This window comes from Dipodomys spectabilis, unplaced genomic scaffold (assembly GCF_019054845.1).
Source record: "Dipodomys spectabilis isolate Male_0828 unplaced genomic scaffold, ASM1905484v1 ptg000001l, whole genome shotgun sequence".
NCBI lineage: Eukaryota > Metazoa > Chordata > Mammalia > Rodentia > Heteromyidae > Dipodomys > Dipodomys spectabilis.
Window position 1 is genome coordinate 4286340 of NW_024870678.1, and position 234171 is coordinate 4520510.

A 234171-nucleotide genomic window follows, 5' to 3' on the forward strand; every position below is an offset into this window, starting at 1 on the left:
GTCTATTCTCCCAGGTCCATACATTGCCAGGCAGAATCCCTGGTATACAAACTTGTTCGATGTGCTGGCAGGGCAATCTGCCTAAGCCTAGTGTAAACATCCCATTGTGGCCCAACTGAAAGGCCCCCACCTCCCTTGACCTAGTGGCTTTTTCATTAACCTCTGCCTCCTTGCTTGGACCTCCTATAAAACCCAGCTCCTGCCCAACTCTCTGGCACAACCTCCAAACCCGCAGGAAAGTCTGTTCCCCTCACTGTTCCTCAATGAACAGTCCTCGCCTATTGGCGATCTAGTCTGGCCTATTCCATTTTCCATTCTCCATTTTCCCAACATTACCTATCTCTCTTAAGGAGATAGGCTGTATGTACAGAGGCCATATCAAGCAATGCTAAAGAACACCAGACTGTCACTGGAAGATGGATGAAGGCTTCCCTCAGCTTCTCAGTTAACCTGGAGGTCCATACCCGAAAGTATTTCATAGGATATAGGATATCTCTCTAAATAAAGAGCATCACAGACTGGTAGCAGTGGCTTACACCAGAAGTGGATCTGTGGCTCAAGGGGTAGAGCAGAGGCCTGGAGCAAAAAGGCTTAAGGATAGCACCTAGGCTCTGAGTTCAAGCCCTAGGGCTCACCCACATAGACAAGACACCTAGACGAGTTGGCAGCTTTTTACTATTCAAAGGAGAGGACAAATTTAGGTGGCCTCACCTTTCTCTCTCTGTCTCTGGTAGCCATGGAGCTTGAACTCAGGGGTTAGGCACTGTCCCTAAGCTTTTTTGCATTTTGAGCCACAGCTCCACTTCTGGTTTTCTAGTGGTCAATTGGAGATAAGAGTCTCACAGATTTTCCTGCCCAGGCTGGCTTAAACTTGAATCTCCATATTTCAGCCTCCTGAGTAGCTAGGATTACAGGTGTGAACCACCAGTGCCCTGTCTCTGTCTTCTGATTCTTTTTTTTTTTTTGGTCGGTCATGGGGTTTGAACTCTGGGCCTGGGCGCTGTCCCTCAGCTCTTCAGCTCAAGGCGAGCGCTCTACCACTTGAGCTACAGCGTCACTTCCGGTTTTCTGGTGGTTTTTATTGGAGATAGGAGTCTCACGGTCTCTCCTGCCCGGGCTGGCTTTGAACCGCGATCCTCAGCCTCCTGAGTAGCTAGGATTACAGGCGTGAGCCACCAGCGCCCGGCTGTCTTCTGATTCTTATGACTTGTATCTAAAAGGAGTTACAGTGGGAAGGAAGCTTAATCGCTTTCTTTAGTTTACTTCCTGAACTAAACTTCTAATCCAGCCCTTTGTATATTTGTTTAAAATCATATAATTTCCCTGACTTCTCATCTATCTTGCTTCAAAACAGCTTTAATTTTAATTCATGTTTCAGGTCTACTATTTGAAAGCAATGGGATTTTGGTGTTAACCAAAAATTTAGCACAATCAGCTCAACCTTGTCTTGTGCCTAACAGAAGAATTCAGGTGTGAGCCACCAGTGCCTGGCCTACGCTATCCATTTTTAATTTATTTCCATTCATAAATACAGTCATGCTTAATAACTATCAACTAACACTGCTTTTTTTTTTGTTGGTCATGGGACTTGAACTCTGGGCTTGGGCACTGTCCCTGCGCTCTTCAGCTGAAGGCAAGCGCTCTACCACTTGAGCCACAGAGCCACTTCTGGTTTTCTAGTGGTTTATTGGAGATAAGAGTCTCACGGAGGTTCCTGCCCAGGCTGGCTTTGAACCGTGATCCTCAGATCTCAGCCTCCTCAGTAGCTAGTGCTACAGGCCTGAGCCACCGGGGCCCGGCTTCTCACACTGCATTTCTACAGCTGGCAAGAAGTAAGGTTAGCTTAAAAAAAAAAAAAAAAAATCCATAATTTCTTGACTATCAGCACAATGAAAATGAGATGTATTTTGCATAATATCACATTATAGATATTTTTCTTTGGCATGAGAAAGCTCCTTTGGCATGAGAAAGATGGCAGTAACCTCACAATAGTAGACATTGCTAAAACAGTAAGTCATGTTTTGTTCATCTGGAAGGAAGCCACTTTCCCACTGAAAAGCACTAAATGATGAGGTGATAGTGGAGGTTTAGGTGTATTCACGAATTCATCCTCTTAAATATGAGAAAGAGGTGTGTTCCAAAGGTTTATGCTTAGAAACAGGAATAAGTTTAATTGCTGCTATTAAATTGCTGCTATAAAACTCTTGCTCATAGCAGCAGGCTTGGCTTTGCAACAAGCACTTTTGCTCTCTAGTTCTATTATGCTGATCTGTATGGTGATGAAAACTAACTTCTTACACAGGGTGTTGTGTTCACAAAGTATAGCTCTGGAAATAAGATGTTCTTAATAAATGCCAAGTGAATGCTATTTTCCATCATCTTGCCTCATTTGCTACTCAGAGCTCAGAGCTGTGGCAATTTTAACCTAAGGGCATCTCTGTTGGTTGTTCAACATGCCCTTACTATGATCTCACTAAGCTTATGGTTTTCCATGACAGGGGACTCAGGAATCATATGGAGACTTGGATAGCATGGATTGAAGGTGACAGGTATGGGTATTATACAGGAACTTGATCTCAAGAAACAAAAACCAGCCGGGCGCTTGTGGCTCACGCCTGTAATCCTAGCTACTCAGGAGGCTGAGATCTGAGGATCGCGGTTCAAAGCCAGCCCGGGCAGGAGAGACTGTGAGACTCCTATCTCCAATAAACCACCAGAAAACCGGAAGTGGTGCTGTAGCTCAAGTGGTAGCGTGCTTGCCTTGAGCTGAAGAGCTGAGGGACAGCGCCCAGGCCCAGAGTTCAAGCCCCACGACCGACAAAAAAAAAAAAAAAAAAGAAACAAAAACCACGACTGCAGGTAGACTTCTGTCTCAAAGACCTGAAGCCCAGAACATAACCAGCACAAAGCTTTTAAAGACAAAAACCATATGTTTGGGGGCTGGGAAGGTGGCTCAGTGGTAGAGCGCTTGCCTTGCATGCATGAGGCCCTGGGTTTGATTCCTCAGCACCACATAAGCAAAAAGAAAAAAGCCGGAAGTGGCCCTGTGGCTCAAGTGGTAGAGCACTAGCCTTGAGCTAAAGACCTGAGGGACAGTGCCCAGACACAGAGTTCAGGCCCCATGACCGGACCAAAAAAAAAACAAAAAACAAAACCATATGTTTGGGGTGGAGACCAAGCTTTAAAAGTATTAAGCCAAGGAAAATACTCAATGGTTGAGCAAAGCAATCCATTTAGGGAAATAATCAAGGACAAGCATTCCCTATAGCAAAGCATTCCTGGGGTTAAACAGCATAACATCTGCACTTCGAAGAATGGCCTATGTCACCTCTAGGCTTTTCAGAGCTGCATGAAAAGACCCCTCTACCCAGCAAGGCAACAGGATGGCTGTGAGAATAAGGTAATGTTACTTAGGCCCAGTATTCTTACTTCATGGGAAACATCATTGATTTTCAGATTAGATGTTAAGAATTGTGAGCATCATTAGAAGAGACAGAGAAATGTCCTCTGACTTCAATATCTAATGGCTGCCTCCAATTTCATTCCAGCTTCAACAAAACCAGAAGTAGCTAATAAGGCTAATGGTAATGAGACTGCAGAAGATGAAACTGAATTCTTTGAGAGTTCAGAAGTAGTCAATTATAGATGTCTTAAAAATAAATCATCCTTTGGTCCTTTTTCTTTTAAGTGAATGCACTTTTAGTTGACTTCTCTCGCTGACAGAAAATGCCTCAGGCTATGAAAGAAGATGAACTTGAACTCAGCAACCCTTAAATGAACAAACTATGGAGTTATTTTCTCCTTCCATCCCTGGAGCCCCAGTGTATTCTTTAGTAATTATCTATCAGGGTAAGAGATTATAGTAACTTTTCTCACAGCTAGGGTTTTTTTTTTTTTGTTTTTTTGTTTTTTCTACCACTCGGTGTTTGGTTTATTTGCAAGATGTCACACAAGTAGCATGTTCACCTGTTTTCACTGATCTAATCAGAATATCAATAGTATCTCTGATCAAGTTCTCAAAGATCCCATCAGCCAGCTGCATCTTCACACACAGCTCATCCTCATCATAGTTCACCCCCTGTGCCTCATCCTTATGTACCAGGATACAATCAACTCGGTCTCTTTTCTTTCTTCCTAATTTCATCATTTTCTGCCAATCTCACAACTAGATTTTTATCTACTATTGTTCAAGCCAGAACATGCTGCAATTTGAAAATGATGCTATCAGCAATGATTATTATCTGTCTGAGCAGGTGTTGCTGAAAACACCAATACTAGATTATTCAACAGTTACTGGATATAGTATATACATTATTTTTTTGGCTTAAGGAGTAAGGCTTGCCAACAGTCTGAGAGAAGATCTTTACCAGACAAAGACCTAATATCCAAAATATACAAGGAGCTCAAGAAACTAACCCCTCCCAAACCCTCCCAAATGAATCACTAAATGGGAAAGGGAATTAACAAGAGACTTCTCAGAAGAAGAGGTAAAAACGGCAAAGAAACACACCAGGAAATGGGTGTCATCCCTGGCCATAAAGGTAATGCAAATCCAAATAATTCTGAGATTCCATCTCACCCCAGTTAGATTGGCCAACATTGTGAATGAACAAGAAATGTTTCCTGGGATGTGGGGAAAAGGAACCCTACTGCATTGTTGGTGGGATGTAAATTGGTACAAGCACTCTGGAGAGCAGTCTGGAGTTTCCTCAAAAATCTAAACATAGATCTTCCCTATCACCCAGCCATACCACTCCTGGGCATCTACCCAGAATATCACAAACCAGGATACCGCCAAGACATTTGCACATGTTCAGTGCTGCCATATTCACAATAGCTAAGATATTGGAACAGTCCAGATATCCTACAGTAAGTGATTGGATCAAAAACTGTGGTACCTATACACAGAGGAATATTACACAGCCATTAGAAAGAATGAAATATGATTTGCAAGGAAATACATGAACCTAGAACAAATCATGTGAAGTGAGTTAAGCCAAGCTCAGAGAGATAAACAGCACGTTTCTCTCATACGTGGAAGCTAAACACAGTTCTATTTTTAAAAGTAAAAATATTTTAAAAGTAAAAATATTAAATGGGTTTATTTCTTGAAAATCAGGGTATTAGAGTCATATAACGCTGTTGCTAAAGGAGTGGGAAGGTGGCTCAGTGGTAGAGTGCTTGCCTTGCATGCATGAGGCCCTGGGTTTGATTCCTCAGCACCATGTAGGCAGAAAAAGCCAGAAGAGGCGCTGTGGCTCAAGAGGTAGAGTGCTAGCAATGAGTTGAAGAGCTGAGGGACAGCGCTCAGGCCCAGAGTTTAGGCCCCATGATGGGCACAAAAAAAAAAAAAGAGAGAGAGGGGGCTGGGAAGGTGGCTCAGTGGTAGAGTGCTGCCTTGCACGCCTGAGGCCCTGGGTTCGATTCCTCAGCACCATATAAGCAAAAAAAAAAAAAAAGAAAGAAACATTGTAAATTGCTGTTGCTAAAATAATTGAACAAGCCGGGCGCTGGTGGCTCACGCCTGTAATCCTAGCTACTCAGGAGGCTGAGATCTGAGGATCGCGGTTCAAAGCCAGCCCGGGCAGGAGAGACCGTGAGACTCCTATCTCCAATAAACCACCAGAAAACCGGAAGTGGCGCTGTAGCTCAAGTGGTAGAGCGCTCACCTTGAGCTGAAGAGCTGAGGGACAGCGCCCAGGCCCAGAGTTCAAGCCCCACAACCGACAAAAAAAAATAAAATAAAATAAAATAATTGAACAAATACATTTGTTTTTTTGATGCAACATTTTCAGATTATAATCTCATTAAGATTATAATCTTAATTATAATTAGTCGGTCGGTCGTGGGGCTTGAACTCTGGGCCTGGGCGCTGTCCCTCAGCTCTTCAGCTCAAGGCGAGCGCTCTACCACTTGAGCTACAGCACCACTTCCGGTTTTCTGGTGGTTTATTGGAAATAGGAGTCTCACAGTCTTTCCTGCCCGGGCTGGCTTTGAATCGTGATCCTCAGATCTCAGCCTCCTGACTAGCTAGGATTATAGGCGTGAGCCACCAGGGCCCGGCTATTTCTTTTTTTATTATTATTATTTTTTATTTTTGGGTCCGGTCATGGGGCCTGAACTCTGGGCCTGGGCACTGTCCCTCAGCTTTCAGCTCAAGGCTAGCACTTGAGCCACAGCGCCACTACCGGCTTTTTTCTTTTTGCTTATGTGGTGCTGAGGAATAGAACCCAGGGCCTCATGCATGCAAGGCAAGCACTCTACCACTGAGCCACCTTCCCAGCCCCTCTAATGCTATTTCTTATTACTTAGATAGACATGGAAAAAATAATGCTTTTGGAAGAATATTTAATAGAAAATAAAGTAGCTCTTCATGAAAACATAAAATAAAATACACTAGTACATTATACATTATACAGGTCTCTAGTCATTCATACTCAGTGGGACCAAAAGAGAACACTCAGAGAGGGACACAAAGGAGTAATGCCTATGTGCATGTGATCATACAAAGTAATATTTATCAAATGAACTCCAGGAAATGGAAACAAGAGGTTTATTCTTTTTTGTTATTTTTGTTTCATTTCGTGTGTGTGTGTGTGTGTGTGTGTGTGTGTGTGTGTGTGTGTGTTTGCCAGTCATGGGGCCTGAACTCTGGGTCTGGGCTCTGTCCCCCAGCTCTTCAGCTGAAGGCTAGCGCTCTACCACTGGAGCCACAGCACTACTTCCGGCTTTTTCTGCTTAGGTGGTGCTGAGGAATCAAACCCAGGGCCTCATGCATGCAAGGCAAGCACTCTACTGCTGAGCCACTTTCCCAGCCCCTTTGTTTTCTTGTCTTTTTGTTCTGTTTCTTCATTTATATACCTTTGGGAGTATAAGGGGAAGGCACAGAAATGGAACCAAGGGTGAAAATGTAGCAATCGTACTCACTGGACACTATGTTCAAAATTAACTGTACAACTTGTAGGTGAGGGATGGGAAGCAAAAACTGGGAGAGAGCAAGGAAAGGGGTAACATTGTCCAAAAAGAAATGTACTCTTGGGGCTGGGGAGGTGGCTCAGTGGTAGAGCACTTGCCTTGCATGTCTGAGGCCTTGGGTTCTATTCCTTAGCACCACATAAGCAAAATGAAAAAAAAAAGCCGGAAGTGGTGCTGTGGCTCAAGTGGTAGAGCGCTAGCCTTGAGCTGAAGAGCTGAGGGACAGTGCCCAGGCCCAGAGTTTAGGCCCCATGACCGGATCCAAAAAAAAAAAGAAGAAATGTACTCTTTACCTGAGTTATGTAACTGAAACCCTTTTGTTCATCACCTTTATAATAACAATTAAAAATTTTAAAAAATATATTAAGGTTTGCCAGGCACAGGTTGTTCATTCCTTTACTAGATATTTAGGAAGTTGAGAGCTGATGATCTAGGTTTGAAGTCAGCCAGGGTGGAAAGTCTGTGAGACTCTTATCTTTTTTTGTTGTTATTGTTGGTCATAGGGCTTGAACTCTGGGCCTGGGCACTGTCCCTGAACTCTTCTGATCAAAGCGAGCACTCTACCACTTGAGCCACAGTGCCACTTCCAGTTTTCTGAGTGCTTTGTTGGAGATAATCTCACAGAGTTTCCTGCTCTGGCTGGCTTTGAACTGTGATCCTCAGATCTCAGCCTCCTGAGTAGCTAGGGTTACAGGTGTGAGCTACCAACGCCTGGAGACTCTTTTTTTTTTTGGTCCGGTCGTGGGGCCTTGAACTCTGGGCCTGGGTACTGTCCCTCAGCTCTTCAGCTCAAGGCTAGCCGCTCTACCACTTGAGCCACAGTGCCACTTCCGGCTTTTTCCTTTTTGCTTATGTGGTGCTGAGGAATCGAACCCAGGGCCTCAGGCATGCAAGGCAAGCACTCTACCACTGAGCCACCTTCCCAGCCCCAACGCCTGGAGACTCTTTTTTTTTTTTTAACTGTATTTTTTTTTTTTGTCTTTTCTTTTTTCTTTTTTTGGTGCTGGGGATCGAACCCAGGATGTTGCACTTGCTAGGCAAGCGCTTTGCCACTGAGCTACATCCCAGCCCACGCCTGGAGACTCTTATCTTTAATTAGTCTCAAAAAAGCCGGGGTGGGGCTGTGGTTCAAGTGGTAGAGTAGTAGCCTTAAGTACTCATAAACAGCACTCAGGCCCTGAGTTTAAGCCTCAGGACCCACAAAAAAGAGAAGTGTAATTTGAAAAGTCAGATCATCATATCTTTACCAGCCTTGATTCACAAGTCATCCTCAGATCTAGCCTCCTGAGCAGATAGGGTTACTGGCATGAGCCATTATCACCTGGCTTGCCTTAGACTTTCTAGGCATATCTGCTCTTCAGGACCCCTCCTGGGAGCAGTCCAAGCTTGCCCTTACACCAAGGATGGAGGTTTGAGAGTTATAAACTCCCTGGCTTGGACTTGGGAATGGTTTTCCATTTATCAGAGGCGAGCAAACCTCTTGGAGACAAGAGCAGGAAGGAAAAAGAGTCCCAGGGTGTATATTATCTCCATAGTGACTTGGGACAGAGGATGACTTGGCTGAAGAATTCTTGCTATGATAGGTTTTGTGGTTTGTAATCCTTTGTAGCTACCCACTTTCTGAGTAAGTAAGAAAACATGTTAGACTCATTTGAGTCCCTGCCCTTTTTATATAATTTTTAATTATAGGGAAGCAGTAGGAATAACTGAATACTGGTCCTCTTGCTCATCAGCATGTAGTAAAGATCTTAGCTTTCTTTGTGCATCCTCTCTGCAATAAGGTAATGCCCTGGTGTGCTGTGTCTGCCTCTCTTTTTTTTTTTCCAGTCCTGACTTGAACTCTGGGCCTGGGTGCTGTCCCTCAGCTCTTCAGCTCAAGGCTAGCGCTCTACCACTTGAGCCATAGTGCCACTTCCAGTTTTCTGGTGGTTTATTGGAGATAAGAGTCTCACAGACTTTTCTGACTGGGCTGACTTTGAACCATGATCCTCAGATCTCAGCCTCCTGAGTAGCTAGGATTATCGGCATGTGCCATCAATGCCTGGCTCCCAAGCTTCTTTTGCTTAATGCTAGTGCTATATCGCTGGAGCCACAGCACTTCTGGCTTGTTCTGTGTATGTATACTGAGGAATCGAACGCAGGGCTTCATGCATGCTAGGCAAACACTCTACCACTAAGCCACAGTCCCAGTTCTCTACTTCTCTAAAACAGAAAAAAAAAACAAAAAACAAGAAAGGATAAACTCTATATAGGTGGCTTTTCTACAAAGATCCAGGAGTTAAACCGAAATATATAATTTTGTTAGAAAGTGGACACTTAACCATTCTTTTTCTGGTGATTCTTAGGGATTTGAACTCTTGGCCTCATGTTTGGCAAATGCTTTACCACTTGAGCCACGCTTCTGGCCCAACATCCAAAATTTTGATAATGGCAAAAATATACATAGCATTTCCATTCTTCATCTCTGTGCCAACCACTTTGATATTTGGGGGCATTTGAAGTTTATACAATCTGATAAGGTAATTAAACTGTGTTTCCCATTTTGTACACGAGGCACAGGGAGGAGGCTAAAATACACCTAGAATATACACTTGGTAATAGGTGAAGTTTGATGATTCCAGGAAGTCTAGATCCAATGTCCAGGTTTGTGTGTGTGTGTGTGTGTGTGTGTGTGTGTGTGTGTGTGTGTGTGTGTGTGCCAATACTTGAACTTGGGGCATGAGCACTATCCATTGGCTTTTTCTCTCAAGGATAGCACTCTACCACTTGAGCCACTGTTTCATGTCCAACTTTTTTTTGGGGGGAGGAGGATGTATTTTATTTTATTTTCAATTGTTTTTAAGAGGTGATCTACAGGGGGGTTACATTTACATGCCAGGTAATAAGTCCATTTCCTTTTGAACAGTGTCATCTCTTCCCTCATTCTCTTCCATTTCCTTCTTCCCATCTCTACCCACAAGTTGCATGGTTCACTTTCATCAATGTCCAGTGAGCTCCACTGCTGCACTTTTTCAACCTTTTTTCTCAGATTCTGTGCCCTCCACACGCTTCCACAGATGTGTTCACATCCTGTCCAACTTTTTGCTGGTTAATTGGAAATAAGAGTCTCACATTTTCCTGCTGGGTTTGGCTTCAAACTTAGATCCTCAGATCTCAACCTCTTGAGTAGCTGGGATTTCACCACCAGCACCTGGCTTCCAGTTCCAAGCCTTAACTGCTGAGCAGCAACTTTATAAGCCTTATTCACAAGTTCTACTTATACCTATACTACAAGTTCCAATACTACAGAAAACATCAGAAACATCTGAGACACTTGAAGAAAGTACAGATTGTGGGGCTTGAACTTGGCCTGAGCGCTGTCCCTCAGCTCTTCAGTTCAAGGCTAGCCTTCTGCCATTTGAGCCACAGTGTCACTTTTGTTTTTCTGAGTGGTTTATTGGAGATAAGAGAGAGTCTCATGGCCTTTTCTGCCCTGGTGGGCTTTGAACAATGATCCTTAGATCTCAGCTTCCACAGTAGCTAGGATTACAGGAGTGAGCCATCACACCTGGCTTTTTAAAATGTTTATTTTTTGCTAATTCTGGGGCTTGAACTCAGGCCATGGGCACTGTCCTTGAGCCTCTTTGTGCTCAAGGCTAGTGCTTTACCACTTGAGCCACAGCTCTACTTCCAACATTTTCTGAATAGTTTTATTGGAGATAACAGTCTCATGGACTTTCTTGCCTTGGCTGACTTCAAACCGCAATCCTCATATCTCAGCCTCCTGAGTAGCTAGGATTACAGGCATGAGCCATGGATGCTTGGCTAAAATTTTTTTTAATTGTTATTATTAAAGTTATGCACAGAGGAGTTACAGTTACATTAGTCAGGTAAAGAGAACATTTCTTGCCTGGCGCTGGTGGCTCATGCCTATAATCCTAGCTACTCAGGAGGCTGAAATCTGAGGATCACTATTCAAAGCCAGCTCTGCCAGAAAACCAGAAGTGGTGCTGTGGCTCAAGTGGTAGAGCACTAGCCTTGAGCTGAAGAGCTGAAGGACAGAGCCCAGGCCCAGAGTTCAAGCCACATGAGTGGAAAAAAAAAAAGGAAAAAAAAGTACATTTCTTTTTAAACAATGTCACCCCTTCCCTCACTCTTTCCTCTTTTCAGTTTTCCCCTGAAATCTTCACCCATAAGTTGGATAGTTCATTTTTAACATAGTATCTACTGAGTACCACTGCTGCATTTGTTCACCCTTTGTCCCTCCATTTCTGTGCCCACCCCTTTATAGAAGCTATATTTTATGATTTTTTTTTATGGTGTTGAGAATCAAATCCAGGATCTACACATACTGAGGGACCTACAAACATTACCACTGAGTGACAGTCTGTTTCTTTTTGTTGTTGTTGTTTGTTGGTCATGGGACTTGAACTTTGGGCCTGGGCACTGTCCCTGAGCTCTTCAGCTCAAGGCTAGCACTCTGCCACTTGAGCCACAGCATTGCTTCCGGTTTTCTGGTAGTTTATTGGAGATGAGAGTCTCACGGACTTTCCTGCCCAAACTGGCTTTGAACCTCAATCCTCAGATCTCAGCCTCCTAAGTAGCTAGGATGACAGGTGTGAGCCACTGATAACTGGCTTTCTTTTTTTTTTTTTTTTTTCCCTGCTGTACCTGGACTTGAACCGAGAACCTCACACAGCTTTGCTTGTTTGTCTGGTGCTCTCTCGCTTTGGTCACACCCCCAACTTGGCTTATTGCTGATTATTTTGTTTTGTTTTGGTTTTTTTGGGTCCGGTCATGGGGCCTGAACTCTGGGCCTGGGCGCTGTCCCTCAGCTCTTCAGCTCAAGGCTAGCACTCTACCACTTGAGCCACAGCGCCACTTCTGGCTTTTTTCTTTTTGCTTACGTGGTGCTGAGGAATCGAACCCAGGGCCTCATGCATGCAAGGCAAGCGCTCTACCACTGAGCTACCTTCCCAGCCCTGCTGATTATTTTGGAGAGAAATTGTAGCAGATTTTTCTGCCTGAGATGATCTTGAACTATGACCCCCAGTATCTCAGCCTCCTGAGTAACTAGGATTTCAAACTTGAGGCACCTGTGCCTGGCTGGGATCTGTGTTTTTATCTCATGGGTGGGCGGGGGGGGGAGAGAGAGAGAGACAGACAGATAGACAGACCCGCAGGCAGACAGACAGACAGACAGACAGACAGACAGACACAGAAAGAGACACAGAGAGAGAATGTGTGTGCTGGGGCTTGAACTAAGGGCCTAGGCACTGTCCTCAAGCTTTTTTACTCAAGGATGGTGCTTCACCACTTGAGTCACATCACCACTTCTGAATTTTTGGTAATTAATTGGAGATAAGAGTTTCACAGACTTTTAACAAGCATCTCAGTTGCTTTTCTTTGACAGATAGTCTAATACTGTGGAGATATACTGACGTAAGGAACAAAGGTTCTTCCTTTTAAGGGAAAGACATTTTTTCTTTCAATTTACTGACAAACTTAAGAAGCATTTATTAAGTACTCACTGTAAAGGCATAATTGTGTTACTTCTGTGTAGGTAGATTAAAAAGAATTTGAAGCTTACAGTGAAAGAGCATGCGTTTAGATTAATAAGGCACTGAATTCAGCCCTCAGCATCAAAAGAGTAAAAAAATTCAAACATTTCATCTCTGTGCCAAAGGAATTTCTATGCTAAGTGCAGACAGAAGCTAAGCATAATACACATAAATTCCTTAATACTTCAATGACATTTACTATCATGTAGTTAACTTCTACAGAGCCGAAAAAGGCAGTGAATAGGTAAATGCCACCATAGGAGGAAGGAGAGCATAGTACAGGAGAGGGTACTCAACTAAAGCCACTGCAGTATAACCCCCAAAGCTGTTTGGACTCAGAATGACTCTTAAACTCTAATTAAGCACTTCTCTCAAGACTTCTGAGCTAAACCAGTTTCATATCATTTAATGAGTACATCCATCCATTCATGAATTCAATAACTTTCATAAACATATGGCACTATACAGATAAGTAAAAAAAAAAATTCACTTAAGACACTTAAAAACAAGTCAAGAATAAACGTATATACATGAACTAACAAATACAAAGCAGAATGGAAAGTAGGATTGCAAGCCTGGGCTCAGGGGATGAATGTTAGATTAGAGGTGTCTCGCCAGGACACGTTGCTTGGGGTAAGAGAAGTTATGGGTGAAGAGAAAAGGTCAGCCTGGGAAGTAAATGACAGTGGCAAAAATTAAATTAGGCAGGATGTAGAGTTTCAAGAGATCTACTGGGTTGGAACAAAAGGGTTCATTGGTGGGTGAAAAGGAAGGGTGTGAATTGGGTAAGATATAGAAGGTTCTGATACAAGGCAAACTATCATAAGAAATGAAAATATTTGTAGCCGGGCGCCGGTGGCTCACGCTTGTAATCCTAGCTACTCAGGAGGCTGAGATCTGAGGATCGAGGTTCAAAGCCAGCCCCGGCAGGAAAGACTGTGAGACTCCTATCTACAACAAACCACTAGAAAATCGGAAGTGGTGCTGTAGCTCAAGTGGTAGAGCGCTCGCCTTGAGCTAAAGAGCTGAGGGACAGCGCCCAGGCCCAGACTTCAAGCCCCACAATCGACAAAAACAAACAAACAAAGAAATGAAAATATTTGTATCATACTAGAACAGAAATGTTTAGTTTATTTTTTTCCCCTTCGTGCTGGGGATGGAACACAGGGCCTTGTTGTATGACATGCATTTACTCCTGAGCTACCTGAGTCTAGCAGTTTTGTTCTTAAAACTTTTATTTCCTTTCTTGAAATATATTGACAGTAAACCATTAATTCTACAAGACCAAGCAACTTAAGTATATTGTACTTTATTTATTTATTTGCTTGTTTATTTATTTGTTTTTGTTCAAGGGCTTGAGCTTGCCATTGCACTTGAATTTGCCTTGCACTTTGGCTTGTCATTTTCTGCTCAAACCTGGCACTCTATCACTTAAGCCACATTGTCAGTTTTAGCTTTTTGGTGGTTAATTGGAATTAAGAGTCTCTCGGACTTTTCTACTTGGGCTGGGTTGAAACCATGATCCTCAATCTCAGCCTCAGGAGTGGCTAGGACTACAGGCATGAGCTAATCAGCATCAAGTATACTTAAAAAATAGACTAACGGTTACACAATCAAGATGATACAATAAGCTTGGTGTGGTAGTATTTGTAATCCTGGCGCTTAGGAGGCTGAGGCAGAAGGAGGAAGGCCAGGTCTGGGAAGGTAGCTCAGTGGTAGAGTACTTGCCTTGCAAGCATGAGGACCTGGGTTCAATTCCTGAGCACCACATAAACAGTAAAAGCCGGAAGTAGCACTGTGGCTCCAGTGGTAGAGTGCTAGCCTTGAGCTGAATTGCTGAGGGATAGCGCCCAGACCGAGTTCAGGCCCCATGACCGACAAAAAAAAAAAAAGAAGGAGGAAGGCCAACCTGCCTCAAAAATAAAGATGTTGGGCTGAGAAGGTGGCTCAGTGGTAGAACGCTTGCCTTGCATGCTCAAGGCCCTGGGTTCGATTCCTCAGGACCACATAAGCAAAAAGAAAAAAGTCGGAAGTGGCGTGTGGCTCAAGTGGTAGAGCGCTAGCCTTGAGCTGAAGAGCTGAGGGACAATGCCCAGGCCCAGAGTTCAGGCCCCACGACCAGACCCCCAAAAAATAAATAAATAAAAATAAATATGTTAAAAAATAAGTTAATTAATTACAGTAAAATGATATTGACAATGTCAAAAATGGAGAAGAATGTAGCAACTGACCGGACAGCAAGCAAGGCACCCAGCAGCATTTCCTTCTTAAAATATTTTTAAAAATTGTAATTATAAAGGTGATGTGCAGAGGGGTTACAGTTATATAAGTCAGGCAAAGAACTTGAACTCTGGACCTGGGCTCTAGAGCATCCTTGAGCTCTTCAGCTCAAGACTAGTGCTCTACCACTTGAGCCACAACACCATTTCTGGTTTTCTGGTGGCTTATTGGAGATAAAGAGTCCCTTGGCTTTTCCTGCCAGGGTTGGCTTTGAACTCGATCCTCAGATCTCAGCCTCCTGAGTAGCTAGGATTACAGGTGTGAGCCACTGGAGCCCAGCTAAGAATACATTTCTTTTTGGACAATGTCACCTCTCCTTTTTTTCTTTAAAATTATTTCTTATTGTTATTATAAAGATGATGTACAGAGAGGTTACAGTTACATAAGTCAGGTAAAGAGAACATTTTTTTTGGACAATGTCACTTCTTTCTTAATTTAGAGTTCTATTATGGAAAAAAAGAGCAGATTAACCTATTTTTAATTCTTTTGTCTCCTCCTAGTGGCAGACTTTTTAATATGGAGACTAAAACCCAGTTAATATTTCTCAGCAATTATATTACTGATTTCCCCCCATGATTCATCTTATTAACTACAATTAGAACTAATTACCACCCTTACCACAACCAGGGTTTTCTTCCCCACTAGCTATTAGATCAGAGGGCTTCACTCTGATGGCAGAGAGTGAGAATTGACCAATATTTAGCTTCCAGAGAGAAGAGGAAGACACTATCAGCATGTTGTCTCCAGCGTGGCTTGGTCTGGGTTATAAGCACTGAATACATAGAAGGAATGCAATGTTGATATTTTATTTTGTAGTTTTAGTTTAGCTAACTAGGACACTGCTGGAGTAGTCAGGCTTGTGTGTGTGTGTGTGTGTGTGTTGTGTGTGTGTGTGTGTGTGTGTGTGCGTGTCCTCTAAGTCTCTCTTGTTGTATTTTATGCCATTTTATTATTATTATTATTATTACTGCTACTTTTTGCTAGTTCTGGAGCTTGAATTCAGGGCCTGGGCATTGTCCCTGAGCTTCTTTTACTCAAGGCTACCATTTGAGCCTCAGCACCACTTCCGACTTTTTCTGTTTATATGGTACTGAGGAATGGAACCCAGGGCATTACGCATGCTAGGCAAGCACTCAACCTCTAAGCCAAATTCCCAGCTCTGGCTGTTTATTATTTATTTATTTTAGTCAATCAAGGGGTTGAACCTGGGCCAGAGCACTGTACTCTTCTGTCCCTGCACTCTTCAGCTCAAGGCAAGTGCTCTACCACTTGAGCCACAGTAATACTTCCAGTTTTCTGGTAGTTATTTGGAGATAAGAGTCTCACATGGAAGTGGCGCTGTGGCTCAAGTGGTAGAGCACTAGCTTTGAGCTGAAGAGCTGAGGGACAGCGCTCAGGCCCAGAGTTCCAGCCCAAGGACCAAAAAAAAAAAAAAAAAAGAGTCTTATGGGCTTTCCTGCCCCAGACTGGCTTTGAACTGAGATCCTCAGATCTCAGCATCCTGAGTAGGTAGGATTATAGGTGTGAGCCACCAGTCCCTGGCTGTTTATTTTTAAAAGGAAAAGGTAGATTGAGATGGTTCCTTTTTGTTTCCTATTATTGTAAACTAGCATCTAAATGTAGTTTCTGTCTCAATGAGAGGCAGTTTTGGTTTTTCAGTTTTTACTTCCTAGTTTTAATGTCTGAATCTGACCTATTTATTTTATTATTATCATAATATATATATATATATATATATATATATTTTTTTTTTTTTTTTTTGCCAGTGCTGGGGCTTGAACTCAGTGCCTGGGCACTGTCTCTGAGCTTCCTCTTTTTTCTTTCTCAGTTCTTCAGCTCAAGGCTAGCGCTCTACCACTTGAGCCATAGCTCTACTTCTGGCTTTTTTCTGCATATGTGGTGCTGAGGAATCGAACCCAGGGCCTCATGCATGCAAGGCAAGCACTCAACCACTGACCTTTTTTAAAAAAATCACTTTATTGGGCTGGGAAGGTGGCTCAGTGGTAGAACGCTTGCCTTGCATGCATGAGGCCCTGGGTTCGATTCCTCAGCACCACATAAGCAAAAAGAAAAAAGCCGGAAGTGGCGCTGTGGCTCAAGTGGTAGAGCGCTAGCCTTGAGCTGAAGAGCTGAGGGACAGCGCCCAGGCCCAGAGTTCAGGCCCCACCACTGGACCCAAAAAAAAAAAAAATCACTTTATTGTTATTATAATGGTGATGTACAGCTAGGCACTGGTGGCTCACACCTGTAATCCTAGCTACTCAGGAGGCAAAGATCTGAGGATCATCGTTTGAAGCCAGCCCAGGGAGGAAAGTCTGTGAGACTCTTATCTCCAATTAAATCACAGAAAAATTCAAAAGTGGTGCTGTGGCTCAAGGTAGAGGGTTAGCCCTGAACAAAAGGAGCTTATGGACAGTGCCTAGGCCCACAGTTCAAGCCTCAGGACCTGCAAAATAAAACAAAACAGTCAGTAGTGTACGTTTTTGTTGGACAGTCACTCCTTCCTTCACTTTCTCCCAGTTTGAATCTGACCTTTTTCATATTTGTTAATTTTTATTTCCTCATCTATCTTATCTGAGGTTGGACATTAACATTAAAAAATTTTGTTAGGGGCTGGGAAGGTGGCTCAGTGGTAGAGCGCTTGCCTTGCATGCCTGAGGCCCTGGGTTCGATTCCTCAGCACCACATAAGCAAAAAGAAAAAAGCCGGTAGTGGCACTGTGGCTCAAGTGGTAGAGTGCTAGCCTTGAGCTGAAGAACTGAGGGACAGCGCCCAGGCCCAGAATTCAGGCCCCACAACCGGACCCAAAAAAAAAAAAATTTGTTATTATAAAGGTGATATACAGAGAGTTACTGTTTCATAATAAGCACATTTCTTTTCTTTCTTTCTTCCTTCCTTTCTTTCTTTCTTTTTTTTTTTTGTTGTCGGTCATGGGGCTTGAACTCTGGGCCTGGGCACTGTCCTTCAGCTCTTCAGCTCAAGGCTAGCACTCTACCACTTGAGCCACAGCGCCACTTCTGGCTTTTTTCTTTATGTGGTTCTGAGGAATCGAACCCAGGGCTTCAGGCATGCAAGACAAGTGCTCTACCACTGAGCCACCTTCCCAGCCCCAGCCTGTTAATTTCTTTTTTTTTTTTTGTTGGTCGTGGGGCCTGAACTCTGGGCCTGGGCGCTGTCCCTCAGCTCTTCAGCTCAAGGCTAGCGCTCTACCACTTGAGCCACAGCGCCGCTTCTGGTTTTTTTCTTTTTTGCTTATGTGGTGCTGAGGAATCAAACCCAGGGCCTCATGCATGCAAGGCAAGCGCTCTACCACTGAGCCACCTTCCCAGCACCAGCCTGTTAATTTCTTATGTCCTGGTATATTTCAGGTCTAGCTTCCTCATAAGAGAGGGTACACGTGTCGTTAGTCTCTTTGAATTTGGCTTATCTCACTTAACATAATTTGTTGTAAGTCCATCTATTTCCTTGCAAATAACACAATATTCTTCTTCCTAATGGCTGTGTAAAATGGCTGTGTATAGGTACCACATTTTTTTTTTATCCATTCAACTATTGTAGGGCATCTGGACTGTTTCCATAACTTGGCTATTGTTGAATAGTGCAACAATGAACATGAATGTCTTTATGGTATCCTAGCTTGTGAATTTTTTTTTTTTTAGTTGCTTGTGGGACTTGAACTCTGGGCTTGGGTGCTGTCCTTGAGCTCTTCAGCTCAAGGTGAGCACTCTACCTCTTGAGTCACTGTGTCACTTCCAGTTTTCTAGTGGTTTATTAGAGATAAGAGAATCACCGAGTTTTCTGCCTGGGCTGGCTTTGAACCCTGATCCTCAGATCTCAGCCTCCTCAGTAGCTAGGATTACAGGCGTGAGCCACCAGCTCCTGGCTTAGCTTGTTATTTTCTGGGTAGAAGCCCAAGAGTGGTACGGCTGGGTTGTAGGGAAGATCTATGTTTAGTTTCTTGAAGAGCCTCCAGATATCTGTCCAGAGTGATTGTACTATTTCACATTCCCACCAATAGTGCAATAGGATTCCTTTTTCTCCACATCCCACTAACATTTGTTTTTGTTTTTGTTTTGTTGGTTGTGGGGCTTGAACTCTGGGTTTGGGCGCTGTCCCTGTGCTCTTCAGCTCAAGGCGAGCGCTCTACCACTTGAGCCACAGCACCACTTCCGGTTTTCTGGTGGTTTATTGGAGATAGGCGTCTCACAGTCTTTCCTGCCCGGGCTGGCTTTGAACCGCGATCCTCAGATCTCAGCCTCCTGAGTAGCTAGGATTACAGGCGTGAGCCACCAGCCCCCTCACCCCCCAGCAACATTTGTTGTTCAAATTCATAATGTTGGCTAATCTAACTGGGGTGAGATAAATCTCAGAATTGTTTTGATTTGCATTCTTTTATGACCAGGGATGATGAGTCTTTCCTCATGTTTTTTTGCCTTTTTTTTGCCATTCTTATCTCGTCTGAGTTTAAAAAAATTTTTTATTTTTCAGCTGCCAGGTGCTGATGGCTCACATCTACAATCCTAGCTATTCAGCAGGCAAAGCCTGCCAGGGTAGACAAAGAGAGACGCTTCTCTCCAATTAACCACCAACATGCTAACGGTATGCTCAGGTAGTTAACAGAAAAGCTAAGCAAGCCAGGCACCTGAGACTCATTCCTGTAATCCTAGTTATTCAGGAGGCTGAGGTCTGAGGATCATGGTTCAAAGCCAGCCCAGGCAGGAAAGTCTATGAGACCACCAGAAAACCAGAATTGGTACTGTGCTCAAAGTGGTTGCGTACTAGCCTTGAATAAAAGAGCTCAGGGACAGCACTCAGGCCACAAGTTCAAGCCCCAGAACCAAAAGAAAAAAAAGCTAAGCAAGAGCCCAAGGCCTGAAGTTCAAGTCCAAGTACAAAAATAAACAAAAAAAATTACTAATACTCAAACATCAGTGATAGGTTAAAGGTACATGGAATGTTTATTATGTGCTAAATATTGAGCTAATTTTATTTTACATGTAGTGTCTCATTTGACCCTTAAAATAGCCACTTTGGGCTGGGAATGTGACAGTGAATGCTTGCCTAGCATGCATTAAGCCCTGGGTTTGATTCCTGAGTACCACTTAAGCAGAAAAAGCTGGAAGTGGTGCTGTGGCTCAAGTGGTAGAGCGTTAGCCTTGAGCACAAAGAGGTTCAGGGACAGTGCCAGGCCGAGTTCAAGTCCCAGGACTGGCAAAAAAAAAAAAAAAAAAAAAAGCCACTTTGCCTAAGACCCTTATGTTAAAAAATTCAGCAGGATGGGCTGGGAAGTTGGCTCAGTGGTAGAGTGCTTGCCTTGCATGCATGAAGCCCTGGGTTCGATTCCTCAGCACCACATAAGCAGAAAAAAAGCCAGAAGTGGTGCTGTGGCTCAAGTGGTAGAGCGCTAGCCTTGAGCTGAAGAGCTGAGGGACAGCGTCCAGGCCCAGAGTCCAGCTCCCATGACTGACAAAAAAAAAAAAAATTCAGCAGGACATGACAGGTATCAGACTTCAAAAGTCATCTTAAACACTAGATTATCCTGTCTCAAATATAAATGTTACCAGAAATTTAGAGCAACTAAGTTGATTTTGTGTCTAGCAAGGGAAGAAGTCAGTCAAGACTTGAACATAGGGCTGGGAATGTGGCTTAGTGGTAGAATGCTTGCCTAGCATGTATGAAGCACTGGGTTTGATTTCTCAGAACCACATACACAGATAAAGCCAGAAGTGTTGCTATGGCTCAAGTGGTAGAGTGCTAGCCTTGAGTACAAGAAGCTCAGGGACAGTGCCCAAGTCCTGAGTTTAAGCTCTAGGACTGGCAAAAAAATAAAAATAAAAGACCTGAATATAGTAGACATACTAGGAAAGTTTATGAGAAAGTATGGCAATGAAAATAGTAATGTGTCAGTGGGGCTCTGGTGGCTCATGCTTGTAATCCTAGCTATTCAGGAGACTGAGATATGAGGATCGTGATTCAAAGCCAATGCAGGCAGGAAAGTCCGTGAGACTCTTTGTTATGTTTTGTTTGGGTTGTGGAGAAGAGAACACCACAGAGTAGTTAGGCAGCAGAGAGAACTTTATTCCAAACTGCTGCTGGTCATGCACGATGAAGACCCCCCCTTGGCAGAAGGGCTGGGGCAACAGGCTAGGGCTTATCTAGGGAAGGGTCAGAGAGAAGGTGTGGCCAGGTGTAGAAAGCAAGGTGTGGCCACACTGGAAGTGGAAGTGACCTCAGAGCCTGGCACCCTCCCACAGTCCGGTGTGAGGCCTGATGGGCAGTCCAGGATGTAACCTCAGAGAAGAGGGAGGTGACTGCCAGTTACTTAGGTAACATAGGTACTGGGTAGAGACTTATGCAAGAGCGGGCGAGTGTTCAAGCCCCAGGATTGGCAAAAAAAAAAAAAGTTATGTGGCGTAGACAAGCCTTTGGAAGATAGCACTTCAGACTATCTCAGCCCTCTTGTGTTGTCTTCCTTATTACAGAATTTGGCCTTAAGTTAAAATGGGGAGGATTGAAGTCTTTAAAGATGGCTTTCTAGATGGAGGCTGTTTCTGTTTCTTTCTCTTTTTTTTTTTGTCCTGGGTTGGTATTCTTTTTTGTATTTTTTTTAAACTGTAAAAATACTGTACAAAGGGGTTACAGTTACATACATGAGCAAGTAATGAGTACATTTCCTATGGAGCATTGTTGCCTCCTCTTTTGTTTTACCCCATCCCTTCCCTCCCACCTCGACAATTACCTCCCCCCCAACCAAAGTTATAAAGTTTGTTTTCAACATACTGTCTTGTACATCTCATTGTTACAATGGGTCAACCTGTATCCCTACTTAAGCATTTTGTTTTTTCCCTTCCCCACCCTGAATTAGAGAAGTGTATATACAAAATGCAGGGCATGGGAATCAAATACAGTGAAAACAGGGGTTATACTGTGGGGGAGGAACATACAAAGAAACAAAAAAATCACATGGTACATTATAAATACGTTAGAAACAATAGCAAGAAAAAATATTTGTGTCCATATCTTGGGGTTCATTTCGCTTAACATCATCTTATATGGTCATATGTACATAGTTTTTGACCTTTTCTACTTGTCCGACACATATACTAGTTGTTGCAAATAAGGGAAACCATGGGACCTATGTTTCTTTGGGTCTGGCTTACTTCACTTAATATAATTTTTTCCGATTTTTTTCCGTTTCCTAACAAATGGGGAAATGTCATTCTTTCTGATGGAGGCTTAGAATTCCATTGTATGTATATGCCACATTTTCTTGATCCATTCATCTGCTGATGGGCATCTGGGTTGGTTCCATATCTTAGCTATAGTAAATAATGCTGCGATAAATATTGTTGTGTTGGTAGCCTTAATATGGCCTTGTTTGTGTTCGTTTGGGTAAATGCCCAAAAGTGGGATTTCTGGGTCATAGGGGAGCTCTATGTGGAGTCTTTTGAGGAACCTCCAGATTGCTTTCCAAAATGGTAGACCAACTTTACACTCCCACCAACCATGCAGTAGGGTTCTCTTCTGGCTACATCCCCTCCAGCATGTGTTGTTATTAGAGTTCTTGATTATAGCCATTCTAACTGGGGTGAGGTGGATGATGTTTCTTATAAAGTCCAATGAGTCCAAGTCAGAAAAAGACATACTTAATCTCTTAAGTTCCATGCTAACACACAACATAACTTGCCAGAAAGTTAAGGGTAACTAAATAAACTTGGTCTCTGTTTCTGGTAAGAGAAGAATTTAGGCAAAACATAAACACAGTAAAGGTGATAGGGAATTTTATTAGGAAAGAAAATATGGCAGAGAAAGATCATGTGGCATAGATATACCACAGGGAAAATGGTACTTTAGTGAATGTCTGCACTCTGGCGACATCTTCTTTGTTGCAGAGCTTGGCCTTTCTGCTCCTGTAAGCTTGTGATGCCAAAGATTTACTCTCTCACCCTTAAGACCTTGTTTTTTTGTCCTTTTTACTTTCTCATTCTTTTCTAAGGCCCTGCTCACATTTTGTTATCAGGTAGTTTATTCTGTCTTTTGCAGGTTGAATAGACCAAAATTCTCTGACTGCCTGCTTTTTCTTCTAACCCATTATCATGAAGATCATTTATTGTATGTCAGAAAAATCTGTGAAGTACTTCAAGAAAATCTCTTGCTTGGTTCTCTTTATATTTCCATAACAATTTGTTTTACAGAACTTGATGCATTTATTCTGTTTAAGCCCACTATTTACCATTATTTATGTGACTTTATTTATTTATTTATTTTTTGTCGGTCGTGGGGCTTGAACTCTGGGCCTGGGTGCTGTCCCTCAGCTCTTCAGCTCAAGGCGAGCGCTCTACCACTTGAGCTACAGCGCCACTTCCGGTTTTCTGGTGGTTTATTGTGAAAGACCCCAGACGCTCCTCCCGAAGCCCCTATTGAGCCCAGCAAAAGATTAAAAATTAAAGTTGGAGTTATTATATTGTACAATTGCTAACTGCTGGTTTTGCTTCTGTAAACTTGCTTGCGCTAACACTAACCCTTCCCCTCCCTGGAGATAAGTGCAGGCCGCTAACCAGGAAACGAAACCTCGAGCCTCTGAGTCACCGCCGGCAGACCCTAGCATGACCCTAGTACATGCCTTAAAACCAGGCATTCCGGTAAAATAGCCGACCACCACATTCCTTCCCGTAAAACTCAGCCTTAATGCTAGGGTGAGGCAGGATGTAGTAAATCACTTGTCAAAATCAGGGAACGAACAGTTTCGGTGCATAACGACCCGCACAGACTTGTCCGGGCAAGTACCGACACGTCAGCCTTCCCCCAACCCCACCTACCCCATCTGGCTAGCTTAACCTGACCAATCCCCACCCTGAACGTAATTTGAAATTAACCAATCATCCCCCTGTAACCACGCATCTCGCTTCTGTAACCTCGCTTCTGCTGTCCATAAAAAGAGGGTGCTTTCAAGCACTCGGCGCGCAAGTCTCCCGATAGACTTTGTCGCCCCGGGTACCCGTGTAACCGGTTCTCAGACACTCAACCCGAACCTTGTGGATCTCGAGGTTGAGTGCACCTGGGAGCCGAGGGCTTGCCCGAATAAACCTCTTGCTGTTTGCATCCGCACAAGTGGTCTCGTTGTTCCTTGGGGAAGGGTCTCTTCAGATTGAAGGACACCCCACGCCGCCGGGGGTCTTTCATCTGGGGGCTCGTCCGGGATAGAGACCCCCACCCAGGGACCACCGACCCATTTCCGGGAGGTAGGCTGGCCAGCATCTGTGTGTCGTCTGTGTGCTGTCTGTAAGTTGTCTGAAGTCTTGTGTAGCCAATTTCTGTGCGCTTGCGAATCTGGTGAGTTCGGCCGTTCTCGTCTGTATCAGGCGGACCCGTGGAGGAGCTGACGAGCTCATACTCCCGACCGCGGTCCCCAGGAGACGTCTTGGGGGCTTCTGCGAGCCTGAAAAAGTGGCTCATCAGGGTGGCCTGAAAAAGTGGCCCGTCAGGGAACCCGGTCCTCTAGGACGCGTGGTTCATCAGGGGAGACGAGAGATCCGGACTCTCAATAAAGTCTCCATCAGGTTTTGCTTTCAGTTTGTGAGCAAACACGCGCAGCGAAGCTAAGTGTTGTCTGTCTTGTGTCTGTGTTCGTTAAAGTCTTAAAATGGGACAAACTGTCGCGACCCCACTAAACCTTACTTTACAGAACTGGAAAGATGTGCAAACATCAGCTCACAATCTTTCAGTAGAAGTTAAAAAAAGAAAATGGATAACTTTTTGTTCATCAGAATGGCCCACTTTCAACTGTGGTTGGCCACCAGAAGGAACCTTTAACCTAACCATTGCCTTACAGGTTAAGGCCAAAGTCATGGATCCGGGACCACACGGACACCCAGACCAGGTCCCCTATATTGTCACTTGGGAGGCTCTTATTTCTGATCCTCCCCCGTGGATAAGACCCTTCCTACCCGCCCCGGCGCCCCAACTCCCTACCCCCTTAACCCTTCCATCTGCACCTCAACTCCCGTCCCCACTCCTTCCGTCCTTGACTCCCCAACCCCAACTCCCTCCTCCTCTTCTCCCCTCTCCAGCTCCCCAACCCCCCTCACATTCCTCACTTTACCCAGCCCTTGTTCCCCTAGAAAGTGAAAAACAGGTGCCTCCGGAAAAAGGCAGACCTGCCACCCCAAAGGTTCTGCCACCAGGGGAAGAAGTTCTCCTGGATTTGTTGACGGAAGAACCGCCTCCCTATCAGGGACATGCTCAGCAGCCTCAGGAAGCAGTGGCTGCCGCCCCTCCACCGCCTGCCGACCCTGCACCATCCCCGGTGGCCGGTCGACTCCGCGGACGCCGAGAGCAGGTCCCGGACTCTACCTCCACCTCTCAGGTGTTTCCCTTGCGTGCAGGGACGAACGGCCAGCTGCAATATTGGCCCTTTTCGGCCTCAGACTTGTATAATTGGAAGACTAACAACCCTCCCTTTAGTAAAGACCCCTCAAAACTAACCTCTTTAATTGAATCTATTTTAGTGACTCATCAACCAACTTGGGACGATTGCCAGCAACTATTGCAGGTGCTGTTGACTACCGAGGAAAAACAGCGTGTTTTCCTCGAAGCGAGAAAGAACGTCCCTGGGGACCACGGGCGTCCCACTCAACTGCCTAATGAGATAGATGCTGCTTTTCCCTTGGAACGGCCCAATTGGGACTTCAATACGGATGCAGGTAGGAACCACCTACGCCTTTACCGCCAGTTGCTAATAGTGGGTCTCCAAGGGGCCGCTCGGCGGCCCACCAATTTGGCGCAGGTAAAGCAAGTAGTTCAGAAAGTAGAGGAGTCGCCTTCGGCTTTTCTTGAGCGTCTTAAGGAGGCATATCGCATTTACACTCCTTACGACCCTGAGGATCCAGGGCAGGCTACGAATGTTGCTATGTCTTTTATTTGGCAATCGGCTCCTGATATCAGAAAGAAGCTAGAGAGACAGGAGGATCTTCAGACATTGTCCCTCCAGGACTTGCTTAAGGAAGCCGAACGCATTTATAATAAGAGAGAGACTCCAGAAGAAAGAGAGGAAAGGCTGAGGAAGGAAGCTGAAGAGAGAGAAAGTGTACGTGATCGTAAAAGAACAAAGGAGATGAGTAAGCTATTGGCCACCATAGTATCAGGGCAGCGACAGGAGCAGGAAAAGCAGAAGGGAGACAGATCGGGCCACCCATTGGAAAAAGACCAGTGTGCATACTGTAAGGAAAAAGGACACTGGATGAGAGACTGCCCAAAGAGACCCAGGGGACATCGGAGACCAAGACCCCAGACATCCTTGCTAACCTTAGACGATTAGGGGGGTCCAGGCCAGGAGCCCCCCCCTGAGCCTAGGATAACTCTGGAAGTTGGGGGGCAACCCGTCACCTTCCTGGTGGATACGGGGGCCCAACACTCGGTATTGACCACGACCCCCGGACCCCTGAGTGACCGATCAGCCTGGGTGCAAGGAGCCACTGGAGGGAAGCGGTATCGGTGGACCACCGATCGAAGAGTGCAACTGGCCACCGGTAAGGTAACACATTCCTTCTTGCATGTTCCCGACTGCCCTTACCCTCTACTGGGAAGAGACTTGTTAACCAAATTAAAGGCACAAATTCATTTTGAGGAGACAGGGGCACGCATTACTGGGCCCAAGGGACAGCCATTACATGTACTGACCCTCGGAATAGAGGACGAGTACAGGTTGTATGAACAAAGACAGGACAAAGAGGACGCCCATATACGGCCTTGGGTGCGAAAGTTCCCGCAAGCGTGGGCTGAGACGGGAGGCATAGGCTTAGCCGTCCACCAGGCTCCTTTAGTTATCCAACTAAAGGCCGCTGCCTCCCCTGTGTCTATAAAACAATACCCGCTGTCCCAAGAGGCCCGTCGGGGAATTCGTCCTCACATAAAGAGACTGTTAGACCAAGGAATACTAACCCCCTGCCAGTCTCCCTGGAATACTCCGCTCCTCCCGGTCAAAAAGCCGGGAACTCAAGATTATAGACCAGTACAGGACTTGAGAGAAGTTAATAAGCGGGTTGAGGACATTCACCCCACGGTCCCTAATCCATACAACCTACTGAGCAGTTTGCCCCCCACTCATATCTGGTATACTGTCTTGGACTTAAAGGACGCGTTTTTCTGCTTAAGAATCCATCCCAGTAGCCAGCCTATTTTTGCCTTTGAATGGAAGGATCCAGAGCTGGGAGTGTCGGGGCAATTGACTTGGACTAGACTGCCCCAGGGGTTTAAGAACAGCCCCACACTATTTGATGAGGCGTTACATCGGGACCTAGCCGACTTCAGAATTCAACATCCCACGTTAATATTGCTCCAGTACGTAGATGATCTCCTGCTGGCAGCCCAGACACAGGAGGACTGCAACTCAGGGACTGAAGATCTCCTGCAGACCCTGGGTGCCATTGGCTACAGGGCCTCCGCCAAAAAGGCGCAAATTTGTCAGAAGCAAGTAACGTATCTAGGATATCAGATCAAAGACGGGCAGAGGTGGCTGACAGAGTCTCGCAAACGGGCAATTATGGATATTGCCCCACCCCAGAGTCCAAGACAGTTGCGAGAGTTTCTGGGAACAGCTGGATTCTGCCGACTGTGGATTCCCAGCTTCGCGGAGATAGCCGCCCCTCTGTACCCGTTAACAAAACCAGGGACGCTATTTGTCTGGGAAGAGATCCAACAAAAAGCCTTCCAAAACATTAAGGAGGCGCTCTTACACTCCCCGGCTTTGGGGTTGCCAGATCTAACCAAACCTTTTGAGCTGTTTGTAGATGAAAAGCAAGGATATGCAAAAGGAGTCCTGACCCAGAAGCTGGGGCCTTGGAGACGTCCTGTGGCCTATCTCTCCAAAAAGCTGGATCCGGTTGCTTCTGGATGGCCCCCGTGCCTGCGGATGGTTGCGGCGATTGCAGTCCTGGTAAAAGACTCGGGTAAGCTTACCCTAGGCCAGCCACTTGTCATCCTGGCCCCACATGCCGTAGAGGCCCTGGTCAAACAACCACCAGACCGATGGCTCTCTAACGCCCGCATGACCCACTACCAAGCCATGCTCCTAGATAAAGACAGAATACAGTTCGGGCCTGTAGTAACTCTGAACCCCGCTACCCTGCTGCCACAACCGGGGGAGGCGGAGCCCCATGACTGCTTGCAGATCCTGGCCGAAGTACATGGAACTCGACCGGACTTGACCGACCAGCCCCTCCGGGATGCTGATTTCACTTGGTATACAGATGGGAGCAGCTTCTTGGACCATGGTGAGAGGAAGGCCGGAGCTGCTGTCACCACCGAGACTGAGGTAGTTTGGGCGGAGGGACTTCCGCCTGGGACGTCAGCACAGCGTGCCGAGCTGATCGCCCTGACCCATGCACTCAAAATGGCAAAAGGCAAGAGACTTAACGTCTACACCGATAGTCGCTACGCTTTTGCTACGGCCCATGTGCATGGAGAAATCTATCGCAGGCGGGGCTTATTGACCTCAGAGGGCAAGGAAATTAAAAATAAGCCGGAAATTCTGGCCCTATTGGAGGCCTTGTTCTTGCCCCAAAAACTGAGCATTATACACTGTCCGGGACACCAAAAAGGACAGACCTCGGAAGCGAGAGGCAATCGACTGGCTGATAGGGCGGCCCGGGAGGCAGCGCTAGCCGAAACTCCAACCACCCCGGTCCTCCTCCCCATGACAACCAAGCCGCAAACAAAAAGACCCAGTCCGCTCCCCTACAGTCCAGAGGACATGGACGATCTAAAGAAAATGGGGGCCACCTTTGACCCTGAGAGAGGGGCTTGGACTAACGATGGGAAGACTGTTTGGCCAAGAAAGTGGACTCGTCAAATGATAGACCGCCTCCACAAACTAACCCATCTTAGCAACCGGAAAATGAAGACCCTCCTTGAGCGTGAGGAAGGGCTAATGCATCTTCTGGGAAAAGAGGACAGCCTACAAGCAGTGACAGATCAATGCACAATATGTGCCCGTGTCAACGCTGGGAAGACCAAAATAGGGCCAGGAGTGCGGGTACGAGGACAGCGACCTGGGACTCACTGGGAGATCGACTTCACGGAGATTAAGCCTGGACAGTATGGTTACAGATATCTCCTAGTATTTGTGGACACCTTCTCAGGCTGGGTAGAGGCTTTCCCTACCAAACATGAAACCTCCAGAGTGGTAACAAAAAAGCTGATGGAAGAAATTTTTCCCCGATATGGTATGCCACAGGTATTAGGGACTGATAATGGGCCTGCGTTCGTCTCCCAGGTAAGTCAGTTGGTGGCCAAACTGTTGGGGATTGATTGGAAATTGCACTGTGCTTACAGACCCCAGAGCTCAGGGCAGGTAGAAAGAATGAATAGAACGATTAAGGAGACTTTAACCAAATTAACACTTGCAACTGGCTCAAAGGACTGGGTGTTCCTCCTGCCCCTTGCCCTCTACCGCGCTCGCAATACCCCTGGCCCCCATGGCCTTACCCCTTTTGAAATCTTGTACGGAGCTCCCCCGCCGGCCGTCAATTTTCTTGACCCTCATATATCTGACTATGCTAATAGCCCTTCTTTACAAGCTCACTTGCAGGCACTTCAGATTGTCCAGCGTGAAGTCTGGAAGCCTCTTGCGGCAGTATACCGGGACCAACAAAACGACCCTGTCGTGCCTCATCGTTTCCAAATAGGAGATTCTGTGTGGGTCCGCCGCCATCAGACCAAAAACTTGGAACCACGGTGGAAAGGACCATACATCGTTCTCCTCACCACTCCTACAGCCGTGAAAGTGGACGGAATCGCCGCCTGGATCCACGCGTCCCACGTCAAGGCCGCCCGGACCCCGGAAGAGACCTCAACAGACCCGGACTGGAAAGTTCAGCGCACTCAAAATCCTTTAAAGATAAGACTTACGCAAATATGATTCCCTTTGCTTACTTGCTATTCCTATCCCTATTGAGTTTTGCTTCTCCCAATCCCCACCAGCCCGTGCGACAGACCTGGCAGATTTTGTCTGGCACAGCAGATGTAGTCTGGCAGATCAGCTCCGACCGCCATCCGTGGGGAGCTTGGTGGCCAGATCTAACCCCAGATGTTTGCCAATTAGTAGCCGGATCGCCCCGCCCCTGGGACCTGCCCGGTTTCACCTTTGATAAGCTCCCGGTAAAAGACTGCTCGGGCATACCCAATATGGGGGGCTTTAATGCAGGATGCTGTTCCCCGGACAAAAGGACGAGTTTAGCCAAGGTTGATTTTTATGTTTGCCCTCGAGAAGGTAGAGCAGCATCTAACCAGTGTGGACAGGAGAGTGACTACTTTTGTGCCTCTTGGGGTTGTGAGACCACGGGTGACGCATATTGGAACCCAAGTTCAACTTGGGACCTGATTAATGTAAAAAAAAGGACGGCCCTGGGGTACTTCATGCTACTTCAAAAGTACGTGCCTGCCTTTAAAAATATCCTTTACAGACAGAGGAAGAGCTTTACTTCCTGCCCTATGGATGGCAGGCAGACAGTGGGGAATTAGATGGCATACAATTGGATCTGGACCCTATGGAGTGACATTCCAAATCAGACTACGCAGGCAAACAATAACACCCGTCCTGCCAATCGGGCCCAACCCAGTTTTATCAAAACCCAGAGTCCTCACTGCTAGACATCCTCCACAAACCCCCTTGCTCAGTGCCCCCGTTCCACCCCCTTCTGCGATCAGTTCCCCCTACCTATCCGCCTCAATGCCGGTCCTGGCCGCATCAGAGGCAGGGGACAGGCTCATTGACCTTGTAAAGGGAGCATATACTGCTTTAAATTATTCTGATCCCAGTCGCACCGAGAGCTGTTGGCTATGCCTGGTCTCCAATCCTCCATACTATGAAGGCATTGCTGTAAAAGCCAATTTTTCCATCCACTCCAACCCCCCTTCCATCTGCAACTCACTGCCTTCCCACCAGCTGACACTCCCAGAAGTATCTGAGAGCGGGACGTGTTTAGGTAATATCCCCCCTTCCCATCAAAGACTGTGCAATAACAACCAGGCTGTATCCCCTGGATCCCATTACTTGGTTCCCCAAACTGGGCTCTATTGGGCTTGCAATACAGGCCTAACCCCCTGTGTGTCGGCAGCTATTTTTAATCAAAGTAAGGATTATTGTGTATTAGTACAGATTTGGCCTCGCATCACTTACCATCCTGACAGCGTTGTCCTCCAATACTTTGACCGACCAACTCATAGAGGCAAAAGAGAGCTCGTGTCTATTACATTGGCTGTCCTTCTAGGTATAGGAGGGATATCGGCTGGGATTGCCACAGGAACCACCGCCCTGACAAGAGTGGATTACTATTCAGACCTCCAGCAAGCCATGAATAACGACTTAAAGACTTTGGCAAACACCGTCCAAACACTAACGGACTCAGTAAACTCCTTAGCTGAAGTAGTCCTTCAAAATCGAAGAGGATTGGACCTACTGTTCTTAAAGGAAGGGGGCTTATGTGTAGCTTTAAGGGAAGAATGTTGTTTTTATGTCAATAAGACAGGAGTAATAATCAAGTCCCTAGATAAACTTAAGGAAAGACTGAACAATAGACAGCGAGAATTTGAGTCTCAACAAACTTGGTATGAAGGGTTGTGGAATAAGTCTCCCTGGTTTACTACCCTGATATCCTCATTAATGGGACCATTAATACTCCTTATGTTAATCCTTACTGTGGGCCCCTGCATCATCAATCGCCTAATACAATTTATAAAGGACCGCCTATCGGTCGTACAGGCCCTAGTATTAACCCAACAATACCACCAACTTAAATTGACGGAGGAATCTCCAGTTGAATGAAGGATTTCATTCATACAAAAAGAAAATGGGGGAATGAAAGACCCCAGACGCTCCTCCCGAAGCCCCTATTGAGCCCAGCAAAAGATTAAAAATTAAAGTTGGAGTTATTATATTGTACAATTGCTAACTGCTGGTTTTGCTTCTGTAAACTTGCTTGCGCTAACACTAACCCTTCCCCTCCCTGGAGATAAGTGCAGGCCGCTAACCAGGAAACGAAACCTCGAGCCTCTGAGTCACCGCCGGCAGACCCTAGCATGACCCTAGTACATGCCTTAAAACCAGGCATTCCGGTAAAATAGCCGACCACCACATTCCTTCCCGTAAAACTCAGCCTTAATGCTAGGGTGAGGCAGGATGTAGTAAATCACTTGTCAAAATCAGGGAACGAACAGTTTCGGTGCATAACGACCCGCACAGACTTGTCCGGGCAAGTACCGACACGTCAGCCTTCCCCCAACCCCACCTACCCCATCTGGCTAGCTTAACCTGACCAATCCCCACCCTGAACGTAATTTGAAATTAACCAATCATCCCCCTGTAACCACGCATCTCGCTTCTGTAACCTCGCTTCTGCTGTCCATAAAAAGAGGGTGCTTTCAAGCACTCGGCGCGCAAGTCTCCCGATAGACTTTGTCGCCCCGGGTACCCGTGTAACCGGTTCTCAGACACTCAACCCGAACCTTGTGGATCTCGAGGTTGAGTGCACCTGGGAGCCGAGGGCTTGCCCGAATAAACCTCTTGCTGTTTGCATCCGCACAAGTGGTCTCGTTGTTCCTTGGGGAAGGGTCTCTTCAGATTGAAGGACACCCCACGCCGCCGGGGGTCTTTCAATTGGAGATAGGAGTCTCACGGTCTTTCTTGCCCGGGCTGGCTTTGAACCGCGATCCTCAGATCTCAGCCTCCTGAGTAGCTAGGATTACAGGCGTGAGCCACCAGCACCCGGCTTTTGTTTTGTTTTTGTCCAAGGCTGCCACTTGAGCTGCAGTTTCACTTCTGGATTTTTGCTGATTAAGTGGAGATAAGAATCTCAAAGACTTTCTGGCCAGAGGTGGCTTTGCACTGCAACTTTCAGATCTCAGCCTCAGGGATTGTAGGTATGAGCCACCAGCGTCTGATCCACTTTTTATATTTTTAAAGCTCCTAGGGTGGTACATTTTATGGAGCAGTCCATTTTAACTTGGCTCCAGGGGATTGAGGATTAACTCCCAACCTCATTAAGACTTTCTTTCCAAGAATTGTATACAAGGGATTAGCTCAAGCTCTCGCTTTCCAGTTCCTGGCATGCACTTTATGGTTTCTTGCTTTCTTCCCTCTGCCTCTCTAGTCCTCTCCTCCCAGCTAGGATGGGAGCCCCGCGGTCCCGAGGTTTCAGGGTCCCCTGCTCCTGTTTTCATAAACAGCTCTTCAAGGAACAAGTGGACATGCCCAGGTGGGCGGGGATGCTCTGGGCCTCAGCGTGCTGTGCCCGCAGGAGGTCGCCATCTTGAATTCTGGCACAGGCGCCGCTGCCCTTACTCCAGAGGGCGTCTTCTTATGGGCGTGGCCAGTGACGGCGGCTCGGAGGACGCGCGGGGCCATGGCGGCGGCGGCGGCGGACGAGGATCTGTGCTGGGAGATCGGAGAAGAGGAGGCGGAGGAGGAGGACGAAGAGGAGGAGGAGGAAGAGGACGACGACGACGACGTAGAGGAGGAGGTAGCATCGCGTGGAGCCCGCGCAGGGGTCGCGGCGGGGTGGTGCGTGCGGGGGGCGGAGGGAGTGGAGCATGGGCCTGCACGGCTGTGGCCCGCGCGCGGGGCCGTCCGCGCTCAGTCTCCGGGGCCCGCCGCGGTGAGGATGGAGGCGTCGGGGGAGGAGGCGTGGGTCGCACCGCCGGCTTCCTGCGGCTGAACCTGGACGCGGTTTCCCCGAGTGGGGCTGGGGCTGGGCGGGTAACGCAGCGGGTTTTGGCTTTTCCCGCTCGTGTCTTCGGTGCTGGCAGCGCAGGCGGCAGGTTAATCCTCCTTTCTTCCACCAGGAGCAGTATGTGTTGGTGGAATTAACAGGAATTATTGATTCAGACTTTCTCTCAAAATGCGAAAAGAAATGCAAGATTTTGGTGAGTCTTCTAGAACTGGGGAGTTGGTGGGGATTTTTTTTTAAGTTAGAACATGAATGGTGACATGCTTGTCTGGGAGCACATCCACTTTACAAAGCAGTGAACGTGTTATTAGCATACTTTAGTCCTGAGGGTTCCACACATGAATTCAGGGAACCAACCACTTTGCCTCTATAGCTCTACCCTGTCCCACGCCCCCTTCCTAAAGTGAATAACCGCTGTCATTCATTTTTCCATTCGTTTCATTGTGTATGAATTGCACCACCATGGGTACACTCTAGCTCTTGCTGAGAACAGTTTTCTCTACTGAAAAGCAGTGACTTCTTTAAGGATCGCCGAAGCACGGGGTGGGGGGAGAGGGGGAGATTAAGGAAGTAGAAAAATGTCTACTTCTGAGTATGTGTGGCTAGAGAGAAAGTTTGAAGGCAGGGCTGGGAAGGTGGCTCAGTGGTAGAGCTCTTGCCTTGCATGCATGAGGCCCTGGGTTCAACTCCCCAGCACCACATACGTAAAAAGAAAAAAAGCCGGAAGTGGCGCTGTGGCTCTAGTGGTAGAGCGCTAGCCTTGAGCTGAAGAGCTGAGGGACAGCACTCAGGCCCAGAGTTCAGGCCCCACGACCGGACCCAAAAAATAAAATAAAAAAAAAAGAAAGTTGAAGGCAATGGAGGTAATATTTTGGTATAGAGCTATCAGACAAGTTTTAGGGGGGAAAAAACAGGCTGGGCTGGGAAGGTGGCTCAGTGGTAGAGCGCTTGCCTTGCATGCCTGAGGCCCTGGGTTCCATTCCTCAGCACCACATAAGCAAAAAAAAAAAAAAAAGCCGGAAATGGCGCTGTGGCTCAAGTGGTAGAGCACTAGCCTTGAGCTGAAGAGCTGAGGGACAGCGCCCAGGCCGAGTTCAGGCCCCACGACCGGACCCCTCCCCCCCCCCAAAAAAAAAAAAACAGGCCCCAGGAGTCCCAACAGAAGAAGGTTACCTTTCCCCTAAATGCAAGCAATTGATTAGTGGCTCAGGACAGAGAATTAATTTCAGAACTTCTTGGGAAGAGCAGGTAAAGGGGTTCAGAGAGACTTTAACGTCCATTTTCTTTTTTTTGTTTTTGTTTTTTGGGTCCTGTCGTTGGACCCATTGCAACAATTAGATGTACAAGTCGTTCTGTCGAAAAAACGAACTTTAGGGGCTGGGAAGGTGGCTCAGTGGTAGAGTGCTTGCCTTGCATGCATGAGGTCCTGGGTTCGATTCCTCAGCACCATATAAGCAAAAAAAAAAAAAAAAAGAAAAAAAACGAACTTTGCAACTTTGGTGGGGGGGGCGAGGGGGAGGGGAAACAAAGGAGGAGGCTACAATGCTTGATAAGAAATGTACTCATTATCTTGCCCATGTAATTGTAACCACTCTGTACGGTATTTTCACAATAAAAAAAAATAGAAAACAAATAAAAAAGAGGGGCTGGGAAGGAAGCTCAGTGGTAGAGTGCTTGCCTTGCATGAGGCCCTGGATTCGATTCCTCAGCACCATATAAGCAGAAAAAGCCAGAAGTGGCTCAAGTGGTAGAGTGCTAGCCTGGAGCTGAAGAGCTGAGGGACAGCACCCAGGCCCTGAGTTCAGGCCACTGAACCAGCAAAAAATAAATAAATAAAAATAAAAAAGAAAAGGGAAGGGGCTGGGAAGGTGGGTCAGTGGTAGAGCGCTTGCCTTGCATGCCTGAGGCCCTGGGTTCGATTCCTCAGCACCACATAAGCAAAAAGAAAAAGCTGGAAGTGGCGCTGTGGCTCAAGTGGTAGAGTGCTAGCCTTGAGCTGAAGAGCTGAGGGACAGCGCCCAGGCTGAGTTCAGGCCCCATGACCGGACCCCCCCCCAAAAAAAAAAAAAAGAAAAAAAGAAAAGGGAAATAGCCAGGTAGCTGTGGCTGTGCCTGTAATCCTAGCTACGCCAGGAGGCTGAGATGTGAGGAACAAGGTTTGAAGCCACACCTTGATCATGAAATCCTGTGAGGCTCTCTTCTCCCAATTAACTATTAAAAGAGTTCAAGCCCCCAGGCCAGCACAAAAGGAAAAAAAGAAGTAAACAAAGGAGGGCATCTATGTGACTGAATAAGGGACCTTGGTCTGGTCTGTAACTTCATTTTCTCACTTCAGGCTCTACAGAGTACTAGAGAACTTGTTACCTCTGGTCTCCACCTGGAGGAGCTTCTAGGAGTTGACTGCTCCTGCTCAAGTGGGCAAACTCAGTTCCCATTGTGGGAAGTTAACCACCCTCACCTCACTTGATTGGTATCTGTCTTTTGAGGCTGGCTATTGCTTAGTGACAGTGGTGTGTGTGTGTGTGTGTGTGTGTGTGTGTGTGTGTGTGTGTGTGTGTGTGTGTGTGTGTGTGTGTGTGTGTGTGTGTGTGTGTGTGTGTGTGTGTGTGGCTATTGCTTAGTGACAGTGGTGTGTGTGTGTGTGTGTGTGTGTGTGTGTGGTCTTTTGAGGCTGGCTATTGCTTAGTGACAATGATGTGTGTGTGTGTGTGTGTGTGACTAGGGATTGGATTCAAGACCTTGAGCCAGCACTTTGTTCCTTGAGCCATGCCCCTAGCCCTATAATGATTTTGTGGGAGTGCACGTGCACATACAATCATGTGGGTCCTGGAGCTTGAACTCAGGGCCTAAGTCCTAGCCTTGACCTTTTTTTTCCTGGAGATTAGCATTCTACCACTTGAGCCATGATTCCATGTCTGTCTTATTTTGGGTATTTAATCAGCGATGTGTATTGTGGACTTTTCCTGCCAAGGCTGGCTTCAAACCATGGTTCTCAGATCTTAGCCTCTGAGTAGCTAGGATTATAGGTAGGAGCCACTGGTGCCCAGGCTATGATTTTGTTTTGTTTGTTTAATCTAATGACCCTTTATTCCGTGGTAGGGAATTGACACTGAGAGGCCCATTCTGCAAGTGGACAGCTATGTCTTTGCTGGGGAATATGAAGGTAGGTAGATAAAACTCCCTTTTTAGGGTAGGTGGGTGGAGGGTGGTCCTGGGGCTCAAACTCAGGGCCTGGGTGCTGTTCCTGAGCTATTTTGCTTGAGCCACTTGAGCCACATCTCCACTTCTGGATTTTTGGTGGTTAATTGGAGATCAGTGTCTCACAGAGTTTTCTGCGTGTGCTGGCTTTGAACTGTGATCCTCAAATCTCAACCTCCTGGGTAGATAGGATTGCAGGATTACAAAACTGGACCCACTGGTAAGAAAAACTTTTTTGTGTAATGGGGCTTGAACTCAGCGCCTGGGTACTGTCCCTGAGCTTTTGTGCTTAAGGCTACTGTTCTACCACTTTGAGTCCACTTCCAGTTTTCTGGTGGTTAATTGGATATAAAAGCCTCACCAGGGGCTGGGAATGTGGCTTAGTGGTAGAGTGCTTGCCTAGCACTCTACCTGGGTTCAATTCTTCAGTACCACATAAACAGAAAAAGCCAGAAGTGGCTCTGTGGCTCAAGTGGTGGAATGCTAGCCTTGAGCAAACAGCTCAGGAGCAGTGCCCAGGCCCTGAGTTCAGGCCCTTGGACTGGGGGAAAAAAAAAAAGCCTCACCAATTTTCCTGTCAGGGTGGCTTCAAATTGTGATCCTCAGACAGCTTTCTGAGTAGCTGGGATTACAGGTGTGAGCCACTAGTGCCTGGCTCATTTTATATTTTTTAAATTTTACTTATTTTTTTAATTTGTCCTTCAGAGAAAGTAGCTGTTATTTTTCAACTATTACAAATTTTTCTATAGATACTCTTGGGACCTGTGTTATATTTGAAGAAAATGTTGAACATGGTAAGTAATTTCTATGTTAGCTCAACCTTTATTTTTACTATGAATTACTTCATATATATATATATATATATATATATTTTTTTTTTTTTTTTTTTTCTTTTTTGGTCAGTTGTGGGGCTTGAACTTGGCAGCACAAAGCTAGCACTATACCACTTGAGCCAGAGCACCATTTCCAGTTTTCTGGTTATTTATTGGAGATAAGAGTCTCACAGACTTTTCTGCCTGAGCTGGCTTTGAACCATGATCCTCAGATCTCAGCCTCCTGAGTAGCTAGGATTACAGGCATGAGCCACTGACGCCTGGCTTTTCTTTCTTTTTTTTTTTCTTTTAGACAAGATCTTAAAAAATGTGGCCAAGGTTGTCTGTAAACTTACAGCCCTCCTTCTGAGTCCTCCATTATTATTTAGAACTTATATGAAATTATTTTATAGTTGAAGAAACTAAAGTACTAGGAAATAAATAATATTCCTATGGTCCTACAAGAAATGGTAGAACTAGTTTTTGAACCTAGGCGATACAGCTTTAGAACCACTTTTTTTTTTGGATTGTGTGTGTGTGTGTGTGTGTGACCTTGGGCTTGGTAGGCAAGTATTCTACTACATATACCCTTACATACACTCCTATCCAAGAAAGGGATTGAAAAGTATGTGTTTGAGACATGGTTGTATTATGGAATGTAGCCTAGCCTCAAGCTCATAAGTCCTTCAGTGTGAGCCTCCTGAGTGTTGAAATTAGTTTGCACTATCACCTCTGATTTATGTCTTTATTATATTTTTTACTTCACAAAAATGTCATTATAGGTTCTGTTTTATTATCTCCTTGCATATATTTTAAATTTAAATTTACCTTATGAAATATATTGATGGGCTGGAGGTAAGTTCAGTGTGAGAGTAACTATCTAACGTGAAGCTCTGGGTTTTATTCCTGACATGGCAAAATGATAAGGTTTGAGTTTATAGCTGAGTGGTAGAGGTATACCTAGCATGTGTGAAGCCCTAGGCATAAGTTCTGGACACCAAGAAGAAAAGGGTCAATGAATATATTCTTTAACTATGTGAAACTGCCAGTTTGGCTTAGTATCAGCAGTTTCATATTGTGCACATTAACACATATTATGTTGCTGTCCATAAGTTTGGCATCATCATAGCTATGTGTAGAAATTTTTAGTGCTTCACATCTTTGGCTCAGAGCTTCATCCTCTACTGTAGGCACACAGTTTACTAAAGCTGCAAACTCTAGATAACTGTTTACCAGAAGCAGGGTTTTTTTTTGCCTTTAACCTTTTGTAATTGAGAATGTCCCTACTCTAGCCTCTTGCTTCATGCATTTCATCCTTCATTTTGAGTCATACCCTTACCTGGAAGCCCAAATTCATGACCTACTTTTCCAGTTCAAGACTGGGCTGGGAAGGTGGCTCAGTGGTAGAGCACGTGCCTTGCATGCCTGAGGCCCTGGGTTCGATTCCTCAGCACCATATAAGCAAAAAGAAAAAAAAAAGCCGGAAGTGGCGCTGTGGCTTAAGTAGCAGAGCGCTAGCCTTGAGTTGAAGAGCTGAGGGACAGTGCCCAGGCCCTGAGTTCAGCCCCCAGGACCGGACCCAAAAAAAAAAGACTTGAGACTATCAGGCATATGGCTTTAATCTCATTCATTGCTAGAGTTTGTTTTGGAGATATTTGTAGTTTTGGGGTCCAGTCATGCCTTCAGTGATAATATTCTCTGCTTAAAAGCAGGAAGAAGAATTGTACTTTGAGCTTCCTATTCTATCTTGATGTGAGATAGTTTAGTCTAACTCCTTAAAGTAGAATTATTGGGGCTTAACATCATTATGTTATTTAGAGGAGTCAAAACAGCATAATAATTTGAGTTCACTTTATGTCCTAGTGGATGCAGAAGGCAATGATAAAACACTACTAAAATATAAATGCCATACAATGAAGAAGCTTAGCATGACAAGAACTCTTCTGACAGAAAAGAAGGAAGGAGAAGAAAATATAGGTTTGTATACTTAATTCTTGAAAAGTAATCTAGTTTGTGTAAGGTATATTAAATAAGTAGATTTCATTAGGTAGCCGATGAAGAGAATACCACATGCTATTCAGGCAGGAGAAGAAGTTTATTTTATATTTTTAAAATTTTTTTGTCGGTCATGGGGCTTGAACTCTGGGCTTGGGCACTATCCCTGCACTCTTCAGCTCAAGGCGAGTTCTCTACTGCTTGAGCCACAGTACCACTTCTGGTCATAAAACAAAAGCAAAAGCTGGGCACTGGTGGCTTATGCCTGTAATCGTAGCTACGTAGGAGGCTGAGATCTAAGGATCACAATGTCCACCCAGGCAGCAAAGTCTATGAGACTGATCTCCAATTAATCACCAAAAAGCTGGAAGTTGAGTGGTCACTCAGTGGTAGAGTGCCAGCCTTGAGAGAAAAAAGCTAAGGAATGGCATCCAGGCCTTGCATTCAGGTCCCAGTACACTCTCTCTCATACACACATACACATGCTTATACTCAAAAAATACAATTCATGCTTTGAGAGTCTTTACCATTTCCTGCATGGGGAACAGGAAACGTTTCTGTTTCTCCTGAGTTTAACTGTGGTATACTAAATTAAGTCATTTTTAAACCTTAAAAAGAATTCACACACTTTCATTTTTGTAGTATGGTATTCATCGTAGGAAGGGGGTACACAGGGGCATGAATACCAGGAACTTAAGATCACTGGGGACCTCTTAAAGCTGGCTACCAAGCATGACAGTCTGCCGGCAGAACAAACTAGACTGGAGCTGTGACTCTCACCTCACAGCTTGTACTCTTAAGTGAAATCACATTGGGACTGGGTAGGTAACTTTGTGCTTAGCATGCTCAAGGCCCTGGGTTCAATCCCTAGGTCCTTCCTACTCACCTTACCCCAACCTCCTTCCTTAGGTTCCCCCCCACCAAAAAAAAAAAATGAAAAGGAAAGAATTCTTCCTTGGAAGGTGATAGAGGAGTATCATCTTTTTTTTTTTTTTTTGGGGGGTCCAGTCGTGGGGCCTGAACTCTGGGCCTGGATGTTGTCCCTCAGCTCTTCAGCTCAAGGCTAGCGCTCTACCACTTGAGCCACAGTGCCACTTCCGGGTTTTTTCTTTTTGCTTATGTGGTACTGAGGAATCGAACCCAGGGCCTCAGGCATGCAAGGCAAGCGCTCCACCACTGAGCCACCTTCCCAGCCCATGTATCATCTATTTTATTAGGAAAACTAACTAGATGATGGGCTGGGAATATATGGCTTAGTAGTAGAGTGCTTGCTTGCCTAGCATGCATGGAGCCCTGGGTTGATTCCTCAGTATCACACAGAGAAAGCTGGAAGTGGCACTGTGGCTCAAGTGGTAGAGTGCTGGCCTTGAGCAAAAGAAGCTCAGCAAAAGTGCCCAGGCCCTAAGTTCAAGTCACAGGACTGGCGGGAAAAAAAAAGGAAATTAGGGAATTGTATGGAAGTGACAAATGACATCTAATGACAAAAAAGTCATAAGATGACAGTGAAAGCTCACAATATTTGTCATAATGAATGGAGATTAATATCTGGGAAAGTCATAGAACCATAATTGAAGCTAATTTCTTCTAGTGATTTTGAAGATACATAACTGTAAAGTCATCCTAAGATCTTCAAGAAAAACAGCAATTACATGATTGTTTTATCTAGTCACAGTTGCTTTGTTTTATTTTGAAACATAGAATGAAAAATTTTAAATGTACTTAATTAAAATTTCTTTTTCATACTGTTTTTCTTGGTTTGTACTCCAATTCGCTATGCACAAATTAGGTGGAGTAGAATGGCTGCAAATGAAGGAAAACGACTCCTCCTATAGACCCAACATGATCTGTAGTTTTGTACATGAAAATGAAGATGAAGTTATAGTTCCAGCCCCTGAAAAACCTTTGGATTTGGAAGAGCAAGATATTCAAATAAAAGACAGTTCAAATTTGATCTATGAACAGGAAAAACAGATGCACCTGGATCCTGGCCTTCTTGCTGGCACTCCTTCTGAGATGGAAGGTTCTATTTTTATGGAAACTCAAGATGATGCCTTAGAAATCACTCCTCGATAAAAATGTTTCTCATAATAACTTAAAAAAAAGTTTTTACTTAAAATAATTGGCCGTGTAGCTTTCAGTTGGTTCACTGTTTATTATAGTTTTGGCCATATGAATACTTTCAAGTGATAGCACAACTTAATATTCAAGACACTGAGGACCAGAAATACATTTTTAAAAACATGATTTAATGACTTATTTAAAAAATTTTCTTTTTGGTCGGTTGTGGGCTTGAACTCTGGGCCTAGGCGCTGTCCCTCAGCTCTTCAGCTCAAGGCTAGGGCTCCGCTTCCAGTTTTCTGAGTGGTTTATTGGAAATAAGAGTCTCATGGACTTTCCTGCCCAGGCTGGCTTTGAACCGTGATCCTCAGTCTCAGTCTCCTGAGTAGCTAAGATTACAGGTGTGAGCCACTGGTGCCTGGCTTAATGACTTTTTCTTTTTTTTTTTTTTTTTTGCTAATACTTCCTTTTTCTTTTAAATATGGAATGCTTCATATATTTGCATGACATCCTTACACAGGAGCCATGCTAATCTTCTCTGTACCATTCCAGTTTTTAGTATATGTGCTGCCGAAGTCAGCATTTTTTTTTTTTTCCTCACCAGTCCTGGGATTTGAAATCAGCTTGGGCACTGTCCTTGAGCCTCTTTGTGCTTAAGGCTAGTGCTCTACCACTTGAACCACAGCATCACTTTCAGCTTGTTCTGAGTAGTTTATTGTAGATGAGTCTCACAGACTTTCCTGCCTGGGCTGATTTTGAACTGAATCCTCAGATCTCAGCCTTCTGAGTAGCTAGGATTATAGGTGTGAGCCACCAGCACCTGGTTTCTTTTTGTTTTTCTTCTGATGAGTACCTTGCTTGTTTGTTGTTTCATTCAGTTGTGAATGACAAAAGAGTTTTTCTGTGTAGCTCAATGGGGCCATGAAGTCAAAATCCTTTTTTTTTTTTTTTTTACTGTAAAGATACTATACAGAGGGTTACAGTTATATGAGTGAGGTAATGAGTACACTTCCTCTTGAACATTGTTAGCCCCTCCATTGTTTTCCCCCTTCAAAATCCTTTTGCATCAGTCACCCAAGTGCTTTTAAAATTACTTTGGAAATAGAAGCTGTGACTGGATGCTGGTGACTCACACCTGCAATCCTAGCTACTCAGAAGGCTGAGATCTGAGAATCGTAGTTCAAAGCCAGCCCAGACAGGAAAATCCACGAGCTCTTATCAGGCACACACACACACACATATACAGCCAGTAGTGCAGTTTGGCTCAACTGGTAGAGTGCTAGCCGTGAGCAGAAAACTTCAGGGACAACGCCCAAGACCTGAGTTCAAGCCCCTGATCTGCACCAAAAAAAGCAATAGGGTTTATTTCTTTGTGTTTCTGTTTTCTTTTTGTCTTGTTTATCTGTCTTTGGGAGGATAAGGGGATGATGACACGGAAATGGAGGGAAAAAGGGTAAACAAAGCAGTGCTATTCACTAGACACTATGCTGAAAACTTCAGCTTGTGGGTGGAATGGGAGGGAAAAACTGGGAGAGAGTGAAGGAAGGGATGACATTGTTCAGGAAGAAATGTACTAATTACTTGATTTATGAAACTAGCCTCTCTGTATATAACCTGTATAGTAATAAGAAAAAACAAACATGGAAGCTATGAGTAACAAGATGGAAGATTGGATTCTGATACTGTTATACTTTAACTGCCTTGGGCTTTGGTGAGGGGTTAATAAGAGCCTTTTTCTTTTTTTGTTCTGTTGTTTTTTTGTCAGTTGTGGGCTTGAACTCTGGGCCTGGACCGTGTCCCTCAGCTTTTCAGCTCAAGGTGAGCGCTCTACCACTTAAACCACAGCACCACTTCCGGTTTTCTGAGTGGTTTATTGGAGATGAGAGTCCCACAGACTTTCTTGCCCAGGCTGGCTTTGAACTGTGATACTCAGATCTCAGCCTCCGGAGTAGCTAGGATTACAGATGTGAGCCACTGGCACCCGGCAAGCCTTTTTCTTTTATTAAAATGAACTTAACTTTATCTTTGAGTACTCCATAAAAATGGTTAGAGTGGCAGGTGCAGATATAGTTTAATGATAAACTATAATATGTGTGAGGCTCTGGGTTTCATCCCCAGCATCATCTAACAACCACCAAAAATAAAAGCAACCAAACTAACACCCCTTTTTGATAAATTATGTGATCATATGAAGACTTAGTGTTAATGTCCATTCAAATACATAGGTTTTAAATTTAAAAACAGGGATACAGGAGGACCCATTACAACAATGAGATGTACAAGTCATTACAAGTCCTTATGTCGAAAAAACGAACTTTACAACTTTGGTGGGAGAGGAGAGGGGGAGAATACGAAGGGACGGGAAGGGGAAACAAAGCAGAGGCTACAATGCTTGATAAGAAATGTGCTCATCTTACCCATGTAATTGTAACCCCTCTGTACAGTATTTTCACAATAAAAATATATTGAAAAAAAACACCAAATACATAGGTTTTGGAACCAGGGCATGGCAGTACACATTTGTAATCACAGCTATGTGGGATTTTGGTTCTAGGCCTCTTTGGCAAAAAGCTGGAGTATCTATCTGAAAACCTAAAGCAAAAATGGCTGGAGTTGAAGCTTAAGTGAGAGTGCTTAGAGCACTGGATCCACAACGCTAGTACTGCCAAAAAGTTCCAGTCTAGCCTAGGTGACATAGTAAGACTGTCTCTAAAGAACAAAAAGCCCAGTGCTAATGGCTCATGCCTTTAATTGTAGCTATTCAGTAGGCTGAGTATGAGGATCACAGTTCAAAGCCAGCCCAAATAGGAAAGTCCATGAGACTCTTATCTCCAATTAATCACAGAAAAAGCTGGAAGTGAAGTGGTGATGTAGCTCAAGTAGTAGAGTGCTGGCCTTAAGCAAAAGGAGTGCAGGGATAGGACCCAGGCCCAGAGTTCAAGGCCCAGTACTGGCAAAAAATACAAAAAGAAAGGAAAAAAAACACCCTAGGGATCTTAGAATTCTATTAAGTGCCATGTTGCTTCTTGGAAACATCTCTGGAAGGTATCTTTGTGGTCTTAGAGGAGATAGTTTCTTTGGCTTGTCATAGCTCATTTTCTATTGCTATGACAAGATTTCTGAGGATTTAGAAAAGAATCCCTTCCCTTGTCTTTCCCAAGTTGTCCAGGCAGGTCCTCAAATCCTGGCTAATGGCTCCTTTCTCCATATTCAGAAGCCATCAATATACATCTTCAAATATCTGTCACTCTGACCTCTGCTTCTGTTGTTTCCTTTTTCTTTTTTGGGGGGTGGGGTGGGGGGAATGGTACTAGGGCTTGAGCTCAAGGCTCTACCACTTATTCTAATCTTCCAGTTGTGGCTTTTTGCTTGTTAGTTGGAAATAAGAATCTCTAGGACCTGTGTCTGCTTAGGCTGGCTTTGGACTCTTACCCTCAGTTCTCATCTTCCTAAGTAACACATCTTTAGTATAATTATGTCTACTGTAATATTCCAGCTTCCCAGGACCAATGGGCAAAAGGAGTCACCAGCACTCTGTCAAACTGGCTGGAAGCCTTTTGTTAGCCACTTGGCATCTGTCCTCAGCTTACAGAGCTGGAGAACAGCCCGTTTGCTTCCCATGGGGGCGTTTTATAGGAAGAGGTTTTACGTAGGTGATGTTTACCAATACAAGCAAGCAAGGTTACAGAAGCAAAACATAGCCTTGAGTCATAAGAGCATAGGCAAAACAAATTTTATTTAGTCAGCATGATTGGTATTATCAATGCTATTGACATTATTACAAAAAGTTAAAACATCTTTGGCTTACTGAAGGCAAAACAACCTTGGGAAGGGGTAGTATATTTTAAATCTCAAAACATGAGAAACTCATTCCCATGGTTGGGGGTGCACTGAAATTTTCTTTACAGAAATGATTTTTATTATAAGCTCCTTACTAATAACGGCAAGTCAGTACAGCTGTTAAGGCTCAAGGTTGTCAGCAACGTTTGTGGCAAACTACAAAGCTGACAGCCTGGGAAGCTTGAGAGAGGGAGACATGTGTGCTTTTAGCAGGATGTTTCTGATTTCACATTTTTGTTGCCATAAATATCCTTTTCCAAGGGAAAGGGGCCCAGGGGGGAAAGTAAGTCTCCTATAGCAGGAGGGACTGAGGCTAGGCAATAGAAGTAACTGTCAGTAACTCAGATACCTTGATTTTGGTGGGGGTTATCACAGCTACCTACTAAGAGGTAGATGTTGGGTTGAGGCCCACCTGGAAAATTTAGGATAATTGATTCACCATGTAAGTTAACATATTCATACGTTCTAGGAACTAGGGCATAGGCATTTTAGGAAGTTTGTATTTTTTTTTCCTCCAATCCTGGGGCTTGAATTTCTAGGCCTGGGATCTTTCTCTGAGCTTTTTTTTGCTTAAGGCTAGTGGTCTAACATTTGAGCCACAGTGCCACTTCCAGTTTTTTTTTTTGTCAGTCGTGGGGCTTGAATGCTGTCCCTCAGTTCTTCAGCTCAAGGCCAGCACTCTACCACTTGAGCCACAGTGCCACTTCCGGTTTTCTGGTGGTTTAGTGAAGAATCTCATGGACTTTCCTGCCCAGGCTGGCTTTGAACTGGGATCCTCGGATCTCAGCCTCCTGAGTAGCTAGGATTACAAGCGTGAGCCTCTGGTGCCCAGCCTGAGTTGTTTATTGGAGATAAAAGTCGGGCTGGGAAGGTGGCTCAGTGGTAGAGCGCTTGCCTTGCATGAATGAGGCCCTGGGTTCGATTCCTCAGCATCACATAAGCAGAACAAATAAAAAAGCTGGAAGTGGCGCTGTGGCTTAAGTGGTAAAGTGCTAGCCTTGAGCTGAAGACCTGAGGGACAGCACCCAGGCCCAGAGTTCAGGCCCCACGACTGAACCCCCCCCCCCCAAAAAAAGTCTCAGACTTTCCTTTGGCTGACTTCGAACATGATCTTCAGATCTCAGCCTCCTGAGCAGCTAGGATTACAGGCATGATTTGATATTTAAATTATCCTGAGGCAAGACCTTTGAGTCCTTTTTCTTATTGCCTACAGAGATTTCTAGGCTAAACTGTCAAGAAGATTCGGCTCCCTGACTTGGAACTGGGATTCTAGAGACCAAATGGGCTGGAATTTTTAGGAAAAGTCTACAGATCTGCATAAGATTCTTCTAGTTGGGAAAAAAAAAAAAGATTCTTCTAGTTGGGTGCTGGTGGCTTCTAATTACTCAGGAGGCTGAGATATGAGGTTTATGACTTGAATCCAGTCTGGGCAGGAAAGTCCATTAAATTCTTATCTCCAAGAAACTACTCAGAAAAGGCTGGAAGTGGTGCTGTGGCTCAAATGGGAAGGCTAGCCTTGAACAAAAAGAGGCTCAAGGACAGTGATCAGGCCCTGAGTTTAAGTCCCAGAACCAAAACACACATATGCGCGCGCACACACACACACACACACACGCAGAGAATGTAGTTCAAGGCCACTTCTGGCAAGAAGTGGGGCCTTATCCAAAAAATAAAGCACAGAGGGCACCTGTAGTAGTGTGCTGACATAGCAGTGAGAAACTCAGAATTCAAATCCCAGTACCACCAAGAGATTACAAAAATATTTTGGAGAAAATCACAATCAGTATTTTCAGCAATTTTTAAAGTTGTGGTCATAAACTGCCCTTTGGATCTCAGTCGTGTTAATGGTGCCCATTTCACACTCATTTTTTGTAACTCCATGAATGCCTACCTTGCTTTCAATCTTTCTAGAATCCCGAGGGCACCTCCCAACACTCCAAGTTCCCGAATTGCTGGTATTCATATTCGTACAGTCATTTTTTTTTTTTTTTTTTTTTTTTTTTTAACACCTGTAATCCCGGCTAGAAAGGCAAAGAAAGCCCGTCACCAAGGCAACACGATTTCACGCAAAATGGACGCCGGCTCCGGTCGCTCGGCAGTCCCAGGAAGTTACCTCGCGTATTTCCGGTTTCGTATTTCCGGTCCCGCCCGTTCCGGCGCACGCGCCGTTCTCGTGGCTCCTCTCGGTGCTGGTGCTGGAGCCCGGCTCGGGTTGAAGTAGCTATGGATTCTTTGGATCGAGTTGTGTAAGTACTTTGGTCTTCGTGGCGGAGTGGGGACGGCGGCGACCGGGTCTCCACGGTTACCTCCGTCCTCTCTGGCACTTTGCCTTCGTCTGTGCGGGTGGGTTCTCCAGCTCGTACGGCCGGCGCGGGGAGATCCGGGAGGGCCCGGAAGCCCCCCGCGATGGCCGCTTTCATCCGCCCGGGGAGCCTGAGACCTGCTTGCTCAGGTGTGAGTGGGGCTACCGTGAGGGGTGAGAGCTCCGACCTTTGAGTCTGACAGATCGAGGTGACAGTCCGAGAGGGCTACTTAACGCCTTGTGACTGGGCCATCCACCTCTCCAAAGATCAATTACGTGATGAGCAGTGAGAGTTTGGTGAAAGCTTTTGTGAAGTTTTCGCTGCAGCATCTGTGAAAGTGTTCATTAGCTTGATCTATTCCTTTCAGCTTTCGTACACTTCTAACTATCCTTCAGGAGTGTTTTGGGTCCGATCGTGGGGCCTGAACTCTGGGCCTGGACGCTGTCCCTCAGCTCTTCAGCTCAAGGCTAGTACTCTACCACTTGAGCCACAGCGCCACTTCCGTTTTTTTTCTTTTTGCTTATGTGGTGCCGAGGAATCGAACCCAGGGGCTCATGCATGCAAGGCAAGCGCCCTACCACTGAGCCACCTTCCCATCCCTCCTTCAGGAGTGTTTTAAGTTAAAAAATATTTACTAGATATTCCTGCTGGTTTTTTTTTTTTTTATGATTTTCTGGCGATTTACAAGTGCAATGCAGAAGACAGTTTTTGTTGTTAAGAGATAATTAATCAACATAATTATATACGTGTAAAGTTTTGGGTTCACAAAGATGAGTTGCTATTTATAGAAAGCTGATAAACGTGTCATGTACTATTTGCATTCATTGTTAGTGAGATGTATCAAATCACATTATTATAGAGCATATAGTGTGTGTAGATCAATTAGTTATCTCTTGATTTTTAAAAAATTAACATCTGTTTTACCAAAGGGTTCATTATGCATATGATGCAATTTGGTCAGATCGATCACCTCCACTGTTCTCTACATGGCTGTTAATTTGTTTTTGTTTTGTTTTGTTTGCCAGTCCTGGGGCTTATACTCAGGGTTTGGGCACTGTCCCTGAGCTTCTTTTTGCTCAAGGTTAGTACTCTACCACTTGAGCCACGGCCCTACTTCTGGCTTTTTCTGTTTATGTGGGACTGAGGAATCGAACCCAGGGCTTCATGCATGCTAGGCAAGCACTCTACTGTTGAGCCATATTCCCAGCCCCGATTTTTTTTTTCTTTTTTTTGTGCCAATCCTGGGCTTGAACTCAGGTCTGGGTGCTGTCCCTGAGCTTTTTCGCTCAAGATTAGTGCTCTATCACTTGAGCCACAAGTCTACTTCTGGCTTTTTGCTGGTTAATTGGAGATAAGAGTCTCACAGTGTTCCCTGCCCTGGCTGGCTTTTAACAGTGATCCTCAGATTTTAGGCTACTGAGTAGCTAGGATTGTAGGCATGAGCCACTGCCACTTGGCTCTTAATTTGTTTTTTGTTGTTGTTGTTGAATTTAGCTTTTTGTTTGCTAATTAGTTTCTCTGCCACTTGAGTCAAACCTCTAGGCCTTTTTACTTTAGATTACTTTTCAGATAGAGTCTCACTATTTTGCTCAGGCTGGCTTGGCACTTTAATCAACCTACTCTTCCTCCTGTATAGCTGGGTTTACAGGACACCACCGTGTGTGCCTTGTTTGTTGGGCTATCTCACTATTTGCCTAAGCTAGCAATGAGCCTCAATTGTGGGATTATATATATATATATATATATATATATATATGTATTTGGGATTATAGATACCATTAACCACACCTGACCTCTATGATTTGATTTAATAAATAATATATATCTTTTTTTTTTTTTGTCAGTTCGGGGGCCTGGGCACTGTCCTTCAGCTTTCAGCTCAAGGCTAGTGCTCTACCACTTGAGCCATAGCACTACTTCCAGTTTTTTGAGTGGTTTATTGGAGATAAAAAGGCTCACGTGCTTTCTGCTAGGGCTGGCTTTGAACTGTGATCCTCAGATTTTAGCCTCCTGAGGACCTAGGATTACAGGCATGAGACACTGACGCCTGGTTGGAGAATTTTTAAATTCCACATAGGAAGCTAAAGTAGTTATACATTCTGTTTTTCTTCCCCAAGGATCCATAAGACTAGATGGAAGAAGGAAGGTGTAATACTTATTTAAGATGGAATTCTGGCAGAAAACCAGTTGGAAAGCAAGCTTCTCTACATTTCCTTTTCTAAACAAATTATAGTAGCATGCCATTCTACTGTCATATTAAAAAAAATCAGGATAATAATTTGTGTTCCATTCATGTTATACAGGGTGATTGGTCTACATCAGTTTTTAAATCTAGCTCATTGTGAAGATTGACAAATACTAGCTATGTGATTGTGGGCACATTACTTCTCTAGCCTTAATTTGCCTCATCTTTAAATTGTACCTTACTAGAGTTATCCTATTTAAGTGTTAACCATTGCCAGGTGCTGGTGATTTCCATCTGTAATCCTAGATACTCAGTAGGCTGAGATCTGAGGATCACAGTTTGAAGCTAGCTTGACTAGAAAAGTCCACAAGACTCTTATCTTCAATTGATCAGCAAAAAACAGGAAGTGGAGCTGTGGGTCAAGTAGTAGATTTACCAGCCTTGAACAAGAAAGTCAAGTGAAGCCAGGTGCTGGTGACTCACATCTGTAATCCTAGCTACTCAGGAAGCTGAGATCTGAGGATCACAGTTCAAAGCCAGCCCAACAGGAAAATTCATGAAACTCTTAACTCTAATTAAGCACAAAAAAGCCAGAAGTGGAGCTGTGACTGAAGTGGTAGAACTCTATCCTTGAACAAAGAAACTCAGATATGTCACATAGGCCCTAAATTGAAGTCCCAGGATTGCCCTACCCCCAAAAAAAGAAAATAAAAATACCAGTATTTATTTGAGTTCTTTAATTTTAAAAAGTTAAGGAAAAATCAGTAGTAACATAGTGTCAGGAAGACTGAGAATGTGGCTCAGTAGTAGAGTGCTTGCCTAGCATGCATGAAGCCCTGGGATTGATTCCTCAGTACCACATAAACAGGAAAAGCCAGCATTTGCTCTGTGGCTCAAGTGCTAGCCTTGAGCAAAAGAAGCTCAGGGACAATGATCAGGCTCTGAGTTCAAGCCCCAGAACTGGCCAAAAAAAAAAATGCTGGGAATATCAAAATATAAGTTTTCTTAGGAAGCCAAAAGCTACTAAAACCCGTATTTAACAGTAATAATGGAGTACCTTCTATATTATCTCCCTATAAATTAGAGATTCTTTTTGTTTTTGTTTGTTTGGGTGCCAGTACTGGAGCTTGAACTCAGGATCTGTGTAGTGTTCCTTAGCTTTTTTTTGCTGAAGACTAGTGTTTTCTCCCACTTGAGCCTCAGCTCCACTTTCAGCTTTTGGAGGTTAATTGGAGATAAGAATCTCTTGGACTTTCCTTTCTAGGGTGGCTTTGAATCTTTATCCCCTAATCTCAGCCTCTAGAGTAGATAGGATTACAGGTGTTGAGCTACTGAAATCTGGCTGAGTTTGTTTGTTTGTTTGTTTTGGTCAGTCACAAGGCTTGAACTGTGGATCTGGGCACTGTCCCTCAGCTCTTCAGCTCAAGGCTAATGCTCTACCACTTGAGCCACAGCACCACTTCTGTTTTTCTGGTGGTTAATTGGAGATAAGAGACTTTCAGACTTTCCTGCCAGGGCTGGCTTTGAACCACGATCCTCAGATCTCAGCCTCCAGAGTAGCTAGGATTACAGGCATGAGCCACTTTTCCCTGGCCAGAGAGTTTTTTAAATGATAGAATCTTTTTTTTTTTAATATATATATTTTTTTATTGTAAAGATACTATACAGAGGGTTACAGTTACATGAGTGAGGTAATGAGTACACTTCCTCTTGAACATTGTTACCCCCTCCATTGTTTTCCCCCTACCAACCCCTTCCTCCCTCCCTTCCCCGAGGTTCTTTTTTTTTTTTTTTTTTTTATTGTGATTAAGTGATTACATAATTTCCGGAAATTCACAGTATTGTGGAATAATGATACTCATTTAAAGTCACAAGTTCATTCTAACTTTCCTGGAGCAAATTGTCTATCACAGTCTGTAATATATAACGGTGTTCACATGTTATATACCATATATGTGATCAGCAGCATGAGGATATTTAGTAGTGGTTCAACCAGATGAGTGGGAGTTCTTTGTTTCTTAAGTCCTGTTAGTTTTGTCATATCACCTAACATTTTGGATTTAGCATCCACTTATCAGGGAGACCATGTACCGTTTGTCTCTTCGTTCTTGGCTAACCTCGCTCAACATGATTCCTTCTAGCTCCATCCATTTCCCTGCAAATGCCATTATTTTGTCATTTCTAATGGCTGCATAATATTCCATTGTGTATAGATACCACAATTTTTGGGTCCATTCATCTGTGGTGGGGCATCTAGGTTGTTTCCATATCCTAGCTCTTGTGAACAGTGCTGCAATAAACATGGAGGTGCACGTGTCCTTGTATATTGGTTCCTGTTGTTCAGGGTAGATGCCTAGAAGTGGTATGACTGGGTCGTAAGGGAGGTCAATCTTTAGCTTTCTAAGGACCCTCTAGACTGCTTTCCAAAGTGGTTGTATAAGTGTACATTCCCACCAGCAGTGTAATAGGGTTCCTCTTTCTCCACATCCCCTCCAGCATTTGTCGTTGGCTGATTTGTGGATGTGGGACATTCTGACTGGGGTAAGGTGGTATCTCAGGGTTGTCTTTATTTGCATTTCCTTCACCACCAGGGATGATGAACATTTCCTCATGTGTTTCTTTGCCATTTTTATTTCTTCATTTGAGAAGTCCCTCTTTAGTTCCCTTGCCCATTTAGTAATTGGTTTGTTAGGTTTGGGAGGGATTAGTTTCTTGAGTTCCCTGTATATACAGGATGTTAACCCCTTGTCTGATATATTGCTGGTAAATATTTTTTCCCAATTAGTTGGTTGTCTTTCTAGCTTAGTTGCGATAGATTTAGCTGTGCAGAAGCTTTTTATTTTAAGGTAGTCCCATTTGTCGAGTCTCTCTCCAACTTGTGACCCTGGGACTCTGTTCAGGAAGTTCCTTCCTGTGCCTATTAGTTCAAGTGTCTCTCCTACTCTGTCCCTGCAGTAGTTTCAGAGATTCAGGTTTAATGTTAAGGTCTTTAATCCATTTTGAGTTGATGTTGGTGCATGGTGATAGGCTGGGGTCCACTTTTAGTTTTCTGCATGTGGCTGCCCAGTTTTCCCAGCACCAGCGGTTGAAGAGGCTGTGTTTCTTCCATTGTATGTCTTTGGCTCCTTTGTCGAATATCAGCTGGCTGTAGGCCTGTGGATTTATTTCTGGATCTTCTATTCTGTTCCATTGGTCTTCAGGTCTGTTTTTGTGCCAGTACCATGCTGTCTTTGTTATTATAGCTCTGTAGTAGAGTTTGAAGTTCGGTATGGATAGCCCTCTCATATTGTCTTTATCCCCTAGAATTGTTAAATGATAGAATCTTAATGGACAACACACATAGAATTTGGTCATTAGTCATTTGTACTATGAGAAAACATATTACAAATTATGCTTTTCCAAACAGAAAACCCAAAACAAAAAGAGCCAAGCGATTCCTTGAGAAGAGAGAACCCAAGCTGAGTGAAAATATTAAAAATGCCATGCTGATTAAAGGGGGAAATGCCAATGCCATAGTGACACAAGTTCTCAAAGACATGGTATGTATGTCTACTTTTCTTTCCAGGGAGTTAGGCCTGTCTCCCATATGTTCAATTTTGAAGTCGTATTGAAATGATTTTAGAAACTATGGGCATGCTAAATTGGGCTAAGTAGGGTAAGTTTGCCTTAAGATTTACTGCTCTTAGAGAAAAGCTGACATTGGAGATTGTCTTGGCAGAACGTGACTACTGATTTTCTTTTTTGTCAGTTGTGGGGCTTGAACTTGTCCCTGAGCTTTTTCACTCAAGGCTAGTGCACAACCACTTTGAGTTACAGCTCTACCTTCTGTTTTCTGCTGGTTAATTAGAGATAGGAGTCTCAGAGACTTTCCTGTCCAAGCTGGCTTGGAACCATGATCTTCAGACCTCAGGCTCCTGAGTAGCTAGGATTACAGGCATGAGCCACTGGCACCTGGCTCTGCTTTTCTTTAAAACAGCTAGTTGCTGTAGTAAATTTAAAACTGCTTCAATTACTAGAGTTCACTTTACACATATTTTCAGAAACATTTTTTTTTTTTGTCGGTCGTGGGGCTTGAACTCTGGGCCTGGGCGCTGTCCCTCAGCTCTTCAGCTCAAGGCAAGCACTCTACCACTTGAGCTACAGCGCCACTTCCGGTTTTCTGGTGGTTTATTGGAGATAGTCTCACGGTCTCTCCTGCCTGGGCTGGCTTTGAACCTCGATCCTCAGATCTCAGCCTCCTGAGTAGCTAGGATTACAGGCGTGAGCCACCAGCGCCCGGCTTCAGAAACATTTAATATATAAAATGAGATAAATGCAGATTACTGTGTATTTATTTTGTTTTTGTTTTTGGGTCCAGTTGTGGGGCCTGAACTCTGGGCCTGGACGCTGTCCCTCAGCTCTTCAGCTCAAGGCTAGCGCTCTACCACTTGAGCCACAGCGCCACTTCCGGCTTTTTTCTTTTTGCTTATGTGGTGCTGAGGAATTGAACCCAGGGCCTCATGCATGCAAGGCAAGCGCTCTACCACTGAGCTACCTTCCCAGCCCCAACTGTGTATTTATTCATTTGGCACCACTGGTTAGTATCCTACCTTCAGGGTCTTGCTATGTAGCCCAGGCTAGCTTCAAACTCAAGATCCTTCTGCTTCAGCTTTCTAAGTGCCAACATACCCAGCCTGAGTGTGTTTTCAAGCTTGACTAAACTCCATATGTTAATTAAACATGAATCAATACAGACATGAGAATACCTACTATGTGTTTATCCTTTCTGAAATGTTTGATGTTATTGTGTTAGTGGGACCCAGTTCCTCTCCTTCCCACATCCTGTCAACACAATGACCTTTTGTATTTAAGCTCCAAGAACAGCACAGTATTAAAGATTATTACAATAACACATTCATAATGACTCAAGTTGGCAAGAAAAGAGGTAAGCGTTTGGTTAAGAATTATTAAAAGTTTTGGTACTTGACATGATGGTACATACCTGTAATCTAGCACTTAAGTAAAAGCTGGAGGATTGAGAGTTCAAGGCCTAAAACGTATATGTAGGCACACAAAATAGAGAATCAAAATTTAAGATGTGTAGACGACTGAAAAATCATACAAACCTTTAATTAGGAATATCCTGTCTAATTTAGAACATTAAGCTTATAAGATATTGCAAGTAATCCTATCCTTGTAGAAGACAGGATAGGATTCAGGAACCAGAGCAGTTTCAGGATGAATGTTGTGATGCTTTATTTTAATCTCTGTTTTGTAGAATTTTTTTAATTAATTTTTTTTTCAGTATGCACTGAAAAAACCATATGGCGTTCTATATAAAAAGTAAGTAGTGATTTTTATTCTTACTTTATCTTAAATCTTTTGGTCTTATTAGAAAAGTAACAATTTTCACTAATTTTACAATAAAAAAATTTGAAAAAAAGAAAAGTAACAATTGCTTCATGACATAGAAAAAATACCTTTTTTTTTCTTTTGTTGGTCTTGTGGTTTGAGTAGTGCCTGGGTACTGTCCCTGATCTTTTTTTTTTTTTTGGGTCTGGTCGTGGGGCCTGAACTCTGGGCCTGGGCACTGTCCCTCAGCTCTTGAGCTCAAAGCTATCGCTCTACCACTTGAGCCATAGCACCACTTCTGGCTTTTTTCTTTTTGCTTATATGGTGCTGAGGAATCGAATCCAGGGCCTCAGGCATGCAAGGCAAGCGCTCTACCACTGAGCCACCTTCCCAGCCCCTGTCCCTGATCATTTTTGCTCACAAATGTTGCTCTACCATTTGAGCCACAGTCCCACTTACATCTTTTTTAGTAGTTCTTTTTTTTTTTTTTTTTCATTTCTGGAGCTTGAACTCAGGGCCTGGGCACTGTCCCTGAGCTGCTGCTTTTGCTCAAGGCTAGCACTCTACCACTTGAGCCACAACACCACTTCTAGCCTTTTCTGTTTATATGGCACTGAGGAATTGAACCCAGGGCTTCATGCATGCTAGGCAAGCACTCTACCACTAAGACACATTCCCAGTCCTTTAGTAGTTCTTTGAAAATAAAAAGTCTCATGAACTTCCCTGCCTGGACTGGCTTCAAACCTCGATCCTCAGATCTCAGCCTCCTGAGTTATTAGAATTACAGGCATAAGCCAGCAGTGCCTGGCCTATTGCTCTTAAAAAATTATTTTTATTAAGTTGTTGTACAAAGGGGTTCAATTCCAGAAAGAAGTCAGGTTATGGGTACATTGCATTTATATCACCCCTTCCATTGTTCTCCCCCCTCTTTCCCATCCCATCTGTACCCTCAATTAGTTTTTATATAATGTACAATGAAAATAAGAACTGCACTTGCTTACCTTTCCTCCCTCCATAATTGCCTCCCTCCCAACATACTTTAATTGGACCTTCCTTCTTCCCTCCCTCCCTCCCTCCTTCCCTCCCTCCCTCCCTCCCTCCCTCCCTCCCTCCCTCCCTCTCCCTTCCTTCCTTCCTTCCTTCCTTCCTTCCTTCCTTCCTTCCTTCCTTCCTTCCTTCCTTCCTTCCTTCCTTCCTCCCTCACTCCCTCCTTCCCTCCCTCCCCTCCCTCCCTCCCTTCTTCCCCCTGATTCTGGGGCTTGAACTCAGGAGCTGTCCCTGTGCCTCTTTGTGCTCAAGGCTAGTGCTCTACCGCTTGAGCCACAGCCTACTTTGCCCTTTTTCTGAGTTGTTTATTAGAGATGAGTCTCACAGACTTTTCTCCTTGGGCTGGCTCCAAATTGTGATCCACAGATCTCAGCCTCCTGAGAAGCTAGTATTGTAGGCATGAGCCACCAGCTTTGATTGAAATTTTGAAGGAAGTTTAGATTTTCTATTTTTCAGTGACAGTTATGTCAATGTGGATTCAATATATTCTTCAGGCTTATAATCCAATTCTGTCATATTTATTTATTTTTGTTGGTCATGGGCTTGAATTCTGGGCCTGGGCACCGTCCCTCAGCTCTTAAGCTCAAGGATTACAGGCGTGAGCCACCGGCACCCGGCTTTATTCTACCTTGTTAATGCTACAGTCCATTCTCATATAGCAGACAGATGCTTTAATAAGAACATTTCAGTCTTGTCCTGGAGGTAGTGTTTCTCATTCATTTTTTTTTTTTTTCTTGTGTTTGGGCTTGAACTCAGGGCTCAGGTACTGTCCCTGAGCCTTTTTGCTCAAGGCTAACACTGCCACTGTAGCCTCTATTTCCAGCTTCTTGTTGGTTAATTGAAGATAAGAGTCTCACAGACTTTCCTGGCTGGCTTTGAACCATAATCCTCAGATCTCAACCTCTTGAGTAGCTGGATTACAGGTGTGAGCCTTGGTTCTAGGCCTGCCTGCCTGCCTTCCTCCCTCCCCCCCCCCCTTTCTTTCTCATTTATTGTTATAACTGAGGAGTTAACAATTTCATTAGTTAGGTATTGAGTACATTTCTTTTTTTGAACAATGTCACCCCTTCCTTTTCTTTCCCTGTTTGCCCCTCCCATCTCTGTCCACAAGTTACATAGGTCATGTTCCACATAATGTATGCAGAGTAGCATGATTGCATTTGCTCACTCTCCTTCCTACCTTTCTGCACTCCTTCCCCACTCCTGGTGTCGATGCATACATTTCTTATCTTGTCCAATAATGCTCTGTATTATCTGGGTGTCATACCTCCACACCATTTTCCCCTTTGCTTACTAAGTTCCATTGATAATTGCCTTCTGTCTGTTGCTTGAAACAAGTGTGTTTCTATCTCAGAAACTTTGCACTTTTTTCTTTTTGCAGTACTAGGCGAGTAACTGATTAATCTGGTCTTAGCTCAGTCATTTTTCACTAACCGATTTTATTTTTACCATAATTATACTTTTTGCATTCTTTTATTTTCCCACTAGAATATAAGCTTTATAAAAGCAAGCATGTTATTTGATGAAGCATCTCTAGCTCTTAAAATAGTGCCTAGCATGTAAAAGCACTAAATAACTGTACCTAACAATTAATGTCTTTTCAGGAGTTTAAAAATCACTTTAATATAAAGTTTTCTTTTATCTTTTACTCAGCATCTTGCTTAATTAAATTTATCAAGATTATTAAAGTTGGAATCACCTATTTTATTATTGTTAGGAAAAACATTACAAGACCATTTGAGGATCAGACATCACTGGTAAGTACAAGTCTTTCCGATTTTTTTTTTTTTTTTTTTTTTTGGTATTGATACTGGAGCTTGAACCCAGGGACTTGTACTCTCCCTTAGCTTTTCACCCAGGCAGGAATTCTACCACTTGAGCCATAACTCCACTTCTGGAAACTTGCTGGTTAATTGGAGATAGGACTCCCATAAACTTTTCTGCCCAGACTGGCTTCAAATCTTGATCCTCAGAACTTAGCCTCCTCAGTAGTTAGGATAACATTCATGAGCCACCAGCACTAGACCCTCATTGTATGTTAGCAAGTTTGAAATTTGAACGAAAGCCTTTTTGAATAGTCTAAATAATAAGAGGAAAACTGAATTATTTTAGTGTGAAAACTGGAGCTAGAGGTATGGTTCAGAAGTAGAATGCTGGCCTAGTAAGTGTGGAGTGGGTTGAGTTCAAACCTCAATACTACCCCAAAGAATAGATATACATGTAAACATACTTATGTAATATTAGTATATATTGACATAATATATATCTAATAATATATTTATAATGTAGTTATATTGGCAGGGCTAAGGTTATGGCTCAAGTGATAGAGTTGTCCAGCATGTGCAATGATCTGGACTCAATCCTCAGCGCTGGGACAGACAGACAGATATTAGAAATATATATATATATATAAAGTACTTCTAGTTTCATTAAATTTAAAATTTATCCATATCTTTTTTTTTTTGGTCTGGTCGTGGGGGCCTGAACTCTGGGCCTGGGCGCTGTCCCTCAGTTCTTTAGCTCAAGGCCATCGCTCTACTACTTGAGCCACAGCGCCACTTCCGGCTTTTTTCTTTTTGCTTATGTGGTGCTGAGGAATCAAACCCAGGGCCTCATGCGTGCAAGGCAAGTGCTCTACCACTGAGCCACCTTCCCAGCCCTAAATTTAAAAGCTAAACATGAAGTATTTTTTCTTATCCCGTCTAGTTTATTATATATTCTCTTAATTTCCAATATGCTTTTTTAGTTTAGAGATAAGAATTCTTAAGGGGATTTTTGTTGGTTTGATTTTATAGGAGTTCTTTTCAAAGAAGTCAGATTGTTCTCTGTTCATGTTTGGCTCCCATAATAAGAAGCGGCCAAATAATCTGGTAATAGGTAAGTAACATTTACTTTTCAGTGTTTCTATTCACAAAATAAGCTATGTGCCACAGATTACCAGATGGTATTTAGAATTAAAAACTTGCCAGCTCTAAAATAGTGTTTTCTTTTCACCTTGTGACATTGAATAAAGTTTGCTTTAGTAGAGCACTTGCCTTTGGCTTTTTATTTTTATTTTTGGTTGGCCATGGGGCTTGTACTCAGAGCCTAGGCACTGTCCCTGAGCTCTTTTTGCTCAAGGCTACGACTCTATCACTTTGAGTACAGGGCCACTTCCAGTTTTCTGGTGGATAGAGTCTCACAGACTTTGCTTGCCTGGGCTGGCTTTGAACCACGATTCTCAGATCTCAGTCTCCTGAGTAGTTAGGATTACAGGCGAGAGCCCCCAGCACCCAGCTTGGAATTGGAGTCTCCATATTAAGAAGGGGTATATAAGTATTATCCAGTCAATAATAGGACAGTAAGACAAGAATGAATATGATAGAGTTCCTGAGTTATTAATGCTCTTAAGACTGCTTTTGCTCTTTGTGGAAACAGTTCTGATTTAAAAAGAAGTGTAGGGGCTGGGAAGGTAGCTCAGTGGTAGAACGCTTGCCTTGCATGCATGAGGCCCTGGGTTCGATTCCTCAGCACCACATAAGCAGAAAAAGCTGGAAGTGGTGCTGTGGCTCAAGTGGTAGAGCGCTAGCCTTGAGCTGAAGAGCTAAGGGACAGCGCCCAGGCCCAGAGTTCAGGCCCCAGGACTGGACCCAAAAAAATAAAAAAAATAAAATAAAAATAAAAAGAAATGTAGCCTTTGAGACACTTAGTATCCTCCTTTATGTAGTTGTAGATACAGCATGGTTACCTTGTACCTGCATTGGGTGTCATTGACCTAATTACCATGGCCTCCTGAAGATACAGCTGTCATACTGTGTCAGCAGGCACAAGAAACTAAGTTCAAAGATCAGTATCCAAAGAAAAAAGAAATGTTCTTAGTTATTTTCCACCCTCTGCCCCCACTCTCATACAGGGTTTTGCTCCATAGCCAGAATAGCCTCCTGACTTTACGTTCTGAGTGTATGTGCTACCACTTTTTACTTACTTTTTTTTTATAACATAATGAATATGTGCTAATTTTTATAGAGCTCCTTCTGGCTAATACCCTAAAAATCTTCTCTAGGTCAGCTGAAAATTTAAAAAAGAGGGAACATGTAACAGAGTCTAGAGAAAGAGGAGACCGGTTGTTAGGCAGTTTGAACCTGCAGGTAAATGGGTATACATAGTTGGCTGTTTGGGAATGTCTGTGCTCAAGAGTATACTTTACTCCTAGGTCGTATGTATGACTACCATGTACTGGATATGATTGAATTAGGTGTTGAAAAGTTTGTGTCTCTAAAGGATATTAAGGTAAGATACTGAAAATAAAACTAGAACACATTTTGTAATGTTGATCTTGGCCAGTTATGGCACCTGGTAAAGACCACGGATTTAAGTATCTCTTCGTGTGTGTGTGTGTGTGTGTGTGTGTGTGTGTGTGTGTGTGTGTGTGTGTGTGTGTGTGTGTGTGTGTGTGTGTGTGTGTGTGTGTGTGTGTGTGTGGCGCGCGCGCGCGTGTGTGCGTGCATGCCAGGTTGATGCTCTTCCTCAGCTTTTTCTATTTTGGTGCTGGTCCTAGGGCTTTAACTCAGGATTTGAGTGCTGATTTGAGCTTTTTTGTTCAAAGGTTAGGATTTATCACTTGAATCATTGCTCCACTTCTGGCTTTTTGGTAGTCAATTGGAGTTAAGTGTCTCATGGATTTTCCCCAGGCTGGCTTCATATGGGAATCCTCAGATCTCAGCTACCTGAGTAGCTAGGATTACAGGTGTTGTGCCAACAGTGCCTGATTCAAGAAGAGTTTTTCCCCCTCAGCTCTTCAGCTCAATGAGCTGAAGAGTGAGCACTCTACCACTTGAGGCATAGCACCACTTGCAGTTTTCTGGTGGTTAATTGGAGATAAGAGTCACAGACTTTCCTACCCAGCTGGCTTTGAACCAAGATCATAGAATTCAGCCTTCTGAATAGCTAGGATTATAGGCATGAGTCATTGGCTCCCAGCTTGGCAATATTTTTTGGTCGTGGGACCTGAACTCTGGGCCTGGGCACTGTCCCTCAGCTCTTCAGGTCAAGGGTAGTGTCCTACCACTTGAGCCATAGCACCACTTCTAGCTTTTTCTGCTTATGTGGTGTTGAGGAATGGAACCCAGGGCCTCATGCATACAAGGCAAGCACTCTACCACTGAGCCACCTTCCCAGCCCCTTGGCAATATTTTGAAAAATATAATTTCATTGTTACTACTAAGATGCTGTACAGAGGGGTTACCATTTCATAAGTTAGGTAAGGAATATAATTTTTTTGGACAAAGTTATCACTTCTTGGCTTTGCCCCAGTTTCTCCCTCTTGTTCTTGCCCACAAGTTGCATAGTTCATTTACTACATAGTGTATACTGAATACCATGGCTGAATAGTGCTCTACCACTTGAGCCACAGTGCCACTCCCGGATTTTTCTGCTTATGTGGTGTTGAGGAATTGAACCCAGGGCCTCATGCATGCAAGACAAGCACTCTACCACTGAGCCATCTGCCCAGCCCAAGAAAACATTTTTGCATATAAATATTGACTATCTTAAAATCAGCATGTAATAGTTTAGCATTTGATAATTATATATGTACAATGTTTTTATCATTTCATAGAACAGTAAATGTCCTGAGGGAACAAAACCCTTGTTAGTATTTGCTGGCGATGATTTTGATCTAAGAGAAGACTATCGGAGACTAAAAAATCTTCTTATTGGTAAGTATTAACAAAAAACTATGGTATGTATTAATCTTCATTATTTGCAAGGTAACTTAAGTAGTTAAAGACTCCTTTTGTGACTACTTTGCTACTTGAAGTATATAGTTCTCCTCCCCCCCCATACACTTTCTGATCATTTCATTTTCCCCTATTTCTTTTTGTCTTGTCTTTTGAGATAAAGGTCTTGCTATGTATTCCACACTCACCTGGAACTAAGTGGCCTAGATTAGCCTTAAACTTGAAGTCCTAGCCAGGCGCCGGTGGCTTACACCTGTAATCCTAGCTGAGTAGCTAGGAGGCTGAGATCTGAGGATCTCGGTCTAAAGCCAGCCTGGGCAGGAAAGTCCGTGAAACTTATCTCCAATAAACTACCAGAAAACGGAAGTGGCGCTGTAGTTCAAGTGGTAGAGCGCTCGCCTTGAGCTGAAGTGCTGAGGGACAGTGCCCAGGCCCAGAGTTCAAGCCCCACGACTGACAAACAAAAAAAACAAACTTGAAGTCCTTCTGCTCAGCCTCCCAAGTAATTATTTTTTATTACTATTTTTCCCCCACCAATAGCAGGAAACTGCTTACTTATTTCTAAGAATTATATAGTTTCTGCCTATACTGTGGAGCCACAGCCCCACTTCTGGCTTTTTTCTTTTTGCTTATGTGGTACTGAGGAATCGAACCCAGGACCTCATGTATGCAAGGCAAGCTCTCTACCAATGAGCCATCTTCCCAGCCCCCCTTTTTTTTTTTTTTAAGAGGGGCAATGGTTAGTAGAGATGGGACCTGGGGTCTTGTGTATACTAAATAAGCCACCTCTGATCTATTCTGCCAACCCCAATAGATGACTTACTCTTAGTGAATGATTTTTAAATTTACTGTTAAGTGGTTGTACAAAAGATGTTGCAATTTAACATGTCACTTTATGTGTGCAATGCTTATCATCCCTCAAGCAACATTTCTTAAGTGAATTCAGCTTTGTTGTTGTTGGTTTTTTTTTTTTTTTTGATGTGTTTGGGGTTTGCTTTATTTTGAGATAAGATTTTCACTGTATAGGCTATCCTCAAACTCATTCTTCTGTTTTAACCTACACAGTACTAGGATTACAGGCATTTGCCACCACACCTATTCTTCATTGAGATTATTTATGGTTCTATTACTGGAATTACAATTTTCAGAACATCTCATTTTCTTTTTTTTTTTTTTTTTTCTTGTCGGTCGTGGGGCTTGAACTCTGGGCCTGGGCGCTGTCCCTCAGCTCTTCAGCTCAAGGCAAGCACTCTACCACTTGAGCTACAGCACCACTTCCAGTTTTCTGGTGGTTTATTGGAGATAGGAGTCTCACGGTTTCTCCTGCCTGGGCTGGCTTTGAACCGCGATCCTCAGATCTCAGCCTCCTGAGTAGCTAGGATTACAGGTGTGAGCCACCAGCGCCCGGCGTCATTATTAATAGTGGCTACATTTTTTTTTCTTGTGGTGCTAGAGATTGAACCCAGAATCCAACATATTAGGGGAAAGCTCAACCCTGATTGAACCCAGAATCGAACATATTAGGGGAAAGCTCAACCACTGAACTATAACCCCAACCAGTAATGAATGACTACTTCACCATAATTATTTATTTAATCTTTATAAATACTGTAGAACTTGGTGGCATTTTCATTTACAAATGGGAAACACAAATCTGAAAAGTAACTTTTTTTTTTTTGGTAGGTCATGGGGCCTGAATTCTGGGCCTGGACACTGTCCCTCAGCTCTTTTTTTTTTTTTTTGGGTCCAGTCGTGGGGCCTGAACACTGTCCCTCAGCTCTTTTTTTTTTTTTTTTTTTTTTTTGGGGGGGGTCCGGTCGTGGGGCCTGAACCCTGGGCCTGGGTGTTGTCCCTCAGCTCTTCAGCTCAAGGCTAGCGCTCTGCAAGTACCACAGCGCCACTCCCGGCTTTTTTCTTATGTGGTGCTGAGGAATCGAACCCAGGGTCTCATGCCTGCAAAGGCAAGCGCTCTACCACTGAGCCACCTTCCCAGCCCCTCCCTCAGCTCTTCAGCTCAAGGCTAGCACTCTTACCACTTGAGCCACAGCACTACTTCCGACTTTTCTGCTTATGTGGTGCTGAGGAATTGAACCCAGGGCCTTATGCATGCAAGGCAAGCACTCTACCCACTGAGGCACCTTCCCAGCCCCTGAAAAGTAACTTTTTTTCAACCAGTATTTCACCAAGATTTTCAGTTACTTCATTAGTCCAGATTTCTTGTTTTTTGTCCTTATGTCTGCTATCTAATTATTATTAGTGAGGAAGATAATTATACTTTATTAAAATGGAGAGGGGCCAGGTGCTGGTAGCTCATGCCCATAATCTAGCTACTCAGCAGGTTAAGATCTGAGGATCACAATATTAAAACCAGCCTAGGCAAGAAAGCCCAACAACCACTGAAAAGCCAGAAATGAAGCTGTGGCTCAAGTGGGAGAGTGCTATCCTTGAGCATAGAAGTCAGACACAGCATCCAGGCCCTGAGTTCAAGATCTAGGACTGGCAAAAAAAAAAAAAAAAAAAATCCAAAACAGGGCTTTGTTTGCCTCTTTGATTATTGCATTCATTCATTCCTTTATTCACACAGATTCTTGCTAGTTAGTCCAGCAGGCTCTAAAAACTTATACTCCTCTCTTGTCTTAGATTTACATGACAGCAGACTTAGATTTCAGTAGCTTTTGTAAGCCCCAACCTGTGATTATTTGTGCTTCCACTAGATGGCATGAAATGCCATATAATGCAGTGGTGTGGGAGGACATGAAAACAACCAGAACTGGGAGACAGAAACAGGATAGATAAGGAAAGGAATGAGATTGTGGACTACAACAGCAAGTTATGTCGAAAATCAAGTAAGACAACTGCTTCTTGGTTTATGTTATATTTAAGTGAAATACACTAGTGTCATTTAACATTAGGTATATATTGTAAGAAAATGCCTAATGTGTGAGCATCAGGATGTATGTACACGAACTAAATGACTGTCAGGTCACTAAGTGATATAATCTATTGGGGCCACTCTCTTGTGGATCATTATTGACAGAACATGGCTACTCTAAGGAGGGAAAGGAATGAAGGACTTTCTTCCCTGTAGTAAGTTTCTATTTTGCTTTCCTAAATGTTACATAGTTTTGTAGTTTTGTGTAATAATGTGGGGGAACTGCTTTTGTTCCCCTACCTCCTTTTTTTTGGTCATGGGGCTTGAACTCAGGGCCTGAGTGCTGTCCCTGAGCTCTTTTGCTCAAGGCTAGTGCTCTACCCCTTTGAACTACAGCTCCACTTCTGGTTTTCTATTGGTTAATTGGAGTTAAAGGTTTCATGGACTTTCCTGCCTAGGCTGGCTTTGAACCATGATCCTCAGATCTCAACTTCCTGAGTAACTAGGATTACAGGTATGAGACATGCGCTGGACTTTGTTTTCTTATTTGTATTTGTTTTATGGGCTGGTTCTGGGGATTGAACTCAGAGCCAGCCTGGGCATTCTTTTGCTCAAGGCTAGCACTACCATTTGAGACACAGTTCCATTTCCAGCTTTTTTGGTAGTTAGTTTGTTGGGGATAAGAGAGACTTGTGCACTTCCCTGCCCAGCCTTACTTCAAACCTTATCCTCAGATCTCAGCCTCTTGAGGAGCTAGAATTATAGATAGATGTGAGCCACCAGCACCCAGCTTGATGTACACTTTTTAGAAAATTATGAATCAGTGTTTTTGGGATTTACTGATCCCAGCCAAAGTAAATCTTATGGTAATTATAATACTTCTATGCTGAGTATTGACAAAAGGGAGAACTTGAAAACTGAAAAATGAGCATGTCTCAATGAACTAAACACAGAAATAGTCATGAGCGCTGGGTGCTGGTAGCTCATGCCTGTAATCCTACCTACTCAGGAGGCTGAGATCTGAGGATCACAGTTCAAAGCCAGCCTGAGCAGGAAAGTCTGTGAGACTCTTATCTTTAGTTAACCACCAGAAAACCAGAAGTGGCACTGTGGCTCAAGTGGTAGAGTGCTTGCCTGGAACTAAAGAACTCAGGGACAGCACCTAGGCCCAGCGTTCAAGCCCCTATGACTGACAAAAAAAGAAAAAAAAAGAAAAATAGTTATGAGATAGAGTGAACATTATTCAGGGATTTTTTTTGGGGGGGGGGGGGTCAGTCGTGGGACTTGAACTCTGGGCCTGAGCGCTGTCCCTCAGCTCTTCAGCTCAAGGCTAGTTGCTCTACCACTTGAGCCACAATGTCACTTCCTCAGGGATTATTTTTTGTGCTACCGTTTTACCTTTGCCAGGTGAGCCGTAGCTCAGAATAAAGAACGTTGTAGAATGAGGCTCTTTGTACCTGAACTTTGAAAGCATGCTTGGTTTATTTTCTTTATTTTCTTTTTTTAGATTTTTTCAGAGGCCCCACAGTGTCAAATATCCGTCTGGCTGGATTAGAGTATATTTTGCACTTCACTGCACTGAATGGGAAGATTTACTTTCGAAGTTATAAGTAAGTGCATTTCTTAGCATGTTTCTCTTAATCCTTAGGATTCTATCATTTTGTTTGATAGAGCTCAATACTAAAATGGGCTTCTACACAAAGGTTTGTTTGGAATATTTGCAGACTAGTAGTAACTGCAACTCTGTGCTGATCCTTGATCTGTTCATTCCATTGTTCACTTCTGCCTTTGAAATTACTTTTCCAGGGTGACAACATCTAGTAGTGTTGTACTCTGTGTGAGCCTAACTCAGTAATGCCCTCCATAGCTTTTTAAAAAAAAAATTTTGTGTTCATGTATTGAATAAATTCAATAAACTGATAAACTGATAAAATAATCAGATATAAACATAGGATTTTTAGATTTTTTTTAAAGAGTCAATTCTTACTATTTAGGAATAAAATGTTGTTTTTCCAAAATAAGCTGGATTTCAACAAAACAACTTAATAAAATCAGGCACAATGTTTAATAAGTCAAAACTTACATGAATTAGTTAATATAAAATTATAATGTTTTGATACCTGGAGTGGGTAAGAAGTATTCAAGGTAGTTTAAATATTCTTTTTCTTTTTCTTTTTTTTTTTTGCCAGTCATGGACCTGAACTGTGGGCCTGGGCGCTGTCCCAGAGCTCTTCAGCTCAAGGCTAGCGCTCTACCGCTTGAGCCACAGCACCACTTCCGGCTTTTTCTGTTTATGTGGTGCTGAGGAATCGAACCCAGGGCCTCATGCATGCAAGGCAAGCACTCTACCACTGAGCCACCTTCCCAGCCCCTAAATATTCTTTTTAGAGAATTTACCATTATCAGATATATTTAAATTTGATACAACAAACTATATCTTACTCAGAAAATAAAACTTTATTCTTGAATTATATTGCTCAGTTACATTTATTTTTATTGTTAGGTTTTAATTGTATATCTAAAAAGGCAGTCTTAATTCAAAAGATTTCAAATACAGGAATTAAATCAGATCACAGTCATTTGACCCAAAGTAAATGTAAAATACATTTCCAGCATCTTTTGTTGATAATTTGAGTCCCAAGCTTTATGAATAAAGTTTTTTGGGGTTTTTTTTGGTTTTGTTTTTGTCGGTCATGGGGCTTGAACTTTGGGCCTGAGCGTTGTCCCTCAGCTCTTCAACTCAAGGCTAGCACTCTACCACTTGAGCCACATTGCAACTTCCAGTGTTCTGAGTGGTTTATTGGAAATAAGAGTCTCACGGACTTTCCTGCCTGGGCTGGGTTTGAACTGTGATCCTCAGGTCTGAGGATCACAGCTACACAGCCTTCTGAGTAGTTAGGATTATAGTGTAAGCTGTAAGCTCCCAGCTGAATGAGGTTTTTATTTTTATTTTTTTTAAATAGTACTAAAAATTGAACTCAGGGTCTTGTACTTGTTAAGCAAGCTTTATATTGCTTGAGCTATGCTCTATCGTGCCCCTCCCCCCCCCCCCCCCCCCCCACCCCTTCCCTCTATCGAAATAGTGGTCAGTTCTCAAATGGATTCAGAACACCTGGCTTTATATAAGTCAAGACAACCAAAGCAAATCTTACTAAAATTTAAAAGAATAGTGTAAATGGAGTAATAAGCTTAGGCACTGTTGGCTCACGCCTGTAGACCTAACTACTCAGGAGACTGAAATCTGAGGATCGTGGTTCAAAGCCAGCTGGGTCAGGCAAGTCCATCAGACTCTTATCTCCAATTAGCCACCAGAAAACCAGAAGTAGAACTGTGGCTTAAAGTAGTATAGCACTAGACTTGAGGAAAAGAGCTAAGGGTCAGCACCCAGGCCTCGAGTTGAAGCTCCATGACAGACAAAAATAAATAAATAAATATAAGGAGTACTAAGTATCAGTGACTAGATTCATTTACCCTCTCTGTTCCGCCTCGGCCTTCTACTCTATTTTCAGCACAATTAAAATCCAAGTAGGCAGGTATTTTTTCAGTAGAATTTAATGACATGCTATATATAATATGCCTCTTAAGGTAAGCTATACTTTATGCATAATGCTTGTTTTTTTTTTCTTCATAATATAATAGGTGGCTGACCACCTTATGCAACCAAATTAAGCAATAACTTTTAACCAAAGGTAAAAGTAGCTCACACATGTATTCTTAGATACTCAGGAGGCTGAGATTTGAGAATTGGGTAGGAGAGTCCTTGTGAAAAAGCCAAAAGTGGAGCTGTAGTTCAAGTGGCAGAACAACATCTTTGAGTGAAAAAGCTCAGGGACAGCACTTAGGCTCTGAGTTCAAGCACTAGTACCTATACATGCATGTGTGTGCACATGCATACACACAACGTGTGTAATAATAGGAACTATATATGTAGTTTGGTGGTAGAGTTCTTGCCTAGTATGCACAAAATGATGAATTTAATTGCTGGCAACACATACAAAGTAAGATAATAATAAAGTAATGTAATAAACATACAATGATTTCAAGAGATAATTAGGAATTTCTATAATTTTTAGCTAGCTCAGATTTCAAGCCACTTGAACCTTTGATGAGTTTGTCACATTAAGGTTTTTAAATTGACTTCAGTCAAGATTGTTAAATGTCTGTGCTATAGGGAAACATTGATTTTTGAATGGATTAATTCCTAAAGTTAAACATATACACACACACACACATATAAATTTTTTTTTGTCAGGTGTAGGATTTGAACTTAGGGCCTAGACACTGTTTCTGAGTTCTTTTTTTATTCAGGACTTGCACTATACCACTTTGAGCCTCAGCACTGCTTCCAGTTTTCTGATGGTTAATTGGAGATGAGTCTCATGAACTTTCTTGCCTAGGCTCACTTTGAACTACTGTCCTCAGATCTCAGCGTCCTAAGAAGCTAGGATTTCAGGTGTAGCTCATTACCTTGGTACAAAAGATAGAGTTCAAGGCACGGTCCATGCTAAGCTAAGCATGCCCTCTACTATTGAATTACATTCCCAGATAGCCAATATTATTTTATTTTATTTTTTGTCAGTTGTGGGGCTTGAACTCTGGGCCTGAGCGCTGTCCCTCAGCTCTACAGCTCAAGGCTAGCGCTCTACCACTTGACTTACAGCGCCACTTCTGGTTTTCTGGTGGTTTATTGGAGATAAGAGTTTCACGGACTTTACTGCCCAGGCTGGCTTTGAACCGGCGATCCTCAGATCTCAGCCTCCTGAGTAGCTAGGATTACAGGCGTGAGCCACTGGCTCCTGGCCAATATTATTTTCATACCTATGTAAATCTGTGAAATGAAGTCAAATAAAAAATTCCAACGTGTGTATGTGTGGACGTGCATGAGTGGTCCTTGGACTTGAAATCAGGGCTTTGGCACTGTCCCTGAGTTTTTGTGCTAAAGGCTAGTGTGCTACCACTTTGAAACAGCTTTAATATCCAGCTTTTTGGTAGTTAATTGGAGATAAGAGTCTCACAGACTTTCCTGCCTGCGCTGGCTTGGAAGCACGACCCTCAGATCTCAGCCTTCTGATTAATTAGGATTACTGGCATATGAACCACTGGTGCCCGGCAGGGGGAGAACTTTTTAAAGACAAGGCATCATTTCTGTTTTCCTGTTCCATAAAGGCTGCTATTGAAGAAGTCTGGCTGCAGAACACCACGGATTGAGTTGGAAGAGATGGGGCCGTTGTTGGATTTGGTTCTGAGAAGGACCCACCTGGCCTCAGACGATCTTTATAAACTGTCTATGAAAATTCCAAAAGCTCTCAAGGTATGTGATCTGCAGTGAGTGCTCTCCTTCATTTTGTGTGCTTCATACTTCTTCCTAGAAAAGGTTTGAAGCATGTTCTATTAAATGTCATATGTGACAAGATCAATAACAAATAAATTAGGCACAGCCAGCAATTGGGAAGTTTTACAGTAAATTTGAGTTGAGTTTTTTGGTAGCCAGGACTGCCATTTCAGCAAAAATAAGAATGATTTTGTGCATTGTGAAGACAAGGTTTAGAGCTTCTAGGTGTATAAACCATATGTACATAAAATGTTTGACTTTTCAGTGGTGTTATAAAACAGCTAGCAATGCTAATTATGGAATGCTAGTAGAAAGTGGAATGATAGCTGAACAGAGCACATTTTGTGTTGCATAGCAGCAGTTAGTGTAGTGCTCACAGTGCAGTCTCACATTTACCTAGAGATTGTTGGTAGTACAGAATATTAGGCCTACCAGATCTAGTTGAGAACCCCTCAGGTGACTTGAATGTGTACATAGGTTTGAGAAGAAAGTCAGGTGGGTCTGTTCTCTGTCACTGAGGTTTCCTCACAAATTGGAATTGTTATTATGATAGTTGATTTTTTTTTTATCAGTTTGTGATAGTAGAAAGCCATTAAAAAATTTATATATATTCACAGGCATACATTTTCCCCCTTGTTTTATAGCCAAAGAAGAGGAAAAATATCTCTCAAGATACTTTTGGTACAACTTATGGAAGGATACACATGCAGAAACAAGACCTAGGCAAACTACAAACCAGGAAAATGAAGGGATTGAAGAAGCGACCTGCAGAAAAGATAACAGAAGACAAGGAGATAAACCCCAAGAAAATTAAAAAAAGTTAATAGAACTTAGCCAAAAGTCCAGTTTTATTGTGGTGTATTTACTTAAGAAATTTGTCAAGCTCAGACCATTCAGTTTCTTAAATGATTTTATTGTATATTTTTATAACATAAGTTGCTATGTATATTTGAGCTACTTTTATAATTTCTTTTAAAAATTACGTAGTTGTACAAGAGATTACAGTTCTATAAGTCAGTTATGAGTACAGTGCATCTTGATCATTCATATTTTATGACTGGTAATATACTGATACTTTGCTTAAAGTAAGCCCTTTCTTTGTGCTGTTAGATTTGGTTATGCTGGTTTTTATCTGATGTGTTATTCTCATTCTCCAAAAACCTCTTTTCTTAGGGTGGGTGAATGAATGAGCGAGGTGGAACTGAGGCAGAAGTATCACAAGTTTCAGGCTAGCTTAAGCTGGGTCATGACATCTGCCAAAACAAAAAGACAGTAAGTGGACTTTGTTTTGCGGTTTGTGATAACAGCCTTGTATTTGAACTCAGCCTGGGTACTATCCCTGGGACTTTTTGTGTTCAAGGCTAGCCTCTACTACTTAAGTCATGTCTCTACTGCCATCTTTTTTTTTTTTTTTTTGTCGGTCGTGGGGCTTGAACTCTGGGCCTGGGCGCTGTCCCTCAGCTCTTCAGCTCAAGGCAAGCACTCTACCACTTGAGCTACAGCGCCACTTCCGGTTTTCTGGTGGTTTATTGGAGATAGGAGTCTCACGGTCTCCTGCCCGGGCTGGCTTTGAACCGCGATCCTCAGATCTCAGCCTCCTGAGTAGCTAGGATTACAGGTGTGAGCCACCAGCGCCCGGCCATCTTTTGGTTTTTAGTTGAAGATAAGAGTGTCATGAAAGGAGCTGGGAAGGTGGCTCAGTGGTAGAGCACTTGTCTTGCATGCTTGAGGCCCTGGGTTTGATTCCCCAGCACCACATAAGCAAAAAGAAAAAAAGCCGGAAGTGGCGTTGTGGCTCAAGTGGTAGAGCGCTAGCCTTGAGCTGAGGGACAGTGCCCAGGCCCAGAGTTCAGGCCCCACAACCGGACACTCCCCCCCCCCCCCCCCAAAAAAAAAAAAAAGTGCCATGAAAGTTTGTGACAAAGCCTGACTGTTAGCTCAGCTAACAGTCCTCAGATCTCAGCTTCTTTTTTTTTTGGTCCGGTTGTGGGGCCTGAACTCTGGGCCTGGGTGCTGTCCCTCAGCTCTTCAGCTCAAGGCTAGCACTCTACCGCTTGAGCCACAGCGCCACTTCCGGTTTTTTTCTTTTTTGCATATATGGTGCTGAGGAATCAAACCCAGGGCCTCATGCATGCAAGGTAAGCACTCTACCACTGAACCACCTTCCCAGCCCAGATCTCAGCTTCTTGAGTAGGTAGGATTATAGGCATGAGCCATTGGTACCTGGCTATGCTGACATAGCCATATTGCATATATCCTGATGGTTCTATAAGATTTTATCACTTAATGAAGGCTTTTCTTGTCTTTTTTTTTTTTTTTTTTGGTCAGTCCCTGGGGCCTGAACTCTGGGCCTGGACACTGTCCCTCAGCTCTTCAGCTCAAGGCTAGTGCTCTACCACCTGAGCCACAGCACCACTTCTGGCTTTTTCTGCTTATATGGTGCTGAGGAATTGAACCCAGGGCCTCATGCATGCAAGGCAAGCACTCTACCGTTGAGCCACCTTCCCAGCCCATGAAGACTTTTCTTTAAAGGACAGTTTTTGCTATGTAACTCTTGCTTGCTAAGTACCACCAGTTCTCCTGCCTTAGCTGTCCAAGACCCATGTGCCACCACTCCCAGAATTCATAGCACAATTTTTGGGGCTGGAGGTGTAGTGTAGCTAGGTGGCACAAGTAGATTTTCTATATAAGCAAAATATGATAAAGTCCTAGTAAGTGAGCACATTTGCATAGCCAGTTCCACTCAGATTAAGAAACAGTAATTGTCTTGACTCCTGGGTCAGTGGGCCATAGCAAACATGTATTCTAGTGATAGAAGGGAAACTGACATTTAATGTGACTCAAGTGCTAAGAATGCTTGCCTGCAGTTATACGGCCCTGACTTCAAACTCAGTATTTCCAATAAATATATAAATAAAGCATAGATTACTTGGGATTCTTTTTTTTTTTTTTTTTTTGGTGGTAGCATTGGTGTTAGAGTCTGAACTTGGTGCCTTGTGCTTGCTACACAGGTGCTCTGTAGCTGAAACCATGCCTCCAGCCCTTCTTTACACTGATAATTTTCATTTTTGCTCAGATTTATAGGTGGGACACAGTGCACCTGTTTTACACTTTACAGATGCCATCACACCCAGCTTCTTTCTACCAGGCATGCTTTCCAAGAAATAAAGGAGATTGCTTCCTATCCCCGCTGTGTGCCTTCTTACCTTCTGTAGTCCTTAAAGTCTGTTAGTGTAGAGGCCACTCTAGGTGGAGGGATCACTAACAACTTAAGTAGTAGCAGCCACCCGCTGGCCCTTTGAGGTACTGGTCTTACCATGTTTCAAGAAACTGGGTATCTTAGTCATGCATTCCAGGAGATTTTTTTTTTTTTTTTTTGGTCTGTCGTGGGGCCTGAACTCAGGGCCTAAGCACTGTCCCTCAGCTCTTCAGCTCAAGGCGAGCACTCTACCACTTGAGCCACAGTGCCACTTCCGGCTTTTTCTGCTTATGTGGTGCTGAGGAATCAAACCCAGGGCCTCATGCATGTAAGACAAGTCCTCTATCACTGAGCCACCTTCCCAGCCCTGCATTCCAGATTTTTTATTTTTATTACCATTATTTTTTGGTTAGTCATGGGGCTTGAACTCAGGGCCTGGGTGCTATCTCTGAACTCTTTTGGCTCAAGGCTAGCATTCTACCTTGAGCTATAGGCACCACTTCTGGTTTTCTGGTGGTTAATTGGAGATAAAAAGTCTCACAGACTTTTTCTGCCCCATCTGGCTTTGAACCATGATCTTCAGATCTCAGCCTCCTGAATAGCTAGGATTACAGGTTTGAGCCACTTCAGCCTGGCTGCCACTAGTTTTATAGGGGATAATTGGGACACAAACATACAATATATTCTAATCCATGTCTTCATACCTTCTATCACTCCTTTAATACTCCCCTCACCAATTCCCTGGTATTTAAAAAAACAGGTATTAAAATACTATTATTATTAAGATGTACAGAGGAGTTACTATTACATAAGTGGTAGTGAGTACATTTTTTTTTTTTTTTTTTGACAATGTCACCTTCCTTTCCTCCAGTTTCCCCTCTTCCAGCCTTGCCCACAATTTACAAAGGTCATTTTCCACATAAGGTCTATTGAATAGCATTTTGGATTTGTTCACCCTTCCTCCATTTCTGTTTTTTTTTTTTTTTTGGGTCCGGTCGTGGGGCCTGGGCGCTGTCCCTCAGCTCTTCAGCTCAAAGCTAGCTAGTGCTCTACCACTTGAGCCACAGCACCACTTCTGGCTTTTTCTGCTTATGTGGTGCTGAGGAATTGAACCCAGGGCCTCATGCATGCAAGGCAAGCGCTCTACCACTGAGCCACCTTCCCAGCCCCACCCTTTCTCCATTTCTGTGTCCCCGCTTTACCCCTGTACAAGAAGAAACCCCAAAGCAAAAACAAGCACCACCACTACCTTTCTGTTTCCTGGAGTTTGTTTCAATAAAAAAGTATTTTAAATGTTCAGAGAACGTGTGCTCTTGTCTTCCTCACCATAGGATATCCCCCTTTAGTCTGCCTTTTTTGTGTGTGAATGCCTAGAGTCCTGTATAAGGAATGTGCAGTTACAGTTTAGATCTAGCTTCCACATATTAGAGAAAATATGTGCCATTGGTCTCTACTAGCTTGGCTTACCCCACTTAGCATGATTTGCTCTAGGTCCAACCATTTCTCTGCAAATGACATAATCTTATTCCTTTTTAAAAAATGAGTAAAATTCCATTGTACATATGTATATATATATATATATATCACATTTTATTGATGTACTCTTTTATTATAGGGCATCTGGGCTGCTTCCGTAACTTGGCTATTGTGAATAGTGCAGCAATGAACATGGATGTGCAAGTGTCTTTATTTACCATGTCCTGACTTGTAATGATCAGGGTAGATGCCCATGTATGGTATGACTGGGTCATAGGCAAGTTCTAGGGGTTTTGTTTGTTTTTCTGTTGGTCGTGGAGCTTGAACTGTGGTCCTGAGCGCTGTCCCTCAGCTCTTCAGCTCAAGGCTAGCAATCTACCACTTGAGCTACAGCGCCACTTCCGGCTTTCTGGTGGTTTATTGGAGATAAGAGTTTCACAGACTTTGAACTGTTTCGCTGGCTTTGAACTGTGATCCTCAGATCTCAGCCTCCTGAGTAGCTAGGATTACAGGCATGAGCCACCTGCGCCCAGCAAGTTCTATGGTTTTTTCCAAATGTCCTTTCCTAGTGGTTGTACTAGTTTATATTACCACCAACAGTGCAGTTGGGTCCCTTTCCACCTACATCCCCGTCAGCATTTGATGTTCAAATTCTTGATGGTGGCCAATGTAATTGGAGTAAGATGGAATCTCAGACATGTTTTGATTTACATTTTCTTTGTGGCCAGGGATGTATATTTCCTTCTAAGCTCCTCTTCATGTATTGATTTGTTTGGGAAGAGGTTAGTGTCTTGAGTTCCTTCTCTGTTTTGGGGTATTGCTGGTGACAATTTTCTCCCAGTCTGTTGACTGTTTTTCTAGTTTAGTAACTATGTCCTTTGCTGTATGGAGTATTTTTTTTTTCCTGTTGGTTGTGGGTCTTGAACGCTGGCCCTGGGCACTGTCCCTCAGCTCTTCAGCTCAAGCGCTTTACCACTTGAGCCACAGTGCACTTCCAGTTTTCTGGTGGTTTATAGGAGATAAGAGTCTCATGGATTTTCCTTCCCCAGGCTGGCTTTGAAAGGGGGTCCTCAGATCTCAGCCTCGTAAGTAGCTAGATTACAGGCGTGAGCTACCATGTGAGCCACTGGGTGCCGGCTATACAAAAATTTTTTATTTTGATCTAATCCCACGTGTTGTCTATTTCCTGTGCCCTTAGGACTCTTCCTATGCCTATAACTTCTAATGTTTCTCCTACTCCATCTTGTAATTGTAGTTTCTAGTCTGACATTGCGATCTTTGATCCATTTTGAGTTGATATTGGTGCATGGTGACAAACAGGGATCCAATTTTAGTTTTCTGCATATGTACGATTTCCCAACACCAGCTATTGAAGAGATTATCTTTTTCCCCCACCATATATTTTTGACTCCCTTGTCAAGTAAGTGTATGGTTTTATTTCTGGGTCTTCTAGACTGCTCCCTTAATCTTGGGGCCTGTTTTTGTGCCTGTACCAAGCTGTTTTTTTGGTATAGCTCTGTAGTAGAGCTTAAAGTCTGGGATTGTGATACAATTAGAATTGTCTGGTTTTTGTTTTTGCCTAGAATTGCTTTGGCTATTTGAAGTCTTTGATGTCCCAGATGAATTGGGATTTTTTTTGGCGGGGGAGGGGGGGGGGGATTGAGGTGGAACAGAAGGCAGTTTGTCTAACTAGGAAATTTCAAGAAAACTAGGAGAAAAGGGCCATAGCAAGAGATAGGGCAGGGGTGGGCAGGAGGGGTCTTTTTTTTGGGGGGGGGGGTCTGGTCGTGGGGCCTGAACTCTGGGCCTGGGCGCTGTCCCTCAGCTCAAGGCTAGCGGTCTACCACTTGAGCCACAGCGCCACTTCCGGCTTTTTTCTTTTTGCTTATGTGGTGCTGAGGAATCGAACCCAGGGCCTTGAGCATGCAAGGCAACCGCTCTACCACTGAGCCACCTTCCCAACCCCAGGAGAGGTGGGGGGGGGTCTTATAGTCCTTGTTTCACTGTCCTCAGCCCATCTGCATCAGAGGCACTGGGGAGTACTAAGGCAGTGACGTCCAGAGGCATGGAGAACCCTGATCCCCGTGCCCCCCACTGCCCAGACTCCCGATAGTTCCTCACTGCTGCCCCCAGCAGGCCAGCACCCTGAATGTGGGTGCTGCTGGCATGGCTGGAGGGGAGGAGACAGCATAGCAGGGCGGGGCCATGCTGTGACTGTGGATGACGCGTGTTCTCCTGACCTGTAGAGTTGCAGTCTGTCATCACCAGCCTTGTTTTTAGTGTGTATATATGTCACCCCTGTGATGCATACATACACAGGTATTAAATATATCACTCTATATAATATTATATAGGTGTGTGATATTCAAGGAATCTAAGGAGGGCTAGAGATAAGGAATTTGGTCAGAAAATGCAGCCATCCTTGTGTTCTTAGGAGGGTTGATGGGGCTCATCTGGCTCTTTGTGAGGAGACAGGGTAGGACCGCAGCTGTGTTTTGGAGGTGATGTGGGCAGGAGGGGTGGTAGGGGCTGCCACACTATCCCCGGATGTCTACCAAGGAGAGAGCCCCAGAGTGCCCCCCAACACATGGGAGAGATTGTACTCCTGCCAAAGAAAAGGATGAGAATCCTGAGTTGTCATCTTGAGCCTGTTATCTGCCCAGTGGCCTTGGGATTCAGGGCTCCCTGAGGAAGCCAGAGTTGGATCCCGCTGGGGAGAGGTGACAGTGTGAAGCAGAAAGGGGGATGGGAGGAGGCAAGAAAATAATCTTAATGGTGATGGTAACTATTTCAGATGTGGCCCTTCTAGGCTCCTGGCTTCCTTAGATCAGGGACCTGTCACCCACCCTTAGCAGGAGGGACAAGGTCGCATGGTGGATATGGGGCTGGGGGGGCGGGGCATGAGGGGGATGCTGCATTTCTCAGCTAGGCAGTAATCAATTTAATGGTCTTTTTAAAATGTCTGTGTATTAAAAATTTAAGAATACCACCCTTTGATATTAAATTTCACAAGGTCTAGTATCTTGATAATAATGGAGATGTTTTAATAACAATTTTTGTCCTTAACGTAAAATGAAAGAAACTGGGGAAGGCTGGCAGTGTCTCAGAGCAGGTGAGTTTGCATGAGACAGTAAGCAAGACAGACAACAACCTGTATTTCTGGAGTCTGTGTTCTCTGTGCATGATGCCTTCTTTTTTTTGTGGGGCTTGAACTCTGGGCCTGGGTGCTGTTCCTGAGCTCTTCAACTCAAGGCTAGCACTCTACCACTTGAGCCACAGTGCCACTTCTGGCCTTTCTGTTTATGTGGTGCTGAGGAATCGAACCCAGGGCCTCATGCCCACAAAGCAAGCATTCTACCGTTGAGCCACCTTCCCAGCCCCACTGCCTTCATTTATAAACGAGACATTTCTGCCTCTTGCATTTCTGTAAGTCCCATCCTGTGGGGGGGAGGTCATCTCAGGGTCTCTCATAGCAGTTGTGCCAGGCAGGCTTCTTGCTTCCTGGCACTTTGACACAGGGAGGGTTCAGTTACCTCTAGAAGGGCCACCATTTGTTGTCTGAAAAGAAGTAGCTTGGGCTGGAGAGATGGCTCAGTGGTAGAGCACTTGCCTTGCATGCATGAGGCCCTGGGTTTGATTCCTCACTACCACATACACAGAAAAAGCTGGAAGTAAAAGAAGGGATAGTGCCCAGGCCCTGATTTCAAGTCCTGGGAGTGGCAAAAAAAGAAAGCAGGAAAGGAAGGAAGGAAGGAAAGAAGGAAGGAAGGAAAGAAGGAAGAAAAGAAGGAAGGAAGGAAGGAAAGAAAAGAAAAAAGTGGCTTTACTTAAAAGAACTAGGAAACTTTAATTTTGCAATCTGGAGCATGCTCCAAGGCACGCTGTCATGTATTTCATTCGCTACCAATAGAGGCAGAAGCAAAGTATCTCTAGAAAAACATCTAATAGTCTAGAGTCTATAACTAAGATCTGGGTGGCTGGCAGACAAGGGAGAGAAAAGCAAGATCTTGTGTTGCTTAAACTAGCCTCAAGTCCTCTCTAGGCACAAGTGATCCTCTTGCTTTAGACTTCTGAATAGCTAGGACTTTTGGCATGTACCATTAAACCCAGCTGAAATATTTTTCACATGTGTTCTTTGGTATTTGTGTGTGTATGTATGTGCGCATGTGCATGTGTACGTGTGTGCATGTGTGCTGGTATTGGGGTTTGAATTCAAGGCCTGGGTTCTGTCCCTGAGCTATTTTGCTCAAGGCTAGCACTCTATCACTTGAGCCACAGCTCAACTTCTGGCTTTTTTCTAGTTAATTGGACATAAGAACCTCACAGACTCCTGCTTAGTCTGGCTTTGAATCTTGATCCTCAGATCTCAGGGTCCTGAGTAGCTAGCATTACAGGTGTAACACACTAGCGCCCAGTTTGCCAACAGGTATTTTATGTGGATGTACTTACTCTTTAAGACTTTATTCATCTACCCTGCTCCCATCTCTTGGATCATCTTTTTTAAGTTCTCTGGTTGATAGCTCCTAATTTCATACACATTTCTAGTATCTGGTGGTATCTTCTTTGATTCTCTACCTGTAGATGTCTCCTCTCCAGTACTCAAGTCCCTAGTTTCTCTCCAGCTGTTGCTCTACAGTCTCTGACAACTCAGAGGTGGAGCACTTGGCTAGCATGTACAAGTCTCTGGGTTCCATCCCCAGCATTAAGATGCAAAACAAAAAGCTGCCTTAACATAAAGTCTGCCTGTTGGGTGTGTGCTGGAGAACACCCAGGTGCATCAAACAGCTTGAGGAGAACACAGGGCTCTCCTGCCAAGCCCACAGCTCTCCTGGCTCTCCCCGTCTCTGCGAATAGCATTGCCACCCACCCAGCCATCCATCCAAGCCCAACGGGATCTTACAGTTCATCTTGTCTGCCTCCCCTCCCTCAGCACTCCTTTTCCCGTCTCTGCTCTCATGGTTATTTTTTTTTTTTTTTTTTGGTTGGTCGTGGGGCTTGAACTCTGGGCCTAGGCGCTGTCCCTCAGCTCTTCAGCTCAAGGCGAGCACTCTACCACTTGAGCCACAGCACCACTTCTGGTTTTCTGGTGGTTTATTGGAGATAGGAGTCTCCCGATCTTTCCTGCCCACGCTGGCTTTGAACTAAGATCCTCAGATCTCAGCCTTCTGAGTTATCCAACATTCTTGTATAGGTTGGATCCCCTACTAAGGAATTTACTAGCTTTGATGCTGTTCCTCCTCCCCATCATTCCCTTTGCTGCTGCTGCTGCTGCTGCTCCTCCTCCTCCTCCCTCTTCCCTTACTCTTTCATTCTCTCTTTCCCCTCCAGTTGTGGGGCTTGAACTCTGGGCCTGGGTGCTATCCCTGCGCTCTTCAGCTCAAGGCAAACGTTCTACCACTTGAGCCGCAGTACCACTTCCAGTTTTCTGGAGGTTAATATCCCACCAGGCTGGTTTTGAACCGTGATCCTCAGATCTCAGCCTCCTGAATAGCTAGGATTATAGGCGTGAGCCACCAGCACCCAGCTTCTTTCTCTTCTTTGGATAGGGTCTCACTCAGTACCCAGGCTGGCTTTGAACTCTAGATTCTACTTCAGTCTCCCAAGTGCAGAGATTACAGATGTGAACTGCCATATTCAACAGTCTTCAACTTAGTGTTTCCTGAATAAAATATGTTCTTTAGAACTCTGTGCTTTTGCATATGCTGTTTTTCATACTTACCAATCTCTTGCTTAACTTTCTGGGGTTACCTGTATCATCACTTCCTCCCAGAACAGGCCTTAATACTTACCACTGCTCAAAAGCAGGGATTCTCTTTCTCTTCTTCATATTCCTAGAGGTTTCCTTGTACAATAGGTAGATGCTTAATACATTGAACAAAAGACAGGCATTTGTTTTGTATTCTTCAAAAATTATCGCCTGAGTGCAGACGAGAGGTACTTCCTCCTCCTTCTACATTTACTGATTCTTTTGGCCTTTGTCTCAGTTGGCAGACCTGGGCTATGTGAATGATGGTATGCATGATAAAATACCCAAGCTTTGATTTGATTCTGTTCTTAATTTTCATCCTTGTCTTTGAAAGATTTAATAAATAACCTTGAATTCTCTCTTGGCATTAGGTTGCAGTTGGAGCCAGAGGATCACATTACAACTAAGAATTATCTGAATAAACAGGGGTGGAGGACTTCCAAATTGCCCAGAAAGGAAAATGCCTTTCAGGCTCTTGAAAGAGAATGCTTGCCCTGATCCTCTGCCTTTGATCTTCAGAGCTCCATTAGAGCAAGGTATTAGCTTAACCAGCTTTTGTATCTGTGCCAGAAATGTAGGCCAAAGGGTCATACAGAGAATGAAGAATAACAACAAGAAGGATGAATTGTTGTCAGCCAGACAAATGTTAGGAGACAGGTCCTTCTGCAGAAATAGGAAGTGGAAGTGGCCTCCGGTGTGATCTAGAGACAGCAAGTACCTGCTTACACATACCTGAGTATGGTTAACCAGCTTCCCCAGATCCAGCCCCTGCTGAGCAGAGGAGCCCCCAGCCTCTGTCTTCCTGGAAGGGAACAACACCTTTGGAGGATTTTCACTATCTGGGCAGAACAAAGACAGGGAAAGAAGAAAGCTGCCACTCAAACAACAGCTGTTCCAAAGGGTTGAGATGCTCAGTTTTAACTTTTTGTCTTCTTTCTCTTTCCAGCTTCATGTAATACATACTCTATCATTGAGCTCTAGCCTCAGCCCTGAACACTCAGTTTTAAACACTTCACTTTTCCCTTACACACAGACATACACAGACACACACCGCACACAGACACAGACACACATACACACACACACACACACAAAGACACATAGACACAGACATACACTACATGCAGACAGACACCGACACATCTATACACACTCCTTTTGGAGTCTCCTTCCAATTGTTTCTTTGTCTGTGGTAGACTTAGGTAGAAAGATATAATTGCCATGATTATAGAGATGTGGTTTGATTTAATAGGCATGAGGAGATGTGGTTTGATTTAATACAACTGGGATGGCAGAAGCAAAAATGAGAGCATGCTTTTTGAGGTGAAGCCAGCATGGCAGCAGCCAAACTGCACTGACACCCAGCAACACAGCCTCTAGCCCAGTGAAGGCTAACTCCTCATCCACTCCCCAGCTTCCAAAGCCTTCGTCCCTAACCTTCTCCACTTCCCTACCACAAATCCACTCTGCAGTGTGGTGGCTCCCTCCCCTAGTCCTTCTTAGAAGACATCAAGCTATGAAACTTCTCTGTCCAAATTCTCTTCTTAGGGATGATGACAGTGTCCTTCACAGAACCAGGAAATAAAAAGGCAGGTGGCCTCTGGTTCAGTGGCTGGGAAAGCTTGTGAAGGGCAGGAGTCATCTTTACTGCTGCTTCTTCCTTTTCCTCCTTCTCTTCTTCTCAAGTGACAGGTGGCCTCTGGTTCAGTGGCTGTGAAGCACTGGAGTAAATCTTTTTTCTTCTTCCTCCTCTTCCCTTCCCCCCCCCCCACTTTCCTCCCGCCCTCCTCTTTCTCTTCTCCTCCTCCTTCTCCTTCCTGTTAGGTTTTTTTTTTTGGGGGGGGTGTGGGTCCGGTCATGGGGCCTGAACTCTGGGCCTGGGTGCTGTCCCTCAGCTCTTCAGCTCAAGGCTAGTGCTCTACCACTTGAGCCACAGCACCACTTCCGGCTTTTTTCTGCTTATATGGTGCTGAGGAATCGAACCTAGGGCCTCAGGCAAGTGCTCTACCACTGAGCCACCTTCCCAGCCCCTCCTGTTAGGTTTTTAAAAAGAGGTAGCCGAGTAAGAACAGCACCACACACGTGGTATTCAGGTAAGGGGTAGGTTTAGTCATCATTCTGGCTGGCGCCAGGCCACGTTGACCCTCCGTGCAGCTGGGAAAGGCCTGGGAAAGAGGTGGGAAATAGCTAGAAAAGAGCTAGAAAAGAGGGTGTCTGGGCCTGGGCTAGGTCTTATCTAGGGTATGGGCGGAGAAAGGTGTGGCCACATCAAATTCAGATGTGACCTCAGCGGATGCAGATGTGACCTCTTCCAGATGTGCCAGTTGCCTAGGTAACGCAGATACTGGGTGGAGACTTTGCTTCGAGGAGGGTGGAGTCTGCTCTGCTCGCCATCCAGGAGCAGACCTTACACTTCTTCCTCCTCCTCCTCTTCCTCCTCCTCTCTTTTATTCTTCTCCCCCTCCTTTTTTTGTGGTGCCATTTCTGGGGCTTGAACTCAGGGCCTGGGTATTGTCCCTGAGCTATTCTGCTCAAGGCTAGTGCTCTACTACTTGAGTCACAGCTCAAGGTAGTCTAGCCTTTTGGTGGTGAATTGGAGATCAGATTCTCAGTGGCTTTCCTGCCTAGGCTGGCTTTGAACCATGATTCCCAGCTATCAGCTTCTTAAGTATCTATTACGCTTACAGGTATAAACCACCAATGCCCAGCTCATCTTTGCTTCTTATGACATTTATCTTTCCTCACCAGCCCAGCACCTAAGGACTTGCTCCAGGTCCCACTGAATCTGAGGATCTTGCTAACATGCCAGAGCACACAGTGGGCAAGAAAACAACACCCATCTTCAACCCCAGCTCTCCAACCGCCACCTCCTTTCTGTTATTTGTTTCTTTCCTGGGTTTTCGAAACAAAACTCCACCAATCAAGGGGGCTTGTTCTCTCACAGTTCTAGTAAGACAGAGTTGGTTCCTTCTGGAGACCTTCAGGGAGAATCTCGGCCCCTGCTTCCCTCTTAGTTTCTGGATGTTGTATCACTCCACTCTCTACCTCTTTCCTGTTTTTGTTTAAGCACTAAACTTTATTTTAATCTATTTTTAAATAGAGATACAAAAAAGATACACACTTACAAGGCAGCAGACAATTTTTGGTATCTACCTTTGTATTTACAGGGCAATCTCCCCTCCATGTATATGTCTCTGCGTCTCTGTTCTTATAATAATGTCATCAATGCATTTAAGACCCACTTTAATTCAGTATGACTTTAGCTTAACTGATTACATCTGCAAAGGCCCTATTTTCAAATGAGATCATATTCTGAGGTTCTGGGTGTGTACAATTCATTGGATATACTCTTCCAATCAGTACAGGGTCTTTCCAACGGTCAATTCTTACTCCCTTCCCACTTACTCTCCCCTCCCAGCGCCTCCATTCTCACTGCTTCCCTACTTTGTCCAACTGTGGTGGTCCTCTGGAGCCCTGGGATGTCACTATCTGCTGATGATCTGACTCTTTCCTCCCCTTCCTCCCACTTCCTGTTGCTGGTTCTACAGCCTCCCTCCCTCCTCCTCCACATGCACACACAAGACTTCTGTTACTTGCTAAAGGAAACCACACACCCATGAGGACTAGGACAGTGACAAAACCTCTTTCTAACCACAGCTGGGCCTCCTGCCCATCAGAGCACTTCAGTGTAAAGGTTTAAAGGTTCTCTCTGTCCCCGGACCCCATCCTGACCCCCTTCTTAGTTTCAATAATTGAGTATGTTGAGCCATGAACTAAAAGGATCTCCTCCTCCCCACCTCCCTCTCCTCCTCCTCCTCCTCTCTCTTCTTCTCTTCCTCCACTCCCCCTTCCTCCTCTTCATGCCATTTCTATCACAGGGTGGGGTATCTCTGCTTGTAGGCTACTTCAGTTTTTCACAAGTCCTTTGAGAGTTTGTTCCTTCTACCATTTCTGCTTTCTCCTTCAGGCCTACCTATATGTTTCAATCCCTACTGTCTTCGAGCCCTTTTCCAATTCTATTCCTTTTACTTAATGCTGATCTCTTTGTTAGCTAATCTGTTTGAAAACCAGTTTTCAAGTCAAGTGTTGTGGTACACACCTGTAATCCCAGCACTCAAGAGGCTAAAGGCTGGAGAATCATGAGTTCAAGTTCAGCTTGGGAAGAACTTGTCTAGGGAAAAACAAAGAAAGAAAAACAATACTTTTTTTGTGGCCTACATACCCTTTCTTCCTGTCCATTCTGCAGTCACTTGCCCCAGACTTCTGGGTGGGATACAGTCACTTTTTTCTTCCCTCCCCTCCATTATAATGCTTTGTTTATTCTCTTGGGGCATCTTTCCTGTTTAGCATTATAGTATCATCTGTGTCAGATTTGGAGCAGGGTGATGGCAGGGCTTTGGACTTTTTATATTACAGACTTCTATTATTATCTGTGCCATATATAAAGACTATATGCAGACAGCTGGTTCTGGGCCATACGTATTCTGCCAGGCCCAAAGGAGCTATCTATTTTCCTTATGTAGTGAGGTGCATAAAGGGAACTGAAAAGCTGGGAAAGAGAGCATTTTAAAAGAACAAGGAAACTGTCAGGCACCAGGTTGCTCATGCCTATAGTCCTAGTTCTCAGGAGGCCAAGATCAGAGGATCATGGTTCCAAGCCAGCTTGAGCGGGAAAGGTCCATGAGTTTTTTTAATCTCTGGTTAAGTACCAAAACAAACAGAAGTGGCTAGAGTGGCAGAGCACTAGACTTCAGCAAAAGAGCTCTCAGCCTCTAAGGGGCTCCGCCTTGAGGATATCACTGTTCCTGACAATGTTTGGCAAGGAGCAACTGGGGCAATTTGGGTAGGGAAAAGGAAGTAGGAGACTGAGAGGGTTATGCTAGGCCAGTGGCCTCCATAGTCTCCTGGCCTCCCCTCTGGCCTGACACGTACAAATTTGTGGCGATCATATTATTTTGTTTTTGTTTTTGTTTTTTTTTGGGTCTGGTCGTGGGGCCTGAACTCTGGGCCTGGACGCTGTCCCTCAGCTCTTCAGCTCAAGGCAAGCGCTCTTCCACTTGAGCCACAGCACCACTTCCAGGTTTTTCTGCTTATGTTGTGCTAAGGAATTGAACTCAGGGCCTCATGTTCTCAGCCAAACCTTCAGGATTTTTGTTTCTACCATGTGCATGGACAGATATCATGTTAACAGGAAAATCCTGTACATGCATTGGGGTAGGGAGATCAATGGAATCTGTCATCCAAAGACTGGAAAATGATTTTGATAACTTTCATCAAGAAAGTTTTCATGACTGAGACAACCTTGCTCAGTAGTAGAACTCTAGTTTCAATTTGCAATACCATAAAAACAAAGATATAATTGGATAATTTAGGTGAAATCTAGAATAATCTTTATTAAAAAGGAACTGGAAAATTTAGGCAGGAAAATGTATTTTTGAGGGGCATTTTATCTGGCGCAAGGACTGTTTTCAAGGTAATTTTGAAAGGCTTTAAATTTTGGGGGTGATTTTACAAGGTATTGGCCATCTTTTTTTCTTTTTCCCTTTCTTTTTCTTTTTTTATTTTATGCTGGTTCTGGGGCTTGAACTCAGGTCCTGGGCACTGTGTGAGCTTTTTTGCTCAAGGCTAGCACTCTACCACATGAGTGACAACCCCACTTCTGGCTTCTGGTGGTTAGAGATAAGAATATCACTGACTTGCATGCTCAGCCTGGCTGTGAACCATGATCCTCAGCTTTCAGCTATTTAGGATTACAGGCTTGAGTCACCAGTGCCCCCCCACCCCTACCCCCCAAGACTGGGACTTTAACTCACTATCTGATGCTTGCTTTGGCTCATTGGGGGTACTCTATGACCTGAGCTATGCTTCTCTGATCCCAATCATCTTTTTTCTTTTTCTTTTTTTGGATGCCAGTCCTGGGACTTGAACTCAGGGCCTGAGCACTGTCCCTGAACTTCTTTGTTCAAGGATAGACTTCTACCACATGAGCCACAACTCTACTTCTGACTTTTTGATGCTTAATTGGAGATAAGAGTCTCAGGAACTTTCCTGCTTATGCTGGCTTTGAACTGTGAGCCTCAGATATCAGCCTCCTGAGTAGCTAGGCTTACAGGCATGAACTACCTGTGTACCTGTGCCCAGCTTCCAATCGTCTTTTTAAACTTTTATTTATAATGTTATTGTTTTATCAAGATGATGTAGGGAGGGATTACCATTTCATAAGTCACCTATGAGCACATTTCTTTTTTTGAACAATGTCACTCCTTCCTTTGCTTCTCGATTCCCCTTCCCATCCCTGCCCACAAGTTACCTAGGCTATTTTCCACATAGTGTATACTGAACCAACCATCTTTCTTTAAAAAGAAAAAAAAAAAGGTAAAGAAAAATGTCTTGGAGTTGGGGTAGCTCAGTGGTTCAGAGAACACATGTTTAGTATGTATGAAATCCTAGGTTCAATTTCAGCACGCACACATATACACAACACCCACACCCACACCCACATACAAGCATTTCTGTTTGTGGTGTTAGCAGGTAACTATCTAATAATATGTTTTGAGCAACCTCTGGATGCTATTCATTTCCTGCTTCTTCTCATCTGTCTCTCCCTGAGCACCAAATGCAAAGCAGCTGAGCTTGTGGTTTCCACAGCTGTTGTCTGGCTTTCATAGTTTTTGGACTCCTTGGTTTCTAACCTAATAAGGGAAGCCTAGTCATGTAACTTTTTTGAAATCCCAGCTGAAATTATTCTACAATAGTAATAATAGGAATGTAAAAATGTATGCCATGCCATGGTCCAATTGCCAAACTCTTCACCCAAGTGTTGAGTGATTTCCAAAAGAGCAAAGACCCCAGTGGTGTCCCCTAACCTAGAGCTTATTTCCAGCTGAAGCCATGTCAATAAAGGATCAGAGGCAGCAGGTTTGGGGATGTCTAGGGAATTTTGCCACTGGACATCATTAGAAGGTGTTGCTATACACAAAGAAAGGAGTAAGTAGGAGGCACAGAGCCTTTCCAAGGTTAAAAAAATTGATCAGAAAAGCAGATGCTTGACAGTCTTATGAAAATTCAGAATAATACATTATTGTATATGTCCTCACTCATTCATTTGCTTGAGCATTTACTACCCATTAGCTTTTTTTTTTTTTTGGGTGGGGGGGTCCGGTCGTGGGGCCTGAACTCTTGGGCCTGGGCATTGTCTCTCAGCTCTTCAGCTCAAGGCTAGCGCTCTACCACTTGAGCCACAGCATCACTTCCGACTTTTTTCTTTTTGCTTATGTGGTGCTGAGGAATGGAACCCAGGGCCTCATGCATGCAAGACAAGTGCTCTACCACTGAGCCACCTTCCCAGCCCTACCCATTAGCTTAATGTGCATTAAGCAGTTCTGGAATGAAGGCCCATTTGATGATGTGAGGAAGAATTTTTTTTTTTTGCCAGTCATGGGGCCTGAACTCTGGGCCTGGGCGCTGTCCCTCAGCTCTTCAGCTCAAGGCTAGTGCTATACCACTGGAGCCACAGCGCCACTTCCGGCTTTTTCTGCTTATGTGGTGCTGAGGAATGGAACCCAGGGCCTCATGCGTGCTAGGCAAGCGCTCTTCCCAGCCCCCTGTTGTGTGTGCGTGTGTGTGCCAGTAGTGGGGCTGGCACTCAGGGCCTGGGCTCTCTCTATTCCTCATCTTTTTCACTCAATGCTGGCTTGACTTGAGTCAGAGTTCCATCTCTGACTTTTTGCTAGGGAGAGAAGATAAGAAGCTTGTAAGTTTTCTGTCCAGGTTGCTTTGAAATTGTGATCCTCACTTCTCAGCCTCCTGAGTAGCTAGGATTATGAGTGTGAGCCACTGGTGCCTAGCGAGTGTCTGTCCTTGTCTTTGAGTAGCTAATGCTACATGGCTTAATTATACAGGGCTTGTGAGAGTGATTTTTTTTTTGGATCCAGTCATGGGGCCTGAACTCTGGGCCTGGGCACTGTCCCTCAGCTCTTCAGCTCAAGACTAGCACTCTACCACTTGAGCCACAACGCCACTTTCAGCTTTTTTTAAATTTTTTTTCTGCTTATGTGGTGCTGAGGAATCGAACCCAGGGCCTCATGCATGCAAGGCAAGCGCTCTACCATTGAGCCACTTTCCCAGCGTGAGTGATTTGTAAATGGCACAAAACTACATTGTGTTGTGTTGGTTATTCTGTTAACAGTTAATATAATATTGAGAAACAAGTGCTTAAAGATGAATGAATGAATTATAGAATGTATGAAATGAGGAGTGGGAAGGGCTAAGCAGTGAGACAGGCCATCGTATCTGTCGGGACTGAAAACGGAAAAGGCGATCAGTGTGATTCAGTAAACACTCAACGGAGCTCCTGGATTATTCCAGAGACCAGGAACTTGATGTTCTAAAACCTTGATCATGTCATAAACATGTGACCATGCTGACTTAATTTCACCGAACTACCAAACTATCTTTGTTGTACCATTACCTGTAAATTGGGCTTCACTCTAAAGTTTAATAAAGAAGCTAAAGTTAGAATAACACGTTATTGCTTAATTGTAAATCTCTTCAAATCCCAAAGGAGGGATCAGATAAAACTGTTGAACAAACATTTTGTTTTCTGTGTAGGAATGTGTTGATCTCAAATGGGCATCACTAGTTAAATTATAACCTTACGCTGGTGCTTACATGAGCTGCTGACTTTTTCCTGTTGACCTTCAGGAAGATCCAATGACGGTTTAGTATTTCAACTTTGAAATGAATCAATTTGTCAAGTCTTGAGATTTACTAGTTTTAAAAGACTTTTTATAAAATGTGTCAAATTAATTCCCTCAGGCTTATAAATCATAAAAAGTATCCATTATAGAATATACACATAATAAATAATTTCCAAAGCCTGTTTGGTTACCAAAGCCCATGTCACTTTTAATTTGTGCCAGGTCCATGGAAGAAATTCCATACAAATGTAGCCAGAAACCATACTACAAAGTTAGAGAGAAGTCTCACACTGACTTTATGTCTGTAATTCCTACTCAAAGTTAACAGATAATGTAGACACCTACTGTTATACCCAAGTCCCAGAGACCCTTTGACAACCACCGAGAGACCAGGTAACCGAACTGCAAAATGCAAGGTTTATTCAACAAACCAAGGCTCGGGCCTCGTCCCGTACCCCCAGACGCAGCAGAGGAAGGGAGGGGGCCTCAAGCAACAGTACAGCTGGGCTTATAAAGGCAAAAACCACAAAATTACAGCAATGCTATGGTTTAGGGACAAGTTTGATTCTGCTTGGTTAGGGACCAGGTGTCTGCTTAAGCCATGGAGGCTGACATCTCCTGTGGTTAATCTTCTGCTGACTAGGTCTCAAAATCATCCTGTTCTGGGGTGTTCTGCAATCTTTAAATAACAGTTCCCAAAAATTTTGCACAGACATGTTATTGTTTAACTCATTTTTGCAATTTTTGCAACATTAACTCAGAACAGGAATTAGGGACTGACACAAGTTAACTTTTAGAAGCTGTCACAAAATGGCTTTAGTTTGGTTCTTACATTCCCCCCTTGAGTTTTGGCACAGTTATCAATCTTGGTGACATTACATCTCAATTTTAATGTCAGATCTATTTACAGGAGTATAGGTATGTTGTACCATTAATTGTATAGTGTTTAACCTGTCTTTCATAAATTGTACCAATCTATTTAAATGCAAGGTCTGATCGTGAGTAACAAAATTAACAGTTCTTCCACCAGTCCTGATTCTGCATATCGCAGCTAACTTAACTTTATACCAGCTGTACTTGTAAGCTCCAGTTTCAAGACATTCTCATACCATTTGCCAAATACTTATACTTTCTGAGGTTTGTCTTCTTTACAAACATTTTAAGACAATCCTTTCTTTTTAAATCCTTTCTTATCTAGAGGATACCGATTTTTCCCCAATTCCTTTTCCAAGGTTTTCTTTACTACCCTCCTCTTCTTTACAATTTCTTGAGCTTCTTTGTGGCTAGAGTTTAAAACTGCCCTTTTTTTTTTTCCTGTGGCTTGTGGAACCAAGTTATCTCAGAACAGCCTCAAGACACCACTGGGATGCTGAAGCTTGCTAAAATTTAAGGCTAAGAGCAGGGCCGGGTCTCATTACTACCTGCATTGACAACACACTTAAGTTATTACCATACCAGAGCCAAACTAGGCTGTGACTATAGAGTGGATTTCCAGTCACTATGCACTGAAGTGCCTAAGGCAAGCAAGCCAGTGATATCTTTGCCCCCAATATCCACTGTGGGAATAAAGAGGGTTTCTGGATATCACCCAAAAGAATGTCCCACAAGATCTTAGTTTTGGCAGCTCTCAACCAGGATGCAGTCTCAGGTGATGGAACCAGGCAGGAGTTCAGTCTACTTTTACCACGGTGGAGGTGGTCTGGGTGACAATGTGGATTTCCTCCAGGTGACTGCCAGACTGTCTTTAAACTTTACCCCTTAGGGTATGCAGCAACAGCAGCAGAAGCAGCAGGGTCTCTCAGTGGCTCCAAGGGACTGTCACACCTCATGCTGGGCTGCAAATTCCTACACAGACTGGTTAAGGATACAATGCATAGGCTTGGCAGGCTTTGACCCCGCTGGATTTCAAGACTGTTTAGACAATAGCCCAGGAAAATTTACCAAAATCACAACTTTTTTACTAACCAGATATTTTTGTAAACAGACACAGAAGGCTTAGTCTTGTAACCATCTCCGACAGATGCAGTTTCCACACTTGCACACCTGTTAACACTATTTTCTTATGCCTTTTTCTCAAAAAAATAATTATTTTATCTATTTTGCCTCATTTTTCCATAACTGACTCTGGACTCTTGATCTTAAAAGGGGGTTGATGGGCGAAGGTCCATCTTCTGTAACTTCTTCAAGCTGACTTCAGGGGCGTTGATCCTACCTAGCCAGGAACCTATAACCTTAGCCTATTTTACAAAGAGGCTATCAGGGTTAGATGTCATTAAGAACAATATTTTAACTTTTGACAACTGCACAGACCTTTTCTCTGGCTACAGCAGTGTAGCTTGTTTAGCACTCTGGTTTACAAAAGCATCTTTCTGGATGGCTTAGGAATTTGATCTCTAGTGACCCTAACAATGCCTAAGTTACCTGTGCAGGCCTTCAGACAGAAGTCAATAAAAACACTCAGGTTTATAAGCTTTTTCCTGAGCAGATGAATTTCATGTGGCTGGTGTCAGCTCAAAAGTTACTGCCAATTAGAGCTTTTGGCACATGCAGGAGTTGAGATTTAAACTATCCCCCTCATTTTATAACTTTAGCTTTTTTACTACTATCACAGAGGATGGCAAATTCCTGTCCCTTACAAGGTAGTCATGACCATTAGGCATGCTTACAAACTATCTTTCCATGACCTTCTGGCTCTGACCATTTAAAAAAATTTTTTTAATTTATTTTTTATTGTGAAAATACTGAACAGAGGGGTTACAATTAGATGGGCAAGATAACGAGTACATTTCTTATCAAGCAATGTAGCCTCCTCCTTCCCATCCCTTCCCAGCCTCCCCCCGCCCCCCCCGACCAATTTTTGAAGGGCCACGAAATGACTCTAGGATCTGACATTTCTGCCATTCAAGCAGTGGCTTACTGCCTCTGGATGCTTGACCATTGCTTTCATCCCAGGAGTGTCTTTTCCACACTGGGATAAATGCCTCATTGGCATTTCCCTTAGTTGGTCACTGGCTTTAAACTTGGGGCCTGAGTGCTGTTCCTCAGCTCTCCAGCTCAAGGCTAGCACTCTGCCACTTTGAGTCCCAAAGCAACTCTGCTTGCTCCTTCAGCACTCTGCTAGCTGATTAGAGGTGAGAGTCTCACAGGGACCTTTCTCTGCCTGGGCTGGCTTCAAACCAGTTTGCAGATCTATGGTCTCATAAAAGGCCACTTTAGGGGCTGGGAAGGTGGCTCAGTGATAGAGCGCTTGCCTTGCATGCTTGAGGCCCTGGGTTAGAATCTTCAGCACCACATAAGCAGAAAAAGCTGGAAGTGGCGCTGTGGCACAAGTGGTAAGCACTCGCCTTGAGCTGAAGAGCTGAGGGACAGCACCCAGGCCCAGAGTTCAAGCCCCACAACCAACAAAAAAACCCCCGAACCCCCCCCCCAAAAAAAAACCCCAAAGTTACATCTGATAAACTGGTAAGAATCCTCTGTGCTTTGCTCTGGGCTTTGCTGGAAACTGTTAAAAAAAAAAACTTATAAGAGCAAACTGGAATAGCAATTATTCTGATAATCCTAATTTTTCCTTTGTGCACTTTGAGGCAAATGTTGAATAATTTTACTTTTAAACTTTACATCCAAAAATCCATTCCTAATTTTTAAGCTTCTTATTAAACTCAAATGACAATTTTTTCTTAAGGCAAAAATTACAATCACCATCACTGTGCCAAGAAGCTAGACTTAACACCTTTATAACTTTTAAAAACATCCTAATTGTAAAACATCATTGAAAACAAGTCACATTATACAAATAAACTTTTTAACTATCTTTTTAAGGTCTTCTTAATTTTAATTTCAACACATCCAAGGGGCAGTTTTAGCAATACTAATCAGATCATCACATCACTCATTTTAACCATCATGTTTCCAGTGTCTATCTGCAGGGAAAAGGGACAGAACAACGATGGGCCATTTGGCCCCTCCTATGGAATGGGCACACACCCAATCTGACTCTTTAGGGTTAGATGAACTGTGTTTGTGCCAGCTTGCCCTCTTTTGCCACGCGTAGACTCCTCCTAGGGCCTGTCCCCACCATCGGTGGACTCCCCCAGGGCCTGTCCCACCATGCATGGTCAGCCGAACTGCACTTCTGCCTGCTCATCCCTCACCCCTAAAGATAGGTCTTCTGTTGGCTTTTAAGCTTTCCTAAGTTTTCTCCCTGTCTTTTCTCTTGGTTCTTGAAATACACAGTTTTAGACAGACAAAACAGGTAACGTTGTTGGCAGTGTTAAACTAACCTTTACATTTAAATTTCTAATATTTATCCCCAAATTTTAGCCAAGGGAACTAGATCCCAAACTGCCAATGCATGTTACAATATTAAATTTTAAAATATCAGATTTTCTAATTTTTAAGTTAAAAAATCCTTAAAAAGCCATTTAAAACGATGTAAAAGTTCTTTAAAATTTCTGGTAATGTCCAAACCTCATAACCTTTTGCATTTTAAATTTAAACTCACCCAATTGTTAAAGCATGCTGACAATTTTTATCTTGAACATGTTCACAAACACATACAAAACACTCATACAGATCTTAAAGCGCGCAAAAATCAAAATCAGTTGTAGGTACATTTTTTTAAAGTTTTTAAACAAAAAATTAAGACTTAAAAAAAAAATAAACTAAGCACCTTTATTAAGCTTCATTTTTTCCAGAGCTTGCTTGTTTAGCAAGGCGATTCACCAATGGGTCTTTTGAATCCCTTCTGTTGGAGGAGGGCTGGGAGAGGGGGTCACCTGAAACTAAACTGGCCTGATTCTTTTTTTTAGTGGGGGGGGGGTCTGGTCATGGGGCCTGAACTCTGGGCCTGGGCGCTGTCCCTCAGCTCTTCAGCTCAAGGCTAGCGCTGTACCACTTGAGCCACAGTGCCGCTTCCGGCTTTTTTCTTTTTGCTTATGTGGTGCTGGGGAATCGAACCCAGGGCCTCAGGCATGCAAGGCAAGTGCTCTACCACTGAGCCACCTCCTAGCCCGGCCTGATTCTTTTATCCAATTTTAAACAAGAGCACTTTACAAATTGTTACATTGTCAAGACTAGCTGAAAAGTCCAAACTAGACACACAGCCTTCTACACCTTCCTCACCAGCAGCCTCCACAAGGAAAAAATGCAGCCTAAGGCTTGACGGGAACCAAACTAGTCCAACAACCTTCCATGCCTCACAGGGAGGGGAGCATAGCAGGTCTGTGACCGAGCCCAGCCGGAGGCTGGAACTTTTATTCCCCCAGAGATGTTCAAATAAATAACAAAAACACAAATAAACACAAGAAACAAGGATCCACATTTAAAACTGGTACCAATTCTAAAACAGAACTAGACAACAACCAAAGGCTGAGTTGGGAACTAATGGCCCCCAGTTCATTCTTACCAGAGCTCTGCACTGTTCTCATTCAGCAAGCTGAATCCAGAGTCTGCGGAGTGAGCTGGCCACCCTAACCCAGAACTTCCCCACCTCAGAAAACAGAACAGAAACCACACCAGACAGACAAGTGGCCACAAAGACAAAATCAGGTCTCAGTGAATAGGGTGACATCTCACCACCACTCACTTACCAGGGGACTCGAAGCCCCTCTACTCACCTCCAGAGGATTTTTCTTTTATATTCCTGCAAACATTGACCCAGGGGCCTTCCAAGGTGGAGGAGAACTCCCAGTCATCTTGGGGCAAGGGAAAGAAGTCCCTAGCGGCCATCCCCTCAGACTGACAGGTTCTCCCCCATACTCAGACAACCTGGCCCAAGGCCCGAGGCTAAGATCTTGTTGGTGCCACTTGCAGGTAGTCAGTGGCAGTTTCATTAAACAAAGAAAGAAACATAAGACAAGCACAAACTACACGAAAGAAAGCGCTGCGTGGTGTGGAAAGTCAGGCAAATGCCAGAGAAAATTTCCAACAGACAACAATCCACTTTTTCTTCTTAATAGCTACACTTTGATTTTGAGCTATCTCCTTAACTTCTTTCCAATGGGCTAAGGTTAAATCAAGAGGGCTTGCAGGAGCATTCCCACCCATTCTGGACTGTAATTTAGATCTTAATTACAATGCTCCTAGAATAAAAAGTCTGAAAAACACAAACACACACACAACAATAGTGCACTTCCACGAAAAATAATCTCTCCTGAGGCCTCCCCTTTGGGATCCAGCGTCTCCTTCTAACACTTCCGCTATCCCAAAGACTCCGTGGACTTGCCAGCTGCTCTATCAGCCCTTTGTGGCTCCTGCGCCCACCCTTGGCTTTTTTGTAGTGAGGTACCAAGGAACCCCTTTCCTGAGGATTGGGAGCGTCCTCCATCTCCAGGACTACAGCGTAGACACGTCTGTCCCCTGCCTTGTAGTCCACCCTGTCTACCCACTGGTGCAGTTTTTAATGTAGTCTACCACTACAGCCAAAAACGAAAGTAACACGGAGACAAGTACACAGACACAGTCACAGATTAAGTGAGCTTCTTACCTTCGGGGTCTGGGGTTTCGGGAGTCCTCAGGGGATCCCAGACGAGCCCCCAACTGTTATACCCAAGTTCCAGAGATGCTCCGACAGCCACTAAGAGACCAGGCAACCGAACTGCAAAATGCAAGGTTTATTCAACAAGCCAAGGCTCGGGCCTCGTCCTGTACCCCTAGATGCAGCAGAGGAAGGGAGGAGGCCTCGAGCAACAGTATAGCTAGGCTTATAAAGGCAAAACCCACAAAATTACAGCAATGCTATGGTTTAGGGACAAGTTTGATTCTGCTTGGTTAGGGACCAGGTGTCTGCTTAAGCCATGGAGGCTGACATCTCCTGTGGTTAATCTTCTGCTGACTGGATCTCAAAACCATTCTGTTCTGGGGTATTCTGCAATCTTTAAATAACAGTTGCCAAAAATTTTGCACAGACATGTTATTGTTTAACTCATTTTTGCAACTTTTGCAACATTAACTCAGAACAGGAATTAGGGACTGATACAAGTTAACTTTTAGAAGCTATCACAAAATGGCTAGTTTTGTTCTTACACTACCACTACTGTAGAAATTGAGTGGTCTATGTCAATTTTCCTATAGATTAGTTTAAATATAAAATCATCATAAGTGGTGATTAAAATATTTCTATATATTTCATCGTATGATAAAATTTCATTATTAAAGAATTAAGAAATATAGATAGAAGGAAGAATGAAGCATTCAAAATATCACTTCACCAAGACAAGAACTATAATTAAAAGAAATGAAGCTGGGCTCTAGTGGCTCATGCCTGTAATCCTAGCCACTCAGGAGGCTGAGATCTTAAGATGGAGGTTTTTTTTTTTTTTTTTTTTAAATTTTATTTTATTTTATTTGAGAACATACGGCACAGAGGGGTTACAATTATATGGGAAGGATAATGCATACATTTCTTACCAAGCATTGCAGCCTCCTCCTTTGTTTACCCTTCACCTCCCTTCCCAGCCTCCCCCCTCCCTCCCACCCAATCCTTCCCCCCCTCCCCTCCCCCACACCAACATTGTAAAGTTCGTTTTTGACATGACATTTTGTACTTCTCATTGTTGCAACAGGTCCACCTGAATCCTTAAACGACTTGTTTGTCCCCCTCTCCTCCACAAGTTATACTGACATCAAATATAGCGAAAGCGGGGGTTACACTGTGGGGGAGGGACATACAAAGATGGAGGTTTAAAGCCAGTCCAGGCAGGAAAATCCATGAGACTTTTATCTCTAATTAACCACCAGAAAACTGGAAGTGGTGCTGTGGCTCAAGTGGTAGAACACTAGCCTTGAGCTGAAGAGCTGAGGGACAGTGCCCAGGCCCAGAATTCATGCCCTATGACAGATTAAAAAAAAAACAAAAAACAAAAAAACAAAAAACCAATAAAATAAAAAATAATGGGTAGGACTAGGAATGTAGCTCAGTAGTAGTGAGTTTGGATAGCATAGCATTCTTGAAGCCCTGGGTCCAATCTCCACCACAGGAGGATATAGAGGTCTCAGGTTGGGGAGGAAGAAGATTATAGTATAACAGGAAAAATCAGGAAAACCAGAGCCTAAGATCACACGTAGACACGTGGACACACACGGACACACACACACACACACACACACTCATATCAGGGTTTCTTCCTGTTTTACACGGACATATATACACACACACACACTCATATCAGGGATTCTTCCTGTTTTATGAAGAGTCAGTATCTAACAAGGGTAGAAGTAGAAAGTGATATGTGGGCTGGGTGCTAAGTGGCTCACACCTGTAATCCTAGCTACTGGAGAGGCTGAGATTAGAGGATCATGGTTTGAAGCCAGCCTGGGTGCACAATCTGAGAGATGCTGAACTCCAACTAACCAGCAAAAAACCAGAAGCGGAGGTATGGTTCAAGTGCTAGAGAGCTTTTTCTTGCTAGAAAAATCCAAGCAAGAATGTTAGGCCTTTGGGACTGTGAAGGTGGCTCAATGGTAGAGCACTTGCCTTGCATGCATGAGGCCCTGGGTTCGATTCCTCAGCACCATATAAGCAGAAAAAGCTGGAAGTGGTGCTGTGGCTCAAGTGGTAGATCGTTAACCTTGAGCCTTGAGCTGAGGGACAGTGCCCAGGCCCAGAGTTCAGGCCCCAGGACTAGACCTGAAAAAAATAAAAAAGAATGTTAGGCCCTGAGTTCAAGCCCCAGTACTGGCACATAGGAAAAAAGAAGCTGATGATTATTTTATGTTATAAAAAATAAATAAATAAATAAAAACTTTTTGGGAAAATTATCTTAAGCTATATTTCTTTTTTGGGGGGGCTTGGTCCAGTTGTGGGGCCTGAACTCTGGGCCTGGGTGCTGTCCCTCAGTTCTTCAGCTCAAGGCTAGCGCTCTACCACTTGAGCCACAGCGCCACTTCCGGCTTTTTTCATTGCTTTATGTGGTGCTGAGGAATCAAACCCAGGGCCTCAGGCATGCAAGGCAAGCGCTCTATCACTGAGCCACCTTCCCAGCCCCTGTTTTTTCTTCTTATAATAGTGGATTTAATTCTGTTCAAGTCACTTCAACAAATATTAGCAGAGAGGGCCTGTGTTAAGATGGGATATGGCCCTTGACAGGTCTTTGTTAAGTGACCATACTTTGAGGATACTTGGGACAGATGGACAAAGGCCACCCAAAAGTAATACCCTGAAGTTGAGATAGAGTTGGACAGTGTTACTGTATGCAAATGAAACAGACTGCAACTACAGTTGTCATTCAAGAATATTTTTTACACAAGTGTAAGAAATAGGTTTCCCTTACCTCAGTAATGATACTGAAATACACCTGAAGTAAACTGAAGCATAAACAATGCTCTTCATATAGAATGAAGGGATGTGAGCTGGATACTTTGGGGTTAGATACCAGGTGGTCTGTCATTTGAGCCATGCCCCTAGCCAGGCTGTATATGAAATTACATTCAAAAACTCTAATGCAAGTTCTCAATTAGTTTCCTTGTGAATTTGTTTTGACTGAATTACTCCTTAGAGGCCAAATGGCCCTAAGGGGAAGCAATTAGATTCTGGAAAACAGAGAACTAAAGATCAAACTTTGGACTACATCAATCTCACCAGGGCAGAGGGGCTCATAGCTCAGCCTTTGTAGTGTGCATATTGCCTGGGGCCAGCTCTGCCCTGTTGTTCAGAGATACCACAGCATGGGGTTTCAGACATTACTGCAAAACCTGATTTTCAATACTGTATGTTAACAGACATTTTAAAATAAAAATCAAATATTTGAGGGTTGAAACTTGCATTTGAAAAAAAAGGAAAGGTTAAAATTATTTTTAATTTAAGGACATAATGGATAAATACGTGCACCCAGTTAGATGCTACATGTAAGATGCAGTATCTAAATAAAATGTGGCATGTTTTGGAATGAACCTAAACTAGAAAAATGATAAAAGATGTTCTTAAGACTTATGTTAATTACCTTAATCTAGTAGAGTAGACTTTATTGTCAATGCCTCAACAAAAAAAGAAAGTAATTTAAAAAATTAAAGTAAAAAAGGAAGTCATTTAATTATATAATTGAAATACAGAAACATATTAGGCTCTTAAAATATTTACCTGTAAATCCAAATCTAGAACTGTAACCTAAAACATTATTATAGATACAAAGGTTTGTGTATTAGAATATTTATCTGCCAGGCATCAGTGGCTCACACCTGTAATCCTAGCTACTCGGGAGGCTGAGATCTGAGGATCTCGATTCAAAGCCAGCCTGGCAGGAAAGTCCGGGAGACAGAGGGGTTACAATTACATGGGCAAGAATGAGTACATTTCTTATCAAGCATTGTTGCCTCTTCCTTTGTTTTCCTTTCCCATCCCTTCCCACCCTCCCTCCCCCAGAGACTCTTATCTTCAATAAACCACCAGAAACTGGAAGTGGAGCTGTGTCTCAAGCAGTAGAGCGCTTGCCTTGAGCTGAAGAGCCCAGGGACAGCACCCAAGCCCAGAGTTCAAGCCCCTTAACCAACAACAACAACAACAACAAAAAGAGATTATTTATCTACCAGCACAAAGATGTTTACTGCAGCATTATTTACCATAGCTAAGATACAGAACCAACCCAGATAAATGGATCAAGAAAATGTGGTATGTATATGCAATGGAATTCCATACTTCCATCAAAAAGAATGACACTGTCCCATTTGTAAAGAAATGGAAGGACTTGGAAAAAATCATATTAAGTGAAGTAAGCCAGACCCAAAGAAATATAGGTCCTAGCCGGGCGCTGGTGGCTCACGCCTGTAATCCTAGCTACTAAGGAGGCTGAGATTTGAGGATGGCCGTTCAAAGCTAGCATGAGCAGGAAAGTCCGTGAAACTCTTATCTCCAATAAACCACCAGAAAACCAGAAGTGGCGCTGTAGCTCAAGTGGTAGAGCGATAGCCTTGAGCTGAAGAGCTGAGCGACAGCACTCAGGCCCAGAGTTCAATCCCCATGACTGACAAAAAAAAAAAAAAGAAAAAAAGAAATATAGGTCCCATGGTTTCCCTTATTTGTAATCCTTAGTATAAGTCTAGGACAATCTTAGCAGATGAGCAGAATGGCTCAATAACTATGTACATAAAACTATATAGGATGATACTAAGAGAAATGAACTCCAAGACATGGTCACAAGAAGTTTTTCTTTGTTGTTGTTGTTTTTAATGTACTATATGATTTTTTTCTTTTGGTTTCCTCCCCCACCCCCCATGGTTTATTCCTTGTTGTCACTGTATTTGATTTTGGTACCCTGGGTACTGTATATATGTTTATCTAAATTAGGGAAGGGATGGAGGAAAAAATGGTGAGACAAAAGACCCAAGGGGAACCAATGCAACATCCACACCCACAAGACAATATGTTGGAAATGATCTGTACAAATTGGGAGAGGGATAGGGGGGAGGGAAAGAGGGAAAATGAGGGAGGGGTAACAAGGTTGACAAGAAATGTACTCACTCCCTTACTTATGTAACTGTAACCCCTGTACATCACCTTGACAATAAAATTAAAATAAAAAGAATATTTATTGTACTATTATCAAAAGCCCAAAATAATCTGTATGCACAAGCCATTAGCCTACCATAAAAATGATTAAATTATGATCCTTCTCTACATTAGGATGCTTTCTGGTCATCATGTTTTTTGAAGAATATTTAATAACAAGGGAAATTATATAAAATAATATTTATTGAAAGGAACTACAGGAAATGGAGATTTTTTTCTTTGTTGCTGTCTTTTGTTTTCTTTTCTTTTTGTCTTTGTTTATCTGTCTTTGGGAGAGTAAGGGGGTCACAAAAATAACAAGGGAACTTATGATGAGTTAAGTGCAGGATACAAAAAGCTTGCTATATTATTATGAGTAAATATGTATATTAGCTTGCTAGTGTTACCCTAACAAAATAGCATAGAATACTTAAAACATTTTTTTTGTGTGTGTGTGCCAGTCCTGGGGCTTGAACTCAGAGCCTGAGTGCTATCCATAAACTTTTGTGCTCAAGGCTAGAGCTCTACCACTGTGCTACAGCTCCACTTGCAGCTTTTGGTGGTTAATTGGAAATAAGAATCTTACAGACTTTCCTGCCCAGGCTGGCTGAGAACCTCAGTCCTCAGATATCAGCCTCCTGAGTAGCTAGGATTATAGCTGGTATGAGCACTAGTACCCAGCCAGAAGTTTGTTTTCTCACTGTTTTAGAGATTGAAAGTCCACGATCAACTGATTTCACCTGAGCCTTCTCTTCATGGTTTACAAGGCTTACAGCCTTCTTCCTGTGTCCTGACATGGCCTTTCTACAGCTCTCCTACAGGTAGGTCTTAACCTCTTCTCATGGATATTGGATTAGCCCACCCTATCATCCTCATTTTAACTTACCTTTACAAAGGTTCTACCTCCAAATATGTGACAGGCTAAGGTCCTAGAGAATAACATTCAACATATAAATTTGAGAGGAATACAAAATGAAATTTATAAAAGTATGACTGGTTTTGCTAAAAAAAATTGCACAGAAAAAAAGATGGACAGGAAATACAGTAGGCCTGTGATTTCCCTCCCCAGGATCATATTATGTAGTAATTGGTAGATAATTTGCTGATTATAGACTTGAAATTTCCCTACCTGTGGAGGCTCTGTTTAGTAAGTGGCTCTAGCTGCCCTCAGGCCCTCATCCTTAATCTTATCTTTTGTTGGTGTCACTGCTTTTTATGGAGGTCTCCCTGAGTAGCTCAGGCTGACCTGCAACTCAACTTCCTTCTATTTCAGCTTCACGAATCTTAGGCAATCTCTAAATTACTGATAGCCCTAGCCCAATTCTGTAAGTTATTCTTGAATTCTGTTCAGTTTGGCTTGACAAATATTTGTTACATCTACACAAGTTTTGAATCACAGGTCCAATGGCTTAATTTGTGAGATATGATCTGACCTATCTGAAAATTCCTACTCTTGCTAAGGAGACTGAAAGCCACTGTACTGCTTGAAAATTGCTACAAATAAAACATATAAGCCTAAACAAAAGATTCATAAACTCTCCAGAGAGGATCCATATACTCTTCATTTCAGCACTGAATCATGAAGATTAAGATTTCACCATGCAAGACCCTGTCTCGTACAAACAGGAAAACAACAACAAAAGGAGAAAAACAATGATGCTTATTTGTTGAGTGTAGTGACAACACTGTGGCAGTTGCTTTGTCTAAAAATCGGAAGCCTTAGAATGTTCTTTAAAGCATGCTTTAGAATGTTTTTAAAGCATGCTTTCCCACATTTGCAGTAGCTAGAATGTGTCTATAAATCTACAAGTAAACACACTGGGTGGTAAGCAAGGGGCAACAAATGAATGAACTGAAGAGTAATAGACTTTATGGAGAGTACAAATAGTATAATAAGTACCAGAAAATGGGTATTTGCAAGAGAGGAGGATGGGACCAAGGCGAGGGGGGTAGAAGAATGAAGCGGGGAGAAGGCAGGCAAGAATTCATTGTATATATCACAGAATTGAGAAATATAAGAGAGGGTTGAAGGCAGGGTGAAAATGTTGAAGGCATGACACAGATAAAAATGATTTGTATACATAAATTGCTTTGTTAAATGGCAAAAAATTCAATATATAATCCAAAAATAAGACAAGTAAGGGAAGAGGTGGGTTGGGAAGGGGAGGTGAGAATAGTTAAAGGTGTTTCATTGACCAGATGCACTATGTTCATAAACTGCTTCGATGAATGGCAACTCCTTTGTACAACTACTTGAATACAATAAAATACTTTTTTAAAAAAAGAAACAACAATAAAAAAGAAGTGGAGTACTTACCTAACAAGTGCAAAACTCTGAGTTCCAGCCCTGGTAATACAAAAAAGTTAAACCCCCACACACATAATATGCATCTGTAAAGAAATAAAAAATATCAGTAGGGCATAATGGCACATACTTTTAATTCTAGCACTGAGGAGACTGGAGCAAGATCTCAATTTCTAGGCAAGCCTGGGTACTTAGAGACTCTATTCCCACCCCCCCCCCCTCCCCGCCCCCATCACTGCCAGGGGAAAAACAGATATCACTATTCAAAAAAAGAGAAAGGAAGTCAGGTGTTGGTGGCTCATGCCTGTAATCCTAGCTACTCAGGAAGTTGAGATCTGAGGATTATGGCTTGAAGCCAATCTGGCAGGAAAAGTCTTATCTAAAAAAAAAAAGAAAAGTCTTTTATCTCCACCAAAAAAGTCAGAAGTGAAGTGGTAGAGTGCTATCTTTGAGCCAAAAGCTCAGGGACAGTGCCCAGGCCCTGAATTCAAGTTCTAGGACTGTCACATAAGAAGGAAAGAAAGAAAGAGAGAGGGGGGAGGGAGGGAGGACGGAAGGAAGGAAGAAAAAGAAAGAAAGAAAAGGAGAAAGGAGGTGTTTTAGTCTATTTTGTAGTACTATCACAAAATCCAAGATGAGGTGACTTATGAAGAATAGAAATTTATTTTTTACAGTTCCGGAGCTGGGAAGATCAAGAGTGAGGGGTCCACATCTAGTGAAGGACTTGTGGCTGCATTAACCCATGGCAGGAGACAAAAGAGCAAGATAGCACATGCCCATGTGTACTTGGCCCAGAGGCAGCAGGGAAGGGATCACAAGTCATCTTTTCATCAGGAACCTACTCCCATCATAGGCATCTATGTGCTGTGAAGGCAGAATCCTCATGACCTAATCACCTCTTTAAAGTCCCACCTCTCAGCACTGCTGGATTGCAGATTAAGTTTACAACACATGAACTTTGGGAGACACATTCAAACCACAACAGGAGGTCATTTTAGAAACACAGAGTCTGCAGGGAGGTTTGGAGATTTTTATAAATGTTCTTGAAATGTGGAACCGATCTTGAAATGATGGAGAATAGGGTATAGGGTTTGAATTGGTGTAGGGCAGAGGAGGAAGGTAGAAGTACAGGGAGGAAGAATTTGTTGGCAACAAGATTAGTTAGAGGATCATTATGATGGCCCATGAGAACTAATAAAGTCTCACTAACAAATAGCTAGATGGAGAGCAGCAGGACAAATCAGATATTCAGGAGTTGGTCATTTAGTTCAAGTGGTAGAACCCGTGTCTAGCTTGTCTGAGACTCTGGATTCAATCTCCAGTACTACAAAAAGACCTTCTAGAGTTAGGTTTGACAAAAGGAACCTGTGTGGTTTTGTGTGTGTGTGTGTGTGTGTGCGTGTCGGCAATCAAACACAGGATCTCATCTAAGCAGTGTGTTATCTACCATTGAGCTACATCTCCATTCCCCTCCGCATATTAGTATTACAGACTTTCCCTCTTGGGCTAGCTTCAGATTGTTATCTTCAGATCTTAGCCTGCTGAATAGCTAGGGTTACAGGCACGAGCAACTACCAACTTAGTTTTGTTTTGTTTTTAAGATATATTTTTGGTTTTGTTTTCCTTTGTGGTGCTAGGGATTGAACCTAGGGCCTCCTACTGTTAGGCAAGTGCTCTAAATTGAGCTATACCCCTATCCTTGCACATGTATTTAAAAGTGGAGTGTTTACAATAAGATTTCTAGTCATAGCCAGGCACCAGTGGCTCATCCTGTAATCCTAACTACTCAGGAAGCTTGAGATCTGAGGATTTCGGTTCAAAGCCAGCCCAAGCAGGAAAGTCTGTGAAACTCTTATCTCCAATAAAACCACAGAAAACCAAAAGTGGCGTTGTAGCTCAAGTGGTAGAGCGCTAGCCTTGAGCTGAAGAACTGAGTGACAGCACCCAGGCCCAGAGTTCAAGCCCCACAACAGACAAAAAAAAAAAAAAAAAAGATTTCTAGTCATGTGTCTATGTTTGGTGTGTGTGTGTATGTGTGTGTGTGTGTGTGTGTGTGTGTGTGTGTGTGTGTGTGTGTGTGTGTGTGTGTGTGTGTGTGTCGTGGGGCTTGAACTTTGTGTCTGGGCACTGTCTCTGAGCTCTTCAGTTCTAGGCTAGCACTCTACCACTTGAGCCACAGCACACTTCTGGTTTCCTGGTAGTTAATTGGATTTGAGTCTCACGGGCTTAATTGGATTTAAGAGTCTCTTGCCCAGACTGGCTTTCAACCGAGATCCTCAGATCTCAGCCTCCTGAGTAACTAGGATTACAGTCTTGAGCCCCTGCCCCTAGCTCGGTCCCTGAGTTTTTTTGCTCAAGGCTAGTGCTCTACCACTTTGAGCCATAGCTCCACTTCCGGTTTTCTGGTGGAGAGTCTCATAGACTTTCCTGCCCAGGCTGGTGTTCAAAGCAGGAAAGACAGTGAGACTCCTATCTCCAATAAACCATTAGAAAACTGGAAGTGGTGTTGTGGCTCAAGTGGTAGAGCGCTTGCCTTGAGCTGAAGAGCTGAGGGACAGCACCCAGACCCAGAGTTCAAGCCCCACAACCGACCGGAAAAAAAAAAAAAGGTCTACGAGACCAATAAACCACCAAAAATCTAGAAGTGGAGCTATACCTTAAGTGGTAGAACAATGGCCTTGAGCAAAAATTACCTCAGCCACAGTGCCAAGATTCTGAGTTCAAGTCCCAGTACAGGCAGATAGACAGGCACGCACACACACACACACACACACACACACACACACACAAATGTTAGCCAGAAGTGGAGCTGTGGCTCAAGTAGTAGAGCATCAGTCTTGAGAGAAAAAGCTAAAGGATAGCCACTAGGCCCTGAGTTCAAGCCCTAGTAGTACTGGCCCCTCCAAGAGAGGAATATACATGTCAACTTCACTTGTAAAACCTCAAAACAAGAATATTTCCAGAATGGTATATGTCCCTCAGATCCTCCTGAAATCTGTGCTTTTTATTTTGTATGGTCTCAGCATTCATTTTTGTCTTTGTGGTAAATTGTTACTGATTAGGACAGAATAGAAAATTAACACCTACTGATTTATTGTTTATTCTCCAGAAATGGGAAGAATTTGATGAAAACTATGCTGCTCCTGAGAAAGACTAATCAGGTATTTTTGAGAAAGTCTTGCTTTTTCCCTGGGCTTGCTTGGACCATGATCTTCTTATTTGCCCTACCTATCATAGCTGGGATGAGAAGTGTGGCCACTGCCCAGGTATTGGTTGAAATAGAGTCTCCAAACTTTTTGTCCAAGTTGGCCTTGAATTGCAACCCTTCCAGTCTCCACCTCCTGAGAGGCAGGATTACATCAGCACTAATTCAGTACTGTTGGTATTTAGGCTTCTTTTTATATTACATAAGTCTTGTTATCTAATTATCTTACAGCATTTAATAAGAACTTATTAAAGAACATCCTATCGTGAGGTATTTATATGGAACAGCTGGAGAAGGTGAAGCAAGAGGTCAGTCTAATAACACTATGGGAATAGTGGTAGGTGTGGACACAGAAATGGAATGTAATTTGTCTAGACACCTAAGACTGCTTCATTCATTGGTAGTAACTGCTTTCATTTATGTATCAAATGCTTTCAAATAAAAATCTTGATTTTGTGGAGCAATAATACTAAACACAACTTGCCTAATTTAACAAAAAATGCATCTTGTTTTATATATGTATATCTATATATAATTTGGAGAGGGGAAGGGGAATAACAAAATTCTGAAACAAGGACATAGGATGACCCATTGCAACAATGATACTCACAAGACACTATGTTGTAAACGAACTTTACAACTTCTGGGGGAGGGGTGGGCAGGGCTGAGTGGGGGAAGTGGGGGAGGAGAGGGATATTAGAAAACAAAGGAAGGGTAACAATGTTCAACAAGAAATGTACTCATTAAGTTACTCATGTAACTGTAGCCCCTCTGCACAGCATCTTTACAATAAAATAAAATAAAAAAATTTCAGTACAGGGCTGGGAAGGTGGTAGAGTGCTTGCCTTGCATGTATGAGGCCCTGGGTTTGATTCCTCAGCACCACATAAGCAGAAAAGTCAGAAGTGGCACTGGGGCTCAAGGGGTAGAGTGCTAGCCTTGAGCTGAAGAGCTGAGGGACAGTGCCCAGGCCCAGAGTTCAGGCCCCATGACCACCACCACCAACAACAACAAAAATCAGCACAAAACATTCCATTTTTGGGATCGTTAGAATTATTTTCATGGAGTATAGGAGGCTAAAGTTAATACTTTAAATTTAATGCTTAAGGCACTCAGGGTTCTCAAAGTGCTTTTAATTCTATTCTTTAATATCAGATTGTGACTTTTTTCCTTTTGTGGTGTTAGGTTGGAATTTAGGGCCTTCCACATGCTACATAACCAGGTATTACAGCCCTGAGCTTCATCTTCAGCCCTGTGAACTCAGGTTTGATTCTTTTGCTCAAAGGAAGTTACTATAGATATGTCACCATTAAGGGGTATGCCTTTGCATTTTACTTCCCAGAGTGTAGAGTATCTGCCTGTATGAATGGAAGTTCTATAGGGGAGATTTGTCTGTTTGCCCTCTGTTTAGTTATTTTGTCAGTTATATACTATATATACTTATATACTATTAACCTATAGATATTTAATATTTGGGCTATAAAAATCTATCTATCTATCTATCTATCTATCTATCTATCTATCTATCTATCTATCTATCTATACACATACTTTCCCCAAGAAGTATGTGTGTGTGTGTGTGTGTGTGTGTGTGTGTGTGTGTGTGTGTTGGTCCTGGAGCTTGAACTGGGGCTTGGACTCTGTCCCTGAACTTTTTAGCTCAAGGCTAGTGCTCTACCAGTTGAGCCACAGTTCCACTTCTGATTTTTTGTGTGGTTAATTGGAAATAAAAGCCTCACAGACTTTCCTGCTTAGGCTGGCTTTGAACTATAATCCTCAGCTCTCAGCCTCTTGAATTGCTAGGATTAAAACTGTAAGCCACTAGTGCTCAGCTTCCAATAATAGCTTTTGTATGATTTTCAAAGTTAATAAATACGTGTTGGGAATGTAGCTCAGCAGTAGAGCTCTTTGTCTAGTACTCGTGAGGCCCTGGCTTCATCCCCAGCACTTGAACCCGCTCTCTCTCTCTCTCTCTCTCTCTCTCTCTCTCTCTCACACACACACACACAGTCAACAAATATAGGTGAACATCATAACTTTTAGAAGTTTCATAGTATATATTTAATTGATCTACAGATACACATTTTAAAATTGTTATTATAAAGGTTATGTACAGAAGGGTTACAGTTAAGTAAGTCATGTAATAAGTAGAGAGGTAGGGTCCTGATATGTATCCCAGTTGTCCTTGAACTTATAATCATGAGTGTTGGGATTGCAGGTGTGAGCCACCACATCTGACCTGATATTCATTTTTGCCTTCAAATTCCTACAGTTCTACCAGAGCATTCTTGTACATTCATTTTGTGCATTTGTGTTTGTGTCTGTTCCTCAGTTTACTATTTATGTTAGTCAGCTTTTGGTTATACTAACAAATATGGCTTCAGTGGTCAAGTAAAGCCTTGAGCTCAAATTAAAGTACTGAGGAGAAGCAGGAGGAGGAGGAGATGGAGAAGGGGGAGGAGGAGGAAAAATGATTAATTTTGGCTGCAAACTTATGGAAGCGTCATTTTGGTGTGTGTATGATGTGTGTGTGTGTGTGTGTGTGTGTGTGCGCGCGCGCGCGCGAGCACACGTGCTCTCCAGTCCTGGTGCTTGAACCCAGGGCCTGGGCACTGTCCTTAAGCTTCTTTTGCTCAATGTTAGCACTCTACCATTTGAGCTACAGGGCCACTCCAGCTTTTGCTGTTTATGTGGTACTGAAGAACTGAACCCAGGGCTTCATGCATGCTAGGCAAGCACTCTACCACTGAACTACATTCCCAGCCTCCATTCTTGATTAATTGGTCCTGTGTCTTTTGGGTCTGTGGCAAATAGTACATGACAGTGAGGAACATGTGCGGAAGCAGCTTATTCATATCACAGCCAGAAATGAAAGAGAAAAAGGAATATTCCACAGTGCCTAATCCCTTTGCAGGAGAAGGCATCCAATGTCCTAAGAACTCTCCTCCAGGTTTGTCCTCTTAAAGTTTCCACCACTTTCCATCTATACTCACTAACTCTTAGACTGAGGACTAAGCCTCTGGGGAATTTTATGTAGTCTAACCGATAGCCTTATATTTACTTTGTCCTTACACAGAGATCACACTTGAATTGCCTTCCTGTTTCCTCGGGCATATCCCACTTCTTATGGTTTATGCTATTTTTCTCAAGCTGGAATGTTGCCTGCTCTTGCCCACAGAAGTCCTGTGTACTATTCAGGGCTGAGTCCATAGGCTTCTTGCTGTGGAAGCTATTGTCCAGTGTTCTAAAGAGAATTTAATGGTCCCATTTTACCTCTCTCAGTTGCACATATAACACAGTATCATCTGAACTGCATTGTGTATTGTAGGGCTGTTTTTTCTCACTAGTTTATGGAGAGAAGCTGAGATGCAGTCAATCACAGTACTCTGTGTATCTGACCACACTGGTGTACACATCAATAGGAAGCATATTTTGATATAGTTGAAGAATCTCACTCACTGAGAAATAACACGTGCCTTCAATACTGATTGCTATGCTTCTTTTACTTGGTATTCAACTCCAGGACACAGAGAATATAAGTTTAGTTTTAGAGTGGAAGCAGCAGTGTTAGCTGATAAGCATTCTTTTCTTGCTGTCCGTCAAAACTGCTGGTTGACGACTTTAGAATTGGAGTCTATGTCTTCTGCAAGGAGCGTCTTCAATGTGCCAAGTATTCCAAAGAAATGTCTGTAAGAACACGGATCTGAAGCAAGTAAACGTTGCCTCTGATTCTTCTGATTTCCTTTATAAGTAGTCAGGTGGCATAGTTAGTATGAAGAGGTAAATGCCAAATGAAACAAATCAGACACAAAACCAAACCACCGTGTTAGTTAGGTTGTGACATTATGTCAGTGAGTTGAGGCTAAAGACCTGATGCAGCTGTCCTGATCGATGACCCACAAAGCCGGCACCTAGGAGGATGTGCAGCCCTTCTGTTAATACCCGACACCTCCAAGGCCACCAGCCGTCCAGCAGGCGGCCCGCGACAGACGCGCGCGCTGACACCTCCAGCCGCCCTCTCCCGGAGGCCCTGCAGCGCGCCAAGGGGCGCCCCGCCTCCGCGCGCCTCGGACCAATCATCTGTGGGATCTGGGGGCACGTCCCGCTGCTGGCCACGCCCCCCGCGGGCGGTGGGGGGCGCCTTTAAGAAGCGGCCGCTGGCCGCGGGCTCCGTCGGGGGTGCGGGGCGGTGGATTGTGAGGCCCGAGTGCCGGGTGCTGAGGTGTCGGCGGGCTCGCGCGCCTCCGCCGTCCTCGCCGCTGCCTCTGCGCCGTGCGCCGCCCGCCCACCTGGCCTCTCCTCAGGGGCTCCACCGCCTTTGCCTCGGCCTTCGGAGTCAGCCCGCGCCGCCCGCCCTCGCAGCGCCTCCGCGAGCCACCCGGGAGCTCGCGCCCTCGTGCCCTCCCGGCGCCCGAGGGGGCCGCCTCGGGCCATGGTGCCCTCCCAGGAGGAGCCCGCCCCCGCCGCGGGGAGGACCGGCGACGCGCCGCCGCCCGACCCCGAGCCCTCGGGGGACACTTCGCAGTCTGGCCCGGGACCCTCAGACGGCTCTGAGGCGGCCGCCGAGAAGGTGGAGGTGGAGCTGGGGAGACCGGCGGGCGCGGAACCCCGGGAGCCCCCGGAGGGTGGCTGGGGCTGGCTGGTGATGCTGGCGGCCATGTGGTGCAATGGGTCGGTGTTCGGCATCCAGAACGCTTGTGGGGTGCTCTTCGTGTCCATGCTGCGGACCTTCAGCTCCAAGGACGATGACAAGATGGTCTTCAAGACAGGTGAGGCGATGTCGGCCAGCCCGGGGCGAGTGGGAGGGGAGGCGGCGGCCGGAGCCGGGGTTCCCGAGCGCATCCCGCGTGCGAGGTGCGTGCGGGCGCCCCGCGCGCGCCCCTGCCGGTCCCCGTGTGCCGCAGCGGGGCGAGCGGCTGGGCGGTCTTGCCCCGGCCTCCGGTGCGCGGGTCTTTGTGTGGAATCCACATGCAGGGACTGAGTGTCTGGGAACAAGTCGCAGAACTTATTTGCCCCCCGCCGTCCTCCTGTCCCCTTTCAGCTGGGTGCCCAACCGGGCCTTTTATTTTATTCATTTTATCCTTGAAGGATGGAAAACAAACACTCTTCCTGCACGGACCACCTCACGTTGTCAGTTTCACCGTCTCTTTCGTGACCACAACTGCTGCAGGGTGGTTGATCTTCCTGTTGGGATGCAGAGGGGTGTGTGTGTGGAGGGGAGGGGGGTGGTGGAGGTGGTGGAAGGGTAGCAGCAGTTTGGCTGGTTGAAAAAAGAAATGTACCCCAAGGTCACAGGAAGTTCTGAAGGGAGCCCTTGGAAAGCTATGGTTTGGTGCTGCCACTCACTCTCCCTTTTTGTACTCCGGGAAATATAGAAGGCATGGGAGGCAGCCACATCGTGCAGTGGGAAGAGGAAGGTGAGGGGCTGCCCCTTCCTGTTGCATTCTTTGATATTTTCTACCACTTAGTATGTTACACGCAAAAGGCGCCAACTCAGCAACTCCCCCCCCCCCCCCCAGCCTTATTGCTAGATTTCTTGATTGATTAGGCAAAAACCAAGTCTTAGACCTTCTGCATAATACTCTCCTCTTCTCTCCTATTTTAAAGACAGTCTCTCTATGTTGCCTGCTGGGCAATAATGTTTAACATTTATTTATTTATTTACTTACTTATGTATGTTTTGTGCTGGTCTTGGGGCTTGAACTCAAGGCCCTGGGCAGTGTCCCTGAACTTTTTTTGCTCAAGGCTAAAATTCTACCATTTGAGCCACAGCTCTACTTCTGGCTTTTTTGGTAGTTAATTAGAAATTACAATATCATGAACTTTCCTTGCTGGGGCTGGCTTCAAACCATGATTATCAGATCTCAGCCTTTCAAGTAGCTAGGATTACAGGCATGAGCCACGGACCCTCGACTTTTAATTTTTAAAACGAGTTATTTTGCTATGTGTTGATGGCTCATGCTTGTAATCCTAGCCACTCAGCAGGCTGAAATCCGAGGACCGAGGTTCAAAGCCAGCTTGGAGAGGAAAGTCCGTGAGACCCTTATCTCCAATAAACCACTCAGAAAACCGGAAGTGACACTGTGGCTCAAGTGGTAGAGCATTAATTAGCTTGAGCTGAAGAGCTGAGGGACAGTGCTCAGGCCCAGAGTTCAAACCCCACAACGGACAAAAATAAATAAATAAATAAATAAAAAGTTAAAACTGGATGCAGTTTTGAAGCCAGGGAGCAGGAAGGTCCTCGAGATTCTTACCTCCAATTAACCACTAAACTTGCCCGAAATGAAGTTTTGGTGCGATTGGTAGAGTGCTAACCTTGAGCAAAAAAAAAAAAAACCCAAAAGCAAAAAAAACATGTTTCTTAGGTTTTAGTGTATATGCAAAGAGCAGGACTATGATAAAGTCTAAGGCAAAGGTAACATTAAGATTTTTTAAATTAATTAAATGATTTTGGTACTAGGGTTTGAACTCAGGGCCAAGGCACTCTCCTTTATTTTTTATTTTTATTTTTTTGTTGGTCATGGGGCTTGAACTCTGGGCCTGGGCGCTGTCCCTGAGCTCTTCAGCTCAAGCCAAGCATTCTACCACTTGAGCCACAGTGCCACTTCCGGTTTTCTGAGTGTTTTATTGGAGATAAGAGTCTCACAGCCATTCCTGCCCGGGCTAGCTTTGAACCATGATCCTCAGATCTCAGCTTCCTGAATAGCTAGTATTACAGGCGTGAGCTACCAGCGTCCAGCTTCTCCTTTAATTTTTGTGCTCTAGATAAGACTCTACCATGTGAGCCACAGCCTTACTTTCAGCTTTTTTATTGGTTAATTGGTAAGAGTCACAAATTGTAGAACAGTTCTGTGTTTAGTCTTTTGTAGAATCTCCAAACCACCAGAGTAGTAGTTGTACTAGTTTACCTTCCCACAAATAATGTGATAAAGTTCCCTTTTCCCCAATCTCTGCTAGCATTTGCTATTGATCATATTCTTGATGTGTTGAAAGTGAGAGGGTGTTTCTTAGAGACAATAAATGATTGGATCTACATTTTTTTGATTGGACAGTTGAGCTTATTGATGTTTAATGTTACTATTAAGAAATACACTGTTTCTTGCCATTTTGTTATTTTCGTGTTGTTTGCTTCTTTCCTCTTCCTATTTTACTGATCTAATTTTCCAGCATTGTTCATTTCTGTATTTCTTTGATTTTGATTGTCTTCTTCTGAGACTATGCTTAACTTTAATATCCTTTGTAGTGCTGGTTTAGTTCTCATAAGTTCTTTTTATCATGGATGTTTTTTGTTTCTGCATCAATTATGAATGATAGCTTCACTGGTTGACAATTGTTCAAAGCTTGAAATCTAGGTTCTCCATGCATTTAGAGTTTGTATTGAAAATCAAATTTCTAATATTTTTCCCCATTATAATAAAATTCCCTCTTTGATTTTTCTGCCTTTAAAATTAATTCCTTATTTTTAAGTCCACAGTTTCACAGTTAGCATTCTAAGACTAGTTCCTGCAGCATTACCATACTCGACAAATGACAATATAGTCAAAACAGCTGTTGTTTATCATTGCTTTTGCAAACTCAGGTAGGTAGAATTCATTTTTCTTCTTTTGAGACAGAGAGAGAGAGACAGAGAGAGGGTGGGAGAGAGAGAAAAGGGGAGAGAGAAAGAGAGAGAGAGAGCCAGAGAGAGAGCAAGAGCGCAAACTTCTCATCTCCAAACTTCCAATTGGCTATAATGTTCCAGTACTATGGAGCTGAAGGTGAGTGTGAGTGTATTAGTCAATAGCTTTCCCTAACTGCAAAGTATCTGGTAATAAAGAAAGGCTTATTTTGTCTCACAATATCGGAAGTTTCAGACCATAGTTGTTTGGTACCATTGTTTTTAGACTGTGGTAAGGGAACTGGTTATATGTGGCAATGTGTGTATGGAGGAAGACCATTTACCTCATCAATAGGACTGAAAGAGATTTTAGAGAAGAGTCCCACAGTCTCCCTTGAAGTTTTGCTCTCAGTGACCTAAGACCTCTCACTTAAAAATTCCACCCAATAGTGCCAAGATGGGGACCAAGACTTTAACACATGTACCTTTGGGAGACAGTCTAGATCCAAGCTATAATAATGAGGAAAAGCAGCAAGGAAAAGGAAAGGAGTCTATTTTGTCTTTTGAATTCTTTGGAACTCTATACTTAGTTTTGATTAATATCTTTGGTATTTTACTCAGTTCAAATCTTTCAGCCAGCTTTGTGTATGTGTGAATGTATATAGTACAGATGTGTGTGGTATGCCAGCTAAAACTATGACAGTCCTGGTGCTTATCTGTATGACTGCTGTGTATGGCTTTAGCCAAAGTAGCCTATTCTCTGGGTTCCCTAGTTCCAACAAAAGGGCCCTGTGCACTTGCACTTGTGATGACTCTGTATAACACAGCAGCTAGGTTGAACAATGGGGTATTGCTTTGGTGTTAGGTAATAAATATATAACTGACACATTTAAAGGCTGGTGAAGATGCAGTGCTGTGGGATACTCTCTGGGATCTTGCTGGGCATTAATCTGATTTACTTATCTTCTGCTTTCTTTCTGGAAAAGGGCAAATATTTTTAACAGTATATTTGACTTTAAAAACACCTATTTAAAACAAATATGATTTAGAATTGGTGTTTCATGTATTGGCGATACCATGTGTAATCCAAAGGCTTGTTTATGAGCTTGAATTTTCTCAGAATTTTAAAAATGTGTTCTTTGGTAATCTTTTGAAAGTGGAAGTCTGCACACTGTATTCTTCCTTGGATATTTAAAGTGCAAATTAAGAGATTAAACACAAGATTGCTTAAGAGAAAAGTTGTCTCTAAGGTCACAGAAAGGGATGCTCTTTTGCCACAAACTTTAATGCAACTCTACCTTCCCTGTACAGTGATAAGTTACTTCTTAGACACTTATAATCACAAAATGGAATTTTCTAAAACATTTAGGAATGAATACATCTTGCATTATTACCTTACAACCCCCATGCTGAAAGTTTATCTAAACCCCAAGATGTCACTTTTACAGTTATGTATCTACTGTAGAAAAGTTTACACTTTCCATCTGAAGCCTTGAGTCTTTGATTCTACTGAAATAAATGGATACTAGACACATTCACAGGAAAAAAAGGAGAAAAGCCATGGCAAATTAAGTTAATCATATTTTTATAGGACATGATAGCTTTTGGATTGAAGATGCAAAGATCCAGTGTGATCTCTCTATTTTTATGCTTAGGTTTGATGAAGCATGGATAGCTGTGTAAAATTATTATTGAACAAAAAGGATATGATCTAATAGTAATAGACTAAGGGAAAAATCAGCAAAGCCTATCTGCGAAATTCTTCTTGGCTTTCTAGTTGTAGTAGTTCTTCCTTCTGGGTTGGGGACAGGACCCTTTCTGCAATAACGGCCAATAAGGGAGGTCAGAGAATTCCTTTATGTCTAGAAAAGAAAGTATATGTGTGGGTGAGGTGGAGTAATTTTTATTTTTTATTTTAGGTTTTATGGCTAGCTTTGGGGAAAGGGCTATAGTTTCCATGACTTATCTTGGGGAAGAGGAATTTGAGTTGTTGTAATTTGCTTGGAGGAGAGTGAGGGTGAGAGCAGTAGGGCAGGAGAAGATCTGAGAGAAACTGCTTCCCTTTGGGGTATAGTGTTTTTTAAATTATTATTATAAAGGTGATGTGCAGAGCTGTTAAAGTTACGTAAATCAGGTAAAGAGTACATTTCTTTTTAGAGTACCACTGCTGCATTTGTTAACAGGATTTTTTCAGGAGTGGTTTTGAGGTAACTTTGGGATGTTATAATATGGGTTATTTTTAAAGTGATTATTTCTTTATCTTTTTTTCAGCTTCTGAGATTGAACTTGCACATGTTTAGCAAATATTCTACCACTGATCTACATCATCAGCTCCATGCTCTGGGCTCCTGATATGATTTGTTTTGTCTTTTTGTTGTTGTTGTTGCCAGTCCTTATGCTTGCGTTTAGGATTTGTGTGCTGCCCCTGTGGTTTTTTGTTCAAGGCTAGTACTCTACCACTCTGGGCCATAACTCCTCTTATAGTTTGTTTTGGTAGTTAGAGATAAGAATCTTATGGACTTTCTTGCCTGGGCTGGCTTCCAACTGTGATCCTCAGATTTTAGCCTTCTGAGTACTAAGATTACAGATGGGAGCCACTGGTGCCTGGCCTGCTATGTCTCTATATGTATCCCTGTTGAGCCCATGTTGCAGTTCCTGGAAGCTTAGCTCTTGATTGCATATTTCACTTATTCTGCCTACCTGAGTGTTTTATAACCCCATGGCTCCAGCCACTGTTTTGGAATTGTTATTTCCAAAACTGTGCAGTATGTTTAAGATATATCTTATAATTTCTGGACAGTTCCATTTGGGTGCACAGATGTTTCTTACCAACTAAAGTGGATTCACTTTGTAGACATTTCATGTAATCTTCCTCTATCACTAGGAACAACAGCTTGCCTTCAGACAGGCAATATTCCTTCTGAATTTTCCCTGTGTATGATACCTCCAGTTGCTTAAGTTCAAGACCTACAGTTCATCTTAAATTTCTTACTTCTTCTCCCTTTATTTCTGCTAATCCAACAAAGTCCTTTTGTGCTTATCTCCTTAATGCTTTATAAGCCAATCCTCGGGCTGGGAATGTGGCTTAAGAGGTAGAGCGCTTGCCTAGCAAGCATGAAGCCCTGGGTTCGATTCCTCAGTACCACATAAACAGAAAAAGCCAGAAGTGGCACTTTGGCTCATTTGGTAGACTGATAGCCTTGAGCAAAAGAAGCTCAGGACAGCATCCAGGCCCTGAGTTAAAGCCCCAGTGGTACTGGCAAAAAAAAAAAAAAAAGCCTTCATATCGTTATCAATTTGGGCCTCAATTGTCACCCATCAGTTAGACACAGTGGTTTTTCTAAATCATTGGACCCTACCACTTTTCTGTTTAAACTCCATCAGTGATACTCATTTTATCTAGGAAAACATTAGCAACTTACCGCTATAGCCTGCAAGCTCTGACTCTTCCCATTCACCTCTCCCTTGCTGCTCACCTATATCTTGCTGCTCACCTCTGCCTTCTTGTTTTTTGTGCTCTAGCTAAGCTGAGGTCTTGTACATGTCCAGATTTGTCTCAGTGCATTTGCTTCTGTGCCTTTATGTATGCCACTCCTATCCTCTGTGATTATTAGTCCTTGTAAGATTCCAGTGAAACACTTGACCTTTTCACTTCTGTGTACTAACCCAGAGACATAATAATGATTTTTGTCCAACTGTTTGAAGTAACAACAGTTTTTTTTGGGTGTTGGAAGTAACTGTATTAATGGAATTTGCTTTTTTTTGCATTTTTTTTAGTTTTTAATTTTTATTTTTTTTATTGTGAAAATACTGTACAGAGGGGTTACAATTACATGGGCAAGATAATGAGTACATTTCTTATCAAGCATTGTAGCCTGCTCCTTTGTTTCCCCTTCCCATCTCTTCCCATCTCCCCCTGATAATGGAATTTTCTTTGAGAATGAATTTAAATAAGTTAAGAACCTTAAAGTAGAAGAAAATCTCATTTAGCCTATTATGGTTTAGTATTCTGTGAAAAGCATTTTTTATTATACTTATTTATTATTATTCATATTGGGGTCTTGCTTTGTAGCCCAGGATGGCCTGGAACACCTGGTCTTCCTGCCTTTGTCTCCTGAGTGATGGCATTGCAGGTGGGTGTATGGAAGGCATTTTATATTTACTTTAGTGATAGCTTGCATAGTCTTTTATTATAAAGAAAGGTATTTTACATACATTGTTTAAACTTTCCTTCCTTCCTTTATCCCTTCCTCTCTCCCTTTCTCTTTCTTCCTTTCCCTTTCTTTCCCTCCCTCCCTCCCTCCCTGCCTGCCTGCCTTCCTTCCTTCCTTCCTTCCTTCCTTCCTTCCTTCCTTCCTTCCTTCCTTCCTTCCTTCCTTCCTTCCTTCCTTCCTTCCTTCCTTCCTTCCTTCCTTCCTTCCTTTCCTTCTTTCTCTGGTCCTGGGGCTTGAACTCTGGGCCTGGGTACTGTCCCTGACCTTCTTTTGCTCAAGATGAGTGCTCTGCTTCTTGAGCCACAGTGCCACTTCTTGGCTTTTTCTGGGTAGTTTATTGGAGATGAGAGTCTTATGGAGTTTCCTGCCCGGGCTGGCTTGAACCATGATCCTCAGATCTCAGCTTTCTGAGTAGCTAGTGTTACAGACATGAGCCACTAGTACCTGGTTTCTTTTCCTTTTTCTTTTTCGGCAGGGCCTCATGTTGCCCAGGTGAAACCTGGAACTCTGGGGTTTGAAGTGATCCTGTTGCTTCAGTTTCATCAGTGAGGCAACTGCCCTCACATCTGTTTTTTTAGTTTCCTTGTAGTGTGCCATTCATAGACAAGGAAGTTGCAATATGCACATTGTGTTGCATGACATCAGTATTTATCACCCACTAAGTTGGACTGGAAAACATATATATATATATATATATATATATTTTTTTTTTTTTTTTTTTTTTTGGGGTCCGGTCATGGGGCCTGAACTCTGGGCGTGGGCGCTGTCCCTCAGCTCTTCAGTTCAAGGCTAGCACTCTACCACTTGAGCCACAGCGCCACTTCCGGCTTTTTTTTTCCTGCTTATGTGGTGCTGAGGACTCGAACCCAGGGCCTCAAGCATGCAAGGCAAGTGCTCTACCACTGAGCTAACTTCCCAGCCCATGGAAAACATCTTTTTAGTTGGGGAAAAAATTTATATTAATGAAAAAGTTGTCCTGAACCTTTCCCCTTCCCTGAAACTATTTCTTGTATTATTATTATTATTATTTCTTGCATATTACTTGTATTATCTCCAGAACTTTGAAGATGTCTCCTACCCAGGTCATCAGAAATCTGTTGAAGTCTTTTGCTCAGGGCTAATGCTCTATCACTTGAGGAGCACATCTCCACTTCTAGCTTTTTTTGATGATTTATTGGAAGTAAGAGTCTCATGCACTTTCCTGCCTGGGCTAGCTTCAAACTGCAATCCTCAGATCTCAGCCTCCTGGGTAGGTAGGATGATAGGCATGAGCTACTGGTGCCTGGCTTGAAGTAAATTTTTGAAAAGATTTTACTTAAGAGTCATGGAAGCTCAACCAGGAAATTGACTTCATATTCAAATTAAACAAACCTCAATAAAAACAAACTAAACCCCAAACATAACTGGAACAGTCAGCTCACCACAGTTCTGAGCACCTGCCTCACCAGCGCCACCCACACAGGAACTCTGGGTGTTTTCACTGGCAGGGATTCAGAATGTGCAACTCCTGTGTGTCTGGGAGCTGTGCAGACCTACCACACAGAAGAGATGGAGGATGGAGGAAAGTAGGGCTCCTTGACCACCTATGCCAAGTATGCTTGACCACATTTTTGCAAAGTGTCTTCATTAACAGCAAAGGTCATTCTTCACCTTAACAAAGGAATCAGAAACAGGGAGCTGAGGTGACTCACTGAAATCCTAAGTAAAAAAGTAAGTCTTCACCTTCCTCCCTCTTTCTCTCCCTACCCCCCTCCCTCCTTCGCTCCTTCCCTCCTTCCTTCCCTCCCCTCTCTTTCTTTCTTCCTTTCTTTCTGTGCTGGTCTTGGGACTTATTCAGGGCCTGGGTGCTATCCTTGAGCTTTTTTGTTCAAAGTTAGTGCCCTACCACTAGAGCCACAGCTCCACTTCTCATTTCACAAATGTTAAATTAGAGGATAAATGTGAGCTACAGGTTTGAAATAATGTAATATATATGAATCAAATCTGCTTCTGACCCACCATTCCTTTGAAAAAAAAAAGCCATAAAAAATCTCATGGTCTTTGACAATTTTGGTACTTTAAGAATTCTTTACCTTCTTTTGTTAATGAGTATCCCTAATATTCAGAAGAAAAAGCTATACTTCTTTGCTTTCTTCTTGCCTAGATTTTGCCATGCTTTACTTTTAGTTGTGTTATGGGAATAATTAGGACTTCTTCCCCCCATTCTTTAAATACAGAACTACTGTAATATTGAACATGCTTTGAAAATGACTAATTGTGTCTCTTTGGAACTTTGTTGTGTTCTTCTTAGTGATGGTAACCTTGCTGCTTCTTCCTCTAGTCCCCTGACTTGAGAAACACTCAGTAAAGAGTCAAAATTCAGTTCAAAGGGCCAGTGATACAGCTCAGAGGTGGAATGCTTGCTTAGCATTTACAAGACAAGAATGCTTTGGGTTCCATATCCAGCTTTGCCTAAAGTGGGGGAAGTGCCGTAGTTAACTCTAAATGAAAGGTCATTGGTTAAATTTATGTAAAAATCATAGGAAGGTACATTGGCCTGCAACTCAGCTAGTACCTTTGTGCTTTTTTTTTTTTTGCCAAAGGATAAATTGTTTTAACAGTGTTCTCTAATAGCTCAAAAAGCCAAAATTTATTTTTGTGATACACTTAGGTTGGATCCGAAACCCAGTTCTGATATTTATTAAAGCGGAAAATCACTTCTCTTTAAATGGATATGTTAACTTTTCTGGGTAGAAAAGTATTAATTCCTAGTAAAGTGAGTTAGATTAATGATACTTTTTTCTTTCTCTTTCCTTGTCTTCACTCCTTTCTCCACTCAATGTTTTGGTTTCCTCTGCCTTCTCTTTTTCTTCCCTTCGCTGTGTTGGGAATTGAACCCTTTATCTCACAGAAGCTTCAAGCACATGGCTGTACCACTAAGCTATATCCTCAGCCCCAGAGGACTGTTTTTTAATAATAACCCTTTTATCTAGCTTAATTATCCCCTTTATTAGTTTTGGCTCCATGTTGCAATTTCAAACTGTAGCACCTCTAAAGATTCACATTTGTCAATGGTTGTTTAAACAAGGTCATTCTGCAAAGTTAATTGATGTTTTAGAGCAATGGGGGCAGAACATTGCCCTTGTCCATATAGGGTAGTATAACACTCAAGTCTGACAGCAGTACTCCCAGACATGCAGTTATGTGACTGTAACAATAAATTTGTCCTAAGAATAAGCTGTATGTAGGGATGAATGAATAATAGTTGCATAGAGTTTTAGTGATAGGCTTTATGCTTTATCTTTTTCTAGACAAAATGTCATGTGGGATAAGGCTGGAACTGGCAAAGGAACTTGATTTTAAATGATTGGATCATCTTGCTATATTTTGATTTTGGATCAAAACATTCACTATCAGATACACAGTTGTTAAGAGCTAGATCCTGTGGTGCTAAGAGCTGAGCCACACCCAGAGTACCCAGCCAATTCTTGTTGATTTTTTCCCCCTTTTGAGGAGAATATGCAGGTGGAGAAGGGTTAGGTAAAAGAGATGATAGTCCTACATTTGTGTTCTTATGGCTAAATATATAGGAAACATTAAATTTAGTGTTGATACTTTATTATCTAAAATCTTGTGTGTGTGTGTGTGTGTGTGTGTGTGTGTGTGTGTGCCAGTACTGAACTTGTGACCTGAGTGCTGTACCTGAGCTCTTTAATGCAAGTCTTCCAGCTTGCTAAGCAGGTATTCTATAGCTTGTGCCATACATTCAGCCCCTTTAGCTCCATTTTTTGAGTCAGGAGCTTGCTTTTCCCTGAGGCTGGCATGGACTGAGATCTTTCTATTTATACTTTCTGCTGATACGCTGGGATAATATGCATGTACTATTACACCCGCCGTTTTCTGTTGAGATGGAAGTCTCTTGAACTTGGGCTGGTCTGGAGCTGTGATCTTCATGATAATAGCCTTCTTCATAGCTTGGATTAGGCATGAACTGCCCTGTACCTGGCTTGCAGTTGTCTTCTTTACTTAACGTTATTCTGGGTAATCAGATATATCATGTTAAAATTAGCCTTCAAGGAAGAATATATTCTTCTCAGATTTTTTTAAAAAATCAAAGCTGGAGAATTTTAACTCCTACTCAAAATTTGCAATTGATATGCATCAGGTCACCCATGTATACATGCACATACATGTACATATAGTATAGATCCACAATTCTTTATCTGATTCTTAGGGGTACTATATATATATATATATATTTGGAGTTGAATTTTAATTTTTTTTTTTTGGTCAGTTGTGGGCCTGAACTCTGGGCCTGGCACTGTCCCTCAGCTCTTCAGCTCAAGGTTAGCCCTCTACCACTTGAGCCACAGCGCCATTTCTGGCTTTTTCTGCTTATGTGGTGCTGAGGAATCGAACCCAGCGTCTCATGCATGCAAGGTAAGCACTCTACCACTGAGCCGCCTTCCCAGCCCTCTATATACATCTTTGCATAGTTACCCATCCCTCCCCCATGGACTGCTTCTTTGGGGTCTAAAAGTCTAAAAGTAATGTCTAAAAGTAATATTTTTGTTCAAAAGGTAAGAGCAACTTAAAAAAAATTATTTTTTGTCGATCGTGGGGCCTGAACTCTGGGCCTGGGTGCTGTCCCTCAGCTCTTCAGCTCAAGGCTAATGCTCTATTGCTTGAGCCACACCACCACTTCCAGCTTTTTCTGCTTATGTGGTGCTGAGGAATGGAACCCACGGTCTCATGCGTTCAAGGCAAACATACTACCACTGAGCCACCTTCCCAGCCTCAAGAGTAAGTAACTTTATAACACTTGTTACAGGGCTGGGAAGGTGGCTCAGTGGTAGAGCACTTGCCTTGCATGCCTGAGGCCCTGGGTTCAATTCCTCAGCACCACATAAGCAAAATGAAAAAAGCCAGAAGTGGCACTGTGGTGTGGTTCAAGTGGTAGAGCACTAGCCTTGAGCTGAAGAGCTGAGGGACAGCTCACAGGCCCAGAGTTCAGGCCCCACGGCCGGACCCAAAAACAAACAAACAAACACTTGTTACACATTGCTAGATTGTTCTTCAGAAATCTGGAACCAGTTTATTGTGCCACAGCAATATAGTAGCTCCTTGAAGCCCTGCCAGTGTTAAGTTTTATTTATATTAACATGTTACTAATATTGTTAATAGTAATAATAAGTGTCAGTGGTATTTTAAGTAATTAAAGACATTTGAAATCTTATTTTATTGGCTAGAAGACTATATGCTCTCTCAGTCTTTGAAAGCTGTAAATGGCTTGGCAACAATGTATAGTAAGATCTAGAGCTAGAAGAGGACATAAGCCAATGAATATATTGGGTTGGATTAAAGGTTTTTTTTTTTCCCCAAAGATGGGAATACTAGGAAGGCCTGAGATTATCCTAGGTCTTAAATTCTCCTTGATCCTTTTACTCTATGCTCTTACTCTAGAAGTGTTGTCAAATTCTTTTTTTTTTTTTATTGTGAAAATACTGTACAGAGGGGTTACAATTACATGGGCAAGATAATGAGTACATTTCCTATCAAGCATTGTTGCCTCCTCCTTTGTGTTGCCTCCTCCTTTGTTTCCCCTTCCCATTCCTCCCCCCCCTTACTTCCTCCCCCCCCCAAAAGTTGTACAGTTCATTTTTCAACATAACGACTTGTACATCTCATTGTTGGAATGGGTCCACCTGTATCCCTATTTAAATGATTTGTTTTTTCCCTTCCCCTCCACAAATTATACCAACATCAAATACAGTGAAAGCAGGGGTTGAGGGTAGATATGGAAATTAACCATCTGGGAGACTTGGCCATGAGGATTTTATGATTCATCAAGGTGATATCTTTTCTTTCAGAAGCTCAAGTCTTCAAAAGCAGCCATATTTCATTCTTTTCTGTCACCTGCCTCAATCTCCTCTAGACCCAAAGTAATTATGTTGAATATATTTTAATTATTTATTTAACTAATATATGGAAGTATAATATATAAATGATATAAATTATAAATATGAGTGTTTTAAAATCATTTTCACTCTTATTTATTTATTTATTTATTTATTTATTTATTTTTTGATCCGGTCGTGGGGCCTTAACTCTGGGCCTGGGCACTGTCCCTCAGCTCTTCAGCTCAAGGCTAGAGCTCTACCACTTGAGACACAGCGCCACTTCCGGCTTTTTTCTTTTTTTGCTTATGTGGTGCTGAGGAATTGAACCCAGGGCCTCATGCAAGCTCTCTACCACCTTCCCAGCCCCCTCTTATTTATTTTTAAAGGATGACACAGAAGTCATTTAGTTTGAGTACATGAAAGTAAAGTTAGGCCTTAAAGGATTGGTAGACTTTATTCAGTAGGGTTAACAATAAAAAGTATTTTATATACTGGAACATGATAAATTATACAGAACTTTAGTCGAATATTCTTAGGGGAGGAACATAAAGGCACAATGCCTCTGTGCCTCTGATCACATAAAATAATATTTATCTGAATGAACTCCAGGAAATGGAAATAAAATGTTTTTTCTTTGTTTCTGTTTTCTTTTCTTTTTGTCTTGCTTGTTCATGTATTTGTCTTTGGGAGAGTAAGTAGGGGCACAGAAATGGAGGGATGCAGGTGAACAAACGTAGCAGTTATACTCACTTGAGACTGTTGAAAATGAACCATGCAACTTGTGGATAGGGACAGGAGAGAAAAACTGGAAGAGCGAGAGGGAAGGGTGACATTGTCAGAAAAAATGTACTCATTACCTGACTTATGTAACTGTAACCTACTCTGTATATCACCTTTAGAATATTTTTTTTAAAGGTATTTCCGGGGAGGGTACAGGCCTGGGCTAGGGCTCCAAGACATTTCTAATGCTGAATGCTTCTACTGTGCTTTAACATTCAGTTTGTATCACCTTACATTATGGATTCAGTAATCGTTTGATGTGACTATCATGATTGTTATGTTTTAGAGGGACTACTTAGGTCTATAAATAGTGGTGCCAGATTTGAACTTACATCTCTGGCTTTAGCACTGAGATTCTTTATATTTGACTTTACATGGGACTTATTAAGCAGGTGTCATGGAGTTTGGTTTGGCTAGAGCCCAGGATACATAAAGGAGTCATAGAAAGTAAGGCTAGAAAAGAATGAATGGAGTATCTGAATGCCAATTTAAGAAGTTTGGACATTATTTAATAGGGCATGGAAAAATACTAACAATTTCCCAAAAGGGATGACTGAGTAACAGAAAAAGAAGTAAGAGGGACTCTAATTATGGAATCCCTGGAAGCTGGATGAGATTTGAGAGACAACAGAGGAAATGGGAAAGCTAGAATAGCTGTGAGGTATTTTAGATGAAATAGACTGAGGGAATTCTGTCCAATCATGGTTGTGGACAATGATGAAGAGGTGGTGAAACAGAGGTGGAGCCCGAGACTGAATTTTTTTATTTTAGAGAGCCACATATTTTTATTTTGTAGTGGATATCCTAAATTATGTCGGCAGCCCTGGATAGAGCCTTTGACAAGATCAGGGGCATGAGGGGAAGGAGTTGGCAGAGAAAGGCTAGTTCAAATTTTAATTGATTATTAAGCTAGTATTGGTGCTTGAACTCAGGGCCTCTTACTCTCACTTGGCTTTTTCTGCTCAAAGCTGACATTCTACCCCTTGAGCCACAGCTGCTAAGATCTCATGGATTTATTTGCCTAGACTGGCCTTGTACTGAGATTTTCAGATCTCAGCCTCCTAAGTAGCTAGGATTACTGATATGAGCTGCCAGCTCCTGGGTTTGTTGAGATTTTAGCCATAATAGAGTGGTAAAGCCAGCAGGACTTCACATGATGATGTCAAACAGATAACTTGAATCCAGGTGTGGTGCCTCTAATATTAGCACTTTAGAAGCTGAAGCAGGAAGATCATGTTTCAAAACAAATAACCCACATAATCTGGGAGCCAAAATCAGAAGCTTCAGCCAGAGCTGTGAAAAGAACATGTATCTCTAAGGGGAACATGACATGATAGTTTTCCCAAATTCTGTCTTGAACAGATTTTGGCATGCTCTTGTAGTTTAGTTTGTTTACATTAAAATGATCATATTTCAAACATTTTTCCTAGGCTTTATATATCTCTAATTCAGCCTTTTCACCTTTGCTAAGGGCAGTTATATTTTTACTATCACTGTTTCAAGTATTGTAAAAATACTGTCTTAAGACTTTTTGTTCGTTTTAATGATGCATGGTCTTGAACCCAGGGCTTTGCCCACACACTAGGTAGGTATTCAGCCACTTGAACCACACCCTCAGTTCTTAGATTTATTTGTTCCTTCTAATTTAACAAAGTCTCAACGACTTTTTTTGTTGTTGTTGTTGGTCATGGAGCTTGAACTCTGGCCCTGGGCACTGTCCTTGAGCTCTGCAGCTCAAGGCAAGCAAGCACTCTACCACTTGAGCCACAGTGCCACTTCCAGTTTTCTGGTGGTTTATTGGAGATAAGAGTTTCACGGACAGCCAGGTATTGGTGGTTCATGCCTGTAATCCTAGCTACTCAGGAGACTGAGATCTGAGGATCACGGTTCAAAGCCAGCGCGGCAGGAAAGGCCAAGAGACTCTTACCTTCAATAAACCACTCAGAAAACTGGAAGTGGCACTGTGGCTCAAGTGGTAGAGCACTAGCCTTGAGCTGAAGAGCTGAGGGACAGTGCGCAGGCAAAAAAGAGTTTCATGGACTTTCCTGCCTGGGCTGGCTTTGAACCATGATTCTCAGATCTCAGCCTCCTGAGTGAGTAGCTAGGATTACAGGTGTGAGCCACCCGAGCCAGGTTCCTCAGAGACTTTTGATGTACCTTTTCTTTACTTATGATGTATTTAAGTCAGTCTATAAGTCTTCAAGATGCTAACTAAAAGACTGTGAGAAAAACTTAGGATCATTTCAATTAGGTTTTGTATTTCAAATTTAAATGTAATGTACTGACAGTGGTGGAAAACCTGTTCAACAAGCAAATGATATTATCTTGTAGATTAGCCTCTACAGAAGTTAGCAACTAAGCAGACTGCTTGGTTCATTTCATAATGAAAACATCCAATACTTTTTTTTAAATTTTTATTGTTGTTGGTCCTGGGGCTTGAACTCTGGGCCCGGGTACTGTCCCTAAGCTCTTTAGCTCAAGGCTAGCACTCTGCCACTTGAGCCACAATGTCACTTCTGGTTTTTTATTTTTGGGTCCGGTCGTGGGGTCTGAACTCTGGGCCTGGGCGCTGTCCCTCCACTCTTCAGCTCAAGGCTAGCGCTCTACCACTTGAGCCACAGCGCCACTTCCGGCTTTTTTCTTTTTGCTTATGTGGTGCTGAGGAATCGAACCCAGGGCCTCAGGCGTGCAAGGCAAGCGCTCTACCACTGAGCCACCTTCCCAGCCCTCACTTCTGTTTTTTTGAGTGATTTATTGGAGATAAGAGTCTCATGGACTCCCCCCCCCCCCCCCCCAGGCTGGCTTTGAACCTGATACTCAGATCTCAGCCTCCTGATTAGCTAGGATTACAGGTGTGAGCCACTGGTGCCCGGCAACATTCAGTTCTTTTTTTGGGGGGGGGGGGGGGATCCGGTCGTGGGGCCTGAATTCTGGGCCTGGGCGCTGTCCCTCAGCTCTTCAGCTCAAGGCTAGCGGTCTACCACTTGAGCCACAGCGCCACTTCTGGCTTTTTTCTTTTTGCTTATGTGGTGCTGGGGAATCGAACCCAGGGCCTCATGCATGCAAGGCAAGCGCTCTACCACTGAGCAACCTTCCCAGCCCCTACATTCAGTTCTTTTAAGGATAGATTCCACTCTTTAGAAAAAGGTTTTGTAGGAAAGCTACTAGAAAAGTAGAGTAAATGAAATTAGATTCTGTAGTGACTGGGGCTATGGTGAACTGTTTTAAACTTGGTGAAGCATGACTTATTTTTGCACACGGAGGCATCTGAGAAATGCTTAGCCTCACACAGTGTATTTTGCCTTTAGTTTCCTGTCACACCATGATCTGGGAGACTCAAGAAAGGTAATAGACTTTCAGAGCGCTTTTAGGTGCAGGAAGCTCTACAAATATGTCAAACACTATTGTTTTGAGCAGGTTGGCCTTATGCCTCTGTGAGCAGGTCTGTGTGTTGACTCACGTGTTATGTTGTAATCTCTCAGGACTCAGGTCCTGAATTGCTCTCTTGTGACTGAAACTCAGCTGAAGGTGCTGGAAGTGGAGTGACCTGGGGGAAGAGCCAGTAAAAACAGGGGGTGGTAGAAGGAAAGTGGTAGTTGTGTAAGAAGAGGGTATTGGTACCTTACTTTCGGAAGTGAAGGCATCTTTTTCTTTTGATAATCGTTACTGTTTTAACATTACTTCTCTTCATTTATAAGGCATTGAAACAAATTACCGGAGCATAAGGTAGCATTTCTATCAGGCTTGTCTAGTAGGAACTGAAATAAGTGGGTTGTTGATGAGTAAATGTGGTTAACAGTTTTGGGCAGAGGAGGAAAAAAGTCCAACAAAAGCATTTTCCCTCTTAACAATTTGAGAAACAAAGCTGAACGCTTAAAAAATTTTTTTATACCAGTATACCAGACAAAAAGACATAATGATTTCAAAAGCCAGAACCCTAAAAGACATAAAAGAGCAGTGTAAGATTTTTGTTGTTGTCATTGTGGGTCTGAACTCAGGGCCTGGGTGCTATGCCTGAGCTTTTTTGCTGAAGGCTATCGCTCTATTACTTTGAGTCACAGCTCCACTTCTGGTTTTTGGATGGTTAAATTGAGGATAAGAGTTTCATGGATTTTTCCTGCCCAGGCTGGCTTTGCACTATGATCCTCATATCTCAGCCTTCTGATTAGCTAGGATTATAAGTGTGAGTTACCAGCTTGTCCTGCATAATGTAAGTTTTTGATATTTACCTCAAACAGTTTTCTATAATTTAATGTTCATTTGTTACACATGTATGCTATTATAAGTAGTTCTGTATATGTGGTAGTTTGTGATCTTTTTTTTTTGGCCACTTAAAAAAAGGTAGACTACTGCTTTTTGGACAAGTCCTGTAAAAGTAATACTTAATCCAATTAATGTGTCTTCCTCTAATTCATCATGATGACTTTGGGTGTCTGGTGGCACCTGAGAATGGAAAAATGTCAAGACAGTATAATCCCCATTATTTATGGTCACTTAAGAGGATAAATTAATCATTGGTCACTAATCTTTGTATAATTACTCTACTGAGCTGGAAATATCCTTAGTTTTTTGGAAAGCAAGTCAATGAGTTAGTAGAACTGTCAAAATCAATCAGTCTTTCTAAATCTAATAATAAGTGAGTAGAAACAAGTTGCCTTCAATCGTTTCTTTCCTGTGTTGTAGCATTTTGTAACTCTGGAAACTGGAACAACAGGAAAATACGTTAATATACTCTCCTGTGCTAGTTTCCAAGGAGGCTTTAGACCAAGTGCAAAGCCTTACCTCTAACTCTAACCTCTAGGATTAACAAAACTGCCTTCTTGTAAACTATGCGTGCATTTTTGCTTGTTTGAATTAGACAAGTTAACAATATAATATAATTGGCTTGGATAAAGATTGCTTTAGATACTGGGCTCTGGTGGCTCATGCCTGTAATTCTAGCTACTCAGGAGGCTGAGATCTGAAGATCCTGACTGAAAAGCTGCCTGGGCAAAAAAGTCCCCTTGAGACTCTTACTCCAAAAAAGCTAGAAGTGGCTCTGTGGCTCAAGTGGTAGAGCACTAGCCTTGAGCACAAAGAGGCTCAGGGACAGTGCCCAGGCCCTGAGTTCAAGCCCACAACAACAACAACAAAAAAAAAAATAAAGAAAAAAAAGATTGCTTTAGAAAGTCTTTTTTATAGCAACAATTCTATTTACTAATATATTTGGAGTCAGGATTGTTTAATTACTGAATTCATTAGATGCTAGCGTTAGAGTAGGGATTAAGAAATTATGAATTTCAAAAAAAAAAAAAAGAAATTATGAATTTCAATTCTAAGCAAATAAAGAGAGAGTCCTTGTTTCACATTTTCCCCCTGGGTACAGTACCCGAAAAGATGTTAAGTATTCACCAGTTTGCCATCTGCATTCAGGAGATTTCTAAAAAATCTTTGTATTTGAGGATATGGAATTACTATGATGTGGATTGAGACACATTGCATATTTATTATAATCAAAATGCTACTTTGATAATAACAAAATTCATCTGTATATATATGCCATAAATTGTAATTCGATAAGATATCTGCAAATAACACAGAATTCAGTTAAGTAATGTTTTCAGTTAGTAGAGAAGGGTTTGTGTCATTATGAGAAACAATGCCATATAAGATATTGACTCACTTTAGACTTAAAATATAATTAAGATTTAGAAAAGAAAGATTTAAAAATCTTGAGTAGGACTCTTCCTCCCTCCTTCCTTTCCTTCTTCCCTTCTTCCCTTCTTTTTTCATGCATGTACTGGGTCTTGAGCTCCTGACCTAGTGCTCTCACTCAGATCCGCTCTGCCCCCGTTCATGCTCTATCACTTGTGCACATGTTCAAGTGTGATGGTACTAGGTCCACATCCTTGGTCCATTTGCTCAAAGCTGTTACTTTACCATTTGAATCACAGCTTCACTGTCATCTTTTTCTTTTCTTAATGAAAAAAGATTGTGAAGGCTGGGGAGATAGCCAAGTGGAGGTCTTGTTTAGCATGTACAGGGCTCTGGATTCAATCGCTCTCAAGCCAGAAAAATTGTGACTAAAAAGGAAAGTAAAAAAGTAGGAGAAAGGACTCTGGAAAGATCTTAAAGGTGTTTACTTCTGTGAGATTAAGCAGTAATACTGCCAGTCAAGAGATTTATGTGGTTGATATTTCTTTTTAAGACCCTAGTTTGGACATATACTTGTAATCCTAGTACTCAGGAGACTGAGGCAGGATGATCAAGAGTTTGAGGTCATTCTGGACAACAGAGGGAGACCCTGTCTCAGTAAAACCAAACAAAAACCAAACAAAAACCAAACAAAAACCCCACACAAACAAGGAGAAAGAGGCTGCAGAGAGACAGAAAGTGAAGTTACCAAGGAGAGGCCAGTTAAGAGAAAAGGTTAGTGAAAAGATTGGAGATGAGCATATCTGATGGGTGAGCATGTTGGCCAGAGATGACTGCATAATCTGGGGCCTGAAAAGATAGAAAGAATGGGATCAAGTATAGGTAGATTAAGTGAGGACTAGGAGGCTGAGGGAAGGAGGGCTTAAAATATGGCTATGGAGTTGAGGAACAGATGTAAAGAGAATGGCAATGGTTTGGGAGTTGAGCTGTGATTAGGAAAAGGGTTGAGAATTCACCAAGATTAAAACTGTATGCTTGCAACAACATTTTCTAAGATTTGCTTCTCTCCCACAAGATGTGCTCTTATAGTGGAACAAAGAATGTACAATTTATGTCATGCCAGAAGAGGATCAGAGGGAAACAACCACATGTTTCCTGTACTTTCTCCTCTGTGCTGAATGGCTTCTTTTCTTTACCTTGTATACTGAAGACTTGGAAATACTTATATGTTTTAAGTTTTTGGAGAGTTAGTGTGTAACAACTTTTGTGTTGTCATTATGGTAAAACATGTATAGCATAAAATGACCAATTAACCATTTTGATTGTACAATTCAGTGGTATTAAGTACATTGACAGTGTTACGCTACTATTGCCATTATCCTTTAGCTTCAATTTGAGATATGTCTTTGTCATCTCTTTCTCTCATTGTATAACTTCTGTTTATGAACTCAACAGAGTCCTTTACGGATTCATAACAGTATGTACTAATCTTAACTTTGGCAAGCTTTATGCAAAGCACAAATTGTGACATTGACTTTATAGTTGTATTTTGTTGTTGTTGTTAATGTCTGTCCTTGTCCTTAGCTGTGGAAGGTCCTCAAGGGCAGGAGCTAGGAGCTGTGGCCATCTTGTTAATAATAGTGATATCTACTGCTCTGCACAGTGCTTGATATATAGTAGGCATTAAATGGTAGTTGTAAATTTAGGTAATTAATTAAAAATGTGAGACCATAGACACAAACCACCATGCTGGGCTCTCAATTATGTTTTTGAAAGAAGAATTTGCAAGAAGAATTCATTTAAGTTTAGTAAATTCTTTCTGAATGGTTCATATGAAGTAAGCAAAACATACACAATAATACAGATTATAGGGCATAGTGCATTCCAATGTCTAGTTAATTACTAAAAGTCAAAAAGAGCTTTTATTTGCAATTTCATCTAAGAAGGTATTAGAGCAAACTGTGCATTAAACAACTGGCTGTACAGAATTGGCTGCAATAATACCAAAGTTTGAAGGTTGTAGGTTAATTAATGTAGCTGGACAGAAAATGAATTAATCAAATTTGAGAGCTGAAAGAATGTTCCAATAATTTATGTTCAAATACACTTCAAATATATCAGCAGGTAACAGGAACTTTAGTTGCAGAATGTTCCAGAACATTAGGACACCGGTGGGTTTTATGGCTCACAGTAATGTTTTGGAGAAACAGAACTTAATAAAATGGTTTGGACCATTTGGTTCCATTACAGTAAAATACCCTAGAATTCAAAACATTACCTTTGTAAAAGAAAAGATACAGTTTAATAGATAAAATGGCATTTTAGGAATTTTATTTTGTTGCATTTATTAATGAATAGTAATATTTTATTAGCAAATATGAACATTTCTCTATTAGTAGTATTGCTGTTTTTTCAACTGGCCCAAGTGGAGATAAAATTCCCAAGGTAATATACCCATATTAAGAATTAACTAGTAATGTATTACACCTCTGTACAGCTGATCACAAAATGTCCTCTGGTACTTTTATTATTTATTACTATTTATTGTTTTTTAAGTTTTTGTCCTGGGGCTTAAACTCAAGGTCTGGGCACTATCCCTGAGTTTCTTTTGCTCATGGCCAGCACTGTACTAATTGAGCTACAGTGCCACTTCTGTCTTTTTCTGTTTATTTGGTACTGAGGAATTGAACCCAGGGCTTCATGAATGCTAGGCAAGCACTCTACCATTAAGCCACATTTCCAGCCCTGGTTCTTTCATTTTTTTAAATAATGTTATTGTTATCATTAAGGTGTTGTACAGAGGAGTTACCATTTCATAAGTCAGGTAATGAGTATGTTTCTTTTATTGAACAATGTCATCCCTTTCTTCACTTTCCTCTAGCTTCGCCCTTTGATCCCTGCCACGTTACATTTTCCACATAGTATATACCAAGTAGCACAATTCATTTATTCACCCCCCAAAAGAAAAAAACCCACTACACTACCACCACCAATAACAACAACAACAACAAATATGTTTCCTATTCCTGGAGTTAGTTTTGATAAAAAGTATTTTAAGTGTTCAGAGAAGGCACACCTTTGTGTTTCTCCCTTACAGGTATTCTTTTTTAGTGTGACTATGTGGGAATGCCTGAAGCCTATATAGTTACCATGTGTAGTTATTTATTTATTTTTTATTTTTTTTTGGGGGGGGTCTCATCGTGGGGTCTGTACTCTGGGCCTGGGCGCTGTCCCTCAGCTCAAGGCTAGTGCTCTACCACTTAAGCCACAGCGCCACTTCCGGCTTTTTTCTTTTTGCTTATGTGGTGCTGAGGAATCGAACCCAGGGTCTCAGGCATGCAAGGCAAGCGCTCTACCACTGAGCCACCTTCCCAGCCCCTCCAGTTATATTTTATCTCTAGCTTCCACGTATGAGAGAAAACATGCATGGTTTGTCTTTCCGAGCTTGGCTTACTTAGTGTGATTTGTTCTAGGTCCATCTATTTCCTGCAAATGAGGTAATCTTATTCTTTCTAATGGATAAGTAAAATTGCATTGTATATGTATACCATATTTGATTGATCTACTCATCTATTGTAGGACATCTGGAGTGTTTCTTTTTTTTTTTTTTTTTTTTTGGGTCTGGTCGTGAGGCCTGAACTCTGGGCCTGGGCGCTGTCCCTCAGCTCTTCAGCTTAAGGCTAGTACTCTACCACCTGAGCCACAGCACCACTTCCGGCTTTTTTCTTTTTGCTTATGTGGTGCTGAGGAATTGAACCCAGGGCCTCACGCATGCAAGGCAAGCGCTCTACCACTGAGCCACCTTCCCAGCCCCCCTCTGGAGTGTTTCTATAACCTGGCTATTATGAATAGTGCAGCAATGAAGTGTACAAGTGTCTTTACCATATCCTGCCTTGTTATGATCTAGTTAGATGCCCAAGAATGGTATGTATTTCTGGGTCACAGGGAAGTTGTATGTTTAGTTTTTAAGGAATCTCCAAACCCCCTTTCCAGCATAGTTGTTCCTATGATTCTTAAAGGTAGGGCCTCTGTGTATTTATAGAAAAGTCCATTGAGAGTAGCAGGATCTGGGGTCTCAGAGCATCACTGGATAATATGGGCAGTTTGCATTTCTGGCTGGGCTCTGTAAGGGAGAAAGAGCTACTGGCAAAGCATAAGGACACAGATCTCTGGGGTACCTATTCCTTTTTGTGTCATTGTTCTTTTTCATTCATCAAATTTAGTTATTCTCATGTCTACATTGTTAAATTTCTGCTACTAACAAAATGTCTGAGATGACATATTATACAGAAGAAATGTTTATTTTGGTCACAGTTTTGGAGGTTTTAGTTTATATCCGATAAGCCCTAGTACTTTTGGGCTTATGGTTGTATAGCATATATGGTGGGGAGTGGGTGGTTAAACACTTTACCAATGCCTGGATATGAAAGATAGAGGAAGAGACCATGGCCCCATGATCTCCTTTGAGGGCAAGGCTCCAATAACCTAAGACTTTCCAGTAGATCCTACCTCCTAATGGTGCCAAACAAGGGACCAAGCTTTAATGCATGGACCTCTGGGAGACAGTCTAGATTCAAATTATATCATCTGCTAACCTCAGCTACTTACACAGCAATTTTCTTCTCTCTTGCCTTGTTTCCTTATTTCTGTTTTGTTTATTACAGCTTTTCATTATTTTAGTTAGGGACACATTTGGACATCAACAGTTACCATTTTTATGAGTAAGCACAGGATTTGTATGTTACTTATTTTCTTTCTTTTTTTTGGGGGGGGGGTGTCTGGTCCTGGGGCCTGAACTCTGGGCCTGGGGCTCTGTCCCTCAGCTCTTCAGCTCAAGGCTAACGCTCTACCACTTGAGCCACAGTGTCACTTCTGGCTTTTTTCTTTTTGCTTATGTGGTGCTGAGGAATCGAACCCAGGGCCTCATGCATGCAAGGCAAGCACTCTACCACTGAGTCACCTTCCCAGACCATGTTACTTATTTTCTAATGCTCTCGCATGTCTTGGTAAACTAGGACATGAAATATGTTTCACACATGTAATGACATTCAAATCCCAGTAACACCAAAAAGATCTCAATGATGAAATAGCAAGTGAAAATATAAAACTGAGATTGTCTAATATAATATCATTTACATTTCCTTGAAATGTTATATAAAATAACTCTGCCATATTTCATATATTATGTATCATATAATATCTTAGATAAAACAAGGGGAAAGTTTAATGATAAAGATGGCACAGAATATATACAGTTGGCTGGTATTATTTCTTACTGTTAGTAAGGAGTAAGAAATGTTTATTACTTGTCTTTGAAGCCAACTTTCTGGTGGCTCTTTTCTTTTTTCTTAGGTCTGTGGTGTTTAGAGAAGGTCAGGTCATTATACAAGAAGGTTAGAAGTATTATACAAGTGGGAAGAAACACTATAGTATCCTGCTAGGGAGTGAACTCAGGCCCTTGGGAAAGCTAGGCAAGCACTCTATTACTGAGTCACACCCCTAATCCACTAGACAGAGGTGAAGCTAAAAAAGTACTAATAATTTTTTTTTTGCTGGTCCTGGGGTTTGAACTCAGGGCTTGGGCATTGTCCTTAAGCCTCTTTGTGCTCAAGGCTAGTGCTCTACCACTTGAGCCACAGTGCCACTTCCAGCTTTTTCTGTGACTAATTGGAGATCAGAGTCTCACAGACTTTCCTGCCCTGGCTGGCTTTAAAACTTGATCCTCAGAACTCAACCTCCAGAGTAGCTAGGATTATAGGTGTGAGCCACTGGTCCCTGGCTAAAATTCCTAATAACTTTTTAAAGAGTGTCTCCATGTAGTAGTCCAGGCTGGCCTTGAATGCTCCATCTTTTGGCCTCTATCTCTTGAGTGCTTGTATTTGAGCCACCATGTCCAGTACAACTTTTTTCCTTATCTCTTTACTAAAACCTACAAAGGCCTGCAGTTTTGTCTTCCTCTCACCAGATGAAAGGACTGTAATCCAGTGTTTGCTTACCATTATGCCTTCAAACAATGAGGAGTCAAGATAAAGGGGTGCTTGTTTTATCATACTACTTGTAGGGACCTCTTATTTTCTACACTCATGAAAAAGGAATATTTATATTCTCATAATATCCATTTAGTTATTATACTTAGATGTTTAATAGTCCTTATTGTGATATTAAAATGAGTTCGGCAAGATCTATTTTTAAAATGCTAAATAAGGCTAGGAGTGGTGGTATACTTCTATAATTCCAGCAGCTCAGGAGGTGGAGATCAAGAGGATTATGGTTTGACATTTGCTGAGTAAAAACTTTAGTGAGACCCTATCTCACAGAGCAAATCATCATGGTGGTTGATGTAAACCCATGGTTGTTGTCTATAAGCCCAGCTTTATGGGCAAACAGCTTGAGACTATCTAAAAAAGTAACTAAAGTAAAAGGTCTGCAAATGTAGCTTCAGTGGCAGAGTGATTGTCTAGCAAATGCAAGGGCCTGAGTTCAGAATCCAGTACCACCAAAACAGAGGAAAAAAGCCAAATATAACTGTATCACTTGATCTAGATTTTTGCTTAATTATTCTTTTTTCTGGTCGTGGGGCCTGAACTCTGGGCCTGATCTCTGTCCCTCAGCTCTTAGCTCAAGGCTAGAGCTCTACCACTTGAGCCATGGCACACTTTGGCTTTTTCTGCTTATGTGGTGCTGAGGAATCGAACCCAGGGACTTGTGCATGCAAGGAAGCACTCTACCACTGAGCCACCTTCCCAGCCCTTGCTTAATGATTTTTAAGAAAAAAAAAGTGAACTGAATGAAGATGGACACTTTATTTACTATCAAAAAATAAAGCTCTGGAGTCAACATAAATTCCTCTCAATACAGCAACTGTTAAATAAATACTGGCCATGTACTTTGTGGGCTGTGTGATAACTACAAGTGATAATGGTTGCTGGAAAACATGGCAAGGCCTAATAGTGAAAGAGCAGAATGTGCCACTTGAATAAAATTAAAACTGCAAACATGTGACTGAAAAAGAAGGGACTGTGGAAAAGTGAAAACAAATAGTTATCCTGGGATGGAGGAATTTTGAGTGAATTTCTCTCTTCCCATGATTTCATATATACATATATGTATATATAATATTTTGGAAATCCATATTATTACTATTATTATAGTAGTTGTACAAAGAGGTTACAATTCTATAAGTCAGGTTATGACTACAGTGCTTCTTGGTTAGTATTGTTCCATCATCTTATCCTATTTCCCCCTTCCTGTCCCTATCCTGAAGTTACATAGTTCATATTTTACATAATATACTTTATGTAAAATTAAAAAATTTCTATAAAAATGGCATTTGATAGGTTGAGGATACTGGAGACCTCTGATAATAACCCTTGTGAGGGTAAAACTAAAGTATTTTAAACCCAGGATTGCTTAATTTAGCAATATACACATTGACTAATTTTGTCCTTTAGAGAGTTAGCTTAGCAAGACTGAATTGAAGTTGAAATATTGAAGAGGATTGGTAAAACAAGTGGGAGGATCAAAGCCAATGTGATCAAAGCCAATGTGCCTGGCTATTATTTTTGCATTACCAAATAAACCAAGTTTTTGAACTGTGTCTACTTAGGTCAATATTTGGGTATTTGCTTCGAAGCTATTTGTTTGCAATAATGCCATTAACTTCTTCAACAGAGCCAAAGTCTGACCCTGAGATGGTAGAATCTTAACTAATGTTATCATTTACATAGAAAATGAACTCTGAAGAAATGAAGGAGGAAATTTCTTTTCTTTACAATTGTTTTGATTTTGGATTTATCACTAATTTATTACAGTCAAAATGCACAATCCTATACTTAACATAGTTACCATCTCGCCATCATAACTAGATGGCAGCTGGTGACTAAGTGGAGAGAGACCAGGAAAAGACAAGTAAACAAGTCACAGGGACTCATTAGTGAACCTGTAACCTGCCTCTTAGGACTCCAAATCTAGATTTTCATTCCTCTCTCCCCATCTCCTCTCTCCTCCTTTCTCATAGAGCAGTGTTGGGATTTGAACTCAGGGTTTTGTGCTTGCTAGACATTCTACCACTTAAGCCATTTCTTATAGCCCTTTCTACTTTATTTTTCAAACAGGGTCTTTTGCTTATACATGGGCTGGCCTGGACTTCTAGCCTCCTAATTACATACACAAGTGTGTGCTACCACACTTAGCTTCTTTATTGGTTGAATTGGAGTCTTGATAACTTTTTGCCTAAGTTGGCCTTGAATCAGGCTGTTCTCAGCAAGGATTACACACGTAGTTACTGAGCTCAACTTGTTCCTTTCTGCTGTAGTAAAAGAAGAAAAGGAAGGAAGGGAAAGAAGAATAAATTATTTTCACTTTAGGCTTCTTTTTTTTACAAAAAGGATGTCAGAAAGATATCATTTAAGTTACAGTTTTTGAAAGACTATCAAACAAGGCTGTGTGCCAGTGGCTCAATCCTTTAATCCTAGCTACTTAGGAGGCTGAGATCTGAAGATCATAGTTCAAAGCCAGCCTGGGCAGGAAAGTCAGTGAGATTCTTGTTTCCAGTTAACCACCAGAAAACCATAAGGGGCACTGTGACTCAAAGTGGTAGAGTGCTAACCTTGAGCATAAAAGCTCAAGGACAGTCCCCAGGCCCTGAGTTCAAGCCCCATAAGTGACTAAAAAAAAAGAAAGACTATTGAACAAAATGGGTAAGAGACCTGAACAGGCAATTTTCCAAAGAAGAAACATAATACATACAAGAGAATATGCAATATAGTTAAACATGAATAATAAATGCCTGTTTTGAAGGTAAAACATTTATCTCTTAGTTTTGTTATTCAGACTGTTGGCTTTGTAAGCTTCTTGTTGACAATCTACCCAAATTTTGTAAATATAATTAAAGTAGGAAGAAAATGTACAAATCATAAGAAACTCACTAACAATGGTCAGAAACACAGGACAGCCTAGTTAGTAAACTCCATGAAAGTTGTAGTATTTTTAAGGCTTTTTTTAATTTATTCACTCTACTTTTTCTTTTCTTGTTTTCAACAATACTGGGATTTGAACTCAAGCCCTTGCCCTTGTTAGGTGCTCTACCATACTCCTAGTCCTCATTCACTCTGCTTTTATCTAGCACCTAAACAGTGAATGATCTCAGGTGGAGTGTGCTAACAGTGGACCACTAGGAAGGAAAGTATGAAGGGTCATGTTGAAATAGATAGAAGCAACTAATAGATAAAAGGAATTAATTTTCTTTCTTTTCCTGTTTCATACAGTCAGAACAGTGGGCTCAACTTTGACTAAGAATATTTCCTCACTCCTATTAGGAAGATACTGCAAGGGCCCTAATAAGATAAAAACAAAGAATGAGAATAATAAAGGCAGGGGCACCAAAAGTATTCACAGTCACTTGAGAGAGTCATGATGATGGAGCTTGTGCAGTTCAGTGACCTCAAGATTTGGGGACTGAAGTGTTATCTATCCTGGGCAATGACTGTGGTTTGGATCTCAAGTATCTCCAAATGTCCATGTGGTCAAGGCTTGCTCCCTAGTGAAGCACTATTGCAAGGAGGTACTAGGTGGTGGGGCCTAAGTGATTTGGGACATATCCTTGAAGGGGCTTATGGGACACTGGCTCCTTCCCTTGCTTCTTTTGTTTTCTGGCTAGGTTTTACTTTACCATGAATTCCTTCAATGGTATGCTGCCTTACCCCAGGCCCCAAATCAAGAGAGTTAGTTGATCATGCACCAAGATCTCCAATATCATGAGCTGAAGTAAACCTTTTCTCTTTATACATTGTTTACAGGATTTAGGTATAGGAATGGACTGGCAAACATAACAACCACATAACTCATCTTCTGAACAGAACATATTACTCTCTGAAGTCCTAAACTATCTCAGTTTAATAAGAAGTTTTTGTTTTTGTTTTATGGTGCTAGGGTCATGCCTGCGAGCATGTGCATGCTAAGTGCTGTGCCATTGAGTTATACCCATAATGTGGATAAGAAGTTTCTAAATTAATATTGTTGACAAAAAAAATAGGTTCAAGTGATAGAGCACCTGCCTACCAAGTGTGAGGCCTTAAGTTCAAACCCCAATACTAATCACATAAAAAGACACATTCTGTTTGGAAGTAAACAGGGTAAAAGTAATAAATATTCAATAGTCTTTTTAATGTTGATTATATTTTTTAGGAGAGCCCAATCTGATCGTATAGAAACACCTCATTCTTTTTAATCCTATGTAGCAAGCGTTGATATATTTCTCAGAGTCTTATAGTAAATATTTTAGTGGGACACATCTGTTTGGAAATTACTCAGCTTTGCTGTTGTAGATCTACAATTATAACATGTAAACAAAGAAAGGGCTATGACTGTGTTTTGGTAAAGTGTTATTTGACACTGACATTCAGATCTTACGTAGTTTGTGAGATAGGTTCTCACTGTGTAGCCCAGGCTGGCCTCACATTTCTAGGCTCAGATGATCCTACTGCCTCAGCCTCCCAAGTACTGTGACTACAAGTATGCACCATTGTGCCTGGCCTCCTTTTCATGTTTTGATTTATTCTTTTGATTTTTTTCAATTATTTCAAAATGTTCTTATAAATGTCATACATATATGTTATATGTAAATCATGGTTGTCTAGTAGTAGTAGTAGTAGTAGTAGTACTCTGTGTGTGTGTGTGTGTTAGTAGTAGGGCTTGAACTCAGGGTGTGGGTTCTGTCCCTTAGCTTTTTCACTAAAAGTACTCTATTACTTGAACCACAGCTCTACTTCTAGCTTTTTGCTGGAGAAAAGATTCTCATGTACTTTTTTGTCTAGGCTTGTTCAAACAGTGATCCTCAGATCTCAGCCTCCTAAATAGCTAGGATTACAGGCATGAGTCTTTGGCACCTAGTAATATATTTAAATTTAAAAACTTGATCATAGTCAGACCTGACCTGCAGATTAGAATTTTGAGATTTAAACAGTACAGAAGAACAATGTAACATCAATGGTTTGGAAACTAGTTGTGGTTTTATTTTTATCATTTAAAAAATATATATATATATTTTTTTGGTCGGTCGTGGGGCTTGAACTCTGGGCCTGGGCGCTGTCCCTCAGCTCTTCAGCTCAAGGCAAGCGCTCTACCACTTGAGCTACAGCGCCACTTCCGGTTTTCTGGTGGTTTATTGGAGATAGGAGTCTCACGGTCTTTCCTGCTCGGGCTGGCTTTGAACCGCGATCCTCAGATCTCAGCCTCCTGAGTAGCTAGGATTACAGGCGTGAGCAACCAGCACCCGGCTCATTTAAAAAAATATTTTAAAAATTAATTTTGTTTATTGTTGTTTATGTTGTACCAAGGAATTGAACTCAGGGGTCTCATGCATGATAGGCAAGCACTCTACCACTAAGCCACATTCCTAGTCCTGATCTTTATTTTTATTATTCTGAATCTCAACCATAATAGTGTAAATTATATACCAGCTGTATAAAAAGTCATGATTTTATTGCCTGTATCCATTTCCTTAAAGAACAGAATAACACTGGTTCTCAGTGTTTCTATATATATATGTATGTATATATATAGCACTATGTATATGTTTCTAATATCACTAGTTTGGGTTTCATGAAGCCTTTTCCCCATTTCTCCCTTTTCTATGTATTATATTTTCTTATATTCTTAGAAAAATAATCAGACAATTTCCTCAGATTAGTTAATAATAATAGGCAAATACCCAGCATGAAAAGTGCCTATATGGATGGCTGGAGGGGAAAGCCTTCACTGGTGATGAGCACTTCCTAGTGGGACCATGGCAGGGGTGGCATAGGGATGATGCAGGGAGTTGTAGAATCTTGGGAGAATCTTCACTTTTGTTGTGAGTATCCTTGTGCCTCTCTCAGTTGAGTCACTATATACTTGGAGGCACCTTCACTTCCTCCTTCCAACATTTCTGAGTCTGTCTTCTATTTTTTTTCTCACTGGATGACTTGAAATACACCGTAGAAATACAAATTGTATAATATCAACCATTCTGTATATGAGTTAAATGCTCTTCTAGTTGCTTTTATATGCTGTGTAAATGTATTATACAGCATAAAGAAAATAATAAAATTTATGCTAATTGCTTTTACTATACCCTGCACAGTGTTGGTGATCTATGTATTGATTTGTTTCGAAGTGATACATAAACTCTCTTAATGTTCACACAAACATGGGTGGAATCTAATGGTTGATAGATTATGTGCAGCTGTTTGGTTGGGTGAATCACATGGAATGTACTATATTCTGAGTTTGTATAGTATAGTCCTACTGAATGGAGCGTATTCTTCCAGAACACATCTTTACTATGCATGTAGTTTTCATTTGATCATGGAATACTGGAAATAAATTCTACTCAGAACCAAGTTCCTTTCTTATCTCTTGACTTCCACCTGCCTAGTTTCCGGGGGCCCATGGGCTTTTGTCCATGCCTTCTTTATCATTGCTGTGTATCCTTCCACCTTAAGAGAACTCTTCAACTTTTATTAATTCTGCTCTTTGACAGCCTTCTATATCTCACCCACACTGTCCTGAACCTGGGCCTGACTGTGCCTTTTAGCATAGTCAAAGGAGGACATGGTTTTGGATTTTAAAGATTGAGTAGTTTTTAAAGATGGAATAGTTTCCTTGTAAAGTACTTGCTTAGTATGCATTAGACACTTGGTTCAATCCCCAGCATCTTGAAACAAAACAAAACAAAACAGAACCCAGTATACTATCAGTCAAAAAGGAGTTCAGATTGTGGCTGGAATGAGTCACTGATTTTCCTGACAAGAGGAACTTCAATGCTCATTGGGTCCGTTACTAAGAGCTCCTTTTTTCCACAGCGGCCTGCTGGGGAGGAACCCTGGCCTTTAAAGAACCTTGTGCTCTTTTAAAGCTTGCACTTCAGGTGCAGCCCTTTATATGCAGACTAGCACCTGGTTTTGGTAAGGGCTCTAGTTACTGGTTTTTTTTTTTTTCTTTATCAAGTTGTTATCATGCTCAGCATAGCTCCTGCTTCCGGCTTCCCTAGAGAGAACTGGTAGATTCTGTTTCAGGTTATGACACACAGTTGGTGTTCACCTTCAGTTGCTATCCTTCATCCATCTTCTGGGAGAGAAATGCTGAGCATAGTTACTAGGTACCATGTTGGTGTTTTATTTATTATTGTCATTATTGAGAGCCATTGCATTTGGAGAATAAACATTGCCTCATCTATTCACATATTAATATTTTTTTAAATAATATATATATTTTTTTGGATCCGGTCGTGGGGCCTGAACTCTGGGCCTGGGCGCTGTCCCTCAGCTCTTCAGCTCAAGGCTAGCGCTCTACCACTTGAGCCACAGCGCCACTTCCGGCTTTTTTCTTTTTTCTTATGTGGTGCTGAGGAAATGAACCCAGGGCCTCATGCATGCAAGGCAAGCGCTCTACCACCAAGCCACCTTCCCAGCCCTTAAATAATATTTTTATACTTGTTTTACATGTTGCATATTAACTTTCCTTCTGAAGATATCAGCAAGATCTTGGAGTCTAGTGTGATGTGGATCTTATTACTCCTCATGCATATTTTTTTTTCTTAGGTGCTTCTCTGACTTTAGCTCATTTTTCTCATTGGTTGTCATCCTGTCAAGCTGTTCTCTGCCTAGTTCTGTAGCAACTTTGCCTTTAAGTTTTATTTCTTCTCTTTACCAGCCTTGCTTCCCCTGTGAATATAATTCTCCCATAAGCAACTGTGTCTGATAATCCTAGGCACTGTAAAGAGCACAGCAAGGCTGCTTTCATGCTCCCAAAGATGTCTCTTCAGATTACTACTGTGTAAAAGAATCCTTTCCCTACCAACCTCTTATTGCTTACTGGATCAATTATTTATTTACTTGTAATTCTTGTCCATGCTCAAGTATGTGTTAGTGTGGCTCTGAAACTGTATCCTTCTTCCCCAGAGTCTAATTTAGTGAGGACTAAACTACTGGCAGAAGCTTGCTGTACCTCAGCAATTTGGCTCAGTGTCAGAGCCTTTGAAATAGAAGGTGACGATAATCTGTCTGATTATGGTGTGTTCCACTAGACGAACAATCAGTAACAGCTTTCAATTTTTTTTTGGTCAAGGTGATGTATAGAGGGGTTACAGTTAAACAAGTAAGGTAATAAGTACAATTCTTGCCAAACTTGTTACCCCTTCCCTCATTTTTCTCCTATGTTCCCTCCTCCCCAACCCCCGAGTTGTACAGATCATTTCTAACATATTGTCTTGTGTATGTCACTGTTGTATTAGTTCCCCCCTTTGTCTCACCATTCTGTTGTTCCCCTTCTCTTCCTTGATTCAAATAAATGTATATACAATACCAGGGTACCAAAATCAAATACAGTGATACAGGGGATATACAATAGGGGGAAGAACATACAAAAGAAACAAAAAAAATCACATAGTACATTAAAACAACAACAACAAAGAAAAACCTCTATGTCCATGTCTTAGAGTTCATTTTGCATCATGGTCTTATGTACATAGCTATTGAGCTATTCTGCTTATCTGATAATAATATCCTAGACATATACTGATTATTGTAAATAAGGGAAACCATGTGTTTCTTTGGGTCTGGTTTACTTCACTTAATATGATTTTTTTCCAAGTCTTTCCATTTCCTAACAAAGGGGGTGGTATCATTCCATTATATATAATATACATATAATATATGTTTCATATACATATGTATTTATGTCTCATTTTCTTGATCCATTCATCTACTGAGGGGCATCTGGGTTGGTTCCATATCTTAGCTATGGTGAATAATGCTGTGATAAATATAGTTGTGCTGGTAGTTTTAGTATAGCCTTGTTTGTGATCATTTGGGTCAATTCTTATTAAGCACCCAGAAGATCCCTCCTCTGTCTCCTCTCCTCTCCTTTCCTCCTCTTCCACATTCCTCATTCCCCCACCCCCTCTCTCTTTTGAAAGATTTTTTATTTTAATTTTTTAATCTATTTTTGTAGTACTGGGGTTGAACTAAGGGCTTTGTTCTTGCTAGGCAAATACTTTAGCTCTGCTTTTTTTTTTGGAGGGGGGGGTCAGTGGTGGGGTTTGAACCTCTGGGCCTGGGTGCTGCGTCTCAACTCTTCAGCTCAAGGCTAGTGCTCTACCACTTGAGCCACAGTGCCATTTCTGATTTTCTGGTGGTTTTTATTGGAGTTAAGAGTCTCACAGATGCCTGGCTCTGATGGCTCAACCCTGTAATCCTAGCTACTCAGGAGGTTGAGATCTGAGGATCACAGTTCAAAGCCAGTCCCGGCAGGAAAGTCCGAGAGACTTTTATCTCCAATAAACCATTAGACAACCGAAAGTGGCACTGTGGCTCTAGCAGTAGAACCCTCGACTTGAGCTGAAGAGCACAGGAACAGTGCCCAAGCCCAGAGTTCAAGCCTCACGACAAAAAAAAAAAAAGAATCTCACAGGCTTTTCTGCCTGGACTGGCTTTGAACTGCAGTCCTCAGATCTCAGCCTTCTGAGTAGCTAGGATTACAGGCGTGAGCCACCGGCACCTGGCTTTTTTTTTTTTTTTTCTTTTAAGAATTGAAACTTTGAATTTATTTTGGAGTTAAAGAATAGTATTTAACTTTACAACTTTGGGGGGAGGAGGGGGGAATTGGGAAGGGATGGTAAGGGAAAACAAAGGAGGAGGCAACAATGCTTGATAAGAAGTGTACTCATTTCCTTGCTCATGTAATTGTAACCCCTCTGTACGGTATTTTCACAATAATAAAAAAAAGAATAGTATTAATGGCATCCAACCTTACATCTCTCTATTCTTTGTCTGAACTATACCTTGCCCTTAATCATTTGTATTTTATAACAGTGCTCCACCTTGAAATTATGGGTAGGTTCAATAATACATATCTTTAGTAACTAGATCTGCTTTTTTATTTTTATTTATTTTATTTTTTGTTGGTTGTGGGGCTTGAACTCTGGGCCTAAGCACTGTCCCTGAGCTCTTCAGCTCAAGACTAGTGCTCTACCACTTTGAGCCACAGTGCCACTTCCCGTTTTCTGGTGGTTAATTGGAGATAAGACTCTTGGGGACTTTCGTGCCTGGGCTGACTTTGAACGGATCCTCAGATCTCAGTTTCCTGAGTGGCTAGGATTACAGGCGTGAACCACCAGGGCTCGGTAGCTCTGCTTTAAAATATATATTTTAATTTTATTGAGACAGTTTCTCACTGTATTAGCCTAAGCTAGCCTTGAATGTGCAGTCCTGCTTCAGCCCCCTAAGTGCTGAGATTATAGTGGTACATTACCAGGCCTGGCCTGAGTGTTTCTATTTTGTTTTGAGTAGGAATTTCAGGGAATAATATTTTTTAGTTGTATGCGTTTAAAAATTCTTTGTTATTTGAGTCAGATTTTTGGTGTGTAAGCCCAGGCTGACCTCAAACTCAAGAACTTCCTTCCTCAATCTCTTAAGTATTGGGATTACAGATGAGAACCACCATCCTTGGCTAGTATAATCTTTAGTATGATAAAAGCAAGTGTCTAAAAATATGGAGTAGAAAATATTCCTCCCAGACTTTTTATAGGAAAAACAAATGTTCATAAGTTCTGCTTATCAAATGTTTGTTTTTCTTAGGTCATTAATAACTGCCAGACTTCAAGTTCAGTTGCACAGTCTCTGGAAATTTTCCTCATTGTTAATTAATATGACTTTGAGTTATAGGTGCTGATGCTAAATGGTACAATTCGTTAAAGATAGTCATACCTTGGCCTCAGTACAACTACAATGGTAAGGTAAAATGCAATTAGAAAAACATTTTTTTCGCTTTCTTTTTGATGTCTGTCCTGGGATTTGAGCTCAGGGCCTGGGAACTGTTCCTGAGCTGCTTTTTGCTCAAGACTAGCACTCTACCACTTGAGGCATAGCTCCACTTCCCATGTTTTTTACTAGTTACTTGGAGATAAGACTTTCATGGACTTTTCTACTTGGGTTGGCTTCATACTGTGATCCTATGATGTCAACCCCCTGAGTAGTTAGGCATAAGCCACTGGTGTCCAGAAAAAGACATTTTAATTCAGAGATCTTCTGTTTCTGTAACTGAGCTCTTCAGCTCAAGCCTAGCACTCTATCACTTGAGCCACAGTGCCACTTCTGGTTTTCTGGTGGTTAGTTGAAGAGTCTCACGGACTTCCTGCCTGGGCTGGCTTTGAACCTCGATCCTCAGATCTCAGCTTCCTGACTAGTTGGGATTACAGGCCTGAGCCACCAGTGCCTGACATAAATTACAATTTTTCAGTTTATTTGTATGACTACTAGGAGTGGTTTGAGGTACATCATTTTAGAAATGGTAATATGTTTTGATAATGTATGTGCACCTGGAGTAGTAATCATTTAGTCCTTGTGAGATTTCTAGAAAATAAAATGAATTCACAGTAGAATATTTTGATTTAGACTCATTGAAGACTTAGCAAAATGCAGTTCCATACATGTCTCATCAAACTTCCCTTAACATCACATTATCTTTATTAAGTTTTTCTAGACATTCTAAATAAGATAATGTAATTTCCTGGATATTTCTGTGATTAAATGAATGTATCTTATAGATTTTCTAATTTACTTTTTATAGGCTGGCCTGAAACTTAGTGACTGGCCTCCACCTCTCAGTTCTTCTGTCTTAGCCTCATGAATGCTGGTATTATGGGCTTGTGCCACTATCTGAAGTTTTAAAAAAATTTCTGAATATCAATAAAGGTTTATATTTATATTGAATATTTGCAGTTAGAATCACTGTCACTTGTGGGGGGGAGTAATTAGGGTGGTGGGGAAAGAAGGGATGGTAGGGGAAAAAGAAGGAGGAGGCAACAATGCTCGATAAAATATGTACTCATTACTTTACTCATGTAACTGTAACCCCTCTGTACAGTGTTTTTACAATAAAAATGTATTACAAAAAGAATTGCTGTCACTTGCTATATAAGATAATAGAAAAATCTATGTAGTGCTTTATATATGGTGGTGTACATTCACATTATAACACCCTTAATTATGACTTGGACAACAGGATGATATTATAATCATTATTCTCATTGAGGAAACTGAGGATCAGATTGACTACATTAGACAGGAGCTATTTGGAAAACTTTGCAAAACTAGAACTTTGAACTCTGTGGTCTTTTCTATATGGGATGCTGTTATATACAGATTTATATTATAAATTCTTAGAGAACACAGACATACTAGTGACAACTTGATTCAGTAGTGACTTTGTTCAGACACAGACACGATTTATGTATAAATATGTATATGATACTTGTCATAAATTATAATCACTAGCACATTACTTTTATTTTATTTATTTATTTTTTATTTTTTGGGGGGGGGTCTGGTCAAGGGGCCTGAACTCGGCCTGGGCGCTGTCCCTCAGTTCTTCAGCTCAAAGCTAGCGCTCTACCACTTGAGCCACAGTACCACTTCCGGCTTTTTTCTTTTTGCTTATGTGATGCTGAGGAATAGAACCCAGGGCCTCATGAATGCAAGGCAAGCGCTCTATCACTGAGCCACCTTCCCAGCCCCATACATTACTTTTAAATAGTAGGAATTAAGGTCCTAGATTAAGAGATATTAAAAGGTATGAAGACTGTACAAAACATTGCTCCAGGCTTGGTATTTCATGTGATGAATGAGGCGTTTGTTGTGAAAATAAAGTTGACTCTACCAGGAGTAGTTCCTAGGTATTCATCTGGGTTTTTTTGTTGTTGTTGTTTTGATTTTGTTTTGTTTTGTTTTTTGAGACAAGATCTCACTATACAATTCAGGTTAGCCTTGAACTCTTGATTCTCCTGCCTCTCATGAATGCTGGGATTACAGGTATATGCCACTATTCCTGGCCTCATGGTTCTGTGTGTGTGTGTGTGTGTGTGTGTGTGTGTGTGTGTGTGTGTGTGCTGGGGCTTGAACTGAGGGCCTGCACATTGACCCTGAGCTTCTTTACTCAAGGCCATCGCTCTGCCACTTCAATGCACAGCTCTACTGGCGTTTTTGGTGCTTAATTGGAGATAAGAATCTCATGGACTTTCCTGCCTAGGCTGGCTTTGAACCTCAATTCCCAGATCTCAGCCTCTTACATAGCTAGGATTGCCGGCATGAGTTACTGGCACCTAGTTTTCATGGTTCCTTTTGAAGACTCCTAGTACTTTGATGAGTTGCTTCTTATATTTTGTACATCTCATACACAGTTTCAGCTAAAGGATAAGTGGAAGGAATGCATTGGTTTAAGTTGGAATATGTCTAGGAGTGTCAGATTCATGTTCGTACTGACAGCTGTGCCAGAGATGAAGCATGAGATTAAGGAATTTTACTGCTTACAACATTCCTTTTTAACCTACTTAGATTCATGTTAGACAGTCTTGCTATTTTAGGATTTTGTAATACATCTACAGAGCCATTATACATTCCAGTTTGTTTATATATTTTCTCTTCATAATAAACCTGTTAAGTGAGATGACATGGTTATTATCATATCGTAGATGGAGAAATATGACTTGGATGTACTACAGCATAGTGGCTAAGAATATGTGTTCTTATATTTTTATTATAAATTGTATGTTCTTATATGAACCATACCATAATCCAACTCTACTAATTAATAGCTGAGTAACTTTGCTGCTTCTTAATCTCTCTCTCTCTTTCTCTTTCTCTCTCTCCTGTATCAAACTTTAGGCCTTATACCTACTAAAGTATTGTCTTTACCACTGAATGTCATCCTCAGGCTAATGCTTGGCTTTCTAGTCTTTAAATGATGAACTTTATAGAATTGTTGGGCAATGAAATGAGATAATGAATAGAATGTATTTAGAATGGTAGGAGTATGTAATAGGCATTAAATAAATATTGGGTATTATTAGCATCTTTGAGGTTAGTAATTGTTTTATTTATTCAGCTCAACAGAAATTAAAACCTTCTTCCATGTGCTAGGCTTCAGGAACACAATGATGATTATGTTTCTTACTCTAATAGAATTATGTTTTAATGGTAGACATGATGATTGAATCGCTAAGAATTTCATGGAGTTGCAAGGAAAGGATTTTGAGGAAAGTAAAATGGGACAATGTATGAGAAGGATGTTGTTAATTAAGAAGCCATTTCACAAAAAGTGATTTTTGATCTCTGATCCAAGTGGCCTTATCTACATAAAGATATTCCTGCCTCGCAGCAGGAAACAGAGAGGGTCATGGGTGGCCTGCTTTATTAGTTCATTAGTAGAAAAATGTGCAGAGTGGATAAGTGAAGGAAACAGATGGTTTTGAGGAGGGCAGTGATGTATCTGTCTTATTTCGACAGATCTAGTGAAGGAAACAAAAGCATAGAAGACATGTCTGACATAATTTAGAGCCTTCTGTGTGTGTAGCACATCATCAAGTAGATCATAGCTAAGTGTTCCTGCTTAAATTCTCTTGATCTGATAATGCATGATATTTATTATGCCTTGTAACAGTCATTTCTTTTTTCCATATATATATTTATTGTAAAAATACTGTACAGAGGGGTTACAGTTACATGAGTAGGATGAGTACAGTTCCTATCAAGCATTGTTACCTCCTCCTTTGTTTTTCTCCTTCCATCCCTTCCCTCCCCACCTCCCCAGCTCCTCCCTACCCACCCCCTGAAATTACAAAGTTCCTTTTCAACATAATGTCTTGTACTCTCATTGTTACAATGGGTCAATCTGTATCCTTATTTATGCATTTTGTTATATCCCTCCCCCTCCCCAAATTATAAAAATGTATATACAAGATGCAGGACACTGGAATCAGATACAGTGAAAACAGGGGCTATATCATGGGGGAAGAACATACAAAAGGAACAAGAGAATCACATAGTGTATTATAAGTACATTAAAAACAATAGCAAGAAAGAAAAAAAACACTTGTAGAGTTCCTCTATGACCCAGCAATCCCTCTTTTGGGCATTTACCCAAACGATCACAAACTAAACAATCATACTAAAGCTACCAGCACAACTGTGTTTATCACAGCATTATTCACCATAGCTAAGATATGGAACCAACCCAGATGCCCCTCAGTAGATGAATGGATCAAGAAAATGTGGTATATATACAATGGAATTCTATGCCTCCATCAGAAAGAATGACATTGCCCCATTTGTTAGGAAATGGAAAGACTTGGAAAAAATTATTCTAAGTGAAGTAAGCCAGGCTCAAGGAAACATAGGTCCCATGGTTTCCCTTATTTGCAATAACTAGTACATGTCTAGGACAAGCGAAAAAGGTCAAAAGCTATGTACATATGACCATATAAGATGATGTTAAACGAAATGTAACAGCCATTTCTGAAATGATTGTTGCAAGGTTCTTACTATCTTTGGATGAGTCTGTTCTAACAGCATAAAGTGGAGAGGAGTAAAAGGGAAATGCAAGATCTTTTTGTCCATGGAAATGAGGGATGTTGTTGACATCATGGCTTCTTGAGATTATATAGGTGAGCCAGCCTGGACTGAGCCACGCCTCCCTGACTCACCCAGATGGCTGTAGGCAGAGCCACCCCGATATTGCTACCATTGCTCTGAGGCCTTTGATTGTTAGTTTTTCTTATTTTCACTGAAGCCAAAAAGGGCAATGATAGCTTCTCGTTTTCTTCTCAAAACAAGGTTATAGTTCCTTAGAAATTTGTTTCTTTGTTTCAGTCAGTTTAGCTATTATTATTAATCAATTAACATAATAATATGTATAATTATAGTAGCCAACGTATGTTGAATGTTTTTTTTTGGGGGGGGTCTGGTCATGGGGCCTGAACTCTGGGCCTGGGCGCTGTCCCTCACCTCTTCAGCTCAAGGCTAGCGCTCTACCACTTGAGCCACAGCACCACTTCCGACTTTTTTCCCCCTGCTTATGTGGTACTGAGGAATCGAACCCAGGGCCTCATGTATACAAGGCAAGCGCTCTACCACTGAGCCACCTTCCCAGCCCCGAACTAGTTCTAAGTTGTTTTAGCTCCATTATTCTATTTTTTTTCCATTTACCAATAAAGAAAATAAAGCAGAGAGCTTACTTAATCTGCTTGAGGTCCCCCAGTGGGTCCAGTGATACTGGGTTCAACCCACATGTAAATGAACACCAGAGACTGTGTTCCTAAATGCTTTTTTACAATTAGATGTTTAATTGTTACATATTGGTTATTTAGTGATCAGGTAAGAATGGAAAATAGTGCTCTTGTACTAGAGAAGGAAGCCTCACTGATGAAGTTGCACTTACTAGTTTAAAGAAGAATGTAAAAGTTAATTCATAGCACCATACTGGAAGCCATTCTGTTTTGAAGAGATCCACCAATGCACCACTGAAGTGAACTGCATTAAGAAATGCTGTTTATTGAGTAAAGAGCTCATCTCCATTTCTTCAAAATGGGTGTGCTGTCTCTTGTAGAAGAGGGCTTACTAGTGACAGGTTGTGATTATTACTTTTAGTGGTTTTATTTATGAACATTGTACTAAAATTGTACTAAACTAAGCCAAGAAAAAGCTCGACCCTAACTATTCATTTTTTCCAATTGACTTATAGTCCTTTCATCTTTCTGCATTATAACAGTTACATAGTCATCAAGTGTCTACTAATTTTTCATTTAGCTTGTTTTTAATAGCAGGTTTTAGAGTTAGGTATCTCCAGTGAAAAGAAAAATATTAGAATATGAAAAAGTTATGGGGCATTCATAATTGATTGGGGCAATGCCCACCAGGCAGCTCATGTCAGTTTTGAAGTTGGCCTTGGAAGGAGCAGCTGTGTGTTTGGACCTTGGAAAGTTCATCTTTCCAGACTGTTTGTCAGGCTTCCAAGAAAACCAGAGAACAAGATGGAAAAATACAGTGATTTGGAACCCATGTGAAACTAACAAGCTGCTTGAGTTCAGCATTAGAGAAGAGGAAAAATAATCCTCACCTGATAGGGAACTTTAAAGACTAGGCAATGCATTTAAGTTTGTCAGAATTATCAGTATTTTGTTCTTTCCAGTGGCTTCATGTTTAGTATTTATTGATTATCAAATCAGCTTTATCACAGTGGAGGAGCAAAGTGTTTGACAAATATTATTTTTGTGATAAATCTATTATACTGAATTTAAATTCAGTTTAACTCAAAGTTGTTTTTAAGTTTCAAATTTCTATAACTGTACCTTAGCCATATGGCATTCAAAGGCTTTGATGGTATAATTCCAGATACAATTAGGATAGAATCCTATTATTCAAGATTGTAACTGATAGCTTTCTTTATCTACACTTTCTTTTATTCTTTTGGGACTCTGGATATAACAGGGAATAACATGAGTGAGATACAACAGAACAAAGCAGAAATTTTGTTAAACCTTTATAGATGATCTGAGACAGCAATAGACAACTCTTTCTTCATTTCTCCTTCAAATACTGAGTAAAATTTAAGGTAATTTTTATTTATTTATTTTTGAGGTATTGGGGATCAAACCCAGGGACTTGCTTATGATTGATCTAATTGATGTGATCTTCCACGAAATAATTTTTATAACAAGAATGGTTTAAACCCATCATACTTCTTTAAGGGAGTCTACCTCGGAATTACAAAGTGGAATCTTTAATTATGAGGTGCAATCATTATATCAGAATTTTCTTGATAATATTTGTCTATGTGCTATAAATGTGTCCTACCCTTCTCTCCATCACAACAGAAATGTGAGCCAAATATTAGTATGAGGGGAAATGTGTTTTAAATGAAATGCCATCATAGTGATGTTGCACTGTAAGATTTTCAGGAGAGTGGATATTCCTGTTAAATGCACATAAAGTCTTTCTTTTCTATGAAGGAACTTTTTATGTGGCCTCTAGAAGACAGTTGAGACAGTCTTCAATGAACCTGTTCACTGGTTATATTCTCATTTGCCTTGGGTTCACATTTAAAACTGCTCAAGAATGTCTTTCCCTAAGCTGGACTCTTCTCTTTCTCCCTCCTTCTCTTTCCCACTCCTTCCTTCCCCCCTCCCTCCCTCCCTCCCTCTAGAGCTCTCTCCCTTTCCCTTCCTTTCCTTTCCCTTCCTTTCCCTTCCTTTCCCTTCCTTTCCTTTCCTTTCCTTTCCTTTCCTTTCCTTTCCTTTCCTTTCCTTTCCTTTCTTCTCTCTCTCCCTCCTTCCCTCCCTTCCCCTCTCTTGGATAACCTCTACCTTTTGGGGGAGCTTCAGTTGAATGATGACTGTTGTACTCTCAGTTCCTGAAGTCCTGTTGTGTTTGTATAGAGTTACCTTGTGGTCTCCTGGGTATTAATCTGCCTTTGAGGAGGCTGTAGTCTTGCCAGTCAGAAAAGCTACTCACTTACGCTGCTGCTGCTTATCAAATATCAGTCTGTTCTCAAGTGTATGCTTGTCTATCCCTGACAGTAGACCTTGGTTCCATTTAGCTATCATCCAAGCTCCTATTGACTCTTATTAAAACTGCTATGATAATTGAGTAGATTTTCCCACAGGATTGTTTTTAAGAGGTAGGCAGCAATGTAAAGTGCTTAAGAGTTTGATTCAGGGGCTAGTGGAGTGGCTTCAGTGGCAGAACACTTGAATAGCAAGCATGAGGTCCTGAGTTCAAGCCCTGGTATTGCTTTAAAAAAAAGAAAGCTTAGCCAGGCACAGTGGCTCATTCCTGTAATCTTCACTACTCAGGAGGCTTAGATCTGAAGATAATGGTTCAAAACTAGCCTGGGAAGAAAAGTCTGTGAGATGCCTATCTCCAATAAACTACTTAGAAAAAGCCGGAAGTGGTGCTGTGGTTCAAGTGGTAGAGTGCTATCCTTGAGCACAAAGAGGCTCAGGGACAGTGCCTAAGCCCTGAGTTCAGGCCCCAGGACCAAAAAGAAAGAAATAAAGAAAAGTTGATTCAGATTATGTATGTCTTGGACTCCTGGCTGAATTATCTACTAGTTATGAAAGTTTTGGGCAATTTAGTCTGTCTATGGGTTGGTTTCCTTAAGTAAGAAAGGAATAAAAATATCTTCTCATAGGACTCTTATAAATGAGTTTATATTTGTAAAATACTTAAAATGGTCTGGCTTATTACACACACGCACGCACGCACACACGCACGCATACACGCAAAATGTAGCCCAAATACTTTTTTCTTCCCCCTTTGGCAGTCTTGGGGCTTGAGCTCAGAATCAGCTGAGCAATGCTCTCAAGTCCTTTTAGTTTTTAATGTTTTTTTCAGGTAAGGTGTGGTTTTGTTGTTGTTGTTTTAAATTTAGTGTAGTTAATTAAGTTTTTTGTTTGCAGGTACTGGGGCTTGAACTCAGGGCCTTATACTCTCACTTGGCTTTTTCACCCAAGGCTAAGGATCTACCACTGAGACAACCTCACTTTTGGTTTTTTTGCTGTTAATTGGAAATAAGAGTCTCACAGAATTTTCTGCTTAGACTGGCTTTGAATTGAGACTGGCTTTGAACCGACATCCTCAGATCTCAGCTTCCTGAGTAGCACAGATTACAGGTGTAAACCACCAGCACCTAACTAAGCTATGGTGGTTTTCCTGGGCCCCCCTCAGATTACAATCTTACTTTCCTTTGCCTCCACAGTAGCTGGGATTACAAGTATACCCTGTTTACAGATACATAAATACTATCAAATACTTGGAGAATTCGGAAAATTTGTATTAGTTGGGGTTGGGATGAGTAAATGATTGCTTTTGTGAAGATGGCAGGAATGTATTTCATCCAGGGAGATGTCAAACAATTGAGACTAGAATTTGGTCTTTGAACTCCTAACCTGGTTGTCTTATTTATTATGATAGTTCACTTATATTTACAAGTCCTAGATTATTCCTCTGCCACTGTTAAATAAATTTAGTATATTTAATGAATGAATCTTCAGAGAACTAGTCTGGATTGGCTCTAGTATTAACTAGCATGTGGCCATTTGAAAATTATGTAATTTTTGTTAACCTCAGCTTTCCTACTAGTAAAATGGAGTTATTGCTCCCTGTATTACAGGGTTGTTGTAAGAGTTTAATGACATTTATACATAGAAAGCACTTGTTATGTTCCTGGTCCTTTGGGGGGTATTGTTTAGTTGTTTTTTTCTCTCTTAGTTCTGTTAGAGCTGTTCTATAGCATCAGAAGACTTACACACATACACACATATACATATATGTAAACATGCACATATACTTGTGTGTATATATGTATGTATAGCCATCCATCCCTGATTACCTCAAGGAGAGAGAATCCAAGAGAATTATGTCTTGCCTCAAGATTTCCGAAGGTTGAGGGGCTGGGAAGGTGTGGCTTTATGGTAGAATGCTTGCCTTGCATGCATGAGGCCCTGGGTTCGATTCCTCAGCACCACATAAGCAGAAAAAGCCAGAAGTGGCACTGTATTGTAGTGGTAGAGCTCTAGCCTTGAGCTGAAGAGCTAAGGGATGGCACCCAGGTGCAGAGTTCAGGTCCCACAACTGACCAAAAAAAAAAAAAAAAGATTTCCAAAGTTGGAATTCATGTGTAACTAGAGAGTATAATGATTCCACTTCACACCAAGTTTAGACAATTTATGGTGTTCATCAGGTTTATATACTATGACTTTCTGAGAATTTTTCCTCCCCCTCTTCACCCCCCTTTTTGATGTGAAATATCTCTATATAGGAATAGTGATAAATAAGTAATTAACAAGAAATAGAATGTTGTCATCTCACCTGTTTCTAAAGCACTCAGATGCCTTATTGTCATTGGAGGTATGTTAGTAGAGGCTAAGGTATGACAATGGAGAGTTATATACCATTTAACGCTATTAGTTGCTAAAAATATTTATTACCTTGAAGAACCTTGATAACAAAACTAGAAAATATGTAACATTATGGGATTAAGTAATTGAAAGCCAGCATAATGTTAAAGATGATTGAATTAAATAATTATTTCATGTGTTATAGTTCTTTTGATAGGTGTGTGATGTTTGAATCAGTAATAAAGACATCATAAATAATGTAGTTATCCTTTAAATTAGTTTTACCTTGGCTCAGCAAAATCACCAATTGTGTTGCTACAATCAAGACTTTTTTTTTGTCGGTCATTGGGCCTGAAATCTGGGCCTGGGTGCTGTCCCTCAGCTCTTCAGCTCAAGGCTAGTACTCTACCACTTGAGCTACAAGGCCACTTCTGGATTTTTCTTCTGCTTTTGTGGTGCTGAAGAATCGAACGCAGGGCCTCACGCATGCAAGGCAAGCACTCTACCACTGAGCCACCTTCCCAGCTCCCAATCAAGACATTTTTATATTATAGTAACAGGAATTAGTTACAGTCCTGTGACTAATTAATGAACAGGTAGTCAATATAACATGTAATCAACATAAACAAGTGGAATTTGAGGTTAAAAATGGAATACCAGGGGCTGGGAAGATGGCTTAGTGGTACCGTGCTTGCCTTGCATGCATGAGATCCTGGGTTCAATTCCTCAACACCACATAAGCAGAAAAAGTCAGAAGTGGTGCTGTGGCTCAAGTGGTAAAGCTCTAGCCTTGAGCTGAAGAGCTGAGTGATGGCATCTAGGCCCAGTGTTCAGGCCCCATTACTGAGAAAATAAATAAATAAATAAAATAGAATACCAGCTCATACTTGTAAACTAAAAGCTAAGGTCTGAGGATTGTGGTTTGAAGCCAGCCCAGGCAAGAAAGTCTTTGAGACTCTTCTCTTTAATGAACCACCAAAAAGCTGGAAGTGAAGCTGTGGCTCAAGTGGTAGAGTGCTAGCCATAAGCAAAGAAGCTCAGGGACAGCACCCAGGCCCTGAGTATAAGCTCCAGTACCAGCACCAAATAAACAAAAAACAAAGCCAACAACAACAAAAAATAGAATACTATTTATATTAGTACCTCACCAAATGAAAAACCTTTGTATAAGTTAAGAAAATAAATATACAATCTATTTAGGAAAATTGTAAAACTGATGCAAGAAATAAAAGAAAAGTAAAATAAGTGGAGAGACCGTCCCCATTCATGGATATGAAGACTATATTGTCAAGATATCAGCTCTTTCCAACCTAATCAATAAACTTAATGCAATATCATTCAAAATCTCAACATGGAATTTTAATTTTAAAGACAAATTTGTTCTGAAGTTTATATGGAGGGGGCTGGGAAGGTGGCTCAGTGGTAGAGTGCTTGCCTTGCAGGCCTGAGGCCCTGGGTTCGATTCCTCAGCACCACATAAGCAAAAAGAAAAAAGCTGGAAGTGGCGCTGTGGCTCAAGTGGTAGAGTGCTTGCCTTGAGCTGAAGAACTGAGGGACAGCGCCCAGGGCCAGAGTTCAAGCCCCACGACTGACCAAAAAAAGAAAAAAAAGAAAAGAAAGCCAGGTATGATGGCTCTTGCCTGTAATCCTAGCACTTGTGAAGCTAGCACAGGAGGATTCTGAGTTCAAAGTTACATAGTGAGTTTAAGGCTAGCCTTGGTTACATGATGAGGCTGTATCAGACAAATAAAGACAATATTTTTTTACAGATACCTCAGCAAAGAAGAGACATAGTTGTCAAATAAGTGTATGAGAAGATGCTCCACATCATTTGTCATTAAAACATGTACATCAAACAACAATGAATTCTACTGACTTATTAGGATGGCCTAAATCCAGAACATTGACAGTGCCAAATATTGATGAGGATGTGGAGCTGCAGGGAATGCAAATGGTACAGACACTTTGGAAGAGTTTATTGTGTTGTTGTTTTTAATACTGAGAATGCTCTTCTCATATGACCTAGCAATTGTGCTCTTTGGCTGAGCTAAAAATTTATGTCTGCAGAAAAACTTGCACATTGATGTTTATAGCAGCTTGAGTCACTATTGCTATGAGATTACTTATGATGTGAGAAAAATTAGAGAAACCTTAAACACAGATGCCTAAGCAAAAGAAGATGATCTGAAAAGGCTGTATAGTACATGATTCTAACCATATGGCATACTGGAAAAGGCAGAACTATGGAGACTGTGAAAAGATCAGTGCTTATCAAGGAGTAGAGACAAGGAGATGAAGAAGCAGAGCACAGACGAATTTTAAGGAAGTGAAATTACTCATGATATAGTAGTGCATACATGTCATGATGTATTTGTCTAAGTTTAAAGAATATGCAACACCAAGAGTAAATATTAGTGTTTACGTATGTATGTGCGTTGGTACTGGGGCTCAAACTCAGAGTCTGGGCACTGTCAGCTTTTTTGCTAAAGGCTTACCAGTTGTAGTAGATGAACCACTTTGGTGGGGATGTAGATAGTGGGAAAAGGCTATGCATGTTTTGGGGAAGGAGTTCTATAGAAAATCTTTGTCCTTTCTCTCTTTTTGCTGCGAACCAAAAACTACGCTTAAAAATATAGTCTTTTAAAAAGCTAATTTTATTTGAAGTACATTATCTAAGTAATAATGTCAATGAAAACAAATAGCACATGCTATATAACCCCATATGTAAAGTCCAGAAAGTGCAAACTAATCTACAGATTACAAGTTTCTGGGGGAGGAGTAGTAGGAATGAATTACAGTGAGGCATGAGAAATCTTTGGAGGTGTTAGATATGTTCATTGTTTGTGAACAGTGTTGATTGTGAAAGTGTTTACACAGGTGCACACATATATCAAAACTTTTCATTGAACACTGTGTAGCCTATTGCATAACAATTATGTCTAGAGCTATAAAAACCAGAGCTCTGTTTTCAAAATATTGTTCTTCTAGATATTAAAATTTAAGTTTAAAAATCTAATCAAGACAACTCAATGGAAAATGTCTTCTCAATGAGGGGTAACTAGATAGTTACATGAAAAAAAATAAAGTTAGATGCAAAAATGAACTCATAAGATTAAAGAGGTAAGAGGTAAAACTATAAAACTGTTACAAGAAAACAGGCTTTAGAATTAGACCCTAGTCTTTTTTTAGATAAGACATTACAAAACACAAGCAAAAACAACAAATAACAAGTGCCTCATTAAAATGAAAAAAAAAAAAACAAATGTATTTCAAATGTTGTCTTCAAGGAAGAGGAGAAGGTACAGAATTTGAGATAATTTTTTGCAAATCATATATTAAGGACTGATAGCCAGAATACATAAAAATCTTAAACCGGGCACAGATGATTCATGCCTGTAACCCTAGTTACTCAGGAGGCTGAGATTTGAAGATCTTTGTTCAAAACCATCTGAGGCAGAAAAATCCCTGAGACTCCTATCTCCAGTTAACCAGCAAAAAGCTGGAAGTGGAGCTGTGGCTGAAGTGGTAGAACACTATCCTTGAGCAAAAACGCTCAGACATAGCACCTAAGCACTGAGTTCAACAGGACTGGCTAAATACATACATACATACATACATACAAGCATCTAGACTGGTCTGGGAAACAGGAAAAGGGGAGGAAGGGAAATGATGAAGGGGTGTTAATAACTGATCAAGATGCATTGTTTACATAAGTGTATATAGCAAAATGAAAAAAATTATTTGTACTGGGGGGGTAGGAATGAGCAAAAGATATCTATATCTATATCTATATCTATCTGGGTGCCAGTGGCTCATGCCTGTAATCCTAGCTTCACAGGAGGCTGATAACTGAGGATGGAGTTTAGAAGCCAGCCTAAGCAGGAAAGCCCATGAGACTCTATCTCCAATTAACTATTCAGAAAAAGCCAGAAGTGATGTTGTGTGTGTATGTGTGTGTGTGTGTGTGTGTGTGTGTGTGTAATATGTGTATATAACCAATGAAATGGTATTCAATTCGTCATTAGAGAAATGCAAATGGAAATTAAAAAGTACTGTTTCACACCCACTGGGATGACTGAAATAAAAAGATGAACAATAACAAATGTTGGAGAGGATGTTCAAGAATTGGAATCTTGATATATTTCTGGGGGAAATGTAAAATTGTGCAGTTATATTAGAAAACATTATGATAGTTCCTCAAAGAACTACTCAACACAGCAGTTCTACTGTTAGGTATATATATATATATATATATATATATATATATATATATATATATATATATATATATCCAAAAGAATTAAAAACACATGCATGTGAAAACTCATATGCAAATGTTCAGTTATAATTCTTAGAGAATAAGTGGAAAATATGTCTATCAATGAATGGATGGATAAACAAGTCATGGTATAGCCACAAAAATGAATGAAATATTCATATGTTACAATATGTATGGACCTTGAAAACACATTAAATGAAAAAATAACAGGCACAAAAGTCCACATATTATATGATTCTATTGGTATAAAGTGTCAAATTTAGGAAATTCTATGTAGTTGCCAGGGCTGAAGGAAGAGTGAAATGAGAGTGGTTGCTAATAGGCACAGGTTGTCTTTTTGTGGGGAGAAGGGAGAAAAATGTTCTGAAACTATTACTTAGTTTCAGAAACATCATGATCAGATAATGGTTGCACAACTTATTGAATATACTAAAAAATAAAAAGGCAAAATACATAGTATAATTAAAGAATTTTAGTTTGAGACACGTTCTTACCATATTGCCCAAGCTGGCTTCAAGATAGAGATCCTCCTGCTTACATTTGTGCTGGGATTACAGGTATATACCATGCCAAGCTCAAGAATTTACATTTTTATGTATGTATGTATGTATGTATGTATTTATTGCTGGTCATGGGGCCTGAACTCAGGGCCTGGGCACTGTCCCTCAGCTCTTCAGCTCAAGGCTAGCGCTCTACCACGTGAGCCACAGCACCACTTCTGGCTTTTTCTGCTTATGGGTATTGAGGAATCGAACCCAGGGCCTCATGCATGCAAGGCAAGCACTCTACCACTGAGCTACCTTCCCAGCCCCAAGAATTTACATTTTAAATAAGAAGTATTTAAAAGTGAAGTTTTTGGGTGTTTTGTTTGTTTGTTTGTAGTCATGGAGCTTGAACTCTGGGTCTGGGCTCTGTCCCTCTGCTCTTCAGCTCAAGTCAAGCACTCTACCAGTTGAGCCACAGTGCCACTTCCAGTTTTCTGGTGGTTTTATGGATTTTCCTGCCTGGCTTTGAACCACGATCCTCAGCTCTCAGCCTCCTGAGTAGCTAAAATTACAGGTGTGAACCACTAGTACCCGGCATAAAAGTGAAGTTATTTTTACAGTTACTAAATTCTTACTAAATAATTTTATAAAATCAAAATTGTTCTAGCATTCAGTGTCCATGTATTTCCAATATATATCAGTATCATGCTTCACTCATGGGTATATATTTAACATAAGTGTGGATTATTTAATAGTACAAAATGTTTCTTTTGACATGTTATAGCTGTAAATACCATGCTTACTAGGGGAGTATATCCAGAACCATAAATTTGAACAGGAAGAAACGCAAGAAAATGAATACTCAGCAGTACTGGGAAATGAAATCTCATTGTACAAGACACACCCAGCACTACTTGGAAATCTCATTGTGCAAGAATCGGTTGCATTCATGCTTTGTCAGAGGAAGGATTTGATAATTTGGTAATTTAATGCATTTTTCTCACCTTTAATGCATTTTTCATTGCTCAAGTCCTATGCAAATACCAAATTAATGTGGCTCATCAGTGGCATTTAGATGAAATCCTTTCTCATTTTATGGACATTGAATAATATATGTTCTGCTCTTAGGCACGCACAGAATGAGTTAAAGTTTTGAGTCTCATGTCAGTGCTAAGCACTCATGGGTTCTTTAATAAGATTTGTATGAGTATTGAGGGTTTGTATTGAGCCAGGCCCCCTGTGGGGGGGCTTAGAGGTTTAGTTCAGGGGTGTTGAAGCTAGACAGAGTTGCTAGGCTTAGTGGTACATTCTGAGAAATTTATCTATTAGTGAGCAGAATGCTAGGGCAGATACAAAAATTAAGGTCATTTGCTATTTAAAGGCCTAAGAGAGTCGGGGACAATTTTGGTTCATGACTTACAACATTCCATCTCTCTGTCACAGTGTTCTAGTCAGCCAAGGTCAAGCAGCTTGCAGGATCTGTAATATAGATGCAGTTTCTATAGAGAAATTTAGTTTGCAGGAGGAAGATCAGGATTCCTAGAACATAGTGGAACAGGGCCAAAGATAAATGCTTTCTATCTTACTTTTAAGTTATTTTTACCCTCAATTATTTATCAACTCAACTTGCCTTAATGAATTGCTTTATATAAAAGATGATCTTGGCCCTAAATCTACTGTTCAGGAAGAATGTGAGAGGCTTGGCCTGCAATCCAGTCCACGTGTGCAGTTTATGATTTATCCTGGCAGTTTAAATGTTCTTATCTGTTAGTGCTCGCTATTTGAAAGACCAGCAATCATAGCAAGGAGGTGTTTGATTCACTGAGATAGAAATCTGTTAGGTTGCAACTTGTTTGTGTGGGTTGATACTTTCTTAGTTGATGATGACTTGTTTGTGCATGACAGTTCTAGGAAGAGACCCTAGAGTGTCTCCAGACACTGTAGCTGTAGTTGAGCTACTCTTTGTAGGTAGTAAGTGAGCACTCAAAAACCACAGCCTCCAGACTCTGTGAATTCCCTGATTCAGTTTTATGTCTCTGTGGCCTTTGGGCAAGTTGCTTAACTCATTCTCTGCTTCAGTTCCTTCATCTGTACAGGGCTAGTAAGAATATTTTAATTAAGCCAGGTGTGGTGGTACATATCTCTAATCCCAATACCCAGGAGACAAAGACAGGAAGAACATGAGTTTAAGGGCAGCCTGGGCTACATAGTGAGATCCTGCCTCCAAAACCCAAGGACTTGGGATGTAGCTCTGTGCCAGAATGCTTTTTTAGCATGCATAAGATCCTGTGTTCAATACCAAACTGCAAAGGAAAAAAATAAGATTCTTGTGACGTTTACATGAATAACAGATATAAAGTTGAGAGTGCCTGGCACATAAGAGCTAAGGATCTTAATAAATGTTACTCAACACAAAACTTCAGAGGCAAATGTATATAAAATTCTATGTGTAGTTACAGAATGGATGGCGATTACAGATCATTAGGAAATTTTATCTTGGAGTTTGTTCTAGATCTAAATAAATGATTTGTAGTCAGGTAAACCAGTTTGAATGTAGTCAACAGTCCTTTCCTTCCTCTTGAGTAGGAGACGTTACAGCTGTTTTGAATAAGCTCTGTTTCTCTGAGCTCCATAAGGTATAATATGTCTTTTTAATTTTTATAACATGCTGCTATTAAGTATAATAGTATGATAACGTTATATGATATGTGTGTGTGTGTGTGTGTGTGTGTGTGTGTGTGTGTGCTCACACATTCTCGGTGTGCGTGCGTTTGTGCCAGTTCTGGGCTTAAACTCAAGGCCTAGGTACTGTTTTTTGAGCTTTTTTTCTCTCTTTCTCAAGGCTAGCACTCTATCACTTGAGCTACAGCTCCACTTCTGGCTTTTTTGGTGGTTAATTGGAGATAAGTCTCACAGGCTTTCCTGCCTACGATGGCTTAGAACTGAAATCTTCAGATCTGAGCCTCCTGAGTAGCTAGGATTACATGAGCCACCAGTGCCTGGGAAAGCTACATGATTTTATCCAAAATGCCACAAAGGACTTTTTAGTAATAATTGTCTTTCTTGACTATACAAGCCTGCTAGAAAAAAGGTAACTAACTTGTAGCTACTTCTTTAACCCTCACTCTTTCTTCACACTGCAAATATTCTTATTATAAAAAGAATAATGTTTTCATGTTTTGAAGGACTCTAGACAGTTGTTAATTAAGCTATGATTCTAGCTCAGACATTGGTTATGGGCATAATTTTTTTGCCCCTTTCCAAACTATTCTTACTTGCCTTAAAGGAACCTGCCTCTCTTTGATAACTTGATCTACAAATTCACTTTGTACTTAGGATTTTTTAAATATATAATTTTATTATTATTAAGGTGTTGTACAGAGGGGTTATCATTTCACAATTCGGGTAATGAGTACATTTCTTTTCTTTTTTTTTTTTTTTGCTGGTTGTGGGGCCTGAACTCTGGACCTGGGCACTGTCCCTCAGCTCTTCAGCTCAAAGCTAGCGCTCTGCCACTTGAGCCACAGCACCACTTCCAGCTTTTTCTGCTTATGTGGTGCTGAGGAATCGAACCCAGGACCTCACGCATGCAAGGCAAGCACTCTACCACTGAGCTACCTTCCCAGCCCCTGTACTTAGGAATTTTAATAAGAGTTCTCAAATCTTAAGACAGGCTGTATTACCATCATAACTCCTATTCGAAGTCATTTCATTATGGTGAGATCATGATTTAAAGAAATTTATTGTTACTGTAAAGGGGATGTAAAGAAAGTTACAATTACATAAGTCAGGTAAAGAGTACATTTCTTTTTGGATAATGACACCGCTTCCCTTGCTCTGGAGATCATGATTTTTAAAGGTTTAGACGATCATATTGTCTGGTTAGTTTTAACAAAGTATCATTTGTTTTCCTCCAGTTAAATTTTTATGATTATCAAGGGTGTGTGTGTGTGTGCGTGTGTGTGTGTGTGTGTGTTAGTTATAATAAAAAGTAGCATACCCTGCTACACACTGCCCCCTGTCTGGTAACCCTGCTCTAAAGACATCTGTGTTTTACTGTTTTATTTCTTTTTTTAAATTTTATTATCTTTAGTTGTACAAGGGAGTTGCCATTTAACAAAGCAGTTTATGAATACAATGCATCTTGGTCAGTGTCACCCCTTTCAACATTGTTACCCAGCCCTCCCAACCCATCCCTCATCTTACTTTTCTTAATTTTGTAGGATGTACATTGAATTCTAACTTTTTTATTGTTATTATAAAGGTGATGTACAGAGGGGTTACAGAAGAGTAAATTTCTTTGTGGACAGTATCACCCTACATTGAATCCTTACTGCATTCTTCCTACTTCAACATTTTTTATTTCTTATGGTCATCTTTCTAAACAACATGCTTCTATGGCTATATTTTGAATTTAAGACCTCAGAGAAAACTTAGGTTTTATCTATTGACTTCCTTTAATGGAAGCTGAACTCTTGTTGTACTATGCTTTCATTCATCTTTCAAATTTGGACTGGTTTTGGTTAATTAGTTAAAAGGCAATTTAGTATCACCGCTAAGAGCAAGGGCTATGGACCCAAATTCCAGCATCATCACCCACTACATTTGTGTGTTTTTGAGCAAGTTTGAAAATCTAATTGCCACAGTTTCTCAACCAAGCTGGTTTCTTATAGACCTGATTGTCTTCCAAAATTAGTCCCCAAAACAAGTGTTGAGAGATAGTACCTTTTTTTTTTTTTTGCCAGTGCTAAGGCCTGGGCACTTTTGCTCAAGGCTAGCACTTTACCAATTAAGCCAGAGTGCCACTTTCTGCCTTTTATGTTTACGTGGTACTGCATAATCGAACCCAGGGCTCCATGCATGTTAGGCAAGCACTCTACCACTAAGCCACTTTCTTAGCCCTGAGAGGTGGTACTTTGAAGAGATAAGTAGGTCATGAGAACTCTGTGCTGATCAACAGAGTTAATCAGGGAATAGATCCCTTATGAAAGGATGAGTTTGTTCCCCTTCTATTTCTCTGCCTTTCTCCTTCCCCTTCTCCACCCATACACAATGACTTCTGTCATCTTCTGACAAGGTCTTCAGGTCTTCATTAGGTACTGGGTATTCATCTTGGACTTCCTCTAGAAGTGTGAGAAATACATCATTTTTCTTTAGAAATTATTCAGCCTAAGTTACTTAATAATATGAAGCATATGGAATGTCTTACACAGTTCCTTATAAATAAATTCCAGCTGTCATGATCATCCACATCTTTATCATCTGTCGACTTACAGTATCTCGCTCTTCTTTTAGCAGATGAGACTGGGGTGGCAATTTGAGCTAGGTTGGGCTGGTCAGCAGCCAATCTCTTTTGCATGTTTTGCCTGGTAAGCTTTATGCTGTGGATAATCAGAGAATTTGTAACTCCTAAACACAAGAAATCCCAGAGAGTCTAGTTGAGCAGGCTGTTTTCTTCTACTAGAGACACCAAACAGATAGGTTTTCTTTTCTGGAGTAGTCGCTGAGGGAGTGAACAGACTCTGTCCCTGAAAGTAAATGCTGGAGAAACTCTGAGCATGGGGAGAGCATGGAGGGCCATTGTATAGGCATTAGTGGAGAAGATGGCTTCTGATGTATTCCTTCATAGAAAGCCCTTTAAAGTAGCTTTATTGGGTCCTAGTCCTTCAGTTGAAACTAAACTGCTCTTGTACCTTTCAAGGGTTCCCAACTTAGATGTACTGACAAGAAGTTATAAAAGAAGCATGGCTATGGAAATAATTCTTCAGAGAAAGGCTTTGCCCAGATAGTTTAGGATAAATTTAGAGGCTTCCACTTAAATGGCTGAGCACTGATAGGGAAATCATTTAATTTCTACTGAGCTTTAGCTACTTTAGCTTAGTTCTTTAGAGGACTGAATAAAGTAGTGTATATAAACTACTACACATTCGCTGACACAACAGGTGATTAGCAAATGTTACCTTTCCTTTCCCCTTACATGATGTTTGTCCATGTTTTTAGTTCCTGATCATTATTGGTTGTGATTTTGATTCTTGGTCTTGCTGCTACCTATATGTACAAAGTTTATGAAGTTAAAAAATGGTGAAAAGCCACTGAGGGTAAAAAGAGGTGTACATAAATGGTTGTAGAGAAAAGGATACTTAAAAGGGCTATAATGAAGCCCTTTTACCTACAATCCTAGCTACTCAGGAGGCTGAGATCTGAGGATGGAGATTTGAAGCTTGCCTGGGCAAGAAAGCCCATGAGATTCTTATCTCTAATCATTAAAAAGCGGAAGTGGGTGTATAACTCAAGTGGGTAGAACAACTCAAGTGGTAGAGCACCAGCCTTGAATGAAAGAGTTGAGAGACAGCACCTAGGTCCTGAGTTCAAGTCCTAGTATTGGCACACAAAAAAGGGCTATAATTAGGGAGCAGGTTTTCTTGATGATTGAGAAATTAAAGTATACCTTAGAATCTTAAGAAGGAATAATGTACAGGGGGAGAACAGTTGTTTCTTATGTTTTGGAAAATGTTTTTCAAAAACTTCATATAACAACTTAGTAAAAAAAATTCTATTAACTAGGTTCCCAGTACAATCCATAAATCTTGCTGTTGCTTCAAAGACTTAGCAAATGGGGCTATGAAGGTGACTCAGTGGTAGAGTGCTTGCCTTGCATGCATGAGTCCCTGGGTTCGATTCCTCAGCACCACGTAAGCAAAAAGAAAATAGCCAGAAGTGGGACTGTGGCTCAAGTGGTAGAGCGCTAGCCTTGAGCTGAAGAGCTGAGGGACAGCGCCCAGACCCAGAGTTCAGGCCTCACAACCGGACCCCCCCCCCAAAAAAAAAAGACTTAGCAAATATAGTAGTAGGATTTTATATTTATTAGTCTATATGGTCTCATTCCACAAAGGATTTGACATGGTTTTAAAAGCATAAAACTCTACATAAGTAAAATGGTATGATAGGGACAGAAAACAAAAACAATAATTGAAAAATATGGAATATGATATTAACATTTGGTGGAAAATAATATATAAACATAAAATACCATGCCAATTTTATTGTTACAATGCAATGGCAAAATTTACTCTGAGCTGATAACAAAAATGAAAAAAGAAGCATGATGAATATGTTTAACTTGTTTCTCTAAGGAAGCAAGGTGTTTTTTATCCTTAGCTTTGTGTATGTGTCTATGTAGGTGCATGCATGTGCCAGTAGTGGGGCTTGAATTCAGAGGCACTATCCCTTAGCTTTTATTTCTCAAGGCTAGTATTCTTTCACTGAGCCATACCTTCAATTTTGGCTTTTTGCTGGTTAATTGGAAATAAGAATCTCATAGAATTCCTGCCTAAGCTGCCTTTGAACTGCAATCCTCAGATCTTAGTCTCCATGAGCCAGTAGCACTTGGCTCTTACCTTTGTTTTTGAAGGCTATTTAGTTGGATATAAAACTGTTGTCTTTTTCAGTACTTTGAATATAACAGTTTCAATGCCTTGTCCCCAATTTTTCTTTTCCTCTAGTCCTGGGGTTTGAACTCAAGGCCTGGGTCCTGTCCCTGAGCCTCTGTGCTCAAAGGTAGAGATTTATCACTTAAGCCACAATGCCACTTCTGGCTTTTCTGAGTAGTTTATTGGAGATAAGAGTCTCACTGACTTTTCTGCCCAGGCTGGCTTTGAACCACGATCCTAAGATCTCAGCCTCCTGAGTAGTTGGGATTACAGGCATGAGCCATTGGTGTCCAGCTGCCCAATTATTATTGTTATTATTTTTGACAAGGGCTATTAGGGTTCTCCCTGGATATAATATATTATTCTTCTCTTTATGCCTTCAATGTTTTTTTTTTCAGTGGTTAGCAGTTTGACTATTACATGATTAGGAATGTGGACTTTTTTTTTTTTTTTTTGGCAGTACTGGGGTATAAACCCAGGGCTCTGTCAAGTGGGTACCCTACCACTTGAGCTTTGCCCTCAGCTCTCTATAGAGTTCCTTTAACTTCCAGATGCTTCTTTTATTTAGTCTAGCCTCTTTTCTGGCTAACTCAACACCTGTAGGTAGTTAGTTCTCAAGAAATTCTTCTAATACTTAAAGTTCAATCTGTCCTACAACTCCTGTCTTAAACATCGTCTACTGTGCGAAAATAGTTTTCTGCATGAGGTAGGCAGATTTTATCATTGCTTTCTGCATGGTCACTACATGCCAGTGCTATGAACAGAAGTTAAAAAATATTTTTCAAGCCTCTTGAGTGATTCACAGCTACCAAATAGCCTTTGGAGTGGCAAGTATAATTTACCCATTGCTGAGTTGTTAAATAGCAACATATACCCATCAAATTACTGAGACTTTGTGAAATAATATTTTTAATTTTAATCTAGGTTTTGAGTACTAATATTTAATTTAAGGTTATTAGAGAAATACTAACTCATTACAGAGCAAAGATGTCTTGAAAAGAGACCAAGATTGAATGGAAATGCTAGCTGGGACCATCAGGAAGGACCATTAGACCATTATCAATCTCTACAGAAAATCTTTTTTTGGTGTTTTCCATTGTAAACATTTAATCATTGCAGCCATTTACATTCTGTGTTATTATAATACCTCTGTTTTACTTTATATGCAGTAAGTCCTTTTTATTTTAGTTAATTAATTTGTGTTGGTCCTGGCATAAATTTATTTGTGCCTGGTCCTAGGGCTTGAACTCAGGGCCTAGACACTGTCCCTGAGCTTTTTTGCTCAAGGCTAGCTCTGTATGACTTGAGCCACAGCTCCACTTCTGGCTTTTTTGGGGGGGTGGAGGGGTCCGGTCATGGGGCCTGAACTCTGGGCCTGGGTGCTGTCCCTCAGCTCTTCAGCTCAAGGCTAGCACTCTACCACTTGAGCCACAGGAATCGAACCTAGGGCCTCATGCATGCACGGCAAGCGCTCTACCACTGAGCCACCTTTCCAGCCCTCACTTCTGGCTTTTTTTGGTGCTTAATTGGAGATAAGAGTGTTACAGACTTTCCTGCCCAGTCAGGCTTCCAACTGTGAGCCTCAGATCTCAGTCTTCTCAGTAGCTAGGATTATAGGCATGAGCTCCTGGCACCCAGCTTCTTATTTTTTTAATTTCCTAATTATTATTACTATTATTATTATTATTTGCAGTACTGAGGATTGTACTCAGGGCCTTGTATATGCTAGGCAAGTGCTTTACATCCCCAGCCCACAGGTTTTTTAGGTATGAAACCTAACTACTTCCTGTGAACTATTTGCATCCTCCTTGGTTATACACTGAGAATTGGTGTTTGATCTCAGAATGAATTAGGGTACAAAGAGGATCTGTATAGGGAAATTGGAATGGAAGTGTTGTGGTATTTGAGAAAAATTTCTCAGACATGACTCAGAAAGAGTATATAAGTACATCCTAAAGTCATATATTATTTATTTATTTAGTGCTGGTCCTGTGGCTTGAACTCAGGGCCTCGTATTATACTTAAGCTTTTTTTTCCCCTCCCTTAGGAAAACCATGAGCTTATTTGGTGTTAACTGGAGATAAGAGTTTCGTGTACTTTTCTGCTTAGGCTGGCTTTGAACTTCAATCCGCAGGTCTCAGTTTCCTAGGAAGCTAGGATTAGAGACATGAGTCACTGGCACCTAGCTAAAAATATCTTAATTTATCTGTTTTTAAATTTGATCAGAACACTAGCCGAACTTCATCCTTTGTTAATTATTATTGTAATTGTATTGAGGCATGGTTCAGTGATAAGAGTGCTTGCCTTAGCATGCATGAAATCCTTGGTTAAATCCCTAGCACTGAAAAAAATAAAAAATTAATGAAATGATTGCTTATTTGAAGTGAGTGTTAGTAAAACCCATAAAGTGATAGTAAAACCCATAAAAAGAATAATACTTACAGGTGAAAAAATATTTTCTGAAGAATCTTAAGAAAAATATCCTGTGGCTTCTTTCCCCTACCCCATAGAAATAGAAGGGGCATATGGTCTCCTACCTAGTAGGAGAGATACTAAGTGATCTATTTAAAAATAGATCACTTAGAGATGTAAAGAATCTCTCACCCTCTCATTGTGGTAAACAGAGAATAGAGGGCTGCCTTCTTGAGAAATCCAGGAGCAATCTGTGGCTGGCCAGCTACTCCCATAGCAAGAGCTACACAGGAAGTTAGCTGTGTTGGAATTTACAAAGGATATGCTAGTGGAGTGTGACCTGCAGATCAGAGGCAGGCCTAGTGGAAGCGAGAAGTAATCTGGAGCTGTTTGACTTCAATCAGGTAGAATCGCTAGAAGGGCAGTGAAGGTCCAGCAGTGAGTCTTTTGAGTGATAGCTAACAAGCCAGAAGGAACTCGGAGATGAGACTTGAAGCATTGACTAAGTAGATCTGAGGAAAAGTCTGCTTCAAACACCTTGAGACTGCTCTTTTGGCAGGACCACTCAAATTGGAATTTTCTTGTGTTTCTTTTCTTATTCTTCCTCTTTGGCATGCCCAACAGCTTGGAATAGGGAGAGGTTTGAGGGAGAGAAGAGAGGCAGTTCCATCCTTGGAACTGGGGAAAAGATTTGAATTACTAAGTGAAGACTGGTTTGTTACATAGAAAGAACATATGCTTTTCTGTTATTGAACACTGACAAAAAGAATAATGGGCGCCTGCTGAAGTAGTCAAATGGTAAAGAGGAAACGGTTTCTTATTTTATGCATTTTGAGAGCAAGTTAAGGCAAGCAGTTGTATTTGATCATATATTACTTAGTGCTTGTTAAATAAACACTGAAACACTTTTTCATGCTTAATACAGACCTGATATCCTATAAGATGACTCATTTATTTATTTAATACTATTATGGTTATTTGTACTTAATATTTATTTCTCTCTTAGTATTTGTTTCTTTTCTTTAGATTTTCATAGAGTCAGAACCAGAGGTATAATGTCAAATTACTTATTATTTTTCATTGTAAAAGATAGTATACTCTCAGAAAAGATAAAGGATATGTATAGTTTTATAATAATTATACAATAAGTACCCAGTAACTCATCCAGAGTGAAAATTGTGCACTAATGTTGGCAGAATGGCTCAAGTACTAGAGTGCTTGCCTCCTAGCAGGTGTGAGGCCCTGAGTTCAAACCCCAGTACCACACACACACACACACACACACACACACACACACACACACACACACACACACACACACACACAGATATTCCCTCTAGTGTATCAGTCAATTTCTGTAGCAACTATATCAGTCAATTTCTTCCCAGACCCTAAGCAAATAGTCATTCCTTACTTAGTGGATCCAAATGATTATGGTCTTTTCATAAGAGGTAACCACTATCCTGATTTCAGTGGCTATTTCTTTGCAATTTGATCACTCGGGTATATACACATAAGCATGCCCGCTATTAATTGATTGATTGATTGATTAACTAACATTTTTTGAGACCAGGTCTCCCTATGTATCCCAGATTGACTACAGATGGAGGATCCTCATATCTTATCCTCTCAAGTGCTGGGGTTGCTGTTGTGCATTACCAGGCTGGGTTCCGTTTTTAAAGAATTGACTTCCTTTCTATAGATTAGAAGTTGCTTAAAATTACAGATATTAAGATAAATGCAGTCATAGGGGATATTTAATTTCATTAAAATTCGGCTAAATATATACAATTGCTGTGCTATTACAATTAGGCATTGCTTTGAGCTTTGACTCATATTTGTTACCAATTTATTTCAACTTTCCCCCATTCATCAGTGTGGATTATACAGTTTCACTAATATATTTTAAAAATGTTTATTACATCCAGTGGAATAACTACATATGAAAGTTACCAAGTAATAATATCCCTTCCCCTCTTTTTCTTTCTTCCAGCATGGGTAGGTTCTCTTTCCATGGGGATGATTTTCTTTTGCTGCCCTATAGTCAGCGTCTTCACAGATATTTTTGGCTGTCGGAAAACAGCTGTTGTGGGTGCTGCTGTGGGATTCATTGGACTCATGTCCAGTTCTTTTGTCAGGTAAGAACTTGGTTTCTCCCTGTGCTTTTGAAGAACTGTTAAACACCTCTTCCTTTTCATTGCTTAAAATGTTAAGTACTTTACAACTTGTACTGTTCTTTATATCAGCAAATTAGAACTTGAGAATTTGAATGCTTTTGTTAGCAATTTGTAAGATTTAGCTGTCACTAGGATATATATGTATTCCCTGGTGCTAAGAAACATGTTTCTCCTTTTGTCTTTTTCTACCCACATAAAAATCTTGAAAGAATAATTTATAACTGTGAGTTATGTAGAGCAATGGCTTTAAGTTAAGGTCAGCTTGTGTTAGACATATCTTAGGGTTACAGTAGTGTTTTGTGCTGTTTATTAGCTTGGTATAAAAATTTCAATAGAAGCAATTCAATATGTCAGTTATGTATATAATGCATCTTGATCAGTATCACCTTTTCATAATTTTTCCCTGGACCATCCCATCAAGTTACCTAGTTTCATTATCACATATGTACATTGAATTTGATGACTGAATTGAAACCCCTTTGTACTACTTAAAGATAATAAAACTAAAAGAAATAGAAACAAGCTTTTTAAAGTAATTTCTAGGCACAAAATTTTTATCTGTGCTTTAAAAATGAACATGTTAGGCTCATGCCTTTAATTTTAACTACTCAAGAGGCTGAGATCTAACATCATAGTTTGAGATAAGCTTAGGCTGGAAAGTACGTGAGACTCTTTATCTCTAATCTCACACACACACACACACACACACACACACACACACACACACAAACAAACGTTAAAATATTTAAATACCATGATAAAACAAAGTGGTCAAATGTACATTAAAATAATTTCAGCCGGGAGCTTAGTGTCTTAAGCCTGTAATCCTAGCTACTCAGGATGCTGAAAGTTGAGAATTAAAGTTGAAGTCAGCCCAGGCAGAACAGTCTGAAAGATTCCATCTTCAATTAACCAGTAAAATGCTGGACTGGAAGAATGACTCAAGTGGTAGAGCACCAGCCATGAGCAAAATTGCCTAGCAAGTGTGCTTTGAGTTCAAACCCAGGTGTAAGCACAAAATCAAGAACAGAACAAATAAATGAAACTTTTGTGTTTTTTTGTTGATTTTTTGGGGGAGGGGAGCATGCAGGTAGTCCTGGAGTTTAACTCTGGGCCTATTCACTATCCCTGAGCTTTTTTTGCTCAAGCCTAGCATTCTGCCACTTGAACCACAGTGCCACTTCCAGCTTTTTCTGAGTAGTTTATTGGAGATAAGAGTCTCACCATCTTCAGATCTCAGCCTCCTGAGTAGCTAGGATTACTGGTGCCTGGCTAACAAAACTTAATGTTAACATACTATACATCCACCATAAGATTCTTACAAAGAGCTAATGGGCACATTACTGTAACAGCTCCAGTTCTCCAGTAATACCCTTCCTTGCACCATTAGAACAATCCTGAGAAATACCTGTTTAGTATGACTCTCTGGTAGCAGGAAATAAACTTTTTTTTATTTTGAATTATTTTTTGGTGATACTGGGCTTGGACTCAGGGCCTCATGATTGCTCTACCACTTGAGCCACCCCGAACTCAAGACAGCTTCTTTTTTTGGGAGGGGGGCGCCTGAACTCTGGGCCTGGGTGCTGTCCCTCAGTTCTTCAGCTCAAGGCTAGCGCTCTACCACTTGAGCCACAGCACCACTTCCGGCTTTTTTCTTTTTGCTTATGTGGTGCTGAGGAATCGAACCCAGGGCCTCAGGCATGCAAGGCAAGCGCTCTACCACTGAGCCATCTTCCTAGCCCTCAAGACAGCTTCTTAAGATCATTTCCATTCTGTGTCTAGTTTTTTATCTTAATTTCCTTTTCCTTCTCTATCTAGTTTCATGATACTTTAGTTGAAAAATATGATTTAATTGCTAGGGGAAAAAGTCAAACTTGCAACTCTTGCTTCATTTGTTTTTAAATATTTAGTTTTATTTGGTTTTATTTCATCTCCTACCATACAAACTGCTTTCTAAAATCTAAAATGAGCCTCTTTATGTTTTTTACTTAACTTAAAATTTTGTTTGAAATTTTTTTTATTTTTGATAATGTATTTTCTTAGATTCTATTCTATCTTTAAAATGCCTTTCCAGTTTCTTTCTTCTAAACTTTTTTTAAGAAAAAAGTTTTATTTGAAATAGAACTTATTTAGGTAATTCTGTGAGAACATTTGTTTTTAGTTCTTATTTGGTAGCAGTATATCATTTATTGATGGCATATCAGATATCATGTTTGATCTGGAAGCCTCCAGGTACTCTGTCTGTACATGCAGCTCAACCACTTGCTGAGAGTCTCTACATAGGCCTTGGGAGCTAAGGGGGAGGAATGGTATTGCTACCTAAACAGTAAGCAGAACACTTCAGACAGTTGCAATTATTTGGAAAGCTAAGTATGTAGGTAATCTGATAGATTGAAGTATTGCTTTATTTTTCTTCTCTATTATATCCTCTTTAGGGACAGAGAAGTTGTTTTGCTAAGCAGACTATGGGTAACTTGAAGTCATTTTTAACAGTTTTTCATCAAGTGCCTGGTACAGAGGAACTGCTTACTGTGTTTGTTGAATAAAGAGTGGAGATTCAGTAAAGGGTGATCAGAGTAAAGTGAGAGTTATCTGGGAAAGCCGAAAAATAACCCCTGAGCCTGATTTAAAGATGGTGTTAGCTGGAGATTAATTGAAGGGGTAGGGGAATCTGAGAGAGAGGATTGCCAACATACCTTAATTTTATCAGGTTCTAGAGTTCCTTCTGACTACCTCAGCATATTGCTAGATAAGCGTTATTATCTAAAATGTAATTATTAACCAACTTTATCTACTTAGTTTCTAATAAATTGTTTGCCTTTACTACTGATAGAGCTTTTTGAATTGGACTTTTCAAAAAATTTATTTCTTTTATTCCTTACCTGAATTGCTTCAAACATGATCCTTTGAAAGAATTATTTTGTACCATTATTTGGTTAAGTTGAAATTCTTTAATTCTTTATTATTCTTTGAGACATAGGTGGCCTTATAAACTGGGATCACGAGTAAAGACACCTAATTCAGTCTTTCTGCAATCAGGATATGATTTCTGGTTATCTTGCACAATGTTGGGAACAGTGTAATACAGGGTAAAGGTTGTTCTACAGTCCTTAGGCTAGCAAAAATGAGGCACAACTATTCTTCTGTGCAAATGTTCTTGACCTAACTCTGGGGAGACTATTTCAAATGCACCCTTTTCTTTAACTAGGTTTCTTAGTCAAGTGGTCTTGTGGAAATGCTTTGATCACAGTTCTTATCCATGTGTTTCACCAGAAATCCATGAAAAGGGAGAACCAGTTGCCTTAATGGTTATGTTTAGTGCTCGATTCTTGATTTAAGTTTTTCTCCTCTGTTTTGGTTTACTTATACTTACAGAAAATATGCTTAGCTAAAACGTACTTTTATTATATAAAGTTTTATTCCAAATATAATTAAATAATAAATAATTTAACAATAACAAATAATTAAAAAGCTGCTTTCCATCTTTTTCATCTTTTTACAGTTCCATCGAGCCTCTGTACCTTACTTATGGAATCATATTTGCTTGTGGCTGCTCCTTTGCATACCAGCCTTCATTGGTCATTTTGGGACACTATTTCAAGAAGCGCCTTGGACTGGTGAATGGCATTGTCACAGCTGGCAGCAGTGTCTTCACAATTTTGCTGCCTTTCCTTTTAAGGGTTCTGATTGACAGCGTCGGCCTCTTTTTCACCCTGAGAGTCCTCTGCATCTTTATGTTTGTGCTCTTTCTGGCTGGCTTTACTTATAGACCTCTTGTTTCCAGTGCCAAAGATAAAGAGAGTGAAGGTAGCAGATTCTTCCTTTTTTCCAGGAGAAAGTTCAGTCCTCCAAAAAAAATTTTCAATTTTGCCATCTTCAAGGTGACAGCTTATGCAGTGTGGGCCGTTGGAATTCCAATTGCACTTTTTGGATACTTTGTACCGTATGTTCACTTGGTGAGTATATATACTTGCTGGTAATTAACATTATCTTCACATATGGGAAAACTTAGAAAAGAAAGCTAGGTCTGGTTGACATTGGCCTCAGACATTACTCTTGTAATTTTGGAGACTTGCAATTAGAGATCTTTAAATACATAGTCAATTCATCAGTCAGACAATTAAACAGAGTCTGTTTTATGGGGTGAGTTGATATTTAATAATTCCCCCCCCCCAAAAAAAAAACACTAGAAAAGGACAGCTATCATCTTGGACCAAATTGCATCAATGTAAAACATTTGAAACATCACTTTTTCTGGAAGTAGCTTACTAATCTTTGTCAGGATAAAACCAGTATAATGACTAACATTTTTAACAGAGGATATAGAAATTAGGTAATTAACAACAACAAAAAGCCAGTAACCTTGACACAAAAGAGCATTAATCTACTTGTGAAATGCTTCTGGGAAAACAATTCCATTCAGAAGACTATTTGATTAATGTCATGTTCTAAACGACAGAAAAGAGCTAGTATCTCATTGGTAATAAGGATTTCAAGAGCTCACACAGTTTATTTTGTTTATTTCAGTTTCAAAGGCAAAATCCACTTCTTTATACTAAATCAAGAATATTCAGTATTAAAGTATTTGCCCTTGGGAAGATTTGCTCAAAAGTGTACATTACATTTCTTCCCCTTTTTCACACTATTTGTAGTGAAAAATGTATGTATTCTTTGACAGATGATAAGTGATAAAAATAATACACTTCATTATTTCTTTTGTCATGAGAACTTGGGTCTTTTTTAGCTTATAGTCTACTTTGAACATTCATGAAGTTTTTCTTTTAAGAGTTTTGGTGACAATTTGTAACATCCACTTGGAGAATTACTGGCATTAAGGGGTCAGCTAATAACTATATCATAAAACTTCAGTTTATGCTCAATTCACAAAGTAACTAGGCCAAGAAAACATTAAGAGAGGTGGTAGACATGTCCAAAATTTAACAATAATTCAGATTTCTCAGTTCTTACTCTCTTCTTGCCAGGATAGTGGAGAAAGCAATGAAGATGACCAATGGGCAGACACGAGGAAATGTTAGGTTTTAGTACCCTGGGTCACTTGGCATTTTTCAGGGTCAGAGGTACTAGGAAAAATTACCTAGTATTTACCTATAACTTATTTTGTAGTCCTTTTTCATACTTTTAAGAAAATGTCTCCAAAACATCTGGAACCTAATTTTTAATAGCATGTAGCTCTAACAAGGAAGAATTACCTTTACTAACCTATCTTAGCTTCTTAGTCAAGAAAACATTTATGAGTCCTTTAAGATATTGAGACTTTTTTTTTTTGAAATAGGGATTTTACTGTATAGCTCAAACTGTTCTTGAGCTGTGCTATCTAGCCCAGGCTGGCTTCAAACTCCTTCCGTCTTAACCTCCTGAATGCTGGGATTACAGTAGTGTGGAACTACACTCAGCTTTTTTTCTTCCCTCTTTTGTGCAAAAGGTGAACGCACTCAGAGAAATCAGTATCTCTGCTAACACCAGACATTTATTAAGGGGACAGGTGGTGACAGGTGATTAGATGATTGTCTTGTTATTTCTGGTTATGTATGTGTAATTTTTTTTTCTTGTCCTGAAGCTTTACTCAGGGTCTGGGCACTATCTCTGGGCTTCTTTTGCCGAAGGTTTGCACTCTATCACTTGAGCCACAGTGCCACTTCCAGCTTTTTTGAGTCATTTATTGGAGATAAGAATCTCATGGACCTCCCTGCCTGGAATGACTTTGAACTGTGCTCCTCAGATCTCAGACTCCTGAGTAGCTAGGATTACAGGTGTGAGCTACTGGCACCTGGCTAGGAATTTTCTCTTTTTCTAACTATTATGTCACTGAAAGCCAGATTGTAGAGGAAACACTAGACCATTACATACTATGCAGCTTGTTAAATTTTGTCTCTATTAGATGCAAGGAGTTTGTTACTTGGTTAAAATTTAAAAGTTTAGATGTGGGTACTTCATGGACTAGGATGCCAGTTTCCTCCTAAAATGTCTAGACTAGGAGATGATGTTCAATTCATTTTCAGTGCTTGATTGTCTGTTGGAAGGGACACAAGGGACATGTTCTGAAAGAGCATGAAGCCTAATAACTGCAATAATAAAAACTGTTGTGCTGGGTGCTACTGTCACATGTCTGTAATCCTAGCTACTCAGGAGGCTAAGATCTGAGGACGGGGTTAAAGCCAGCCTGGGCAGGAAAGGCCGTGAAACTCATCTCCAGTTAACCACCAGAAAACCAGAAGTGGTGCTGTGGATTAAAGTGGTAGAGTGCTAGCCTTGAGCAAAAAGGCTAGGGATAAGTGCCCAGGCCTTGAGTTTAAAAACAAACAAAAAGTGTAGTGGTTTATAAAGCCCTTTCACATAATTCTCTTATCTAATTTTTATAGCAATGCAAAATGTTATCCATATTTTCTCAATGAAAAGATGAAGGCACTGAAAGATTAAGTAATTTAATCAAGGCCACAGAAGTAGTGACTGATATAGTGTGGTATTTATATGTCAGAGGAAGCGTTATATATGGGCTTAAGGGTGGAGATTCTAGGGTTAGACAGATCTGGGTTTTAATCCTGGTTTTGTCCCTTATTAGTTACATACCTTAGGCATCCTCTCTAAATTCCAGTTTCTTCTATCTATAAAATAGAGATAATCCCACATTTACAAAATTGTTTTAAGGATTAGAGAAAGTGAACATAAAACATACATCTCAATTTGTAAAGACAATGTGATTACCAGTTAAGCAGTTTTAAGAGGACATATCAAAGATTCGTAGGAGAAATGATGATTTCCATTTGGAAAAGTAGTTATAAAATGCTGCATCCAGGTGCCCATGGCTTACACCTGTAATACTAGCTGCTGAGATTCAGATCAAGGTTTGAGGTCAACCTGGATAGTAAAGTTTGCAAGATCCTATCTCAACCAAAAATTGGGTATCATGGTGCATGCCGATTATCCCAGCCATGACTGGAAGCTAAAATAGGTGAATTTTCACAGGCTGGAAGAGAAGCCTCATCTAAAAATAAGCAATGCCAAAAAAAAAAAAAAGAGGGCTGGAGGTATGCCTCAGTGGTAGAGATCTGCCTATCACTGTGATAAGAACAAATAAAAAACTTCATCTCTTGTTTTGTGCTAAAACAGGATCTTTGGTAAAAAGAAACTAAAATTTCAGTTTAGGTCTTGAAGAGTCAGAAATGAAGCATCCTCATGACTATTAAATATTCCAACATCTTGGCTGGTCATCTGTGGCTCATGTCTATAATCCTAGCTATTCAAGACATGAAATCTGAGGATTGAGGTTCAAAGCCAGCTGAGGCAAATAAAGAATTGTATTTCCCCCTATAAACTGTCAAATGACATCCTTTTAAAGGCTTTTCCACATATCATCTCATTAAAGGTACATTCCTATAAATCAATTACATGAGATACAACTTTTTAAATCTTTCTAGTAGCAGCTGCTGTTCAATCTATCTATCTGTCTGTCTGTCTGTCTATCTATCTATCTAGGCAGTCCTTGGCTTGCTAGGAAACAGTTGGCTTGCTCTCCTACTCCAGCCCACTCCCCCAATTCTTTTTGCTTAAGTTATTTTTCAGATAGGCATTCACATTTTTTGCCTAGGGTTGTTCTGGACCACAGTCCTTCTACCTATGCCTCTCATGTAGTTATGATAGGCACAAGCCACCATATCCTGTTTGTTGAGACAGTGGTCTTGCAGACTTCTTAACCTGGGCTGCTGCAGAACTTTGGTCCTCCTAATCTCCGCCTCTCAAGTAGCTGGGAGTGGGGCTGGGAAGGTAGCTCAGTGGTAGAGTGCTTGCCTTGCATGCCTGAGGCCCTTGGTTTGATTCCTCAGCACCACATAAGCAAAAAGAAAAAAGCCGGAAGTGGTGCTGTGGCTCAAGTGGTAGAGCACTAGCCTTGAGCTGAAGAGCTGAGGGCCAGCGCCCAGGCCTAGAGTTCAGGCCCCCACGACCAGATTCCCCCCCCCACAAAAAAAAAGTAGCTGAGAGTATAGAGTTGTGTTAACATGTCCAATCTGAGAGCTGTTTTGTATTGTTTTCTGAGTTAACCTTTTATTGTTCTTCCTTACCATTTACTTAGCTTCTAGAAGTATGATAAGCTTTTGACTTTTCCCTAACTCCTCTTCTTCCCCATCTTCCTCCTCCTCCTCCTCTTCTGCCTCTTCCTTCTCCTCTTCCTCCTCCTCCCTCCAAGTTTTTTTTTTTTTTTTTTTGCTGCCCTTTGCCCCTAACTCCTAAATATCAGTATGTTCTCTTTGATTTTTTTATTCTATGTATTTCACTGGTGATTTCATCTGGTCTCCTGAGTTTAAACATCACATTCATCAATAACTCTCAATTTATATTTCTAATTCAGACCTTTTTCTTGGATCTTCCACATGTTTAGACATAACATGCCCAACCCTGAAATCCTGATCTTACTCTCAAAACTTGCTCTGCTCCTGGCTATCCTTATATCAGTTGGTAAGTCATCCTTCCAGTTGCCTAGGGCCCAAATATGATGTCATTCTTAGCTCTTCTTTCTTGCATACCAAACCCTTGATCTAGTCAGGAAATCCTACTGTCTATCTTTTCAAAATATATCCAGGATCCAACCATCTCTGACTATCCTCAATACTAGTAATTTAGCCCAGGCTACCATCCCTTGGCCTGCATCATGCCAATAGCCTCCTTCTTTTCCTTCTGCCTACCTTCTTCTCTTCCTCCCCCTCTTTCTCCTCCTTCTTAACTTTCTGTACTGGGGCTTCAATTCAGGGCCTTTTGCTCTCACTTGGTTTTTTCATTCAAAACTGACAGACTATAGTCTGGATTTCTGCTGGTTAATTGGAGATAATAGTCTCATAGATGTTTCTGCTTGATCAAACTTTGAACTAGGGTCCTCAGATCTCAGTATCCTGCGTAGCTAGGATTATAAGTGTGACCCACCAGCACCCAGTCAGCTGTTTACTTCTAATTATGCTTACTCTGGTTACCTGCTTAAAACACCTACAAACTCCTCTCTCCCAGCATCCCAAGCCCCTTCTCACTACTATACCCATTTTCTTTTTCAGAGCATGTAATACTTTCTAGCATATTTTAAATGTAGCTAATATGATTATTGCTTACCATCTTTATATGTCTACTAAGGACCTTTCTGTTTTGTTCAAAAGATCTTTTAAATTTCTTAAGCATCTGGCACAGTGCCTGGCACATAGTGGGTGTCCAAATACTTGTTGATTGACAAAACACATTATAAATTATTAAAGCAACACATGTAGTACTTCTATTCCTTTTAATCTATCCTATTTTAATCTCTAAACTCTTCTACTTTGATGCTATTTAATTTTGTATTTAGGATATTATAGTTTTCATATTCACTGAACCCTTAATAAGCCCAAACGGAACAAACCTTAGAATAACTGAGTAACCAACCTTAGAATAACTGAGTCACCACTAGTGTTCTATGTTGATTGGAAGGGAAAGTTGAGATTTTTCTGTTTAACCCACAGCTTTATGTACCTATGCTGATATAAACAGAAGAAATTCCTGTGTCTCTGAAGCAAATGCCTTCAGCTAAAAATTTTCAGAGCCTGAGATAATGTAGGAATAAGATACAGGATGTGGTGTCACAGCCCAGCCATGGATCTAAATTGCTTTGGTAGAGCTTGTGACAGGCTCTAGAGGTTGGACCTGTGGTCTGAGCAGGAATACTCCTCCAGCAGAGCTCAGGGTGCTGAACCATACAAATAGGAATAACAAACAAACTTTATTTCTTCATTTCTCCCTCAGAAGGAGACTTATTTGCCAAGCATTGATCATGTGCCAAGTGTTTCCTCAGAATCTCATGTAGCCATCCCAGGATGACTATAAGTGTAATAAATAACATATACCTGTGTGCTAAGGAAATGATTCTGAAGTAATGTTTGGCCAGGGTCATTCATTGAGTTATGCTTAGTGACATAAGCATAACTTACAGGCACACAGTAAATCCTATATTCATTTTTATTGTTGTTGTTGTTGGTCATGGGGCTTGAACCTTAGGGCCTGGGTGCTGTCTCTGAGGTTTTTGCTCAAGGCTAGCATTCTACCACTTTGAGCTACAGTGCCACTTCTGGTTTTCTGGTGGTTAATTGACGTAAGAGTCTCATGGACTATCCTGCCTGGGCTGATTTCAAACCATGATCCTCCTATCTCAGCCTCCTCAGTAGCTAGGATTATAGGCAGGACCCACTGGCACTCTGCTTTCCTATGTTCTTTTTATGGAGTCTACATGTCTTCATCTAACCATATCAGGTATGGAAGAAGAAGCCACTATTTTTGGTTATACTGAGCCCAGACCAAAGTTTGTTTTGCCTTGCAGATTTCTGTTCTCTCCAAACAGAACTGCATCTGTGAGAACTGTCCCAGGACTAAGACTTTTGCAGCCAGGGAGAGGACTCTGGAGGAAATCATGTTTTGACCTAATATAATAGTAATAAGAAGATATCAATGACTTTATTTCTAGGCCTCCTCTTCTGATCTCTTATGAATATGCAAAGGTTATAGGCGTACAGAGTGACTTTTCATAACTTGTGCCAAGCAGAACATGGAGCAAATAGAGCTTATGTTTAATTTTGTTGTCTACAATAAACATCAAGCAAAAAAAGACACTCTATATCTGATTAACATAAAAACCATTGAAGGGAAAGGGAAAAAAGGTAAACTTTGAATTTTAGAGTCACATATAACTTCTCTGAGACCAATGATGGTTCATTAGTCTCCTGAGAGGGTCCTAAAGTGTCAGTGTGGTAGAAAACTGCACCTTCCCTCTTTATAATGTATAATTTTACCAGATTTAAATATTTTTGTTTCATATTTAGGGGTCCCAGGTTTTATTTAATAAAATGTAGTACACTTTTCCACTGTAATATTGGTATTTGCTTATCAGTCAAGTTCTTGGAATAGTTTTAGGTGGGTAATGGGCTTAAACTCAAAGCTTTGTGCTCTCAACTTTGCTTTTTCACTCATGGCTGTCACCAACACTTGATCCATGCTTCTAATCTAGCATTTTGCTGGTTAATTAGAGATATGAGTCTTTGCAGATTAGTCTGCCTGGGATGACTTTGAAGTAACATTCTCAGACTTTATCCTCCTGTGTAGCTAGAATTGTAGGCACGAGTCACTGGCGTCTGACCTTGTTTTTGTTTTTGGTTGTACTAGGGTTTGAACTCAGGTCTTTGTGTTTACTAAGACATTTGAGCCATGCCTCCCCTCACCTTAGTTTGTATAAGTTTGATTAATCTAATTTTCTAGTGAGGTATAAGAGTTCTTTTATGATTTTATATCAACTAAAAAGATGTTGCTATATAGGATGAATAGGAATAGGAAGGTGTGTGTGTGTGTGTATGTATCCTGAGGCTTGAACTCAGGGCCTGAGCACTGTCCCTGAGCTTTTGTGTTAAAGGCTAGCATTCTGCCATTTGAGCCACAGCTCCACTTCTGGCTTTTTGGTGGTTAACTGGAGATAAGTCTCACAGACTTCCTGCCCAGGCTGGCTTTAAACTGTGATCCATAGATCTCAACCTCCTGACTATCTACGATTACAGGCTTGAACCATGGTCACCCAGCAGGAATAAGTATGTTTTTTTGTTTGTTTTTTTTTTTTTGGTTGTGGGGTTTGACCTCTGGGCCTGGGCACTGTCCCTGTGTTCTTCAGCTCAAGGTGAGCACTCTACCGCTTGAGCCACAGCGCCACTTCTGGTTTTCTAGTGGTTTATTGGAGATAAGAATCTCACGGACTTTTCTGCCTGGGCTGGCTTTGAACCGTGATCCTCACATCTCAGCCTCCTGAGTAGCTAGAAATACAGGTATGAGCCACCAGTGCCTGGCAAGAATAGTTATCTTAAGTTGAGAGTCTAGTGTGGTGGTATACAACTGAATTCCAACACTTGGGAGGCTGAGGCAAGAAAATTGAAAGTTCCAGACAAGCCTGGACCACAACAAAATTATGTCTCATAAAAACAAAAAATAGTCACACAAACAAACACCAAAAAGAATTTTTTAATTTGAGGTATCTTCTATTTATAAAACTATCTTTGGATATTGCTATTTTCCTAACATTAATCAGGTACTCTGGAGGGTAGAAAGTACATTAAGTTCTAGAGTGTCTTTTTGGAGAAGCTGTTGCCTTCACTGTAGCTGCCCATGTTGCTATCCATGTTTCATTTTACCTTTTTCCTTTTCAATCTCTGTTGTACCTTTCTGTTCCTCCCCTTCTCCATTCCATACCCATTGGCAGCTCACTTGTAAGCAAGAAATTTTTACTCCATTGCACACTGGAAGAATGCACACTGGAGGTGCAGAATTGTCAATATGGATAGTTATGCAATAAAACTATCCCTACAGCCATGTCAATTAAGCTGATCTTGGCATAACAAGACAAGAACACTAGCAGCAGCCAGCTTTCCAAGCACTGTTTAAGATTCTGTATGCCCATTCCCCTAAGCTATGCAAGGGTTTGCTTTAAACCACATCTCTTTTAAACACACACACACACATATTTATATATGTTATATATATAATATATATATGGTCATTTTCCCCTATTTTTAAAATTGCCCAACTTCTATACTCACACAGGATGGCTACCCTGCAAAAATGTGCTATGTCCCTGCTTCTGTTGAGCAGGAAGGAAGCAGAGCTGGTGAGACAGCTTGCTCAGGATTTCTGGGCCCATGCATAGTACAGCCAGGGGTTGTACTGCTGCTTTTTGAGAATATGGCTTTTTTCGCCCTGAGGCTGGAATTCAAATTTGGTATGTACTGCTTTCACTCATTGGCTATTGCTCTATCACCTGAGCAACAACTCTAATCCCAAGAATATAGCTTTTAGCCGAGTGCCGGTGGCTCTCACATGTAATCCTAGCTACTCAGGAGGCTGAGCTCTGACAATTGCGGTTCAAAGGCAGCCCAGGCAGGAAAGTCCGTAAGACTCTTATCTCCAATAAACCACTAGAAAAGCGGAAGTGGTGCTATGGCTGAAGTGCTAGAGTGCTCACCTGGAGCTGAAGAGTGCAGGGATAGCGCCCAAGCCTAGAGTTCAAACCCCAAAACCGACAAAAAACAAACAAAGTAAATAAATAATATATATATAGCTTTTAAATAAAGCATTTTAATGTCTGCTGAAAGGAATTGCATAGGCCATATATTTGTATTCTTTTTTTGCTGTTGTTTTTTAAAGACAGGAAAAGGAACTATTTGCAAAAGTCAGATAGTAATAAAAATGGCATAACTAAGCATATCATCAAGAACATCCACTGGAAAAAAAAAACCCAGAAGCTTATATCCTGAGCTGTAAACATGCATTGTAGAGGTAGAATTATTAGAGTAATGAAACTCTTCTCATCTAACCTTGGCTAATTCAGTCAGGAGGGTGCTTTGCCTTTTGTTCAGAGTGGCAGATTTTCCCTGTGAATATGAACTCACAGTAGTATGCTTGAAAAGTCACTGTATACTGGGCCACTGTTTACAGCCTGTGGATGATGGCTGTGGAGTTTTGGGTACATATTTTTATTGATTGAAAATGAAATTGTATAACAGTTGCCCTGTCTCAATTTTCAGAGCATTGTAACCAAATTGAAAGTTGGATTTAAGATTTTAATTTGGGGGGGGGGCTCATTGCTAAATGCTAGGGGTTTAAGGTTTACTTATTCTGAATCTCAATCCCTCCCTTCCTACGTTCTTCCTCCTTCCTCCCCCAATCTCTCTTCCCTCCCTCCCTCCCTCTCCCCCTCATTCTTCCCTTTCTTCCTTTATATTCTTTCTGCTTTGGTTACCTTTATTTTGATTTATTTGACATTAACTCTGTAGACTATTTTAGTACTTTGAAGAAGTAATTGCATTGTTTTTAAATCAAGATTTTCTAATTTAAATATTTTTATTTGTCATTAACATATACTCAAATAATCTAAAGATTAGATTTTACCCGTGATTTATTGTGTGAACAGCCTCTACATATATTTCTTGAGTCGTTTCGTTATGTGGTCTATACATGTTTTATTTCCTTCCTTCATTCCATTCTTGATATACTCCCAGAAAGGATAAGAAGGTATTTATTTCACTCTACAATTTCTGATCCAGCTCACAGCAACATTTTATGAGAGAAGCAGTGCTAATACTGGTTCTACCACTGATGGACAAGGACATTGAGGCTCAAAGGTTGGACTTTACTCAAGTTGAACAATAAGTGGCAGGAATGCTATTAGAATAGACTTAAAATAGATTTAGAATAGATTTTCCGTTTTGTCACAGTTTTTGTCCTAGCCTATGTGTGACTTCCTCTAATTACCACTCAGTATTCAAACATCCATTCATTCAACAGAAACTGGGTGCCAGTTGTGTGCCTTGAGAATTACAGGGTGAGAACAGATGCAATCTCCTATGGAGTTCAGTGAACAAGCAAGATGGCTTTTAAATAGTGAAATTTTTGTTGAGAAAACAAAATGAGATGGAAGGTGATGATAAGAGGCAACTTTAGTTGGAGCAGTTAGGGCAACCTCTTTGAGACAACAGTAAACACATCCATCCTACTTGTGCTTACTGTCACCTCAGTGTTAGGCAGTGTTAGATACGTACAAGACTTGGGAAGCCTACACCATAGAGTTTAAAGCCATTCAGCAGTTAAATTATTTTGTCCAATCAATTTTTATCTGATGTATTATATTGATAATGCATGTTGAAATGAAAAATTCTTGCATATTTTGCTAGAGGGCCCACACATTGTTTTTTCTTCATATACTTTTACTCATGAAAACACACTAGTATTGCTCAGTTCTCATTTGGTTATTAAGTAAATGATTGAACATCTCTCTTTCATTTTGTCCCTACTTTTTTCAGGTTTTTTCCCCCAATGGTCTCTGCTTTTCTTGCTTTTCTAGCTTTTCTAACCTTGCATTTATTTCTCTTCAGATCTCAACATCTGCTGCAATTTGACTATTCAGGTTAGTGAAAATTTGCCCATCTTTTAGTGGTATGCTTTAGGTAGTATTCACCAGCATTCTCCTACTTGAGATGAGTAAGGGTCTTTACTTCTTTGGCCACTGTGACTCATTAATGGTGAAGTTAAATATTTGTAGAATACTCATCAAAACAAGCTTGGTTTGGGGGTTTTGTTTTGTTTTTAAAGAGTATCTTGAAAACAATACATAGGAACTTGGTAGGAAGACAAGACATAATACATGAGAGATCTAGAAAGTGGATTACTTACAAATAAATCAAAACAGACCTGTTACTTTTAGTAAGGCAGAACAAGTTTGCCATGTGTCCAAATGATGCTTAGTCCAGAGTAAATGTTTGTAGCTAATTTGCAATAGTTTTTGGAAATGATATGTGCTTTACTTAAGTGTGAAAATTATCTCTGAATGTGGGCACCAACCTCTAAAAGATTTAAAATTTGCAGGAGAGAAAGAAAGTTGTAAGTATTTCTTAATACCTAATTTTAACCTAAATTGAGATGTTGTAGATTTTGTGTTAAACCCTTTCAGCATGTGACATATTCAATATATGGAAAAGCCTGGTGAACATTGGATTTATTTCCAAAATACATTAGTGAGCTTAATGGGAAGGTGTTCTTATACCACATGAAATGCTAAACAAAGAAGAGGTAATGAATATGGACCTCCATTCAAGTAGGAGTAACATCTGCTCTTCTTTGCTCCAGACCTGCTACTTGGTATATTCCTGGCAATAAACACATTTTTCTTTTTTACCTGATTTCAGATTTGGCTAATATGCTGGTTGGGCTGCTGAAATACAAAGTCTGCTCATTTCCCTGCTTATAGATAATTTACATTTTAACAGTACTTCAGATTGTTCAGTTTTTTCCTTTGATCTTCAACATACAACCTCCTTAAGATTAATTTTATCTCCTTCTTACAAAGAGTTAATAAAAGTTTTCTCAAGTCACACAAATATAGTTAGCACAGAGTAAAGTTTAAAACTTAAATGAAGCCTGCTATGGTATCTTATACCTATAATCTAAGCTACTCTGAAGGTAGAGTTTGGGAGGATCAGAGGATCCTCCCAAAACCATAACCAAAACAAACAAAAAAAATCAGTTAGCTATAATTCCATCTCAACAACAACAAAAAGCTGGGCATTAGGTATACATGCCCGCTATTCCAGCTGCACAGGAAGTACAAATAGGAATATGGTCCAGGTCAGCTAGGCAAAAGTAAGCGAGAACTCATAAAAAATAACCAAAAGACTAGGGGAATGACTCAAGTGATGGTGTGCCTGTCTTGCAGGCACAAAGCCCTGAGTTCAAACCCCAGTACCAACAAAAACACCTTAAATACTCAAAATACTCCAATGACTAATCTCAGCTTTGGACTAACTTAAACTTAGGTAAATGGATGGCAAGATATACGTAGTTCTGCTGAGGTTCTTATGACTTTGTCTTTCCTAGCTGCTTCTAGAAGAATGGGCTGCCTGAGCATGACCACAGCCCAGCAAGTGAGCTGCACTGCTCTTGGCCCAGGCACACCTCTGTGGAGTTTGAAAGTGTCATATGTTGATTATTGAGTATATGATTCAATTATAATGTTCTCAACATAAATCAAGAATATTTGACCCTACATAATGTTGTTTCTGTTTATGAGAGACATGGTTTTCTTTTTTTTTTTTCTAGTCCGGTTGTGGGGCCTGAACTCAGCCTGGGTGCTGTCCCTCAGCTCTTCAGCTCAAGGCTAGCATTCTACCACTTGAGCCGCAGCGCCACTTCCGGCTTTTTTCTTTTTGCTTATGTGGTGCTAAGGAATCGAACCCAGAGCCTCAGGCATGCAAGGCAACGCTCTACCACTGAGCCACCTTCCCAGCCCCAAGAGCACATGGTTTTCTTTGGTGTGCTCCTTCCTTGAGGACTTTTCATAGTTCCTGGTCTTGTCCTTGCCAACTTTTTCTCAGAGGAAAGTTTTAGCTTCCTCAAGTATTAACTGTTCTCCTCTGCCAGGTGTCTCTTTCCTAAACTCTTCAGTCCCCAAGGCCTGCTCTGGGTCCTGGGGTTAGAATTGCCTGGGATTAGGTATGAACCTCTTACCCTCTCTAACTGTGATGCATTTGCTAAATTCTGTATTACTTTTAGCTTCATAGCACTCAGTTCATGTCTAGCCAAAGCTGTGTAACATAGATACTGCCTCTTTTTCTCTTGTGAAATAAAATTCCTAAATATTAAACACTACCTATACATGGAATTTAAAAAATCAATAGAAACGGGCACTGATGGCTCACCCCTATAATCCTAGCTACTCAGGAGGCTGAGATCTGAGGATCGCGGTTCAAAGGCAGCCGGGCAGGAAAGTCTGTGAGACTCTTATCTCCAATTAACCACCAGAAAACCAGAAGTGGTGCTGTGGCTCAAGTGGTAGAGTGCTAGCCTTGAGCTGAAGAGCTGAGGGACAGCGCCCAGGCGCAGAGTTCAAGCCCCAAACACACTAAATAAAAAAATAAATAATCAATAAAATCCAAGCTGTAATGTAAGGGTGAAATAAAAGAAGAAAGATAATGCTGGGATACATGCTCCAATGTGGATAAGCCTTAGTGACATTATATTCAGTGAAATAAGCCAGACACAAAAGGACAAATACTGTGTGAGTCCACTCAGATGAAGCACTTAGGGTAGTCAAAGTCATGGGAACAAAAAAGTAGAATAGTGATTTCTAGGGGGGCAGGGAACAGGAAGGAGATAGGGAATGGGCAGTTACACAGGTTACAGTTTGAGAAAATTAAAATAGTCCTAAATGGAAGTGATTATACAATAAACATAAATGTAGTTAATGCTAAAGTATGGTTAAATTAGCAAATTTTATGTGATATAATATTTGCTACATTATAGAACAGTATTTAAAAGAGGTAATGCTTGGACACAACTTTATCAGAAAGATAAAAATGTTGCTCACAAATTTCTTAAACACCCTCAAGTGATTGAACTAATGTATAGTATTTTGAGGTTGGCAAACTATTGCTCAGAGCCTTTGAATTAGTAAGGAACAAAGCTCATAATTTGGCTTCTAAGACATTTCTTTCCCTCCTGTGCTTAATGTTGCAACTGCATAGATAGCTCCCTCTGTGCTATGCCCTGCCACCTTCAATCCAAACCACCGAGGCCTGCCACTTCCTGATATCCTAAATGGTCCACTTCCTCCTCAATACTTCACAATCACAAGATAAAATAAACATGTACAAAATAATGTTAATCACATCTTCACCCTCTGAACAATGAAATAAGCCTAATCTTGATTTAATCTTCATTTGGGGAAAAAATTGTATTTGTGAATGATACTGGGGAGAGAGCTAGTAGTTGGCTGGCTTTTAGAATTAACAGGAAAGGAAGGAATCAACAATGTATGCCTGACCAAGAAGGGAAGGTGGCCATATACAAAATAACTCTCAAAGGAGAGCTTAAGGGAAGGTAGAATTTTTGTAGAATGATTCATTTGGGGGGGTGTGGGGGGTTGTTTTGTGTTTTTTGCTTTGTTTTTGTTTTTACTTTAGAATTAGGAGCAAATTTTTAAATTAAGATGAAGCTGGGTTTGATAGTACATATTTGTAATCTCAATACTTGACAGGTAGAGGATCACAATTTTTTTTTCTCATTCTGCCCCTCTGCTTTTACTTATTTTCTATTAACATTTTTATTGTTCTACATTTGAGGCTAGGTGGATTATACAGTGAGAGCATTTCCCAAGTGGCAGATCATCTGCCTAGAAAGAGCAAGGCTCTGAGTTCAAACCCCAGCACCAAGAGGAAAATAACAAAAATACCAAAAGCATAACAAGAACAAATAACAGTGAAAGAAGCTGAATAGTGAGCTATATCTAGCTCAGTTGTAGAGCATTTTCCTAGCACACACAAGACTCTAAGTTTGATCTCTAGTACGGCAAAACGCAAGCAAACAAAAACCTAAAAAAGAACCAAACCCTAAATTATTTGTTTCCTCAGAAATACTAATTTTATCCTTTCTCATTTTAGATAATGCTTTTTGTTTTTTTTTTTTGTCGGTTGTGGGGCTTGAACTCTGGGCCTGGCCACTGTCCCTCCGCTCTTCAGCTCAAGGCTAGCACTCTACCACTTGAGCCACAGTGTCACTTCCGGCATTTTCTGTTTATGTGGTGCTGAGGAATTGAACCCAGGGCCTCATGCATGCGAGGCAAGTACTCTACCACTGAGCCACCTTCCCAGCCCATACATGATGCTATCTTAGGCGTCTGCAATTTCAGCTTATTTGAATGAGCCTTTTGTTGAACACATTTGTTCACCTTGAGTTAGTTTTCCAAAATCATGTAACTCAGTATTGGTAAGAGACTCCCTAACCTGCATTCTTATCATTTTCATGTACATTTAGTCGATAGGTGATTTTGTTAGCAGATCATTCCAGGAGTTGGATGACAGAGTATAGTCCTCCAATCTTTTTTAGGAACATAGAAACAAGAGAATCTGATTACAAAAATGAATCCCTGTCTGCCTTTGTAAACTGCTTTGTATCTTCAGATGTTCTACTGAAATACTGAAGTCAATTTCTCTTGTATGTGGGCTGCAGACCATGGCTAAGTCCCTTATCCATCTTTTTTATTTTTATTTTTATGGGTTTTATCAACAGTGGGTTTCTGCTGGTTACCTAAGAGCATTATCCTTGAAAAGCATCCAAAATTATGTTAGGACAGAACAATGAACTGCAGCAAGTATTTAGATAATAAACCATAAACACAATGTGAGAGTCAGAGGAATGGAGGTGGCCTTGTGCTCACAGCAAGGACAGCAGAGAAACCCCCATCTACAAAAAAATAAAAGGCAAAAACAAAAGAGGCACTAGTGGCTCACCTTGTAATCCTAGTTGTTCAGGAGCTTGAGATCTGAGGATTACAATTCAAAGACAGCCTGGGCAGGAAAGTCCATGAGACTCTTAACTCCTATACCCAGTAAAAAGCTATAACTGAGCTGGACTCCAGGGCCACACACCTGTAATCCTAGCTATTTAAGAGGTTGAGAGCACTGTTTGAAGCCAGCCCAGGCAGGAAAGTTCATGAAATTCGCATCTCCAATTATGCTCCCAAAAGCTGGAAATTAAAGTGTAAACAAATTACAACAGTGGTACTAACTAGACACTGTGTTGAAAATGAACTATGTAACTTGTGTGTGGGGATGAGAGAAAATAATTAGGAGAGAGCAAGGGAAGGAGTGATATTGTCTAAAAAGAAATGTACTCTTAGCCAGGTGTCCGTGGCTCATGCCTGTAATCCTAGCTACTCAGGAGGATGAGATCAGAGGATCTCGGTTCAAAGCCAGCCCAGGCAGAAAAGTCTGGAAGACTCATCTCCAGTAAACCACCAGAAAACCAGAAGTGGCACTGTGGCTCAAGGCACTCGCCTGGAGCTGAAAAGCTGAGGGACAATGCCCAGGCCCAGAGTTCAAGCCCCACAACCGACAAAAAAAAAAGAAAAGAAAAAGAAAAGAAATGTACTCTTTACCTTTGTACATCACCTTTATAATAACAATAAAAACATTTTTTTAAAAAGCCGGAAGTGGAGGTATACTGAAAGTTGTAGAACACTAGCCTTGAGTGAAAAAGCTTAGAAACAGTGTCCCAATCCCATATTTAAGCCAAGGATTGTCACTCCATTAAAAGCAAAAACAAAAACAAAAACATCCTTTTCAGTGAGTTCTTTCATCTTGATGGCCATCTATCAGTAGTCCAGTTCCTTCACATGTGAAGTGTCATAAATCACAACTCATCATGCTTATGTTCAAGAGCTAGGACTCAAGGATCTGAGAGTGATTGAATCTTGATGTGCCAAGAATGAGTCTCCAAGAAAAACTTTTCAGAATGAAATTCAGGTATGACAACATATGAAATACCTTTCATTACTTAGGAAGAAAAAAATTTTTTTTTTTTTTTTTTTGGGTCTGGGCGTGGGGCCTGAACTCTGGGCCTGGGCGCTGTCCCTCAGCTCTTCAGCTCAAGGCTCTACCACTTGAGTCACAGCGCCACTTCCAGCTTTTTTCTTTTTGCTTATGTGGTGCTGAGGAATCGAACTCAGGGCCTCAGGCATGCAAGGCAAGCACTCTACCACTGAGCCAACTTCCCAGCCCAAGGAAGAAAAATTTTAAGATAGGGACTCCCTGTGCTTTCCTGAAGATCATCTTTAGCCTCCTGAGTTCTGGAATTAAAGGTGTAAACCACTATACCTAGGTAAAATATTTTTTATAACCTTAAAATCTTCTGGCACAGAAATTGACAGGGTAAATAAATAATTTTGAGTTGATTAAAAATCTAAGTAATTTTTTTTCTATCTTTTTTCTTGAAGTCTACCTTATAATTCTGAAGTTCAAAGTTATTTATTTACCATGTTGGGTATTGCACCAAGTGCCTTGGGCATGTTTGGCAAGTGTTATACCACCGAGCTATACCCCAGCCTAAGTTTCAAGGCTATATAAATTGGCATCTAAGTTTCCATTGGTTTTGGTTTATAATTCCTCTAAAAATTTTTACTAAATCTTGATCTTAAGCAGTACTCCTTTAAGGAGGTGTGTGTGTGTGTGTGTGTGTGTGTGTGTGTGTGTGTGTGTGTATGTGTGTGTGTGTGTGTGTGTGTGTGTGTGTGTGTGTGTGTGTGTGTGTATCTGTATCTACAGAGAAGTATTTTAAACAGAAAGGGAAAAACAGCAAGTCTCTTCATTTTTTTTTTTTTTTTTTTTGGTTAGAGAGAATGTTTTTAAAATTAGATTAGGGTTTTTCAAACTATCAGCTAACTATTCCTTCTCAGCTCTTTATCTACTCCTTGGTGGCTGTTAAATAACCTTCATTCTATAAACTTTATAATTCTATTTAATGTCTTAATAACTCCATGTGTCATTATCAACCAACACCTTGGAAACCCATTCTAATGAAATGGAATGATTAGCTGTTCATAAAACAAACAGAACCAGCCACCCATGCCTCCCAGATCCCTATTAGGCCAAAGGTCTACTCTCTACCTGGTCAGCTACTAAGGCAGCAGTAGGTACTTACAGACAAGTTTAGTCACAAGAAAAAACAGTCTTCATGTTTTTTGAGGTGTTAGTCCTAAACAATGTTTGCAGACAAATTTTTTTTTCCTCCTCTAGCATGTCTTGGAGATGTTGCAAGATATAGTTTATCAGACTTAACAAACCGAAGTTAAATTTTGAGGTTAATTTAATCTGTGACTATCTGAAATACTATAAAGTCTTATGTCAGTATTTTGGACTTAAAGGTTCTAGTTTATGCATCTAAATTTCTGAAATGAATTTTCTCCTACCTTTAGTCAACTCACTTGATGAGCTAATGGCATATAGTAGTTTCTAAGGAATATCTCATTGTTTAATTTATTTATTTTTTTCCTTATTTTTTAAAGCAAAAGTGGAGCTGGAGCTTTTAAAAAGAAGGAAAAAACAAACCAAGCACATTCCATTCAGATTCCTGTTAATCCAACTTTGAAGTCAAAGGGTAGTGTAAAGTTTTGATTTGCAACAAATTCTGAGATTATCCATTAACCACTCTAGCAGGCTTTCTTCTCCCTTTCAAACAGACTTCTGTTTTTTTTAAAGGGGCCAGACTGTTTTCTTTGAACTTGAAGCATAATGTTCTTCTAGAATAACCTAGAATGGATGGATATATTGTTAGAAAATACTCCAGATGGGAAGCCAGAGGCTCACATTGCTAATCTGATGTGAAGAGATGTGAGCAGTAGTAATCTTACCGGAAAATAGGAAGTTGAAGGAATTGGCTTGAATTCCATGCAAGCCCTCTCCCCCACAAAGAATTTATTATCCTCAAGAAGAAAATGAGTGTGCATGCCTACCTGTCATCCCCGCTCTTTGCAGTCTGGCGATGTGTATTTCAGGAGGGAAGGCAGAAGATGGATAACCAAGAAATCAAAATCACAATGCTGGCTACCTATGGCTCAAGCCTGTACTTCTAGCTACTCAGTAGGCTGGGATCTGAGGATCTAGATTCAAAACCAGCTATTATTTCCAATTAACCAGTAAAAAACATGGAGGTGTGACTCAAGTGGTTGAGTGCCAGCCTTCAGCAAAAAAGCTAACTAAAAGCTTCAGGCCTAAATTCAAGCCCCAGTGCTGTCACTCCACCCTTCCTCCTGCTCCTCCTCTCAAAAAAAATTACAAACTAGGAAAAATGATGTGTATGACCCGGGTGCCAGTGGCTCACTCCTGTAATCCTAGCTACTCAGGAGGCTGAGATCTAAGATTCATGTTTTAAAGCCAGCCTGGCAGGAAAGTCAATGAGACTCCAATAAAAAAAAAAAAGCCAGAACTAGTGCTGTGGCTCAAGTGGTAGAGTGCTAGCCTTGAGCACAAACAGGCTCAGGGTCAGTACCCAGGCCTTGAGTTCAAGCCCCAGGACTGGCAAAAATAAAAATAAAAACAATAAAAACATAGTGTGTCATCAAAATCTTATCTTTCAAAGAGTATAGTTAACTACAACAGTGAATAGTTAAAATTGTGAAATTTTTGTTGTTTTTGTTGTTCATCTTTTTACCCAGTTCCACAGGTAAAACTTTTTTTTTTTTTTTTTTTTTTTACTCTCAGTTTACAGTGTTCCATTGGACCTGTTTTTGCTCTGCTTTCCTGGCCTTGTGATGTTTCCTTTATTAGCATTTTGTACTCAGTCACCTATCACTTCAAGTCCACTGTCAGAAATCAAGTTCCTTTTGTTTTAAGATTCTATTTGTTCTTCTTTAACTACTACTCCCCCAAAGACAGAGTCTAACTTATACACACTGATGTATAATCATGTTCCTTATTTAATAAATTATATAAATATTATATAAATGATCTTAAGCAAAACACACTCATATCCTCAAGTGCCCATGGTGTCATGTCTAAAAAACACAACCTTAGACAAAAGTATATCGGGGAATTATTGGGACTTTTAAGTCCATGGTGTTTTTGTTTATGGATGTGTGCCACCGTTGGTTTTCATTGTGCCACTGGAATGTGCTATGGCTACTCATTTAAACTCCTTCACAGTTGATTCTTTTCTCTCAGAACTTGATTACTCTGCTAATGGATTCTCAGTGAAAGTACCTTATCTGATGTCCCCAAATGTCTTGCACTAGGGAACAATACTGGAAAGAAGAGAAGTTAGCAGAGAGGCCATTTCAGTGAGATGTTTGCTACCATAGCCGTTGCACCTGACTTTTCCCAAATGGGATCTACCTCTGGGCTCTAGTGAGGGGAGAGGAACTTAACCTTCACTTGGATAATCAGAAACATCTCATCTATGGAGATGTGCACCATCCTTTACTTGAATTGGAGATGGTTAGAGGAAGGGGAAACTGGACTGGGTTGCTTTTCCTTCTTTAAGCTATTGATCAAGAATGAACATATATTGGTTATCTGTTTGGATAACAAAACAATAAAATGTTTCACACAATCTAAAAAATGGCAGTTATGTGGTCAGCAAAAGCCATTGTTCCTTGGAAGATGGAAACGTATTTGAGAAGCAAATGGTAGTTAAGATGTCAGTCAGCAACTTTGTTAATTCCCAGAGGTGTACAGCCCTGGATTAAACATGTTTGAGACTATAAATAAAAGACATTGGTTTTCTTGTCCTTGTGCATTCAAACAAATACTGTTAAGATGAAATTAATTTTATCTATTTATGCTGAAGATTAAACAGTGTCTCCTGGATGTCAAGCACACACTCTAGCCTTTGTTTTCAATAAAGTTAAATTTAAACCACTGATTTAAATATGATAATATCTCCTGAATAGGTAGTGAAATTCATGCTTTGCATTGGTTTAAAAAATAAGGTTAAATGTGAATATCTGTTTAACATTTTCATATCTACCTGAATCCTGTTTTGCCCAAAGTTGCACTTTTTGCTAAGCAAAGGGCATAGTGACTTCCAGAGGGTGAGGGAATGGGCAAAAACTTACGCAACATACTGCAGCAGCCTTGGGAGATCCAGACCACCAGTGGAGCCCACCAGACTTCCTGAGTACTGTTGGCTGCCTCCGTCAAGAAGGACCTCAAGTATCCACAGGTTCAGCATCTGCAAAGTTGGCTTCTCTATCCCTCAGATATCCTCACTTGTTGACCCAAGAAACTTTTAATTTGCAGAGTTTTAGTGATGGATAGAGAGGGAGTATTGGAAGTTGAAGTTCTTCCTTTAAGTGACAACAATAATGAAATTGGATTAGTGTCCTTTATAGTTGAAGAGCTAAATATACACATAAGTATAATTTGAACTTAGTAATTTACCCTCTTTCAAATGATCTCAGATATTTGCCTTATTATTTCTTTTAAAGATTTCAAAGTAGAATAGGAGATGAGAAAAAAAAAAACACAAGAGCAGTCAGGTACTAGTGGCTTACACCTGTAATCCTACCTACTCAGGAAGCTGACATCTGAAGATCAAAGTTTGGAGCCAGTCCAGGTGGACAAATTCAAGGGACTTTAAGTCCCCAATTAGCCAGCAAAAAGTCAGAAGTAGAGCTGAGGCTCAAATGATAGAGTGCTACCCTTGAGCAGATAAGCTAAGCAAAAGTCCAAGGACCTAACTTCAAGCCTTCAAGAAAGAAGGAGAAGAAAGAAAAGAGGAAGTAGAAAAAGAAGAAAGGAGGAAGAGGAAGGAGGAGAGGAAGAAGAAATAGCAACTTGGCAGAGAAGTGTACTTAGATTAATCAAAAGAATAGAAATTTAGTCTCTCTTGTAAATACTAAAGAATGTTTCTTTAAAAGTTAGAATAGGATCTGGAGACGTAGCTTAGTGGTATAGCACTTACTTTTCATGTGGGAGGTTGTGGGTTTGATCCTGAGATGGGGGTAGGGTGTGGAAGATAGATATAGATAGATACAGAGATAGAGAAAGAGAAAAATCCCTTTGGTGCTTCCTTTAATGGATTGATAAATTATAGTCCAAATCCAATGTTTCAAGTAATCATAATAATGTTATACCTGCCTTAGATCAGGTCATTTACTCCAGAACAGATCTCCTTATCTGTCAACTAAAAAAAAAAATTAGGTCACCTTTATCTTTCTTATTTTTGTAGCTGCAAGTGAATTTCTTTAAGAAACATGATTCAGAAGAAGGGAGAAAAAAAAGGAGGGGAGAAAAGAATGCATTCTATGTAGCATTCAGCTACATAGCTGAAGAATAACAGGGAATCAATATTCAATTGTTGGGCTCTTATGTATGTTTTACCCCACTTCTAATTCTTCTGTGTGTTTTATATTTGTAACACATCTCAGTTTGGACTCGGCACATTTCAACGCTCAGTTGGCACCCAGTGAGCCTGGTGTGCTTACAAAGGCTAGTGATGGTGAGTGAGAGCACAAAGCAGAGGCTTTGTCAGACAGGAGTTTAAGCGTAACCTGAAGGTTTATGAACCAAATGAAGATAGTAAGAAGAGACTTTGAAACCAACTAGTGATTTTGGGAACATACATTAAAGGGAGATACTTGGGAATGGGGCTTAAGTAAGAAATTGTTAGAAGATTCTTATAGCCAGGTGTCGGTGGCTCACGCCTGTAATCCTAGCTACTCAGGAGGCTGAGGATTGCGGTTCAGAACCAGCCCGGGCAGGAAAGTCTGTGAGACGCTTATCTCCAATAAACCACTCAGAAAACCAGAAGTGGCACTGTGGCTCAAGTGGTAGGGCTCTAGCCTTGAGCTGAAAAGCTAAGGGACAGCACCCAGGCCCAGAGTTCAAGCCCCACAACCGACAAAAATTAAAAACAAGCAAGAAGATTCTTATAGTGAACTAAAATACCCTGGTGCACATGGGCTAAAGGAAGTAGGTGTAAAAATTTCACCAGGTAAAATCATTGAGATTTGGTGGTGACTAACGGATTTTAAAGAAGCTGGAGTAATCTGGATGGTTGCTGGGTTTCTACCCAGGGTTGATGGGCCACTTATAAGTAGTATTAACTGGAAGGTGGAAAGTGAGGGATGGTGAATTCAGCACAGGGTTTTATTGACTCTGAGTTGGCTTGGAAACAAGCAGATGAGTAATGTCTACTTTTACATGGAAGAACTTACTTAAGAGAATGTGCAGTAAGAAGCTAGTAAGGCTGGGAAGGAACATGTAATACTGAAGGTGCCAATGATAACTTAAGGCAAAAGCAAGAAGTTAAAAAAGAAGAGAGCAGAAAAGGCAGCAGAAATGTAGAGCAGTAAGAACATATTAGCATGTTTAAGCAATACTAGGAATAAACCTGTCCTACTGGACCAGATGGGATTAGGGCTGAGATCAAAGCTGGGCTAATGAAGTTTTACAGATATGTTTTATTTGGCTTTTGTAGGGCTAGATCACACAGTGTTCCAAATTGAAGTTAGGTGCCAATATTTTCAAGCAAAATCCAGACTTCTGACTTTTTTTTTTTTTAGTACAAGGAGCCTAAGCAGTAGAATTGGCAAAATTAATAGTAATACTCAACTGGTGTATGTTTTTTTCTTTCCAGTGAACGTTTTACTTCTACATATTATTTCCCAGAGTCCTGTAAACATTTGAATTTTCAACTCTTGAAAATTCTGTAGTGAAGTACAAAGATAGATTAGTAACAGATTATAGAGAGTTTTGAATGCCAAATAGAGTCTAAAATGTAGGCAGTAGGCTACCATTAAGGAAGAGACTGATATGATTAAAGCTGCATTTACAAGGATTTTTCTGTATCAGTATGAAAAAAGAATGGTTACCAGTTTTGAAAAGGAAGACAGAAATGAGATGGTAGCATACACTAATAGACTTCAAAGTGAAAGCAGGAAAGAAAAAAAAATGAAAACAAGTGAGGCCCGATATGGGTGGTACATGCTTATTGTAATCCCAGTACTTAAGAGGCTGAGGCAGTAGAATGATGAGTTCAAGGCTAGTGCTAGTCACATAGCAAGACCCTGTCTCAAAAAAACAAAGCTAAATAGAAGTATCGTAAGTAAGAATATGTCATCTAGAGAGTCCATGTGGGCCATTGAGCTTGGTGGGCAATGGAAAACCTAAATTAGTGTTTGATATGAGAGACAAGGAATGCCAGGGTCATCACAGGAAAGTCAAATGATGTTTAGGCTGTCATTATAGTCTATGTTCTAAGAAGACTATAAGTGGAAGGAAAAGTTATTTTTTCCTTCTCTCTCTTACCTCCACTTCCAGAACGAATGATTCCAAAAGGTCCTCTTTTAAAAGGAAGGCTAAAATGAAAGACTGGTCATTCAGCTGTGTGGGGGCACGCTTCTAAATAATAATTATAAAAGTATTATTTTAATTTCTACAGTTACTTTCAAATTTATAATTTTATAATATTTATTATTTAGAAAAATGCTGAAGATTAAATACATACATACTAGTAAACACTCTGCCACTTGACTATATCCCCATCTCCTAAGTTGTTTATGTAGACATTTTTCTTGATCCTCACAACCACTTCTAAAATAGACACTTTCGCTATTTCCATTTTGTCCATGAGGAAATTCGAATTCTACAAGTCAGGAACTCACCCAAAGTCACAGGGCTGATAGACTGCTTGTATGTAAGCAGTCTGATTTTCCAGAGGCTTAAATCTTTTAACCAGTATGTGAAACTGCTCCTGTTCTAGTGTTGTGTGAGTAGGCAACTAGGGAAGCTTATGCTTTCATCCTGGATGCTCTGCTGTGACGTATTTCAGAGGTGTCAGCTTGGTTCAGATCCCCTAGAAGAGATAAAACTTTAGAAGTGACCTTTCAACTGTCTTTAAGGGAGCAGGCAATTTGCTGACTCCTTGGTAACTTTTAGAGAACTCAGGTCTGTGGTGTATCTAAAAATCTCATCTTTCTTTGGTGTATGGCCGAATGTTAGCTTGTAAAGTATATTTTGGTAACCATTTACTGAAAAAAAATGCTTGTAAGAACTCATTTATTTTTATGAAAGCTAAATCATGTTAGTTTTCCCTCATATGGTCTCCTAAAAATTTATTACAGAACAGCTGTTACAAATACTCTAAATTGGAAGGGTAGCTATCCATAATATTGTAGAGAACTAAACACTTTGGAGTCAAAACTTCAAACTTGTCAAGTTTTCTGATTATATTTAATGTGGCTCCTTTCTCTTTGGTGGACAGATGAAACATGTGAATGAAAGATTTCAAGATGAAAAGAATAAGGAGGTGGTTCTCATGTGCATTGGCATCACTTCGGGAGTTGGACGGCTTCTCTTTGGCCGCATTGCAGATTACGTGCCTGGTGTGAAGAAGGTTTATCTACAGGTACTCCCTCACACTTTCCTTGCCTAACAATGTACTTCTATGCTTGACGTCTTTCCTAGAACATGATTTCTACAGGCAGTTAGTTATCAGCTTAAGTTTGTTTTTTTTTTGTCGGTCGTGGGGCTTGAACTCTGGGCCTGGGCGCTGTCCCTCAGCTCTTCAGCTCAAGGTGAGCGCTCTACCACTTGAACTACAGCGCCACTTCCTTCAGCTTAAGTTTTTAACATAAGGCACTAAGAACCAACCATCTTCTTTGTTTTGGGCATAGTTCTTAGAGTCACATGAAATCTGGTGCCTTTGGTAACATCTTGGGAAATGTGTGTGTGTGTATGTGTGTGTGTGTGTGTGTATGTGTGAGTGTGTGTGTAACAGAGAGAAAGAGGGAGAGAAAAGGGACATAGGGACAGAAGGACAGAGAAAGGGGCAGAGAGACAGAGATTTTTGAGTTACCTTACTGTAAATTTGCCTGCTGGGTGTTATGTGGTGTATGTAAACAAACATTAATTCCAAGATCATTATTGACACTCAGTCAACAGGTAGTTTGCCAGACATTGTGCAAAATGCTGCAGAGTTAAAGGAAACTGTGATCCTCAGTGAGTAGCTAAAGATCTCCTGGGAAGATATATAAAGCAGTGTTGAAGTAAAGTATTGCAGTACATTATGCCAATCTAGCATACTCATGCTCATGCCCTGGGAAAATCTGAATTACTAGTGAAGGACTGAGCAATATTAAGAGGGAAATAGTTACAGAGCTCAGGATATAGCTCAGTAACAGAGTATTTGACTAGCCTGCACAAGGCTGTGGGTTTGACTCCAACACCATGTGTGAGCACGTGTGAGTGTGTGCGTGCACACACACACACAGAGGCATACAAACACACATATAAGAGTAGTCAGGTAAATATGGATGAATGTATGGATGGATGAATGGATGTATGTATGGATGGATGGATAGATGGATGGATGGAGGGATGGACTTCCAAGTAGAAGAATCTACATGTGCAAAGATATGGCATGTGATTGTCTGAGAAACTGAATGTTTGAATTGGATAGAGTATTAGATGGTTCAGACAGAGAAATGGCTAGGTTGGGAGGAGCTTTTATGTGCATAAAAGAGAATAAACTTTATTCTGCGAGGAGCCATAGGAGGATTTTTAAGCAAGGAACTAATGTGAGTTGTATTTTGTAATGATCAGTGTAGTAACTGTGAGGGACAGAATGGAGTAGAAGATGGGGCAAGAATTCAGATGGTGGGGCTGGGAAGGTGGCTCAGTGGTAGAGCACTTGCCTTGCATGCATGAGGCCCTGGATTCCATTCCCCAGCACCACATAAGCAAAAAGAAAAAAACCGGAAGTGGCACTGTGGCTCAAGTGGTAGAGCACTAACCTTGAGCTGAAGAGCTGAAAGGACAGCGCCTAGGCCCAGAGTTCAGGCTCCGAGACCAGACCCCCCGAAAAAAAGAAAAAGAAAAGAATTCAGATGGTGACAAAAAGATACATGTTGATAATCCTTTTTATGTAAAATGTCCAGAAGACAGGTTGTTGGGGGGTGGGGGGGACAAGGCTGGGGAAAAGAAGGGAAGGGTAATTTCCAGTATGTATAGAGTTTCTTTGGGGCTAATGAAAATATTCTTAAACTAGTGATGGTTGTACAACTTTGTAAATATACTAAAAACCACTAAATAGTACACTTAAAATGTATGAGTACTAGGATATTGAATTTTTAAAAAAGCAATTATTTTGGCTGGGTGCTGGTTGCTCACACCTGTAATCCTAGCTGCTCAGGAGGCTGAGATCTGAGGATCCCTGCTCAAAGCCAGCCCAGGTAGGAAAAGCCATGAGACTCTTACCTCCATTTAACCACTAGAAACCCAGAAATAGCACTGTGGCTCTAAGTGATAGAGCACTAGCCTTGAGCAAAATAGCTCAGGGACAGCACCCAGGTCCTCAGTTCAAGCTGTATGACTGATAACCCCCTCCATCCCAAAGCTATTATTAAAATAAACAAGAGTGGAGGCCCAGAGACCAGAGACTGGTTGGAGACTGTTTAAGAGCCTCAGCTGGAAAGCAAGGGCAGAGACATAGATCAAATGGAGTAAACTACAGATAGAGAGATGGAATTACCGTAAATCACTCATGAATGAAACCACTTAATCTGAGATTTGTGGCTTGAATAAGAAGAGTAGATGGTTTGAGTATTTTGTGAGATCAGTAACTCACTAAATCTGGATAGTTTGATGAGTTAATTTTTGCCTGTTAAGCCTGTGAAAAAGTGGAGTTTGAAGCTCATGAATAGATCTGGGTCTGGATAAGAAACCTGTGGGACTTTGACATTCATCAGCTGGATGGAGAAAGGGAAGGATGTAGCAAAGAGTCTCAGAGTGGCCAGCTCTCTTTCAGTGCTCTGTACAGGCCCTGAGTACTTCTAGGGGCAAGAGAGGTCAGGCTATCAGTAGCTAATGACTAGAGAGACTTTACGGGATTTAGCCAAAGAGAAGCACCAGTGCTTCACAGAGAGGAGTTTCAGTGTAGTGGCAAGAAGATGGGTTAAGATTAGTTGAATAATGGAAATATCTCATTCCAAAAGATTGGCTATGGAAAAGAAAGGAAAGGAGAGCCAAAAGGGAAACTTGGGGTTTCTGACTGAAGCATAAGTAGTCATAATTGAACAGTACTTTGAAAAAGACATTTAAAAAAAAGAGGTGACAGGAAAATGATTGGAAAAGATATGTGTTCTGGACAAATAACTTCCATTAAGTAGCACGGGTAATAGCTATTATTTATTGAGCATTTTCATATTTCATATGCCAGATCCTAAAGTAAGTGCTTTCCAGATTTTATCTCATTAGTCATTGCTCAAACCCTTAGAGCGAAGTTTTATCCTTATTTCTACTTACAGCTTTGAACAATGAGGAACAGAGAGGCGATCTCACTGTGGATATCTATGTGTATGTAGGTCCAGTAAGCAGTCAAAGGAAGGAGGTTGGGCACATAGATAGGAGGAAATTTGTGCTAGGATTGAATCCGAGGCCTCAGACATTTGTGCATTATTTTAAAAAATGTATTTATTGTATGAGGATCAGTCTTCATTTTATGAATACCACATTGTAGGTATCCCCAGCATTTAGCTGACTATATTAGTCTAGTTCTCAAGTGTTGAGGGAACCCTCTAATGGACATTTGTTGTATTACAGACTTTCTAAAAGTTGTGAGCGCCTTTTGCTCTACATATCACCCAGACCAAGGTTAGATGATAAACAGAATAAACGTGGTCCCTGAGGTCCTTGAGCAGGGCTAGGACAGGACAGGCCTGAATGTACTGGGAACTAAGATAGAGTGGCAGGAAAGAAGATTAGAAAGCTAGAAGGGGTCAGTTGTGAGTATAATTGGCCTTTGTTGGAGAATGTGTTAGTGTGCACAATTCTCTATTTGAAGTTTTTTTGTTTTGTTTTGTTGTTGGTTGTGGGGCTTGAACTCTGGGCCTGGGTGCTGTCCCTAAGCTCTTCAGCTCAAGGCTAGCACACTACCACTTAAGCCACAGTGCCACTTCTGTACTTTTCTGTTTATGTGGTGCTGAGGAATCAAACCCAGGGCCTCATGCCTTCGAGGCAAGCAATCTCCCACTGAGCCACCTTCCTAGCCCCAATAGATTCCAGGCTCCCCTTTTTTTTGTCAGTCATGTGGTTTGAACTCTGGGCCTGGGTGCTGTCCCTGAGCTATTCAGCTCAAAGCTAGCACTCTACCACTTGAGCCATAGCACCATATCCAGTTTTTGAGTGGTTAATTGCTGATAAGAGTCTCCCAGGGACTTTTCTGCCTGGGCTGGCTTTGAACCATGATCTTCAGATCTCAGCCTCCTGAGTAGCTAGGCTTACAGGCATGAGCCACTGATGCCCAGCTAGTTGGAAGTTTTTAAAAATGTGTTTATGAGTTAAATTTGTATTTAGGAAAACTGAAAAAAAAACATTCTTATTTTGTTTTTGCTTTTGTTCTCTTGCAGCACTGGGGCTTGAATTCAGGGCTTTGTAACTTGCTAAGTATGCACACTACCACTCTGAGCCCTCACTCCCAGCCATTTTTGCTCTAATAATTTTTTAGATAGGGCCTCTCATTTTTGCTTGGGTTTGCCTGGACTAAGATTCTCCTAGTTATATACCACAGACTCATGCCTACATACTCATCTTGTTGAGATGGTGATCTCACTAACTCTTGCCTCTCTTTGAACCACAATCCTTCTGATCTTTGCCTCCTAAGAGGCACCTTACTGGGCCTAAGAATACTGACTTTTATAACCACCTTTCTATGTAAACTTCCTTGTTCAGTTTAAGTAGAGCAGCTCCGTGTTGCCCAATTTTGTCTCATTCCATTTTAATATTTTACATTTTCCTAAATCTATACCTTGGGATGGGGAGGGGCCTAGACTTTACAAACTGTTTTGAAATAGTGTCCAAATTTTTAACAATTCCCCAGTCTGGATCAGAGACTCCATAGTCTCATCTAGACCAACACTGGGGTAAACATGCCAAGTGCCAACTCCTCCAGTAGGCAGAAACCATATACATATGTGCTTAGGGAAAGTTGGGCAATCTCCCTGTGAAACACTTCCAAAGGACCATAACCTGTGCCTCAGGAGCCAGCTACCCAACTGTGTGACCTGAACATTTCTGTTTAGTTTCAGAGGGACTGGCAGGACTTTGCTGCCAGCTGCTTACTGCCTTGGGTGCCTAGCAACAGGTTCTAAAAGTGCTGAAGCTTTACATTGAATAAACCTATTAACAGTAACCCTTGAAACTAACCGTCTAATTGTGTGCCTGCCTCCAAAAATGTCTTCTGCTTATTCATGCTCCTCTCATGTGATATTTAGATCCCTGAGCAAAACTTGAACTGAACATTTCTCCAAGAATGCTCTTTTTATGACAGAAATATGTAGAGTTTTAGCAAAAAATGTTCTTGCACTTAAGAACATTAACTAACTCTAGGAGGACTAATTCTCCAAGAGCCTATCATATTATGATAAAAAATATTCCCTTGAATAGTTTTTAAAAAGGAAAAGAAATATGAGTACCTAGACTGTAATCATTTTATTAAATGTTAATATCAGAGTCTAGAAGAGAACTGGGGCTGGGGTGGGGGGAGCTCTGAATCCCTTATGTAAATGTAAGTAGAGCTGCTATGTTTAAGGGAAGAAAAAAGATTGCATGTAATGCTGATGTATTCATCTTTCAACCTGGTCCCAGTATTTACAGATCAATATTTGATGTATGAATCAATATTTACTTTGGGAAATGATGAGGAAGCACTGAACCTCCTATATGGTCAGTTTGATCAACCTTGGCAGGCAATCTTTGTGGCCCAAGTCTCCCTCTATATAAGGAATAGTAGTTATTCATCAGAAGCAGGTATGTTTTTTCCAGCTTGGAGACATTTTGAGAAGTCAAATATGCTGGAAAAAAGTGGTAAGAATACTAAATTTAGGTAAATGAAGCTAGTTTATTTTCTGAGCAATGGTTAAAGGGCAAATGTGTACCTTTCTATAATTTCTTCTAGTCATGGGGATTGTGACCAGGGCCTTGTGCCTGCTAGGCAAACACTGGACCCGATATAAACTTATTTGTCAAGGAAAAAAATTATTTTAAAGAAACAGAATTTTAAGTTGTAAGGGGTTTACTTACAACCAGCCATTAGGCTGCTGAGGCAGAATGCTTGGCTATCTAGTTAGACCCTGTGTCAAAACAAACAAATCCATGAGCCACACACTAGTGGCTGCTGACTGTAGACCTAGTTACTAAGGAGGTTGAGAACAGAATCGTGGTGTGAGGCCAGCTGGGACAGAAGAGTCTGTGAGACATTTTTCTCCAGCTATAGCTGGGCCCACTGGTACACATCTGTCATCCTAGCTTTATTGGAGGCTAAGAACAGGAAGACTATGATTTGAGGACAGCCTGGACAGAAAAGTTCATGAAACGTCATAATGGATGAATCTGAGCTACAAAGGAAAGCCTAAAATAGGTGGGTTACTATCTAGTCATGCAATTCGTCAGGAAGCAAAACCAACTCTCAAAATTAGTAAGTAGAATAAAGAGATGGAGGCTCAGCAGTAGAGCATCTGCCCAGCAAGCAAAGGGTCTTTAGTACCCTAGTACTATTCACAAAACAAGCCAGTTACTGAATGGCTTACACCTATAATCCTAGCTACTCAAAAGGTTAAGAGGAGGATAGTGGGCTGAAGCTAGCCCAGTAAGAATAGTCTGAGTTTCCATCTCCAATTAACCAGCAAAAAGCTGGGAGCTGTGGCTTAAGTGGTAGAGATCTATCCATGAACAGGCCAGCTGAATGGGAATGGAAAACTCTGGTCTTAGCTACTTAAGTGGCTGAGATCTAAGGATCAAAGCCAGTCCCAGCAGGAAAGTCCATGAGACTCTTACCTCCAATTAACCACCCTCAAACTGGAAGTGGCACTGTGGCTCAAAGTGGTAGAGCACTAGCCTTGAGCAAAAGAGCTCAAGGACAGCACCCAGGCTTCCTGGGTTTAAACCCATGACTGATAGGAGAGAGACAGAGACAGAGAGAGACAGAGACAAAGAGAGACAGAGACAGAGACAAAGAAGGAGGGAGAAAAAAGCAAGGAAGCTAGTATGAAATACAAAGCTAATATTTATTTATTGATTATTTTGCTTTATTGTAAAGCTGCTGTACAGAGGGGTTACAGTTACATGAGTAAGGCAATGAGTACATTACTTGTCAATCATTATTACCCCCTCCCGTGTTTTCTTGATCCACTCATCTGCTGAGGGGCATCTGGGTTGGTTCCATATCTTAGCTATGGTGAATAGTGCTGTGATAACCATAGTGCTGGTAGCTTTGGCTACGTCCTTTGCCATGTAGAAGCTCCACAGTTTCATGCAATTCCATTTGTCCAACTTTTCTTTGATTTGTTGTGTTTATGGGTCTTTATTAAGAAAATTTCAGCCTCTCCCAAGGAGACCTAGAGTTTCTCCTATTCCTTCTTGTAATGTTTTCAGGGTGTCTGCTTTTACTTCGAGGTCTTTGATTCTGGTGCAGGGTGATGTGTAAGGATCTAGCTTTAGTTTTCTACAGATGTTTAACCAATTTTGCCAGCACCATTTACCGAAGAGGCTGTCTTCCATTCTGATTTTTTGGCTCCCTTATCGAAGATTAGGAGCTTCGGTTCTAGTCCACGGGTCTTCAGGTCTGTTCTTGTGCCAGTACCAACCAAGCTTATATTTAAAGTAACCAATTTAGATATCTTTTTTTTTTTTTTTTTTGCGGGAAGGGGGGGGGGGGGGAGTCCGGTCCTGGGGCCTGAACTCTTGGCCTGGGCGCTGTCCCTCAGCTCTTCAGCTCAAGGCTAGCGCTCTACCACTTGAGCCACAGCACCACTTCCGTTTTTTTTCTTTTTGCTTATGTGGTGCTGAGGAATCGAACCCAGGGCCTCATGCATGCAAGGCAAGCACTCTACCACTGAGCCACCTTCCCAGCCCACCAATTTAGATTTCTAAACTAATCATAGTTATACTATATAGCCTTATTTTAGTAATGAAGAAAATGGTATCCAACCATATGATATGATAGTGTCAAAAACAGAATTAGCCTGGAATGGGATATTTCTTTCTTTTTTGGTGGGGTCTGGTCGTGGGGCCTGAACTCTGGGCCTGGGCGCTGTCCCTCAGCTCTTCAGCTCAAGACTAGCACTCTACCACTTGAGCCACAGCACCACTTCCCGTTTTTTTCTTTTTGCTTATGTGGTGCTGAGGAATCGAACCCAGGGCCTCAGGCATGCAAGGCAAGCGCTCTACCACTGAGCCACCTTCCCAGCCCAAGGAATGGGATATATCTTTCAAGAGCAAGTTTCTCATTTTGGTGTCTGTGGTCCACTGTGTGTGAAAGCTACCCCAGACTCCCACTCTGAATCTTCAAGAGTCCTCAGGGGTGTGTGTAGGCTGCCCATCTCAATGCCTACTACCAATACCAAGCTAGCGTGGTATTTCACAGATGTGCCCATGGATCCTAGGAAGAACAGAGGAGATAAAGCAACAATCCAGATGGAGCTCTGTTTGATGTGTCTTCTCCCCAGACCCACTGTCACTGTCCAGGAGCAGTTCTACCTGCTCTCTGCTGCTGCTCATGTGAACCATAGGTTCCACCCAGGATAGTACCATCTTATATGCTTTGAGTGCATTACTTAACTTTCTAGTGTCACTTCATCTTTAAGATGGGAATAACTTTAATACTCACCTCATAAAGTTGTAGGGATCACCACTGATATAATCCATCTAAAGTAACTAGGATAATGCACTTAATAAATACTAAATGAGAGTTGCTATTATATACGTATTTTCTTAAAATCTGACGCTCTTAAAAACATTTTTCTGTGGGGCGCTGGTGGCTCACGCCTTAATCCTAGCTACTTAGGAAGCTGAGATCTGAGGATCACTGTTCAAAGCCAGCCCAGGCAGGAAAAGTCTGTGAGACTCTTATCTCCAATAAGCCACTCAGAAAACCAGAAGTGGTGCTGTGGCTCAAGTGGTAGAGCGCTAGCCTTGAGCTGAAGAGCTGAGGGACAGTGCCCAGGCCCAGAGTTCAAGCCTCGTGACTGCCAAAATAAATAAGTAAGTAAATTTCTCCTTATTAGTAAATTATAATTTTAATTAATTCTGTCCCTAAAATGTTATTGAATTGTCTCTTTTCTTTTTTATGCCTACCATACTTTCAATAAACATCTAGAACATTTCACTTATTTAAATGTCCATTTCTAGATAATCCAAGGAGAGGAACCAGGCCTCATTCATTGTTGAAATATGTAACACATACCAGAGAGCTTACCAAAGGCAGACAAAAATCTGGTGTTTATTGTATTAACTACTCTGACACCAGGATAGAAGGGATCAGTGGCTTGAAATAAATATTCTGACTCTCAGACATACTTGTCTGAGGTGCTCAGACATATTTGTCATATTTGCTTGCCAAGAGCAGAGTTGACATGTGCTTGTCTGTCCTAGGTCCTCTCCTTTTTCTTCATTGGTCTGATGTCCATGATGATTCCCCTGTGCAGTGTCTTCGGAGCCCTCATTGCTGTCTGTCTCATCATGGGGCTTTTCGATGGATGCTTCATTTCTATCATGGCCCCCATTGCCTTTGAATTAGTTGGTGCTCAGGATGTCTCCCAAGCTATTGGATTTCTGCTGGGATTCATGTCTATACCTATGACAGTGGGCCCACCCATTGCAGGTAACTATGATGCTTCAGTAATTGTTCTAACTCAGAGCATTTTCTACTTCATGTCCTAGGCCTCACTTATATGTAAAATATTACTACTAGCTCTTTGATTTGTGTGTGTGTGTGTGTTCATCCGTCTTCTCCTTCTGTGTTTAATACGACAGAGTAGAAACAACTGCTTATTGATGGATGAATGGAAAACAAAGTGTGCTATCTATACAGTGGAATATTAGTCAGTCATAGACAGGAATGAAATACTGCAGTGGAACATGCTACAAGATGCTTAAACCACAAGACCATTATGCTAAGTGGAAAGGACAAATATAAAAGGTCCCATATTGTGTTTCTGTTTATATAAAGTATCTTGGATTGATACATTCACTGAGGCAGAAAAGATTGGTGATTGCCAGGGGCTAGGGAGAAGGCGAACTGGTGAGGAGCTATTAACAGAGTTTCTTTTTAGGATAGTAAAATTATTTTGGAACTAGGTAGATGTAATGATTTACAGCCTTGTAAATTTACTAAATGCCCTAGTTGTTTTTCTAAACATGAATTTCACTTTTCACCTTTAGAAATCATCTGAGTCAAGTTGGGTACTTGTGGTTCATGCCTGTGGTTCAAAGCCAGCCTAGGCAGGAAAGTCTGTAAGACTCTTATCCACAGTTAACTACCCCAAAACCACAAGTGGAGCTGTGACTCAAAGTGGTAGAGCACTAGCCTTGAGTAAAAGAGTCTAGGAGCAGAGCCCAGGCCCTGAGTTCAAGCCTCATTATTACCAAAAAATAAAAAATTAAATATCTTCTGAGTGATAATGTAAAGATGTCTCATGTTCTGTGTTTTTGAGGTAGCAGTGTGAGTTATGAATATTCAACATAATTAGGACAAAACTTAAATTTCGTACTGTTACTGTGTCAGACGCAAGGACCTTTGTGAAAATTCATTTAAATTTATTTTTCAGTCTGGAACTACTCTCCCATCATGAATCAAGCAAGCAGAGGTCATGAGCTGACCTTTGAGGGGTTTCAAGAAAGCCTATGCTTAGATGCAAATATTTCTCCAAGTCATAATGGTAAAAAAATCCAGAGGCTTATACTTAATGACATGATTAAAGATAGGATTTTAAAATTTCTTCTTTATATCAGAAAAGGTTTGTGTTTCAGATCTGTTTCTTTAAAAAACACATTTGAAATCTGAGCTGTTTGAACCAGTTCTGCTGAGGTGAAGTTATGAGCTGGGCCTGGGCCATCAATGTGACTGATCTAAGAGCCAAACTTGTTCTCTCTTGGTGACAACATTTTCCTTTCTTAGGGTTACTTCGTGACAAGCTGGGCTCCTATGACGTGGCATTCTACCTTGCTGGAGTTCCTCCTCTTATCGGAGGGGCTATACTTTGTCTTATCCCATGGATCCATAGTAAGAAGCAGAGAGAAATCAATAAAACCACTACAGGAGAAAAGATGGAGAAAATGTTAGAGAACCAGAACTCTCTCCTATCAAGCTCACCTGGAATCTTCAAGAAAGAATCTGACTCTATTATTTAAAAGTATTATATACCTCCACCACTCTGGACTTGCTTTTGAATTTTAAGCAAGTTTTCCTTTTATATGAATTGCAAATTACATATTTTTAATTACATCCTTGGAATAGCACAATAATTGTGAAATGGAACCTGCATTTTACAAGAACCATTTCTGCCACCAAATATCTGTCTGACATTTCTAGGAGTCTGAGGGAGGAGACTGTTACAGGAACATATGTCTGAAAGTCAAATATTGTCAACATTTGAAGCTATCTCAGTAAAAAGCAACTTTGGAAACTGTGAAAGCTATTTAGCTTGTATTTTTTTTAAATACCTCGAGCTATATTGAAGGGGTTTCAGTTTGGTTTGGATTTTTGTTGTTGTTTTTGGTACCTTTAGTTCTAGTGTTCTAACTACTTCTGAATTTTGGAAACTCTTTGCAAAATTTATCTGGATTCCAGATAACAGATCTATCTAAGCTTCAAATCTGCTGTTAGGTAATTTAAGCTTGAAATGAGGAGGTTCTGACTTGCTCCAGTGTCCAGGGACTTTCTGGGAGCAGATGCTAACCATGTACTCAGACTCTATGTGTGAGATGGAAAGGACCCTCGTCACAAGGCAGAGCAATTCAGAAACCAGGCGTGTCTTCATTTATGTTTGTTCCCTTTGGATTTGCAGTATGCTCACCTCAAGTAGTCAGAAGCATCCCTCGTTTATTGATTTGTGTAAACAATAAAGTAAAATAGAATGCATGAACTATATCCTGGAAATTTTAACTTAGAAATGCTCTGATTTCTAGGTTTATTAGCATTGGTATTTAAATAGTCTAAATGAGCATGTTATAAGTTGCTGTCATACACACAAATGGTGTTGTACACACAAATGGTGAGGCAAAACCCCTTCTATTTATGAAGAAAATATCTTTCTGCTAGAAACAAGTGTTAAAGTGATTTATGAAATTAATGGGCCTTAAAAGGTTAAAAAATTTATAAAAAGAAACAATTTTTACATTTCCAAATTTTTCTAGCAAAAAAAAATTGCATTCAAAGGTATACTCATGCATCATTTCAGCAGGTGATTTTGTTGTGTGAACATCATAGCTTAGTAACACTACCATGGCTACAACATCACTATATGCTGTAACCATATGGGACCAGTATGGTATAAACATCCCTTTGTTGACTGAAATGTCCATGTGTGGTGCATGACTGTACTCCTCCTTGTGTTCTTTGTTGACATTCCTGTTATATTTTGTATACAGATTGTGGTAAGAAAGTGATTACTTCTGAGGACCTGAATTTAAAACCAAAGTGTTTCCATGATCTTTTACTCTTTTATAAAAGGAGGAACTCTTTCCTGTATCTTTAAAATTCTTCTTCTTCTTTTTCTTCTTCTTCCTCTTCCTCCTCCTCTTCTTCTTCTTTCTTCTTTCTTCTTTCTCTGCTTTCTTCTCTTTTTTTTTTTTTGTCGGTCATGGAGCCTGAACACTGGGCCTGGGCGCTGTCCCTTAGCTCTTCAGCTCAAGGCTAGTGCTCTACCACTTGAGCCACAGTGCTATTTCCGACCTTTTCTGCTTATATGGTGCTGAGGAATTGAACCCAGAGCCTCATGCATGCAAGGCAAGCACTCTACCACTGAGCCACCTTCACAGCCCCTTAAAATTATTCTTTAGATACTTAGAATAATATGCAAAATATATTTAAATCCTAAGTATAGATACATACTAAATCTTACTTTAATGTAGTTTCCTAAAGCACTTCCAGAATCCATCAATTTCTAAATGATCAGTTCGAGAAGAAACTGAGTTCTATCATTTCCTTCTTTTTTGTTTTATTAATATACTTTAGTGTTATTATAGAGGTTTTATAGAGGGATTGCAATTACACGAGCCAGGTAATGAGTACATTTCCTTTCATACGGTGTCTTCTGTTCCCTGATTCTCTCCCCATTTCCTATTTTTACTGTCTTGGATTGTACCTTTTATCATCATTAAAAGGCACTGCTACAATTTTCCAGCTAGCTAAGGATGGGGCTATCTGGACCATATGTATTTGCTGTTGTGGGTTTGGAAGGGCTTCATGGAGGTGAGGCTGTCAACTGAGAGCTGGAAAATCCAGTGACTTTTTCCTTCCAGAACAGCTCTCTGATCTGACTTTTGAAGGTTTACAATATAAATGCTAAATATACAATATGTTTTTAACCAAATTTTAAATAATTTTGATTGGTGTGTTTTTGGCTTTTGCTTTGATTTCTTTTTTTGGAAATGGAATCTGTATTGCTAAAGTTAGTCATGAACTCATGAACCTCTTGCCTCAGCCACAGAGTAGCTGGAATTACAGGCATCTGACACTATGCCTGACAATAGTTGTAATTCTCAAGATATTCAGCAACTTATTATGCCTTATATACTGTTGTAACTCACTGCTTTTAATTGTTTCATATCGGGTGGCTGTCCTTTCATGTTCTTATTTTAAATTATGAAAAAGACTTAAACATGTTAATATAGTACATTAACTAGACCTTCATTTATTCATACTTACTACCTAAAGCATTACTTTTTCAATCACTGTTAGTGCTTTTGAAGAGCATACAACTATAACCAATCCTCAAGTCTGCCATTTTAAAATGTGAAGTTTTTAGGGTACCTGTCCAGCAAGTCTTCTGTCAACAGAGTACATCCTCAGCCCAGATATTGATAAAGCCATTCCATCCATCCAACTTTACAGGAAGTGTAACTTTAAAAATGGAAATTTATTCTGTGAGGACCTCAAAATATTTGGCTAATTTTTAAGAGAGGAAGAAAAATGGGGAATATTTAAAAATTTAAAGTCTCCAAACTTGGTTTTAATTTTCACATTAAAAGAGCAATGACATTAAGTGTTTATAATATTAGATCTTAGCATCTAGTGTTTCTATATTATTTTATGTAATTTTCAGATTAATGGAATGACTCAATCTGGATCTATAAACAGTGAAAAATCTCCACTATAATAGACTCTAATGGGGTGTACTTAGCTGTAATTATAAGTTAGAAAGAAAGGGAATGAAGGTAAGATGCTAAATCATAGAAATATGATTGAGAAAAATTAAAAATTCTAACATACATATATAAACAAAAATATGAAAATACCAAAATGTGTAAATACTATGTTTAAACATACTAATTAGTCAAAGGACTTTAGTCAGAGTAAATCTTCTCTAATTCCTGAACAGACTATTATTTTATTTTATTTTTTTGGGTCCGGTCGTGGGGCCTGAACTCTGGGCCTGAGTGCTGTCCCTCAGCTCTTCAGCTCAAGGCTAGCTCTCTACCACTTGAGCCACAGTGCCACTTCTGGCTTTTTTTCTTTTTGTGTAGGTAGTGCTGGGGAATCAAACCCAGGGCCTCATGCATGCAAGGCAAGAGCTCTACCACTGAGCCACCTTCCCAGCCCCTGAACAGACTATTACTGGTACAATAAAGTGACTGACTGACAAAGGAAAGTCTTTGCTTAACCCAGATACTTTTCTGAGATGAAAAGATTCCAGTGTCAGACTCTTTATATCTCATTATCCAGATCTTACAAGACTCCTCAAAAGTTTCAGCATTCAAGGCCAACAATAATGTAAGAAAGGGATCAATCTTTCTTCTTTATAGAAATGCTCAGTCACATACTATTTTATCAGATGTCTAAAGAACCTCCCAGAAATAGTTTAGGTAAATCTCATGGCAGCACATTTTGTTAGGACTCACCCATTTAGAGGTAGGGTATATTTTCTGTTTATGTCCAAAATTAATGTGCTCATTTATTTGTTACGTGTTGATACTCAAGTAAACATATCCACTCAAATTATTTTACTTTTTTCAAAAGTTGTAAATCTTTTTGATCACAGTTAAGTAGGGCTTATAGAGTAAGCTACTAGACTTGCAATTTCCACTGAAAATTGAATAGTGATTAGATTCAAGTTCTATTCATAGAAACGGCTTCATTTATATTTCATGATCCATACATTATCAGCTTATGCTCGTTGGCAGAATATCCCAGAAGCTCTGCCCACGTATGAAGAAACCTTTAATGCTATTATTTTCAACCCCTTACATTTTTTAAATAAATGTAAACAGTTGTAGAAAATGAATATATATATTTACTTATAACTCTAGTCCTTTTAGCTACATTTAAGAATTTTTAACTTGGAAGTGGCGCTGTAGCTCAAGTGGTAGAGCCTGGAAGTCTGCTGTTTTACCCTTTCAGATACACCTTTTTAAAAAATCTGTTTCCATTTCCCTTATTATTCTTTTACTTGTTCTTCCCCATCCTTAAAAAAAACCTCAAAAAGTGTCCATTAGCACTCTTGCAGCTCCTAATTTCTACTCATTTGGAGCCTCCCTGGCTTAGGGTAGAGATAAAGCAAAATCTAAGACTTTGCTGATACATGGGAAATGCATGAGCTGATTAGCTCCACTTTAAAAACATTTAAACTTTAAAAACATTTAAACAAGTATTTAGAAATCCGGTTTCTAAGACTGAAAACTTCATTATTGAGGAGCAGTTTTTATACTAGGTTAAAGATGGTTGCTTTTACAATGTGTTTCTTACAAGGAGGACTTTTGTTTTTGTATCTATATTCTTTTTTTACTTGAAAGACAAATAGTGTCTTCACTAATAGACAAAAAACTACTACATAGCAATGTAATAACTCTTTAAAAGGCAATTTTAAGAATCTTTTTTTTTTTTTTTGTTGGTCGTGGGGCTTGAACTCTGGGCCTGGGCGCTGTCCCTTAGCTCTTCAGCTCAAGGCAAACTCTCTACCACTTGAGCTACAGCGCCACTTCCAGTTTTCTGGTGGTTTATTGGAGATAGGAGTCTCACAGTCTCTCCTGCCCGGGCTGGCTTTGAACCGCGATCCTCAGATCTCAGCCTCCTGAGTAGCTAGGATTACAGGCGTGAGCCACCAGCACCCGGCTTTAAGAATCTTTTTGTTGTTGTTCAAGCCACAGTACTGGGATTGAATTCAAAAGTTCATGCTCTTGTTTGGCATTTTTAGTCATGTCTGGCACTCTACCACTTGAGCTCTACTTCTTTTTTTGTTGTTGTTGGCTAATTAGAGATAAGAGTTTCTCAGATTTGTTTGCCTAGGCTGTCTTCAAGTCACAATTCTCAGAACTCGGCCTCCTAAGTACCTAGGACTATAGGTGAGAGCCACTGATTTGTGACCTTTTTTTTTTTTTTTATCATTATTAAAAAGTTATTTGTTATTTGTAAGGCTATTGTTATAATGTGGACCTTTTTGATGGTTTGGTCTAAGTAATAAATAATAAATGTAGAGAGACAAATCCTATATTTTCCTATATGTTATATCTATAGCCATTTTGTTATTTTGTCTACAAAAACTAATAGTTCATATTATAAACAATAGAAAAGTGGGGTATAGTTCTCAGAAGCAAGGATTTACCCCACAGCTAAATGTAAAACTTCCACACATGTTAGAACCAGTTATTGAATATAAGCTTTATCAGATAACTCCTGAGACAGTAAAGACCTATAATAAAAATGTATTTCCACATCATTAAATCCCCCAGAAATACTTGGAAAATCTAGACCTCGTCATCTTTTAGCTTGTCCTTTTATAATTATTTAATCTTAATCATTAACCATCTTGGTGACACATTCAAGGAGATCTCTTAAACTGCTTTAAAGGTCAGAATACAATCTATTTTCTAAGGAAAAAAATGTTCCCCATGACACTATTTTCTTGATAGTAATGGAATAATTATAGAAAGCTATTTCATTTCTAAAACAGAAGATTTCCATATTTTTACTAATAAGTCAGAAAGACATTGGGGATGAAATGAAACCTTTCTAAGTATTTGGTTGGCAATGTTTATGTGTTCATGACAGGCACATACCTCAGGTTTCAGTAACCAGCGAAAGGCCCAGCTCAATCGATTCTTTTTTTAGCAGAGGACAGCTAATGGTGACTCTGTATTAAAAGCCAGGAAGGGCAGGCTGTTAATGGGGTCAAAATACCACTAAAACTGCTTTGATGCTTCCCTCTCCATAAGTGGATAAAGGGAACAAACAAGGAATACCAACTAATGTCTGTGGTTCTGAAAGAGAAGAAATTGAAGAAATTTAGAATCTAGACAGAATAATGAACACTTGTAAAAGGCTTTACCAGTGGCTTTTCAAATGATGACGAAAAGGTCTTGCTTTCATTATCAGGAAGATAGCCAATAGCCGATGACAGTGTATGATTGTGCCTGAATCTTACAACTCACCCTGGGAACGGAGAGGTAGGACTAGGGCATTTTTTTTTGTCTCACTGGAAGTTTTCCAAATGCTGTCATTAAATCTGACAGTAGTTTAGGAGTCAATTCACATGCTCCCTTTACTGAAAGAATGCCCCTTGCCTCTCAGTAAGGAATGCTGTAAGAACAGCAACACACATGTGATGGGAGCTGTCAATATAAAATAACAGAAATCAGATCTCTAGTACTATTTTCGATACTCTGGGATCTGTGACTTTTATAACATTTTTCAGTTTCTGTGAGTTAAGACAAGGTTTGATTTGTTAACTTATTTTACTTTATTTTTGGTGTTGAAAGGCCTGGGCTCTGTCCCTGAGCTTTTTCACTCAAGGCTAGGACTCTACCACTTTTGAGCCACAGCTCCATTTCCAGTTTTCTGGTGGTTAATTGAAATCTCACAGAGTTTCCTGCCTGGGCTGGCTTTGAACTGTGATCCTCAGATCTCAACCTCCTGAGCAGCTAGGATGACAGGCGTGAGCCACCAGTGTCCAACTGTTAACTATTTTAATGTGTGTAAACTTATAAACCTTTCTACTTTGATCTTCCCTAATAGGTCAAAGTATCATCCACAATTCAATCTATATGGAATACTATTTCAGGGACTGAAGGTTTGTTAATAGTGTTATATTTTGACCCCTTCACTGTGAATATATGGTGCCTCTTTTTTTCTCCAACCAAAGAAAGATCAAGATTGGTGCTGAACTTCATGCTCTTTTCTGAATTATTTTTCTTTGTAAAATGTGTAAAACCAACAAAATTGTGTATGTTGTATGCACATCTGAGAGAAAACTTTATCCTTGTGATTGAGTTCAAGCACTTAAAATTGATTTTTGTTAACATTCAGGGATTTAAATTATAAACAAAGTGATCACTAAATGAAAACTTACTAGTGCACATGGCTTTCCAGGTTAATAAACTTGAAGAAAAAGTCCTTGTCAATGTTTCTAGCATAACATAAGTCATTTGAGAATATTCATTAACTCTGAGGGAATAGGAGAGAAAATTACATACATATGGCAGTTTCCTATTAAACGGATATAAATATACATTTCAACATTTGAAGTTAGCTATTTTTAGGCTAAAACTTGGATAACCTCACTATTTTTGGGGGGGGGGGGTCCGGTCGTGGGGCCTGAACTCTAGGCCTGGGAGCTGTCCCTCAGCTCTTCAGCTCAAGGCTAATGCTCTACCACTTGAGCCACAGCGCCACTTTTGGCTTTTTTCTTTTTGCTTATGTGGTACTGAGGAATGGAACCCAGGGCCTCAATGTATGCAAGGCATGTGCTCTACCACTGAGCCACCTTCCCAGCCCCAAGTTCACTATTTTTATAATTTAACATACTTTTCTCAGTAAAATATTATTGTTCATCTTCAGATTCAACAGAGATTTAAATTAATAAGTACTACAGCTGGAATTAGTAGATCTCAGGCTTACCAAGAGGTCTCAGCACTGAAGTTGTGAGTGATCACAAAATCATTCCACCAAGAGCTCCATGTTAGTCTCTGAGTCGATATTCCTGGAAGTAGGATTGAGATAAATTGAGGCTATAGGTTTTCATTGAATCCTTCTCAGACTTTGCCTTGCCTGTGTGCTTTATGAGGATCTTATAAAAATTTGGGAAACAGTATATACTAGAAAGACCACAATTCATGTATGAAAAAAAATCACAAATGAAACCTCATATTCTATGATTAATATGTCCTAATAAAAATATCCATAAAAAAAGACTTCACAATTGAATATACTGGATTTTCTCTGTGAATTAGTGAAAATTCCTACTATTAACATGAGTTATATGTGGAAAGTAGGAGCTTACTAATCAGAAGTTGTAACACCCCTTCCGTTCATATACTATATATATATGTATATGTGTGTGTGTATATATATGTATATATATATATATATGTATATATATATATATATACACACACACATACATATGAGATTATAAGGTGCTGGACATTGGTGGCTCACAACTCTAATCCTAGCTGCTCAGGAGGCTGAGATCTGAAGATCACCATTTAAACCAGCTCAGGCAAGAAAGTCCATGAGACTCATAACTCCAGTTAACCACCATAAAACCAGAAATGACACTGTGGCTCAAAGTGGTAGAATGCTAGCCTTGAGTGAAAAAGTTCAGGCACAACATCCAGGCACTGACCTACAACTACCACCAACAAGATTATAAGGTTATGCAAATTGCTGGATAAATTTGCATTTTACCAGCCTGTTTTCCCACCAGTTTATTTTAACCTGGAACATATAACCACAACAAACTGAACTCTGAAGTATTACTGTGAGCTTGGATACCTTAAGTATCTCTTAGTATAATACATTTATCTGAAAATTTTTAAATTATTTTGCATATTATAAAAGTGAAAAAGATCTTAGTCATTTTACCTCTAAGACTTTATCTCAGACAGTAAAACCAAATTATTCGTTGCTGGGTGCCAATGGCTCAAGCCTGTAAACCTAGCTGCGCAGGAGAGGGTGGAGATTGGGATTGTTGACATTCCTGGCTAGCCTGAGCAGAGATCACTAGACCTCATCTCAACAGAAAACATTCTCAGCTTGGTGACCTAACCCTGTCATGTTCCTAGCTACAGTGGGAAGTGTAACAGGAAGACTGCAATCCAGGCCCACCTGGGCAAAAACATGAGACCCTATCCCCAATATAACCAGAGCAAGGGAAGATGGAGGTGTAGCTCAAGCAGTAGAGCCACTGTCTAGAAAGTACAAAGCTCTGAGTTCAACCCAAGTACTGCAGTGTCCTGCCCCACTCCAAAATTCAAGTGTGTGCTATATACCATGGTGCAGCTGGCTTCTCTCCCAGAGGATGCTATTTTTGGCCCTATAGTTGTTTAGATATAGATGTCTATGCTAAATAATCATTCTGGATTTGATCAATGTGGAATATTTTAGTACTTTTAAGAAAGTTTATGCTTCCTTTAAAAGAGTAATTTGTAATGGATTTTTAAATGTGAAATTTAATACTAAAAACAAAACTCTTAAATGAACTTTGTAATTTAGATAATAATTTTTAGATAATAATTTTACTGTGGAAAAATGTGATATTCTCAGTAAATGCAATAAAATGTTTAGCAAATTCCTTTAAAGCTTTTTTCTATTGTATTTATAGAATTCTGGGGTTGGGGAGAAAACAATCCTGAAATGAGGGAAATGGTCTTGACTAGGAGAAGTAGCTGTGTGTAGTTCTAGTGTGTTAGGGCATTAATATTTTTCTGCAACAGGGAATGGATAGAAATAGATACCTCATGAGGCCATGGGTTCGATTCCCCAGCACCACATAAGCAAAAAGAAAAAAGCCGGAAGTGGCGCTGTGGCTCAAATGGTAGAGCGCTAGCCTTGAGCTAAAAGAGCTGAAGGACAGCACCCAGGCCCAGAGTTCAGGCCCCACGACCAGACCCCCCCCCCAAAAAAAAAATAGATACTTCAAACTTTCTTTTTTATTTTGTGATTCCAGTTTGATTGAACCCATGGCCTTCCCCATGCTGAGCAAGTGTTCCACCACTGAACTATACCCCAGACCCTAAGCTATTCTACTTGACTCCTTCTCTACATTATTTTCCCCTCTCTCACAGTTGACATATGTCATTGTTTGTTTTACTTACACTGATTAAACATTAAATTCAACTGCTACTCAGTGAGCTCATACTGAATGACAGCTTCAGGGGAAAGTCAAGAAGCAAAATGCAAGTAAAACAAATGAGCAAACAAAACCTCCTGTTCCTTTTCATTATGCCCACTGGGAAAAAACTTGACTCTGCAGTCAGAGGATGCTTATTATTGGATGGGCCCTCACTAAACAGCAAGTCATCATATGTTTAATGACACTAAAGAGATTTAACACATTAAATTTAAGGGTTTGTGATTTGTCACTTAATCCTACAGACATTTACATACCAGAAATGGCAGCCATTAGAAGGCCTTCAAGGGAATTGGAGAAAGAATAGATTTCTGGACCTACGCAGGATACAACTTTTATGAAGCAAAGGGACCATTCTAAATGAAAAAAAAAAGGAAAAAAATTTAATTCTTTCAGAAAGCCTAATTTGAAAGGCATATGACTATTTTAGATCAAAATTTTAGGACTGAAAATTCTCTCCTCAAAAATCACCTGTACGTAAGTCTATTTTTTTTTTCTTTCTTTCTTTCTTTTTTTTTTTGGGTCCGGTCGTGGGGCCTGACTCTGGGCCTGGGCGCTGTCCCTCAGCTCTTCAGCTCAAGGCTAACGCTCTACCACTTGAGCCACAACCACTTCCCGCTTTCTTTTTTTTCTTTTTGCTTATGTGGTGCTGGGGAAGTGAACCCAGAGCCTCATGCATGCAAGGCAAGCGCTCTACCACTGAGCCACCTTCCCAGCCCCAAGTCTAATTTTTTTTAATTCAGGAGTCTTTTAATTCCTGAATTCAGAGTCGCCAGCAGTGTCTTTTTTTTTTCTTTTTTTTTTTTGGGTCCGGTCGTGGGGCCTGAACTCTGGGCCTGGGCGCTGTCCCTCAGCTCTTCAGCTCAAGGCTAGCGCTCTACCACTAGAGCCACAGCGCCACTTCCGGCTTTTTTCTTTTTGCTCATGTGGTGGTGCTGAGGAATCGAACCCAGGGCCTCATGCATGCAAGGCAAGCACTCTACCACTGAGCCACCTTCCCAGCCCCCTCCAGCAGTGTCTTGAACCCTTTCAGAGACAGGACCCTCTCTACCCCCACGGTGATCCTCTCCTAGTGATCCTATCCATAGCCTCTCCGGTTTTCACCACCTTTTACTTGTACCTGTCACATTCAAGGGTGAACTTCCCTGGTAATTCCTGGATACTCATCAGATGGCTTTTGATCCACAGTTCAGTGTTTATGTGGGACAACGTTATTTTCATTGACCTGAGAACAACATTTGCAGCTTTCATCTCTGGAAATGACTTCATCTTGGAAGTCCTAAATGCCAACATTATATTTTTGTGGGTAACCAGGCTTGAATTTGAGCTTTTGCTCTCACTTGGATTTTTTTTCCACCCACAGTTGGCACTCTACTACTTGAACTACACCTCCAGTCTACCTTTTTGCTAATTAATAGTAGATAAGAATTTCTCAGACTTTTCTGCCTGGCTTCAAACTGAGATCCTCAGATCCAGCCTCCTGAACAGCCAGGATCACAGGTGTGAGCCACCAATACCAGCTCCAAAGGTCTTTCTTACACCTTCCCATTTCCACTGTATCTGCTCTTCAATTCCAAGTCCATCTTCCCACTGACTCTTTCATTTTCTCTCCATCTCTACTATGAATTCTCTTCCTTCCCTCAGTTCTCTAACCTCCAACCCAAACCCTTATCAACTTTACTGGTTACCTGCCTTTTCTTTCCTTTTCCAAAATAAAGAAACCTCAGGTTCTTCAGTTGTCTCTTCTATTTGTTGTCATCTTCCCATTGTCAATGGAATCATGTTCACCAGCATAGATGAATATATATGCATGCTATTATATTTCTCTCTTCTTGAAAAATAAGCCTTTCCATGATAATGACAATTTGCCTTGTGATAGTTAAAATGCGTTTGTGACTTTAACAAAGTATCACTATCCCACAATACTGTGAAATTTGTAAAACTTATGTAATCACTTAGTCTCAATAAAAAATTATTTAAAAATTAAAAAAATAAAAGAAAGCCTCTAAAAACCTTCATAGCTTTTGTAAGTATTGGTTTATTTCTATTTAGGAAGACAAAACCAAATGTTTTTCTTTGCTTTGCTTTTTTTTGCCAGCCTTGTCAGGGCTTGGCACTGTCCCTGAGCTTCTTTTACTCAAAGCTAACACTCTACCACTTGAGCCACAGCACCACTTCTGGCTTTTTCTGTGTATGTAGTACTGAGGAATCGAACCCAGGGCTTCATGCATGTTAGGCAAGCACTCTACCACTAAGCCACATTACCAGCCCCCCAAATGTTTTTCTTGAAAAATAGTATAATCATTCTCACTTTTATCTTCTTAATCTTCTTTCCTTTCTCTCCCTTACCCCCTCTCTTTCCTTCCTCCCTCCCCCTCTCTCCATTTCTTCTCTCTTCTTCTCTCCTCTCCTCCCCTCCTCCCTTCTTTTCACCTCTTTCTTCTCTCTCCCTATCCCTCCTTCTCTATTTCCCTCCCCTCTCCTCTACAGCTCTTCCCCTCCTTTTCTCTTTTCTCCCTATCCTTCCTCTTCTCTTCCCCTCCCCTCATTCAGCTCATTCAGCTTCCTTGCTGATGGTTGGTGCTCTACCACTTAAGCCACACCTCTAGCCTGGCTTTTTGCTGGTTAATTAGAAATGGATTTCTTTGCTTGGCTTGGCTTTGAATCTTGATCCTCTAGATTAGTAGCCCCCTGAAGTAAGCCACTGACATCCTGCTTGTCTTAGTATTTTTAAGCATTTCCCTAGAGACAGAGCTGCACTAAGTCCACAGTGCCAGGGTTGGCCCTGAGAAGAGTCTGGATGGCATGGTGTGCCCGTAAGTTCATAGGCCTGCTCTTTCTGATATGGGCTTGATACCTCCACTCATCCATATGTTTTTCCTTTAATTTGATAAGTTTATAGGTGGGAATGTTCTAGTTGCTTACTTATTTCTGTCCAGATGGTTGTTTACTCTCATAAACAAAATGTGAAGTCATTCTGTTTGTGTACTCATCCTCAAAATGGAGCAGTTTAGGTTAGAACTATTGCTTTACAAAATGGAGTAAGTCAAGTCTAAGCACAGTTAGAAAACTGCTGACGTAGACAACAGAACAGCCCAAAGCAGGCCTGGCCTGTTCTCTTCAATTCCAAGTTAGATCTCTGTTCTCTCTGCTATTTTGTCCCTCCCCCAAGTATGGCTTCTACTAGCATCAAGGAAGTCTTTAACACCAGGCCTGCACTCTCAGACCAGGCCAGCTTTCTGGCCTCATTTTCTCCCAAGTGCCCTTCATGATGCTCCAGCTCCTCTGCTAAAGAAGAAGGTTTTTATTTCTTCAACATGCCACACCTTGCTTCTGCTGCTCTCTCCCTTACTCTTCCTGCCCAGGGAGCTCACTTGTTACTACCCCTCACAGGAGAAATCCTCAACTCCACCCCACCCCGAAACCCCTCTGCATTAAATCTTTATTCCTTTATTCTACGACTGTAGTGGGATTTGAATTCAGGATCTTGAGCTTGCTGAGCAGAGGGGAGTGTGCTCTGTTGTTTGTGTTCTCTGCTTTACTTTTCATTACAGTACTTACTACTATTTAACATTGAGACTGGCCTGTACCATTTGCTCCACTCCTACAGAAATGGGATGATGCGGTGAGAAGGTGGGTGCAGATCTAGCCAACTCCATCTTGTTTCTGTTAGGAAAATGGAGGAGAACAGAAAAGGAATAGGCTGGACTCCATCATCAACAGGCGAGGACTGTTCATTGAGGAACAGCGAGGGGCACAGACCTTCCCGTGGGTGGTTGTACCTGAAAGTTGGGACAGGAGCTGGGTTTTATAGGAGGTTCAAGCAGGAGGCAGAGGTTAATGAAAAAGCCACTAGGTCAAGGAAGGTGGGGGCCTTTCAGCTGGGCCCACAATGGGATGTTTACAGCTGGGCTTAGGCGGGTTACCCTGCCTGCACTTCAAACAAGTTCACACATACCTGGGATTTTGCCTGGCATCTGAATGGGCCTGGGACAATAGGGTGGGGGTCAGTCCTTCAGTTTCCCATGCCATCTTGTTTTCTTTTCTTTCTTTGGAGTTCTCTCATACCTTGGATCTCAGGAATGACAGGTTTCATTGATAAATATTTCAAGACATAAAACTAAAATTAACCCCCTAAGGTATGGAAACCTCTTTGGCATCAGGAGAGCTCTTGGCAGCCACCTAGCTCTGTGGAGATTTCTGAGATAATGGCCTTAGGTAATGATCAACCATCCCACAGCCAGTACAGGCCCACCTGGACTGCTAGCACAGTAATGCTCAATCCTTTGTTTCTTCCCCCAGTGAAGGCCTTCAAGACAGATTTTTAGGTCATTAAGCCTCTGCTCTTCCCAGTGTAGTCATACTATTAATAGAGATCCTTTCTTGCTTTAATTGGCTTCCTGAGACAGGTCTTGCTTTTGGGACTCTGTGGAGCCAGGCCTTTGCCTTAACTCTACTAACAAGGTAGTATTACAAGTCTACTAGTTTGTTGTCTGTCATGTCCATGAGGGCAGAAATTTGTCTTTCGTTTTTCTTTCACTGTTTAGAGCAATGCTTGGCACATAGTAGCTATTCAATAACTAATGACTAAATAAGAGTTTTTACTTTTGTTAGATTTAAAAATTAAAAAAACAACAACACTGCTATTGGGGGTTCCTAGTTTAGCAGCACAATAGCCCTTTGTCATTATGGAAGAAATTTCAGATTCCTGCCAAGGTTTTGGACTTTTCTGAGCAAGTAATTACCTGGTGTAGCAGATGGCGGTTACCAAACACGAATGGCTGAAAGCCACCTGGAAGGCCCAGGTTTTCCTTTTCTCCAAGGCAGAGCAGGATGGAGCTCTTTGGAGAAGTGGCCTTCTCTATCCACAGATGGAGCAAGACCCTGCTGTGCTCAGGGGATCCACAGCCAGAGAGTGCTTTCTTTCTTGCACAGTCTCATTGACCTTCCAGTCTTTTAGGAAACTGAAATAACTATGATACAGAATAGAGTGTGTGAAAAGATCGAAGAGCCACACAACCATATAAGAATTCACACTTGCAGTTTGGGTGTTTAAAGAACTACTATTAAATTCAACAGTTATTGAAGATCAACTGGGTGCTGGGCACTCTATGCTAAAGAATAAGAGAAAGCAATAGAAAAGATTATTATGAACAAAATATAATGTATGTATGCCTGAAAGACTAGGGTGTAATGAGTGCACACATATGCGTGCGCACGCGCGCGCACACACACACACACACACAAACACACACACACACAAGAAATTAATGACAGGAAAGTAGAGTTGCCCATTTCGGGTAGGGGATGCCAGCAGAAGCAGAGGGAGTTGTCTAGGAGAGTGAACGAAATTAGAATGATGAAACCTGGTTGGGTAGTTTTGGGATGGGGAGTAGGGGAAGAAGTGATGGAAGGAGTGAGTTTGACCAATATATATTGAATGCACATGAGGGAAATTTTACAATAACCTCCCCGTCTTCTTGTACAATCAATATACGCTTAGAAAAGAGATACAGCATCTGCCAGGTGTCATGGTACACATCTGTAATCCTACCACTTCAGAGCCTGCGGCAGGATGACTGTGCAATGCCAGCCTGAGCTACATAGAGAATTTCAGGACAGCCTGGGCTGCACATAAATGTGAGAATTCTGCATGACATATTAGATAGATTAGAATTATGCATAAAGAAGGGAAACTAGACCAGCTTCAAGACAGACAGGAGGGTGGGAAAAGGCTCCCTAGAGGAAGCACCACCTCTGCCGATAAGAATGGTTCTGCTATGACAGAAAAACTATTATAGCTCCTCTCTTCCCCTGATTACAACTAAAAATTTTGTGACAAAATACAAATACTCTGAAAAGTAAATAAAGGATTGTGGAAGGGGGGAGGTCAAAACTACAAAAAGAAACATATAAGAAGAATGAGCTTCCTGATTTTGTTTCTTATTTCCCTTTATGGATTTATTCCAAAAGAAGACCTTTGTGGGTGACATGGGTAGTTAAAATCAGATAGAAACCCCAATCTTTCTGATCTAAGGAACTGAAGAAGAGTCTCAGCTGGAAAGTGAGTAGAAAGAGGGAGAGAGTTAGTGAAGATGATTCCTAGTTCTGTGTATGAACTCACATAATGTCATGGTTTATCTTGGGCTGCCCTTGTGTGGGAGAGACCTCCCAAAGAAGCATGACAAAGACATTGAGAATGGATGTAAGCTATGGCCTAAGTCTCTGTAGTATGTATGCAAGACCTCTGAGTCTGACCTCTGAGTAGTATGTGTTCAAGACAGGCTGAGAGCAGCTAAGCAGAGACTGAAAACTGAACTGAGATAGGAACCATCATCCACAGAAGCCGATACAAAACTTGCAATATGTTCTTAGGTGATTCATGCTTTAACAAAATCAAGGTTATCCAGAAGATGTTAATAAGATCCTGTGTACAATGTAGCTGCTACAAAGCTCAAGATAAATAGAAAATCACCTTTCATACAAAGAATCAGGAAAATCCCAAGAAGAAAGATGCCTATCCTGAGATAGCAGAAATTGGCATGTGAATTTGGGGGTCCCCACACAAAGCAGGCAGATATTCTTACTCCTGGGGGGCAGAGATAAGGCTGCTTCTTCCTGGAAGAGCAAAGGTAGTTGGGCTGTTTTACTACTGATAACGAAGCAGGGCTCAGATCCTATAACCTTATCACAACAATCATCAGAGCTTTCCAAACAGTTCCCACATTTCTCCGGGTCTCAACAAACAGCATATTTCCTGACCCGGGGGCTTGTGAGAGACCAGTATTTTGATTCTCAGGGATGGGGGAAAACTCCTGGTATATTAAAAAGGGAGTTAGTTTTGTTTCCCCCCAACAGAGATAAGTGTAAAAATGGAAGTTGTTAGCCCAATGAGCTCCCTTCCCATAGCTTAGCATGTATCTTCCCCTTTCCACAGCTTAGCATGCTCCTTTCCTAGGCAACACTAGGCCCATGTAGTAAAGGCAGAAAATAATCAACCAGGAAATAATCAGCCTCCAACTCCCTCTACCTTGGGATGGCACTTCTCTGGGGTAGCTACCACAATACAAAGCAACAAGAGCCCCGTAGGGTGACCTTCAGAGCCCCGTAGAGTGACCTTCAGGTCTGGGCAGTTGCAGGACCCTTATCTACTATTTAGACAGCAGCCATAAATTCTAGTCTGCCATGATGAAACCCCTGGCCCTCATGTCTACACCAGGGTCTCCACCTCCTAGCCCCTTCTAGCCCCCCTAGACCTCCTAGGTTATATAGGTCACCTCAGACAATAGCCAGTGCTTCTCACTTCTCCCTTGTAAGGTGCTGGCCCCTTTCCCAGCAATAAACCTTTTCTTTGTTCTTTTTCCCTAGATGTCTGCATGGTTTTCTAATATACTCTAACAGAAGTTTTCAACCAAGAAACAGAAGGGAATCAATTGGGCATCTTTGAACTAATAAGTACAACATTGGAAATAAAAAGTTCATTGAGTGGAGCACTGGTGGTTCAGGCCTGTAATCCTTCCTACTCATGAGACTGAGATCTAGAAAAATGTGGTTCAAAGACAGCCCAAGGAGAAAAGTCTGTGAGATTCTATCTCTAAATAATCAGCAAAAATCAGGACTAGGGTGTAGCTCAAGTGGTAAAGTGCCAGCCGAACAAGCAAATTGAATAAGCATACGGTCCTGAATTCAAACCCCAGTACTTCCCCTCTCCCCCCAAAAGAGAGATCTATGCAAGTAACATTGGCACAACTTGCTGATAAACTGAGGAGCAAGATCTCACATTCATTCCTTACATACATGACAAGACTGGATGGTGGTGGCAAGCCCAGGAACCACAGGAGTGGGAGCAGGCCTGTTGATAGTGACATGAGCTCAGTTGAAGAAATCAAGATAAATCATTGTGAAGATTGATATATGTGGAAATTATTTTTTGATCTGTTAAATCTCATCTTGCCAATAGCAACACGTTGGCCATGTCCAAACTTCCTTGTTCAGAATTCACCTCTCTTTACCATATGGACCTAGCCAGCCTCTCTCACATCATCTTCCATTCTCCTCATATGCCTTTTATTTCAACCACACCAAACTTTTCTCAAAGATACCTTTCCAAACGCTTTAATCTAGAGTAAGCTCTCTCCCTCTGTACATCCCCTTTATAATAATGATAATTTTTAAGTTCTCTTAAATCACCACCTATTTGCCTTTAATGTATTCAATCATTAAACTGAAAGTCCATAAACTCCATGAAGAGTAGAACTGTATCTTTTTTCTGTGCACTATTTCCCCCAAATTTGTCATGTCATAGGAACCTTTGAACTTACAGATGCTTTCTGTCCCAACATGCCTTTCCCTTTGGCAAATTCTAAGACCCAGGTGGAATGTCATCTTCTCAGAGGAAACTTGTACAACTCTCCCAAGTGGAATGAATTCTACCCTTATACATGTCACCCTCATATTTATATTGTTTTCTCACTTCTCCCTTGGCAAAAATCATGTTAATAATCAGTTTCTAAAGAGCCTACCTAGCATGTGTGAGGCCGTGGGTTCTACCACCGGTACTGAAAAAAAAAAACCTGCATATATTGCTTCCACTAAAATATATCTCAAAGCATACTTTCTATCTCTCCATAGTAACTGCACATTTTTTTTTTGAGACAGAGCCTGCTATGTAGCCCAGGTTGGCCTTGCATTCCAGATGCTCCTGACCCAGTTTGACAAATACCTACGATTATACAAATGCTGAAACAGCAGGACAGACCTGGTTATCATACTGATGTTCCAGATAGAGTTACTGAACCTTTCCATGTACATATTGTGGAAATTATCTAGAAAACTTCTCCAATAGTCTAAGCAAGAAAGGAGAACAAGAACTATAAGGCAGAGGGACTGTTGAGTGGAAACCTGATTTCAGACTCATTTCTGAGGTAAACTGGGAAGACTCAATGATCACGTGGATGAAGCTGGAAAGCAAAGAATGATGAGATTTTTTTTTTTTTTTTTGGTCGGTCATGGGGCCTGAACTCTTGGGCCTGGGCGCTGTCCCTCAGCTCTTCAGCTCAAGGCTAGCACTCTACCACTTGAGCCACAGCGCCACTTCCCGCTTTTTTTTTTCTGCTTATGTGGTGCTGAGGAATCGAACCCAGGGCCTCAGGCATGCAAGGCAAGCGCTCTACCACTGAGCCACCTTCCCAGCCCAAGAATGATGAGATTTAAGGGTTGTAGTCCAACAGCATAAGTGGGTGAGAGGGAGGGATAGAGGACTAGGAAGGAGCAAGAAGAGAGAGGGAGGCGTGCGGGTGTGGGGGTCAGAGAGGAAGAAAACTAGTGAAGCACATTTTGGTAGATAATGGAACAGTTCTTTTTTTTTTTTAAACGAAATACTCATTTTCTTGGATTTTTATTTTGATCATAATTGAGTCCTGCAGGTGTTAACAGTGTTTTTTTTTTTTAATTGTGAAAATAGTGTACAGAGGGGTTACAGTAACATGGGCAAGGAAATGAATACATTTCTTATCAAGCATTGTAGCCTCCTCCTTCGTTTCCCCTTCCCATCCCTTCCCATCTTCCCCCCCGCCCCCCAGGAAAAGTTCTTGTATCCACGTGATGAAAGAGAGCAAGGGAAAACAGGTAAAGATGTGGCTTTCTCAGCACAGCTACTCTGTGCAGTGTCACGCCCTGGCCTAGTTGACATCCACACAACCACTGCAGTATCTTAGGAGGAAGCTTTGACCCGGATTATTTCTTCTTCCTCCTCCTCCTCCTCTTTTTATGGTTATTATACAGATGATGCACAGAGGGGTTGCACCAGTCAAGTTACAAAGTCAAGGGGTTATGCAAGGCAAGCACTGCGCGCGTGTCTTTTTGCACACGGTCGCGCTTCCCTGGCTCTCTCCCAGTTTTCTGTCCCCAGCTCCAGTTGTGCGGCCCACTTTCAACCCAGTGCCCAAGAGTGCCGCTGTGTTTCCTCTTCCTCACCGTAAGCAGAGCAGAGGTCCAGGACGGGTTAATTGAGACAGTGCATGCCAGTGCTGGCTGGCGCGGCCTCGTGAATGCGTGCGTGATGAAAGCGGGCCGACGGGCTGGAAACGCGCGCGGCACGCGCACCGCGCCAAGGTGGGAACTTTGAATTTGTCCAAGCACACACGTGTTTGCGCTCCCTTCTGCTCCGACAGCGCGATCTGCACACGCGCGCTCCGGCTTTGGTCCTCAGGCACCGGCGCGGCATCCTGCCCTGGACTCCGCGGGGGCGACGCTGCAGCGCCCCTGGCGGCCACTCGAAGCACTGGTCCTCCACGCTCGACCAGCGCAGC

General features: G+C 41.3%; 4 protein-coding genes, 1 long non-coding RNA gene and 1 other non-coding gene across 8 annotated transcripts; 5 read left to right on the top strand and 1 right to left on the bottom strand.

Moving 5' to 3' along the window:
- Nucleotides 1-24438: 24438 nt before the first annotated feature.
- Nucleotides 24439-31617, top strand: LOC122119685. The gene is given in 2 exon segments (XM_042693747.1): nucleotides 24439-29708; nucleotides 31188-31617. Coding segments are annotated over 2 exon segments (5700 nt in total).
- Nucleotides 31618-31871: 254 nt separating this feature from the next.
- Nucleotides 31872-41766, top strand: Gtf3c6 (general transcription factor IIIC subunit 6). Its single transcript, XM_042693859.1, has 8 exons — nucleotides 31872-31907; nucleotides 33047-33222; nucleotides 33271-33310; nucleotides 33633-33713; nucleotides 36617-36680; nucleotides 37465-37509; nucleotides 39391-39504; nucleotides 41309-41766. The coding sequence occupies exons 1-8, from the start codon at nucleotides 31872-31874 to the stop codon at nucleotides 41593-41595; spliced, it is 843 nt and encodes a 280-aa protein (XP_042549793.1). The 3' UTR covers nucleotides 41596-41766.
- Nucleotides 41767-42055: 289 nt separating this feature from the next.
- LOC122103453 lies at nucleotides 42056-42162 on the bottom strand. The gene has a single exon (XR_006146759.1). It is a non-coding gene; the product is annotated as a U6 spliceosomal RNA (small nuclear RNA).
- Nucleotides 42163-47570: 5408 nt separating this feature from the next.
- On the top strand, nucleotides 47571-71474 carry Rpf2 (ribosome production factor 2 homolog). Of its 2 annotated transcripts, XM_042690921.1 has the most exons (10): nucleotides 47571-47666; nucleotides 53315-53447; nucleotides 55193-55230; nucleotides 58004-58043; nucleotides 59082-59163; nucleotides 60479-60555; nucleotides 61883-61982; nucleotides 66383-66485; nucleotides 70042-70186; nucleotides 70852-71474. In XM_042690921.1, the coding sequence occupies exons 1-10, from the start codon at nucleotides 47644-47646 to the stop codon at nucleotides 71029-71031; spliced, it is 921 nt and encodes a 306-aa protein (XP_042546855.1). In that variant the 5' UTR covers nucleotides 47571-47643; the 3' UTR covers nucleotides 71032-71474. The 2 variants fall into 2 exon arrangements, with proteins under 2 accessions (XP_042546855.1, XP_042546924.1); XM_042690990.1 differs by lacking the exon at nucleotides 47571-47666 and having other exon boundaries at nucleotides 53366-53447; nucleotides 57940-58043.
- A 5665-nt stretch (nucleotides 71475-77139) lies between these two features.
- LOC122117323 lies at nucleotides 77140-97956 on the top strand. The gene is made up of 3 exons (XR_006149120.1): nucleotides 77140-77358; nucleotides 91473-91475; nucleotides 97946-97956. It is a non-coding gene; the product is annotated as an uncharacterized LOC122117323 (long non-coding RNA).
- A 12494-nt stretch (nucleotides 97957-110450) lies between these two features.
- On the top strand, nucleotides 110451-215322 carry Slc16a10 (solute carrier family 16 member 10). 2 transcript variants are annotated; one of them, XM_042668134.1, is made up of 6 exons: nucleotides 110461-111085; nucleotides 173730-173874; nucleotides 177416-177869; nucleotides 203005-203148; nucleotides 212169-212397; nucleotides 213694-215322. In XM_042668134.1, the coding sequence occupies exons 1-6, from the start codon at nucleotides 110749-110751 to the stop codon at nucleotides 213924-213926; spliced, it is 1542 nt and encodes a 513-aa protein (XP_042524068.1). In that variant the 5' UTR covers nucleotides 110461-110748; the 3' UTR covers nucleotides 213927-215322. The 2 variants fall into 2 exon arrangements, with proteins under 2 accessions (XP_042524149.1, XP_042524068.1); XM_042668215.1 differs by lacking the exons at nucleotides 203005-203148; nucleotides 212169-212397; nucleotides 213694-215322 and adding exons at nucleotides 188847-188878; nucleotides 189657-189714 and having other exon boundaries at nucleotides 110451-111085.
- The last annotated feature ends 18849 nt before the right edge of the window (nucleotides 215323-234171 follow it).

Excerpts from the sequence above, each read along its gene's own strand:
- Gtf3c6 (XM_042693859.1), top strand. The coding sequence starts at position 31,872 with ATGACCCTAGTACATGCCTTAAAACCAGGCATTCCG. Across the intron at positions 31,908-33,046 it reads CCTTAAAACCAGGCATTCCG|GTGGGCGGGGATGCTCTGGG; the intron begins GTAAAATAGCCG and ends GGACATGCCCAG. Across the intron at positions 33,311-33,632 it reads ACGACGACGTAGAGGAGGAG|GAGCAGTATGTGTTGGTGGA; the intron begins GTAGCATCGCGT and ends TTCTTCCACCAG.
- Rpf2 (XM_042690921.1), top strand. The coding sequence starts at position 47,644 with ATGGATTCTTTGGATCGAGTTGT. Across the intron at positions 58,044-59,081 it reads TTGAGGATCAGACATCACTG|GAGTTCTTTTCAAAGAAGTC; the intron begins GTAAGTACAAGT and ends TTGATTTTATAG. Across the intron at positions 60,556-61,882 it reads TGTCTCTAAAGGATATTAAG|AACAGTAAATGTCCTGAGGG; the intron begins GTAAGATACTGA and ends ATCATTTCATAG.
- Slc16a10 (XM_042668134.1), top strand. The coding sequence starts at position 110,749 with ATGGTGCCCTCCCAGGAGGAGCCCGCCCCCGCCGCGGGGAGGACCGGC. Across the intron at positions 173,875-177,415 it reads ATGTCCAGTTCTTTTGTCAG|TTCCATCGAGCCTCTGTACC; the intron begins GTAAGAACTTGG and ends ATCTTTTTACAG. Across the intron at positions 177,870-203,004 it reads TTGTACCGTATGTTCACTTG|ATGAAACATGTGAATGAAAG; the intron begins GTGAGTATATAT and ends TTTGGTGGACAG.